The sequence below is a fragment of the Hemitrygon akajei genome, chromosome 5 (assembly GCF_048418815.1).
Source record: "Hemitrygon akajei chromosome 5, sHemAka1.3, whole genome shotgun sequence".
Lineage (NCBI taxonomy): Eukaryota > Metazoa > Chordata > Chondrichthyes > Myliobatiformes > Dasyatidae > Hemitrygon > Hemitrygon akajei.
This window is the reverse complement of record NC_133128.1, coordinates 19,220,983-19,448,304: the sequence shown is the minus strand read 5'-3', so window position 1 is coordinate 19,448,304 and position 227,322 is coordinate 19,220,983. Positions and strand designations below refer to the sequence as shown.

Here is a 227,322-nt window from a genome sequence, read left to right as displayed (position 1 = left end):
TTGCAACAAATGGTAACAGCAGCACTATTACACATATTTAACAACCGTACAATAAATATATAGTGGAACTACAGGTACCTAATGTCATGCCTACGTTTAAGAGGGAGGACTTATCAGTATAATGATCAGAGTAGGGAAAATGTGGGCTCTTCATGAAGTGAGAAAGATATAATGATTTCAAAAGGGAAAGATTTTCATGACCAAATGCCATTGAATTCTTTGAAGAGGTGACAGACAGTCTGGCAAGGGCACTGCAGTACATGTAATGTATCTGATTTCCAAAAGGCCATCAGTAAGGCTCCACATAATGGATTAATATAACCAGAGCACCAGGGGACAAGTGGTAACTGATACCCAGATGGCCTTGAGAAAGAAAACAGATTAGGGTTAAAGGGTAGTAGGTGGAATGTTGTGATCACAATTTAAATCAATAATTAAAATTGTGAAATTAAAACCTAATGTGTAAGCTGGCACAAACTATAAGATGAGGTAGGTTGGGGAATAGTTGCTGCTGAGGAGGATCCAACTAGTTATAGAAGGTCACTTACAACTTTACAAAATGGGTGGATATTTTTAGATGAGTATTAGATAAATGTAAGGTATTATGTTCTGCTAATATACACAACACCCTGAAAATAAAAAATATATAAGTGGGTTAGGCAACAAAGTGTATCTAAATGGATGCACAAATCATAAATGTGGATATTCAGCTTTATAAACCCCCCCCAGAAGCAAAACAATCAGGGTTTGTTTCTGGAGTGATGGATTGAAAAGTAGAAGATCGATGCTAATCTTGTACGAAACCTTGGAGAGGTGTCTTTAACCCTGGTCACTATTCTGTAAAAATGATGGGGAGACACTGGAGAGAATGCAGACAAATTTACAAGTTTGACTCCAGAACTGCAAGCCATACATACCAGGGAAATAATACCAGTCTGAAATATGGCTTATTGGAGGCATTGTTGGGTTATAGGCATAAGTTTAAAGTAAATCCATTATCAAAGTACGTATATGTCACCATATACAACCTTGAGATTCACTTTGTGGGCATACTCAATAAATCTATATAATAACCATATATATACTGGTAATCCATATAATAACCATATATATAATCCATATAATAATTATGGTATAATAACCATAATGGAATTAGCTTGGGTGTTAAACCAATGTGTAAAAGGCAACAAACTGTACAAAGCAAGAATGAATGAATGAATGAATGAATAAATAAACAAATAAATAAATACAGAGAACATGAGATGGAGAATCCTTGAAAATGAGTCCATAGGTTGTGGAAACATTTCAATGATGGACAAGTGAAGGTGAGTGAAGTTATCCCTTCTGGTTCAAGAGCCTGATGGTTGAAGGGTAATAACTGTTCCTGAACCTGGTGGTGTGAGTCCTAAGGCTCCCCGTGCCTACTTCTTGATGGCTGCAGGGAGAATAAAGCATGTTCTGGACGGTGGGAGTCCCTGATGATGGATGCTGCTTTCCTGTGTCTATGTTTCATGTAGATGTGCTCAGTGGTGGACACATACAGTTGTGGGGGAGATCGGGCGTTCAGATAAAATGGTTATCTAAAAATTGAAAAGAAATCCATAAGCGGAGCTTGCTAGAGTCAGTTTCGATTTGCGGTGAGTAAAGTTATCCACGGTGAGACAGGAGCATGATAGTCGAAAGGGAATAATTGTTCCTGAACCTGCCTCCAGTACTTGCTTCCCGATAGCAGCAGTGAGAAGAAAGCATGGCCTGGTTGTTGGTGGGGGGGGGGGGGTCTTTGATGATGGATGGATGCTGCTTTCTTGTGGCAGTGATCTCATTACTATAAAACTATTTTTAAAGGAATGGGAAGAGAAGAGAAAAGTTCTCCACAGACCAGTTCCCGCTGGTCAGTTGATACTTGAGCCCGAGTTGTACAGCTGCAGGTCAAACATACACGATAATTCATCTGAGTGAATATTGTTATTTCTACTCAGGAAATAGCCTTGAGAGCTTAGTATGACTTCAAACTGTAAAACATGGGATAAGGTGAAATTTCTGGGTAATGTCATGTTCTAAATTGCCTGAGATGATAGATTATAAGATGTTAGTTCATAAGTTTCCCTGCTGGTTGATTGATATTAACCTAGTTGTGGTTGGTGCTGTTTGGTCTCCATTAGGGCTATTAGATTGTGATCACTCAGTATACAGAGCAACTGTAAAGTGATGGCCTTACTGATCTTAGGGGTGCAAGTGAAATAGGTTGCTGATCATTATCTCTGAAGTTTTCACCATGGCTTTTCAATCAGTGTGTTCCTACAAAATTTTCACCTAAGCCCAAGCCTATCGTAGTTTACACAGGGCACAGACAATTCAGCCGGCTTTGCACTGTCATCACAGCTTTTAGATAAAGCAGCCAAACAAACAAAGTTTCCATCACAGAGCTGTGTCCCAGTCTAATGATTTACTCAGAAGTTTAAAACAAACAGAATCAGATCATGTGTCCAAAGATTTTAAGGATCGGTCTGGTGGATGAGGAATGAGAAATAGATCTAAACTTGCCCCCACCCTCACCTCTTGGCTATCTTTGATCATGGGGGCTATCGCAATATAAGATTACACTGCATTACTTTTTTTTAGTGAGTTGGCTACAGGCTGAAATATCTTACTCTGTGAGATAGTGGCGTAATGCAAGAGGATTAAATAGCAAGAAGGGAGGTCATTTATTAAAAAATCTAAGCTGAGACTCTTGTTTTATTTTAATTTTTTTAAAATTTAGAGATACAGCATAGTAGCAGGTTCTTTCAGCCTAACAGGCCTGTGCTGTCCAAGTACACCCATGTGATCAATTAACTCATTTATTCTTTAAATTATGGAAAGAAACTGGAGCACTTCAGGAAATCCACATGGTCACAGCGAGAATGTACAAACACCTTGCACCCAGTGGGGGGAATTGAACCCGGCTTGCTGGTGCTGTAATAGCATTACGCTAACTGCGATGCTACCTTGCCACCCACTTTGCAAAGAGTAACATAAAAATAGAGATGGTAATATTTGTATTAAACTTACAAAGTACTGGGGAAACACACACACAAAGCTGGAGGAACTCAGCAGATCAGGCAGCATCTATGGAAAAGAGTAAACAGTCGACGCTTTGAGCTGAGACCCTTCAGTCCTGAAGAAGGATCTTGGCCCAAAACGTTGATTGTTTACTCTTTTCCACAGATGCTGCCTCACCTGCTGAGTTCCTTCATCATTTTGTATGTGTTGATTTGGATTTCCAGCGTCTGCAGATTTTCTCGTGTTTGTGTTTCAAAGTACTGGCTACATTTAAAACTCAATTCATAAGAAGAGGCTTGAAAGTTATAAGCACGACAATATTCCAAATTAATGACAAAACTGATTAAAAAGGATCAAATTTCCTTGACTCTTCCATGAATCTCAGGTGATTTTTAAAAAATGTATAATATTGTGTGGCTCTACTTCTTCATCATTATTTTAAAGCTTTCCTTAGAGTAGCTGCTAGTAAGTTTCACGATGACATCCCTGGTATCTTGAGCAAGTAAAATGTTTTTTATTTGGCGATTCCTCGGGATCAAGGGTGACTCACTTCTAATGTAGCTCTGTGGGTTTGAGCTGGCCAACAGGACTCTGCCAGAGGTGAGGCAGGAGGTACTTGAGTGCACAGACAAAGAAGTACAGTAGTTTGAGATTAGTGTCGGTGAGCAAAAAGATTGGTATGAATGTGTTTCTGTGTTGTACAATGCTATGACTCATTTGGGAGGAGGTGATCTTCTTCCATCTATTTATGCTGGGCTTCTGTGTACTCCCACTGTATGTTCTGGAGGATCCAGTATCATTGCCGTCCCTAAATGTTTCTCCATTCTCATCATGTAACAGGAATTCCTAAGAGTTTTTTTTTAAGGGGGCTTTGAGATCATTAGTGAATCTCTTCCTTTGACATCTGGTAGTTTCTTCCTATGACAGCTTGGGATATTTGCCCCTTGGAGTCTGAAGTCAAGCATGAGAATGAACTAATCAGTGTAATTAAGGATTACACTATGTTGAGGATGTTGACCTGGGAGAGGAACCTGGCATTTGTTCATCTCCCACCAGTCGATATAGAGCTATATTTTTTCAGAGTTAGTAGCATTGGGTGTACCTTTTCAGTGTTCTCAAGTGCTGCTGTAGGCTGTCCTTGTCTTGAAGGTGTACAGAAGAGCAGGGAAGCCCATGAAGTTTTGCTTGGGTTGACATCTTCACCTATAAGTCACAATTTTCCTCAGATGGTCCAAGGTTATGCTGGTTCACTGATGGCAAGGGTGAATTTCTTCATGAGATATCTGTGCGACATCTGCCTTTGCTAAGACTTGACTTCGAGGACATGAGAAACGTGACCCCACAAAAGTCTTTGATTAGTTCAATCAGCCTCAGGACATATGCATAGATAGGTGTTGTCTGCAGCTCAGTGACTGACATTGGGGCTGAGCTTGATTCCTGATTGGAATTGACATTGGGATTGATTCCTGATTGGAACTGAGCAGTTTTCCATTTATCCTGTAGATTGGTTTCAGTTAAGTAGGGAGCAGGGTGCAACAATAAAGTAAGAAAGACTTAGTAAAGTGTTGGGGCAATAACACATTCTTGTTTGACAATAATGAACATGGAAGTTAGGTCTACTGTGGATCTGAGGATGAGCATTAGTTTAAGGTCTCTCCTCGGTGTGAGGTAACACAGTGAAGTTCTAGATTGAATTATGTATTCAATTCCTTCAAATTAACTCACAACTTTCTGGCAGAGGTGAAGGTTATTCATCGAGCAAAGGCTAATGCTAAACAATGTTGACACTTAACCATGTTTTAGATATAAACAGAAGAGATTCCGCTGATGCTGGAAATTCAGAGCAACCCACACAAAATATTTGAGGAACTCAACAGGTCAAACAGCATCTATGGTGAGGAATAAACAGCCGACGTTTCTGGTTAAGACCCTTCATCAGGACTGGAAAGGAACCCCCCTTCCTTTCCAGTCCTGATGAAGGGTCCCAGTCCAAAATGTCGACTCTCTATTCCTCACCATAGATGCTGCCTGACCTGTTGATCCCCTCCAGCATTTTGTGTTTGCTACCATGTTTTAGCCCCTCTTAATACAGTACTTCTTCCTTTAAAGTGTGTCGAATCATAATCAGGTTTAATATCATTGGCATATGTCATGACATTTGTTGTTTGGCCGCAGCAGTGCATTGCAATACATAATAACAAAAACTATAAATTACAATAAGCAGCATATATAAAAAATGAAAATTTAAGTAAATAAGTAGTGAAAAAAGGGAGAAGAAAAATTACTGGGTAGTGTTCACCAATTCAGTGTCTATTCAGAAATCTGATGGCAGAGGGGAAGAAGCTGTTCCTGAAATGCTGAGTGTGTCTTCAGGCACCTGTACCTCCTCCTTGATGGTAGAAATGAGAAGAGGGCATGTCTTGGGTGATGGGGGTCCTTAAAGATGGATGTCATCTTTTTGAGGCATCGCATTTTGAAGGTGTTCTCAATGCTGGGGAGGCTGGTGTTCATGATGAGCTGGCTGAGTTTACAACTTTCTGCAGCTTTTTTTGATTCTGTGCAGTGACCTCTTCATATCACATTGGTGATGCAACCAGTTAAAATACTCTCAACACTATGACTGTAGAAATTTGTGAATGTCTTTGGTGACATACCAATTCTCCTCAAATTCCTAATGAAATATAGCTGCTGCCGTGCCTTTTTTGTAACTGTATCAATATGTTGGGCCCAAGATAGATCCTCAGAGATTTTGACACCCGGGAACTTGAAACTGCTCACCCTTTCCATTTCTGATTCCTTGATGAGGACTGGTATGGATTCCTTCAGCTTCCCCTTCTTGAAGTCCACAATCAATTCCTTGGTCTTACTGATGTTGAGTACAAGGTTGTTGCTGCAAAACCACCCAACCAACTGATCTATCTTGCTCCTGTATGCACACTCATCACCATCTGAAATTCTGCCAACAATAGTTGTGTCATTGGCAAATAATTAGATGGTGTTTGAGTTGTGCCTAACCACACAATCGTGGCTGTAGAGAAAACAGATGCTAAGCACACAGCCTTGAGCAGCGCCATTGTTGATTGTCAGCATGGAGGAGATTTTATTTCCAATCTGCACAGAGTGAGGAAGTCAAGGATCCATTTGCAGAGGGAGGTACAGAAGCCCAGGTTTTGAAGCTTATTGATTAGAACTGAGGGTATGATTTTGTCAAACGCTGATCTGTAATCAATAAACAGCAGCCTGATGTAGGTATTACTATTGTCCAGGTGATCCATGGCTGATTGGGGAGCCAGTGAGATTACATTCGCTGTTTGTATCTGATTGTATTTGTTTTAAATGTCAAGGAAACATTCTTTGTTGCTGTTGGATTGGGATGAACAGTTGTGCTCTACATGCCTCTAAGTATATCTAAAATCAGTGATTAAAATGCTGTTTATATATGTGTGTGTATGTATATTAGCTTATGCTATGCAATTGGGAATTTTACAGAAAGATTTAGCTATTGCTTGTCAATGATTCAACTCCTAGAACCTAAAATTAAGCCATCTGCATGCCTGGACTTGGGCAATATTAAGATACTTCTTTGTTTATACAAACAGAAGGGTGCAATTGTTCAATGCTATTGAGACACAAACCTGCAGCCAAGTTCCTTTGGCATGTGTCAATAGGCAGACCTCAGTAGCATTTCTTGACCCCTGGAGCCATCTATCATTTTCAGAGAGACATAAATTGAAACACCCTCTGCACCAAAATGAACATTAGTTCGTCACTCTAGTAACTTGAGGAGAGGAAGAAGATTCACAACAAAGGGTAAAAATGATCCCTTTGATACTTTCATATGCTAATGAGAAAGTATTCCAAGGATAAAATTCTTCATTAAAACTGGTAAGAGACGAGAATGATTATTAACGTTGGATCTTGAAGGTAATTACACCTATCTCTGATATAAGAGAACCAGCTGACTCAATCAATTGTTGTGCCAAAAAAAAAATGAAAGGAAAAAGAATTTAAATGGTCCCTAAAAACGAAGTAGTGTATAGTCAGTTAACAACACAGGAACACAATTCTAATCATAAATACCTAAGGAAACAGCTGGCTAGTCAGAGTTCCTACATCATAAAACTAAAGTTGCTTATTTCTTTGATAAGTTATCAAGAAATCCTTTTAGTTAATAGATGTATGGAAGTCAAAATTGTGTCATTGCAATCTGATTGAGACCCCCTCAATGCTGTCATAAAATTTCTATGAAACAACTCCCATCATAACCTAATAATCTGGCCACTCAACTGTTATATTCAAACCAACAATGGCAGTGAAACACTCAAAAACATCACAAGCAGGAACTTAACTCTATCTGTTTCCCTACTATTAATGTTTCTTTCCGAGGAAAATTATTCAGTAATGCAGAAGAAAGAGTTGAAAATATTCTTTATTATTTACTTACATGCATTTGATTTCACTAAAAGTTTTACTTTGTTAGAGGACCATAAGACATAGGAGCAGAATTAAGCTATTGAACCCATTGAATTTGCTCCGCCATTCAATTATGGGTATTTTATTGTCCCTTTCAACTCCATGCTCCTGCCTAATCCCCATTACCTTTTTTACCTTTACTACTCAAGAATCTATCAACCTCCACTTTAAATATACCTAATGACTTGGCCTCCTCAGCCATCTGTGGTAATGAATTTCACAAATTCACCACCCTCTGGCTAAAGAAATTCCTCCTTACCTCTGTTCTAAAGGTATGTCCTTGTATTCTGAGGCTGTGTCCTTTGGTCCTAGTCTACCCCACTAGAGGAAGCATCTTCTCCACGTCCACTCCATCGAGGCCTCTCAATATTCATTAGGCTTCAAAGAGATTCCTGCTTATTCTTCTAAACTCCAGTGAGTACAGGCACAGAACCATCCAACATCTCTCGCACTTAACTCTTTCATTCCCAGGATCATGAATAACTTCTGTACCTTCTCCAATGGAACATCAAACACAGAACAGTACAACACTGTAAAGCCCCTTTGGCTCACAATGTTATACTGACCTATTAACCTACTCCAAGACCAATCTAATCCTTCATTCCCACATAGCCCTCCATTTTTCTTTCATCCATGTGCCTATCTAAGAATCTCTTAATGTTGCTAATGCATTTGCCTCCACCACAACCTCAAGCAACTTGTTGCATGTACCCGCCATGTTCTGTGTAAAAAACCTACATCTGGCATCCCCCTCTATACTTTCCTTCAATTACCTTTACATTATGCCCCTCTGTATTAGCTATTTCCGCTCTGGGTACGTCTCTGGCTATCCACTCCTATCATCTTGTACACCTCTATCAAGTCACCTGTCCCTCTCCTTCACTCTGGAGCCCTAGCTCACTCAACCTATCCTCATAAGATGTGCTCTGTAATCCAGGCAGGATCCTGGTAAATCTCCTCTGCATCCGCTCTGAAGCTTACACATCTTTCTTCCGATGAGGGGACCAGATTGTTGGATTTGTTTGGATTGTTCTCTCTAATCCCAACAAATTCAATCAAATAACATGCAATATTCTATCATTGTAAATCTTTGCAGTCCATTAAGAGCAACATATTGTGTTTTTGTAATGAAATTTGTTGACATGCAGCAGATTCACCAGATTCCTCTCAACCTTCTTAATTTACTCTTTCACTCCATTTTGTCCAATACCAATAATCACTGACCACCACACTTTAGGCTTAGCTATTGACAACTAAAACTGAAATGAGAATATTTCTGAAGGAACTAACTTGGTTCTCACTCTGTTCAAGTGACCTTTGCTCAAAAACGTAGACGTTTGCTTCTCTGGAGGTTGTGTTAAGGGGTGGATTGAGGAGGTGGTGCTTTGGGGCATGGGATCAATGGCTTGTGTGTATGTGAATGGAATTGGCCCAAAGTAAACCTCACCTTGGCTGAACAAGTTGTTATTTGTCACTGTACAAACTCATGCAGAGGAAAAGAAACAAAATACATCTATGAAGCTTTTATTCACCAAGGGAGGCACAAATACTTTACTATATGGATATCTGTGTGAGTTTTATTTTTGCTTCAAATGTTATTACTTGATGTCTGTAACAATGTATAGCAACCAAGGCATATCATTTTCAAGGAATGGTCCCATATCTTGTTGGAATCTAGAGTTTTCACCTGAGGAACAATTACTTAAATCTAGTTTGGACAAAATGGTGAAAGATCTGTCTAATTTCAAAGTAAAGTATAGCAACATCTATAAACTTGTTGGTTGCTACGGCACTTCCACAATTCAAACACTCAGAAAATTGATTGCAGTTCCTTGCTTTATAAGATCTCTACAGGGAGACCAATGAAAACTGAATAGTATCTGAGGATGTAGAAAGCGCAATGCTGATTAATTGAAAGAAGACCTGCTTTGGCCGTGATCCTTGTTATATTTGCCTTAGTAGCATGGCAACACACAACAGAAAGATGGATCCACCTTTTAACCAATTGAACTCAGAATGGATGATGCTTTTCTTAACAAAGTGTTTTCAAAACTGTACGAAAACAAGTTCAGTAATGCTCAACTTCCGAAGAAGTAATTAATAGTCTAGGCTGGGGAATTTGCACTGAGGTACATAGGGGAGAAATCTCTCTCCTGAGTGACCTCTGGCTAAATGTATGTCAGCACATTGTGTGTGTATGTATATATACACAAATATATAAGTGGGTGGTGACTCTATGGAGTTCATTACCACAGACGGCTGTGAAGCCTATTAAATGAGCCATGATGGAATGGTGGAGCAGGCTCAATATGCCAAATTACTTAATTCTGCTAGAGTGTCTCAGCATCATATATTGTTGACGAATTCAGAAAAAAATAAGACAAATATACTATTTAAGATTATTTATATTATATCATTCAAATCTGTTGGGCATTACTGATAGTCAAAGGAAAAACTATTATGATTATTTGTAACAGCTATTAGGCTTTTCCAACAAATAACTACGGTGGCAAACTTCATTGCAAATGGGTTGGAATTTAAAAATAGGGAGGTTGCAATTGTACTGTGTGTTGGGGAGGCCTCACCTGGAGTACTGCATACAGTTTTGGTCCCCTTACCTGAAAAATCTGGTATCATTGGAGACAGAACAAAGGAGATTCATCAGGCTAATTCCTAGGATGAGAGGGTTGTGAACCCAGCCAACTCCATCATGGCCACTAGCCTCCCATCCATTGAGGACGTAGTCAAAATGCAGTGCCTCAAAAAGACAGCATCCATTATTAAGGACCCCCATCATCCAGGACATACCTTATTCTCTTTACTACCATCAAAGAGGAGTTAGGTACAGGAGCCTGAAGACACACACTCTCATGTTTTAGGAATAGCTTCTTTTTCTCTGTTATCAGATTTCTGATTGGTCCATGAGTCCATCAACTCTACTTTGCTATTTTGCTCTCTTTTGCACTACCTATTTATGTTTTTCTAAAAATGTTCTTAATGTAACAGATTTTTTATGTATTACATGGTATTGCTGCCACAAAACAACAAATTTCACACACATCAATGATAATAAACCTGATTCTGATTCTACCAAGAGAGACTAGGTAGTTTGTGTCTGTGTTTCTTGGAGCTTAGAAGAATGAGGGGTGACCTTATTCAAGGAGGTAAAATTTTAAGGGAGCTTACAAGGTAGATGCTTGGACGTTCATAACTAGAAGGTAAGGGCTGATTATTTACATCTGAGGTATGTGGAAATTTCTTCTCCTAATGGATTGTGGATGCTGGACTATTGAAAGCATTTTAGTTGGATGAATATTTGCAGAACCGAGAGGTATGGAGAAATATCACAGAAGAGAAGACGAGGCCAGCATACATCAATGGGGCAGGTGTGAGGCGCCCAATAGCCTACTCCCGATCCTATTTTCTTGTGCTCTTATGTCTTCAAACATCCAAGAGGACCACAACCTTGTCATGGTTGGAGGCTTGCGTGCCTCAATGACCAGCAGAGCTATGTTGGCTGGAGTCAGGGCTTTGCGCTATGGCTCTTGGGAGCGTCATCCATGCCAAACAGGTCAAAGGGTAGAGGTCAGACTAATAGTGGTTCATAGGTCCTCTAGGTTCTGAGGTTCACATCAGGGCTGACACCTCTGATTGGTAAAAATAAAATTGTTACAGAAACAGCAATGAAGAATCCTTCTACATCGGAGTGTGACAGTATTCCTGAGACTCCACCAGGGACTTGCAGGAGTGACAGGAGTGAAAATCGAGAGGAAGCTACTGACACAATGAAGGAAGCCCTAAACACCTCCAGTAATGGAGGACCTTCATTACAGCCCTAAACACCAGTGGTACAAGTGCCTCCAAAGTGAAAAAATATTTACTATTATTTCCCTTTATATCTTAAGGACTGAAGTTCAGAACTAATACCATATAACCTAAATACACATTTAGTCCAATTGCACCGCCAGCCCAAAATGACAGGCTGCTTACTGCAGATGGAGCACAAGATTACAATAAACTCAGCCTCTTCCTCTCTGGCACAATACTGTATCAAGACAGAAGTTCGGAAGCCTTTCGAGTTTCTCTACCTTTACAGTGGCATCAGGAGAGCCTTTACTCCAAATTCAGGGTGCAGTAAAATTAATGTCAAATTGCAGTTAAATGTATTTATTATTGGCATACTGTGTGGAATGGGCTTTTCCTGAGCAATCCGTAATCCCGGCATATTTACGGGACAATTTACAACGACCAGTTAACCTACCAACCAGTGGTCTTTGAACTGTGAGGGGAAACCCACGCGGCCACTTACAAACTCCTTACAGGCAGCGGCGGGAATTGAACCCGGGTCGCTAGTACGCTGCTAACCACGACGTACCGACGTTACTTTGTATCAATGCTCGTTTTAGTGTCAATATTCAAAGATGCAATGGTAGGGCAATGTCTGAGGCCATCCACATGCCTTCGGAACTCTTCTCGATCTTACACCATTTTAAAAATCAAAGATTAGCTTTATTTGTCACGTGCACTTCAGACATGCGGTGAAATTTGCGACCTATCGAGTCAGCGACTTCTATGCTGGGCCACGTTCCGTTGCCAACAAAGCAGGGCCACAACTCACTAACACTAAAATACGTCTTTGTATTTAAAGCACATATTTAAAACTTTAAAAATAGTGCAATCTAACAGAATGTGCCCATTTAGTAATTAGTTGTGTTTAGTTGGAGACTGTGTTAAATTTTGACTCCTTGTGAAAGTTTATTTTTAAACTTCTTACAGTAATAAAATAAACGTAGAAAATATATTCATATATATACATACACAACAGTGCAAATTGTCATTTCCTTGCAATGATAAATGCAAATAATAATTGCAATTGCAGCAGTTGTAGGTAGTGAACTGAGAGTTGAGTCGGTGCAGGATTGTTGTCATGATATCACTTTCGGAAAACATCCTTTCCGCTTTGAAGCCGATCCATCTCCGCCGCTGACTCCGCTCACTGTTTCCAAAACATCTCCGTTGTTTCCGGAGCATCTTCCGATTCCAAGTCAAGGGACAGGAATTCCTCCTGCTCCTCCTCCTCTTCCGTGTCCGAGTCGTCATTATAAAAGTGCATTGTTGCCTGGACGGGAAAACTCGCCAGTACCTTTTCTCCCATGAGGTGCAGGTAATGGTCAGCCTTAGATCTGGGCAGGTATAGCCTGGGAAATCAAACACACCAAACCGATAAACCAAACAGTTTCAGTTGAACTGTTGTCTACTGATAACAATGCGCTCAATTACTTTAATATTCCTATAATTAACTCATGCCATTTTACTGGAGCGATAAACGTGAAGTTCTTTTTTTTTTAATTCGGCGGCTACTAACCACTGAACATGAAAAGTTAAAACAAAGGTTGCAGACAAAATTTAGCCGCAGAGTCGGGAGAGGTTGTTACGCACCTGACAGGGTGTTTAAATCCCAAGGATTGCCCGCTCTCTGAACCACCAGGAACTGAGTCCAACTGTGAAGTAAAAAGAAAGTTGAAAAGGATCCTGAAATTACATGTCGCGCTTTTTCTTGCACATTAGCACAGCCAGTCATTTGAAACGCGAAGCCAAAGAAAAAAATAACACCTTGCCTTCGTCAGGTCTTGTTTTAGCTATGTCTTCCTGGAACCATATATTGTGGTTAAATCACAGCTGAGCTGTTTCAGAACTTGCAGTTTAGGCGAGTCAGGAGACCGTCTGGGTGCTTCTAATTCAAGAGGCTGCCATTTGACTGTAATTATTGGAATTTGGTTGTGCTTTAGCCGTAGTTTCCTTTCGTTCCTGGATTGGAGAAAGTCGCGGTCCTTTTCAACGGCCCCTCCACAGCCCTGTCTCATCTTTTTCTCTGCGTTCCACTCATCACCCCTTCACCTGCACAGCCGCTGGGACTGCTTCCTTGAAATCCCTCAATTTGATCAGTCTGCCTTTAACTTCAAAATTGTTCTCAAAGCCTACCCCAACCCGCGCCTAGGGCACCTGCATTTGTTAATCCTTAAATTGCTCAGTGTCTTTTCTGCAGCTTTGACGGGTGTCAGGAAACGTTTTAGTAAGTTAGTTTAGTAATAGAAATAGTTTCATTGAGCAAGTCTTTGAAATAAAACAAATCAGATTATCTTAACGAAATATACTGTATATCTACACACACGACTTGACTCGAAACAGTAATTCCTGCTGTTACTTCTTTAATTTGCTCCATTGTAAATATTTCTCTCAACTTGCAGTTAATTCTAAACCTGAAAATGGCACTTATGTTTAAACAATAGAATTGTCTCTTCCCAAATGAAAAGTATGATCTCTTTCAAGGCGAGAACGTATTCAGCTCCTATTGTGCAGGGTGAATATTTTTGGTTTAATGGTTGTTTCGATTTGATGAAAAACAAAGGAAAAGCCCCCAGTGTCTCCACAGATAAACCAATGTTATCAGATTTTGATCCACATGTTATTACCCTGTATCAGCAATTTCAATTTAGCTTCACCTTGCAGAGAGTTAAAGTTGATGTATCGCTGATATTTTTATAAGAAAATAAAAATATACTATCCTACAAAATTGTAATCAAAAACCAAAAAAAAAACATGGACTAAAACTACAGGCTGAAAAATTCACTTCCCAGTTGCAATTAGCTTGTTTACTCTTACTTTGATCATGCATGGAAGCACTTTACAACAAAAATAATTGGTTATTCCTTAGGTTTTTCACAGTTTTCCGTCAAACTGTCAAAATTTCGTCAAAATTTTTTTGTGCAAAAGAATTGAAACCTAAATTTTCACCCAAGTTAGCCGTTAGTTTAATTCAAAGTTCAAAGTACATTTATTATCAAATTATCAAACAGGCAGCCACAAAACAAAGAAACCCAATAGAATCCATTTTCCAAGAACACCAAAATGTGCAAAAAAGGAACAAATAGTGCAAACAATAAGTAAGCAAGTAACATTCAGAACTAAAATTCACGAAAGTGAGTTCACAGCCACAAAGCCAGCCAACACTGCAGCATGATGCTGCCACAACAAATAATTGTTTAAAAACGGAAACTTAAAAAAACAATAGAAATGCTCAGGTGAATATGAACAGGACAAGCTGGGTATCTATATCATAATGAAAAACAAAAATACCACATTGGAAAATAAGTATATGAAAAATAAACTGGGGGGCGGGAGGGGGGGGAGTTAGTTGCTCTCATCTGAGAGCAAGACAGTTGTATCTCAATTGGTAGTACTCTAACATGTAACCTAGAACTTGTGGTTTCAGTCTCATTCCTGATATCTTTGCACTAACAATCTAGTGTATTACTGAGGGTATTGTGTCATTGGATAAGAGATGGTCTATTTCCCATTTCATGTGGATATCAAAGATTCAACAGTGCTACTTTCTGGAAGAGTAGTGGCATTGTCCCCAGTGGCATGGCTAATATTTATCTATCTCTCACTAAAATGTCATTAGTGTGGGCCTGTTGTGAGCATATTATCTGCTGCATTTCCTACATTAAAGGAATAACAGGCTTAGATCACTGTAGAATATTTCATAACTTCTAGAGGTCATGAAGTGCTTTTCATAATCTATTTCCAAAAATAAAATCCATCTTGGAACGACGCGTTCTGCTGAGGCAAAAAAGCAAACAACTCAGCAAAATTCTTGGGTTAATTTATTGAAACTGGCTGCAAAAATTCCTATCTATTCCCAGAAAGAATGCTCCAAGACCAATTTCTCTTAACGCCGTTTACCCAGCTATTTTCTTAAATTGAACAAGTAGAAGCTTGTTCGATTCTCGTTTGAGCGTTTACAGAAAATCCTCATCCAGTACACTCGGCGATAGTGCATTGCGGAGATCAAAACCTTTCCGTGAAAGAATCACTTCCCGACATCTAAACTGTATCTATACCTTCATAACTTACACAGAAACTGTTGTCAGGAACAAGATCTTTAGTTATTTTAAGATCTCAGTGATATTCTCTAAACTTTTTTTTTTGCAGAATGCAGATACTAGTCCCGTATACAGTACATGAGCTGAAAACCCAAGACATCTGAACTAGATATCAATTAGCTTTTGTTAAACCTAGTCCCGTGCATGAGTGGGCACAATATTCTCAATACAATTGGACCCAGACCTCACAAAAAAGAGGGCTTATATAGTTTTTATATTAATTATCCTGGAAGTACATCTTTAATCCTATTCGCCTTTGGAACACTGGGAATGGACCATCATTAATCCATGAACTATAACCCCACATTTTTCTGTTGCTCAGCAACCTTGAGTGCATGATCTTGTATGCTGCGAACATGTTTGCAATTACCCTTGCCAAATGCATCCTGGAGCACTTGTTTATATTGAAGGACACCTGCCAGGCACAGGGAGAGTCCCTCACAGTGCCTGGATCCAGATGTTTTAAATGTGCTCCGTACCTCAGTCCTTAACTCTTAAGCATTCATATCTAACTCCGTGAATATACTCGTGGATCATTTCCCAGTGGGCTCATCTGAATCATTAATGAAAGCAGTGAAGAAGCATGCTCGTTATAAAACTGATCCCTGTGGGACTCCGATACTAATTGGCCCTCACCGAACGCTGTTGCTATTAATAACCACATTTCGCACACGAGAAAGCAACTAATTCCTTATCCAATCTATGAAGTCTGCCCAATCCCAAGGGGTACAACTCTAGTGAGCTCCATTTTGGACGGCACTGTTCTATCAGATCAGAGAGTGGCTGCCGTCGTCCGCTAACTTTGGAAAGGCCTCAAAATCTTTCATCAGGTTGTCGAGGAAATTCTCGGTATCCATATTAAAACGGCAAACGCATTGGAAAGTTAGAGAATGCTAGTTATTGACGGTGGAACCATCAACTAGAAGAGCTGGAAGCGTCCATTAATCAAAAGTACGATAAAAATATCAACAAAAACAAACTACAAGGATCCCATAGAGAGCGGTATACATAGAGGGGAAATGAAGTGGGAAAGGTTTATTATATTCAGTATAATTAATCATAAATGTCTCAAAGTTGAGGTAAGTTAATAGGCGTATGAAAGTGAAATGGTATTCGTCTGTGAAGGCCAAGACATTGGGTATAGTTAAAGTGAAGGTTGATGGATTCTTGATTAGTGAGGGCGTCAAAGGTTACAAGGAGAAGGCGGGAGAATGGTGTTGAGAGGGTCAATAAATCAGCGATGATGGAATCGCGGAACGGACTCGACGGACTGAATGGCCTAATTCTAGTCCTATGCCATATGAATATTTGGAGTTATGATGAATCAATCTTCTCTCAGATACTGAGAGACCCCGTGTATTTATTTGCCTGTTTTAATTGTCCTTTCGTGTGGAGTTCACAGTAATTCTGATGTGAGACCGTGGAAAAGACTTGAGGGACACGGTCCCCAAGCGAAGCGATTTAAGTTCAGTTTCACCGTACGAGCAGAGGTGAACAGGTGGGGCCGCGGGAATCACTTCCTTACCGAGCTCCGCTTGCGCTTTTCCGTGTCTCTGCCTGTGACAACCCAAGGTCTCCATAACGCTGGGGAACTGAGCACAAAGGAGATTATGTCATCGTTTTAACAAAATAAATAAACCAGGAGAGAAACAAAGCCCCCTTTGTAATGAGTTTTATACTTAAACGCCAAATAATTTACAACATGAGAACAAAACTCTGAACTCAGAAAATGGAAACTACTTAACGCACTACTGGTGAAAGACTTTAAAGGAGATCTCGGTTCTATCTTGTTTACACTTATTGAATTACACTATTTTAATCTCATTATTAGTAAACAAAATTCGTTGCTGTCACTTCCCGATGCTTCACAATTCTGACGCTGGAATCAGACGAATGGGTTTAATATAAAGTGTTAAACATATTACTGTAAGCGAGAATTTTCTGTAATAACACACGCCATCTGCTTTCTAATGCAATGGAGTGCCTGGTCTTACCTCTGAGCCGGTCCGGAGTTCCCTGTCTCTGCTTGCCTCCCCCTGTAGCAGTGGCAGGTCTGTGTGACTTTGGCCCGGACACAGTAAAATGCAGTTTCCATTATTTCACTGCTGAGCCAGTCAGTCCAGCAACAAGTGACATCCTCTCGCCGATTCTCCAGGTCTTTAAACAGGACAAATACATAAACCCACCCAGGGGCCGGAGGGCGTGACTTTCCGTTTGTCTGATTGCAGCATCTCCGTAGTAGCTCTGAAACATTCGGCGGGGCAGTTCAGCTGAAGCTCTTCGCCAGTATTCCCCTGCAAACTGAACACCACAATCGCAGCTAATTCCACACAGCTCGCCAGAAACACACCCTTATTTTAGGGAATTCTTATTTCAAGGGCGTCCCTTTCGAACTGAGATGAAGGAGAATTTCTATAGTCAGAAGGCGGTGAATCTGGAATTCATTGCCGTAGACCGCTGTGGAGGCCAAGTTATTGGGTACATTTAAGGCGGAGGTTGACAGCTCTTGGCTAGTAAAGGGTGTCAAAGGCTACGGGGAGAAGCCAGGAGAAAAGATTGAGAGGGATAATAAATCAGCGGAATGACGGAGCAGATTCGATTGTCCGAATGTCCTAATTCTGTTCCTTTGTCTTATGGAATTAATTGACATAGTCAGACTCTGATATACGGCGCCCTTCAGAACTCTCCTGAAACATTTTAGCCATGTTCTTTTGTTGCCTTTTTGACAAATGCGCTTGAAGTCTTCATTGGACAATTCTGCTCCCTCACCCCGCAGTTAAATGGGATCAATAATTCTACTTATATTGAATGTACCCCCCACCCCCGCGCCTCTCCACCAGGACAAACAGTTGCTAAAAGCAATGATTCTTGACAAAGCGGAGTATGATTTAAATACATCTTTAAACTGGTAATTTATGATACAAGTTACTCCGACAGATTTCGACTGGAATCGTGAATAATGGTAGAGATTGCGCAGAGAGAGAGAGAGAGAGAGAGAGAGAGTGAGTGAGAGAAAGAGAGAGAGTGAGTGAGTGAGAGGGAGGGAGGAAGGTAGGGAGAGAAAGAAAGAGGGAGAGAGGGAGGGAGAGAGAGAGAGGGAGGGAGAGAGAGAGAGAGAGAGAGAGAGAGAGAGAGAGAGAGAGAGAGAGAGAGAGAGAGAAATACATGTTTGCGGTGCAATAGGTAATTGGTTGTGAAATTATAGCTTGCCTAGCGTTTTGCTCTGTTCAGCGCCATTCTCTACTGGAACGCTGGATTGTGGAATCCTTTCCTGTGGAATTCCTTTTCCAATGCATTCCTGGACCAGGAGTCAGTGTCAGTGAACTCCAGTGCAAACCGGAAATCTGACAGTAAATACACGTAGTTGTGTATTTGACCGAGGGGATCCAGCTGGTTTTGGAGGTGCCCTCCTTCTCCAAACCGGGGGCGCCGTTGCGGTCTCCGCAGACGAACTCGGCGTTCCGTGATGAGACGCACCAGGAGCATCACGCCGAGTTACTGCGAGACGCTCTGACCGCGAACTCTGTCTACCTCCACCATTCAGGGAGCAAACCAATGTCATTGTTCCTGTTAGAGAGCGGGTCCATGGTTTAGGTAATACGGCAGGAGAAGAAGAAAACTGGCGCATCGTGAGCTACTAGCATTCATGTTCTGCTTGGAAAATTCAAGGGCAGATTCATTCAGAAGTAAGAGTATTTTTTAACGGTGCGATGCGTTAATTACTGTTAAATATCCTCCCCGGTTCTCCTTTTTAAGCATGGAGTTTTCTAACTTTGGATTGAAATTGCTACTGGGAAAATTGCAATATTAATATTTTCTGTCCTTTTGATTCTGCTAGTTCCATCCGGGTTATTACATTTTTGGTATTCATATCAGTTTGCTTTATAATTGGTAGTGGATATTTACTACCTTCCTTAATGACGATTAGTTGATGTGATTGAATAAGGAGTTTCTCCGCTTCTCTGCTCACGCTTTTTCACAGATTCAGTGTATATTCCCGGGATGCTGTGTAAAATATTACGCGGCTTGGGCCTGTACTGTCTAGAGTTCAGAAGCAAGAGACGTGGTTCAGTTGAAACGTGGAAGATCATCATGGGGCTTAACAAGGTAGATGTAAAAACAATATTGTTACAATAAAGCCAGGAGTCTCCCTTTGAAATACGGGATTGGAATTCTGAACCATTATGAGAAGAAATGTATTTATACTCTACCCAAAAGAGCTCTACAGGCTCAGAGCCTGAGGATATTCAAGTTAGATTTTTTTTCTGAATATAAAGGAAATTAGGGTATATAGTACTATAAGACCATAAGACATAGGAGCAGAATTATACCATCTGGCCTATCTAGTCTGCTCCGTCATTCCATAGTGGCTGATTTATTAGCTCTCTCAACCCCATTCTCCTTCCTTCTCCCTGTAACTTTGATGTCCTCACTAATCAAGAACGTACCAAGGCCCGCTTTAAATATACTCACTCAATTACTTAGACTCTACAGCTGTCTGTGGCAAGGAATTTCAGAGATTCACCATTCTCTGGCTAAAGAAATTCCTGCTCATCTCTGTTCTAAAGGGATGTCCTTGTATTCTGAGGCTGTGGTCTCTGTTCCTAGACTCGTCCACTATAGGAAATATTCTCTCCATGTCCACTTTGTCTAGGGCTTTCAGTATTCAACAGGTTTCAATGAGATCCCCCATCATTTTTCTAAACTCCAGCAAGTACAGGCCCAGAGCCATCAAACGCTACTCATACATTAACCCTTTCATTCCCGGGATAATTCTTGAGGACCTCGTCTGGACCCTCTACAATGCCAGCACATTCTTCTTTAGATAAGGGCCCCAAAGCTGCTCACAATTCTCCATATGCAGTCTGACCAATGCTTTATAAAGCCTCAGCATTACACCCTTGCTTTTATATTCAAGTCTGCTCAAAATGTAAGCTGGCATTGCATTTGTCTTCCTTACCACCAAGTCAACCTGCAAGTTAGGGAATCCTGCAGTAGGACTCCCTCGTCCCTTTGCGCCTCTGAATTCTAACTTCACTCCACATTTAGCAGAGGAAATAAAACCCAAGTGGGCTTCAAAAGGATGAACAAAACGGATGACAAGAATGTTTAAACAAATATTTAGTTATGAATGTAAAACTGAGGAATTTGTAAAGAGCCTTAAGTACACATGAGATTGTAGACACTGTAATCAGCAAACAAAATGATGGAGGAACTCAACAGGTCAGGCAGCATCTTTGGAGGGAAATGGACCATCAACTTCTCAGATTGAGGTCCTTCAACTAAGTTCCTACAGCATTTTGTTTGTTCCCCTGAAGTAAAATTGTTAGTAATGTAGTCTAATAATAAGATTATTTTAATAATGTTTCTTATTTTGTTTCCTTATTCAGTTATGAAGTGCCAGTAGCATTCTACTGTTAACTTTTTAACGTGTGTTGTAAATGTATCTTATGCTTGACCTCAGTCTTCTGGGATTTATTTTATTATTAGTTAATTTATTTGTAGTAATATTACTTTATGTGCTGTGGCTGAGTTATATGTATCATGTTGTGCATATTGGTCCGTAGGAAAGTTTTTTCCTTTGGAGGTATACAGTGCATGTATACAATAAAGTTGAACTTGAACTTTTTGTTAGTTCAGCTGATTAAATATAGACTTGGCAGAGAACTGCATATACACAGAAATTACATCCCAAACCATGTGGGAATTCCAGGATGTTTCCAGATCCCGGACAACCACAGTTGTTGGAAGCATCAACAGCATCAGTGCTGGAGCTCTAGGTTTTGGTGGTTGAACGACAGCTAATATCATCAGGAGGCCGATTGTTTTGTGCAGAGCATATTTCAGAAGATGGTGATCCTATTGGCCAACAGATTGCAATCAGACAGACACAAAGATGAGCATGAAGGCAGTCTAGGAGATTCCTGAGGCACATTTTTCCCCAGGCAGTATTCCATTCTGTGCTGCCTGTAAGGAGTCTGTACATTCTTCCCATGACCGTCTGGATTTCCTCTGCATACTCTGGTTTCATCCCACATTCCAAAGACCTTAGGTCAGTAGATTAATTGGTCACATGGGTCCAACTGGGCTGTCAAGTCAAGTCAAGTCACTTTTTATTGTCATTTCGACCATAACTGCTGGCACAGCGCACAGTAAAAATGAAACAATGTTTTTCAGGTCCATGGTGCTACATGAACAATACAAAAACTACACTAGACTTCAGACTTACCCAGGACTGCATAAGGTACACAGAACAGTGCAGGCATTACAATAAATAATAAACAAGACAATAGGCACAGCAGAGGGCAGTAGATTGGCAGTAAATCTGATGGTTTGGAGGAAATTCTGTTACATAAATAAACCACTGAATGGTGGCGTCCGGGATTCCGTCCGTTTCTGTACTCCCGCCGAGTATTTCGTTGCCACAGATGTAGTCCAATTTAATGTCCATTGGAGAGCAGAATGGGCGGGAGAGCCGGCCGGCTAGGGCTTGCTTTTTTCCTGGCACGGACTCCTGCCCGCTTGCCTTGCTTCCGCTTCCTCGTACACTGCTTACGATGTCCCCACCTCCGGCCACCAGCGTCAGGCAACTCTGAGGACAGAATCATTGGGTTGGAAGGTCCTGATGCCATGCAATATCTAAAAAAACAAAGTTCAAAATAAATTTATTATCAAAGTACATATATGTTACCATATGCAACCCTGAGATTCATTTCCTTGCGGGCATACTCAAAAAATCCGTAATAGAATAATAACCATAACAGGATCAATGAAAGGCCACTACAACTTAAGTGTTCAACCAGTGTGCAAAAGACAACAAACTGTGCAAATACAGAAAGAAACAACAACAACAATAATAATAATAATAATAATAATAATAAATAAATAAATAAATAAATAAACAAACAATAAATATCAAGAATATGAGATGAAGAATCCTTGGAAGTGAGTCCATAAGGGACATTTCAATGCTAGGACAAGTGAAGTTATAAACTTTGGTACAAGTGTTGATGGTTACAAGATAGTAACTGTTCCTGACCCTGGAGATATGAGTCCTGAGGCTCCTGTACCTCCTTCCTGATGGCAGCAGCGAGAAGAGATCATGTCCTGGGTGGTGAGCGTCCCTGATGATGGATGCTGCTTTCCTGCGACAACATTTTGTGCTCAATGGTGGGGAGGGCTTTACCTGTGAGGGACTGGGCTGTATCCACTACTTTTTGTAGGATTTTCCATTTATCTCTAAATAAAAATAAGATGCTTCTAATGGAGAGGTTTCCCATGGGGAAAGCAGCTTCATCCTGATCATTCCACCATGTGTTAGAAATGTATTCCAAAATTATGGAATTATATGGATGGAGCCATTAATGAAAATGAGGACCAGTTTAAAAAAAAAGAGACCTCTTCATAATTTAACTCCGTGGATACTTAAAAGGCCATTGAAACGACTTACCTGGTGTGGGACATTCTGATTCATTACCGTGTTATCATTGTAGGGGAAGACGATGAATGATTGTTCTTGTTAATTGGCCTTCACTGAAACCCTGGCCATCTTCTGCATATTGCTAGACATATCTCTGATGTTATTCCACAATTAAGAGATTTTTTTTTTGTTAATTAATATTCTGCTGTTTGCGTAGTCAGGGAGCCATCCTTCAACACTGTAACAGATCAATATATTTTGTCTGTCTCTCATTTTGTGCTCAGAACCTCTTTAACCACCCACCAACATCCTACAAAGCGAAACCTAATAGAAACGTAGAAACACAGAAAACCTACAACGTAATACAGGCCTTTCAGCCCAAAATGCTGTGCTGAACATATACTTACTTTAAAAATTACCTAGGCTTACCCATAGACCTCTATTTTTCTAAGCTCCATGCACCTATCCAGGAGTCTCTTAAAAGCCCCTATTGTATCCGCCTCCACCACTGTTGCTGGCAGCCCATTCCACACACTCACCACTCTCTGCATAAAAAAATCTACACCTGACATCTCCTCTGTACATACTTCCAAGCACCTCAAAACTGTGCCCTCTTGTGTTAGCCATTTCAGCCCTGGGAAAAAGCCTCTGACGATCCACACAATCAATGCCTCTCATTATTTTATACACCTCTGTCAGATCACCTCTCATCTTCTGTCGCTCCAAGGAGAAAAGGCTGAGTTCACTTAACCTATTCTCATAAGGCATGCTGCCCTACCCAGGCAACATCCTTGTAAATCCCCTCTACACCCTTTATAGTTTCCACATCCTTCCTGTAGTAAGGTGACCAGAACTGAGAACAGTACTCCAAGTGGGGCTAGACCAGGGTCCTATATAGCTGTAACATTACCTCTCAGGTTTTAAACTCACGGTCCCATGTTTGATGAAGGCCAATGCACCATATGCTTTCTCAACCACAGAGTCAACCTGCGCAGCAGCCTTGAGTGTCCTATGGACTCGGACCCCAAGATCCCTCTGGCCAGGAATCTTAGCATTAATATTATATTCTGCCATCATATTTGACCTACCAAAATGAAGCACTTCACACTTAGCTGGGTTGAACTCCATCTGCTACTTCTCAGCCCAGTTTTGCTTATTATCGATGTCTCGCTGTAAACTCTGACAGCCCTCCACACTACCCACAACACCCCCAACCCTTGTGTCATCAGCAAATTTACTAACCCATCCCTCCACTTCCTCATCTAGGTCATTTATAAAAATCACTAAGAGAAGGGGTCCCAGAACAGATCCCTGAGGCACACCACTGGTCACTGACCTTCATGCTGAATATGACCCGTCTACAATCACTCATTGGTTTCTGTGGGCAAGCCAGTTCTGGATCCACAAAGCAAGGTCCCCTGGGATGCCATGCCTCGTTACTTTCTCAATAAGCCTTGCATGGGGTACCTTATTAAATGCATTGCTGAAAATACATATACACTACATCTACTGTTCTACTTTCATCAATGTGTTTAGTCACATCCTCAGAAAATTCATTCAGGCTCATAAGGCACGATCTGCCTTTGACAAAGTCATGCTGACTATTCCTAATCATATTATGCCTCTCCAAAAGTTCATAAATCCGGCCTTTCAGGATCTTCTCCATCAACTTACCAACCACTAAAGTAAGACTCACTGGCCTATAATTTCCTGGGCTATCTCTACTCCCTTTCTTGAATAAGGGAACAACATCTGCAACCCTCCAGTCCTCTGGAATCTCTCCCATCCCCGTCGATGATGCAAAGATCATTGCCAGAGGCTTAGCAATCTCCTCCCTAGCTTCCCAAAGTAGCCTGGGGTACATCTCATCTGGACCCGGAGAATTATCCAACTTGATACTTTCCAAAGCCTCCAGCACATCCTCTTTCTTAATGTCTATATGCTCAAGCTTTTCGGTCCACTGTAAGTCATCCCAACAATTGCCAAGATCTTTTTCCATTGTGAATACTGAAGCAAAGTATTCACTAAGTACCTCTGCTATCTCCTCTGGTCCCATAGACACTTTTCCACTGTCACACTTGATTGGTCCTATTCTCTCATGTCTTTTCCTCTTGCTCTTCACATACAGAAAGCCTTGGGGTTTTCTTTAATCCTGCTCGTCAAGGCCTTCTCATGGCCTGTTCTGGCTCTCCTAATTTCATTCTTAAGTTCCTTCCTGCTAGCCTTATCACCTTCTAGATCTCTATCATTATCTAGTTTTTTGAACCTTTCGTAAACTTTTCTTTTCTTCTGGACTAGATTTTCAACAGCCTTTGTACACCACAGTTCCTGTACCCTACCATCCTTTCCCTGTCTCATTGGAACGTACCTATGCAGAACTCCATGCAAATATCCCCCGAACATTTCCCACATTTCTGCTGTACATTTCCCTGAGAACATCTGTTCCCGATTTATGCTTCCAAATTCCTGCCTGATAACTTCATATTTTCCCTTACTCCAATTAAACTCTTCCCTAACCTGTCTGTCCCTATCGTTCTCCAATACTATAGTAAAGGAGATAAATTGTGATCACTATCTCCAAAATGCTCTTCCACTGAGAATCTTCATACTTGACCAGGTTCATTTCCCAATACCAGATCAAGTACAGCCTCTCCTCTTGTAGACTTACCTACATGTTGCATCAAGAAACCTTCCTGAACACACCTAACAAACTTCACCCCATCTAAATCCCTTGCTCTAGGGAGATGCCAATCAATATTTGGGAAATTAAAATCTCCCACCATGACCACCCTGTTATTATTACACCTTTTCCAGAATCTGCTCCTTGATATCATGAATGTCATTAATATTAATATCATGAATGGCAGTGATGTTTCACTCCCAGAGGACCTCAACACCTGTTATACACACTTTGAATCAGGAGAATAGAACTACAGCTATGAGAATCCCTGCAGCATCTGTTGACACTGTGATCTCTGTCTCAGAGATCAGACTGTCTTTCAAGTGGATAAACCCTTGCAAGGCGACAGGCCCTGATGGAGTACCTGGTAGGGCTCTGAAAACCTGTGCCAACCAGTTGGTGGGTGTGTTCAAAGATATTTTCAATCTCTCATTGCTACAGTTGGACATTCCCATCAGCTTCTTAAGGGAAATAATCATACCGGTGCCCAAGAAGAGCAGGGTGAGCTGCCTTAATGACCATCTCCAGTAACACTCACATCTACAGTGATAAAGAGCTGTGATAGTTTTGTGATGGCTAGAATCATCTCCTGTCGCAACAAGGACCTGGACCCACAGCAATTTGTCTATCGCCACAATAGGTCTATGGTGGATGCGATCTCATTGGCTCTTCACGCAGCCTTGGATCACCTGGACAATACAAGTACCTATGTCAGGATGCTTTGTATTGACTATAGCTGAGCGTTTAACACAATCAATCCTACACTTCTAATTGTGTAGCTAGGCACAGCGCAAATGCTATCTGTAAATTTGCTGACGAGACAAATATTGTTGCCAGAGTTTTGGATGATAACAAGAGGGCGTACAGGAGCAAGGTATATTAGCTAGTTGAGTGATGTTGCAGCAATAACTTACCATTCTAAGTCAGTAAGACCAAAGAACATTGTGGACTTCAGAAAAGGTAAGGCGAGGGAACACACCAGTCCTCTCAGAAGGGTCGGAAGTGTAAAGAGTGAGCAGCTCTAAGTTCCTGGGTGTCAATATGTCTGAGGATCTAACCTGGTCCCAACATATCGATGCAGCTACAAAGAAGGCACGATAGTGACTATATTTCATTCGAAGCTTGAGGAGTTTTGGTATGTCACCAAAAACATTTGAAGCTTTCTACAGATGAATCATGGAGAGCATTCTAACTGGCTGCATCACCATCTGGTATGGGGAGCGGGCTACTGCACAGGATGGAAATAAGCTGCAGAGAATTGTAAACTTAGTCAGTTCCATCATGGGCACTAGCCTCCAGAGTATTCAGGACATCTTCAAGGAGTGATGCCTCAAAAAGGCGGCATCTGTCATTAAGGACCCCATCATCCAGGACAAACCCTATTCCCATTGCTACCATCAAGAAGGAGTACGGGAGCCTGAAGAAACAAACTCAATGATTCAGGAACAGCTTCTTCCCCTCTGCTATCTGTCTTCCGAATGAACATTGAATCCATGAACACCAGCTCACAACTTTTTAAAAATTGTTATTTTTACATTGACTTATTTAACTATTTAATATATATATTTAATGTAATTCATATTTTTTCTGTATTATTTTGCATTGCATTGTACTGCAAAGACAAGAAATTTCACACCATATGCTGGTGATACTAAACCTGATTCTGATTTGGAATATTCAATGAGGTAATACCAGTGAGGATCTGCTCCATAATTCTGTCAAGTTACCTGTTTACATTCAAAATGTTAATGTTAAATAGGTATTATAAACTTTAAAATTCAAAGTAAATTTATAATCAAAGTACTTCTATGTCACCACATTCTACCCTGAGATTAATTTTCTTGCAGACGTTCACATTAAAACAAAGAAATACAATAGAATTAATGAAAAACTACACAAAAAGACTGACAGTGTTCAAAAGAAGACAAACTGTGTAAATACACATAGAAAAAAAGTAGTAAATAAATGATACCTAAAATACAAGTTGTAGAGTCCTTGAAAGTGAATCCATCGGTTGTGGAATCATTTCACTCTTGAGGTGAGTGAAGTTACCCATGCTGGTTCAGAGGACTGATGGTTGAAGGGTAATAACTGTCCTTGAACCTGGTGGCATGCCATTGAAACTGTAGCTCATCATTTATTGTTGTTTTTGTGTTTAAAAAGTATCAAATATTACTGCACTATTGAGTGTAGGGAGAGGAGAAACAGATTCTTCAGTAACTTTGCAAATTATGAAGAAAGGCTTTTTATATCTATCAGCTTTCGTCTCCAGTGATTTAGTAACGGTCACAAAACTATGAATCCTGGTAATCAGTTTTAAGATCCCCGATGGTAGGCTCACCCAGAAGATTAAGATGTAGCGGATCAATGGTGACTTGGCAGGTTCGTTCAAAACTATCTTATCCAGAGAGGACAGAGGGTAGTGGTTGATGGTGTGTCCAGTGGTCTGTGGTATTCCACAGGGATCTGTCCTGGGACCTCCACTGCTTGTGATAGATATAAGTGTCTCGGATGATAACATGGATGGATGGGTTAGTAAAAAGATTGCCAGAGGACACACCAAGATATAAATCAGTTACAGTTATGGGTGGAGTCATGGCAGATGGAGTTCAATCTGGGCAAATGTGAAGGGTTTTACTTTGGGATGTTAAATTTAAGGGGAAAGTACACATACAGAAGAATATTAGAGTCTAAGTCCATAACACCATGAAAGTGGCAACAAGAGTTGATAGGGTGGTAAAGAAGGCACATGGCATGCTTGCGTTTATTGGCTGAGGCAGGAGGTGATGTTACAAGTTTAGAGAACTCTGGTTAGGACTTTAATCCCCAGAGCATAGGAGGATGAGGGGAAATTTGATAGAAGTATACAAAATTATGAGGGATATAGATAGGGTAAACGCATAGTAGGCAGTCCTCGATCCCAGGGGATGATAGGTTTATGCCTCTGGTGGACTGTGTCCTCTCCAGGGCGCGAGCCTGGACGGGAAGGTTTGAAGAACCGTGCAGTGGGTTCCCCTCTCCACATCACTGATGTTGTCCAAGGGAAGGGCAAGCGCCAATACAGCTTGGCACCAGTGTCGTTGTAGAGGTTGCCAGAGTGAAGTTGTAAACAACATCAAACTGCCTGAGGGACCCTGGCTGCGGACTTCCTCCTCGGGGTTTACTCCCGAAGCCTTTGCCATGGGCAGGTGTGGCCGCGAGGCAGCGGGATTTAAAATCAGAGATTTCCTTCTCCTAGGTGGACTGCCGTCCAAGGCTGCGAGCCCCACCTGCCTGAAAGGTAAATGCAAGCTGGCTTTTTCTGCTGAGGTTGGGTGAGATGTGAGAACTAGAGGTCATAGGTTAAGAGTGAAAAGAGAAATGTTCAAGGGGAACATAAGGAGGAACTTTGTTCAGAGGGTTGTGAGAGGACGGAGCGAGCTGCCATTTGAAGAGGTGGATGTGGGTTTGATTTCAGCACTTAAGATAAGTTTGGATAAGTACAAGGATGGGAGGGTATGGAGACCTATGATCCATGTGCAGATTGATGAGACCAGGCAGAATAATAGTTTGCCATGGACTAGATGGGCCGAAAGGCCTGTTTCTGTGCTGTAGTGCTCTCCGACTCGATCAATTGAATTGCATTGAATTCTAGTCACCCATTATAGGAAGGATGTGGAGGCTTTGGGGAGGGTGCAGAAGAGGGTTATCAGGATGCTGACTGGATTAGAGGGTATAAGCTACAAGAGGTTGGACAAACAAGGGGTGTTTTCTTAGGAGTGTTGGAGGCTAAGGGGTGACCTGATAGAAGTTTGTAAAATTATCAGAGGCATAAATAGACTGTAATTATCTTTTCATTAGGATCAAAATGTCTAATACAAGAGGGCATGCATTTAAGGCGAAAGGAGGAAAATCTAAAGATAATGTGTAGAGCATGTTTTCTTTCCTTAAACAGAGAGCGACGGTACCTGGAATGTGCTGCCAGAGGTGGTATTGGTGGCAGATGTGATAGAAGCATTAAGAAGCTCTAATTAATAGAATCAGTCTGCCTTCATGTGGTCCATATCCCTCCATTTGCTAAATATTCTAATACAGGTACGCAGAGAATGGAGGGATAAGGACAGGTGCTGGCAGAAGGGATTAATTTAATTATGTGTCATTAGCTTAATTATTTGGCACAACATCTTGGGCCAATGGGCCTGTGCCTGGCCTTGTTATAATCTCCTTCAAAGGTGTAAACTGCACTGTGTATGGAATTCACTGTTCTAAAGTATGGATTGTGTTGAATCCACTAAAAGTGTTACAATTGGACTCACCATCATTGGGTTAGGAAGGGGACCATTGTCCATAAATATTTATGCATTGTCTGAACAAAGATTAATATATAGACTACGAATGATAACATAGCCAGCTGGTAATGGCATCTGCACCGGACTTCGATGTGAGTGGCTTCAGGTTCGAATCCACTGGCTCCTTGCACGCTTTCCATCTGTGCTGTGTTGAGTGTCGTGCAGCAACTCGGCCTCATAAAGAACAGACAAGTGCTAAAGAAATGGCATGGTTGCTGCCCGATGCACCACAGGGTGCAGAGAGGAATAACAACAATGTATGGTAACCCAGGCTGGCTACGAATTACCTGACTGCCAGTGAACTATTATCACAGCATGAGTTAAAATCTTCAAAGGAATGGAGTTAAAAATGTCCTTACCAATAAATGGGAGTCTTGCCAGAACTTAACAAACCTGCGATGCCAGATCCCTTCCATTTCAACATCCAGTTTGTGTATTTGATTTACCTTTCAAACTGCTCAACAATACATAGTATTATGAATGTGACTTTTGTTTTACGTTTAATCTTTGTTTCTTTGGTTATCACCACCTCCACCCCAACCTGGCCTCTCACCAGTGCTGGAATTTCTTCTCCGCAGGTTTCCTGTCAACTCTTTAGAATATTTATCACTCTCAGCCCCCGTGGTTGAGAGTTATTGTGTAATCGGATAGTTCTGGATATATTTACTGAGCAGAGATGACTGGAACTGTCATGAGTAAATAATTTGTGTTTTGACAGGAATATTTTAAATTAGCACTTACCTGGGGATGTTTAGTTGACCTTTTATTTAAGTTCAAAATAATTCTTCTCCCTGCCCCCTTTGTCTTGAATTGTGGAGGATGGGTTTAAAAGTCAAACAGAATAAATCTAGGTTTTTTTCCCACATCTAAATACATTGTGAAGGTGCTTTCAGTACATTTTACCGTCAAACCCAGCTGTTGTCATGCTATAATAAAGATTACATTTATCAGCGTCTGAAGCAAAATGCTCCATTGTTTATGAAAACCTCAATAGATTTTAATGTTTTTTTCTCTCCTGAATACACTATGCCCCTGCAGCAATGAGTCATGATCTGATGTCTCCTTGAGTATTCATTCTTCACATGTAAACTAACAAATAGAAGGCTGTTTGACCACTGGTCTTTGCAAGGATTTAACTGTTTTCAACCTGTCCACTAATACATCTTTCAGACTTGCTTTATGAGTATTGCATAGGAATAGGAGGCTTTGGATCTTCCATTCACCATTTCAGCTTTTAGAAAGGACATAGTATAGGGATAGGCCTTTCAGCCCTTCATGTCTGCACTGACCATGATACCAATTTTAACTAATCCTATCTGATCCATTATCCACATCATTCCCTACCTGTTCATTTGCCTCTCTAATTTCCTCTAAAAGATTGCTATCGTATCTGCTTTTGGCAGTAAGTTCTAGACACCTACTTTCTGTGTAAAAATACCAACGCAACAAAACTCCTTTAAACACAGTGGGCACTCACTAATAAGCTTACCAACAGAATCACTCTATGACAGAGCCATACCATACCATCTGCCATGCACCCGGCCCTGACACTCTGAGTAAACAAGGACACGTGTCAGAAACATGAGAAAGTCCGCAGATTTTGGAAATCCCCGGCAACACAAACAAGATGCTGGAGGAAATCGGCAGGTCAGGCAGCAATGAGTCTATAATTGACATTTTGGGCTGAGACCCTTTGGTGTTTTTGGATTTCAGTTCGGCATTCAACACTACTGTCCCACAGACCTTTTGGTGAACAAACTTCTGCCCCTCAGGCCAAAGACACCACTGTGCAACAGGGTGCTGGACTTCCGAACAACAGACCTCAGATAGTCAGGATGCACATCCGATCCTCCCTCCCTGTCATCCTCAACGTGGGTGCACATCCGATCCTCCCTCCCCAATATCCTCATGTGGGTGCACATCCTATCCTCATGTGGGTGCACATCCGATCCTCTCTCCCCAATATCCTCATGTGGGTGCACATCCGACCCTCCCTCCCCAATATCCTCAATGTGGGTGCACATCCGATCCTCCCTCCCCAATATCCTCATGCGGGTGCACATCCGATCCTCCCCTCCCAATATCTTCAATATTGTTCACATCCGATTCTCCCTCCCCAAAAGCCTCAACATGGGTGCACATCCGATCCTCCCCTCCCAATATCTTCAATATTGTTCACATCCGATTCTCCCTCCCCAAAAGCCTCAACATGGGTGCACATCCAATCCCTGCTCCCCACCATCATAAACAAGGGTGCACCGGGGCTGTGTGCTGAGCCCGTTGCTGTATACTCTGCTCACAGATGACTGCACGGCCAAATATCTGAGTGGTCACTTTGTCAAGTTTGCCTATCACACAACAGTAATGGGGCTTATCACCAACAACGATGAGACAGCCTGCAGAGACGAGGTGGAAGAGCTCGAGTCCTGGTGCCAGCAAATAACTTCTTCCTCAGTGTCAGCAAGGCAAAGGAGATGGTTATTGACCAGGTGAACTGACACCACTCATACCCATCTTTATATCAGTGGCACAGCAGTGGAAACTGCAAGCAGTTTCAAACTCCTGAGAATGCACATCTCACATAACCTATCATGGTCTTAGAGCACATCCTACGCAATCAAGGAAGCTCAGCAATGCCTCCGCTTTCTGAGGAGGCTGAAGAGAACTGGACTTTGCACATCCATACTCCTGTCCTTCGACAGGTGCGCAGTAGAGAGCACCCTAGCATGCTTCATAACTGCATGGAACAGAAACTGCACTGGAAGTGCTCTACAATGGGTAGTCAAAACTTCCCAATGCATCACTGGCACCAATCTACCCACCAACAAGGATGTATATATAGAAAAGGTACTGGAAAAAGGCCAGTAACATCATGAAGGATCCTATCCACCCTGCTCATGGACTGTTTGTCCCATTCCCATCAGGGAGGAAGTTATATAGCATCCACACCAAGACCCCCAGACTCAAAAACAGTTACTTTCCCTAAGCAGGAAGACTGATCCACACCTCCACCCACTGACCCACCTCACCACAACCCCACCCCACCATGACTATTTTATCATTTCCTGTCAGTCTCCTTATGTGCTCTAGTACCTAGTGTCACTTTATGGACATTTATTCATTCTGTCTATATAAGCTATCTTATGTATTTATATTAATTGTGTTTTTATTGTGTTCTTTATCATATTGTGTTTTTTTTTCAGTGCTGCTTTGGATCCAGAGTTACAATTATACACGTTAAACAATCTTGAATCTTGAATCGTATACTTCCCCCTCTCACCCTAAATCTATTCCCTCTAGTATTTGACATTTCCACTCTGGGGAAAAAAAAGTCTGACTACCTACCCTATATGTTGCCTTTCATAATTTTATAAACCTCTATCAACTGTCCCTCAGCCTCCACACATTAGAGAAAACATTGTCCAGCCTCTCCTTATAGCTAATACACAATACTCCAAAAGTGGTCTAACCAACGGAGGTAGTCATGTTGTATGCCTTCTTTACTACCCATCTGGGTGTGTCGCCACTTTCAGGGAGCTATGGACTTGCACCTTAAGATCTCTCTGTATATCAGTTCTGCTAAGGGTCCTGCATTTATACTTTCCTCTTGCACTTGTTCTCACAAAATGCAATATCTTACATTTGTCCAGCTTAAATTTCTAAATGACTTGCTGTATATCCTACTTATATACATTCTTTGACAACCTTCCTGATGATCCACAATTTCCAATTCTGTGGTATTTTCAAACGTAATAATCAGTCTACCTGTATTTTCATCCAAATCATTAATATATATTCTAAGCAACAGAGGTCCGAGTACTTACTCTGAGAACCTTGTGACCTCAGTGAGAAATATCCTCCTCTAGAACCATTCTCTGTTTCCCCAGACCAAGCCAATCTTGGATCCAATTTACCAACTCACTGTGTATTCCAGTGAGTTAATCCTTTGAATCAGACTCTCAAGAGGGACTCTGAGGTCCTTTACTAAAATCCATGTGGACAAGATCCACTGTCTCTCCTTATCCGTCTTCTTGGTCACCTCTTCACAAAACTCAGTCAAGTTGGTGAGATAGGTACTCCCCACGTGAAGAGTCACAGGAGAGACGTAGCTGGCAGATATGAAGTAGTGTTTAATTTGACAGAATGAGACACAGCAGGCATCGAGACCCTTTTGAAGGAAGAGCCAATAGTATATGTCATTTTCTATGCTAAAGATCAAAGGACAATTCTATATCTACAATGCATCCACAATGCTTCCTTTGAATTACATATAATTTTCACACCTCCTTCTTTGCACCCACACTACAGACACCCATAATGAATGTTAAATCAGCATTGTCTGATTTTCCAATTTACTGCAGTTCATGTTCTTAGGCACCCATTGTCTAGAGTGGTATTTAAAATTTAATCTACAGTCCATTTTCAGATCTGAAGATTGGTGGCTGAAGTTACTTGCTGGTTATTTGCTGTATGCCTTAATCCCAAAAACACCCTAACAGTCCCCTCACAAAGTCATGCTGGCTAACCCTATTAAGTCCATGCCTTTTCAAATGCCAGTAAATCATATCCCTAAGAAGCTTCTTCAATAACCTCCCTATCACCAATGTGAGGATTATTGAGCAATTATTTCCCAGTTTGTCTCTGTTGGCAGCTTAATCACACAAACAACATTAGCCATTCTCCAGTTTTCTAGGGCTTCACCTGTGCCCAGAGGAAGATCTCTATCAAGACTCTGACAACATTTGCCCTCTCTTCCTTCACTATCCTTCGACAATCAACCTAAATGTCCTTCAAGACACCCAGCACTTCCTCCTTCTTATACATTGACACATCCTTGGATATTAAGACCATAGGATCGTAAGATATAGGAACTGAATTAGGCGATTTGGCCCATTGAGTCTGCTCTGTCATTTCATAATGGCTGATTCATTTCCCTTTCAGCCCCAATCTCCTGCCTTCTACCTGGATCAAAATTCCTCGGATTCATTACTCTCTGGTGAATGAGAATGGAGTGAATATTAACATACCCTCTCCTTATCCGCACCATCATCCACGTCCTTTTTGGTGAAGACTGATGTGAAGTGATCTTTAAGGAGCTCATATACTTCTTCTGGATCCATGCATAAATCCCCTTTTTTATCCTGGTGGACCTATCACATACAACAAATGCTGTGTAAATTGAAGCTTTTCCTTTTCAGCTGAGACCAGGATTTTCCAGCCCAATCAGATCGATAAGGGCAGCAGCACAGATCAATAGAATAGATCTACAAAAAACACACAGGTTTACTAGACTAGGCGAGGCATAGAATATAGGTAGGACCGGGTAGGTTACACTGGAACTGTGGATAATGTTAAATGGTTCACAGCTTGTGTAGAATTCCGATCACTATACCATGGAAAAGGTGTGTTCACAATGGAGGTGGTGCAGAGAAGGTGTGTCGATGTTGCCAAGGCAGGAAAAAAGCACTAGAGTGAAAGATGTTGTAATCAGAACAGAGCCAGACACACTCCCTTTGTTCTCCCCTTTCTCGCAAGTTAAAATATAACTTTTATTTGGCACTTGCCCATTGAAACATTGAAAAGTCAAAATGTGTCTCTTTACATCAATGACCAAAACAATAACAGGATTGTGCTGGGGCAGCAAGTGATGCTTGCTTCTGGTGTCAATGTAGCAGGCCCACAACTCACTAACCTGAACCTGTGCATCTTTGGAATGTGGGAAGAAAGCAGAGCACCTTCTCGATAACAGGAAGAACGTACAAACTCCTTACAGATAGCGGTAGGAATCAGCAGGTGATCACTGGAACTGTAATTACACTAACTGCTCCACTACAGTGTTGCCCCATGTCTCTTCTGATTCATTCGAGTTCTGATAAGAGATCACAGAACTGAAAAGCACCACTCTGTTTTCCTCTCTGCACAGATGCTGCCTGACGTGCTGAGCATTTCCAGTGTTTTCTGATTTTTAATTTGCATTTCTAGCGTCTGCAATGTTTTGCAACCTTGATTGGGTTGGTCTGGATTTTTAATTATATTTTATATTGGCTTTGAGACACAACATGAAAATTTCAGTTTCTAAAATATCATTTAGTCATTACAATCATAACAACTCCATTTCAACAATAGTGACATGAATTGAATTGAAAATACACATGGACTAAGATGTTAATTGTCCTGTGCTATCATCAGTGGAATCATCAGCTGATCTGCCACCTGTCCTCAGGTGTTTCGGCCCGCTTATGATCAAGACTCCCTCGAGGTGGTGGGCCAGCAGTGCTAAAGCACCACCTCCCACTGATGAGCTTATCAACTTGGCATCTGCCTCTATCAGAGTTGTTGGTCGCTTCCATCCAACAGATAGTCTACTCTTCAGGTATCTATGCAGCTACTGAAGAGTTTACAAAAGATGGATACACTGTCCGACTATCTGCCCCTCTGGACGTACTTAGTCCACACCCATGATGATCCTGCCTCTGCTGCCTCAGCTACAGCTCTGCTGGTTGACTTAAATATCTCCATGCTCCAAGAAGCTTCTCAGGAGCAATGTCAATTAATAAATGACATTAGGCTATAAGTAGAGATATTAGAAGAGTAGACAAAAGAACAGCATCCAGGAGATTGGTGGTGAGTATTATTTCAAAGGTAAAGTGAATGGGAGAAAGAACATTTATAGAAGGTTTCCTGCAACTGAAGATATGACTGGAAATGGGAGATTTGTTAAAGGTGCTGGATGCTAACATCACTAGTCAACATCACTAACTTGTTATTCTATGAGGGTGAATATGTGCTCTTATTCTTGGGCAAAAATGAATGGAAGAGTTTCCTAAATGCAAATTATATTTTCTCTCTCTTTTATCTCAATTGTCTTTCACTTTGTATGACCTTTCCATTAATCCAGTACTTTATGTATTTGTTCCTTGATTGTTATCACCATATTGCAGTTTAGTTCCCTTCACATGGCATCCTTGCTCATTAAGAGAAGTGCCTTACTCGGAAAGAATCAAAATAAACCCAACAGAAGTGCGGGGATTTAAATTATTTCCAATATATATCAAAATCAGTCAACTTTAAAAAAACGAGCATTTGACAGTGAATTACTCAAAACCTATCTTTCCTTTCTCTAACACATTTAAATTATCTGCACTCCTCAGCGTGCTTTTTCAGCCACCTTATGTGCTTGCCTCGTAGCCACCTGGTGGAATGTACGTGTATTGCAGGGAGAGCAGATGGCACGAATCTAACAGGGATCAGGCGTGAATTTTATTTGCCATAAATACATTTATATGTATTAGGGATTTTCTGTGGTGGTTTGTGTGCAAAAAAAAACAACTAACTTTCAACAATTATAAAAAGTGAAGAACAATGTAAAAATAAGATTAGATGTTAAAGTATAGATTTACATTTTTTCCTGAAATTGTTATGCATCTCCATGCCTTTCAGCTCTAAGTTGTTGCGATTGCTCCAGGACACTAACTTGTTTACCTATTAGTGGTACTTGGACTCATCATCTCTGGTAATTAGTGATGTTGTCCACAAACTTTATTTGTTTAGCTGACGGATCACTGGAAATTAAGTTATTGGTGAATAAAGGAAGTAAGACGTTCCCTGTGGAAGGTGGATTTCAGGGGACTTGTAATGACAAAACTTGCATATACCATAGCAGCTGCCAGAAGAGAACTCTATGTGAAATATACCATTAAACAATTTTATTTTAAAATGAAGAACTGCAAAGAAATTCATTTGACTCCACTCTGTTTCTCAGAAAGTAGAAAGCATTGGTGCAATTATTCAGTTTGGTTTGGTTTGGGTAACTGATTACATATTGGAGAATATTAGCTTCCTCCAGCCTTTCCTTGCACTGCATCAATAAAGGTCAATGCAAGTTTTAAGAAAAAATAAAGGGATGACACTAACACCTGGAAGCTGGGGTAATGGAATAGCGGCTTTTAAAGTTTTAATAGTCATTATAAACAGAAAAATATGAGCAGGAGTAGACCATTTGGCTCTTGAAACATGTTATTGTATTCAAATCAATCATATTCCCTGTCTCTATCCATACTCCTTGATGCCTTTTCTGCCTAGAAATCTGTGACTTACTTTGCATAGCCTCCTGAGGTGAAGAATATTACCTCTCACATGGTGGATTGGATAGTGGACTACTTGACAGATAGGCCTCAGAATGTGCGGTTGGGAGACTGTAGGTCTGACACGGTGGTCAGCAGCACAGGGGCGCCGCAGGGAACCGTACTCTCTCCGGTCCTGTTCACCCTGTACACATCAGACTTCCAATATAACTCGGAGTCCTGCCATGTGCAGAAGTTCGCTGATGACACGGCCATAGTGGGGTGTGTCAGGAATGGACAGGAGGAGGAGTATAGGAAACTGATACAGGACTTTGTGATATGGTGCAACTCAAACTACCTGCGTCTCAATATCACCAAGACCAAGGAGATGGTGGTGGACTTTAGGAGATCTAGGCCTCATATGGAGCCAGTGATCATTAATGGAGAATGTGTGGAGCAGGTTAAGACCTACAAGTATCTGGGAGTACAGTTAGACGAGAAGCTAGACTGGACTGCCAACACAGATGCCTTGTGCAGGAAGGCACAGAGTCGACTGTACTTCCTAAGAAGGTTGGCGTCATTCAATGTCTGTAGTGAGATGCTGAAGATGTTCTATAGGTCAGTTGTGGAGAGCGCCCTCTTCTTTGTGGTGGCGTGTTGGGGAGGAAGCATTAAGAAGAGGGACGCCTCACGTCTTAATAAGCTGGTAAGGAAGGCGGGCTCTGTCGTGGGCAAAGTACTGGAGAGTTTAACATCGGTAGCTGAGCGAAGGGCGCTGAGTAGGCTACGGTCAATTATGGATAACTCTGAACATCCTCTACATAGCACCATCCAGAGACAGAGAAGCAGTTTCAGCGACAGGTTACTATCGATGCAATGCTCCTCAGACAGGATGAAGAGGTCAATACTCCCCAATGCCATTAGGCTTTACAATTCTACCGCCAGGACTTAAGAACTTTTTAAAAGCTATTATTAATGCTTTTTGAGATAGTGATTTAGATGCATATCATATTCTTTACTGAGTTAAGTATTGTATGTAATTAGTTTTGCTACAACAAGTGTATGGGACATTGGAAAAAAGTTGAATTTCCCCATGGGGATGAATAAAGTATCTATCTATCTATCTATCTATAAGTTCATAACCCACTGAATGAAGATATTTCCCGTCATCTCAGTTCTAAATACCTTAATCTATATACTGAAACTCTGACCCCTTGTTCCAGCCAAGGGAAACAATACAGTATGAAGGGGCTCAACCTGAAACATTGACTGTCTCCAGTTCCCTTAATACATGACGCCTGATGTTGGATTCCTCCAGTTTTTTATTATTATTATTATACCATAAGAGAGGCTTCTGGTGCAACAGTCACTGAAGGCATGCATTCAGCTTAAGCATGCGGTTAATACGACAAATGCTTTGGGAGGGAAAATAAAGCAGCCACGACAGCACAGCAGACTTGATGGGCTGAATGGCCCAATTCTTCTCCTATGACTTATGGCTATTGTTTCAGGAGATGATGAGTACTGGAGCAAAGTTTCCAAACTACTATCGATCAAAGGCCTTAGTGAAACCATAACTGGAGTATTGTGTATAGCTTCGGTCTCCTGATCTAAGGAAGGATAAATACATTAATGAATTGCCACAGAGAAGTGCGATAAAGGTTGCAAAGACTGATTTTTTGATGTCAAATAATCAAGGAATGTGGGCTCTTTGCAGGCTGAGCCAGCATGTAATTGCCCTTGAGAAGCTAGTGCTGAACTGTCTCCTTGAACTACTGAAGTCATCTTATTATCCTATCAAAATGGATAACTTCAGGTTATATTGCACTTACCTTGTATTTACTTATTCACTTAACCTCAGAGAGATACAAAGCAGACACAGGCTCATGGGCCCATGAGTCTACACCATTTTTTTGAACTTTCGTCATATTTTCATTAATCTCATCCAGATTCCACCATTCATCTACACACTAAGTGCAACCTGCACTTCTTTTTAAATATGTGGAGAAAATTGCAGCACCCATTGGAAGTCTACAAAGTCACAGGGACAATGTGAAAATTCCAGACAGCATTCTGGGTCAGAATTGAACCCAGGTCTTTGGCCACTCACTCACTTTGAAGACTACTTGTATCCTCCTCACAACATATAACCCCACCCAACTCTGTGTTAATGGCAAACTTAGAAATATTACATTTGGTTGCCACATCCAAATCACTAGATGGCACGGTAGTGTGGTGGCTAGCACAAGGCTTTACAGTACCAGCGACACGGGTTCAATTCCCGCCACTGGATTTGTATGTTCTCCCGGTGACTGTGCAGGTTTTCTCTGGGTGCTCCAATTTCCTCCCGCAGTCTAAAGACATTTAACTGGTCATTGCAAGTTGTCCTGGGTTAAATTGGGGGCTGCAGGGCGGCATGGCTCAAAGAGCCAGGAGGGTTGTTCTCTGAGCTATATCTCAATAAATAACTAGTGCGTGGGGATGGGCAATCTGCAAGGCCACATTATAGGGGGTTTAATGGGGGAAGATGCAGAGTCAAACTAGTGAGGGCCTTTGTCTTTAGGGTAAGGCCTATTTTTTCCCCACACACGTTGGTTAATGATGACTGGACTTGGCCTCCTGTTGTGCATAACGCTAGTGTTTGTCAGTGGGTCCTCAGATGTCAAATCAACGCACACAGGGGACGCTTGCATACACACACATTTGAAGGCCAAATGTCAAGAACCATTGATTCCTTCACAGAAACATTTGAGAGAATAAGCCACATATTAAACTTCCTGGGGTTATTCACCATCTTGCCTCTGCTTCTCAGTACCTACTATGACAATAAAAATGAAATCAATTTAATTATCACACATAGATACAGCTGAACAAGACAACGTACCTTTGGGGCCAAGGTGCAAAACATACATAAAAGCACATTCAAAGAAGCATATTCACTCGATTAAAAAATGTCTATATTGTCCAAGACCCAGAGTGACATGTCCTGCAATCGATGGTACAGTCTCCCAGCAGTGTGCAGAAACACACAATCAAGGTCACAACTCCACGGAAAATACGTGTTATTCAGTATTAGAATCAGGTCTATTATCACTGACATATGTCATGAAATTTGTTGTTTCATGGCAGCACTACAGTACACTACATAAAAATTATAAGTTACAATAAGATAAATAATTAGTCCTAAACGAGAGCGAAATAGTGAGGTAGTGTCCATGAGTGCATGGAGTGTTCAGAAGTTTAATGGTGGAGGGAAGTTGTTGATGCCCTCCATTGCTCAGGGTCGACCATAGATGTTGCAACCCAGTTGTTTATGTGGTACGCAGGCCAGGGCACTACAATATGGAGAGTAAGTTGTTGTCCATGTGGCAGACTCCCCCTCTCCGTGCAACTGATGAATCTAAAGGAACGGCAGCGACTGATGCAGTTTGGCACCAGAGGCATCGCAGGAGTTGCCAGTCAGCGTTGAACTCAACATAGGCCTCCAGCTCTGGATTTTTCCTTAGGGTTTACTGCCAAAGCCTTCCCCAGTGGGTATTGCCACAATGCAGTGGAGGTTTGAGATCAGAGTTTTCCTTCTCCTAGATGAGCTACCAACCATGGGTGACAAGCCCCAACTGCCTAAAGTGACCGGTCTTTGCTTTTCACCTGTCAGTAGGAACATCTCCACTGGGCTTAGTACCTAACCCACACATGAAGGCCATAAGCTGGCCTTGGTTGTCAGAGGCTATTAGAGACATGCCGTTGGGAGCACTTACTAGGTAGTGGGAGCTTAGTCCCACTACCATCTCCAGCTATAATGACTTAAGGAATGAGAAGGAGAGGAAGAACCTGTTCTTGAAAACACTGAGGTGCATCTTCAGGCCCGTCCTTACCTTGATTCCTTCACAATAAACTTCCTGAAGTACCTTGCCATTCAGCTGTGACAGCGATGAATTTCACCATTGCATCCAGGTCACTGCTGAGGATGGTCTGATGAATCACCCTGCTGTGCGGCCTGGAGATATAGATAACCTACTAACAGCATCTCAAAGCATCAGAATATCGATGCACTGCAAAATCAAATCAATTATCCTCTGCCACATCATCAACCACAACAGTAAACCACTGATCACACTTTACCAGATCCATTGGATAGATCACATCGCCTATAAGACTTCAGAAATACCTTCTCGGAATGCAAAGCAGATTTAATATCACTGGCATATTGTGAAATTCATTATTCTGCTGCAGCAGTGCATTGCAATACATAATGATAAAAACTATAAATTAGAATAAATAAATATTAAAAAGCCAAATTAAATGAGTAGTGCAAAAAGAGGGAAAGATACTGAGGAAGTGGTCACGGGTTCATTGTCCATTCAGAAATCTGATGGCAGAGGGGCAGAAGCTGTTCCTGAAATGCTGAGTGTGTGTCTTCAGGCTCCTATATTTCCTCTTTGATGGTAGCAAAGGCATATCCTGGGTGATGGGGGAACTTGACAATGGATGATGCCTTTTTAAGGAGTAATTGATACAGGGGAGGCTAGTAGCCGTGATGGAGCTGGCTGAGTTTGCAACTTTCTGCAGCTTTTTCCTCATCCAGTGTCGTATACAAAATTGAGTGTCATTGGCGACATACCAATTCTACTCAAACTCCTAATGAAATATAGCCGCTGTCACACCACCTTTGGAATTGCATCAGTATTTGAGCCCGAGATAGATATTCAGAGATATTGACACACAGGAACTTGAAACTGTTCAGCCTTCGCACTGCTGATCCCTCAATGAGGGCTGGTACGTGTGTTCACTTGAATTGCCCTTCCTGAAGTTCACAATCAATTCTTTGGATTACCGACATTAAGTGCGAGGTTGTTGCTGTGACACCACTCAATTAGCTGATCTACCTCGCTCTTGTACGCCTCCTCGTCACCAGCTGAAATTCAGACAACAATATTTGTCTTGTCAGCAAATTCTAGATGTGCTTGAGCTGTGCCTAGCCACACAGTCATGGAGTTAGAGAGGGTAGAGCAGTGGGTTAAGCACACATCCTTGTGATATACAGGACTAGTGTTAATTGTCAATGAGGAGATGTTACTTCCGTTCTACACAAATTGTGGTCTCTCGGTGACCAAGTCAAGAATCCAGTTGCAGAGGGAGGCACAGAGGCCCAGGTTTTGGATCTTTTTGAATAGAACTAAAGGAATGTTTGTATTAAATGCTGAACCATAATCAGTAAACAGCAGCCTTACAAGAGTACAGTATTATTATTGTCCGGGTGATCCAAGGCCCAGTGGACAGCCAGTGAGATTGCATCCGCTGTAGACCTCTTGGGCAAATTGCAGCTGGTCCAGGGCCTTGCTTAGGCAGGGGTTGATTCTGGCAAGGCCACTGGGTGATAGTCATCAAGGCAGCTGGCCCTGCTCTTCTTGGGCACTGATAGGGGTAGCATAGTTATTAACACAACGCTTTACAGTACCAGTGTCCCGAGTTCAATTCTTGCCGCTGTCTGTAACGATTTGCATATCCCCCACCCCCGTAACCGCATGGGTTTCCTCCAGTTTCTTTCCACAGTCCAAAGGCGTACTAGTTGGTAGGTTCTTTGGTCATTGTCAATTGTTCCGTGATTAGGCTAGGATTAAATCGGTGGGCTGCTGGGAGGCGCGGCTCGAAGGGCCTATTCCGCGCAATAAATAAATGATTGCCGCTCTTTTGAAACAGCTGGAAGCCTCCGACTGCAGACTCCGATATATACTCCCTTGCCACTACTCGACTAATCTATCAAGTCAGGCAGCATGTGGTAAGAGATGTTAATGAAGGGTATTTTACTTGCTACTTTCACTGGTTTCCCTTTCACAGGGGTTGCGTAACTTGCTGAGCGCTTCACAGAACTGGAGCAAGAAGAGCGTTCTTCCCCGCTCTGACAGAGCACTCATGGAGAAGGTGTTCAACGTACAGCTGGGCTGGGTGGAGTGGAGTGGCAAGGTCTACAGAACGGCGTAATTAGTGCAACAGGTTGTCCGCAACTGACAGAGGGAAGGGTGATAACAGCGTTTAACGAGGACAGAGCTGGCTTTGGAGTAACACGCGCAAGCTTTGAAGTGTTGCGATTGGTCAGCTAGTGGAAGAGGCGGAACTAGTTCGGGCACTTCGGTGGTCGGGGATTGGCCAGTCCCCTCGACGGGGGTGGATCTAATTGTGGATTGGTCAGCTCTGGAAGGGGGCGGAGTCAGTATTGAGTGTAGGGTCGTCCGGGAAATGGTCCTTTGATCGCCATGTTGATCACGCTGTGTTACGTTTACCTCTGGCTGCGCTTCCAGAAGTGCTATGCCATGGTCATCTGCCGGGTCGTGCGGCGTTTCCACCGCAGTGCCAGCCTGTCCTTTGTCGTCCTGCCGCCGGATGGCGGCTCCAGGCCTCGCAGCGGCAGCGCCGGAGTCTCAGTGGAGAAGATCTGTCTCCGGCTCGCCGACAGGGCTTTCCTCCTGGCCGAGCCCCAGCAGGTGAACTCCTCCTTAAGAAGTTTGTTGCTGTGATTGCACTTGATGTGGTGACCTGTGTGTCGCATCAGGGCTTCCCTACTGGAGCTGCATATATGGCAGGGAAATTTCACTCGCCGCATTAGCGTTATTTGTTGTAGTGTTTACAGAGATTTTGTCCTTTTGAACTTTGCTATTTTATAGCGAATTTATATCGTTGGCCACTTTTTGGGCGTGGAACTTTCTCCCTCCCGGAATGATTGCATTAAATTTGTGCTCAACAATATAACAATGTATAAACTAACAATTGAGCATTAAATAATGATTCCACCTCTTTCCCCTTCATGCCCAGTCACTCGTGTTATTTTGTAGTGAAATGCACTCTGTAGCCATGGTAACTAGATTACACGTGTGTGCACAGTATGTATTTATCTTTAATTCAAGCTAATTTTTTAAGAGGTTCTCTCAATTAGTATGTGAACCACATCCACATTTTGTGGTGCAGGTATTTGCAATTTAGATGGCTGTTTTGTCTGGGACTTGGTAAACTTCGGTTCATGTATGTCAGATGTCCATTTTTACAAGAAAAACGTTTGGGTTTCTCAGTGGATCTGCCTCTTTAACAGAGAACATTGTGAATTGATGAATGTATTTTATGTTGTTTAAACATATCCATAATAAGGAAGCTGCAGGAATTAGTCTAAGAATAGCTCATATTCACAGAGGCAATAGAGATGAAAGAAAATGTGAGAAATGTACAAGGTTCTGAGGGGGGATTGACAGGATGGGTTTCCTCTGACCCTCCTTGAAGAGTTGGTATATTTGAGTTCAAATCTTATCAGTTTTGTCTGTTTTTGGTACTGGCTTGTTGATCTGTTTTGTAAGTTATCAGCACCAAATGTTTTCATAGAGCCATAAAGCTGTGATGTTTTGTAACTAAAACACACAAACTAATTGATAGGTAAACAAGGGAGATGGGAGATAATATGTTCATTTTTTTACTTAATACACAGACATATAACGTGGTGTGAGATGAATACTATGCATGTACTTTTACACATAACCATAATGAAGTATTTAAACAATATATTTACTGTATTACTCAAATATTACTGGAAGATTAAATACACAACCCTCCACCTTACTTATGTAACACTTACCCAACAGGCTGGTATATGTCTAGGGGAAAAAGAGATCCAGCCACACACCAACCCCACCTCCCATACACGCAGGTGCTGTGAGAATCGTGTTTATACCTCGCGCCCGCCAACAGTATCAAACCCACAACAAATACCGGTATGAAATACACTTTAAAGAGTTTACTAAAATTAAGAGTATTAGGCAATACAATATATATATATATACAAGAAAAAAACAAAAGGCGCCAACTTATCAAAGTTCAGTCAGTTTAGTGCACATCGGTGGAGCTCATCCAGCGAACCATTCGACTCCTCGGTGGTCGTCCTCCCGAAACTCCCACTTCGGACTTCCCGGTGGTCGTCCGAGTGCACGTCCTCCTTCCTCGGCGTCTTCCTCCCGACTCCCCTCACACCCCAAGCCCGCGCAACCCCTCCCCCAAGTTCCCAGCCTCACAAAACACAATAACATTCCCCATTGATTAACAAATGAATACAATTACCATATCAGCCATTCTAAAGCGAAACAACGGCAAGAGAAACTTTTAACAGACAAAGAAGCATTCCTACTCGTAACAAACCAAAGAAGCCCTTTTTAGTAACATACACAGGACATTGTACATTCTGCTCCCACCAGCAAATGTCATGCCCTCATGGCATTACTAGAGTTCCCCAAAGCTTCTTGCAACACCCAAAACCCCTTGTTTTGAAGCTAAATTGTTGGCAATGTAGAGAGTACTACACTGGAAACTTTGAAATGATCTTGTACAGTCTCAGTACAAACTTGTGTTCAGTTGCATTTGGTATTGTATCAGAATATACAGAAAGCCCTCTTCTGTTCAGTTAACTTTGCAACCTTATGTTGTCATATACTTTAATAACGTCCTGATTCTCATCAATCAATTCAATCAAGCAAAATGCTGTCTCCAAATCTCTATCCGTGAGCTGAACAGTTGTGGTGGCGATAAACTCAGGTCCAGAATTAATGCTTAGCAGTCCCAGTGCATCCAACCTCTCTCGTACCTCTCGCAATGTGGACAAGTCACAAATAAACTTGAGCATGACTTTATCTTCTTCATCCTCAACCTGTTCAACATCTTCTGCTCCAGATTCAATTGCCAGTTCCAGAGCACGTTCCAGCTGAATGCCCTGACCATTCACCATCACCACTCCTTTCTTATCAAAACAGTGGCGTGCTCCATCGCTCATTGTTCCCCCATTTTTGCTCAGAATGCTCTTTAGTTGCTGAAGAGTTCGGTTGTTGTTGTCTGTGAGGACTTCAATGAGCAGGGACGATCCCCCTGGACCTCTTGCTTCATACAGCGAATAGAATGAAGCCTTAGGTTTTGCACCTTTAATCGCAGCTTCAATAGATGCTTTAGGCATGTTCTTGGCTCGGCACTGCTCAATGAGGTTTGCCAGCTGAGTGTTAAAGTCAGGATTTGGACCTCCTTCTTTCACAGCAAAGCGAATCATAATTGCAAGCTTGGCGAACATCTGACTCTTGGCAGTGTCTTTTGGCCCTTTGATATGTTTCACCTTTGACCACTTGTTATGCCCTGCATGGGTAGCTGAAGAAGCATGGATCTTAGCATGCGGCACTAAGAGATTGTACTGGCCGCTCGCCTGGTTGCAGAGGGGAATGGGGCCCAGAGACAGAGCTCTGTGCTTTGCCACTAAATCACCTCGATTCCACAGTGACGACAGGAGGTGGCTTCTGTTCCACAAGCAAACACTTCGAAACATGGCAACTCCAGCCATAGTGACGAATCCTATCGATCAGCGGTCATCGGCGCACCGACAGACATCCGCCTCAAACGCCATCTACTTCCGGCTCCAGCCAGGGAGTTAAGTGCGGCTGCCAGCTCGGAGGCGTCCACCCTACCTGGGGGGCGGGGCCTAGTCACGACCCCCTCCTCCCTCCGCTAGTGCCTGCCACCTCTCCGGGGTTTTCCTCCAGCTCTAGCAACTCCACCGATGTCTCCTCAGCCTCATCCTCGGAGAGAGTGTGGAGTCCCCACAGCCTCTCCTCCCCCGGAACACTGACCGTCGCCGGCAGTTCCACCGTCCTGATGTCAGCACTCGTACTAACCAACACCCAGCTAGACTCCACCTCTTTACCACACCGTCCAGCTACCAATTCTACCTGCCCCATACCCTTCACCAAACTTAACCCCCGCACTACCGCGTCTCCCGACACTCGAAAATCCACTCCGCTCACTACGCATGCGTACTGTGCCGGTACACCTTCAAATCGGCACCAGCGAACAATCTTATCTCTGTCCATCTCCGCTTTGCTGCCTGCGCGATTCCACAGCCCCCTGACAATCCAATCCCGGCGAGCACCCCACAAACCCCACAGACACTTACCCAACAGGCTGGTATATGTCTAGGGGAAAAAGAGATCCAACCCCACCTCCCGTACACGCAGGTGCTGTGAGAATCGCGTTTATACCTCGCGCCCGCTAACAGTATCACACCCACAACAAATACCGGTATGAAATACACTTTAAAGAGTTTACTAAAATTAAAAGAGTATTAGGCAATACAATATATATATATATATATATATACAAGAAAAAAACAAAAGGCGCCAACTTATCAAAGTTCAGTCAGTTTAGTGCACATCGGTGGAGCTCATCCAGCGAACCATTCGACTCCTAGGTGGTCGTCCTCCCGAAACTCCCACTTCGGACTCCCCGGTGGTCTCCCGAGCGCACGTCCTCCTTCCTCGGCGTCTTCCTCCCGACTCCCCTCACACCCCAAGCCTGCGCAACCCCTCCCCCAAGTTCCCAGCCTCACAAAACACAATAACATTCCCCATTGATTAACAAATGAATACAATTACCATATCAGCCATTCTAAAGCGAAACAACGGCAAGAGAAACTTTTAACAGACAAAGAAGCATTCCTACTCGTAACAAACCAAAGAAGCCCTTTTTAGTAACATACACAGGACATTGTACACTTAGCTATAAACTCTAACCCAATATAGAATGCATCTCAACTTCTATACACAGTCCATCTTGGGCACTAGCCTACAAAGTATCCCAGGACACCGTTAGGAAGCGGGGCCTCAGAAAGGCAGCGTCCATTATTAAAGACTTCCTGCACCCAGGACATGCCCTTTTCTCACTGTTACCATCAGGTAGGAGATACAGAAACCTGAAAGCACACACTCAGCGATTCAGGAACAGCTTCTTCCCCTCTCCATCCAATTCCTAAATGGACGTTGAAGCTTTGGATGCTACCTCACATTTTTTAAATATACAGTATTTCTGTTTTTGCACATTTTTAAAATAGTCTATTCAATATATGTAATTGATTTACTTGTTTATTTATTATGTTTTATTTTATTATTATATTTTCTCTCTCTCTGCTAGATTATGTATTGCATTGAGCTGCTGCTGCTAAGTTAACAAATTACACGTCACATGCTGGTGATAATAAACCTGATTCTGATTCTATGACATAATCTGGCTTTATTTGAGCACTTCTTACTCCTTTTCAAACCTTGCCCCCTCTGAATGCACTGCCCTTCACTCTTTCTGCACCAATCCCAACCTTGCTATCAAACCTGTGCTGATGGAGTGTGGTGGATTAACCTCTACCTTGTTCAGGCCAGTTGGCAACTCTCAGACACCACCTCTTACCTACCCCTTGAAGAGGATCCTACTCTGGACCATCAGAAAAATCTCTGATACCATTATTGACCTCATCAACTCTGGAGAACTCACATCCACTGCCACCATAGTTCCCTCTCATTGCTTGCTTCTTCCTCCTACCCAAGATCTACAGACCTGACTGTCTGGGTAAGCCCATTGTCTCTGCTTGCTCCTGACCCACTGAACACATGCTCTCATACCTCGACTTCATTCTGTCCCCTTTGGTTCAGACCCTTCCCACCTACATCCATAACACTGCTTGTGCTCTTGAGCTCCCTAGTAACTTTCAATGCCCTGGCCCCGATTGCCTCATTTACCCCATGGATGCTCAGTCCCTATACACTTCTGTCTCCCATCAAGGAAGTCCTAAAGTTGTCCAATTCTTTTTCAATAAAAGAACCAATCATTTCTCCTCCCTTTCACCACCGCCCTCCTCCATCTGGTAGAACTGGTCCTTGCCCTCAACAATTTCTCCTCTGGCTCCTCCCAAATTTCTCCAGACTCAAGGGGTAGCCATGGGCACCTGCATGCGCTCCACCAATGCCTACCTTTTCATTGGCTACGTAGAATAGTCCATGTTCCAAGCCTTCCCTGCTAATGCTCTTCAACTTTTCCTCTGCTAGATTGATGACTGCATTGGTGCTGTTTCAACTTTGCCTCAGCTTCCAACCTGCCCTTAAGTTCACTTGCTCCATTTCCAACATCTCCCTCCTCTTTCTCGATCTCTCTGCCTCCATCTCTGGAGACAAACTTTTATAAACTTACCATGTCTCCCATAAAAATACTATTTCCTTTTCTCAGTTCCTTTGTTTACGCTGCATGTGCTCCCAGAATGTGTCTTACCATTTCAGAACATTAGAAATGTCCTCCTTCGAAGAATGGGGTTTCCCTTCCTCCACCATTTATGCTGCCCTCACCCACATCTCCTCCATTTCACAGACATCTATGCTCACCCCATCTTCTTGCTGCCTTAACAGTGATAGATAGGGATAAGAGGAACCTTACCTGTCACTCTAAATCCAACATGTCATTCTCCGCAACAAATACCATCTCCAAAGAGATCCTACCACTAAACACATCTTCACCTTGCCCCCATTCTCTGCTTTCTGCATGTATCGCTCCCTCTGTGATTCCCTTGTCCATTCACCCTTCTGTGCACTTATCCCTGCAATTGACCACCTGCCTATTCACCTCCTCCCTCACCTCCATTCAGAATCCCAAACTGTCCTTTCAGGTGAGGCAACACTTCACCTGCGAATCTGGGGTCGTCTATTGTATCCAGTGCTCCTGATGTGGCCTCCTCTACGTTGGTGAGACCCGTTGTAAATTGGGGTGCCGTTTCGCTGAGCACCTCTGCTCCATCCACCAAAAGCAGAACTTCCTGCTGGCAAACATTTTAATCCCAATTCTCATTTTGATATGTCAGTCCCTGGCCTTCTGTTGTGCCTTAATGAAGCTATTCTCGGGGTGGGGTGGGGTGGGGAGGGGAAGGAGCAATACCTTGTATTCTGTCAGGTTAGCCTCCAACTTGATGATGTGAATATCTATTTCTCCTTCTGGTAAAAAGAAAAAATTCTCCCCCTTCTCTACTCTGGCCTTTTACCTCTGGCACCATCCAGAGACAGAGAAGCAGTTTCAGCGACAGGTTACTATTGATGCAATGCTCCTCAGACAGGATGAAGAGGTCAATACTCCCTAATGCCATTAGGCTTTACAATTCAACCGCCAGGACTTAAGAACTTTTTAAAAGCTAATCTAATTCTAATCTCAAAAAGCTTTTAATAATGCTTTATTAAAAGCATTAATAACTTTTTAAAAGCTATTATTAATGCTTTTTGAGATAGTGATTTAGATGCATATCATATTTTTTACTGAGTTAAGTATTGTATGTAATTAGTTTTGCTACAACAAGTGTATGGGACATTGGAAAAAAGTTGAATTTCCCCATGGGGATGAATAAGGTATCTATCTATCTATCTATCTGCTACTTACCTGCCTATTACCTCCCCCAGTGCCTGCCCTTATTTCCTTTCTCCTATGGACAACTCTCTTCTATTAGATGGCTTCTTTTCCAGCCCTTTATCTTTCCTACTCACCTGGTTTTGCCCATCACCTATGTCAGGGGTCACCAACCTTTTTTTTGCACCGCGAACCGGTTTAATATTGACAATATTCTTATGGACCGGCCGACGGTGGGGGTGTTAATCATGACTGGAATATAGGTGATAGGTCAACTATAAGTCACTTATAAGTGGCTAATACACTCAATTTCATTTCTAAAAGGGGTTATCTAACGAATTTAATATTAAACACACAGCGCATATTTTCCTCGCATGAACATAGTGATAAGTCAATTATAACTCATAAGACAATAGCATCATAACATTTTACGTAACGTTTGGATATTAGACACACAGTGCATATTTTCCTCGTATGAACATATAAAATCATTGCAACACACCAGTGAGAGGACAGGTAAGGGCCGGAGGTGCCCGTACCGGGGCCGCGGCAGTTGCAGTCCAGAGAGAGTGACCGACCGAGGGGAGTGCGACAGGGTGAGTGCCTTCCCCCTTTGTAGGTAGGTAGGATCTATTGGCTGACAAAGGTTTGGCTCGAGGGATGACTTTCAGTAGATCGCAGCGAGGTAGCTGCTCTGCTACTAACGAAACCCTGAGCCTGAATGAGGTCGTCTGTGAATATTTTAGCACAGGGTTCCCCACGAACTTTCGGTGTGCTAAACAGGTTGAGAGTCGGCGCCCATCTGTCCGTGCTCCAGGCCAGTACCAACGGCAATTCTTGCCGGCCGCGCGAGGCCAACCAGTGATCCCTGGCGCGAGGGTATCACTGCGTTTAGGCGACTGATGACCTTGCATGGGTAATGACTGTGCCTGTGTTCAAGTTCAACAGCGGGCATGGCAGGGAATGAAGAAAGGTGCAGCTGGCTCATATCGTTTCATATTGCCAAATCATATCATTTCCACGTGGCCTGGTAGCACATGCTTGGGGACCACTGACTTAGCTATCCTCCTACCTCTCGCCCAACCTTTTTATTCTGACATCCTTTCCAGCTCTGAAGAATGATTACGGCTTGAAACATTGACTGTATGTTTATTTCTTCCAGCAATTTCCGTGTTTTGCTTTTGATATCCAGGGTCTACAGAATTTCTTGCATTTATATTATATAATACAACTACTATATAGACATCCGTTTTAAATTTTAAGTTGTCCCATTCAGGCCTGAAGATTCAATGATTGTGGAGGCTTTCTTACTCTTGTGGGATCAGCCTGCTTGGCAGGTGAGGCTTGTGGCTGTGAAACTATCTCGGCTTCTGGAGCCTGCTCCCTGGTGGTTGTAGTTGATTCTGGGACTGCAGGAAGTGATCTGACAGCTCTGGAGTTGAGTCTGAACACCTTCCTTTTGGATGTGTTGGCATTCTGAACAGTGCAGGGCAAGGCTTCATTGGATGCTGTGGACCATAATGTGTGAGTACACTGTCTGACATCACCATTTCCTTTGTCTTGTGGAAAGCGACCTCATACTGCTTTGTCCATGGTCATGGTCATTTCTTCCCAATCTGCGGTAATGAGTTCGGTGGGGGGGGGGGGGGGGGTGGAGCACAGTAGCCGGGTTTGGCAGGTGCCTCTTGTAGTAATTGACACATCCTGAAAAAGGACCGCAACTGTGACACGTCCTTTGGGGCACTGCTTGAATTTTCTCAGCACACTTGTGTAATCAGCGTGCGTTGATGCTGTGACTGCAGTGAGTGACGCTTAGTTTAAAGAATTTACCTTTGTTACATCATGCTCTGAGGGCATAATCTTCCAGGCTTTTTAACATTGTTTTGAGATTTTCCTAGTCATCCTTGCTGGTAACAGTAATGTCATCCAGACAACACTGAGTGCCTGAAGAGCCTGGATAGTATCTGGTTCATAAGCTTTCTGCCAGAGTGCAGGTGCAGATGCTGCTCCAAAAATAAGCCTGTTATGGTGATGAAACCTTTGAGTGTTTATGGTGAGAAACACTTTGGACTCTTCTTCCATCTCCATCTGTAGGTAGCCCTCTGCTGAGTCCACATTGCTGAGGTGTTTTCCTTCGGAAAAGTTTGCAAAGATACCCTCTATCCTGGGCAGAGGGAATTTATTTGCTTTCAATACTGGGCTGATGGTGACCTTAACATCACCACAGATCCTGACAGACACATTCTTCTAGGCTTTTGGGACCACTGGCATTGCCCATGGGCTCCTCTCAACCTTGGAAAGAATTCCTTCAGTCTCTATGCGATCTAGCTCACTGACTACTTTATCATGGTTGTTACATAGCTTTGTAAAACTTTGGTGTGGCATTTTCATTTAACACTATTTTACCCTTGATATGTTTGAGTTTTTCTTGAACATTGCTGTGGCATTATTCAATACCCTTCCTTAATTTTCTTGCAGTTGACTCTTTTGCAGGGGATTTGGCATGCAAATGGTGGATGGATCTCCAATCAAGTTGTAGTTGTCTCAGCCCGCAATGTTAGCTCTCCAGTTGTGCTACAGACAAGCCTAATGTAGCTTGTTGTATTTCACTGTTTTGAATGTCATTCTCACAGGAATGATCTTTTCTTCAGTGAGTTCTTAGCTGGGTATCTTCAGGCTTCATTCAAACTCATTTTGTGGAATGAGTGAAACTGCTGAGCTAGTATCCAATTCCATTTTAAATAATTTGCTGTGTACTTCTGGTGTAAGCCATATTGCTTGTCTGTTGGTTTTCACGTTGTAAATCTCAAGGTTACTTCGTCCTGGGTCACTCTCAACATGATGAAGTTTTCCATCAAGAGCATGCAGATTCGTTCTCATTTTGACTTTTTATCTTTATTTTGTCTGTCCAGCATGCTCTTTGTGTGTATCCTACTTTGTTGCATTTTCTGCAATTTGGCCTTTAAATCTACACTGGTCTACTGTATGTGAGTCCCTGCCACAATGGTAACATAATTTGTTCGGCCAGACACATTTTTGTTTAAATGTTGCAATTTTGTTCACATTCACCGTCGTTCCTGACTGCAAATTAATTGTGTCTCTGTCTGCAGTTTCATGGGTACAGCTATTTCAACTGCTCCTTTAAATGCAAGTTGTGCTTCATTGAGGAGCTGTTTTTAAAGGTTTGTTGTAGGATTCCACAAACTAAGTGATCTTTCATTGCTTCATTAAGCCTATTTCTGAACTGGCAATGCTGAGATAATCTCTTCAATTGAAAAATGAATGCTGAAATGGACTCCCTTTTGATTCCTAAAGTGCTCTGCAGTCAACAATGGTTTTGGTTCTAAATGTTTCTGCATTACTTTCATGATATCAGCAAAGCTCATTTCAGCTGATTTAGTTGGAGCAATTACATTTCTAAGTTAATCTTATGCCTTTAAATCCCGTGCACTCAGCACTGTACACTGGTACTTGTTTCTCATCGGCTATTTAATTTGCTTTAAAATATTGCTCAATCTGTTCAGTATACATGTTCCTGTTATCTTTCGTGTAATCAAACACATCAGTCTTTCCAATGCAGTCAGCTATTTCTGCTCTTATTTTTTTAATGATTATTATTACCAGGTACTCATTGTTTATGAACACATGAAAACCTCCATTTTCTGCCCTTAGTTTACTTGATTGTCTTTCATTTTGTGGAGAAAACCTCCTGTACTTTTTAAAAACTCAGACATCTTGTTGCACTTTAGCAGGTAGCTAATCGTCTCAGGTTCATTTTTAAAAGTACCTCATTGCCATTGTATGTTTTGTGACTCCAAAACACAAAACTAATTGAAAAGAAAAGAGAACTGGGGGATAACTCATGTACGCTCATTTTTACTTTAAACTGAGGCGCACACATGTGATGTGGTGGTGTGGTGATGTGTGCCATGCACATACTTTTACATTCAACCTGTATTAAATTAAACAATTGTTTACTTAAACAATATATTTACAATATTACTGAAATATTAAATACTACTTGGCCATAGCATCTTATCCATAGCTCACTTGTCCATGCTTAACCAAGCTGTCTAAGCTAAACATCTGCTTGTGTTTGGCCCATATTCCTCCAAACCTTTCCTATTGATGTACTGTAACTGTTCAAATACCTGTCAAATATGTCATATTGCTATAACATAATGCCATAACTCCTGTACTCAAACATTTGTGTGTGTGTTATCCTGTACTCAGCATTCTGACCGTTGAAGGCAAGTGTGCCAGATGCCTCCTTCACCACATCTGCCTGTGGCACTACTTTCACGGAACAGCGTTCCTGACACCAACAGGTCTTTCTGTTCTACAACACTCCCCAGGGCCCTATCATTTAATGTGTACTTCCTGCCCTGGTTTGAATTACCAAAAGTTATTTGAATTAAACTCCATCTGCCATTCCTCAGCCCAATCGATCAAGATCTTGTGTATTTTTAAGTAACCTTCATTGCTCACTATACGCTGAATTTTAGTGTCACTTGCGGATTTAGTAACCATGCCATCTACCTTCATCTGTCTGTCCATGATATGATTATATTTTGTTTCTCCAACTGTTGTATTAGTATGCTGACTTAAATATACATTGCTTCTTACCCTGTGGTTTTCCTTTGCAAGCTATTTCGTGTAGTTAGTCATGTTCTATCCCAGCTCCACTGGATGTACCTATGATGTTTGATTTGCACCCAATTGATTCTTGAATCCATTTTCTGGACACCGGTAACTACAGTTTTTGTGTGGTATTGTATTATAATTGACTGTATAGCAGCAATGTGAAAAATATTCAACTCTACTGATTTAGTGATCGGTTGCTTGAAATTCTAATAATTCTTTATAAAGTAACCATTTTTTAAAATTTTGCTTTATGGGTGTGGGCGTTGTCAGCTATGCCAGCATTTATTGCTAATCCCTAGTTACCCTTGAGAAGCTGGTGATGAGCTGCCTTCCTGAACCGCTACAGTCCCTGAGGTGTAGGTACACCCACAGTGCTGTTAGGGAGGGAATTCCATGATTTTGATCCAGTGATAGTGGAGGAACGGCAATATGTTTCCATATTAGGATGATGAGTGACTTGGAGGGGGATTTCCAAGTGGTGGTGTTCCCGGGTATCTGCTGATCTTTTCTTTTTAGATGGTAGTGGTCGTGAGTCTGGAAGGTGCTGCCTTAGAAACTTCGGTGTGTTGTTAGATAGATAGATAGATAGATAGATAGATACTTTATTCATCCCCATGGGGAAATTCAACATTTTTTCCAATGTCCCATACACTTGTTGTAGCAAAAACTCATTACATACAATACTTAACTCAGTAATAATATGATATGCATCTAAATCACTAACTCAAAAAGCATTAATAATAGCTTTAAAAAAAAAAAAAGTTCTTAAGTCCTGGCAGTTGAATTGTAAAGCCTAATGGCATTGGGGAGTATTGACCTCTTCATCCTGTCTGAGGAGCATTGCATCGACAGTAACCTGTCGCTGAAACTGCTTCTCTGTCTCTGGATGGTGCTATGTAGAGGATGTTCAGGGTTTTCCATAATTGACCGTAGCCTACTCAGCGCCCTTCGCTCAGCTACCGATGTTAAACTCTCCAGTACTTTGCCCACGACAGAGCCCGCCTTCCTTATCAGCTTATTAAGACGTGAGGCGTCCTTCTTCTTAATGCTTCCTCCCCAACACGCCACCACAAAGAAGAAGGCGCTCTCAACAACTGACCTATAGAACATCTTCAGCATCTCACTGCAGACATTGAATGACGCCAACCTTCTAAGGAAGTACAGTCGACTCTGTAGTGCATCTTGTAGATAGTACCTCCCCATCTGGATACATCCCCAGTTCTACAACTGTTCTTCAATGGTGGAGGGATGTAGAAGGGGTACCAATCAAGTTGGCAGCCTTATACTGGATGGTGTCAGGCTTCTTGATTGTTGATGGAGCTGCACTCGTGCAGGGGAGTGGTGAGTATTCCTGACCTGAGTCTTGTAAATGGTGGACAGGCTTTGGGGTGTCAAAAGGTGCATTACATGCTGCAGGATTCCTAGCCTTTGACCTGCTCTGGTAACCACAGTGTTTATATGGCTAGACCAGTTCAGTGTCCTATCAATGGTAACCCCCAGGATGTTGATAGTAGGGGATTCAGTGATGGTGATGCCACTGAATGTCAAGGGATGATGGTTAGAGCCTCTTTTGTTGGAGATTGTCGATGTCTGACATTTGCGTGGCTCAAATGTTACATGCCACTTGTCAGCCCAAGCCTGGATATTGGCCAGGTCCTGCTGTAATTGTGTATGACCTGCTTCACTATCTGAGGAGTCACGAATGGTGCAGAACATTGTGTAGTCATCTGTGAACATCCCCACTTCTGACCTTATGGAAGGAAGGTCATAGATGAAGCAGCTGAAGATGTTTGGTCCTAGGACATTATCCTGAGGAACTTCTGCAGTGATGTTCTGATGATGAGATGATTGACCTCCAACCACCACAACCATCTTCCTTTGTGTCGGGTATGATTCCAACCAGTGGAAGGTTTTTCCCCTAATTCCCATTGACTCCATTTTAGCAAGGACACCTTGATGCCATACATGATCAAATGCTGCCTTGATGTCAAGTGCTATCATTCTCACTTTACCTCTGGTATTTAGCTCTTTGGTCCATGTTTGGACCAAGGAGGTGATGATGTCTGGAGCTGAGCGGCCTTGACGGAACCCAAACTGGGCATCGATAAGCAGGTTATTGCCGAGCAGGTGCTGCATGATAGCTCTATTGATGACCCCTTCCATTACTTTTCTGATGATTGAGAGTAGTCAGATAGGGCGGTAATTGGCCGGGTTAGACTTGTCCTGTGTGCAGGACATACCTGGGCAATTTTCCACATTGCCGGGTAGATGCTGCTGTTGTAGCTGTACTGGAACAGCTTGGCTAGTGGTGCAGCAAGTTCTGGAGTACAAGTCTTCAGGACTATTGCCTGGATTTGTTAACATTGTTTCCCAATCTACCATAACCAGATTGTAGCTTGTACTTGTTTATTTCCTTCAGATTTAAGACTGCCATTTCAGATCAAACTGAATCACTTTTAATGCAAAATTTATCATATTGTGATCACTTTCTGGTTACATAATGCAAGATCTAAAAGAACCTGTTGGTTCCTGAACATGCTGATCAGAAAGTCAACTTCTGCACTCCATAAATGAATCCCCTCTATATGATGGACCAATCCATTGAATATTGTATAATGCTTGTAGTATCTGCGTCTTTCTTAGTTTGCAGTTTGGTCTATACCATTACTGTTTTGAAGTCTATAAAACTTAGTTTAATTTTTGGCCTTTCATGTTTTTTAACTTCATGTTATCTAAACAGTCACCTCCCCAAGGCAGTAAATCTGATCAACCATTCTCCCCCCACTACCCCCCCCGCCCACCAGACCCCTCTCTCTTACCTCAGTCACTGAACTGAATTGTAAGCACATTAAACCACTTTTTATAATGCTGTTTACATTGTAAGTATGTGCTGGTATTTATGCATATTTTACTTCATATCTGTACTTTATCCTGTATTTTTTGTTATTCTTTATTCTCAAAGTAAATTTATTATCAAAGTAGATGGATTATCCTGAGATTGATTTTCTTATGAGCATTCGAAGAAAACACAGAAACACAATAGAATTGATGAAAAACTACCACACAAACAACCAATGTGCATAAGACAACAAATTATGCAAATACAAAAAAAACAAATAATAATAAACAATATTATTCTTTACAATTATATTCCTTAGAATTATTGAATGTTGTTTTGCACGTTGCACCAACATAGGTTCCTAATGCAAGTAAATGTGAATGACATTGTTCATTAATGCCACCTCAATCAATTCAACTTCCATTATTTGAGCCTGGATCTTTCCACTCATGACTTTTGCATTCTCTCCTTTATTAAAGTTGAGTGTTCTGGAAGGTATAATTAGTAAATTTGGTCACTTATCAAATATTTGTCTTAATGTCTACTATTTTGTACCCATTTATTTTTATTTGTGTTTCTCACTTATCCACCTTGTTACAAATGTGTGTACTTTGATAAAGAGCTTTGAATTTTTCTATACTTTCCTGTTCTTTTCATGACTGGAAGTGTACTGAATTAAAACACAACAGTATTTCTTTCTGACAGGCTCTGGGTACATGCATTGGTGATAGCTGTCATGAATTGACAGAAGATTAACATTCCTAAATATGCTTCTGGAATATTTTGTATTATTTTTAAAATTATTTGTGGTAATATTACTATGTGTTGCATATAGAAACATAGAAAATAGGTGCAGGAGTAGGCCATTCGGCCCTTCGAGCCTGCACCGCCATTCAGTATGATCATGGCTGATCATCCAATTCAGAACAATTCAAATACCTGCTTTCTCTCCATACCCCCTGATCCCTTTAGCCATAAGGGCCATATCTAACTCCCTCTCAAATATAGCCAATGAACTGGCCTCGACTGTTTCCTGTGGCAGAGAATTCCACAGATTCACCACCCTCTGTGTGAAGAAGTTTCTCCTCATCTCGGTCCTGAAGGGCTTCCCCTTTATCCTTAAACTGTGACCCCTCGTTCTGGACTTCCCCAACATCGGGAACAATCTTCCTGCATCTAGCCTGTCCAATCCCTTTAGAATTTTATGAGTTATACGTACTGTGTTGTGCACCTTGGCCCGGAGGGACATTGTTTTATTTGGTGGTATGCGATCGAATGTTAATAAACTTGTATGTGTACTAATTTAACTTACTGATTGTTGTATTTATTGTTCAATATATTGACAAATATAAAACATCAAAATATTCCTTTCATTTTGATAATTTTGCAATATATCAATATATTGCAGGGAGAGGAAAATATAATAATGTTCTGCTACAATTTAGTAAGCTAGAGGACAGGGGATCAAATACAAACCAAAATCTTGTAGATTTGCTGAAGATTGGTGTTACGATTGGAGAAGTGAAACATGAGCCTTGTCAGATTGACACTGAACATTGTGCTGTAGCCCTTTTGGCCAGGCAGAATGTGGTGTGTATTTATACTTGCAGTTAGAGCCGTACTGGTTGGAGTGAATGATTCCGAGAGGAGAAGCCGAGGCAGAGGAATTCCGATGCCTGTCCAGCTAAGCCGGGTACAAGACTGGATCGCTGTAAGCATTAAGCCGATTTGGAGAGGTCAAGAACGGCTTCTTCGACAGTGAAATCTAGGCCAGAAGTGAATTGTTGAGCAGTGTGTTCTAGGTCCAGAACAATTTGCCGTGGCTGGGCCCTCATCCTAATGTGATGTATGATTCACTGTCCCGACAATTTAAGCACTGCCCCAGATAGACTGGGGGCTCCTCTCTCCGTGACGCTGAGGCTGTGAGTCTGCCTCCTTTGTGGTGATTTGTCCAGCTAGTATGTTGAACTGAATAGAGGCTTTGTTTAACATTTTCCGATTGAAATATTATTGATTTCAAGTAATACATCTTAACTGGTCACTATCCAATTTCCCTCTGGACTTGAAAGAAGTAATTGTGTCCGAAGTTGAAAGTGGAGTTTTCAAGCCTGGTTACACATACTTCTGAGTACTTGGTTGGGAATAGATGTGGATGAAGAGATTTGTGCAGGCCAGCTGATAATGACACACTGCTGATCTTTTTTTCTTCTTGTCTTTAGTTCTATCGAGATTGGCAGGACAATGTTGAATATAGAGTCGCCTCTTTCAAGCTCAAAGGGAGATTGGATACTGTGACCAATTGCAGGTGTATATGGCTAACAGGACCATAATGTATTGAAGATCATGAATGATCATTTGGACTAGGAAGGTGCTTAAAGTAATTTTTTTGAGCTTTATTACTAAAATCTGTCTTTATTGTGAATTGGGAAAACATCAGCAACAACACTCTTCAGTGAGGTGTTACTCATAGAGCACTGCAACACAAACAGGCCCTTTGGCCCATTTAATCAGTGCTGAACTATCCTGGTAAGTCCTATAGCTTTCCATAGTGCTCCATACCTCATCCATGTACTTATTCAAATTTCTCGCAATAGGGTGTTCTGTATTTCTGAAAGTAATTAAATAATTCAAATATTTCAAGAAGCTGCATGGAATGGGTGGGCCTTGACAAAGCTACTTGAGCTCTATCTTCCTCTTTGAGCTGGGAATATGGCTCCTGATGAGTTGCGACATCTCCCCTTAAATCACAGTTGAAACGGAGCTGCAGAAGTTCAAAATTCAAAATGCTTTTATTACATTCACAAAACAAAAAAAACCCAATAGACCCGTTATATATATATATATATATATATATATATATATATATATATGTTATTTATATATACACACACACACACAGACACACACATACATATATATATATATATATATACACATATATATATATATGTATACTATATACAACCTTGATGTTTGTATCCTTGCAGGCATTCACAAAACAAAGAAACCCAATAGACCCGGTTTAAAACGGACTGTCAAGCACCCAATTGGGGTGGGGGGGGTGAGGAAACTGGGGGGGGGGTGAGAGAGAGAGAAATAGTGCAGGCAACAAAAGTAAGCAGATAACATTCACAACTGAAGTTCACGAAAATGAGTCCAGAGCCATGAAGCCAGTTATCACTGCAGCCGATCCAGGTCACGGCCTCAGTTCAGTACACAGAAAAGTAAACCTCGCATCACTCGCCTCTGGTCCCAACACCCTGATCTTTTCAGTCTAACCTGGTGCTTAAATGGGCCAAACCTCAGGTTGTTCTTTGCTCCTGGACCCAGTCCTGGGCTCCTCTGCCTTGACTCTGCTCGGCTCTGCTGCATCCAATCACCTCCCTGGTCTGCTCATTGGCTCATTCCCAGTTCTCTGACCTGGGTCTCACTGCCTCAATTTGTCCCATACCCACCAAACCTTTGAGATTTCATTTCACACTGCAAAAATGTCTGGTTGTACAGGGGGTTCAAAAGCTCAAATTTGAAGAGACTTTACAGGCAGTAATCATTTCTGAGGGAAAAAGTGTGATTAATAATACAGTAATTTATAGTTCTGTCTGTTTTCTTGGCTACCAGCAAAAGGAAATCCCACTTGTAATTGGTGATGATCATTGTCATGTTTTATAACTTTAAAACACTTAACTAATTCAAAGGAAGACGCAAGAGTCTGAAATGCGGGCCAACTTTGTGTTTACTTTAAGCAAGGTACCCATGTATCACGTGGTAGCGTAATGACATATGCAATTCATGTATTTTTACATATAATCCATAATTATTTAAATGGAACAAAAATGCTTAGTCAACGTAATATATATGTATGTATATATAGAGCCATAAAACACTACAGCACAGTACAGGCCCTTCAGCCCTCCATGTTGTGCTGACCCATATAATCCTTTTTTAAAAAAAAGTACTAAACCCACATTACCCCATTACCCTCCATTTTTCTTACATCCATGTTCCTGTCCAAGAGGCTCTTAAATACCCCTAATGTTTTAGCCTCTACCACCATCGCTGGCAAGTCATTCCAGGCACTTGCAACCCTCTGTGTTTATAAAAAAAAACCAAACAAACAAACACACAAAACAAACAAACTTACCCCTGATGTCTCCCCTTAATTTTGTACATATGCCCTCCGGTGTTTGCTACTGGTGCCCTGGGAAACAGGTACAGTTGGCCCTCCTTATCCGCGGGGGATTGGTTCTGGGACCCCCTGTGGATACTAAAATTCGCGGATGCTCAAGTCCCTTATTTAACACGGATCAGTGCGGTAGCCTTTAGGACCCAGCGGAACCCTGGACTTTATTTAACATGTCTCCGTGCGGTGGACATTAGGGCCTGGTGGTGCAGCTCTGAATCCGCAGTGTTTCTGTTCACAAAAATAATCATGATCGCGATTGGAAAATAAGGTGGAAGTAATAAAGCGTTTGGAAAGAGGTGAAACGCCATCGGTCATTGGAAAAGCATTAGGCTACAGTTGGTCAACAATCGGAACAATTTTAATGGAGCATGTGGAAGGCCCTGCCCCGATGAAAGCTACAGTTATTACTAAGCAACGCATTGTTTTAATTACTGGAATACATATGTTTCTTAAGCGTTTTATATGTATAGAAAGGTAAAATATGTACTATATACTAAGAAAAACGTTTGACTAACTGACGCTAAATAATACCGGATGTACCTGTTCCGACTTCAAATCCAATTTAAAGACGAACTCAGGAACAGAACACATTCATAACCCGGGGACTGCCTGTACTTTTAAGTCATTTCTGGATTACTTATAATACCTAATACAATGTAAATGCTATGTAAATATTTGTTATACTGTATTGTTTAGGGAATAATGACAAGAAAAAATAGTCTGTACATGCTCAAGCAACGAGTGCTGGAGAGAGGGCTTCTGGGTTTTCCCGAACCGCAGTTGGTTGAATCCATGCATACGGAATCCGTGGATAAGGAGGGCTGACTGTACTGACTATCCACCCTATCTATGCCTCTCATAATCTTGTAGACCTCTATCAAGTCCCCTCTCATTCTTCTACGCTCCAAAAAGAAAAGTCCCAGCTCTGCTAACCTTGCTTCATATGACTTGTTCTCCAAACCAGGCAACATCCTGGTAAATCTCCACTGCACTCTCTCCATATCTCTTCCACATTCCACTTCCACATGTATATAGACAACTATATTAATTCTGTGAATGGAGGCCTAGTGAAGTAGTAATGTTAGAAGTAGTTTTAATAGACTGATATGCAGCAAATTATTTTTCCAATAAATGTTCATTTGTTTTGAGTGCCATGTCTTGCATAGAAAATTAATGTTTTATAAAGATGTAAAAGATATTTGAAAATAAAATCAGTTGTATTGGACTTGGTCTTTAATTGTAATTCTGACTGACCCAAAGCATAATCACATATGGTCCATTTACCATTTTCATTACTGTATAAGGATATACAAAACTTCAAACAGTAATAATGTGTCTGGCTTGTAAGTCAGATTTCAAATTTTGAAAAAAGTTGGATTGGTGTAAATCCCATTGTTTCTTTGAAAAGTTTTTCTGTAATGGCCACACTTAATTTTATTTTCCAGAAACAAAATGGTGCAAAAACACTTAGTAATTCTATCAATATCCTTTTTTAAAAATGAAAGAAACATTTTGACACTTGAGGCAAACCTCTAATGCTGATGAAGGATTATGCCTGAAGCACTGAGTTTGCAAATGCTGACTTTGAAAACGTATTCCATCTCGTGCATTTGTCTCATATTTCCTGTATGCACTATTGTTTATTTTATACTTACAATGCAATATCAATTAACACTTATATTGACCAGTATCCCTGATTTATGGTAATTTATAAAAATGCACAGGAACTTGCTGACTATACTCATTGCTGACATTCACTGGGTATCTGTGGAATCTAATATTGAATTTTTCGTAAGTGCTGTCTCGGCAGTAATTGAGGAAGCCTTAGAAAGGTGCAAGCTCCAACAGGATCAGGGAAGCCATTCTGAACCAAGAAACAGCTAAAAAAAATATATGAATGTCATAAGGTGCTAAGTTGGGTAAGCAGGCCAGGTTTCTGAAAAGATTTAAAGTAGTCAGTAATTCAATGTTTCTGCAACAGGTAAAAAAATAAATAATTAAAAATACTATACAAGCACTTCAGTTGTTAAAATACTGTGTAGTGACTTTTTAAAAATTGGGCTACTCCTGCTGGAGTTAACTTACAATTGGCCGTTTGACTGTACCACCATTAAATGAGATCATGATTGATCAAATCTTTGCTTCAATGCTACTTCTTCATTTGTTCTAATCGCTGTCAACTACAACTTTTGGCAGAACTCCCCAGTCAAAATCTTTTGAAATAAATTCCTCCTAAATGACTTTAATGAGCATTCTTTTATTCTGAAGAATTTATTCCACCCCCTGAAAAGTTCATTTCCCCCCCCCCCCCCACCAAATTCTTGGCAACCAGCAAGAATATCCTGTTGATTTTCCTTGGGAGTCTTGTATGCTTCTGTAAGATCACTACTCAATCTATTAAAGTACAAAGAATGCAAGCTCATTTTATCTTTGTGTGTCAATCACTTCAAGTCCATGCCCCTGAAATCAACCTGGTGCGTGTTCTCCACATTACCTTCAATACAGACGTATACTTTGTGCCTCCCCTTTATGGACTCTGTTTATACTTCTCACTGCCTCAGCAAAGCAGCCAGCATAATCATGGTCTCCTCTCACTCCCTCTCCCAGCAGCCAGAAGATACAAAAGCCTGAAAGTACATATCACCTGGCTCAAGGACAGCTTCTGTTGTTATCAGGCTTTTAACCGATAAGATGAACTCTTGGCCTCTTATCTACCCCTTTATGATCTTGCACTTTACTGTTTACCTGCATTACACTTTCTCTGTAAAGTTTACACTTTATTCTGCCTGGTAACAATATGTAAGACAAACATTTCACTGCATCTTGGTACATTTGACAATAATAACCCAATGCCAATAATTTCTAAATATGGAGATTAAAACTGTTGCAATTCAGTACTCTCTGAAGTGGCATTAAAACGTCTTAACTTTTGTGCTAACTGTCTCCAGTAATAAAAACCAACAGTCCAGGTGTTTCCCTAATTACTCACGGTTCCTGCATGTTTGGGTGGTGGGCTGGATACAACTCTACCAAAGGTATAAGGTGCTCCTTCTCTCTGTTAGCCTGCAGGTCACCCTTGGGCAAGGTGTAGCACCTACTTAGCCTTTGATCAGGGTCACATGAAGTCATGGGAGCAAGTGGTGGATAGTTGTATGAGCATCTGGTGCATATCACAAGACATGGTTATGTGACCACTGATGCCAGGCAGATAATCTCTGAAGAGTATTGATAATGGCTGGGATCACCTATCTTATAAAGGCTGTCTGGAAAAGGCAACGGCAAACCACTTCTGCAGAAAAATGTTTCAAGAACAATCATGGCTATGGAAAGACCATGATCACGTAATGACTGAACAGATCTGTGTGTCAATCCTTTTTTTTTGTTTTATGCACCCGGATCCAAGATCTGACCCCTAACATTTTGTTATTACTTTCCAAAGTGTCTTCATTCCGATCCTTGTGACATTATCAAACTTGGCTACATTCACACCACCCAAGTCATTAATATAATTTGTAAATAGTTCAAGGTCCAGTGTTGAACCCTGTGGAACCCAACTAGATACTGATTGCCTGTTGGAAAATAACCCATTCAGTCTTGCTTTATTACCTTGTATATTTTCTTGTAGTGCCCCTCACCATTTGAAGTATTAAAATTTAGTTAGAAGTACAAACAAATTGCTATTTGGTACTCCTGCACAAATTTCTGTGAACTCTAATACAGGAGCAGATGGAAAATTGGTGCAACTTCAGAGATTGTTGAAGTACAACAGGGGTCACCAACCTTTTTTGCACCGCGGACTGGTTTAATATTGACAGTATTCTCGTGGACTGGCCGACGGTGGGGGTGTTAATCAAGACCGGAATATAGGTGATAAGTCAACTATAAGTAACTTATAAGTGGCTAATACACTCAGTTTCGTTTCTAAAAGGGTTTATCTAATGAATTTAATATTAAACACACAGGCATATTTTCCTCGCATGAATATAGTGATGAGTCAATTATAACTCATAAGTCAATAGCATCGTAACATTTTAAGTAACGTTTGGATATTAAACACAGTGCATATTTTCCTCGTATGAACATATAAAATCATTGCAACACACCAGTGAGAGGACAAGGTAAGGGCAGGACGTCCCCGTACCAGGGCCGCGGTGGTCGCAGTCCGGAGAGAGCGGCCAACAAAGCTTTGGCTCAAGGGATGACTTTCAGTAGATCGCAGCGAGGTAGCTGCTCTGCTAGTTATGAAACCCTGAGCCCGAATTAGGTCGTCTACAAATATTTTAGCACCGGGTTCCCCACGAACATTCGGTGTGCTAAACAGGTTTAGAGTCGGCGCCCATCTGTCTGCGCTCCAGGCCAGTAGCATCGGCACTTCTTGCCGGCCGCACAAGGTGGCCGGTTACCCGAGGCCAACCAGTGATCCCTGGCACGAGGGTATCACTGCGTTTAGTAAACTGATGATCTCGTGTGGGTAATGACTTCGCGTGCACTCAAGTTCAACAGTGGACGTGACAGGAAATGAGGAAAGGTGCAGCTGACTCATATTGTTTCGTATCGCCAAATCAAGCGGCCCGGTGGTTGGGGACCACTGAAGTACAACATAATTTTAATCTCCAAATTTTGCTTGGAGACCCAAGCTTTATGACAATGGCATAGGGGAACATGACAAATTTAGTATTTCTCAGAATCAAGATAATACATTGCTTGTTTTGAACACAACCATAGTTATTTATGTTCGCCTTGCTATTAAAATAGAACACTTGTCAGACTTCATCTCACCAAGATCTTTCAGTTTATTTTGCTGAGATGAAACACGTAGAATCAAGGATAAACTTTATTAACCATATACATTTACATACATTAGGAATTTGTTATGGTGTGTTTTCGAGAGATGCAAGAAAAAGTACCATTCAGCAGTGGGCCTCAAAGGGCCAGAAGGGCATATTCTGCACGGTCTCAGTAAATAAAATTAAAAACATTATAAAAAATTACATATAATATAAATTTCAAGGTTAAAGAGATATGCAGTTAAATGTGTATAAATACATAAATACCAGTGTAAACAGCATTATAAAATACCGTTTGAAGTGTTGCCATGCAATATTGGGAGTAATTGATGGGGGAGGGGAAAATAACTAGAGTGGTTGATCAGGTTAACTGTGTGGAGGAAGAAACTATTAAGATGGCTTGAAGTTTTTCTTTTAATATCCCCATAGAGCTTTCCACAAGAGAGCTTTTGGGAAAAAGGCAGTTTGCGGGGTAGGAATGTCCACAATAATTTTTCCTGACCGCTTCTTTGTCCTGGGCATGAGCATTGATTGATATCTTGATTAACTTCTATAGATGTATGGTGGAGAGTATATGGACTTGGCTGCCTCACAGCCTAGTACGGAAACACAAATTCTGATTGAAAAATCCCACAGGTAGTGGATACAGCCCAACCCATCACGTGTAAAGCCCTCCCACCATTGAGCACATCTACATGGTCAGAATGCTTTCCACGGTACATCTATAGAAGGTGTTTGGGTGTTTTTGTTGACGTACCAAATCTCTTCAAACTCCTAATGAAGTATAGTCATTGCCTTGCCTTCTTTAGAGCTACATCAATATGGTTAGGTCCTCAGAGATCTTGACACCCAGGAACTTGAAACTGCTCATTCTCTCCACTTCTGATCTTTCTACGAGGATTGGTATATGTTCCTTTGTCTTACTCTTCCTAAAGTCCACAATCAGCTCTTTCGTCTTACTGACGTTGTGTGCAAGGTTGTTGCCGTGACACCATTCCATTGGTTGGCATATCTTGCTGCTGTAGGCCCTGTTGTCTCCATCTGAGATTCTACCAACAATGGTTGTACCATCAGCAAATTTATAGATGGTATTTGAGCTATGCCTAGCCACACAGTCATGGGTATAGAGAGAGTAGAGCAGTGGACTAAGCACACACCCCTGAGGTGCACCAGTGTTGATTGTCAGCGAGGAGGAGATATTATCACCAATCCACGCAGATTGTGGTCTTCCGTTTAGGAAGTCAAAGGTCCAAATGCAGAGTGAGGTACAGAGGCCCAGGTTCTGTAACTTAGCAATCAGGATTGTGGGAATGATGGTGTTAAATGCTGAGCTACAGTTGATGAACAGCATCTTGACATAGGTGTTTGTATTGTCCAGGTGGTCTAAAGCTGTGTGAAGAGTCATTGAGATTGCATCTGCCGTTGACCTATTGTGGCGATAGGCAAAATGCAGTGGGTCCAGGTCTTTGCTGAGTCAGGAGTTCAGTCTAGTCATAACCAACCTCTCAAAGCATTTCATCATTGTAGATCAAATCAAGTCAAGTCAACTTTTATTGTCATTTCGACCATAACTGCTGGTACAGTGCATAGTAAAAATGAGACAACGTTTTTCAGGACCATGATTTACATGACACAGTACAAAAAACTAGACTGAACTACGTAATTAAAAAAAACACAGAGAAAGCTATACTAGACTACAGACCTACACTGGCTTGCATAAAGTGCACAAAAACAGTACTGGCATTACAATAAATAATAAACAGGACAGTAGGGCAAGGTGTCAGTCCAGGCTTCGGGTATTGAGGAGTCTGATAGCTTGGGGGAAGAAACTGTTATATAGTCTGGTCATAAGAGCTGGAATGCTTTGGAGCCTTTTCCCAGATGGCAGGAGGGAGAAGAGATTGTATGAGGGGTGCATGGGGTCTTCATAATGCTGTTTCCTTTGCGGATACAGCGTGTAGTGTAAATGTCTGTGATGGCGGGAAGAGAGACCAGATGATCTTCTCAGCTGACCTCACTATCCGCTGCAGGGTCTTGTGATCCGAGATGGTACAATTTCCGAACCAGGCAGTGATGCAGTTGCTCAGGACACTCTCAATACAACCCCTGTAGAATGTGATGGGGTGGGGGGGGGGTGGGAGATGGACTTTCCTCAGCCTTTGCAGAAAGTAGAGATGCTGCTGGGCTTTCTTTGCTATGGAGCTGGTGTTGAGGGACCAGGTGAGATTCTCCGTCAGGTGAACACCAAGAAATTTGGTGCTCTTTACGATGTCTACCGAGGAGCCGTCGATGTTCAGCGGGGAGTGGTTGCTCCCTGCCCTCCTGAAGTCAACAACCATCTCTTTTGTTTTGTTCACATTAAGAGACAGGTTGTTGGCTCTGCACCAGTCCGTTAGCCGCTGCACCTCCTCTCTGTAAGCTGACTTGTTGTTCTTGTTGATGAGACCCACCACGGTTGTATCATCGGCGAACTTGATGATGTGGTTTGAGCTGTGTGTTGCAGCACAGTTGTGGGTCAGCAGAGTGAACAGCAGTGGACTGAGCACATAGCCCTGGGGGGCCCCCGTGCTCAGTGTGATGGTGTTGGAGATGCTGCTTCCGATCCGGACTGACTGAGATCTCCCAGTCAGGAAGTCTAGGATCCAGTTGCAGAGGGAGGTGTTCAGGCCTGGTAGGCTCAGCTTTCCAATCAGTTTCTGAGGGATGATTGTGTTGATCGCTGAACTAAAGATGTGAGTGCTACTGGGCGATAGACATTAAGGCAACTCACATTATTCTTCTTAGGCACTGGTAAATGGAACAGTTATTACCTCTCAACTGTCAGGCTGGTGAATGAGGGGATAACTTTACTTGCCACATCACTGAAATGTCTCCACAACCTATTGACTCACTTTCATAAACACTTCATCTCAAATTTTTGATATTTATTGCTTATTAATTTATTATTTTTTCCCTTCATTTTGTATTTTTGCAGTTTGTTGTCCTTTGCACCCTGGTTGTCTGCCCTGTTGAGTGTGGTCTTTCATTGATTCTATTATGGTTACTAGATTTATTGAGTATGCCTGTAAGAAAATGAATCTCATGAATATGATTACATATATGTACATTAATAATAACTTGTCTTTGAACTCCTCCAGATTACAAGGAAAAAATACTGGGCCTGAGAAATACTTTCTGAGAAATAAATTATCATCTCCTCCTACTCAGTTGTTATGATGTAAGGTTCTTCTGACTAAACTTACAATTTCTCTCAGCATCAAAGGTTTGCAAACCTTGCCATCGGTATCTTTCATCCTCAGAGGAACATACTGGCCCTTAACTCTAAACAGCTAGCCTTTATAGGACTCTCACATGTCAGATTGCTAACAAACAGCAGCAACCATTTCCTTTCTCCAATCCATACCTACTCAAAGTCAAAATAGAGTTTATTGTCATAATTCCAACTACAGTTGCACTGAAAAATTTGCAGCAGTATCACAGGCTCCTAGCATTAGAAAAACGCCTTCACAAGAAAAGCAAAAACGTAAATTATGCACACTTTTTATGAGAAAGCACTATTAGACCAAAAAAACAGAGAGTTGTCAAAGTGTTGCTATACTGGGGTATGATTAGGGATGTGCAGGTTGGTTCAAGGATTAAATGGTTAAAGGGAAGTAGTTGTTCTTGAACTTGGTTGTGTGGGGCTTCATACATCCTGCAGGATGGTAGCTGCAAGAAGATGGCATGGCTTATTTGGTGGAGGTCTTCGATGATAGATGTTGCCCTAATGTAGATACTACCAATAAGAGCGTAAGACATAGAAACAGAATTAGGCTATTTGGTCCATTGGATCTGCTCTGCCATTTCATCATGGCTGATCCATTTTCCTCTCAACCTTATTCTCCTGCGTTTTCCCCATAATCTTTCACACCCTGGCAAATATAAGACCAATGATGGGGAAGGATGTGCCAGTGATGCTTGTAGGCTGAGTTCACTACTCTGAAGCTTATTACATTCCCGCTTCTTTGAATTGTCATACCAGATCATGACACAACAGTCAGGATACTTTCAGCAGTCTGTCTCTTGGTTTGTTAGAGTATTCGTCATTTACAATAGCAGGACATTGCTGGTTATCAAGTACTACCTGGTCTACCCCATCAGCGAGTTGCTTAACGGTGATGGAGCCGGACTTAATGTGTATCATGTTGTCCAGACTTGTTGCATACCATTGTTGTGTTGAGGTGGTGTGCAGTCTGGGGGAAAAAAAGGTGCAAGTGATTGTCTTGGACATTTTTCCTGTGATCACAATATCTTGTTGGATATTGGTAATGTAGAATACTTATTGGTGAGTCTGGCTCATTGGTGAGACCGAATGAGGTGGAGCTGCGTTGTGGGGGCTAGTACCTCAGGCTGCAGGGTCACCTGTTGGTATGGGAGAGAGCAGAGAGCTTTGTGGGCACATTGTGGCCTGTGCTGGGTTGTGGGCTGGCCCACTCCTGTTGGTGCTGCACCCTGGTGTTCGCTCGGTGGAAGAGCAAGCTGGACCAGGGCAACATCCCATGCACCATCACTCTACAGGTCATGCCATTTCAGGGACTTGGGCTATTTTTTTTGTGACTATATGTTTTCATGGTGGGTGCTGTTTGCAGTTGGTAATGTGTTTCACACCTTTGACCCTGGAGGAACTCTGTTTTGTTTGGCTATATTCACGTATGGTTGAATGATAATTAAACTTGAACTTGACATGCTGTGCCTCCTTAATGTTCCAAGAAAGTAAAGATGTTGGCATGCCTTCCTTATGATTGCATCTAAATTCTGGGCCTCGGACAGATCGTCTGCTATCCTAATGCCTAGGAATTTAAGGTTTTCTCCACTGCCAATCCCTCTAATGTAGACTGAAGCAAATTTGCCCTCATTCCCCTTTCATGAGTCAACAATCAGCTAATTAAAGATCAGTTACAATACTATCATACTTAGCCATCTTCCAGTTTAGTTCTTTAATTCAGGGACTGGTCTTAACCTCATTTTATAATTCATGGAATTAATGTTCACTGTTCCCAAAATGCTCCCGTACTGAAACTTTGATCACTTGACAAGGCTCATTCCCTAAAATAAGGTTAGTACCACCCTATCCCCAGTTGGACTACCAAAATACTGTATGAGGAATGTTGCCTCATTAAAGCCATTGGTGCAAAGGAAGTTGCAGTCAATATAGGGGAAGTTAAAAACACTACACAACACAACACTACACAAAAACACTACAAAAACACGCACAAAATGCTAGATAAACTTAGTAGGTCAGGCAGCATCTATGGAAATGAATAAACAGTCTATATTTTGGGCAGAGACCCTACTTCCAGACTGGGAAGGAAGGGGGAAGACAGGGAGGGGAAGGAGGATAGCTAAAAGGGTGATGGGTGAAGCCAGGTGAGTGGGAAAGGTAAAGAACTGAAGAGGTAGGAACCTGATAGAAGAGGAGAAAGGGATGGAGGAGGGGACCCAGGGGTGGATAGGCATGGGAGAAGTGGTGAGAGTGGGATGGCAAAATATTTTTAAAAATTTAATTATTTTTGGCTCAGCATAACAAAACTTCCAATTTCCAGATACATTTACATTTCTTCCCCTCACAGATATCAGGTATCAGAACACTTCCATCAAAATATAAACATCACCACAACATCCTATACAAAAGCCCTTATTAGTATAGCAGACAGGTTTACATCTATATACTGCAGAAAAGGTTGCCATGTCTTATGAAAACTCTTTGTTTTTGAGTGTACCATACATGTCAAAAAGTCCAAAGGAATGAATTCCATGATTAATTTATGCCAACCAAAAAGTGCAGGGGCCTTATCGGATATCCAACAAAGTAAAATGTTCTGCCTCGCACAAAAAGTCAGGATGTTAAAACATTTTTAATATGACTGCTGGGCAGGCCTAAGAGAAAAGACGCTGGGTCCAATTCAAGCTCCATCTTCAGAATCTTTTCCATTTCACCCAAAATATCACTCCAGTATGCCTGAAGTTTGGGACAAGTCCAAAAACAGTGGGTGAAAGTTCCAGTATTTGCTTTACATTTAGAACACATTGGAGAAACCCCTGACTTAAATTTCGAGAGATTATCTGGAGTCAGATGGGCTCTATGCAGAATTTTGAGTTGCAATGCTTTAGTTCTATTACAAACTGAAATCTTCTTTGCATTATCACAGATGTCTTCCCATGTTTCAGCTGTAATTTCTACTCCCAGCCCTTCCCAACTGCTCAGCCTCTCCACAAGAATATTCCCTCAGGATGCTGTAAAAAGTACTAATGGAGGCTTCACCCTTAGAATGAAACACCCTCTTTTCTATGTCAGAACTATAGAAATCAGTTAGCAATGATTTTTTTTCCAGTATATATTTTCTTACCCCATACTTGAAGGGGATATCTGAACCTTCTAGCACCCCATATTCTGCCCTACTGCCAATATGGCATTAAACATAGTCAAAAATGAAAACAGTGCAGAATTTATCAATCCACCAATTTGTTACCGTCATGTATAAACTCAGGCTGGAACAGCACTGCTAATTTAAACAAATAATGAAACTGTATTAATCGAAACAAACATGTTACCCATCCTATAAGATATGTTGCTGTCGAGTAATGAAAAGGTAAAGCGACCATCGAGCATATTATCGTCCATAACCAGGGCTACACAACATACTGTTTATGCTATTTAGCCCAACGTGTCCACAGAAGTTTTAGCTTTGCCATGAGAATCAAATATCTTGGTGGTCCCATTGTAGGTGATTTTCAGCGCCGCTGGGTATAGCATAAAGTACTGGATTCCGGATTCTCTCAGCTGCTTCTTTACCTAGTCGAATTCCTTGTGCTTTGGGATAATGGCTGCTGAAAAATCTTGAAAAAACATAAACCTGGATCCCACATGTATTAAAGCCTGGGCATCAGTCCCACGGCGCCTTGAAGCCTTATCACTCTTTGCTTATCACCGACATTATGGAACCACAGGAGGACGGGTCAAAGGTGTTGGCCTGGGCCCGGTTTTGGCACGGTTTTGACGATGAGCTCTTTCCACTTTAATGCATCCAGCCTTGGTTTCCAAATCAAGGAAAGAGAAATAGATATTCATGCCATCAGGTTGGAGGCTACCCAGATCGAAAATAAAGTGTTCCTCCTCCACCCTGAGAGTGGCCTCATCAAGAGGAGGCCATGGACTGACAAGGCAGAATGGGAATAAATAACACTTGTTTTTCCAAGATGTGTCTGAATTTCTGTTCCTGTAGCTTCCACTGGTTATTGGGAGGACTGTAGTATAAACTTAACGTCATCATTCTTATTTATGACCTCTACTCCTAACCCCCTTGCTTGCTGAGCCCTCCAAGATGTCCTCTCAGTGCAGACGTGACATTTTGGTTGACATCTTAGTGTGGTGTTCTCAAAATATGTCCAAAGACTAATTATCTTAAGCTACTTCATTTATGACTTTTCCTCCACCATAAAGCTAGCAATGGAGATAGATGCTGATGTCTGTACAATTTCATTTGTATCCTCTCAGATAATTAAAAGTTTGGCATAACATTATGGGCTAAAAAGTCTGTACTCTGCTGTACTGTGCTATATTTTATGTACTAATGAACTAGTCTCTGCCTGTGAAGTACAGGAAGCTTTCAGCACCCAAAAGCATTACCTGCTACTTGTCGGGGTATGGTCATCCAAAACAAGGAAGAATCTAACCATTATCTTGTAGGATTTGATTTCTGTCAGTGCAGCATCTTGGAGATGCCAGATAGGCAGACACTTAACTAGTTACACAAATAGTCGCTGTTAGTTAAGGGCTTCTCAACTGGGATTCCACAAGAAGTTGCTAGTGGTTCCGCAAGAGATCATGATTTAAAAGAAAACTTTGTTTTTTGAGCTTGGCTTGATGCTAGTGCTCGCAATGGTGCGCAGTGACCGAGCAGCCTTGTTGGCAACCTCGTTAAAAGTCTTGTCAGCCCAGTGTGGCGGTGTGCAGTAGGACTATGTTTATTTGGTTGAGTCCGTTCTTAGTTTTTGACATGAGTTAGGGGCGGCCATTGATATTTGGTGAGCACTGTGTTGCAGGGAGGCTGATGAGTGTGAGGTGCATTTCTGAGCATTGAATGGACTCGCCAAATTTGGGCTGTGACGTGAGTCTTTCCCTCCTGAATTACCTCCCCCAATTTCCCCTTACATGCCGCTGACTGACTTATGGGAATGAACAAACTCTATTGATATAGTAGAAAATTGGAGAGAAATTTTCATTCTAAAGAAGGAATTTTTATGCACCGCGACATAGCTGCTGGCTTTGCTGTTGTAAATGTTGCAAAAGGTGAGTTGTTTCCGCTGCTGCTTTGGAGTGAGAATGAGGGAGGATATCAGAAAGACTCAAGTCTTATTGAAAACCACCTGGGAGAACAGCAGAACAAAATTGAACTGTATTTTTTCTTCCATTCAACACAAGTGTATGACCGGGTGAGGGAACCTTCTCTGAATCTTCTGCTCACCCTGAGAACATGACTTTGAGAGAAGAGGATGACTTTTGTGAGCTGTAGTCTGATCATGAACTCAAGATGAGATTTACTGACATGTCCCTGGACAAGTTCTGGATTTTTGTGAAGGAAGAGTATCCTGCCATTCATAGGAAAGCAGTGAGCATTTTGCTGCAGTTTTCAACTTATTACATGTGTGAACAAGCTTTTTCTTGTTTAACAAGCATCAAGAGCAAGGATAGAAATAATCTCATTTCAGTTGAAGGTGAAATCCGGGTATCTTTAAGTTTGACCCAAAATTGTTTGCAGCAAAAAAACAAGCACAGGTTTCACATGGTAGACCTATATTTGAGCCTGATCATGTCACTTAGTAAGACTTTTCTCAAAGTCTTGTATAAAATTGTGTCTTAGGCTGTATTTTTATTCATATTACTTTGGCTTATGATTTTCAGTAACTTTACTATTCAACATTGTCAATAAATTTTCATGTTGTAAATAGCATTAATAAAAATCAATTTACAACCTTTATTTAAATTAAACCTACCAAGTCTACCTTTAGAAAAAATAAATCTCATTTTGGCTTAAGCCAGTTAATTAATAGAAATTTATTATGTTTTCCTTATGAGTTTTTAAAATGTATGAAAGGGAAAGAAAGATTAATTTCAAGAAAGGTAAATTAAGCTTAACTAAAGAAAATGTGCAGATGCTGGAAATCTAAGGAATTCAGCAGGCCACGCAGCATCTATGGAAAAAAGTACAACTACTGTCTTGGCCTGAAACGTCGACTGTACTTTTTTCCATAGATGCTGCCTGACCTGGTGAGTTCCTGCTAGGCTTAACTACCTGTTTCCCCCCCCCCAAGAAAGGTTAGCTAAAAGTTAATTCTCCACTCAAAAGAGCTTTTACAATTACTTTTGGATTATAATATCTACAACTTACTGATCATGCTAATGTACTGTGAGCTGTAGATATAATAAATTTTATGCAGGGGTTCCGTGAGACCTGAAGATTATTTCAACGGTTCCTCTAGGGCAAAGAGTTTGAGAAAGGCTGTGTTAGAATGATTAGATAGTGGGAGTACATAATATCTGAGGAGTGTTTGATTGCTCTGGGCTTCTACTCACTGAAGTTTAGAAGAATGAGGGAGGATCTTATTGAAACCTATGGAATATTGGAAAGTCTAGATAGAGTGGACATGGAGAGGATATGTTCAATAGTGGGAGAGTCTCAGACCAGAGGGCACAGCTTCAGAATACAAACCCCATTTCCAGAAAAGTTGGGATATTTTCCAAAATGCAATAAAAACAAAAATCTGTGATATGTTAATTCACGTGAACCCTTATTTAACTGACAAAAGTACAAAGAAAAGATTTTCAATAGTTTTACTGACCAACTTAATTGTATTTTGTAAATATGCACAAATTTAGAATTTGATGGCTGCGACACACTCAACAAAAGTTGGGACAGAGTTAAAACAAAATTGAAAAGTGCACAGAATATTCATGTAACACCGGTTTGGAAGACTCCACATTAAGCAGGCTAATTGGTAGCAGGTGAGGTATCATGACTGGGTATAAAAGTAGCGTCCGTCAAAGGCTCAGTCTTTGCAAGCAAGGATGGGTTGTGGCTCACCCCTTTGTGCCAAAATTCGTGAGAGAATTGTTAGTCAGTTCCAAAGGAACATTTCTCAACGCAAGATTGCAGAGAATTTAGGTCTTTCAACATCTACAGTACATAATATTGTGAAAAGATTCAGAGAATTCAGAGACATCTCAGTGCGTAAAGGGAAAGGTTGGAAACCGCTGTTGAATGCGCGTGATCTTCGAGCCCTCAGGCGGCTCTGCCTAAGAAACCGTCATGCTACTGTGACAATTATAGCCACCTGGGCTCGGGAGTACTTCGGAAAACCAATGTCACTTAACACAGTCCGTCGCTGCATCCAGAAATGCAATTTGAAACTGTATTACGCAAGGAGGAAGCCATACATCAACTCTATGCAGAAACGCTGGCGAGTTCTCTGGGCCCGAGCTCATCTCAGGTGGACCGAAAGACTGTGGAACCGTGTGCTGTGGTCAGATGAGTCCACATTTCAGCTAATTTTCGGAAAAAACGGGCGTCGAGTTCTCTGTGCCAAAGATGAAAACGACCATCCTGATTGTTATCAGCGAAAGGTGCAAAAGCCAGCATCTGTGATGGTATGGGGGTGCATCAGTGTCCACGGCATGAGTGAGTTGCATGTATGTGAAGGTACCATTGACTCTGAGGTGTATATTAGGATTTTAGAGAGACATATGTTGCCATCAAGGCGACGTCTCTTCCTGGGACGTCCATGCTTATTTCAGCAGGACAATGCCAGACCACATTCTGCATGGGCTACAACAGCATGGCTTTGTAGACACAGAGTGTGTGTGCTTGACTGGCTTGCTGCCAGTCCAGATCTATCACCTATTGAAAATGTATGGCGCATCATGAAGAGGAGAGTCAGACAACGGAGACCACGGACTGTTGAGCAGCTGAAGTCTTATATCAAGCAAGAATGGACAAAATTTCCAATTGCAAATCTACTACAATTAGTATCCTCAGTTCCAAAACAATTAAAAAGTGTTATTAAAAGGAAAGGTGATGTAACACAATGGTAAACATGCCTCTGTCCCAACTTTTGTTGAGTGTGTTGCAGCCATCAAATTCTAAATTTGTGTATATTTACAAAATACAATTAAGTTGGTCAGTAAAACTATTGAAAATCTTTTCTTTGTACTTTTGTCAGTTAAATAAGGGTTCACGTGACTTAACATATCACAGATTTTTGTCTTTATTGCATTTTGGAAAATATCCCAACTTCTCTGGAAATGGGGTTTGTAGAAAGATGTCCCTTTAGAATAGAGATGAGGAATTTATTTAGCCAGAGGATGGTGGTTATGTGGAATCAATGGCACAGATGGATGTGGAGGCCAAGCCTTTGGGTATACTTAAAGCAGAGGGTGATAGATTCTTGATTAGTCATGGTGTCAAAGGTTATGGGGAGAAATGGGGTTGAGAGGGATAACTGAATGGCAGCGAAGACTCAATGGGCCAAATGGCTTAATTCTGCACCTATACCTTATGGTCTACTTCAGTAGCCAATTTGCCACCTGACTCCACAAAGTCTTTCCACAAATTACAAAGCACATGTTTTAAGATTGTCCTGGAATGTTCCCACAAAGATGGATGAGTATAGCTCCAGTAACAACGAAGAAGCTTGACACCTTCCGTCTCTTTGTTTGGCAACTAGTCCACCCATCAACAACATCAATTTACTTCGCCACCAGTACGAAATAATGTACTGTAATGTATACAATCTGCAAAATGCAATGCAAGACTCCTGCGATGGCACTTTTCAAGTTAACAAACTGCTGTTTGGAAGAACAAGGGCATTGTATGCGAGGTGATGCTACCACCTGCAGGTTTCCTCTAACTTATATCATTCAAACTTAGTAATATACCACTGGTGCTAAATCCTGGAGTTCCATCTGACAGGCACTTTCACCACTAAGTGGTGATTCAAAGTCATCTTCTCAAGAGCATACTGGGATGGGGAATATATGCTGGTCTTGCTCAAAATTAAACAGAAATAAGCAATATGTGGAAGATGTATATCATAGTGGCACACTTTGTGTTCTATTAAATACCTGGCTGTTTAGGTTTTCGTTGATTTTCTGCTTTACATGGGCGTTTTCAATGTTTTCTGATTTTCATTTATAATCTTCAGTAATTTGTTTTGAGCCAACTATGAATATTGCAATAGAAGTTAAAAGCTTTTAAATTTGTTTATTTTCTTGAACCAACTTTTCAGCTTTATGATGACTTGAGTAAATGGTCTCCAGTCGAGCCCAAGATAGCTAACTCTGAACATGCTCAGTGTGGAAAGCAAGTAACTTTTCTGATAGAAGCTGCACTGGAAAATGTCAGTTTTGGTCCAATCTCTGTTTGCTCTGAAAAGGTAAGCAAATCATTTTCTCAAAAAAAAAGTTATAATAATGATTGGAAAATCTCAATCATGAAGGGAATAAAGGGGGCCTTTTTTGATTGGCTGCTGGAGACTAGTGATGTTCTGGTGGTGGGACCGCTTCTTTTCATGTTGAATGTCAATGATCTGGATGATAGAATTGATGGTTTTGTGGCCAGATTTGCGGATGATAGTTGGAGGGGCACATGGTGTTGAGGAAGCAGGGAGTCTGCGGAAGAATTGGGAGAATAGGCAAGGGAGTGGCAGATGGAATATAGTGTAGGGAAGTGTATGGTCATGTACTTTGGTAGAGATAATAAAAGCTTAGGCTATTTTCTAAGTGGGGAGCAAATGAAAAAATCAGAGCTGCAAGGGCACTTGGGACTCCTTGTGCAGGATTTCCTAAAGGTTAACTTGCAGGCTGTGTCAATGAAAAGAAAGGCAAATGCAATGTAAGCATTTTTTCAAAGAATATAAAAGCAAGGAGGGCTTTATACGTCATTGGTCAGGCTGCATTTGGAGTATTATGAGCAATTTTAGACCCTTTATGTAAGAAAGGATGTGCTAGCATTGGAGATGGTTCTGAGGAGGTTCATGAGAATGATCCGGGGAATGAAAGGGTTAACGTATGGGGAGCATTTGAAGAATCTGGCCCTGTACTTGTTGGAGTTTAGAAGAATAAAAAGGATCTCAGTGAAACCTATCAAATATGGAAAGGCTTAGATAGTGTGGATGTGCAGAGGCTGTTTCCTATAGTGGGGCACAGCCTCAGACTACAAGGACGTCCTTGTACTATAGAGATGAGGAGAAATTTCTTCAGCCAGAGGGTGGTGAGTCTGTGGAATTTATTGCCACAGATGGCTGTGTAGGCTTAGTCACTGGGCATATTTAAAGCAGAGGTTGATTAGTAATAACATCAAAGGTTATTGGGAGAAGGCAGGAGAATGGAATTGAAAAGGATAATAAATTGGCCATGATGAAATAGCAGAGCAGATTTGATAGGCTGAATGACCTAATTGTTTCTTTGTCTTATGGTCTTTTAAAAGTAAGGTTTGAAATTTGCTTCATTAATATGAGCATTTTGAATTTCAGAAGGTGGTGAACTTTGGGAATTCTCTAACCTGGAGTGTTGAGGAGGTTAAATCAATAATATGTATAGTATTATTATTATGTTATTAATTTTATTTTTTAAAGTGACTGTAGATACATTTTTGAACGTTTGGTGAATTGAGCACTGTGGGGGGAATGGCACAGGAGGGGTTCAGGTACATCCATTCCTTATTTAGTACCGATAGCTTACTCTCTCAAGTTGTTCTAACACTAGTAACCAGCTTCCTGCTATTCTTTTTGACTTTCAATATGGGCATAAATATAAGATGCATGCTATTTCTCTTTACTGAAACCCAGTGGTCTCTCACTGATAATGAATAAGACTTGAGGACATTAGTGCAAACGCAAATAGCAGAAAGTGGTCGCATTATGTTTGACTGAATGTGGCAGTTGTTTAAAATTGTCGCAATCTTCTTTCTTGTAGATTTTAAAATATACTGAAGTGTGCACACCATTGGCATGCTTACTTGGAGATTGCTACAAGTTAATTGCTGAAACAAACGTGGATGATTTTAGCAGGCTCGGAGTAGCATTCATGGAGAACAGACTGCAAATGGATGGAAGAATGGTGCCTCAAAAGATTGTTTGTGAGTGTGTTTTGCTCTCACTTGGTAACTTTCAAACATTTAATTGCATTTAATGCATGTATTCGACATGTAATGAGTAAACATGTTACTCTAGGCAGTTTTTTTTCATGAATTAATTGTAAATAACATTGACATGATTTCTGCAAACCAGAGAAATTATTTTCTTCATCTGATTTTTAACTATTAAATTGTAAATTTATTTACCGTAATTTATTTCGGTAATGTGTTGTTACTAAGCTTAGTTCTAGAACAAGGCAGTAACTACCATGACTTTGTAGGACTAAGCTGCCACCTGCTACTTTATCATTTCCTGACAGAGTCATCTTATGGACAGACATTCCTGCAGCTCGCCTCACTTAATGGACATTCAATCAATATATGTATTTATAACTATTGTGTTCTTTATCTTGAGTTTTTTTCTTGTGCTGTGTCGTATCTGGAGTAACAATTGTTTTGTTCTCCTTTGCACTTGTGAACTGGAAGTGACATCAAGCAATCTTGAACAAGAGAAAATCTGCAGATGCTGAAAATCCAACACACATATCGAAACGTACTGAAATGTGTCGTTTGCATTAACAACACACACACACACACACACACCCACCCCCCCGCCCCCCCCGGAGGAACTCAGCAGGCCAGGTAACATCAATGGAAAAGAATAAACAGTCGATGTTTTGGGGAGAGAACTGTCATCAGGTCCTGAAGAAGTATCTCAGTCTGAAATGTCGACTGTTTATTCTTTCTCATTGACGATGTCTGGCTCGCTGAGTTAAACAATCTTGAATCTTATTTCCAATGTTTTTTTTCCAAAATATGAATGCTTATCTCATTATAGGACTGACCTGTAGGAGCCATTAAATCTCTAGTTATATTGAAACAACATTAAATACAAATTGGGGTACTGCCTTATATCCAGCCTTAAACTGGTGCTTTCCTCCTTTCTAAAAAGTGGTAAATGATCACAGGGCTGAATTTGCAATAATTTTGCCCAGTTGAATATTTATGTGTGAACATTAGCAGTCAGTGCTAATTGAGGTACAGTGTGATCAATTCTGGCCTGCTCTCCATCCACAGGAATAGGTACATGCAGTTATATCTTGCTGTCTTATGAATGGGTTGCGAGTATGGGTGAGTATAGGTGATAACTGGCTCGAGTGCTTACAGACACACAAGCAAAGTCCTCTCTGCCGTTGAGCACATTGACATGGAGCACTGCCGCAAGAAAGCAGCATCCATCATCAGGGACCCCACCAGGCCAAACTCTCTCTTTTGCTGCTGCCATCAGGCAGGAGGTACAGAAGCTTTGGGTCCCACACCACTAAGTTCAAGAACACTTATTACCCCACAACCATCAGCCTCCTGAACCAGTGTGGATAACTTCACTCACTACAACTCTGAACAGATTGTTTAACCTAAAGATTCAATTCAAGGACTCTTTGCAACTCATGTTCTCAGTATTAGTTTTCTATTTGCACAATTTGTCTTCTTTTGACCATTGGCTGTTAGTCAGATTTTATGTATGGTTTCTTGTAAATGTTATTGTATTTCTTTATTTTCCTGTGAACGCCTGCAAGAAAATGAATCTCAAGGGGTACATGGTGACATATGCGTGCTTAGATAATAAATTTAATTTGACTTTAGCTTTGATAAGAGTCACAGAACTGTACAGGACAGAGCTAAATTGTTCAGCTCAACTTGCTCATGCTGACTGTGATATCCATTTGCCCTCATCCCCCCGCTCCTTTCCTGCCCTATCCTAATCCCCCCGCTCCTCTCCTGTCCTAATCCTTCTGCTCCTCTCCTCTCCTATCCTAATCCCCCTGCTCCTCTCCTCTCCTATCCTAATCCTCCTGCTCCTCTCCTCTCCTATCCTAATCCCCCCGCTCCTCTCCTCTCCTATCCTAATCCCCCGCTCCTCTCCTCTCCTATCCTAATCCCCCCGCTCCTCTCCTCTCCTATCCTAATCCCCCCGCTCCTCTCCTCTCCTATCCTAATCCCCCGCTCCTCTCCTCTCCTATCCTAATCCCCCGCTCCTCTCCTATCCTAATCCCCCGCTCCTCTCCTCTCCTATCCTAATCCCTGCTCCTCTCCTCTCCTATCCTAATCCCCCCGCTCCTCTCCTCTCCTATCCTAATCCCCCCGCTCCTCTCCTCTCCTATCCTAATCCCCCCGCTCCTCTCCTCTCCTATCGTAATACCCCGCTCCTCTCCTCTCCTATCCTAATCCCCCCGCTCCTCTCCTCTCCTATCCTAATCCCCCCGCTCCTCTCCTCTCCTATCCTAATCCCCCTGCTCCTCTCCTCTCCTATCCTAATCCCCCCGCTCCTCTCCTCTCCTCTCCTAATCCCCCGCTCCTCTCCTCTCCTCTCCTAATCCCCCGCTCCTCTCCTCTCCTATCCTAATCCCCCCGCTCCTCTCCTCTCCTATCCTAATCCCCCGCTCCTCTCCTCTCCTATCCTAATCCCCCCGCTCCTCTCCTCTCCTATCCTAATCCCCCCGCTCCTCTCCTCTCCTATCCTAATCCCCCGCTCCTCTCCTCTCCTATCCTAATCCTCCCGCTCCTTTCCTCTCCTATCCTAATCCCCCCGCTCCTCTCCTCTCCTATCCTAATCCCCCGCTCCTCTCCTCTCCTATCCTAATCCCCCGCTCCTCTCCTCTCCTATCCTAATCCCCCCGCTCCTCTCCTCTCCTATCCTAATCCCCCGCTCCTCTCCTCTCCTATCCTAATCCCCCCGCTCCTCTCCTCTCCTATCCTAATCCCCAGCTCCTCTCCTCTCCTATCCTAATCCCCGCTCCTCTCCTATCCTAATCCCCCCGCTCCTCTCCTCTCCTATCCTAATCCCCCCGCTCCTCTCCTCTCCTATCCTAATCCCCCAGCTCCTCTCCTCTCCTATCCTAATCCCCCCGCTCCTCTCCTCTCCTCTCCTAATCCCCCGCTCCTCTCCTCTCCTAATCCCCCGCTCCTCTCCTCTCCTCTCCTAATCCCCCCGCTCCTCTCCTCTCCTATCCTAATCCCCCGGCTCCTCTCCTCTCCTATCCTAATCCCCCCGCTCCTCTCCTCTCCTATCCTAATCCCCCCGCTCCTCTCCTCTCCTATCCTAATCCCCCCGCTCCTCTCCTCTCCTAATCCTCCCGCTCCTCTCCTCTCCTATCCTAATCCCCCCGCTCCTCTCCTCTCCTCTCCTAATCCCCCGCTCCTCTCCTCTCCTCTCCTAATCCCCCGCTCCTCTCCTCTCCTCTCCTAATCCCCCCGCTCCTCTCCTCTCCTATCCTAATCCCCCGGCTCCTCTCCTCTCCTATCCTAATCCCCCGCTCCTCTCCTCTCCTCTCCTAATCCCCCCGCTCCTCTCCTCTCCTCTCCTAATCCCCCCGCTCCTCTCCTCTCCTATCCTAATCCCCCCGCTCCTCTCCTCTCCTCTCCTAATCCCCCGCTCCTCTCCTCTCCTCTCCTAATCCCCCGCTCCTCTCCTCTCCTCTCCTAATCCCCCCGCTCCTCTCCTCTCCTATCCTAATCCCCCCGCTCCTCTCCTCTCCTATCCTAATCCCCCGCTCCTCTCCTAATCCCCCGCTCCTCTCCTCTCCTCTCCTAATCCCCCGCTCCTCTCCTCTCCTCTCCTAATCCCCCGGCTCCTCTCCTCTCCTATCCTAATCCCCCGCTCCTCTCCTCTCCTCTCCTAATCCCCCCGCTCCTCTCCTCTCCTCTCCTAATCCCCCCGCTCCTCTCCTCTCCTATCCTAATCCCCCCGCTCCTCTCCTCTCCTAATCCCCCGCTCCTCTCCTCTCCTCTCCTAATCCCCCGCTCCTCTCCTCTCCTCTCCTAATCCCCCCGCTCCTCTCCTCTCCTATCCTAATCCCCCGGCTCCTCTCCTCTCCTATCCTAATCCCCCGCTCCTCTCCTCTCCTATCCTAATCCCCCTGCTCCTCTCCTCTCCTAATCCCCCCGCTCCTCTCCTCTCCTCTCCTAATCCCCCCGCTCCTCTCCTCTCCTCTCCTAATCCCCCCACTCCTCTCCTCTCCTATCCTAATCCCCCCGCTCCTCTCCTCTCCTCTCCTAATCCCCCGCTCCTCTCCTCTCCTCTCCTAATCCCCCGCTCCTCTCCTCTCCTATCCTAATCCCCCGGCTCCTCTCCTCTCCTATCCTAATCCCCCGCTCCTCTCCTCTCCTCTCCTAATCCCCCGCTCCTCTCCTCTCCTAATCCCCCGCTCCTCTCCTCTCCTCTCCTAATCCCCCCGCTCCTCTCCTCTCCTATCCTAATCCCCCCGCTCCTCTCCTCTCCTCTCCTAATCCCCCCGCTCCTCTCCTCTCCTCTCCTAATCCCCCCGCTCCTCTCCTCTCCTATCCTAATCCCCCCGCTCCTCTCCTCTCCTCTCCTAATCCCCCGCTCCTCTCCTCTCCTCTCCTAATCCCCCCGCTCCTCTCCTCTCCTATCCCTCCTGCTTATTTCCTATTGAAGTACCTATCCATATGCCTTTAAAGTGTAATTGTATTTGTCACTTCCTCTGACAGCTCTTTCCATACTACCACTCTCCATGTGGAGTATGCTCCTCAGATCTTAAATTGCTCCCCTCTCACCTATTTTGATGCTAAAGATAAATCCTTGAAGAGTGCACATTCATTCCCAACGTGCATGGGGTTGGTACTGAGCTCTATGTATTAAAGGGATATGGTCTCCCTGAAGAGAGGGAGTTCAGTGAAATATGTATCAGTTATATCACTATAAAATTGTGTGCAAGTAGTGAGATGTTAAGTTTAAACATAAACATCATTGTGTGATTGCCAAACTTGTTAACTTACAAACATTAGTAAACTCCACTATATCAAACTGGTTTCTGTAAGACTGATATTTATTACTGAAGAAAACTTATAAAAATATTCACTAAAATCTCATTTTTTGCATACGTTTTTTAGGTTATTGTAAATACCATCACATCACTCAGGATCAGAAAATTAGATGGAGAACCATGCAATGTTATGTCCATTTTGTTTTCCAATCGAAACTTGTATGAACCATTTCAGAGTAATTTGGGAGTACTTGTCACAGGAGCTTGTTTGTAATGTAGAAGAGAAATAAATAAGGAATTTCTTTGTAAAATTATTACATTTCCATATTTGAGCTCATTAAAAACATTTCCATTAATCCATGACATTTGGGATCTTATAGTAGTCATTTCTCTTATTGTGGATTATTTTTAGAATGCAAAATATTTCCATTCCTATAATTCAGATAAATTTATATTTCTTTCAGCTTTACAGCTTAATGAACCAATTCATGTCAAGTTACGGAAATCAAATGCTGTGCTTGAGAAAGTGAGCAAGAGACCAGATGATCCCCAGACCCAAGATATTGCTGTTGAAACGTTTTCTAAAGACACTTCCAGCAGACCAACGAATGAGCCAGCTGTGGGTTCATTTGGTGATTGCTCTAGTGCAGTTTGCTCTGGGAAGCCCCAACAGCAAGATATGGATGAAATGATGGAGATTCTTGATAAAGAGCTCCTTGCATCGCAAGAAGGAATGGAACTTGAAGAATATAGCCATCATCTTCACCTTTCCAGTTGCTCTGAGTGTTTGGAGTTAGAAAATAGCACTATTGAATCTGTCAGATTCACCTCAGCAGAAAATCTACTGGACCTCTCTGATGACTATTGCGGAAGCTCTGATGAAACAGTAATTGAAGAGGACAATTTACTGGAAAACAAAGGGCAAAGTAACAAAAGTGGGAAGCCTCCCAATGTGTTAATATATGTTGGATCTCATTGCAGTCAGAACTTGATGAAGTTTCAGCAAGTAAAGTCTGTCCTGATGGATTGCCTTGACAATGATATGTATGCTATCTATCCTCTTCAAGAAGAACAAATTCTGAAGGAGCCTTGGACTGATAATTCTTTGTTACTAGTTGTGGCCTGTGACAAGCCAGTGTCTGAACAAATTAATAGACAATTCATGAATTACTTGTCCAAAGGTGGGAAGATCTTAGGACTCTGCTCATCCTTCTGTTTGGGTGATATCAAAATATCTCATAAAAATGAATTGAAGGAAAAGATTCATAAGTTTTGCTTCACAAAATCTGATGGCAATAGTGTAATCCTGGGTGCTTTTACCAGTGGCAAAGTCTTTTTAAGAGACACGATCGGTAACACAGAGGATACCACAGATGATGTTGAGCTGTGGGGGAGTTTAGCTGATCTTGAAAATGAGATGGTGATCATACGTTTATCCTATGGAGAAAATGGAGGAGAAGCTGTTCTCTGCCAGGTAAAACTTTAAAAAATTCATTTGTAAGAAATTGATTTTTTATATATAGATTAATATTATTTATATTATTTTATCACTCTTCTGTTTGGAAGTGATGGTCCATCTTATAAAGATGAAATAATTCTTTGTATGAGATTGGCTCTCGAGTTAAGAGTTTGGGGAAAGGCTTATTTTAACAGCTTGGAAAATCTGGTTGGGAGCAGATGCTTGTAAGGTAACTGATAAATGAGAGTCTTTTAAAAAATGAATCAATATGAATTCAAGGTCAGAAAGTTCCAGTCACAGTGAAATGCAAAGATGGCAGGATTAAGGAACTTTGGTTAACAAAGGATATTGAAGGTATGACCAGGAAGGAAAAGGTATAGACAACTGGGATTGAATGAGCCTCTTGGAATATAAAAAGTGTTGATGAGAATTTATGAAGGGATTTAGGAGGGCAGAAAGGGGTAATGCAGTATTCTTGACAAGTAAATTTATAAAGCATCTAAAGCCATTCTATAAATGCGCGAAGCGCAGAAACAAATATCACTGTGATGATTGTACGCTCTAGTATCAATTGTTTGGTGACAATAAAGTATAATGATAATGATAAATCTGCCAGGAACAAAAGGTTAGCCAGCAAAAATGTGGGTCTCCTTGGGGACCAAAGGAATGTAGAGCCAGGTGATGGAGGCTGGGTCTTAAATGAATACTTCTCACTATGTAGAAGGACATAGAAGTTCATGGAAGAATATGAGGATAATGAGGAGCAGATCAATATTGAAGGTTGTAGAGAACCTTGTTGGATGTCACAGTTTCACATAAGGGTTTATAGATCTCCAGGACCGGGTATGATCTATCCCAGTTGCTATGGGAAGAAAGGGAGGACACAGCTGGGGGTGTGATACAGATTTTTGTTCCTTCATTGGTCATAGACGACATGCTGGAAGACTGGAGGATAGTTAATGTTCTTTTATTTAAGAAATGCAGAGATAAGCCACGTAACTTGCAGGCTGGTGATCCTCAATGGTAGGAAAATCACTGGCGAAAATCCTATAGGATAGGATTTACGTACATTTAGAAAGTCAGAGGCTTATCAGGGGTAGTCAATATTATCTCTTCTCACCTACCTATCACTACCCCCCTCCCCTCACCCCACAAGTCTCCACTTCCTTCCCTTTCTCCTGTGATTCACTCTTCTCTCCTATCAGATTCCTTCTTCTCCAGCCCTTTATCTTTCCAACTCAGCTGGCTTCACCTATCACCTTCTAGCTATCCTACCCCACCTTTTTATTCTGGCATCTTCCCACTTCCTTTTCAGTCCTGAAGCATGGTTTCAACTTGAAGCATTGACTGTTCATTTCCATAAATGCTGCCTGACCTGCTGAGTTCCTCCAGCATTTTGTGTGTATTGCTTTGGATTTCCAGTATCTGCAGACTTCTTTGTGTTTATGATAGTCAATTTTGTTCTTTATGGAGGATCTCATCAGTTTGACAGTTTTTGAGGAGGAATCTCGAAGATTGATGTTCCCCCATGGTAGATTCTTCCAGAAGGTTGAACTACAATGGGATCCAAGATGGCAGAGGATAGTTGCTGCAGGGTGTTTTTTTTTGTTTTGAAGTCTGTAACTACTGGTGCACCACAGGGATCTATACTGGACCTTCGTTGCTTGTGATATCTATTAATAACTTTGACGTGAATATAGGAGTAATGATCAGTATGCTACAGATGACTTTTAAATTGCGGATGGTGTTGATGACTGTCTTGAGACTACTAGATGCAGATAAGGTGGAAAGTTGGGTTTTGTATTGGCAGTTGGAATTTAATTCTGACAAGCGAGAGGAGATACAGTTTAGAAAGTAAAGTTGGGTAGGACATGTATAATGCAAGTGGTAGGGCACTGAGGAATGTTGATGATCTGGGGATCTTGGGGTTTAACTCCTTGGTTCCCTGAAAGTGGAAATACAGGTAGATTGGTTGGTGAAGAAGGTGTATTCCATGCTTGCCTTCAAAGGCTTGGGCTAGAGAATATAATAGGTGAGATATTAGGTTGCAACCTTACAAAACGTGAGTTAGGCTGGACTTGGAGTATTGTGTGCAGTTCTGGTCATCACACTATAGGAAGGTGGTGGCGTACTGACCAAAGTGGGAGTAGATGCACTAGCATGTTGCCTGGGTTGGAGAGATTTAATTACAGGGAGAGATTGAATAGGTTGAGTTTGTTTTTCCTGGATCAAAGGAGGCTGTGGTGTGAATTGATAGAAATATATGAAAGTATAAGAGGTATAGATATCGAGCATGGTCAGAATTTTTTCCACGTGGTGTGGGCACATTAAAGAAAAAAGCACTTAAGTTTAAATTGAGAGGAAGAAGTTCCAAAGAGGGTTTGAGAGGAAATTTTTTTTAACACAGTAGTTGTATCTAGAACTTGCTGCCAGAGGAGGTTTTGGAGTTTAAATGCCATCAACTTTTTTAAGAGACATGCAGACATGTAATTAAATAGGAAAGGCATAGACCTCAAAGTTAAAGAGGGTCAAATGAGAACAGTGCATATGGGCAAATAGGTACCTATTTTTGGGCAAATAGGTAGTCATAGTGTGGTAGTCTACAGTTCTATTGGTCAGTGACTTTAGTCTTCAATTTTTTTCCGTCAACTCAAATGAATTTGAGTTGCAAACCATTTTACAGCAATGTAATGCAATTGTTGCCATCAATTGATATAGGAAACATAGGGGCCAACTTGTATGTAGAAAGCTTCCATGGACAAGTCCTGATGCAGGGTTTTGACCTGAAATGTGGATAGTTTGTTTTCTCCCACGGATGCTGCCTAACCTACTGTTTTCCTCCAGCATGTGTGTTGCTCCAGATTCCAGCACCTCCAATCTCCTTTGTCTTTCACGGACATTTTATTGATGTTGATTCTATGATTGCATGGTTGGCTGGCAAATATCAATATCATAGCAGGAATTTCCCTTTAAATAACACTGAAATATTTTCCATCCACTTAAAAACTTCTATAGTGTCTATATCACAAAACACTTAGTTAAACGTCTTCAGAAATGGGAAGTCTTTGACGCTGTCGTACTCTCTACTGGGCCATGACGAACCCAAATTTTGACTTGTCTGGAACTCATTTGCTCTCATCAACTAAAATTATTCTAGCATCTGAAAGTCATCTTATTTCAAAGTCTAACCCAATCAGAAAAAAGAAGCAAAGAACAGAAGGAAAGCTGAAGAGCTATTACTACATGACCTTTGCATTGTTACTTTATAAAACCATAACACTACATAGGCTTATTAGAGATAGTTAGAGTAATTTTATTTACTAGTAAAAATGGTGGCTGAGTGAGATGCTTCTGGTACTGCAGAATGAATCTGCTTCTTTTGACTGGGAACGACGGTGCCATGACCCAACTACAGAACACTGAGAGTCAGGTCTGCAAACTTCGGGCCCGACTGATTCTCCTCGGAACACACACAAAATACTGGTGGAACGCAGCAGGCCAGGCAGCATCAATAGGAAGAAGTGCAGTCAACGTTTCGGGCCGAGACCCTTCATCAGGTCTACTTGAAAGAAGAGATAGTAAGAGATTTGAAAGGGGATGGGGGAGATCCAAAATGATAGGAGAAGACAGGAGGGGGAGGGATGAAGCTAAGAGATTGAAAGTACCTTGGGTTCAGGTTGGCTACTGTTGACAGTATAGCTGCTAGGGCTGGGAGCATAGGGCGATTAGTGATCAGGAAGCTACTGTGAAGAGCATGAATGTGGCAGTTGTGGGGAAAGAAGCCTCACTTGGAAGAGAGCAGACAGCTTGAGAATCCAGGCAGTGAGAATAAGGAAGTGGGATTGCTGTGGAGGACAGGGTAATTGAGAGAAAAATGGGGTGGGGGTGGGGAGAGGACTGAAGGTCAAATGGTTGACTTAAAGGGCTGAAGCTGGGGGGGGGAGGGGAACAGGGGCTGGAGAGCTGAGGGAGGAAGTTTTAGAAAAAGGTGTGGAGGTAGAAATACAATGGTGGGAATGAAGGAGGAAGAGGATCAGACTGGAAAGTGGTGATGGAGGTGGTGTAGCTGAGATCAAGTGTGTGCGCATATGCAGGCGAGCATCCCTCTCTTTGGTCACCTCGATCCACCTCGCCATTGCACTGAGATCACATAATAACAGCTGCCCCATGTGAAAAGGATTCCCACGTAGATACCTTATAGTCCTCAGAACTGGAATGGAAACAAATTCTTGTCTCTGTGATAGTGCCTAGGAAGAATAAAGTACTATAGGAGGATTGTTTGTTCTTGCAGCTGCAGACAGTGTGTAGTTTGAGGAGACCAAAGTGGAGGGAAATTAGAGATGGTGCGGAAAAGTTTTAAATCAAAGGCAAATATCCTCCCTGGGCAAGTCTAGTAAAAATATATAATGCTTGGCAGATCTCCAAGCTTTTATTTCCTGAAAACTTATATATTTCTTTTGTTGTAATACCAATATAGGTTCACCTTGAAATACCCCCCGAGTCAACTGAGATCCATATGGAAGAAGATTTCAGAACACTTAAACAGAGCAATGCACTACGATATGAAGTGCTGACAGAAATCCTGAAGCGTTTACAACTTGGTTGTGGACTTTCTGAAGTGCCATCTTTGACACCAGTGTATCTGTTGACCAAGGCAGAGGTAAAAATATAACTTCAATGCAACAAAAGTTCTTGACTTTCTCTTGGGGTAGAAAGCTACAAAAACTTCACAGATAATTGTGTCAAGACATTTTGGTTTGAACTTTTTGATTATCTTTGTGGAGTAAAAGTTACTTTAGCCATTTTCTGTTTTTAAATTGCAGAATATCTGGTCTTAAAGAAACCTTTGCAGCTAGTTGACCAGGGTTGTGAAAACATATTCTTCCAGAATGCTATCATTGTTAACCAGCACAGATTGGTAGAATGCTGCACTGTATACCATCTAATTCCCTTTCAGACAGTAAATGTGGCATAGAATTTAGCTTTAATCATTTTCTGCAAATCATCTTTTTATTTTAATCTTATTTTTAAAACTTGTAAATATATTGCCTTCTCCACAGTGTCTTATTGATAAATGAAAACAATCTAGCATTAACCCGCTGATAAGGGGGAGCTGTTGTTGTCTGCCGCACTGACCTCGTACTGACCGAGGCACAGCGACAATTCTCTGATACCTCCTCTTATTTACCCTTTGATCATGACCCCACTAAGGAGCACCAGGCCTTTGTCTCCTATACCATCACCAACCTTATCAGCTCTGGGGATCTCCCATCCACTGCCACCAACCTCATAGTTCCCACACCCCACACTTCCCGTTTCTACCTCCTACCCAAGATCCACAAGCCTGCCTGTCCAGGTAGACCTATTGTCTCAGCTTGCTCCTGCCCCACTGAACTCATTTCTGCATACTTTGACACTGTTTTATCCCCCCTTGTTCAATCTCTTCCCACCTATGTTTGTGACACTTCTCACGCTTTGAATTTTTTCAATGGTTTTAAGTTCCCTGGCCCCCACCGCCTTATTTTCACCATGGATGTCCAGTCCCTATATATATCCATCCCCCACCCGGACGGTCTCAAAGCTCTCCGCTTCTTTTTGGATTCCAGACCTAACCAATTCCCCTCTACCACCACTCTCCTCTGTCTAGCGGAATTAGTTCTTACATTCAATAATTTCTCCTTTGGCTCCTCTCACTTCCTCCAAACCAAGGGTGTAGCCATGGGCACCCGCATGGGTCCCAGTTATGCCTGCCTTTTTGTTGGCTTTGTGGAACAGTCCATGTTCCAAGTCTATACGGGTATCCGTCCCCCTCTTTTCCTTTGCTACATCGGCAACTGCATTGGCGCTGCCTCCTGCACGCATGCTGAGCTCGTTGACTTCATTAACTTTGCCCCCAATTTTCACCCTGCCCTCAAATTTACCTGGTCCATTTCCGAAACCTCCCTCCCCTTTCTTGATCTTTCTGTCTCCATCTCCATCTACTGATATCTACATAAGCCTACAGACTCTCACAGCTACCTGGACTATTCCTCTTCCCACCCTGTCTCTTGCAAAAATGCTATCCCCTTCTCACAATTCCTCCGTCTCCGCCGCATCTGCTCTCAGGATGAGGCTTTTCATTCCAGCACGAAGGAGATGTCTTCCTTTTTTAAACAAAGAGGCTTCCCTTCTTCCACCATCAACTCTGCTCTCAAACGCATCTCTCCCATTTCCTGCACATCTGCCCTCACTCCATCCGCCCGCCACCCCACTCGGGATAGGGTTCCCCTTGTCCTCACCTACCACCCCACCAGCCTCCAGGTCCAACGTATAATTCTCCGTAACTTCCGCCACCTCCAATGGGATCCCACTACCAAGCACATCTTTCCCTCCCCCCTTCTGCTTTCCGCAGGGATCGCTCCCTACATGACTCTCTTGTCCACTCATCCTCCCCATCCCTTCCCACCGATCTCCCTCCTGGCACTTATCCTTGTAAACAGAACAAGTGCTACACCTGCCCTTACACTTCCTCCCTCACCACCATTCAGGGACCCAGACAGTCCTTCCAGGTGAGGCGACACTTCACTTGTGAGTCGGCTGGTGTGGTATACTGCGTCCGGTGCTTCCGGTGTGGCCTTTTATATATTGGTGAGACCCGACGCAGACTGGGAGACCATTCCACTGAACACCTACGTTCTGTCCGCCAGAGAAAGCAGGATCTCCCAGTGGCCACACATTTTAATTCCACGTCCCATTGCCATTCTGATATGTCTATCCATAGCCTCCTCTACTGTCAAGATGAAGCCACACTCAGGTTGGAGGAACAACACCTTATATACTGGCTGGGTAGCCTCCAACCTGATGGCATGAACATTGACTTCTCTAACTTCCGTTAATGCCCCTCCCCTTCTTACCCCATCCCTGACATATATAGTTGTTCGTTTTTTTTCTCTCTCTCTGCCCATCACCCTGCCTGTTCTCCATCTCCCTCTGGTGCTCCCCCCTTCCCCCTTTCTCCCGAGGCCTCCCGTCCCATGATCCTTTCCCTTCTCCAGCTCGGTATTACTTTCGCCAATCACCTTTCCAGCTCTTAGCTTCATCCCACCCCCTCCGGTCTTCTCCTATCATTTCGCATTTCCCCCTATCCCCACTACTTTTAAATCTCTTAGTATCTTTCCTTTCAGTTAGTCCTGACATCGGGTCTCGGCCCGAAACGTCGACAGTGCTTCTCCTTATAGATGCTGCCTGGCCTGCTGTGTTCCACCAGCATTGTGTGTGTGTTGTTTGAATTTCCAGCATCTGCAGATTTCCTCGTGTTTACAATCTAGCATTAATTATTTTGATTTTTTTTTCCCCCAACCTACCCTAAATTTTCTCATCTCCTGTGCAAGGAACCAGATTTTTTTTTAAAAAGGACTTCTTTAGATTATGAACTTTAAGAAAATAAATTTTCTAACCTAAGCTATAGTAAAGCTTGATCTTTCAAATGTTGAACTGTGATCAACTTTACACTCAACAAATATTTCTGATTACATTGTTTTCTTAATATATTTAATTTAAAAATCACAGCAATTCACATCAATGAACAGTTTGCAGCTAATTACACTAGATTTACTTAATGCAGGATTAAGGTTAAATAAAATATCACTAAATTATATTTGACATTGAAGTCCTATGTAATGCTAATGAGGAAAAATGTATGGAAGAATACACATTTACTTTTGTACATTCCTGTTACGCATGCTGAGTTCCAGATGACTAAATCACTTGCACCTACCTCTCTGTTACTGTTTTTGCAATGAGACCGTTTACCGTTTGGTATTGAATATTCCACAAGGAGGCACTATATGGCTGAAAATGTCACATCAGTTACCTGAATGTGTGCGACTGTCTTTTATAGTATTCTATGGAATGTACAGAGCCATTAACTCTATGAAATCAGACAACTTTCTTCTGGCAAACCAACTTTATTTCTTTATTTAATATATAGGTTTATTACATTAGCTAACAGTAGTTAGAGGCTAAAAGCTAAACGATAGCCACAGTAATTCCTACTGCAACTGTAGTAGTGTATTGCATTAATTTAGATATTAAGGCTGTCTACTGGTTTGGATTTAAAGTTATATCTATGAGATCTAAGCTGAAAGAATGTCTGAGCAGGAGTCCTTTCCATTTGTTTGATTAAAGTTAGAGCACCATGACTGGGGACAAACAGAGCTGACAGTGTATCCTGTGAGTGGTAGTTTGGGTTCTGTATATGGATAGATATACTGATTTAATTTTGAGTCAACATTACGCATAGGTGATGACAGTAGCGCAACGGTTAACACAACGTTATTACAGCTTGAGGCGTTCTGGACTTAAATTCTGGCGCTGTCTGTAAGGAGCTTGTACACTCTCCCCATTAATGGCGAGGGTGTCCTCCGGGTGCTCCAGTTCCCCCCCCCGCAGTCGAAAGATGTACTGTTCAGTAGGCTAGTTGGACAATGCAAATTGTCCTGGGATTAGGCTAGTGTTAGTCCTGGGATGGGCTGCTGGGTGGTGTGGCTCATTGGGCCAGAAGCACCTTATCCGTGCTGTTTCTCAAAATGAAAATAAATAATAAATTACTTTTGTCTTGTATTGAAATGCTTCTGTTTTGCCCTTGTACCTTGTTCTCTATTTTCTCACCTATTCCTTAATGCCGTGTAAGTGAATTCAATTCCCAATTTGCAACTTGTGTTTGAAGTCGAACAAAATAGATGGACATTTGTAAATGAGGGTAAAAAGATAAATTTAAAAACGTGATAATTGCCCATTTTTCCTTTAAACAATAAGGCAAAATAGATTTTCCTTTCTACCCTGTTAGCAGCAAAAAGGCAGATTTTTGCAGCTAATCTTAATTAGAAATGATCTGTAAAAGTAAAAGGATGCATTAGGAGGGTTTTTGTTAAGATGTTGTAGAAATTTCCCAAATGCAGCATAATTGGGTATTTTCTTTGCTTTGACATTTGCCCTGACTACAGAAGAACTGCACTGTGAAGCAAGTCCTGAAGAATGGCCATTAATTTGAGAGCTCAGCTCTCTAACCTCTCCATGATGCTGCCTAACTTATTGAATACTTGTAGTGTTTTCTATACTTATTTCATATTTCTTGATTTTGTGTTACAGTTGCTACTAGTCTTCTGTAACCAAGACTAGAAATAGATCGAGTAGAAAGCTTTAGAAAGATGGGTCAACCAGAATTAGATTTACTGAGATTCATATCCTTTTTGAAGTTCAAGTTTGTCATCTGACTATACACGTATACAACCAAATGAAACAGTGTTCCCCTAGGTCATGATGTGCCCACAAAACATATCACACACACCACATAAAACAAAATCTTACCACAAATAAGTTAACAAAATATAATTTAAAATGCATGTAGTGGGCAGCAGAGGTACACAGTATGGTAAACAATTTGCTGCCCTGGTGGGTGAGAGCCAGAAGGAAGAAGCTATTAATCGGCACCCTAGTCCTGATGCTCCTGTACCTCATTCCTGGTGGTAGTAGATCAAAGAGATTGTGGGGTGGGTGGTAGGGATCCTCAATAATGCTTTAGGCCCTTTGTGTACAATGCACCCAGTAAATGCCATGAATAGGGGAAGGGAGACCCTGGTGATCCTCTCGGCATCCTCTAGGTTCTTGCAGTCCAGTGCCTTGCAGCTTCTGTAGCACATAATGATGCAGATAGACGGGATACTGTCAATAGTACTCCTGCAGAAAGTTGTTAGAATGGGGGTGGGGAGCATCCCAGCCCCTATCAACTTGACCAACTGGTTAAATGTTGGGATATCACTGAAAAATGATGTGCCATTATTTCTCTATGCATAGCACATCTTTCAGTTCCCTTGTGGAAAACTGCATGGTGATAAAATGATCCCAAATGCTTTTGATCTTGTTAGTTTAAAGGTAATTTTTTCACTAGCACTTGACATAAGTTTATGCCTGTATATTTAATGACCTTGTTTTGGTTAGCTGAAGGAAAACATTAGCAGAAATCCAAAACTGTCGTCCTCAAAGTTGTGATTTGACATGTATTCTGAAAAATCTTCCTGAAAGTGTTGTTTTTTTACCTGCTACCACTGCTGTTTTAGAAGAATTATTTTGGTAAGTAGTTTAAGATGATTTCAGTTAATAAGAATTATCAGTGCTTAAAATAACCAGATACATGGCTTGAGTGGTGGATGAGTTTCATTGCAAGACAATATGGATTTCTTTATTTTATTTAGAGATACAGCACAGTAACAGGCCGGTCTGACCCAATGAGCCCACATCGCTCAATTAGAGAGGAATGGCTGGCAGGCTGGAGGCAGCGAGCAGGAATAAATGGGGCCCTTTCTGGTTGGCTGTCAGTGACTAGTGGGGGTCAGTATTGGGACTGCTACTTTTCACATTGTTTGCCAATGATTTAGATAATAGAATTGATGGCTTTGTGGTGGGTAGGTAGGTGGGTTTGTGGTGAAGAAGGCAAATACAATGTTGGCATTCATTTCAAGGGGAATAAAATATAAAAACAAGGAGATGATGCTGTCCTGACGAAGGGTCTCGGCCCGAAACGTCGACCTGGCCTGCTGCGTTCCACCAGCATTTTGTGTGTGTTGCTTGAATTTCCAGCATTTGCAGATTTCCTCGTGTTTGCGAGATAATCCTGAAGTTTTATAAGACATTAGTCAAACAGCACTTGGAATATTGTCAACAGTTTTGGGCTCCTTTTCTCAGAAAGGATGTGTTGTCATTGAAGAGAATCCAGAGGAGGTTCACAAGGATGATTCCGGAAATGAAGTGGTTAACATGGGGGGGTGGGGTTGGCAGCTTTGGGCCTGTACTCACTGGAATTTAGAAGATTGCGTGGGGATCTCATTGAAACCTACCGAATGTTGAAAGGACTAGATGGGGTGGATGTGGAGAGGATGTTTCCTCTGGTAGGGGTATTGAGAACTGGAAAGCACAACCTCAAAATTGAGGGGCGTCCTTTCAGAACAGAAGTGAGGAGGAATTTTTTTAGCCAAAGAGTGGTTAATCTGTGGAATGCTCTGCTACAGACTGCAGTGACAATAGACAACAGACAGTAGGTGCAGGAGTAGGCCATTCGGCCCTTCTAGCCAGCACTGCCATTCATTGTCATCATGGCTGATCATACACAATCAGTACTCCGTTGATTAATAGTGTATCAAAAGTTACAGGGAGAAGGCAGGAGGAGTGCGGTTGATAGGCACAATAAATCATCCATGATGGAATGTTAGAACAGACTCGATGAGCTGGATGGCCTAATTTGCTCCTATGTCAGATATCATATGATCTATTTTATTAGACACCTAGCTTCTATAGGTGCTTCTGCATAGGGATACATTTACTATTAAAATTTTAGAAGGATCAGTGTAGATTGAGTAGAGCAACTGATTTCTTGGATTAAAGTTAACAGGAATGAAACGAAAAAAAATATTTAAGGCGCTTGCTCTTTCATCTGGACCAATATCTAGTACTGATGTCAGTCCTCTGACCACATTAGCAGAATGATCAAAAGAACAGGAGAATGAAGCCTTTGTGTGTACTGTGTTGTCCTTGTGTTTGATCTAAGCACCTTAGTATTCAAAAGCTGTTGACAACTAATAAGACACTGTTGACTACTAATAAGACATGGTTTTTAACTAGAATTGAAAATCGAAGAATTTCAATTAATCTGCAACATAGGTGAGATAGTGAGGGCTTACTTTGAATTGGGAAAGTACATTCAAAATAAAATCAAAGATCAGCTTTATTTGTCACAAATACATGGAAACATACAGTGAAATGTGTCGCTTTGCGTCAAATCAAATCAGCGAGGATTGTGCTGGGCAGCCCAAGTGTCGTCGTGCTTCTGGTGTCAACGTTGCGTGTCCGCAACTCACTAGCCCGAACGGTTTGTCTTTGGAATGTGGGAGGAAACCGGAGCACCTGGAGGATTTTGGCGCAGTTGCAGGGGGTACGTGCAGACTTGCCAGAAGCGGTGGGAAGCACTGTAAAAGTGTCCTGCTAACCACTACGCTCCTTGGCCGCCCACAGGAGGAAGAATAGAGAATGCATATGTGTGTTATTTCTGCATTTATTCCAATCTAAGATCATTCCTAAAGCCTTTGATTATTTATGAAGTCATCTTAAAGGTCAGTGTTATTTTGTAGGAAATGTGGCAGCAAAGTCACAAAGCAGCAGTAAGATAAAGAGTAGATTATCTGTTTTAATGATCTTGATTGGGGATACAAATTGGACAGGACAAGGAGATAACTGTCTTACTGTTCTTTGAAAAGTACTGTGGGAATACCACTAGGGTAAATATAGCTTTAAGTTAATATCTTATTCTGTCCTGGGGGTGGGGGAGGGGGGGTGTCGTTACGTTGAGCTTTGCAGGCATACTACGTTCTCGCTGGAATGTGTGATGACGCTTCAAAGTTCAAAGTAAGTTTATTATCAAAGTGCATATAGGTTACCATAAACTACCCTGAGATTCATTTTCTTGCAGGCATTCACAATAAATACAAAGAAACAGTAGAATCAATAGAATATACACAGGACAAGAGATGGACACGGAAACATTGTGCAAAAGACAATCAGCTGTGCAAATAAAAAAAGAAAAAAATGTAATAAATATTGAGAACATGAATTGTACAGCATCGGGCTCTTTAACCAGAGGGGATAACTCCGCTCAACTTCACCCACCCCAACACTGATCTCATTCCTCACCTATGGGCTCACTTTAAGAGCCCGATGCTTGAGGGGTAGTAACTGTTCCTGAACCTGATGAAGTGGAACTGGAGGGTCCTGTACCACCACCTTGATGGCAGTAGTGAGAAGAGAGCATGGCCTCGATGGTAGGAATCCATGATGATGGATGCAGCTTTCCTGTGACAGTGCTCCATGTAGATGTGCTCGATGGTGGGGGAGGGGTTTTACCCATGATGGACTGGACTGCACCTACTACCTTTTTGTAGGCTTTTCCATTCAAGGGCATTGGTGTTTCCATACCAGACTGTGATACAACCAGTCAGTATACTCTCACCGGGGGATCTATAGAAGTTTGTCAAAGTTTCAGGTGATATGCTCAATCTTTACAATCTTCTAAGAAAGTAGAGACACTGCCGTGCTTTCTTTGCAGGCTATCCCCAGAGAGAAAGAGAGAGAGAGAGAGAGAGAGAGAGAGAGAGAGAGAGAGAGAGAGAGAGAGAGAGAGAGCGAGGTTAACGCAAATGACACATTTCAGTATGTTTCGATATACATGTGATAAATAATTTTGAATCTGATACAATCAACACTCACTCAGATTGTCAGCCTGGTTTATGTTACGTGTTCTCAAGTATGCCCGGAAACCATGTCATTTTGATAAAAGGCAGAGTGTCAACACTGTCACATTTCACTGCCAGATTGTTAATGATTCCTCTATTTAAAAAAAAAATAAGGCATTTAAACTTTTGAATATATGAAGCTTTTGAAGCATACTGTGGGTTTGTGTTGCAAATATGGGCCAATGATACTGATTAATTTCTGTGTTTAACTGTTTGTCGCTGGTGCAATGTAATTCTTCTTGGTCCTTTTTTAAGTCCAATCTGATATCACCTTCTGTGTAACCTCTGTCACTGCTATTTTGCACTATATGTGATCAACCTTGTAGCTTTTTAAAACAATAATTAGGTTTAATTTCAATACAAAATATTAATGAAATGGTGCAGATGTTGGAAAATATTAAAGCTGGACAATATGAAAACAATCAGCAAATGGAGAAAAAGATAGATTAACATTTCTGCTCTCGCCATTTATCAGAGCTGTTAAATTAAGTTGTTTTCTCTAACTATTCTGCCTGACCAGCTGATTGAATGTAGATGACAACTCTGGCAGGGTTTACAGGCCATTCCTTCCTCCAAAGCAAAACCCAAAACCAAGAATGGTAGTAATGCTTCACTACCAGATGAGCTCAACACCTTTTATGCTCGCTTTGAAAGGGAGAATAAAACAGCTATGAGGATTTCTGCAGCGTCCCGTGACCCTGTGCTCCCTGTGTCGGAGGCAGATATCAGGCCCTCTTTCAAGAAGGTGAATCCTCGCAAGGCGACAGAGCCCGTTGGAGCAGCAAGGCTCTGAAAGCCTTTGCCAAGCAGCTGGCTGGGGTATTCAAAGACATCTGCCCTCTCATTGCTACATTTGGAAGTTTTCTCCTTCCTCAAAAGGGCAACAGTTATACCAGTCAACATACACACACAAAATGCTGGAGGAACTCAGCACCCCAGGCAGCGTCTATATAAAATGTACAGTCGCCGTTTTGGGCTGAGACCCTTCAGTGCCCAAGTAGAGAAGGGTGAGCTGCCTTAACAACTATCGTCCATTACGCTCTTGTCTATGGTGATGAAGTGCTTTGAGAGGTTGGACATGGCTAGAAACAAATCCTGCCTCAGCAAGGACCTAGACCCACTGTAATTACTTATTGCCACAATAGATCTACAGCAGACATGATCTCAGTGGCTCTGCACGTGACCTTGGATCCCCTGGACAGTGCAAATACCTATGTCAGGATGCTGTTTATTGACTGTACCTCAGCATTTAACACCATCACCCCTACAGTCCTGATCGAAAAGCTACAGAACCTAGGCCTCTGTACCTCCCTCTGCAACTGGATACTCGACTTCCTAACTGGAAGACCACAATCTGTGTGGATTGGAAATAGATAGATAGATAGATAGATAGATAGATAGATACTTTATTCATCCCCATGGGGAAATTCAACATTTTTTCCAATGTCCCATACACTTGTTGTAGCAAAAACTCATTACATACAATACTCAACTCAGTAATAATATGATATGCATCTAAATCACTAACTCAAAAAGCATTAATAATAGCTTTAAAAAAAGTTCTTAAGTCCTGGCAGTTGAATTGTAAAGCCTAATGGCATTGGGGAGTATTGACCTCTTCATCCTGTCTGAGGAGCATTGCATCGACAGTAACCTGTCGCTGAAACTGCTTCTCTGTCTCTGGATGGTGCTATGTAGAGGATGTTCAGGGTTTTCCATAATTGACCGTAGCCTACTCAGCGCCCTTTGCTCAGCTACCGATGTTAAACTCTCCAGTACTTTGCCCACGACAGAGCCCGCCTTCCTTATCAGCTTATTAAGACGTGAGGCGTCCTTCTTCTTAATGCTTCCTCCCCAACACGCCACCACAAAGAAGAGGGCGCTCTCAACAACTGACCTATAGAACATCTTCAGCATCTCACTGCAGACATTGAATGACGCCAACCTTCTAAGGAAGTACAGTCGACTCTGTGCCTTCCTGCACAAGGCATCTGTGTTGGCAGTCCAGTCTAGCTTCTCGTCCAACTGTACTCCCAGATACTTGTAGGTCTTAACCTGCTCCACACATTCTCCATTAATGATCACTGGCTCCATATGAGGCCTAGATCTCCTAAAGTCCACCACCATCTCCTTGGTCTTGGTGACATTGAGACGCAGGTAGTTTGAGTTGCACCATATCACAAAGTCCTGTATCAGTTTCCTATACTCCTCCTCCTGTCCATTCCTGACACACCCCACTATGGCCGTGTCATCAGCGAACTTCTGCACATGGCAGGACTCCGAGTTATATTGGAAGTCAGATGTGTACAGGGTGAACAGGACCGGAGAGAGTACGGTTCCCTGTGGCGCTCCTGTGCTGCTGACCACTGTGTCAGACCTACAGTCTCCCAACCGCACATACTGAGGTCTATCTGTCAAGTAGTCCACTATCCAATCCACCATGTGAGAGTCTACTCCCATCTCCGTTAGTTTGTGCCTTAAGATCTTGGGCTGGATGGTGTTAAAGGCACTAGAGAAGTCAAGGAATGTAATCCTCACAGCACCACCTTGCTGACAGTTAACTCTGGCACACCACAGGGATATGAGCTTAATCCACTGTTCTGTCACACCCATGACTGTGTGGCCAGGCACAACTCAAATGCCATCTATAAATTTGCTGAAGATACAGCCATTTCATATGGTGATAAAAGGGTGTACAGGAGCGAGATACGCCAGTCAGAATGCTCTCCTCGGTACAGTTCAATCTCCCGGGTGTCAGTGTCTCTGAGGGCCTGACCTGGATGCAATATATTGACGTAGCTATAAAGAAGGCAAGACAGCAGCTATATTTCATTTGGAGTTTGAGGAGGTTTGGTTTGTCAACAGAAACACTCAAAAACTTCTACAAATGTACTGAGGAGGGCATTCTGACTGGCTGCATCACCGTCTGAAATTGGGTGGGGGGGGGCGGCTACTGCACAAGATTGAAGTAAATTGCAGAAACTTGTAAAATTAGTCAGTTCCATCATGGGCACTAGCTCAGGACATCTTCAAGGAGCTTCTGGCGGTGTCCATCATTTAGGACCCCCACTACCAGGACATGCCCTCTTCTCATTGTTACTGTCAAGAAGGATATACAGAAGCCTGAAGGCACACACTCAGCAATTCAGAAACAGCTTCTTCCCCTCTGCCATGCAATTTCTAAATGGACATTGAACGTTACCTCACTAGTTTTTTTAATTTCTGTTTTTACTTTGCACTACTTATTTTAACTTAACTACAAACGTTTGTATTTAATAGATGTGCATGCAATTACTGTAATTCAGTTTTTTTTCTCTATATCATGTATTGCATTGTACTGCTGCTGTAAAGTTAATGAATTTCGTGACATATGCTGGTGATATTAAATCTGATTGTGAACATAAAACAGTACAGTACAGGAACAAGATATTCTGCCGGCAGTATTTTGCACATTGCCATTGTATCTGCTTAGACAATGCCCTCTTGCAGCGTATCCAGGCACCTACCACTCCCTGTTTATAACAACAACGTGCCCTATCCACCTCCTTTAAATACTGTCTAATTAGGTAATACTGCAGTGAACCAGTTCTGCACCCACTTCAAAGCCTCCACATCTATTCTGTAATGCAGTGCAAACAATGTGGCATAACCAGCATTTTATACAGTTGTAACATGACTTCCTTACTTTTGTACTCATCACCCAACTGATGAAAGCAAGTATGCCATACAGAACAACACACACAAAATGCTGGAGGAACTCAGCAGGTCAGGAAGCATCCATGGAAAGGAATAAACGTTCGATGTTTCAGACTGTGACCCTTCATTTGGAAAGTATGCCATTACCTTCTTATCTGCTTTATTTATTTGTGTTGTCACTTTCAAGGAGTTGTGAACCTGCACCCCAAGATCCCGCTGTACATAAGTGCTGCCATCTACTCTGCACTTGTATCTTACATTTGATCTCCCAAAGTGTATGCATCTCCCAAGAGTTTGGATAAAACTCCATTGGCCATTCCTCTGCTTATATTCTCAAGCAGTTTGTTTCTTGCTGAACCCTTTGACAAGCGTTCTGCAGTATCTCCTGTGTTTACTACCTAATCAATTTGCTTTTAATTCCTGCATCCATTCGTACTGTTTGTTTCTAACCTTTCTTTATATTATTGTATTATTTCAGTGGTAAATTCTTCAGGTGAAAAAAATTTTGCCTGACTCCTTTTCCACTCCTGCCATCCAAATTTATAATTTATGTCTCTTAGTATTTAAACACCCCATTACAGCCAGCAAATTACCTGGAACAATTTTGCCAATTCCTTTCATTTTGTGTATGTACATGCTTGAAAGGTCTGGGCAAAACAAACATTTCAACATTTGGATAAGATATTTGTAATAGTTGCGTTGTGCCTGAATTGAAGCTTTCACTTTGTTCTATAAATGTGTTTAATTACGTTAATAATTACAGTAATTGGTAAAGAGGAAGAAAGCTATTGCAGTTTGTCTTATTTAACATTACACTTAAAAGAAATTATTTGTACAACATTGGGCTCTTTTCAGCCTTGGCCAGTTTAAGAATCACAGCAGTTCTGGAAGGAAAAGCGGTGTTTCAAATCTTTATGCTATGAGTAGCTTAGATGAATATTCTGACAAACTGGATTTTTGTAAAGAAGTAGATGTTTTATAATATATAGATGTACTGGATATGATAACCAAATTGTTAGGTGTACCTCATACTTTAATATGAATCTCTGGAATACAAAAACGTACTGTTCTCGCATGTTAAAAACTTGTATTCATTCCTTTTTAGGTATGTCAGTAGTTTGAAGGTGACATTTAACCTTTGACCTGGCCACTTTGTCACAATAAACATCTTGCTGATGAGCGTAGGCTGCTTGCAAGATTGCTTCCAGATCATTCATTGTAACTGCAGTAGCTGTAAAAATAGTCTGCTTAGTGTTCCTCTTGGTTCGGAAATTCACTCTATCTGTAGCGTGAACTTGGCCTGTCCTGTGGTACACACTGCAGGTTATCCTTATAAATTACAGGCAGGTTAAATTATTGCAACGTGGTTCTCTTATCCCCCCCCTCAAGTCGTGATAGTAAGTGTCAAAGCTATTCAGTATTTTTCTCCTCTGGTCTTACTCTGGCCAATTCTTCCTGCCACTGTCAATAAAAAAGAAACTTCCATATAATTTATATGACACACACAGCTGATTTTGTTTTTACCTCGGTGTGTTTGCCTGAATTGGTTCAGATTCAAATTAGTCGTATGCATCATTGTGCAATGAAATTTCTTTTTGTGTGTGAAACTTGACAGAGTAAACAGCGACACATACAATGATTGTAGTGCAATAGAGTCATAAAAACGTACAGCACAGAAACAGGCCCTTTGGCCTATCTAGTCCATGCTGATCCATTTAAACTGTCTACTCTCATTGATCTGCAGTGGGGTCATAGCCCTCCATACCCCTACCATACATCTACTTATCCAAACTTCTCTTAAACATTGAAATCATAGTTTCTAAATCAGGTTGTGTTCAGTTTCAAACTAGTGCTAATTTGATAAGGCCCAGCATTAGAAAATTGTCATAATATGACATAAATTATCAGCCTTGCTTGAAGCGTGGAGGATGGACGGCCTGGGATATAGAACACTTCCACTCTAATATGTTAGAGCAAGCCTGCACACTCAGAATCAGGTTTAATATCTTTGGCACACTGTATATTGTCAAATTTCCTGTTTTGAGTCTGCAGTACAATGTAATACGTTATATTAATAAACTGCAAATTACTATAAAGAATATATGTTAAAAATAAAAATAGTCAATGCTTCAAAAAGGCTGCAATCATCATTAAGGGCTCCCATTGCCAAGGACATGGCCTCTTCTTATTGCTACCATTAAGGAGGAGGTAGTATAGCAGCCTGAAGACACATTCTCAGTGTTTTAGGAACAGCTTCTTCTCCTCTGCCATCAGATTTCTGAGTGGATGATGAACTGATATGCCCCACCTCCCTACTTTTTAAATTTTTTGCTTTATTTTTGCACTACTCGATGGGAGGCTGGTGCCCATAATGGAGCTGGTTGAGTTTGCAACTTACTGATCTGTGCCGTGGCCGCAATTTGAACGCTCTCCATGGTATATCTGTAGAAATTTGTGAGAGTCTTCGGTGACATCAAGTCTCCTCAAACTCCTAATGAAATATAGCCGATGTTATGCTTCTTTGTAGTTGGGCCCTGGATAGATCTTCAGAGATGTTGATACCCAGGTACTTGAAACTGCTCACCCTTTCCACTTCTGATCCCTTGATGAGGTCATCGACTTCCCCTTCCTGAAGCCCACAATCAGTTCCTTGGACTTTTGAGATGTTTTTAGTCTAATTAGAAAGCTTTGTCATACATCCATCTGTGCCATATCTTGGTGCCGTTTTCTTTTAAAGAATGTGGGCACTTTGGATGGTTGGATGTGTGGTGAACTACATATACCTGTCTGGACACGCCCCCTGCTGACTGCTCCTGTGGCCCCTCCCACTGACTGTGGCTCCTCCCACTGACCCCGGTATAAAGGCGATTGAGGCCTGAGCCCGGCCCTCAGTCTCCAGGATGTAGTATGGTGGTCAACTACTGCTTGTTCTTTCTTCCAGTCAATAAAAGCCGATATCTCGCCTCACGTCTCAGAGAGTTATTGATGGTGCATCAGGATGCAACCATTTTAACTAGTAAACACAACAGTAGTTAATAATCTCTAATTCTGTTGGCAATAAATTTCAGAATGGTAGTCCTGAGTAGAATTCTAACAGTGTTATATATTGGTTTGCTGTTGGTTTCAAATTAGGTTAGATTGCTTTCATATGGATTCAATTGCATGGGTACCAGTTTCCTTTCAGATTAAAATCAGCTGATCTGGGCAGTTCACTAAATCATAATTTTTTTGAAACTTGTAATCTTTGTATTTTCAGGAAATGCAACACACTTTCCTTAGATGGCTGTGGCCTAGACTGGATAAAGAAGGTGTACTTAAATCACCAAAGGTATCTTTGAAAGCTGTGACCAAGTGGCAACCTGGACTGGAGGCTTCCCCCAGCTGCTTGCCTCTCATTACAGAATCTCATACATTTTCGTCAGAATACTTTGATCTCAAAATTTACTGTGAAAATCTTCAAACACAGCTGTTGGGTCAATTGATATTCTTCAGTGAAGTGATCCCAACTACGATGGATGTCTTTGACGGGTAAGGATACCTTTAAAATGAGTCTAGATTAAAGTCTCTCTTTAATAAATGTCAGCATTTATCGTGAAGAAGCACAGGAATCCGTCCTAACAGTTCTTTCTGTTTCATTTCCACCTCTCACACTGTTTATATATCAATAGTATAATTAATGCCTGTTTGCATGAAAAGTAATTTATGCAACTGTGATGGATGACTAGGACCATGTGTTTGCTTTTACTGTAGATATGACCACTTTTACATGGTGATGGAATGTCAATTTCTACTTTTACATGGCGTTCTGAGTCTTTAGTTGCTGTTTTAGAGTTTTCACTCTAGAAATCTTTACTTTTCTATGGAACTTGGAGATCAAGGAGCAATTTTATTCACCATGTATACACAGTGACAACTTTATTAGTTATCTTCTGTACCTAATAGAGAGAACACCGAGTGTGTGTTCATGGCCTCCTGTTGCTCTAGCCCATCCACTTCAAGGTTTGAAGTGTTGTGCGTTCAGAGATGCTCTTTTGCGCACCACAGTTGTAACGTGTGATTATTTGAGTTACTGTCATCTTCCTGACAGCCTGAACCAGTCTGACCTTTCACTAGCAAGGGATTTTCGTCCACAGAACTGCTACTTACTAGATGCTTTCATCACTCCTCACCTGGCTTCACCAATCACTTTCTAGCTTGTCCTCCTCCTCCTCCTCCCCCCCTCCACCTTTTTATTCTCACATCTTCTCCCTTCCTTTCCAGTCCTTATGAACGGCCTTGTCCCAAAATGTCAACTGTTCATTCATTTCCATAGAATACTGCCTGTTGATATTGTGTATTTGGATTTTCAGAAGGCATTTGACAAGGTGCCACACATGAGGCTGCTTAACAAGTTAAGAGCCCATGATATTACAGGAGAGATTCTAGAATGGATAAAGCAGTGGCTGATTGGCAGGAGGCAAAGAGTGGGAATAAAGGCAGCCTTTTCCAGTTGACTGCCGGTGACTAGTAGTGTTCCACAGGGGTTGGTGTTGGGACTGATTCTTTTTAGGTTATATGTCAGTGACTTGGATGATGGCATTGACGGCTTTGTTGCAAAGTTTGCAGACAATATGAAGATAGGTGGAGGGGCAGGTAGTTTTGAAGAAGTAGAGAGGTTACAGAAGGACTTGGATTAGGAGAATGGGCAAAGAAGTAGCAGATGGAATACAGTGCAAGTGTATGGTCATGAACTTTCGTAGGAGAAATAAAAGGGTTGACTATTTTCTAAATGGAGAGAAAATACAAAAATAATGAGGTGCAAAGGGACTTGGGAGTCTTTATGCAGGATTCCCTAAATGTTAATTTGTAGGTTGAATCTGTGGTGCAGCAGGCAAATGCAATGTTAGCATTCATTTCAAGAGGACTAGAATATAAAAACAAAGATGTAATGAGAATTTCCAAAGCATTGGTGAGGCCTCACTTGGAGTATTGTGAGCAGTTTTGAGCTCCTTATCTAAGAAAGGATGTGCTGACTCTGGAGAGGGTTCAAAGGAGGTTCATGAAAATGATGACAGGATTGAATGTCTTGTCGTATGAAGAGCATTTGATGGCACTGGGCCTGTATTCACTAGAGTTCAGAAAAATGAGGGATGACCTCATTGAAACCTATCGAATGGTGAAAGGCCTAGATAGAGTGGATGTGGAGAGAATGTTCTCTCTGGTGAGAGTTCCTTAAGACTAGAGGATACAGCCTCAGAATACAGGGGCATCATTTTAGAATGGAGATGAAGAGGGATTTCTTTAGCCAGAGAGTGGCGAATCTGTGGAATTCTTTGCTACAGGCAGCCAAGTCTTTATGTATACCTAAGGCAGAGGTTGATAAATTCTTGATTGGTCAGTGCATGAAGGGATATGGGGAGAAGCAGAAGATTGGGGCTGAGAGAAAATAGATCAGCCATGACGAAATGGCAGAGCAGCCTAGATGGGCCAAGTGGCTTAATTCTGTTCCAATATCTTAGGATCTAATGGTCTAATCAATCACTGGATAAAGCTGTTGATCTGGATGCAATATATCATACATTTTAAAATTTGCTAGAAGAAGCATAGTAGAGAGAGTAATGTACGTAATTGTTCCTCATGAAGATCTGGGAACAGAGAACTGAGAAATAGATAACTTAAAATCTACTCAGAAAAGATTCACAATAAGTAGGAGGAACCATGGATTAGTCAGCGCACCTTCATAGTAAAAATGTGTGAGTGATGTTCTCCACAACAGGGAGATCATACACCCATGGTTTTTTTTCAGGTGGTATGTGGCCTTATTGCCATCTTAGTCTCAAGAAGAGGAGTAAGGGTGGACTATAGATTGTACTGTGGGAAAGAATTGAGGGCAGAATATGTCAAGGACAAAGTCAGAGTCTGAAAATTTCTCTACTGTTTCTTTTCAATGGGCACTGGCTGATTCACTTTCATTCCTGGCTTTCTAGCTATAGACCTTGCGAACAATTAGATTATCTACATGTGTAATGGTCATCAGTAAGTTGTTGGATATCTGTGCCCTTTTCACTCACCATTTGTTCCACAGATGCTATCTGACCTGCTAAATGTGTCCAGCATTTTTCTTCTTTTATTACTGCTGGTGTGGAACTAGCATTACAGGACGTATGAGGAACAGTTGAACCTACATCTCCTCCACCTTAAAACCAAGACCCTAACCTCAGTTTGAACTGTAGTCTGCAGGTGATGCTCAGAATGCATGTTCTGAAGCTAAGCTCCAAGTAATCATTGAATTGAGAATAATGATCCCTGCAAATAACATTCACCAAATTAGAGCTTTCTATCCTCTGGTTTCCACTGTATGTCAACAATATTGAGATCTTGGGAAAATGCATGTTTTCCATCATCTAGGAGCTGTTTCTCTCAGTGAAAGATGATACTGATGATGACATTCACCTGTGTCTTCAGTGTGCTTGAACAGGTTCAGGCTTTGGCTGGAGAAATGTATTTCCAAGTCAAAGTCTTGAGCCTAGTCTGTGGCAATGATCCATTTCCTCCTTGTGCATCACTGAATTCTAGACTATGTACAGCATGCATTTCAAAGCACAGAATCCTCCAAATTGACCAGCAGGGTAAATGAACCAACTTTGGCATCTTCTTCCACTCTAATGCTTGTAGCACTGGAGTCGTGTTGGTCCTTGTATAACTCTCCATGGCCAGGTAGGATTATTTGACTGCATATTAACTGAACCAGGTTCTATTCTGAGTTCAATCACAGCCAGAAATTACCATTTATGCAGGGGGAATGATTCAGAATGGTTCTGTAAGTTTCCTTGAAGATGGATAACATTAACACCAGCTTGTGCGAACGCCTGGCCTATGACGGCTCAAGATGCAGGAGGAGTATTCTCGATGGCCTTGTGAACCTCAGGACCATTTGTTGGGAATGTACAATTAGTGGCTGGACTGCATACCCACTTTCTCATTGTAATTGACATCTTTTCCACCTGTGGCACAGTATGTTCATGACCTCATCAGCCACCTTGGAACCCCCAGAAATGGAGTTGGAAGTATGTTGATTCCCACGAGCCACTCAAAAAAAAAAAGTAGTTGGGTAGTTGTGCCTCTTATTATATGAAATAACCTCTTATCAAATTAAAGGACCATGTAAAAGAATTTCACTCAGAATTTTCATTTGAAAAGTCTAGCAAAAATTTTAGTTGATCAATCTCATTGACTGTTTTAAGTAGATAACAGAGGGCATCAGTGAGATGATGGAATTATCTGTCCTGGGGATAGAGGACTGTGTGTGTATGTGCATGGGTGTGAGGGAGGAACGGGGCTTGTTTTGCTGTTTTGTTTTTGTTCTGTGTTGCTCTGTAGAACATTATGGGCAGGCTGTATTGGCACTGGAGTGTGTGTCGTGACACTCGTGGGCTGCACCTAGCACACCCTTGGGTATGTTGGTTGTTAACATAAATGACACATGTCGCCGCATGTTTCGATGTACATGTGATAAATAAACTTGAATCTGAGTGGACAAGGGCTGGACAATAGATATTGGATCAACACACACAAAATGCTGGAGGAACTCAGCAGGCCAGGTGGCATCTATGGAAAAGAGTACAGTCAATGTTTCAGGCCGAGACCCTTCGGCAGGATTGGAGAAAAAAAAGCTGAGGAGCAGATTTAAAAGGTGGGTGGAGGGGAGAACGAACCACCAGGTGATAGGTGAAACCTGGAGGGGGAGGGATGAAGTAAAGAGCTGGGAAGTTGACTGGTGAAAGAAACAGAAGGCCATGGAAGAAGGAAAAAGTGGAAGAAGCACCAGAGGGAGGTGATGGATAGGCAAGGAGATAAGATGAGTCAAGGAAAAGGAGATGGGAAATGGGGAAGGGGAGGGGGTGGGGGGCATTACTGGAAGTTTGAGAAATCGATGTTCATGCCATCAGGTTGGAGACTACCCAAATGTTGTTCCTCCAACCTAAGTGTGGCCATGTCACAGCAGTTTGGGAGGGCATGGATAGACATTTTGGAATGGGAAGTGGACTTAAAATGGGTGGCCACTGGGAGATCCTGCTTGTTCTGGCAGATGGAGCGTAGATGTCCGCCCAGCACCTCCCTCTGGTGCTCCTCCCCGCTTTTTCTTTCCTCCATGGCCTTCTGTCTCTTTCACTAATCAACTTCCTAGCTCTTTACTTCGCCTCCAGGTTTTACCTGTCACCTGGTGTCTCTCACTCCCTTCCCCCCACCTTTCAAATCTACTCCTCAGATTTTTTTCTCCAGTCCTGCCGAAGGGTTTTGGTTCCAAATGTTGACTGTACTTTTTACTGTAGATGCTGCCTGGCCTGCTGAGTTCCTCCAGCATTTTGTGTGTGTTGCTCAGATTTCCGGCGTTTGCAGATTTTCTCTTGTTTGTAAATAGATTTAGGATGCTCTGTAACACTTTCGTAAATGAAGTGAGATGATGCAAAGTGAGAATGGATAGTGAACAGGCTTCAAGTCAGAAGGAAGTTGTGGTTGTCCATCGTGTCCAGTGATGACAGGAAACGTGTGCAGGAGAGTTTCTAAAGGACAAAGCTGTTGCACTTCTCTTGACCTCACAAGTCTGGCTTCAGTGGTATGACCAAGTGTCACAAACTGGGATCTTCCTTGGTTACAGTGGATGACCATGACATCATCGATTCCTTGCAATGCCCTGCGCTCTCCACGAAGTGTTGCAGTACCATCTTCCCAGCCGTTGGATTTCACTGTAGATCTTATCCACCCAGTCCTCCAGAATTGACTTCACATGCTCAAATGAACCTATCTCGGCCGATTACGAGGCCACCGACTACCCTGACCTGGTTTCGCCTGCCTGGTAGCGCAGTACCAGGGTGTGGCCGCTGTCGCATGCAAACAGCTACTTGAAGCTGCAGGTCAGAGCTGAGTGTCCGGTGGGGATCAGAGGCGAGTGAGCTGCTGCAGAACGGACATGACAAGCCCCTTCACCAGAGGTGCTACCCCTTCCTGGACGCCCCATACCTCCCATCAGAAGGAAGTAAGAGCAAGAGAAAGTGAGTCTAATTTAAAGATTTAATTTGTTTATGAAACTCCTTGAATTGGGGATATGGAACAGGCAATTTGGGAAGGAAAGTAACATTACAAGAGGCTAGTAATAAACCTGAAAAATGGGGATATATTTGACAAATGATTTTAAACATGTGAATGTTTACACTTGTAAAGGAAATGTTTACATAATTCATGAAACATAAGCTAAATAAAACAGGGAAGAAAGGGAGTTCAAGTTCCATAAATCACTAAAATAGCTATACCAGTTGATAACACTATAAATATTCAAGTCATTCAAATTTATCCAAAACAATATTACACAATTATATGCAGTAAGAAAATGAAATTAAGTTGCAAGGTAACAGTGATTACTGTAGTAGCTGATTATTTGTCAAAGAGATATGAACAATGAGCAACACTTCTTAAACAGTCTAGCTATCATCAATAGAATGGAAAAATAGGCAAGATAACATACACTTGTATTTAAAATTTCACAGAACTAAATTGCACTGTTCCAGTTTCCACGTAAGATATGTAGCATCATGGGAAAGCGTATATCAAAAATTGCGTACACCTGTCAAGGAAGGACGAAGTATCTGACCCTCTATTTTGAAAAGTGAAAGCTGAACTATGACCCAATGGAGGTTGTTAAAATTATTAAGTTTTGATAGACAAAACAAATATTTCTACTTGTGGACAGAGGGAAACAGGTGTGTGGCAATACAAGATAGGCACTAAAGAATAACACTAAATTCAGATAAAAATGAGTGGTGAGTTGATGCAATTTGTTACTGATGTGGAGTGATGAGATGAATTGTCTATATGCACCAAAAGGGAGATTTGATAAGCAAAAGTGAAAGGAGTTGAGCAGCATGTTAGATTTGATGAGGAAAAATGGGAGAATTTCTGTGGAACAAGAATGTGAAATGGAATGATTCTGTGCTCAATATTAGAGAGCTTATGTATTCAGATTTCACAGTGATTGGAAAAATTCCGGTTCCTTTTTATTCCATAGGATTCTGTAATCAATACTATTGTTTTGGGTTGTACTTTACTGCAGCTATTTTTCACTGATCTTGATGTGTGGGTCTTAACATTAAAATTGGAATGGAACTATTTATTGTCTGGTGAGAAGAAGCCGAGCCATCTATCACATTATAAAATCTAGTTTTTGATTTATAATATTATGTAGCAGCCTTAATGAATGTTGCATTCATTTACTAAAGCTGAGTTTGTGTTACAGCTAGTTTGGCTGATATTCACTTTTCCTCTTTGATTAACATACATCACTGTAGCTGTCAAACAGGTTATTTGCTCTGATGTTTTACAAAGTTTCAAAGGTTCATTTATTATCAAAGTATACAACTCTGAAATTCTTCTCCAGATAGCCACAAAACCAAGAAAGAAAAGAATGGCAGCATGATCATCAACCCCCAAATCTCCTTCCCCACACAAAAGACGAAGAATGATCGGGTGAAAAACACAGAATATATTGAAAAAATATAGGATTGGTGTGGGGAAAAGTCCATAATCCAGATTCGTATTGTAAACCCAAAAACCCGAGTAATTGTCTCTGGGCACCGTGATTAGTGCAATGGAATATTCAAGGATTTATACTGAGTAAATAATATGTTCATTATTCAAATAACCATTTAGCTATATTGTCATCAAGGATATAATATTGTTCATATTGAAATTAACTAACTTGTAATCTGTAAGTTAGGTTTCTCAAATTACGCAGTGTATAGTTAGAGGAGGTGAAGCACTTTGATAGTCTAACAAAGATCCTCACTGGATTGTGGCAGACTGTATGTGGTGTGGTTGCAGATTGTTGTCCACTGGTGCATGAATTTAATGTTAGTATGTTAAACATATTGATAAATCTTATATTGTTCAGGTTTCATTGTCATTCAACAATACACATGAATATAGTCAAATGGAACAGTGTTCCTCTGAGGCCAAGGTGCAAAACACAGAATCAACAGTCACAGAGAGCACCTTATAGCACTTATATTTATGATAGCAGAAAACATAGTTACAAAAAAAAATAATGATGTAGTCCAAGTCCCTGAGTGCCATGGCCTATGGATTGATCATGCATGGATGTTGTTTTGAAGCCATGTCTCTGCAAGAACAGCCTGCAGCAGTTTCTCATGTCGTGCAGTGCAGCCACAGACTAAGGCAATGCAGCTTGTCTTGCACCGAATAAACACTGGAGAGCAGCACTGACAGAAGGGGCAAGCTCCTACCCCAAAACGGAATCGGCCAGGTGAGCGCCTGGTCTGCACCACAGCCAAGGCCACACAGCTCCACTGCTATTGGTTTCACCTATGAATCAGTGAGGTGGACTTGCAGTATTCTACACTGACAATGTCCAACAGGGTCTTGCAGTCACCACAAAGTGTCCCGTGATGTCTGTTGGACTGCGCCTTCTTCCCTGAGTGACTGAAGCATAATTGGCAAGTGATGCACGCAATTAGATTCCTTGAGAATTACATGGGTAATATGGATTCTCTAGAACTGACAGGACCTTATATGGCTGATCAAATTTATTTATCAAATGAAAGGTTTCACAGTAGTTTCTGGTTTTCTCTCACAAACTATAAATAGAATAAAAGGGATTAAATTCCCATTAGGGAAAGTAGAATGTAAATAGCTGGGGTGTGACATAAAATAAATATTCTTGGTAATGTAGATATTTTCTTTTGCATAAAAATACGATACAAGTTCAGAGGACTACTTAAACTACTATTCACAACTTCTGGAATAAACTGCCACTTAATGCAGCAAAAACTAATTTGAATTCAGCAGTCTAAAATCCAACGGACAGTCGTATGACCAGTGGATGATATGCTTGATCATGAAGTGGAAATCTAAAGGGGGATGAAATGCAGAGTTAAACTATAGGCTGAGTGTATTGTGTATTTAATTCTAGACTGCTTGAATTCCATCCTGCAAAATTTAGTTATACAAGCTTCCATTAGTGGTTAGACACTGAGACTGATCTTAACAAAAATAAATGGGATGATTTTTCTGCATTCATGTTTAAAATTTTTATTTTATGTTGATTGAAACTACCCAAATTCTAGTTACTTGAGTCTTGGATCCATGAAGATTAATGCACTTTAAAATTCATTCATGAGATGTAGGTGTTGTTGGTGAGACTTGCATTTTTTGGCTCATGAGGACTGAACATGTTCATTAGTCATGATCTGTGGTTACTGGCCAATCACTGTTTATTATGCTTACAGCTGCCTGCAGACTTTTTGTTGGCTTCTGCATAGCAACCTTTGGTTATCAGGAGTCTGATATGGTATGGAGTGTACTAGAGGACATCGCAGACCAATGTGAACTCAATAATTCACATTGGTTCTCAATAACCCATTCGGGAATTAGCAGAAAACTTGAATGAGGATATTAGATCTGTATAAAATCATATATAGTAAACAAAACGACAAGAAAGGTGTGATTGAGAGAGGGAAAAAGGTTGCGGCTTCAGTTTGAAACACTAGTCTTTGAAGTTTTAAAAGTAAGTTTCCAGTACCAGAGACATTTCATGATTATATTGTTATGATTTATTACACTGTATAAGATTGCTTTGCTCTAGGTTGGATATACCTGTATACTTGTGCTATCTGACAGGTAAGTATAGAGGGCCATGTGGGAGGGAAGGGTTCGATTGATTTTGGAGTGGTTTAAAAAGTTAGCACAACATCTTTGGCTGAAGGGCCATTACAGTGCTGTACTGTTCTATGTCCAATGTTCTATAAGTATAATAAATTCACACCCTTCATTTGTTTTAATGCAGAGCTCCTGAGTGTTGTTCTGTGGTAGATAAACCTTATCTAGGAGCAGGATAAAGTAGATAGTGACTTCAAGAGCAGGAGTTGATGTTGAAGGATGCTATCCAATTTACTCCCTGATAACTTTGGGTATTGATGGTCTCAATATTATTCTTACTGAACAACCTGGGCCATTATTATTTCAAAAACAAAATCTGCAGATACTCTAAATCTGAAATAAACACAAAGTGCTGGAAACATTCAGTAGGTAGGCCAGCATCTGTGCAAAGGGAAAAAGAGTTGAAGTTCAGGTCAAGGACAGAGAATGCTGAAGTAATATATTGATATATTATTTCCGCCATTTTGCCATTGCAGCCCATGGTACTGTTTTGTGTATTCCTTATGAGCTACATTACTGTCCCAACCTTTTCTTATTGATGAATCTATAGGATATTATATTATTTAATATACCTTGAAAATCTGAAGACCTCGTTGTCTAATTTCCTAGTTTAAAGCTAACAAAATGAAGATTTAAAATTGTACATTGTGCGTATAATCTATGTAGAAAAGCTGGAGAGGAAAATGGGTAAGTAGAATAATAATACATTTATGGATAAATAATGGCAGAAGAACTAGAGAAAATTTAGACGTATGGTGGATTCAAAGTCAAAGTAAAATTTATTATCAGAGTACATATATGTCACCACATACAACCCTGAGATTCATTTTCTTGTGGGCATACTCAGCAAATCTATAGTATAGTAACTATAACAGGATCACTAAAAGATCAAGTAGTGTGCAGAAGACAACAAATTATGGAAGTGCAAATAAAAATGCGTAGCACAGAATGTTACCGATGATTGCCAGTGCCATGTTGATGATTATGGTTAATTGGGACACAGAGACCTGTACCTTTTGGTTCAGTTAGGTGGTTTCCCCAATTAGCCGAAGTTTCATGGATACACTAGATAAAAAGGTTATAAAGAAGACAAACTACAATTTAGTTGAGTAACAAATTATGTATTTTAACTGAAATACAGAACAAATTAGAACACTATCAATACTATTGCTCATTGTCCATTGTACCCAACAATTACAGGAAATCTGTGGGGGAGAGCTTTTAAAGTGGAAAAGCCATTGGACTGGGGCAATTCCACTCTCTCAACCTCCGAAATCTGTGTCCAGTGGCATGAGTAGATGTCACAACTGTGGTCTTCCATGGTTGGAGTAATGACCATGACTACTGTGTGTTGTCATGCTCTTGCTCTTTCTCTTGACATAGTGCAGAACCGTCTTCCTGGCCGTTGGGTCTCACTGTAGATCTCATCTGCCCAGACTGCCGGAGCTAACTGCATGCCAGAGGTATGTCCGAAACTCAGTGAGGTACAAGACCCACCAGTTACCCTGACCTGGTTTAGACCACCTGACAGAGCGGTGCTTCAGGATGTGGCTGCTGCCACGTGCAAATAGCTAATTGGAGCCGCAGGTGTGAGCTGATTGTCCGAAGGCGACCAAGGGTAACATTCGAGATGATTATTGATACCTTCAAGTTCTTCATAGTCCCTAACTTGTTCGAGTAGTGAAATAGTTGCATTTTCATTTCTGGCCATTTCTGGCATTTTCAAGTCTGAATGCATCAAACCGCAGTGAACAAAACAGTTCTGAATTCTCCTGCTTATTTCTCGCAAACTACCAACGAGAAAAGTCATTGCTTTTTGAACACAAACAAAAGCAACTGACCCTATTTAAAAACTGTTCGCTCTAAGTACATTGTGGTATCTAACGGCCACACGACATGCATGCAACTCATGCTAGTTAGAAAATGTTTGGCACCAGTCTCTTGCTCCATTTAAGTAGCATATAGTCCCAAATAAACAAAGGTAATCCTAGCTATTTTCTGGCTTAGTTTTTGTTCTTTAATAGCTGTCCCAAATAAGAGGTTGTCCTGATGGCTCAATTAACCGGAATCCATTGTATATGGATTTAAATAAAATATAATAAAAGTTCAAATAATAAAAATTTAATCCATTTTTGGGCATAGGGGTTAAGGAAGAAATCTGTTGATAAAGAAGAATAATGACTTAAATAGAGTATAATAATTTTATGAACTTTGCCTGCCTCAGTATTAATTCAGTCAAAGAGATAGTTCAAGGGAATTGGGTTCCTATAATATATACAATTTTTATCTAAACTAACTTGTGCAAAGCTCAGTGGGAAAGGATTCATTATTGTAGCTGGTAACAAAGAATAAATCATAAATGAATGTAGGGGAGTGTTCAGGCAATAGTTAACATAATATAATTCACTTTGACAATGGATAAGGAAACAAGTATGACAAACTATGCTAATACATTGGAGAAAACATATTTTGAAAGGTTAAGAACAGAACTTGAGAACAAGGCAGGAACCGGGTAGTGATAGTAGATGATCAGCCATGATCTCAGAATGGCGGTGCAGGCTCGAAGGGCTGAATGGTCTACTTCTGCACCTATTGTCTATTGTAACATCAATAGACAGCCATATTGGCATGGAATAGAAAGATTTAAGTTCAGGAAGAACGTATTTGGCTGAAAGATAATAAACACAAATTTTGTGTGTTTCCATGGGTGAATAATGATGTAAAGTAGCTGAGGACCACAGGCTTAAGAAGAGACTGAGGAAAAAGGCAAACGTTAACTACATACCGTAATTGAAGGGAAAAATAGCACAAAAAGGGAACATGAAAGGATTAGGAAGTCAAAGTGGAAATAACATTTTCAAGGAACATTAAGTTGTAATACATTCTATTCAGTAGATTCTTTGAACCTGGTGTTACATGCTTTCAGGCTTTTGTATCTTCTGCTTGATGAGAGGAGGAGAAGGGAACATCCAAGATTATGCTGGCCTCTTTATCGAGGAGTGAATAGTGTAGACAGAGATATAGATTGATATATTAAGGAAAGGCAAGACAAGCAAATAAAGGAGAGGGGAATAGAGGGCTGTACCATGATATTTGTAGGAAGGTGGATAGGAGGAAGCTTAGTGAAGAATAAATGCTGACTTGCATTAGTTGGGCCAAATGACTGGTTTCTCTGCTCCATGTTCTATATAAATGGAGAAAAAAAAGACTGAAATCAAATACAGAATTGAAGATGTGAAGGTTTTTCAAAATAATTTACTTAAAACAAGTTACTTACTCCCCCTTCCCCCCCCCATTCAAAACCTTACAGTATCCATTGATAGCAATGGAACTTGGAATCCTGCAACAAAGTGCTGTTAATATTTAGAGATCTGAATATAATTGGGAAGGAAACATTGCCCATTGTTAATTGCTCTTGAAGTGAGTGTTTTGCTAGGCCACCTCAGAGGACATTTAAAAGTTAGCCATGCTTCTGTGTCTGGAGTCACGGATAGGGTAAGGATGACGGGTTTCCTTTCCTAAACTAAAGGTTTTGACGTCAATCTAGTAGTATATGGTCATTATTACGAATGGCTAGTTTTTTTCAGATGTAATTCCAGATTATTAATGGATTTGAGAAGTGATTTCCCCCCCCCCCCCCCCCCCAACGTGATGGCGGGAAATCACTGGAAGTCTTTGCATTGCTTGGATTTCAATGGTGGAGCATTTCATCTTTCATATCCATTAGTTAGTTCTGGACAGTGCATGCCCAGCAGTTTTAATGGCATTGTAGGTTGAACACTGGTGGTTTTGATTGAAACTACCAATAAGACCTGGTCCAACATTTTTTTTTAAGTTTACTGAACTTTTGACTCTTCAGCTAATTTACATTCTATATTGCTTTTATATTACAAACCTGTGGCAGCATTGTTGGTTTATTTTAAGAGAGTGTATTATTTGTTTTGTTGAATAATCTGAAACCAAGGTGCTGAATTGTATACAAAATTTATTTACTGCTCAATTTCAATACAGGCAATTTAAAAGAGAAGTTTTTGAATAGTGATGAAGTATAGTGGTGGATAGGCTTGCTTGAAATTCCAAAATGCCAGGCTGATTTAAGTGTGTGTTTTTAACCCTGCTGTAATAACAACAGTGACAAACCTTTGGCCTGAAGGAGCTGGAGAACGGGAGGGTAGTTAGTGGGGTGGAACTAATTTAATGCCTCAGTGGCCTCACGGCAGTAGAGCAACCAGCGCCTATGGAGATCTTTGTCTACATTTCCACTTATACTGGGAAGATGCCAGTCAGCACTTGGGTTCAAAAACAGGTGGAAGCCATTATATCTGTCATAATGGTTTGAGAAATTGTTTCTGAAATTTTGCTCCATGTTTTAAAAACGAATTGAAAATGATAGCATAGTGCAAGGCTTTTGTAACCGAATAAAAAAAGATTGCTGATTAGTATTTCCTGATTCTTTTTTTTTAAAGAAATTAGCTAGCTTATGTAGGTAATGTTTGCTTCATGTTAAGTTTTATTATTTTTGATGTTGCCTTTCTTAAAACTTGTGTTTAGACTAATTGAATAATACAAACCTGTGATGAAAATTGGAGAGCTGGTGTTTGGGAGTGTTTGTGAAATAACTTTATACGAAGGTTTTGCTTACATTGCCCAGACTGGTTTTAAAGCCTCTCTTGTTGTGCTGGACCAGGGCTCTCATCAGTGATGCCAATGTATGAGTTTCATATATTGGGCTATGGAGATTATTAACACAAGACCAATGCGTAACTGGTATGGTTCTAATTTAGGGGTTATATGTCCTGAAGCTTTCCAGTAGAACTGTTTCACTTTGGGTTGTGCAAGGTTGATTTACTGTTATATGGTCTTGCTTTAACATAAATTTATGAATTAAAAACTCAAGGTCAGTTTGATTCTCTTTTCCTGAAGTGAAATTCCTTCTGTAGTTCTTCAGCTCTGTTGAGAAGTTACTGGAATCTCAACAGAATTTGTTTGCATTACTTTCAGTGCCTTTTTATTAGTTTGATCTTTTTTTTCTATCTGTAGCTTTAGTGCCGATTCACCTCATACTTGGGTGGCTCATTACTGCTTTGATGCAATTCATTCCCATCTCTGTGAGCTAATAATAGAATGTTATAGTGCAGGGCAAGAGCTTCAACTTAATGTTTGTACTGATGATTTTCTCTACTCCCACTTAAGGCACCAACGTGCATTTAAATCATTTGAGCAACACACACAAAATGCTGCAGGAACTCAGCAGGTCAGGCAGCATCTATGGTGGGGAATAAACTGTCGACGTTTTGGGCTGAGATCTGAATTTCTTTGCCATTCTTATTGTGTTCTCCAAGAATGCACCACGCAATAAAATTTTTAATCATATTCCATCATGACAGAATTATGCAAATAGTATGTTTTTATGAAGAATGATTCAAAAAATTAAATACAGCAAGTTGTCTGCCACAGTATTTCATTGGGGGCATATATTAAATACTTTGTTTAATGTCTGCCCCAAATTGGCTGTTAACTGAGTGGCCATTTGAAGGGAGTCATGTACTTCCTCAGGGTGACCTGGGTTCAGTCTGTTCTCCCTGTGATTGTACAGATTTCCTTCCAGCTCTGGTTTCCTTCTGTGTTTCAAAAATGTGCTAGTTGGTAGGTTAATAAACCACTCTTAAGTTATTCAGAGTGGAAGTGGATTGTAGAAGAGTATGGGGGAACTGATGGACAGATGAGAGAAAATGGATTATTGGAAATTAAGTGGAGAGTGAGATGGTTCTGTAAATTGGATCAGATTCAATGGGTCCTTCCATGTCAAAAGGAAAATAAAAAATATTCTTTGCTGAAGAGAATCAGTGAGCTAATGGAGTGTTTGTAACCGTTAGATAGTGCTGTGCTAATGGTTAATAATGTTAGATTTTCATTCCATATTTTATTTAGTTAATTGAATTGAAATATCCATTAGATTGGGATTTGAACTTGGGCAATAAGCTTTTGTGCCCCTCCCCACCGCCCCAACAGTTGCTAGACAGCTTGAACAAATAATCTGCTGAAATCCTCATTAGGACTACCATCTCAGAATAGTTGTCTCTTTTGGATTATCAGTATGGAAGAACAGAAGAACCTTCATTTATGAATAGTCCCTGCCACTTAAAATGTTCATCTCATTGATATCAATGAATTGTTGATTCTGATGGCCAAAATGTGATAAACATTAGCCATTTAGCATTTATTGCAAAGTTGCTGATTGTGTCATCCTTGGTTATTTCTGATCAAAAAGAACTGTGCTTGGTCTTCGATGATTTAACTGCAATGATCATAGCACAGCACTGATCAGATTCATCTAGCTGGAGCCAGAGTTTGTATTATCATGGGACACTTACTGTTCTTATTAAAATTATGTATCAATAACTTGTCAATGTACAAGTAACTTGAGATGATAAAATGCTTGTCCCAAAGCGATTTAAACAATTTCTAAAGGTTATGTACCAGTTTTGCAGTTCTTCATCAAGTCAACATATTAAGTATTCACAATATTTTTAAATGGCACACTATAGCGAACTTTATCAGTGGTAGATGAGCTTGGGTCAGATATGCAGCAAGTGTAATTTAATGTTGGTAAAGGTCCCCAGGACATGTTATGGATTATTGTCAGGCAAAAATAGTAAAGAAAAATTGGGAGGGATGAGTAAAAGTTTGCTCAAGTAGGTGAGGACTGTGTTTGTGGAATCTGGCACCATGTGTATGCATGTTTCCAACAATGGAAACAGGAGCTCTTGGAGATGGAAAGGTGTAAATGGGAGAGGAAGCCAATGCTAGGGATCTTCTGACTGTCTTTAAATAAGTAAATGTTGGAATTAGAGTGTAAAGATTCAAGTGTGCAGGTGCAGGGGAAGCTGGTTGCAAACAAATTGTAACCAGGTAAGAATGGGCCAGTTATTTGTAGGATCAGAAGCACCAAAGATGAATTGTTTGAGGAGACAGTGACCGCAGTTTTGAAAGAGTGAGTTGTTATAGGATGTACAAGAGCTATTCATCGAATCATTTAGAATGATTAGATAGCTGTAGAAATTTGAGAGGAAATTTGAATATCGAGCTGTGGGAAAGGTGGCCAGCGAATATAGGGGGAGGATAAGTTATATTGAAAATGGGCTGGTTTCAAGGACAGATGAAGAAACTACTTTGTAAAGGTGAGGTCAGCTCCTAAAAAGTAGGAATTATTTTCAATGTCAGCTTGCATGGAGAGCAAGAAAATGAGAAATCATTATCATTACACCCATACGATCCTCTTGTTGACTGAGTATTTTGATGAACTCTTATGCCTTTATAATGAGATTATTTGGAAAAGTATCTAAAATCTCAAAGCTTTTTGGCTTCTCAGTCATTGTCATAGTGTTGTACAGTGTCCATGCTGACTACAATGTCTATCTGTGCTATTTACTTGCCTCATTTTGATTCATATCTTCCAAGATTTTTATATTCCAACTTTCATAGTTAATTGCTTATGCATGGCTTGCTAGACAATGAAAATTAATTTTTAATTTGTTCCTTACAACATTTTTTGATGACTTCAACTTTATTTTGCATGTTAATTATAGTACATTCATTCTGAAGTAAACCTACTGGATTAGAAGACAGCAACACACAAAAAGTGCTGGAGGAACTCAGTAGGCCAGGCAGCATCTATGGAAAAGAGTACAGTCAACGTTTTGGGCTGAACCCCTTCAGCAGGACTGTTTGTGATTGGATTAGAAGATAGATTTATTGTGAATAGTTCAAGTGTTAAGTGCCTGGTCCGAGAATTTACCTTTTCCACACACAAGTTATCCCAATTGTTTTAAGTCCTGTCATCTGTAAAGCTTTTCAGTCCTGAAACATGAATGAATGCTCATTTTTCATTAATGGGGAGTTAAACAAATTTTCTGCTAACTTGGCTATGATAAACAGAATTTACAAGGTAGAATTTGTACTCCATATAATCTCTCAGTCTGTTTTCCTGTTTTTAAAAAAAAATTTGTAGTGTTAAAATGATCTATAAACTCAAGAATGGGTGACACAGTTGAAAAACAGCTTGGGGCATCTTTGGGTTTTAACATAGAAAAAAAATTACAGCAATAATAAGACATTAAGCTGCTTATACGTGCTTCCTGAATCAAGAAAGATTCCTGATTACAGTGAAACATTTGGGTTCAGATTGTTTAACATCTAATATCTTTTCCAATATTGATGTTAGTTTCCCTTTCTTAAAAAGAAAAGTTACAATTTTTATTTTTGTCTAAGACATTATACCAGCACCGAATCTGAACAAGGATGTTATTTTGTGTTGTATCCATGATGATCTACTACTAAGTTCTTTGTGAGGTCATGTGATGGAGTGAGTCACCAAGGCCACCAGTCTGGTCAGGAATGCATGAAACATCTCTCTGTGTAATGGATTTAGCCAGCATTCTTGGAGCACCATATATCTGGAAACAAATATTACTCTGAGGTTCAGTTGGGATGGCATTAGTGACTGATTCTGATGCTCTGAGTCAATGTTATGTTTGTGATAACCACTGGGATTTATACAAGACAAAACTTTAGCTTTTCAGCTGGTTTGTTGCAGCATGATTTTCCTGACCGCACAATCTGTGGTGCTCACTTAACTAATTAGATACTACTGTAATAGACATGAAAATAATTTTGATTGAATTTAGAAAATAAATCTTATTCTGGTTTGGATTGCTTACCAAAGAAGTAGAGGTAAAAATCTTGCAATATAGCATTTCTGCTTTACCAGGTAGAAACTAGTATCGTACATTAAATTTAAATAACATTATTGAAATGAAAGCACATTGTAAGTGTAAGTAAGCACTTAAAAGAAGACTTAATGATTGTTTCTTCCTGTTCAGTTAATGGGAAACAGGTTAATTTGAGTGCATACTTGATGTGAGCCCAATGTTGGTAAAACTATAACTTAGTGTGAAAACTATTATTTTACTTTGGAGTGTGTCTGTTTTTTAACAGGGCATATGCCCTTGAACAAATAGTAGTTGGTTACAGTAGTTTAGTATTTTGTACTACAGAAGTTTCTGGGAACTGAGAAATGTTTCAGTCCGTTGGTCTTTATTAGTTGGAGCAACAATGTCAGTTTTCAATCTTGTCTTAATATGAATAGCACTTCATAGCTTTTGTGATGAATGGACAAAAGTATTGAGTAGATTTCTCTGAATAACTAAAGCCCCTTGAAAATAAACCCTGATGCACTGTAAATTGTGTTTGTATTAAACGCATGAGTGACTATTAATATATATGTTTGCCTCTTACATTGTAGCGCTAACTGTAATCGTTAATTATTTACTCTTTCCCCATGATTTTCACAAGCCTATTGTTCACAAAGATATCACAATTCCACTACACTATTTTATAGTGATACGTTGTTGATTTATAGAACTTTAACCCTGTTCCCCCCCACCCCCCACAATCTAATTATAGAAGGGCTCAGTGTTCTAGTTGTGTAAAATGGGTTAAATCTCTAATATTTTATTTCATACTGACAGTATTCCATGTTGATCTTTTTTATTTGTGTTTAGCATAAGTATATACTGTACACAGTGGTCTTTTTATTAGGTACAGGAGGTACCTAATAAAGTGGCCACTGAGTACATTTCTATATATTTGTGGCTTTCTGCTGTTGTAGCCCATCCACTTCAAGTTCCATCGCTTTGTATGTTCATTAATGCTCTTTTGCACACCATTGTTGTAGTGCGTGGTTATTTGAGTTACTGTCGCCTTCCTGTCAGCTTGAACCAGTCTGGCTGTTTCCCTCTGACCTCTCTCGTTAACAGGGTGTTTTCGCCTACAGGACTGTTGCTCATTGGATGTTGCTTTGTTTTTCGCACCATTCTCTGTAAAATTCAGAGACTACTGTGCCTGAAAATTCTAGGAGAGGAGCAGTTTCTGAGATACTCAAACCACCCTGTCTGGCACCAACAATCATACCACTATCAAAGTTACTTCTTCCCCATTCTGATGTTTAGTCTGAACAACAAGTGAACCTCTTGACCATGTCTGAATGCTTTTATGCATTGAATTCCTGTCACAAGAATGGCTTATTAGATGTCTGCATTAGCAAGCAGGCGTATAGGTGTGCCTAATAAAGTGGCCTCTAAGTGTAAGTCTATTGCTGGGGAGGATAAGATCTGAGCTAAGCAGGAAATGTTCAAAATGAATAGCCTACATATGTGGAGAGACAAACCTTGCTAGTAATTCAAGTTCTTATAACCAAATTCAGGGGTAGGGGAAGTGGGCAGAAAAAAAAGTGGGAACCAAGGTTCAGTCTGCCATGGGGCAAGGTAGAAAAGGTCAAATGACAAAGAATAATGATGCGAGGCAAAAGTAAATGGAAATGTATTGAACTAAAGGATGGGTTAAGAAGAGAGGCAAGGGGCAAACAGAACCAACGTGAGTTTTCTGAAATTGTTGAAGTTGATGTTGAGTCCAGATGGTAACAAAAGATCTGAATAAAGAATTAGGTACTGTTTCTGTTCTGATTTTATTAAAATATTGTGTACAGCTAAAGACAGAGAGGTCAAAATATGTAAGTTTTTTATAATTTTCTGTGTAGTATTTAGTCATTGTGCTTGGATGGATTCTCTGTAATCTTCATATTTGTATAATTCATACAGTAGAAATATGTAGATAAACATAAGTACAATCAGCCTATTTATCCAGTGCTAGCTCGAAAGTGCAATTCGATTAATCTCACTCTATTATTACTCGGTTACCAACATACAAATTTAGAGCAGGAGTAGGTCAGCCACTTGAGCTGACCTCCATTTGGTAAGATTATGGCTGATTCTTGTAACCTCCCCTTTGAGTTGGTGTCTGCCTATAAGTTTTCATTCACTTGCACATCAAGAATTTATCTACCTCTGCCTTAAAAATATTCAAAAGCTCTGCTTCTTTTCAAAAGTATGTTCAAAAGACTTGTGATTATTTGAGGGCGAAAGTTATATTTTTATCATTAGAATCAGGTTTATTATCACTGGCATGTGTCATGAAATTTGTTAACTTAGCAGCAGCAGTTCAATGCAATACATAATATAGAAGAAGAAAAACAATAATAATAATCAAAAATAAATAAGTAAATCAATTATTTGAATAGATTAAAAATCATGCAAAAAACGGAAATAATGTATATTAAGAAAAGTGAGGTAGTGTTCACAGGTTCAATGTCCATTTAGGAATCAGATGGCAGAAGGGAAGAAGCTATTCCTGAATCGCTGAGTGTGTGCCTTCTGGCTTCTGTACCTCTTACCTGATGGTAACAGTGAGAAAAGGGCATGTCCTGGGTGCTGGAGGTCCTTAATAATGGAAGCTGCCTTTCTGAGACACCACACCCTAAAGATGTCCTGGGTACTTTGTAGGCTAGTCCCCAAGATGGAGTCAACTATATTTACAACAGTCTGCAGCTTCTTTCAGTCCTGTGCAGTAGCTCCTCTATAACAGACAGTGGTGCAGCCTGTCAGGTACAACTATGGAAGTTTTTGAGTGTATTCGTTGACATGCAAAATCTTTTCAAACTCCTAATGAAGTATGGGCACTGTCTTGCCTTCTTTATAACTACCTTGATATGTTGGGACCAGATTAGGTCCTCAGAGATCTTGACACCCAGGAACTTGAAACTGCTCACTCTCTCCACTTCTGATCCCTCTATGAGGATTGGTATGTGTTCCTTTGTCTTACCCTTCCTGAAGTCCACAATCAGCTCTTTTGTCTTACTGACATTGAGTGCAAGGTTGTTGCTGAGACACCACTCCACTAGTTGGCATATCTCACTCCTGTACGCCCTCTTGTCACCACCTGAGATTCTACCAAGAATGGTTGTATCGCTAGCAAATTTACAGATGGTATTTGAGCTATGCTAACCACACAGTCATGGGTATAGAGAGAGTAGAGAAATGGGCTAAGCACACACCCCTGAGGTGCACCAATGTTGATTGTCAGAGAGGAGGAGATATTATCACCAATCTGCACAGATTGTGGTCTTCTGTTTAGGAAGTTAAGGATCCAATTGCAGAGGGAGGTACAGAGGCCCAGGTTCTATAACTTCTCAGTCAGGATTGTGGGAATGATGGTGTGAAATGCTGAGTTATAGTCGATGAACAGCATCCTGACATAGGTGTTTGTATTGTCCAGGGGGTCTAGGGCCATGTGAAGAGCCATTGAGATTGCATCTGCCATTGCAATTTGCCTATCGCCACAATAGGTCAATGGGTCCAGGTCCTTGCTGAGGCAGGAATTCAGTTTAAACTGTTGTCTGATAGACAGGAGATTCCCCAAATAATGTTTGACTTGCTTTTCAGATGAGAGCGTTCCTGAGACACAAGAGACTACAGATACTAGAATCTGGATCAAGAAACAATGTGCGGCAGCAACTCAGTGGGTCAAACGGTATCTGTGGGGTATGTTGACCCAGAATATCATCAGTTCCTTTCCTCTCACAGGTGCTGCTTGACTCATTTGAGTTCTTCCAGCAGATTGTCTGCTGCTCCTGGACAATTTGCACTTTGTTGGATAATTGATGATATAGTTGTACAGATTAATTTGCCTAAAACTGTAGCTCATGCTGGGGTGTAGTCTTCAGTGCCACAGCTAGGATACTGTCAAGGCCTATACCCTTTGGTATGTCCAAAGTATTCTAGTTTCTCTTGCTATCATGAGGGAAACTGGTGGATCATTCATTTTGTTGTTCTGTCTCTAGTAGTAAATATTTCAATTTTGTTCTGCTGGCTTACCTCCCATTTATTGAAGGTGGGATTCTGTACTACATTTTCAATTAAAGGACCACACACTTTTGATTCAAGCTGTTGATTGTATGATCACCAATGTATCTAGTTATAAAAAGAAAATATTTTGTTTAGATTATTTTTGTTATTGAAGATTACTAGGTTCAATATTTTCATCTTTAAAAATGTGATAAACCCATTTTCATCTCTGTTTGTATATAACCTGCCAAATTGTCCTGAGACAATGTCTTGACCTAAAACATCCACAGTTCTTTGCAGCACAGATGCTGCTTGATTCACTGTGGTTCATCAGTGGATTATTTGATGCCCCAGATTATGGCATCTGTGGTCTCTGGTGTCTCCACTTGCCAAATTGTGGTAGCTTGTAGAAGATTTTGCATTGGCAGTATGTATCTGTAATTGCATAGAAACAAGAACATCAGAAAAAAACTTCAGAAAAGTTCTTCAGATTGTTGGTTTTGCTTGGAATCAAAAGTCTCAAGGGGTATCGGAATCAGAGTGAGGCTTGGGTTTAATTTCACAGGCTTATTTTGTGAAATTTGTTATGCACAACAGTACAGTGCAATACATAATAATAAAAATTGTTGGCACAGATGTCGTAGAACTTGCAAAGTTGTTTGGTATAGTACTCTCCCGGTGCTAGAAGACCAGCTTCCTCACCACTTCTCACTGCTCAGTGACAGTCAGGTATCTTACAGCACACAATGCATCCTAGATTTCTGACACCTCATATCACTCTCTGTTGATGCCAGATCTTCAAGAGTGCCAAACCACAACAGCCCCACTATTATGTCAAACTCTGGGGTGGTGTCATAGAATATGGAACATTACTATGCGGTACAGGTCCTTCAGTCTACAACGTGACAACTATTCAACCTACCTGAAAATCAATCTAACCTTCCCTCCTACATTGCACTCCATTTTTCTATCCTCCATGTGTCTAAGATTCTTTTAAATATCCCTGTTCTGTGTGACAAAGTGACTATTTCCTTAATGCTTGTAAAATCTAAGTTAATGCCAGTGTTAAATTCAGCATCCTAACTTACTTGGTATTGTGGAATGTCAACTGCAGCTGATATTGTCCTTGTATTCTCTGCTTTAAAATTTGTTGAGAATCAAATCACAAAGCAAAATATTGTATTGCTGCCTTTCTCTTTTTCATGTCTCCCAGTGCATTCATCTACATAATCTTGCATTTGCAATGGTATTGTGAGGACATGTACAAGAAACAAAACAAAAATAGAAAGTTGTTGATTAGATATTGTATATAAGCATACATTTTTATAAGAAGGAAATATTCGTTATGTTTGGCTAGCAAAGTAAAAATTCAAGAGATGCCCATGCTATGTTTAGACATGTTTAAGTAATATTCTCCACCTACCAACTTTCCTACAAAATCTAAGCAGAGTTCCAACAGAAATTGCATTGAGATTTTCTACCTTGAACAATTTTGTAGTGCAAAGGAAATAAAAGATTTTCAAAAAGATGAGTAAATGGAAAAGTACAACACTCAGGCAGAAAAGCATTCGATTACACAGATGCTAACTTATTTATATTCTAATATTAAGTTGTCAAACTGACCACTGCAATTGAATGAAGTATTTCATTCTCTGGTACCACTCTCCAACTCTTTCTCCATTACATCGACTGCATTGGTGCTGCTTTCAGCATCTGTGCAGAACTCATCAATTCTCTCAGCTTCTTTACTAATTTCTACCCTGGTCTCCAATTTGCTTGGACTCTATTTGTGCAGATTAGCCAAAAGGTTTGCAGAGCGACTGTGCTTTGCCCACAGTCACTACCCTATGTTTCTGGTTGCAAGCTCTTTTGGCCTTCCTCCTCATTCCCATACTGATCTGTCAGTCATTGGCCTTATTGCCAGGATGAGGCCCAATGTAATCTAGTGGAACAGCACCTCATATCCCTCCGTGTTTGTCTGCAACTCAATGATCATTGAATTTTTCAATTTCGGGTAACCTTCAGCTCCAGTGTTTTTGTCCCCACCTCTCTCTCTCCTTTCTATCCACCTTCAGTCTCCCCATTATTGTTCCTTCCCCCCCCTTCCATAACCCTCCAGACTCCCCATTTTCTTCCCCTTCCTCCTCTTGGTTCCATCCACATATTTTACCCCAATTGGATTCTCCCAACCATTGCCTATCTACCACTGGTTCTATCGACCTACCTCTTCCCTAATTGTTTCCATTGATATGATAAAGAGGCATAGAGCACTACAGCACAGAACAGCCCCTTCAGCCCATCTAGTCTGTGCTGAACTGTCATTCTGCCTAGTCCCACCAAGCTGCTTCTGGCCCTCCAAACCTCTCCCATCCATGTACTTAATCAAATTTCTCTTAAAGGTTGAAATGGAACCCCCAACCATCGCTTCTGCTGGCAGCTCGTTCCACGCCGGCACCACCCTCTGAGAGAGGGAGTCCCCATTCAGGTTCCCCTGCCTTATAAGATTACAGTGCTGGTTCTTGCTTATCACCCTCCAGCAGCTGTCTCCACTTTCAGTCTCTCTCCTCTCCCCACTGAGCTCCGTTTGCCTACCCGTCCTCCACCGATCAGTCACGATGGGGGAGGTTGACCTGAAATTTTGTCAGTTCCTTTCTCTCCTCACTGAGCTCCTCCAGCAGTTGGTTCTTGCTGCAGATTCCAACATCTGCAATCTCTTGTATCACCACTTTTCATCCACTTGCCTCTGTATCCAAATTCCACCCCACCCTCTTCTCTACCGGGTTTCAGAATGCCCAACATCTATCCTTGCTCCTTTATTTCACCAACTGACCCCTGTCCATCCACTGCCCCTTTCCTCTTTACTCTGGCCATTTTCCCTTTCCATGCATTGTCCTGATGCAGGGTTTCGACCTGAAACGCTGACTGTCTTCCTCCACCACAGATGCTGCTTGACCTGCTATGTTCCTCCTGTAGATTGTTTGTCACTCCAGCTTCCAGTATATCTTCAGGCTCAACGACAACTACTAAGTGGTTCGCTGGTACAATAAATTGAGCTCTTCACCTCATAATCTACCTCGTTATGATCTTGCACCTCATTGTCTACCTTCATTGCACTTTCTCTGTAGCTGTTACACTTTATTCTACATTGTTATTGTTTTACCTTGTTCTAGCTCAATGCACTGTGTAATGATTTCATCTCTATGAACAAACATGAATGTGTGTAGCATAGTGATTAGTGCAATGCCATTACAGCTTGGGTCATCGGAATTCTGAGTTCCATTCTGACACCATTTGTAAGGAATTTGTACGTCCTTCCTGTCAACACATGCGCTTTCTCTGGGTGGGTGCTGTGGTTTCTTCCCACATTCCAAAAAATTAATGGCTAGTATGTTAATCGGTCATTGTAAATTGTTCTGTGACTGGGCTGGGGTTAAATAGGTGGGCTGCTGGGCAGTGCGGCTCATTGGGGTGGAAGGGCTTGTTCTGCGCTGTATCTCTGAATAAACAATAACTAAAAGACAAGCTTTCCACTGCATCTTGGTAGAGGTGACAATAATATTGCAATTCCATCTGCAGTTTGTGTTGAAACTTTAGAGCACCTGGACATGCTAAAGAGCCTTTTACAAATGGAAGGCCATAATGTTTAATTTCCAGTGAACGTAGCCAGTGTGAAATAATGTCCAAAGGATTTTGTAGCTTATGAAGCCTGCATGCTGGATACTTGTTACATAATTACTTCAGGGTACGGCATTCATATATTTTACTTCAAGATCTACCGCCCTTTGAAGTAAAATGCATTTAAAATCAGACTCTTTGTAATTCACCAACAAATGTTACAAACATTTTCATATTTAAAATATACACAATCAAAACGTATTGGGTTAGTATGCCCAGTAGGGATACCTATTTCTCAGGACAGTATATTCTGGTTAATTGGGACATGTCGGGACCAATACATTTTAGCCCAATTGAGCAGCTGCCCCAATTAGCTGAAGTTTCATGGAGATATTTAAAAAGGTATAAAATAGACAAACTAGGTAACAACCTGTATATTTAAAAGAAATACAGAACAAATTCGAACATTACCAATGCTATGGCAGTACAGATAGTCCCCGAGTTACGAATATCCGACTTACAGACAACTCGTACTTACGAACCGAGGAAGGAGAACACCGTCCGCCATTTTAAGTTGGATCGCGACGCCGTCCGCCATTTAAAGTTGTTGCTGTTGACACTGTGTTGAGTGTGTAACTTTGTATTTGGCTTAAATTTTTCTTAGTAAGATTCACCCTGACCTCGGCCCCCCCCCCCCCCCTTCCAGTCAGCCGGTGGCGCAGTGAGATCAGCGCTAGGCTGGAGAACGGAGTTTCCCGAGTTCAATCCGGTGACAGACCACTCCCGTGCCGGGTTGATGTCGATCCAGTGACTCCCGTACCGTCTGTGTCGGGTTAATGTCGAGCGTGTAACTTGACCTCATAAAAAACACACTGCCACCTCCAGTTTAAATTCCCACGCGGAATATTGTGGAGGATCAAATACTGTACCCAAACCCAGCCCCCACTTGTCACATTTAACCTGCCTCAGTGTGGTGGACTTTAGGACCCGGGGAATTCAGTGCGGTGGTCCTTAGGATCCAGCGAACCTCGGCAGCCGGCGGAGGTCGGGACCCGCCGCCCGCAGTGTTTCTGTTCCGTTGACGGGAAGTGATCGCGATTGAAAATAAAGTGGAAATAATAAAGCGTTTGGAAAGAGGTGAAACGCCATCGGTCATTGGAAAAGCTTTAGGCTACATTCGGTCAACGCTCGGAACAATTTTAAAGGATAAAGTGAGAATAATGGAGCATGTGAAAGGCCCTGCCCCAATGAAAGCTACAATTATTACCAAGCAACGCAGTGGTTTAATTATTGGAATACGTATGTTTCTTAAGTGTTTTATATGCATAGAAAGGTGAAATATATACTATATACTAAGACAAATGTTTGACTGATGCTAAATAATACAGGATGTACTTGTTCCGACTTAAAGACAGACTCAGGAACGGAACTCGTACGTATCCTGGGGACTGCCTGTACTATAAAACTGTATATTAGTTCCTAATAGTTATCAATGGAGGAATTCATCCAGAGTATGCTGCTGTGTTCCTTCGATTGACTATAAAGGAACAAAATCATGCAGACACCTGGTGCAGATAATGGACTGTCTTCATACAATGCTTTTGACGTTTGCCTCCTTCAAATCTTCGTTTTCAGTGTAACATTCAAGTGGATCCTTGATACCTTTAAATTCTTTGTAGGTCCTAATTTGTTGACCTAGTGAAATCATTTAATTTTCACTCCTTGCCATTTCTGGCATCTCAAAGCCTGAATACCTGAAACCACAGCGACCAAAGTAGTGCTTATTTCTCACTAACTATCAATGACAAAAGTCACTGCCTTTTGAACACAAACGCACGTAACTGATGCTATTTAAATAATGTTCGCTGTAAGTACAGTGCAGTGCCTAATAACCACACAAGTGCACGGATCTGACCCAATTAAGACCATAAGACAAAGGAGCAGAAGCTGGCCATTTGGCCCATCGAGTCTGCTCTGCCATTTTATCATGAGCTGATCCATTCTCCCATTTTGTCCCACTCCCATGCCTTCTCACCATAACCTTTGATGCCCTGGCTACTCAGATACCTATCAATCTCTGCCTTAAATACACCCAATGACTTGACCTCCACTGCCACCCGTGGCAACAAATTCCACAGATTCACCACCCTCTGGCTAAAAAAATTTCTTCGCATCTCTATTCTGAATGGGCAACCTCCAATCCTTAAGTCATCCATTAAGTGGCATGTTGTCCCAAATAATTGAAGGGAATCTTGGTTATTTTCCTGATTAGATTTTGTTCTTTAAGAGTTGTCCCCAATAAGTGGCTGCCCTGATTATCTGATGGACTGATTAGCTGGAATTGACTATATTTCCAAATCAGGTACTGTATTATTTTATCCAGTCTTGGTTCAAAATTATCCTTCTATGGCTGTTGACATGGCTTTGGGAATCAGCTTTCTAAGAAAATACACTCTTAAAATCTAATTAGATTAAGAAAGAAACCCCTCAAATTCTCTATTGAGCAACCTCTCCTGGCAACAAACCTTCCTTGTGAAGTACTAGGTAGAAATTATCTATTTTTCCCATGCTGAATAATATCATTTATCAGAACACTTAGATAAGTTTTAACAGGGTTAGAGTAAAGGGTTGGGATGATTAGATTATCTAGGTTGAATGTCCTGATGTCTAGTTATCCATAGCTACTTTCCTTTTAGTGATTAAAAGTGTAAATATCACATAAATATCTGTCCAAATCTATTTCATCGTTTCTCAATTAACTATGTTGTCAAAAATGTTTAGTATCTCTTTCCAATTGTTGTGTTCTAATATTTGATTTTATGTTCAAAGTCTTTTGAACTTTGAGTTTATAATTGTTCTTAATTAAATATGTCATATTTTTATTTGATGCTTTATATCAGTGGTTCCCAAACTTTCTTGGGTTATCAGCCCCTTTGGCTCCCAGACCACATCTCAAGTGCCTCCTCCCTTTCCAACTGTTACATAAAAACTATAAAGAATTTTGACTTGCGATGCACAGTGAAAGAAAATAAGATGAAAATATGCATGGGCTTGGTGCAGTGATATCTGCTTTCGAGACCAGGCTGAATGTCACTCAGAAGGAATCTCAGATCCACAAGTTCAGTTATTTACAGTCTGTTTCACAGCTTTGAACGAAGTTGGGCGACGGCACTGAAGCCATGCTCCACTAAATATGACGTTGGAAAGGCAATAAAGAACATCTTGACCTCTTTCCACAGTTGAAGATAGTGCTCAGAGATCTCTTTCGGCAACCAAAGGTCTTGTTATGATACTTTGAGCTTCAGCTCAGTCATTTTTTCTTCCTCCATGCTTCCTGTTAGTTCCTCACTACAAGTGTTCAGGAATAGATTTATTACCCAGTCTGGAACTTGGATCAAGCGAAGATCCTGAAATGTCTATCTGACAAGTTTTTATGCAGCTCACCCAGGTGGGCACAGCATACTTGAAGACCATCATCTGGTATTCTTTCTTTCTCGTCCAACTCAGAGATGCTTGGAAATTAGAAAAGGTCGTGCCAGGTAATGTTGCAAGTTAACTTGGGCAGAAATATGGAGACGACTGATTTGACTATGATAAAGCTCACATAATTTTCTTTGCGATCTTTGTAATCGAAGGTTGATTTCATTAAACTTTGTCAATAATTCTGACAAATAAACAATCTGATGCCCAATATTGTTGAGTTGATTACTGAATGAAGCATTCAAGTCTTCAAATATTTTTATCAGTTTTAAAAAGTGCATAGAAATCTTTAATTGCTACATTTGGAAGTTCTACCTGCTTCAAAGTTGCAATAATTATACCAGTCCCAAGAAGAGCAGGGTGAGCTTCCTTAACGACTATTGACCAGTAGCACTCTCATCTACGCTGATGAAGTGCTTTGAGTAGTCGGTTATGGTTAGAATCAACTCCCGCTGAAGTGAAGACCTAGACCCACTGCAATTTGTCTTAACGCCACAATGTGTCTACAGCGGATGCCATCTCCTTGGCTCTTCATACAGCCTTGGATCACCTGGACAATGTTGATACTTATGTCAGGCAGCACAGCGTTTAACAAGATCATTCACACAGTTCTGATCAGAAAGCTCCAAAACCTGGGCCTCTGCAACTAGATTGTTGATTTCCTCACCGGAAGACCATTGTCTGTGTGAATGGAGAATAATATCCCCCTGCTGTGATTGGTGCACCTCAAGAATGTGTGCTTAGTCCACTGCCCTACTCTCTCTACACCCGTGACTATGTGGCTAGATACAGCTCAAATGCCATTTATGAATTTGCAGACAACACAACTATCGCTGGTAGAATTTCTGATGGTGACGAGAAAGAGTACAGGAGTGAGATAGATCAGCAAGAGTGGCGTTGCAGCAACAACTTTCCACTCAACGTCAATAAGACCAAAGAGTTCACTGTGGACTTCAGAGGGGACACCGACCATTCCTCATTGAGAGATCAGAAATGGGAAGGATGAACTATTTCAAGTTCCTGGATCTATCTTGGGCCCAACATATTGATGCAGTTACAAAGAAGACATGACAGCTGGTATGTTTCATTGGGAATTTGAGGAGACTTGGTGTGTTACAATAGACATTTGCAAATTTCTATAGATGTACCACGGACAGTATTCTAACTGGCTGCATCACTGTTTGGTATTGGGGGTGGGCTACTGCACTGGATCAAAGTGTGCTGTAGATAGTGGTAAAGTCAGTCAGCTCTATTAATGGCTCTAGCCTCCCCAGCATCCAAGACATCTTCAAGAGGCGACATCTATCATTAAGGACCCCCATCACCCATGACTTGCCCTCTTGTCATTGCTACCATCAGGAAGGTGGTCGATGATGATGGCATCTGTCTATCTCGAAGGACAATGGAGTAGCAGCACTGGAGTAAAATCTCCAGGGCACAAGTCTGAAGATCCTGGGATGCTGAGTCATCAAGGCCCCCCTCTCTCTGTAGTCCAAAGGAAAGCAAAGCATTGCATTTGGCACCAGCTTGGCTGCAGGTGCTGCTGGAAGGCTGTTTAATGACGTCCAGCCGCCTTAGAGATTCCACTCCGGATTTTCTGTTTGGTTTACTCCCGTAGCCGTCGTCTCTCCTCAGGCTGCCTGCAAGGTAGTGGGGCTATTTACCTTCAGCTGGGGATTTGGGTCACGAGCACTGGGGCATGTCCACATGCCTGTGGGCCTATGTGCTATGTTTGCAGGGGCCAGACCTCCTCCCTGTCCTCTGTAGTTCAGTCTGAGTCCAAAAGGGAGGAGATACAGGAGCCTGATGGCACACAATCAATAATTTAGGAATAGCTTCTTCACTTTGCCAAATCAGATTTCTGAATGGACATTGAACCCATGAACCTACCTCACTTTTTTCCCTCTCTTTTTGCACTACTTATTTAATTTACTGTATTTTATAGTTTTTATTGTTATGTATTGCAATGTACTGCTGCCACTTTATAACAAATTTCACGACATATGCAAGTGATATAAACCTGATTCTGTTTAAAAGCGTCTCAGGCAATTTCCTTTTGAGAGCCACCTGACTTCTGTGTGCAACAGCAAGTGTTCATCATTCTCAATGCTAATCTCCCTAAATAATCAGAATCAGGTTTATTATCACCGGCATGTGACGTGAAATTTGTTAATTTAGCAGCAGCAGTTCAATGCAATATGTGATCTGGCAGAGAAAAATAAAATAAAATAAGAATAATAATAAAAATACAAGTAAATCAATTATGTATATTTAATAGATTACAAAAAATTGTGCAAAAACAGAAATACTATATACTGTATTTTAAAAAAAATGTGAGGTAGTGTCTATAAAGATTCAATGTCTATTTGGAAATCAGATGGCAGAGGGGAAGAAGCTGTTCCTGATTCGCAGAGTGTGTGCCTTCAGGCTTCTGTATTTCTTACCTGATGGTAACAGTGAGAAAAGGACATGCCCTGGGTGCTGGAGGTCCTTAATAATGGACGTTGCCTTTCTGAGACACCGCTCCCTAAAGATGTCCTGGGTACTTTGTAGGCTAGTACCCAAGATGGTGCTGACTAGATTTACAACAGTCTGCAGCTTCTTTCGGTCCTGTGCAGTAGCTCCTCTATACCAGACAGTGATGCAGCCTGTCAGAATGCTCTCCGCAGTACAACTATCGAAGTGTTTGAGTGTATTTGTTGACATGCCAAATCTCTTCAAATTCCTAATGAAGTATGGGCACTGTCTTGCCTTCTTTATAACTGCATCGATATGTTGGGACCAGGTTAGGTTCTCAGAGACCTTGACACCCAGGAACTTGAAGCTGCTCACTCTCTCCACTTCTTCATGCTCTACGAGAATTGGTATGTGTTCCTTCGTCTTACCCTTCCTGAAGTCCACAATCAGCTCTTTCGTCTTACTGACGTTGGGTGGCAAGTGGTTGCTGCGACACCACTCCACCAGTTGGCGTATCTCACTCCTGTACACCCTCTTGTCACCACCTGAGATTCTACCAAGAATGGTTGTATTGCTAGCAAATTTATAGATGGTATTTGAGCTATGCCTAGCCACACCATCATGTGTATATAGAGAGTAGACCGAATAGATTTCATATATTGTGTTGATAACAGTATTTAATGATTTGTGAACTTAGATATTTTTAGTGAAAAGATGTTGTTTGTGAATTACACAGTGAATGGTAAATATGTTAGGTGCAGCTTTTTTAAAAAAAAATTAATATCCCCACGGTGGTGTCCTGTCATTGATGGTGTCCCATCTATTGCATAACCAAAAATGTTGGTGAGCAGAATGTCCTTCTCTTTGAAAAATTGCTCAACAACCCAAAATATTAACTCCTCTTCATATCTGTTTCTGCGCCTCTTGCAAATAGGGAATCTTGAACCATGCTTTCTTCTTTTATGAAATAAACATAACCAAGGAGCAAAGACTCGTTGCCTGGCAAAGTTGACTCGTCTAACTGTGGAGCAAATTCTGATGTCCTAAGTATGTGGCACAATTGTGTGTTCCACGTTCTCAGACATTTCAGCTATTCGTCTTTGAACAGAGTTGTCGTTCAGCAGAATCACTTAATTATTTAGTCTGGTGACTTGTGTAAAACCGTTCTCAGAACCTCCCTTACTACTGTCAGAATCTGTTCTTCTCCAGTTGTACAGAATTTTCCAGATGTAGCAATGAAATGTTGTATGAAGCACGTGAACCATCACAGTTTTGTTGTGAAGTGCTGGCAAACATGCTTTGAAGTATTTTCCATTTCTGAAAGTTTTTGTAAAGTGACTGAAAATAAGCTAAGTTCTTTGCTTTATCAGAGTGTATTGTCTCTAAATGTTAAAGGAGCCAGGATGGTTTCATTGCTTCATTTGTAAAAAAACTTTTTCACACAATAGACACTTTGGCTGCTGGTATAAATCCATATTTCAGATGCTCTAAACTATACTTTTTTATTTAGTCTGCTTCTGCCATTTTCTTTATGGATTAACGACCACGGTCAATAACTTATTGTTTAAGTCTAAATTCCGATGCTGCGATCAATAAAAGGGAAAGTTTTGACGTCATCATAGGTCATGCAAAACTTGACTCTGCTTGTAGGTACATAAAGTGGTCTAGTGATAACTCGATTGGGCTATGGGCTAGAGAAATGTGGTCAAGGGCATTCTAAAGGGCAGATTCAGAACTTTATTCCATTAAATATCATACTCTAATTGAAAGGAATGGTGTCACAGTGTGATTAGAGTATGGGAATTGTACTAGCTAACACTATACAACAGTAGTGAACGGCAATAATGCACAAACAGACAGACAGACATACTTTATTGATCCCGAGGGAAATTGGGTTTTGTTACAGCCGCACCAACCAAGAATAGTGAAGAAATATAGCAATATAAAACCATAAATAATTAAATAATAATAAGTTAATCATGCCAAGTGGAAATAAGTCCAGGACCAGCCTATTGGCTCAGGGTGTCTGACACTCCGAGGGAGGAGTTGTAAAGTTTGATGGCCACAGATAGGAATGACTTCCTATGACGCTCAGTGTTAAAACTCGGTGGAATGAGTCTCTGGCTGAATGTGCTCCTGTGCCTAACCAGTACATTATGGAGTGGATGGGAGTCATTGTCCAAGATAGCATGCAACTTGGACAGCATCCTCTTTTCAGACACCACAGTCAGAGAGTCCAGTTCCACCCCCACAACATCACTGGCCTTACGAATGAGTTTGTTGATTCTGTTAGCGTCTGCTACCCTCAGCCTGCTGCCCCAGCACACAACAGCAAACATGATAGCACTGGCCACCACAGCTTTGTAGAACATCCTCAGCATCGTCCGGCAGATGTTAAAGGACCTCAGTCTCTTCGGGAAATAGAGACGGCTCTGTCTCTTCTTGTAGACAACCTCAGTGTTCTTTGACCAGTCCAGTTTATTGTCCATTCGTATCCCCAGGTATTTGTAATCCGGGTATTTGCACGTGCCAACCCTGAAGATAACACAATTTCTTCAGTTTAGATCTCTCATGAGATGCTAAATACAGAACTATAACATGCTTCGAGCAAAGTCAGTCTTTAAGAGAACAGTGGATTAGCAAGAGATGAGGTGATTATGTCATTATTGTAATCAGTTTTGAGGCTCTGAGGATCAAATACTTATAAATAAGTATAGTATTTTGCAGAAGTCTTAGGCACATGTATATAGATTGGGTGGATAACACTTTTGCATGGTACTGTAGTTATTTTATGTATTGTACTGTATTGCTGCAAAAAAAAATTCATGATGTGTGAGTGATGATAAACCTGATTCTGATCTGAGTCTCCATTGTTGACTGAGAGTGGGAAAGCAGCAGGGAGAAGGGAATCATGGTTGAGAAAAGGGGAAGGGAGTGACAAGCACCAGAGAGACATTCTGTAATGATCACTAAACCAATTGTTTGGAATCAAATGAACTTGCCTGGTGTCTCACCCCCTGCCCGTGGCACTTCTCTGCCACCTGTCCCACACCCCTCTCATGGTGCTCCACCCTCACCATTCCCAGCATCCTTTGCTCCAAATTTACAAACTCGCTCTCTATTCCATGTTGACAAATACAGTACTGTGCAAAGGTCTTTGGCCAACCTAGCTATATATATGTGCACAGTACTGTAATTTATTTCTTAAATTAATCTTGTAATCCCTCATGTGCCCCCTTTACTATTGAGTGCCTCCCCACTGTCCCCTTTATCACTCCTTTAAAAATTCCCCCTCCCCCCAGGGAGATGATATTGCACACTTTGGGAACCGCTGCTTTAGATGGACATCTGTCTTGTATATACGTACATATTCAATTGTGTATTATTTTTTGGTTGTCTGTCTCTTTCCATGTATACAATATTTGTCAGTTGTCTGGGTGCCGTGTTCTTTAATGAAAGGAGGTAAAAAGTTTTCTATTGATACTCCTTGCGTTGGCTCTTCTTTCCCCGTCACATTTTATCATGTAGTGGATTACTGGTTATGGATTAAGATTTTGGGCAAAGATTAGAGTGATGAGAGCTCATGCTTTGTGCCCCGTAACCTCTAGGATACTTACCGATTCTGTGTTCTAAGAAAAATATTGGAATTTCTGGTTTCTGTACTTTTGTGGAAGAAATCTTCCTCTTCATTAAGGAAAACATTGTCAGAAACCAGAAGTTATTTTCTTTGTCATGGAGTTATACAGCATGGAGACAGGATAGTCAGCCCAACAAGTCCACGCCAGATAGATTTACTCATCTGTGTTAGCCTCGTCTTCCAGCACTTGCCCCATGGCCTCTGTGACCAGGTGATTTCAGTGGTAATCCAGAATACAAGTTAGCTGAAACGGTAAGAGCAATTTCTTTTCAACTTTTGAATGTTTGAAATTTAGATTGAATTTTTTAATGCCACTAGAACTTTTGATACATTAGCAGTAAAGTAACAATTTAGAGGCAGCACAATATCCCTACAATTCCTAGATTCCTCTGTAGTTCAAATTATAATCCAGAGTTTGCAATTAATAAGAAGAGACTGTGCTTGCAGAGGAATAGCACTTGTCATTCATTACCTAAGATTTATTGGGGGCTTTTGAGTGGCAGCTGGTGCTTTTCAAGACACTTGTGTTATCACTGTGTGGTTATTGGGGGTCTTTAACATATCATGCCAGGATATGTTTCTCTTCAATCGGATGCAAGAGTTATATTAAGAGTTCTTAATTCCAATAAAAATTTCCACTCAACCATCTGACTCTTGAACCAGAGGGGGTAACTTCATACAACTTCACTCACCCCAATATTGATCTGATTCCACAACCTATGGCCTCACCTTCAGGGAATCTGCAATTTGTGTTCTTGATATTTATTATTATTTCTCTTTTTGTATATGCACAGTTCTTTTTTGTACATTTGTTTTTCATCGATTCTGTTGTGTTTTATTTTGTATTTACAGTGAATGCCTGCATGAAAATGAATCTCAGGGTAGTATACGGTGACATATATAGTCATAGACCATTACAGTACAGAATCAGGCCCTTCAGCCCATCTAGTCCATACCAAACTGTTGTTCTGCCTAGTCCCATTGACCTGTACCTGGGCCATATCCCCCCCCCCCATACCCCTCCTATTGTGTACTTATCCAAACGTCTCTTAAACGTTGCAATCAGACCTGCATCCACCACTTCTGCTGGCAGCTCTCACCACCCTGTGAGTGGAGTTTCTCCTTCATGTTCCCCTTTAAATATTTCACCTTTCACTCTAAACCTAGGACCTCTAGTTGTAATCTCAGCCAACCCCAGTGGGAAAAACCTGCGTGCATCCACCCTATCTATAACCCCTTTTAATTTTGTATACGTACCTCTATTAGAGCTGCAGCATGGCCCCCAGCTCTTGAAATCAATCCCTCGACTAACAAAGGCCAACGCACTATATTCCTTCCTAACCACCCTGTCAACTTACATTGCAACTTTTGAGAGATTAATGGCTGTGGACCTCAAGATCCTTTTGTTCATCCAGACTCCTGATCTCCCAGTCTACCTTGTTGTGGCCCTTACACTATATCATTTACTTGCACTGCGCTTTCTCTGTAACTGTAGCATTTTATTCTGCATTCTGTTATTGCTTTTCTATTAAAAATTAGTCCAAATAGAATAAAAATAGTGAGGTAGTGTTCATGAGTTTATGGATTGTTCAGAAATCTGATTGGTCCATGAACACCACCTCACTATTTTGATAATAAATTTACTTTGAAATCTTATGACGAGTGAGGGCATTTAATGAGAAATAAAGGAGAAGGAAAATTTGGCAAAAGTTATTTTAGTTTTTAAAATTCTAACTTTGAACAATTGCGACTCCCTTCTTCTCAAAGCAAATTTTTTATGTACTGTTGAAAATATAATAAATATTCAGCAGGCAAATGGTATTTGGTGAAAAGATCACTGAGTAATGAAAGGAGTACAATTTCTATTTCCTCAAGGTAGAAATTCTGTGCATAGATCTACATTAATGTAATATCAATTCTTGGTGCGTATCACATCAATTACAAATCATCAGTTTGCTACAAACCATCAATACAGTTTGTAGAACTTTCTGTACTCTTGTGAATTGTTAAATGCAGCCTTTTAAATTCTGATTTATATTTAGTTTTATATAATAATGTAAAATATAATGATAAATCTTGAGCCATAAATTGGGCGTCCAGAACTACAACCATCCATCTGTATTGCGTTGACTGGATTATATAATCAATTCTTAATGTGATTGTACCTTCAACCTTTGGACTTGGAGGTAAAACAGTTGCTAATTGAAGCTGGCAGATACACTATTAAATTCATATATTAATAACATAGAGCAATAACTTAATGAAAGAGGTTTCAGGTCATCTGTTCTGTGCATGGATGGTTGTTTTGCTATGTGCCATAATTAAGCTATGACATCTTTAGCTGGCTTTTGTGTGTTAAGCACCATATGTACAGTACAGATACTGAATAGATGTGGATTTATGATTGTGTTTAGCCACCTGCTGTGTGAGCCCAGACTGTCTGTATAGATGTCTGGTATAATTGTGAATAGGTTTCATTTACCAGACCATAACATCTTCCTAAGGATCATTGATAGTGGAATGCTTAAAGTCTGCAGTTGCAACCTGCGGTGACGTTATGGTCCTAGCTTAAAGTATTAAACAAGATGTACAGTGGGACTTCCTTAAAGAAATTTGCTCATATTTCTAAAATTGCCCTTAAAAATAGTTCAACAGTTCTATTTAATATCAGAGGATGTACAGAGTATGCAACCTGAAATTCTTGCTCTTGCAGGCATCCACGAAGCAGAAGAGTACCTCAAAGAGTGAGTGGCAGTAAAAACATTAGAACCTCAAAGCTCCCATGCACAAGCAGCAGCAAAATAATAGAAATAATGCTACATCTAATTTTACTACAACAACGTTTTAAGAAAATATTTTTGCATATTGTGTTTTTTGTAGCAGATTTCATTGTATAAAACTAACTTTGTAGTTTGCTTACTACTAGAAATATTATATTGCCAATGCATCACTATAGCCATTTGGTGTGCTGTATAAGTGAAACCACTCAATGTAGACATTGTACTCAACATTTCTATGTGCTCGGGTATATTTGTTTTCATTGTTGAGATTTTTGAAATCCTTTAAGTGATGGCACAGTTCATCAATCTGCCACTCAAAATAACAAGAGCAATCTAGTACGGCTGTTCAGCCTTGCACTTTCCTTTATTTTGTTTACTTATTGAGAACTAGAGTAAAGGATTAAAGACAGTAGGTAAAAAGAAATAAAAAGAAAAACAAGGTAAATCAAGAATTTGCAAATCAGGCGAATGTAGAGAAAAAAGAGTAAAAGAATATTGAATAAAGCTGGTAATGCAATTCAGGCTACTTGTTGGAATGATGCTTAAATGACCGATTTAGACAAATGCTGTATTTCTACACTGTGCCTTTTATATATTTCTTTGTGGGAGATGTCTAGCTCACTTTCCATTATTAGGAGAGTTTCTGAAATAACCAAGCTGTATCTTGGATGAACAGCTTTCCTCAAACCCACAAAAATGTTTTGCTTCGTTCCTACCCCCTTAACAGAACAATCATCACTAAGGAGTCAAACCAGATGGAGTAAAGCACTCTGCACTTTATAAAGGCATCAATCCATCGTCATCCTGTTAGTTTTGATTTCTGTTTTGACATTTCCAGTCATTCAATTTATTGTAGTATAAAAAGTTGAACTCAGTTGAAAATTGACAAGGGCCTGAAAAAAATGAGTACAAGGCCCATTGGTAAGGGCCTGAAAAAATGAGTGTAAAATGTATGCTATCTAAAATCTTAAATGGACGAATTTTCAATAGGTCTGTAATTTTTTTTTAAAAAGATTCAAAATTGTTTATTGTCTTCAGTACACAAGAGTAAAGGAGAACAAAATGATTGTTACCTTGGATCTGATGCGGCATTAAAAAACTTAAAGAACACAATAAAGAAACTTTAAAAAAAAACCATGCACAATAAATGTAAAAATAATCCTATAAAATACAGACAGTGGATGGGTTGAAAGTGGGGCATAGCTTACTCTCAGTGGTCTCTGCAGATAACGGTACATGTTAGTATGTAAATGAGAAAACAGAGGAGGCCCAAGAGTGATTCTTGGGCAATGTAACTATGTACAAGTGATTTTAGAGTTATGATTAGATGACGCCTTCCCCAGTGTTGTAGGTCTGTCAATATTCAGTTCTAGCTTACCTTGGATGTAAATTAATTTGCCTATTTAATATTTGTTGCCACCCATCTGTCCTTCCACATACATGACTTCACTCTTCCCCTCCCCTACACCTTACTTTCAAGCATGGTATAACTGATAGCTGACTTGTCGAGATTTAGCATCTTATCCTCTGGGAAACTGTTGGGGCAATCCGTTATCCTGGTAACCCATACAAACAGGTAGAACAATGATTTGTACTGTCAGTGCCACTGATATATGTAACAATTTATTATTATAAATGAGAGGATGCCCTTCGTCAAGATAATATTTCATTCAGGAGATTGTAGTTTTAAATTTTCGTTCATTTGAAGTCTTTTTCCAGTTCCTTGTAGGGGTGCAAAGGGGAGTGTATGTCATAGACCTTCTCCCTCTCTTTCTCTCTTTGCCCATGACTGCCCCGCTTGATGTCTCAGATTAGCTTAACAGCATGGCATTCTGAAAGGATGAAGAAAAGTGGAATTTTTAAAGAAAATATTCTGGAAAATAAACATAAATTTGAATGAAAATTAACCTGAATACCTTGTTGAAAGAACACTGATACTTTGCTTGGGTAAATCTTAATGTATGTAGTAGGCCTGACTCATTTTGCCAGGCTCAATTGAAATTGACGTATAACAACTTGTACTTGGATTGATTGGAACGGGTTCTGGATAAAAACCTTAAATGCAGTAGATCTTGATGTAAATCTCAATTGAACAAATTGACCTTGTGTAGAGTAATTGCAATTGTATGAAATTGTAAGCAGATGTTAAAACTTTGCCTTTTAGCACTTGATCCATTCAAAAGGAGCAGATTAATTTAAAAAAAACCTAAAACTGATAAAACTTTTTTTTAGTATTTACTGAAATACGCAGCATTACTGAAACTGTACACAGAACTTTGCACTAGCTAGATTGTTGTTTCTTAATGAAGTTTTGCCAAAAAAAAGCCCAGAATATGGCAAATGTGGCAAGTATGTATATTTAGACCAATAAATAAGTGGGCCTTTATGTTAACGAGTAATAGGGAGATATATGACAGGTGTAGTTTTTCACTGCCAGACTTAAAAACTTTTATGAAAAAATCCTCTGAAATATGAATATTTCCAAAAGCATTACCACCCATCATGAGCAGGTTTTCTTGCTTGTTTTGGAATCCTTCTTGACATTTATTAGGTTGGTACCTGACCTGCTTTATTTTGCTAGGTTTCTGCAAAAGATGTTGAATTTGCTAGTAATTTGTGTAAGATTATTTTCAAAAATATTTCATTAAACAAAAATCAAGCCTACTTACTCTCCAGCCTATTATTTTAAATAGCTATTTGAGAAAAGTAATTTGCAAAGATATGCTCAGAGAAGTTTAGAAGAATGGTGGGGGGGAGAGGGTGATATTTCATTGAAACCTTTCGAATATTGCAAAGGCCTAGATAGAGAGGATGTTTCCTATAGTAGGGGAGTCTAGGACCAGAGAGCATAGCCTCTGAGTAGAAGGACATCCCTCTGGAACAAAGATGAGGATGAATTTATTTTGCCAGATGGTGGTGAATCTGTGGAATTCATTGCCACAGGCGGCTGTGGAGGCCAAGTCATTGAGTATATTTAAAGTGAGTTTGGTAGGTTAGTGATTAGTCAGAGTATCAAACGAGAATGGCATTGTGAGGGATAATAAATCAGACATGATGGAATGGTGGAGCAGATTCGGTGGAGCAGACTCAGTGGGCTGAATGATCTAATTTTGTTCCTATGTCTATACCTTGAAATCAGCGCTGTCCATCTGACTAGATCCATTTTAAACTTGAGGAATTCAGTATACTGGCCCTTTTCTCAACCATAGCATCAGATTGCCACCTGCGACTATTCTCCTGCCTTCTCCCTGTATCCCTTGATGCCCTGACTAGTTAGAGTACTGTTATATATGGGCAGCTCCAATACAAGCTTTTAAGCATGTCGAAGTGGTGCTTGGAGGTGTACATATCAAGAGGTTTGACATCCGCACCTCCAAGCACCAAAAACGGTACTCTAATTTTAATTTTACTTCTACTTCATACATCAAAGTTTAAAAAAAAGTTTGAAGTAAGTTATTATCTGAGTACATACATGTCACCTGGGATTCTTTTCCTTGCCTTCAAACTTAGCAAATTTGTAGAACAGAAACTGTAAACAGGATTAATGAACAACAAACTGTGCAAATGCAAATATAAATAAATAGCAAGAGCATGAAATAATGAGATAGGGTTCTTAAAGCAAGACCATCAGTTGTGGGGGCACCAGAAATAGAACGAATGTAGTTATCCCCATTTGTTCAAGAGCCTGATGGTTGAGGGGTAGTAACTGTTCCTTAACTGGTGGTGTGAGTTCTGAGGCACTTGTAAATCATTTATATTTTTGGGTGAAAGACTCAAAGTTTCTGTAATTTTTTAACATATTGCATTAGAATTCTGCCTTTTTAAAAAAATAAGAAACCTTGTGTACAGGAACAGTCTAGTTTTATTTTTAGAATTCCTATTTAAAAATGCTATATTTTAAATTTAACTAGGGGAAGGTCTTCTGTGTTGGGATTGTATTAGGCATTGCCTCTGGCACGTGGAAATTTCCTTTGGTCAATTATTTGCACGCTTGCAGGCATTGATTAGAAAAGGTAAAATCTTAATGATATTTTAAGCCAAATATCAGCTGCTTGACAATTGCAATAGGCAAGTTTTGAGGGGGATTCTAGGAATCACTGCTCTTAAAAATATTCAAATACAGGTAGGCTAATAGCAGCCAAAATTTTGGAATAATTCAATTTCTAACAGAATTCTTTCAGACCTTTGATCGGTGACTCATTAGACAATAACACATAATCTTAGTGTGAGGTTAGTGCTGTTGAATGCCACAATATATGCAAGGAAAATGCTCATTGCTAATGGGAAAAAGTTGTTGTTCCTTGCATTGGGTGGCATTTTTGCCGTTCCTATTACATTTGACTTTTTTACAAGCCCAAGTTTCTAGCTTGACGCTCAACCTAGCATGGATGGAGAGTGTGTAAGGGGATTCAGACTGGGACCACTCACCTCAAAGTCTGGTGCTGATGCCACTACACCGCTGGCCGGCTAATGGCAGTGAGTACTGTGTCTTAATGAATGTTGACAGTTAACAGAGTCCAGCTCCAGTTATTACCTTTCTCATGCTAACTGTTCTGAAAATATTCTCCAAGGATATTCAGCATGTGTTTTGTCAGAATGACTAACTTATTATCAGATTTGTACACTTTAATTTTAATGGCAGGATGATTTCTGTTTTCGTTAAAAGAATAAAAGACCGAATAATTGTTTCCCCTTTAAGAAAAAATGCTTCTGGTACCTATTGTGGAGGGAGTCTTGTTAGGAATTTAAATTGTAGATGTTGCCTAATTGAACATTTTTCTAGCCTTCTCTAGTTATATTTAAAATATTGCATTTTGAATTATTTTTAAACTTGGACTGTTTGCTGTACACATAGTTGCTTATTAAAAAAGAAGAATCTAATGCACTTTGTTTAAAGTGTTCAGTGAATTAAATTTAAATTTGCTGCTATATTGATTTGAGCTTTTGGAGTTTGATCTGTCCTAATGAATTTTAAATGCAAATAGTTAATCCATTTAAAAAAGAATTGATGTCTGAACTGTGCTGCATGTACTATATGTAATCCTTGAATTATAATTTTTAAATGATGGCTAGATGAGTATTGATACTTTATTTTTATTCTGAACTTTAATGTAAAGAAGTGCACTGTGAGAACAATAATGCAAAATTGGTAACCGTGGAGCACAGTTTCAAATTGGTTTTGTCATATATTTCTCTTCACTTCCGTCAACATGGCCTGCACAGCCACTTTGTCAGTGCATTTTGACTGGAGTGACACAATCAACCCTAAAGGCATTAAAGCTGAAGCTTGAATATTGAATTGATCAGGTGGCAGTGGAGTATGCTTTACCCTCTCGAGGAAGTCAGTATATATGCCAATAAAAGAATTCGATTGAAACATTGGCTGGATTTTGTGTTTGCCAAGAGTAGTCTTTGGGCTTTAGACAGAATACATTAAAGATTAAATTCTAACAAAATAAATTTCATAGTTTAGACCACAACAGTGGTCTGATCAAATTTTGTAACAGTTAAAAATATTCAACTCTATCTCAAGTAGTGGTAAGAAAATAATGTATATCAGATCCAGGGAATATATAATTTAATGGAAATTTCTGCACATTGATTCCATCAATGGTTCTTTGTGTTTATTGGAATAGATATTTTATACAGAAAAAGCTAGGTAAAATGATCTGGATTCAATATTTTTATAGTCTTATGAAAGGAATGGTACCAGGAGTTTCTTTAGTTCAAAAAAAATTGGAAGAACATTGTGGCATTTCATTTCTGATGCTTATTTTTTTAGAAAGTTATTTTGTATCTTCTTTAAAAAAAACTGGTGTTTTAGGGGTTGATAATGTGATACAAGCCAAGATAAGATTGAATGACAGAGCAGGTTCCAGATTCCACGGACCACATAGCCTTCTCGCACTCGTATTTTCTATGTTTCTTCCATTCTTTATAAACATAATTTTTAAAAATGTTTTTGCTCCTGTTGTTCATGAAGAAACTATTTTATTTAATGCTCTATGTTGACATGTAACATTGAGATTTCATGTTGATGATATCTAGCACATTAAATTTGACCAAACATTTATCTGTAGAAAGCTGCTTTAAATTCAGCTTTGGCAACTGATGTTCTGAAGCCACTTTATTACACTTTGTGAGTCTATTTAAGAATGAGATTGCCAAATATTTAGGTGACTTTTCAGAAAGTGAATGTGAAGCACTCAAAGTTGTAAGTTGTTCAAAATTTACCAAAGTGTATTTGGTACAATTGTCAGCTGAGAATTTTCTCCCAAATGACTGTAGGCTGTGCAAGAATGAAGTGCTATAGGTAGAAGCATCTATACAAATTAGGAAAAAAATGCAAATGAGTTCTTATAAAACAACTTGGGGGAAAAATTAATCCTCCTTTCATGTCACTTTTCTTGCATAATGCCACTTTTCTTGCATAATGCCACAACCTAAGCTTTTTAATATTAATTTCTTTCTTCTGAGGGTTGGATTTCTCAGTGAATACTTCCAGAGACATGAGTTGAACTGCACCTCATCTGCATTGTCGCTTTCTATTTGTGAAATGCTGGTATCTTATCGAAGCCTGCTTCTGTTTTTAGCAAGAGCAGGCAAATATAGACTTTGTAGCAATTTCATTCATTGCGATGTGAATTGCATTCAAGCATTGCCTTCAACCAGTGTTCTCATTTCTGATCACAATCAGCAAAACTTCCAGAGAAGTGTGTTTTTGTTTGACCATTAGATGTAGGAGCAGAATTAGGCCATTTGGCCCATTGAGTCTGCTCTGCTATTTGATCACGGGTGGTTTATCCCTCTCAGGCTGATGCTCCTGCCTTCTCTCCCTCACTATTCGAGTTAGGAATTAGTATTTTGGAACCCGGTTATCAAAAGAAGATTTAGCACTGATTATTCAGCCTTGGAGGTGAGGACTAATCATTTGACAATAAAACTGGGAGCATCTGTACTTACCGGAATCAGGTTTCTTATCACTGACAAATGCCATGAAATTTGCTGTTTTGTGGCAGCAGTACAGTGTAAGACACAAAATGACTATAAATTACAATAAGAAAATGAAATAAATAGTGCAAAAGAGAGATAGTGAGGTAGTGTTCGTTGACCATTCAGAAATCTGGTGGCAGAGGGGAAGAAGCTGTTCCTAAAATATTGAATGTGCGTCTTCAGGCTCCTCTACCTCTTACCTGGTGATAATAATGGGAAGTAGATATTTTGGTTTCAGGATGGGAGGAATTGAAGGAGTTTGGTACTTTTTCATCTGCTGTTCTTTACAGCGATGCTAATTTTAAATTGCTGACTTTGACACTGTCTAGGGCTGCAGAATCATTAATTTCTGATACATGATAAATTAGTAGATCAGTTTAAAAAGCAGATTCCAAAACCCAGAGTGCTGAGGTGTACAATGCACAGCAGAGTTTAAGATGGTAATACATTTGTAGTGTAATCCCTAATCTGTTCAAAGTTCAAAATAAATTTTATTATCAAAATAGGTATCTCATCAAATGCTACCTAAGATTCATTTTCTTGCAGGCATTCACAGTTGAACAAAGTAGTACGATAGAATATATTAAAAAGTGCACACAAAGACCAACGTGTTGTGCAAATACAAAAAGAAACAAGTAATAATAAATAAACAAAACTGAGAACATGAGTTGTAGACTTGCAGAATGCTGACGTTCAAAGCTGTGACAGCATTTTGGCTGTCATTGTTAAAGGTGTTGCTAAATTCTGGTTTTAACCTTGAAGAATGCTGTTAACAATGAGCCTTCTATCTTTCGGCTGTGTAATTTCCCTTCTGTTTCTACTTACTTTATTCAAGATGGAATGAAGGCTCATATTACATCTTTTTGATATTTTATAGTTATCGTTTTAATTTAATGCACCATGGCAAGAATTTAAAAGATCCTCATAGTTTCCAGTGAAAAGGCATAATGACTTCCATTAAAAGGCCTTAATTGTATTAATCAAGAGGCAGGCATATCACAGAGGTAAAATAGTTTTTCTTGAAATCTACATTTGATAATGCACTAATTTTTTTTTCTCTTGGCTCCTTTTAATTTATATTTCTCTGCCCAAAATTTTTGTTGCCCTCATCCATTTAACACGTACAAGCAGGATAGGAGTCGTATGGTTTATATTACCCTTACTTTATTTAAATTTCTTCCAAACAATGTTTTAATTTGGAGAGCCAGAACTGGATGGTTTCACTTTATAAATTTGTAACTCTGTATAATTTAATGTGGCACGTATTGATTAAGGATCGTGGAGTAGATTACATTTGCAACTACAGTCTAAATAAAGTATCTTGTTGACTTTAGAATAAGACTGGAACCTGCAGCTTGCAGAGTTGGTGGGAAATTGGTCTAATATCAGAATAAACCAATGTTCAAATCTGCTTAAAGTGCAGAAAAACATCAGGAATCCATGGTATTCTTAGTCTGATATATGTGTACCCACAGGATTAGTTGAACATTTTAGAATTTAGTTAACAGTTTACAAAGAATTCCAATTTATTTCCCTCCTAAGGAAAGCTGATGAAACCTTTTATAATGCAAAGGGCTGTGTCAATAGAACAGACTAAACATTACTGCATTAGTCCTCAGGACAGAGAGTCCAGAGAATGCAGCCGTCTTTCTCGCTGTTCAAAAATGTCATAGGCTGACAATTCAATCAAGATGATTTTTGTTTAAAAAAAAACTTTGCTTAAGAAAAGTATTTTAATAATAGACTGGCATGTGGTAACCAGGCAGGTTTTGTAATTTTACTTGATGTGTAGAAAATCTGAGGAGACAATCTGCCTCAGAGTTTTGTGAAATTACTGAATATTGCAAGGCAACAAGATATGTGTCCTTGCTAAACGACTGTTGGTGCTGTACAGTACTGCTTAACTAAACTGTCTTTTAGAAAAATAATTAAAGGTAAAGATAAATAAATTGGCTGTGTATTGTGATAGTTTAGAATGTTAAACTATTGAAAATATATTGAGCAGAGCTGATTTAATTTTTGCTAAGTATGTTCTTGTATTTTATATCTCCTCCAGCTGGTTGGATTATGTGATCTATAGTCTGTGCACAGTTCTCTAGATTTAATTTAGTAAATGAGATGTATATTTTGTTTATACAACACTAATTTAAAAAAAATGTGTAAAGTGTTCTGAGGAAAGTTTTTTCAACATCAATATGAAAGCCATTATGATAGGAGAGATTATAATATAGATTATTATGGAGAACACATGGTGTTTCTATTGAAGTTATAAACTTACATTTTATGTACTGCCTTGATGTTCCTTTGCTCAAGTGCTGTAAATTGTCAGCACGTACACGGGAATATTGGTTTGTAAGGACAAAATCTGAAAAGCAAATTTCTGAGAATTTGAATACAAATTTCCTAAAACTTAACAAGTCAACTGTATGATAGTCTATTTACTAAAGTATCTATGCAGAAATGTTATGCTTTTAAGATCATGTTTAGTGTTGGCTGGAAAAGCTAATTCACAATAAAGCATTTACCAGATAATCCATATATTGTTGCGGGCTAACTAGGACTTCATTTTTTTTTCTTAGCGACGTCTTTATTATCCTTGTGGGAAAATGTTTGGATTCAGCTGCAGTTGATAGCATTAGGACAATCTGGCAGCTTTTCAGGTGAATATCAGTCATGTTTCAGTGTACTGCAGCTTTAAGTGCTATTATTTCTTTCAACAGTTTAAAAAGTTGCAACTTTAACATAGAAACGTTCAGGAAGCAAATACGTATGGAAGTTGTATTGGAAATACATTTATTCTGTCATACTTAAGATGTAGCACTCAATACATAATGATTAAAAAAAACAAAAGCTAGGGCTGTTATTTTAATGCTTTTACTTAGTAGGTGCCTGAAATCCATGAAACACCTGCTAATTTGCCAAATGTCCTCAATAGTTGTTATCAGATTCCTGTAAAATACATCTTTGTTTCCACATTATTTTGTACAATGGTAATAGCATTTATGATACAGTTACCAGTGTGAGTAATTCCATGGAACATCTGATAGTTTAAAATGAAAGATTGATTTGTTTGTATTGGGTTTTGAAATGGAAGAAGAAAAATTAAATGAAAAGGGAAATGAAAATTCAGTTCTCTGATAGCCAGGCAATTTTTTACTTGAATAATTCAACTCCACACACAGTAGTGTATTATATGAAAATAATATATCGAAAGCTCATGTATTGTATTAAAAATATAAGACACAAGCCTTTGAGAATAGGAAACCTCAGAAAATATCGGGTCTTAAAATCTGTGCTTTCGTTAATAACATGCATTTTTAACATGTATTTTAAATTTTGGGAAACTTTTAAAAGATATTGCTGTCAAATGAGCATTATTTCCCTACCAAAGTTGTTGAGACATCCAGTGTCTGGCTGACTGTAAGCCCCAGATGTTCTGCAAAAGGTTTGGATGGTGATGTTCTTTTACAATTCATTTGTATTTTACAAATGCACTAATTTTTTTTGCTTATATATTTTTTCTATATATAGGAAGAATGCTTTAAGTGTGAACTCCATTCTTTAGATTCTTTTAATGTTTTCCCAGCAATGCTTAGTTAAATATTGTGCATTAGTGCAGTACTTTATATATGCTGATGTGCATATTGGTGGTTCCCTTGACTTTGATGTTACTATTAAAATCTATATGCTCCACAAGAAGTTGTAAAAGAGGTATTTACATATGAATTCTTGAGTGATATAATTTACAGAACTTTTACTGATTGAATAAAAGATTATATCAACAATGGACAAAATACTTCGACCATATTTTATGAAAAAAAGTTCTTGTGAAATATTCCTTACATAGAAAGCAAAATATATCTCGAAAAAAAGGATAATTTACTACCTTGCTTCAGTCCAATTTTTCTGCTCAGTCCAGAGCTCCTCTTCCTGTGGTTTAAGTGCGCTCATAACTGCCTAAACATTTAAAAGGTTTAAAAGTGCTTTCTGCAGATTAGAAGACTGAATTGACTGTATTTTACTGAGTTTAGTCTGGTTCCAGAAACAATAACTGTCCAATATAAACATATCCTTCAGAAAGAATGCAGTTTTAAAATCCTGTATTTCCATTTATAAGGCTAATTGCATAGCCTAGGTATTTAGAAAATGTTGACTTTCTTTCCTGTTGTTCTCATTTAGCTTTTCAAAAGCATATCTCACAGTATCACAATTGGTTGAAACTTAGTAATAACACGTCAAAAAAGCTGAAGTATGCATGCCATCTTGTAAACACTGTCATCTTTTGCTCCCTTTCCCAATGTAGTCTGATTCATCACAGCTTAGTAGGAATAATTTCCTTTCATCTCCTCCAACTTTATTAAAAAAAAATTGTGAGTGGGTATAGACAATCATTTTATTCCTTTAACTACTGAGTTTATTTATGTTATTCTAACACTGATGCTATTTTTGAGATCATTACGATTATGTTCAAAGATACTGAATATGTTCTAAGATACTGAATAGGCAGTAATTTAAAAGGGAAAATCTTAAATTGATACTGGGACAAAAAGTTAACATTTTAGGGGAATAGCTCTTAAATGCTTGTAATCTTCAGTAAATGTGTTATGTTACAACTTGGGAGAGTGCAATGAAGTAAATTAAAGAACGAATGTACAGTACAATTAACAGTTAAATGTCTAAATAAACTGCACAATTTCTGGCTGTTGCCAGTCTTAAAAATATTTCCACTGTTATTCCAGACAGCAAAGAATTGGACTTTAAAGCCAATGATAAATTGAGTCACAAGTAGAAAAAGGCACATTTAATGATGCGTTTAAAAACCTGCTGTCAGTTCCTTCTGCCTTGCTGTTGTGCCTGGGCAGCAGGCAGGAGCATGACCTCCCAGAGCTCCACCAGGTTAAGCAGTCTGATTGAGCACTGCTGCTAATTAAGAGCTCTTGCTGTTTGGCAGGACCACCAGAGAACCTTCTGCACTTGTTCATGATGACTGCGTGTCCTCTAAAATTAACTCTTGATGCATGCAGGCAGGAGGCCCAGCTGGCCTCTGCCGTTCCTCTTACTGCAGAGATGAAGTTTAATCAGAAGCCCAGTCTCCAGCACCATCGTCGGCAACAACCACACAAAACCAAAGGTGTCTCCTGCACAAGGAGAAAATGAATACACCAGGGCGCATCGCAGCTTCCATGTGAACAAAAGGAGGGCCGCTAACGTTAAGTGGCTGAAGCAAAAAAAAAGCAATTAAGTGGTGAGACTGACAAAGCTGCTTTCAAACTGTTGCTAATTTGTGAGAAATATTGATTTAGAGTTAGGATGATAATCACCACAATGATTGCTGACCTGGCCCTTCTCACCAGTTTTCCTGCATCCATGCAGGAGATCAACTGCAAAGATATTGCCTGCTCGGCAAGCATCTGCTCTTCATTTCTGAGCCCAGAAACCATTTGTTGGTAGGCCATTCGATAGTGCAAGCATTCAGATATTTTCATTTATACAGTGGACACTTTATTAGGTACAGGAGTGGAACCCAGGGTGATATTCTACTGCTGTAGTCCATCCACTTCAAGGTTCAATGCGTCTGTGTTCAGAGATCCTCTTCTGCACAACACTGTTGTAATGCATGGTTATTTGAGTTGCCTTTGCCTTCCTGTCATCTTGAATCAGCCTGGCCAATCTCCTCTGACCTCTCATTAACAAGGTGTTTTCACCCACAGAATTGCTGCTCGCTGGGTGATTTTTGTTTTTGTTTGTACCAATCTCTGTAAACTCTGATATATGAAAATCCCAGGACAAATAAGCAAATGCTTAGTCTTAGAGGCAGGTTTTGTTTTGGGAGAGGTGAACAAACAAGTTTGTGGAGGAAATACCAGAACTTAGAAGGCATTGCAAGCATTAGCTGATTGAATGGAGTAAGAAATGCATTAGAGCAGGTGTCCCCCAACCATTTTTTGTGCCATGGACCAATTCCATGGGTCTGTGGATGCCAGGGGGAGAACATAGCACAATTGGGCCATGAGAACAGGCAAAACTGTTCCACATTCAGTGAGATTCATGACTTTAGCCATAGAGATACAGCAAGGTATCAGGTCTTAGTCCAGTAACAAGGAGTCTGGAATAACTGGGGATAAACCCCAACTGCATCACATAGGTACCCAGTGGCCACTTCCTTAGGTAAAGGAGGTGGTCTTCTGCTGCTGCCACCCATCCACGTCAAGGTTCAACGTGTTGTGTGTTCAGAAATGCTCTTCTGCACACAAATGTTGTAACGTATAGTAATTGAGTTACTGTCACCTTCCTGTCAGCTTGAAGCAGTCTGGCCGTTCTCTTCTGAGCTCTCTTATTAGCGGTAGTGCAGTGGTTAGCGCAAAACTACTACAGCTCATGGTGTCGGAGCTCAGAGTTCAATTCTGTCATCCTGTCTAAGAAAGTTTATTCATTCTTTTGTGCGTGTGTGTGTGCATGTGCATGTTTCCTTCGGGTGTTCCAGCTTCCCCCCACGGTTAGTAGATTAATTGGTCATTGTCAGTTGTCCTGTGAATAGACTAGTGTCCTGTGAATAGGGGGGGTCGCTGGGTGGCACGGCTCATTGGGTTGGAAGGGCTTGTTCTGTGCTGTATCTCTAAATAAAAATGAAATAAACAAGGTGTTTTCACCCACAGAACTGCTACTCGCCGGGTGTTTTTTGCTTTTTGCACCATTTTCTGTAAACTCTAGAGACTGTTGTGTGTGAAAATTCCAGGAGATCAACAGTTTCTGAGATACTCAAACCACCCTGTCTGGCACCAACAATCATTGCATGGTCAAAGTCATTTTGATCCCATTTCTTCCCCATTCTGATGTTTGGTCTGAACAACAGCTGGATCTCTTGAACATGTCTGCATGCTTTTATGCATTGAGTTGCTGCCACATGATTGGCTGATCAGATATTTTCATCAACATGTAGGTGTACCTAATGAAGTGGCCATTGAGTATATGTAGTTACACACATAATCTTCCCACATTCACCCTTCCCCATCCCACCATAATCTATCACCCTCCCTGGGCATTCACTCTTCTCCCACTTCTGTCAGGCAGAAGATACAAAAGCCTGAAAGCATGTACCACCAGACTCAACGGCAGCCCCTACCCAACTGTTTTAATTCTATTAAATAGTTCCCTAACATGATAAAGTGGGCTCTTGACCTCACAATCTACATACCTTATACTGATCTTGCACTTTTTTTTACCTGCCCTGCACTGCACTTTTTCTGTAGCTATTACAGTTTATTCTTTATTGGTATTGTTATCGTTTTACCTTGATCTAGTGGATAATGATAAAATGAAGGACTACGTAGGAGGGAAGGGTTAGATTGACCTTAAAGTTGTGGCTCAAGGGGCTGTACTATGCTGTAAGGTTCTGTGTTCTTCAATGCCCTATGCAATAATCTCTAATCTGTATGAACGTTATGTAAAACAAGTTTTTCCCCAGTATTTTGACTAATTCCAGTTCTGTTTCCTTCTCCCTCAGTATCATCCTTTTGGTTGAATTGTCTCATTTTCCTTCCTCTTCACTCGCTCTTTTTCCTTCTGCCCATTTCACCTTCCATTCCCATTGGATTCCTCCGATTTCCCTCCACCTTCCCTCTTCCCCCTCCCACATCTCCTGGAAGTCAGTAGCTCATTATTAATAAACTGCTGGCTTGCTGAACAACACCGCCGTCTAGTCAAAGCGTTTAATTTTGCCATTGTGCCTGTCAGTTTTGATGCCTGACATCGTTTACTTGTGTTGTGGTTTGTGTGTGATATGAAATATTCCATATTAGTATTTATCAGATGGAATATTTGTTTACCTTACCTGATCTTTTCTTCATGCGCATTGATTTACCTGATGTATGGAGTTGTAAAGTGCATGGTTTACAGTTTGCAAGTTCATGGAGTGTGGGTTTATGTTAAAGTGGAGCTTATTGTATTCTGCACAAGAGCAGCAAAGAGCTTACTTGCGGCAGCATCATAGCATCGTATACGCAGCATTCACTGGAAAAACAAATTATATCCAAGTTTTCCAAGAAATAACACACTAACAAACAAAGAAAGACAAAGTCCATTTTAGTACAAAGTGATCAAAATGGTCCGAGTGTCAAAGTCGAGTTTATTGTTGTATGCAAAAGTGCAATGAAAAACTCACTTATAGCAGCGTCACAGGTACATAGCTTCAAATGCACATTCCCACAAAAAACATGAATTATAACAAGGAAAAACCACAACAAAACACTTAGTTACAACAGCATCACAAGTGCTGATTTGGTTAAGGACTGAATGGTTGAAGGGGACTTGTGTTGTTGGACCTGAGGGCATGAAATGTTTACGAAAAGATCATCAAAACTATCTCAGCCAGATGGTACAACCAAGTCCATAGTGCCTCCCTTGTGGTTGAAGTCCTGTTGCAGAGGCTTCCACTCAAGTACCTATCCTTACTCACTGGTACATTTTAAATGAGGCGCTGTCACCTTTCAGATGAGAGTTCAGATAAAGATTCCACATAGTACTTCACATTTCTTCACCTGCATCTGCTTACCAATTTCACTCGTCGGACTAGTGAGGGTTCCTGCGGTCAGCATGGACCAGTTGGGCCAAAGGGTCGTTTCTGTGCTGTGTTACTTTATGACTCCGAAAACTTTCTCTGTGTCCTGTCCTGTAACTCCCACAATATGGCTACTGGAACTGTACCCAGTATGATCAAACCAAAATTCAATATACATTTAATATAATGATTCCCACATTTTCAATCCTGTCCCTCTTTTTGCATATTTGGGGAATTGAGGGTTATGGGGACAAAGCCGGTAGGTGGAGATGAGTCCGTGGTCAGATCAGCCATGATCTTATTGAATGGTGGGGCAGGCTCGATGGGCCAGATGGCCGACTCCTGCTCCTATTTCTTATGTTCTAGACATAGACTCCAATGCTTGGTCTGCCTTTTTAAAAACAATTTCTTTATTTCACGTGAACTCACAGAATAAACAGCATACATGAAAATAATAAATCTAACACTAAATATAGAGAGTGATGTGCAGAAAACAACAGAATGGCACACACTGTTTTAAAGTTTGGTATATCTATACCTAGTGTTTTTCTACCCTTACTTCCTTCCAAATACAGTGATCTCATGATTCTCGCCACCTTGCATTTTTATCTGTGCTGAAATTTATCTATCAGTTCCTTGCCCTTTCTGTGAGATTATTTTAATATTTCATTGTAGATTGTTGCTGTCCTCCTCAAGGCCGACTGTCCTCCCCAATTTAGTGTCCTATCCCAATTTAGAAAGTGTGTTTAAAAGCAAGCTTCTGGGGGAACTGAGTTAGCAGCTATGGAGGAAAAAGAATGGTCAGTGTTTCAGGTCTTGATCCCAAACATCGAACGTTCCACAGATGCTGTCTCACCCGCAGAGTTCCTCCTGCAGATTGCTTTTTGCTACAAATTCCAGCATCTTTGTGTTTCAATTTTGGGAAGAACAAACTTATTTTTTAAATACATACTAAACTTCAGATTGTTTATGTAAATTGTGTAATTATTGTGATAATTCTTTTTGAAGACAACTATTTCTACCACTATGAATAGCTATGCTTTAGTCCCAATTTTGCTTTTGGTCTCGAACTCAGATAGAATTCCATTCTGTTATATGGCCTGAATTCCACATTCTCTGGCTGTCTTCATTAATCTGTGATAAGTTACACTTATTGAAGGGCTGTGGGGAAAAAATAAATAAATTAAATGTCCTAGATTACCATTAACTGCTCTCCCTGTTACCTGTTCAAAAATTTCATTAAATGATCAAGTAAGATTTTCCATTTTGAAATCCATGCTGATTTATTGTTTATTATACTTCTCATTTCTACATCTTCCATTCCTTTTAAAAGGGACTCCATTATTTTCCCACTATTGATGTTCAGCTGACTGCTCCTTAATTTCTTGAACATGTTTTATCCGCTATCATAAATATTGCCATTCAAAAGCCAACTGCAAGTCTTCTGGTATCAGAATTTTTTCCTAATCAGCTATTAAATATGGGTATAGATTGCTTGGCTTATAGAATGTGTGGATTCAATCCAGTAAGACCAGTACTTTTATTTGCTTTGATATTGAGAAGTTTATTTAATATAGCTCTTTTTTCCATCTTAAACGCATTTACCTCATTATTCACTCGTCATCCGATGTCCATCTGTTCAATCTCCTTGCTAACTTCTGAAGTAAAACAAATGATTTAATATTTCTTCCATTTCCTTTCCTTATTTGTGGAAGTGCCCTGTGTGTTGTGTCATGGTAACTTTTCTATCCCAGTCTTTTTATTGATGTGTTTGAGAGATACTTTACTATTTTGTGTTATGTTTCCTGATAGTTTCAGTTTTAAAGTTTTCCTTTTCCTTAAGCCCCAATACTTTGGTTGTTGTTCCTTTCCGTGCCTTGTGGCGCATTAGGTGGTAAACCTTGCTGTTTCTTCAGCATTCCTTTGTTTTTTAAGAGGTTGAGTTGCTAGCTTGACTCTCAACCCAGCACGATGGAAAGCGTGCAAGGAGCCGGCCGGAATCGAGCCTAGGATCACTTGTCTCAAAGTTGGTGTGGATGCCACTAAGCTATCGGCCAGCTAAATTATTTCGTATTCTTTCTTATTTGTATTCTTCTTCCTCATTTCAGTTGTTTCCTTATGTCTTTGTGCATCCACGGGGTCTCATGTGTATTGAGTTTATTCTTTCCCTTTAGATGTGTGTTGATTTGATTCCTTTTAGATTGTACAGCTGAAGGAGGTTGCAAAAATTGAGTTAAGGTATTATCATTTAAAAGGCGTGGAAAAAATTGTAACTTTTTTTTTGGCTGTGGCATCCATTTTGATTACATTTACTTAGTAGCCTGTGATTGAGTTGATCTTTTCTATAGGACAGTGAGGATTGTCCCATGGAGCTAACGATCTCAAAGAAAGGAGAGAAGCACTTTAGTCACTGTGGAGAATGAGATCTGAAATGAGTCACTTTAAGTGCTATTTTTCCATTTTCCAATCTTGCACTGTTGTGACCCCAAAATCAATCCTGTAAGGATTAACATGTAAAGCAGCATTGAATTAATTTTATACCATGATTATGAGATCAGCTTTAGATGATACAAAACATCTAGCCCCTAAATACACTAATGCTCTTAGCCGTTCAATGAGAAGCTGTCAATAAAAGGGTTTTCTGATTTGAAGTGTGGTGCAATTTATCAGGCTCGCCTAAGCTTGCCACTGTTTAGCATGACTAATGCATTCCTCTAGAAGTTAATCCCACGTCAAAGTACCTCCAACAAGAAGCGCCCACACTGCAATAACTGTGCCACTGAAATGCAATACAATTCTTCACAATGCCACCAAATGACACATAATTAGTTTTTAAGTATCACTCATATTTATTTCATTTTACTGTCATGGCAAGGAAAATGCAAAGTGACCAAACTCACCTCAGATCTAAAAAAATGTGACCAGGTAAGTATTTGGTGTGAGATGATTGTCTTATGAAGATAGGTTGAGCGAACTCAGGCTTTTCACTTTGGAGCGAAGGGGGATGAGAGGTGTACAAGATGATAAAAGGCATAGATTGAGTGGATAGCCAGAGACTTTTCCCAGGGTGGAAATGGTCAATGCAAGGAGGCATAATTTTAAGATGATTGGAGGAAAGTATAGGGGGGATGTCAGAGGTAAGTTTTTTTTTTACACAGAGAGTGGTGAGTGCATGGAACACCCAGCCAGGGGTGGTGGTACCCCTAATATATTTGCCTCTATGAAACTCTTAGATAGGCTCATGTGTGATAGTAAAATGGAGGTCTATGTAGGAGGGAAGAATTAGATTGATCTTAGAATAGGTTAAAAAAGCCACAACATTGTAGGCCGAAGGACCTTTACTGATTTGTAGTGTTCAATGGTATTCTATGCATTTGGAAGCCTCAGTTTTGCCACTTGTTATTTGAGAATCACTCAAATCTACATCCATTCCCTAAATTGTTTCCTTTTTAGGATAAAGCCAGTGTGATTCTCAGTTCCTCTACAGACCACCTATCCATCTAATTAAGCTCCTGTCAAGAAGCAAATGTGTGTTATGTTCTCCAAAGAACCAGAATATTCGTTCTCATTATTAATATTAAGCATTGTCAAACTGTTCTCAAGATTACAACCTCTCTTTACATAGAAGTTGCTATGCCACAGGGACTACGTTATAACTTCGTCCTTTTGCTAATCTTATAAACTATAATTATCCCTAGAAAAGCTGGAGATACCCAGCAGGTCTGGCAGCACTGAGGTGAGAGAAACAGAATTGAAGTTTTGTGTAACCTTTCACAGAAAAGTAAAGGAATAATTTTAAAACAGGACACTGAGAAATCTGGGAGCAGTAAGACATAGAAACAGATTTAGGCCATTTGGCCCATTGAGACTACTCCACCATTCAACCACGGCTGATTTATTATCCCTCTCTGTAACCTTCAATGCTCTATCAAGAATCTGTCATCCTCTGCTTTTAAGTATATCAAACAACATGACTTCCAAAGCCAGGTATGGCAACGAATTACATAGATTCACCACCCCTGGCTAAAGAAAGAAAAGGTTTTGGAACTATTGAAGAGTTGTGATTTAATTAAATGACAAAAGAGGTGATGATTTTAAGGGGGAAATAAGAAAGCAATTGATGAGCCTAAGAGAGGAGTAAACAGGAAGAATAGAAGCATTACTGTTGTCCAATGGAAAGGAGGTTGGCTATGATCGTTCAATACAAAGTAGTTTTTCAGATTAGTGTTTTTCCATTTCTCACATGAGTCATTCTTTTAAATCTCAGTGAGATTTCTAACTCATGCTGAATTCTAGAAGCTTTTGTTGAAGCTGGATTGGATGTCTTAAAGAAATTTCATAAATTATCCTTGCAGTGAGTAAACAAAAGCATATTCAGTTAGTAAACGGGAAAAAAAGACTTGCATTCTGTCAGTCAGGGTTTGATTGAAACCATGTGATGAGAAGCCAGTTGTAGTTTAGCTGCATATATTGACAGTATTACTCCCAACCTGAATGTAGATGAATAGGTAATTCCCTCATTTGTAAGCCCAGTGACTGCACTGTTGTAGGTGACTGGGATTGATTTTCTGTACATAATATGTTTGATGCTATTCCCAATGCACATTTTCTGAACAAGTTGCCCAGCTTTTGTTGGGAGGAATTGTTTCTGTCATGTTCTGTTGCTTCAGTTCCTGAAGTAAACTGTTTCTGAGTAAATTGATCTTGGAATTTCTTTTCATCAACTTCTATAATATCACCCTGTCTCGTTGAAGATTAGCTTAAGCTGAAGCAGAGTAATTTGTACAACATTTATCTGAGTGTCCTTCAGGAAATTGGACTCCAGACTATTTGACAGGATTTTTATTAAGTCCCAGTACCTTTTCTCAGGCGTAAAATTTCCCTTGATGTTGTCTAAGTGGCGCAACTTGCAAAATTCATTTTCAGTGAGATTGTCAATGTTAAATGGCCTGAAAAACGACAGTTCTTTCTTGTTTTATGGGACAACCAGCTTTCACTAATGTTGTTTTGTGTGAAGTCAAGCAATCTATAATGCCAATGAGCAGTTGCATTAAAAGTTCAAAGTAAATCTCGGCCCGAAATGTCAAGTGTACTCTTTTCCATAGATGCTGTTTGGCTTGCCGAGTTCCTCCAGTATTTTGTGTGTGTTGCTTGGATTTCCAGCATCTGCAGATTTTCTCTCATTTGTTATATGTTGCCATATATTACCTTGAGATTCATTTTCCTGCGGATATTTACAGGAGAGAAAATTTATCTCTAGATAGTATATAGTAATGTGTATGTATTTTGATAAATTTACTTTGACCTTTGCAATTGAGGGTTGGACCTATCATTACTCTTAGCTCTTAATGAGATCTGGGACCTTCAGTGACCTCACATACACCCTCACACACGCGTCTTGACTGAGAAAGTGTAAACCACAGTCAGTCTCGGTGTCCTAGCTTCTGGATTATTTTGGGCCTCTGTTGCTCTTTGCCACATCTCACAAAGTTCTCTGGGTTCAAGCACCATTCTCAAAGATAGAACATTCAGTTTACAGGACTAGATAGAGTGGGCAATGCCTCCAAAGTGTAGGCGTTTGTTGACCATATTTAAACATAAGCAAGGACTCCTTGACAACCTATGGAGGCTACACAGTCTCCATACACACTTGCACAAAAATGCTACCTGTGGGCTCTATCCTCTGCCAGCATGCCAATGTCTCCAAAACCCCTTAAGAATCTTCACTCAGCACCTTCCTTGCAGAATTATTCATTCTACAACTGAAGCAGCCAGAGTGATGTTTGCATTATGGTTTTTGCCATTAGGATCTTGTTGCAGAGATCACACCTGTTAGGGTAAGCTGTTGAAGTTGCAAGAGTGTGTTTGACAAATAAGATTTGCTGTTATGAGACTGACAACGCAATGTTACAGAGGGAAATCTCTCACATCTCCTCTGAATGTGGCAATTGAAAATCTTATTCTTTATGCTGCTTTTGCAAACAACGGTAGCTCACAATGCTCTTTGGATCCTGTTAAAAGGTACCAAAAGGTTCAAGAAAAGGGACAAGTCCAAATGCAACAATGATGGAGAGGTCTCTTTGCCACAGAAAGAATCTTCAGGATTTTCCTCGACCAACTTCTGCCAGCTGCTTCTCAGTTTACAATGTGGTTTCTGTATAATGTAGAGATGTCCTTCACTGCATGGCAATTCCAAGACAAATGCAGAGAGTAGCTACAATCTTTTTCAAGATCACTAAAGCATTTTTGACTCTGGCATTATGAAATATAGTGAAGAACCCTCCACAAATTCAGCTGCCTGTATGCCTTCAACTTCTTACATCTGCTTGGTGATGGTTTGGGAGTTACAGTCTTAACCAGCAAGTTCACATCTGGTGGAGACCAAGTTGCATCATTGCCAGATATTTTCTTTCTTTTTGTCACACCTCATTCCCAGCAAGTTGGAGTTGAACTAATCTTTGGGACTAATGGGAAACTGTTCAACCTACAACACTCTCACTCTGGAACCAGCATTAACCCAACTTCACAATCAAGTTTCAGTACGTGGATGATGCTTACATTTGTACTTGTTTGAAGGCCAATCTCCAAGTCATAAGAAGATGCATCTTGCACTGAAATCTGTGGACCAAGAACCATCCTCAATCCTACCCCAACTGGACAACTCTGTCTTCTGACTGAAAATGCTTGACGAGACTTTAGAAAATGTGGAGGAACTCAGCAAGTCAGGTAGCAACTATGGAGAGGAATAAAGGGCTGAAATTTTGGGCCAAGATCCTTCATTCTGATATTTGTGTGTGTTACTCTGGATTTCCAGCATCTGCAAAATCTATTGTGTTTAGAAAATGTGGACTACTTTCCATATCTTGATAGTCACCCTCCTCAATTAAGGCAGACATCAGAGCTGAAGTTCAGTGTGACCTGTAGTGCATCAGTCGGGCTTTGGCTGACTCAAGGTTGAAGTTCAAGATCTCAAACTCAACAGCAGTGATCCTAACTGCCCTAAACACTAATGAGCTTTGGGCTTTGAGAACTAGGAAATGGACAACAGTAAGGAGAGATTCTATAAATAACAGACAATTTAACCCAAAACTCATATCTGAAATATAACAGGTGATGCAATTTCTACTGACGCATCAAAGATGGAATAGTGGTTTGATCTTGGGAGTCCATTGAGAAAGGTTCATAATTGTTAATAACTTTTGAAATTGGTTTGCCAATTATTTTCTATCAATATGGAAACTAAATACGTCCCAAACTTTTTGAACAATATGTTGATTTACTCATTTTAAATATTTTAGTTGATTTATTACTGGCAACTAGTACTGCTATAATCATCCAAATGAAAATTTTCAAAAGTGTTTTCAGCCATTTTGCATTTAATGGGCAAGTAATTTAAATTTATTTGTATTTTCTGATATTTAAAAGGAATTTATCCAATTTAGCTATTTAAAATTGGCTTCAAAAACAGTGTAGCTAAGCAGAAACTCAAGGTGGCAGTTGACTGCAACAAAGGAAGCTTTCTCTGTTTGGTACTGATAAGCATTTTGTAACATGGCTTTTGCATCTGGATGATAAACATCAAGGAAGACTTCACCTGAAGAAGTCTGTAATGTTGAACCATGCACCGCCTCCACCCTGCCACCCCCATTCCCAACATATATAACGGTAACACCTGTAAATGAGTTTATTTTAGTGTTGTTATTCTTACATACATTGTTCATATTAACACAAACTGGAGTGGCACAATAGCGCCATGCTATTCCAGTAATACTGATGCAGGTTTGATTCCTGCCACTGTCTGTGTGCGTGCCTGTAATCACATGGGTTTTCTGTGTTCTGATTTCCTCCCACAGTACAAAGACTTATAGGTTAGTAAGTTAATTGTTCTTGTGGGCTCATTGGGCTAGAAGAGCCTGTTACCATGCTGTATCTCTAAATATAAAATAAATACAAATTGGCATTTCTGTGAGGGGCTACAGCATTATTAACCATGTGTCTTTAAGACAGCACTTTAAATAAAAGGGGACATTTAATTTCAAATACAGATCTTGATTTAATGCCATGGGTTCTTCAAGATATGTCTTTCTTATACCTGCTATAAGAAAAAGCCTGGACAATGTACAATATGGGCATATGCAGTGAGAAGCATATATTGTACATTAGCCTGACTTCTCCATTTATGGGATTTCACTGATTGAAACATTTTCCAGGAGCACCTCTCTTTGGGTAAATCAAAGAATGATAGTGGATGTAAAATATAAGATTTAACTTTGATTATATTTTACCAAGAGATGTTTTATTGATTCATAAAGGAAAAAATATAGTACAATAGTACAACAATAGAAACGTGACCCAAAATAAAGACAGAAGATCCTCAAAACACTCAGCAGGCCAGGCAGCATTTGTGGAGTAAAATCCTTAAGAGGGCAGAATACCCTGAAAATATGTGAAAAACACTCTGCAACTTCAAGTCTGTTCTTTCCAGATCCCAAAACAATTATTGTGTTCATAAAACTTGTACTATGATCCTCCTGAAACGCTAGATCTTGTCTTCTATAGATCCTCTGATGAGGATCAAGTGAGAGGGTTGGTGAATGAGCTGTGAGATTAAGAAATCCAAAGGAAGCGGATGGGTTTAGGGAGGGAGATAGGAGAAGTTGGGGGGGGGGGGGGGGTCGGTCAGGGAGAGATGAGAGGAGGAGACACATTGGCATATGGAGGTATGGAAATGAGTAAGCTCTAATTTGTCATTTTTAACATTACATCCCTCAACCTCTGTCTGTCTCCAACCCCAACAGTCCCTATCTTACTGCCTCTTTCTGTTGAATCCAGATCAGACCTACTTTATATGACTTCTGGCTTTTTAGGGAGAGTCATTTTTCACCTAATTGTGCATCATGTTCAGATGCCACAATTGATTATAATTGAATTTAAAAAGAAAATTAAACAAAATTCCAAAAATTCCAAAATTCTGCAGATGCTGGACTCAGCAGGCCAGGCAACACCAATAGAGAAGAATAAAGAGTCGGCAGATAAACTGTGAAAATGAGTCCTGATGAAGGGTCTCGGTCCAAAATGTTGATTGTTTATTCATTTCCATAGATGCTGTCTGACCTGCTGGGTTCCTCCAGCATTTTGTGTGTGTTGCTTTGGATTTCCAGCATCTGCAGATTTTCTCCTGTTTAAGATAAACAATTACCTGTTTTCCTACTTGAGCAAATGCTTGAAAATATAGAACAAGATCATAAAGTATCATAGCAATGAAAATTTTATTTACGTAATTTGTTTTTATTGTTGATGCAATGTTGGTCATTATATTAAATATTTAATTACTAAGACTTGTTGTACAGATAAAATAAAGGTTAGCATTACTCCTTTATACCTGCGTCATACAAGTGGCAGGCTCTGGAAAATTATAAAGTTTTGTCAAAGGACTACTTTACTTTTCCCAGCAGTGATACATAAATGTGTGTTTCACCAGAATGTGGATTTTTATATTGCACAAGAGAAAGGAGACAGCTCAGGTGAAAGTGGAAGTGATCCTTGGTTCACCAGCCGTTTAGTTAGAACATAGAGCAGTATAACACAGGAGCAGGCCATTCGGCCCACAGCGTTGTGTTGAACCAGCTAAAGAGCAAATCAAAAACTCTCAAACATTTATTGTTCCTGTCTACACTACATCCATATCCCTCCATTCTCCTACATCCATGTGCCTATCCAAATGTCTTCTAAGATACTCTTAATGTGTTTGCCTCCACCTCCATACCGGGCAGTGCATTCCAGGCATACACTAGTCTCTGAGTAAAAAAACTTACCCCTCACATCCCCCTGAAGCTACCCATTCATTCTCACCTTCAGTGCATGCCCTCTGGTATTAGACATTTCACACATGGGAAACAAATACTCCCTGTCTACTCTACCGAGGCCACTCATAATTTTATTATAAACTATAAGATCTCCGCTCAGCATCCGGTGCTTCCGAGGAAACAACCCAAGTTTATCCAGCCTCTCATGATAGCACATGGCCTCTAAACCAGGCAGCGTCCTGGAATACATTCTCAGTTACAAACCTATACCCACTGATATGTGGAGCTCAGAAAAACAGAGGGCTATTGGGTAACCCCAGGTAATTTCTAAGGTAAGGACATGTTTGGCACAGCATGTGGGCGGAAGGGCCTGTATTGTGCTTGTAGGTTTTCAAAGTTTCTATGATATCACTGGAGAATACCTGTCACTGTCTTTTCTGAACCTTCGGTGCTTGATTTATGAAATAGGCTACCGATAGGATTTGTGTCAACTTAAGTGAAGGAATATCAATGATTATCAAATTACTGAGTAAAGCCAGTTACAAATGAGCTACAATGCAGAGTACTGTGATATTTTATGCTCTGTGAGAATATTGATATTTCATGCATGAGTGATACAAGCCTGATTTGGTATTCACAGTATAATGCCACATTTGTTTGCTCTTCAGATGAAGTGCATAGGAAGGAAGCCACTTTTAGTCTAATGAAAATTCAACGAAGAATAAAAGGAAGTGAGGAAACTCAGGGTAAATAATAGGTGTTGAACACTGTCAATTTCCCTTTGGAAATAAAGTGATCTGGCTTAGGTTACTCAAATATGATTCAGCTCTGCATCAATCCTCTGAGCAGGAAATTTAAACTTCAGCTTCTTGTCAGCCCTGCGGGTTAATATTCAATGTCACATTTGCTGGAGAAACTCAGCAGGTCAGAGAGCATCCATCGAAATGAACAAACAGTCAATGTTTTGGACTGAGAGCTATCTTCAAGACTGGAAAGGATGGGGGAGGATGCCAGAATAAGAAGGTGTGTGATGGGGAGGGGAAGGAGAATAGCTGGAAGGTGATGGGTGAAGCCTGGTGAGTGGGGAAGGTAAAGGACTGGAGGTGAAAGAAGCTGAAAGGAAAGGAGAGTGAACCATGGGAGAAAGGAAGAGGGGTCCCAGCAGGACGTGATCGGCAGGTGGGAAGCGGTAAGAGGCCAGAATAAGGAATAGAAGAAGAGGGGAGGGTGAGGGAAATTTTTTTAAACTGAAGAATAAATTGATAGTCGCGCCATCAGGTTGGAGGCTACTCAACGGAATTTAAGGTGTTGCTTCTCCACCCCGAGGGTGGCTTTGTTGTGGCCCAAGAGGAGGTTATGAACTGACATGTCTCAACGGGAATGGGAATTGGAATTAAAATGTTGGGCCGCCAGGATGTTCTGCTTTTGGCGGATGGAGCGGAGTTGCTTGACGAAAAGATGTCCCCCAATTTACGACAGGTCTCACCAACATAGAGGAGGCTACATGGGAGCACCGGATACAATAGACAATTTCAGCAGAAGTGTGCCTCGCCTGGAAGGATTCTTTAGGGCCCTGAATGGGGGTGGGGGAGGAGGTGAATGGGCTGGTGTAACACTTAGGCTGCTTGCAGGGTTAAGTGCCTGGAGGGAGATTAGTGGGGAGGGACAGATGGACAAGAAAATCATAGAGGGAATAATCCCTGTGGAAAGCAGAGAGTTGGGTGGGGGGGGGGAGTGTGGTAAAAATGTATTTGGCAGTAGGATCCTTTTGGAGATGACAAAAGTTGTGGAGAATGATGTGCTGGGGCCAGAGGCTCATGAGGTGGTAGGTAAGGACACGAGGAACTCTATCCCTGTTAAGGTGGTGGGAAAATGGGGTGAGTGTGGATGTCTAGGAATTTAGAGGAGGTGCAGATGAGGTTAAATGTTACGGAGTTAATCCATATAATTGTGACTCAGAAAGGAAAGGAGGACAAGAGGCATGCTGTGGTGATAGGTAATCTGTTACTTAGGGGAACAGACTGGAGGTTGTGTGGGCAAGAACGAGATTCCAGGATTGTATGTTGCCACCTGGTTGCCAGGATCCGGGACATCTCAGATCGAGTCCTCGGCATGTGGGAGAGTGAACAGCCAGAGGTCGTGGTCCATGTAGAGACCAATGACATAGGTAGGATGAGTGATGAGTTTCTGCAAAGTGAGTTCAGGGAGTTGGGTGCTACGTTAAAAGGCAGGACCTCCAGGGTTGTGATCTCAGGATTACTACCCATGCCACATGTTAGTGAGGCCAGAACTAGGCCAATTATACAATCTAATAAGAGGCTAAGGCTTTGGTGTCGGAAGGAGGGCATAAGAGTTTTGGATCATTGGGCTGTCATCCAGGGAAGGTGGGACCTGTGTAGAATGAACATTTCGCACCTGAACTGGAGAGGGACTAATATTCTAGCAGGAAGCTTTGTTAATGCTTCATGGTGGGGTTTAATCTAGAGTTGCAGGGGAATGGAAACTAGAGTGCCTGAACAGATGTTGGAGAGGTTGTGGAGGCAGATGTTGATAAGACCTCAGACAAAGTTAGGAATGAAAAGGTTGACCATGGTGTGACGTGTCCTGAGCTGTGTATACTTCAATGCAAGAAGTATTGTAGGAAAGGCAGATAATGATGATGAGGTAGCTGGTTTACAATCAATTGCTGATAGGGCAAAATTGCAGTCAACAGGATGAGTTGCAACATAAAAGGCGGAGAAAATCGAAAAAGATGAATATGGGAGTGAAGGTGTTGTATCTGAATGCATGTAGTATATGGAATCAGGTGGATGAACTTGCAGCACTGTTGCAGATTGGTAAGTATGGTGTTGTAGGCATCACGGAATCACGGCTGAAAAGTTATAGCTGGGAGCTTAATGTCCAAGGATACAGACTGTATTAAAAGGATAGTCAGGAAGGCAGAGGGGATGGTGTGCTTTTTTGGTAAAAATGAAATTAAATCACTAGAAAAGGTGACATAGGGTTGGAAGGTGTTGAATCATTGTAGATAGAGATAAGGAGCTGCAAGGGTAAAAAGACCCTGATGGGAGTCGTATACAGACCCCCAAACAATAGTAAGGATGTGGCCTACAAATTACAACGGGGGATAGAAAATGCATGCCTAAGGGACAATGTTGCAGTAGTCATGGGGGACTTCAGTAGGCAGGTAGATTGGGAAAATCAGGTTGGCGCTAGATTCCAGCAGGGGGAATTTCTAGAGTGCCTACAAGATGGCTTTTTAGGGCAGTTCATGGTTGAGCCCACTAGAGGATTAGTTATTCTGGATTGGATGTTGTGTAATGAACCAGAATTGATTAGAGAGCTTAAGGTAAAAGAACCCTTGGGAGCAAGTTATCATAATATGATCAAATTCACTCTGAAATTTGAGAAGGAGAAGATGTATCAGTATTACGGTGGAGTAAAGGAAATTGCAGAGGCATGAGAAAGAAGTTGGCCTGACTTGATTGGAAAAGAAAACACTGACAGGGATGACAGAAGAGCACCAATGACTGGAATCTCTGGAAACAATTCTGAAGGCTCAGGATATATACATCCCAAAGAGGAAGAAGTATTCTAAAGGAAAGATGACGCAACTGTGGCTAACAAGAGACGTCAAAGCCAAAGCCCACACACTCAAAATGCTGGAGGAACTCAGCAGGCAAGGCAGCATCTATGGAAAAGAGTATAGTCAATGTTTTTGGCTGAGACCTTTCATCAGGACTGGGGAAAAAAGATGAGGAGTCAGAGTAAGAAAGTTGGGGGAGGGAAGGAAGAACCACAAGGTGATGGGTGAAAAGGTGAAACTGGGAGGGGGAAAGGGTGAAATAAAGGAAGTTGATTGATGAAAGAGGTACAGGGCTGGAGAAGGGGAAATCTGTTGGGAGAGGATAAGCTGAGAGAGGGAAATGGGAATGGGGAAAGGTGAAAGGGTGGGGTGCATTACCAGAAGTTTGAGAAATCAATGTTCGTACCATCAGGTTGGAGACTACCCAAATGGAATATAAGATGTTGCACCTCCAACCTGAGTGTGGCCTCATCATGACGGTAGAGGAGGCTATTGATAGACAGATCGGAATGGGAAGTGGAATTAAAATGGGTGGCCACTGGGTGATTCCACTTTTTCTGGTGGTTGGAGCGTAGATGCTCGGCAAAGTGGTCTCCCAATCTATGTCGGGTCTCATTGATTACACAGGAGGCCACATTGGGAGCACCAGATACAGTAGATGACCCCAACAGACTCACTGGTGAAGTGTCACCCATTTTCTTACTCTGAATGATCCATGCTCTAGTTCATCACCATTACCCATAATACTCCTAGCATTAAAATATACACACACTTCAAACTATCTGCCCCACCATACCTATTACTTTCCGTCTGCCTTTTTTTTCACTAGCCCCGACATCTAACTTCCTCTAAATGTCCGTTTTCTGACCCGATTCTGTTTCCCAAGCCCCTACCGAACTAGTTTAAACACTCTCAAGAAGCACTAGTGAAATTCCCAGCCAGGATTTTGGTTCCCTTCTATTTTAGGTGCAACCTGTCCCTCTTGTACAGGTCACTCCTAGCCCCGAAAAGGTTCCAGTGATCCACGAACCTGAAACCCTGCCCCCTGCACCCCTCATTCATCTGTACTGTCATCTTGTTCCTGCCCCGACTGGCATGGGGCATCCAGAGTAATCCAGAGAATACTATCTTGGAGGTCCTGCTGTTCAGCGACATTCCTAACTCCCAATACTCACTGCACAGGATCTCTTCCCCTTTTCTACTTGAACTAATTCATTGCATGAATTTCTTTTATTGTATTTAAAAAACAGCATGTTGAAAATCAGCCCATTCTTTCACTGTTCCTGGATTTAAGACTGAAATTCTGTCTGAAGCTGAATTAATTCAGTATTTTTCAGTAGTTACATTATTGTATTTATGTTTAGCAGTGCACCAACTTTTGATAGGCATGTGATAGAAAAACTGAGGGAAAAGGAAGGGTTAGATTGACCTTAGAGAAGGTTAAAAGGTTGATACAACATCATGGACTGAAGGACTTGCACTGTGCTGTAATGTTTTATGCTAAGCATATCAGGCCAAGCCACAGTGCTTGATGAAGAGTGTTGAACGTTGATTGGAAAGACTAATAATGATATTGTAATTGAAATTTATTAAGTTGTAATATGTCATTAAGCAAGAAGAGATGTTTTTGGCCTAAAATGACTTAATAAATGTTTTGAAATTGAAGTAATATGTGTTCCCATGGTCCTATTAAAAGTCAGGAAGAAGTAATTGTGATCTTGTTAATTGTTGACTTTATCACAATCCCAGAAGATTTTCACTTCAGGTTTAAATTGCTAGACATTTTAACAACTACAATGAGTTTCCAATTATCCATCCCCTGTTTCAGCTGACCACATTTTCCTCTTAATTCACAGGTTGATGCTTCAGTTGCCAGAGGAAATAGGGTTAATTGCCATTGCAGTTCGACAAACACAAGGCAAAGGTCAGTTGTTTTTCATTCCTTTTTCTTCCCAGCCTTCGGAAATAACATTTTTTTTCGAGTTACAGTGCAGCTGAAACATTTGCAGTTTAATCGCGGTTGTTCACCTTAAAGCAGAGATGGTTGAGAGATGAATCAACAAAGTGTTTTGATAGAATAGTTGAGGACAGAGTGTTGCCAGTGGCAGAAAGGATGGGAATTCACAGGACACATCATCTCAGGACATTATAAAGCCATTTGATTGTTGAATTTTTTTTCTAGCTTAGTGAGTTGTTACTATCTGGAATGTACAACAATGAATGGTGAAATCAAAGTCAGTACTGATTTTCAAACGAGGATTATATTTTACCTCTGTGGAATAGTTTAAGTTCAAAACAAAAAGAATAGCAGTTTAGTTAAAAGAGTTCATGATGGAGCAGTGAATTGAATAGTATATTTCTGTACTGTTTGATAGATTAAAATATGATATGATTTTGGAATTGTAGGATTTGGTCTGGGCATGACACCTGCTCAGACACAAGTGCAAATACCCAGAAAGTGGGAAATTAAACTGGACATTACAGAATGGTATATATTAACCTCCTGCCACTATTTCTTGATTAAACTCGTGCCTTTTTTTAAAAAGCAATCTGTCATAAAGAAAAGGTTTATTTTCTAAATGTTGTGACTTTATCTTATTTCCCTCATGATCTCACTACTCTTCAACTTTGTGGCTTCCTTAGACCAACGGTCATCTTTTACTTGGTTTTCTTTGGGGGTTTTAAAGATTGCAAATCGCTAAGTACCGTAGAGTCAGTGCAGTGCTTTTAAAGGATAGTCACAATTATAATCTGGGAGTTTATGGAACTCAATTTAGTTAAACGGAAGCCCAGGAAAAGCAGTAAGAAGGTCCTGATAGTTTTATAATGAAGTTGAAGGAGAATGTTGATAAGGTGAAATCCTTTCCACGAAAGAATGCCCAGAAATATTTTACCTAAACTTAAAAAATTGGAGCTCCAGTTTAGCATCACTTTGGAAAAATGGCTCCTCTGCTATTGTTATATGACATTAGAGATTAACTCAAGAACAGTGGGGGTGGGGGGGGGGGTGGGGGTTCAACCTACAAAAAATCTGGTGCACAGGAGAGAGAATGTAGCTGAAAGAGTTAAGATTGACATACAACATGTTTATGTCCAGGAATATGATAAAAAAAATATCATTGCATCATCTTGGGATGAATTCATATCGGGATCAAAGTGATTAAAAGATCAGAGGAAATGCTTATAATATAATGCTTGTTTTTCATAATGTTTTCAGTATATCTATTTTAATTTTGATTTGGGTTTTAATTTCAGGTCGTGGACAAAATATATGGATTAGTCCTATTGGCAGTGCTATGTTCACAATGCATGTTAGGATTGACATGCACTCTCAACTTGGACAGAACATTTCATTCCTACAGCATCTTGTCGCTCTGGCTGCAGTGGAGTCTGTGCTTTCCATTCCAGGCTATGAGGTCTGTCAAACCTCTGCTTTTTCATAATGTAAAAATACTAACCTTGCAGCAGTCTCCCTCACTTTGCATATGTGAATTGAGTATTCAAATCAAGTAGATTTAAGGACAAGGAAGTAAGTTGACAAGGATGAGAGTTAGAAGATTAATATATTGTGAATAGAAAAGTTAAGGGACACAGCAAAATAGGGATGGGAAAGAGAATGGAAATTCAATAAAATGAGGAAAGACAAATTGGAGAAGAGAGCTGAAGTAAGCTCAGAATTGGAGTAAAGGTGAGCGGAGGAGGGAAAGAGATAGAATGATGAGGTAGGTGAGGACTGTGGAGGTTGGACAGATCCTTCAACAGCAGAGATGATAACTGAGAAAATTAGAATTGGGAATGATGTGTCCACTGGGAATGATGTGTCCACTACGAGTGCCTGTTTCTGACGCTACAAAGAAATAGGATGGACAAGAGTAGATGCAGGATGGAGAGAAGTGGAAGAATACTATATGAGAGATAGGGGAGGATATTAGAATGAATAGCTCTGAGAGGATCGTGGCTGATTCAATCTTCAAATTAGTTCTATTTTCCTACTCGAGACGTACGTGGAGTCGGATCTACTTCCACTTGTCATGCCTACAGAACATCCTGAAAATCAATTGGAAAGACCGAATTCCTGACATGTAAGTGCTGTCTGCAGCTGACATGCCCACCATCCACACAGTGCCGATGACACATCAAGTTAGATGGGTGGGCCACGTCGTCAGGATGCCAGACAATTGCACCCCCACGCAATTGTTCTTTGGGGAACTCTCATGGTGGTCAGCAAAAATGATCCAAGGTCCTTGAGATCGATCACAATTCTTGGGGACACGCGGCCTTGAATCGCTCATCCTGGCTGAGCCTCATCAATAAAGGTGCCCCCAAAACTGAAAAGAATCGCAACGCTGAAGCACAAAGGCAATGACAACAGTGGAAAGAGCGAGCAGCGGGCACCTCAACCACAGAGCCTTCACACAGTTGCCCCACGTGTGGGAGGTACTTCGCAGTCCGGACTGGACTCATCAGTCACCTCCAGACACACAACTAACAAACACACCCACCCAAGGATGTCAGTGGACATCATTGCTCGCGCTGGTCCACTACCCGAAATCAGTGAAAAATGTTTGATTACCAAGTTTGATAGCAAAGGAAGAAAAATTTTATCAAGAACTAGAATGGTTAATAATTGTAAGATGCTTTTGTCAGCAGGCTGAGATCAAATTATTGTAATGAGCTTCTGTTAGGATATTTCATTACCTAGTTCTGAAATTAACGTTTTATTTCTTCTGCATTGTGCTATATTAATGGAAAATCTAATATGTAATACATGTTTCTTTAGGACATTGATTTGAAGGTTAAGTGGCCAAATGACATCTACTACGGTAATCTCATGAAACTGGGTGGTGTCCTGGTCAATTCTACCTTGATGGGAACAACTTTTCACATACTTATTGGTATGTACAAAGTGTGTGTGTGTATTGTGTGAGTGAGTGTGTGTGTGTGTAAAAATCTAAAAAAAGAACATTCACTTGAATGCCATATCTGATTTGTCAATGATATATTTTAATTAATGAACATAAACCACTTTGGTATTTCAGAAGTAGAGTATTTTTCAATAAATTTCCATATTAGATATTTATTTGTGTATCAGACAAACCTAAACAGGATGCTACAGGTTGAGCAAATAGTTGTGGCTCGTATTAAAGATTCAAAGGTTCATTTTATTATCAAAATATACAACTCTGAAATCCTTCAATTCTCCGGGTAGTGATGAAACCAAGAAAGAAAAGAAAAGCAGCAGGATCATCAACAACTAGATCTCACCTCCCTGCAAAAAATACGAACAAAAACGCAACAGGCACATTCCCCAAATCTGTCCTTGCACACAGAAACAGAGCAAAACAGATGAGGTACTTAGATCCCCAAATTCCCTCCTCTGGGACAGAAGTGAACAAAACAGATTAGCAAATGTTTTCCTCCATATAACTCGACCATATTGGTTTGCTTTATGAGAATCCACTTTTATATTCCATGATCATGTGTGTTTTTGTTTCAAAATGTTATTGAATGGCATTGGGATCAGACAAATAAGAACAAAACCTTTTGTTCCTTTTGGATCTGCTAAAGACTGGATACTGTGGAATATAGAACAACTGCAGGAGAACATGTACTGTATAAAAAGAGTGTTCATTTAAGGAAGGTTAATAGTCAGTCTTTACCTTTTACTATTGAGAGGATCTTCTCCAAGGATCGTCACCTTGTCCTGGTGGAGAGGAGTATGAGTTCCTGAGATCCCTGGGAATGATGCCATCCGGAGTTTAGCCAACTGGCACTTACCTCCTGGTAGGGTCACCAAAAGTAGTAAGGTGAGCGGGAAGGTTCCAGATAAAAAGCGATCCAGCCAATACCTCAATCATGGAGCTGGTGGGAGATGATGGCACATCACAAGGCAGAGAGGCAGGGGAGGTCTTCAGTAGTGAAGGGTCCCCAGTCATCTTGCACTCCATGCCACCGGACCCTGACTCTGATCTGTCAAGGACTGTGCGGTGACTGCTTGTGCATCAGCCTCCCCATGTTAAACAAAGTCATGCACCGGTGTTCTTCATTAAAAGAATCCACTCTAATATCCCAGAGTAAATCTCATGGCGATCAGCAAGTGATGAATGAGAGAGGATTGTGAGGTCTGGAAGCCCTTATATTGTGGATCCCCAATCAGCCTCTACAGCCACGTGAAGACCCACCAGTAGATATTCCCTTACGGCAAGGGTTCCCAACCTTTTTTATGCCGTGGGCCAATACAATTAAGCAATGGGTTCGTGGGCCCCAAGTTGGGAATTTCCGACTTAGAAGAACATCATTCTTATCTTGAGTGATTACACTACCATTCAGAGAAAAAATATCACCTCGTCAGTATCCAAAAAATCCATGAGCATATCTCATCATATCTACTTCATTTCATCAATAAATGTAACAGTAATAATGAAACATTTTGCTCTAGAATAGCATCTTTGAATATAAACCTAACAACTTAAATAAATACAAATTTGACTGTTTAAGCATGACCTTGAGAAAAACTGTTGCCAAATTGTGATTTTTCTCTTCAAATCAGCACTCCTTTTATACATGTTCTCCTGCAGTTGTTTTGTATTCCATAGTGTCCAGCGGATACGGTATGCAGAAATATAAATGGATTTTATATTCTCAAGGTTTATGCGAGTATAAAGAAAGCCTAAGCAAAATAAGTGTTTTCAATGAAAATTTTATTGAATTTGTACAAATACTCTTATTTATACAGAATTGTCAAAGCTGAGATTGCTTAGTTTGAGCTAAATTTTATAGATGTCATCAATTTGAATTTTAAATAATGGTCTTAACTATTGGTTGAAATGTTAAAATAAGGCAGAATCTTAATCTGCATTGTGTTCGACTGCAGATTGCTGCAACATTCATGGACTCGAAGTCTTGGACTATATTTCTTGTGTTGACTGTATTTTACTGATATCTTATATGTGCTGTGTCCGACCATTGGCCCCTTGGCCCTTGAGTAACGCTGTTTTGTTTGGCAGTATTCATGGGTATTCATGTATGGTTGAATGACAGAACTTGAACTTATCCACTTAAGTATCAAGTATGATTGTGATTTTACATTCTGAAACAAATTTTAATCTTTGCTTTCTTTTCAAAAGGCTGTGGATTCAACGTAACTAACAGTAACCCAACTATTTGCATCAATGATATCATTCAACAGCATAACAAAATGCATGGGACACATTTACAGCCGTTTCGAGTAGACCAACTGTTGGCAAGGACAGTCACTATCTTTGAAGATCTGATGAGCACTTTCCAAACCAAAGGGGCAAGTGGAGTTTTGCCACTTTATTATAAGAGATGGGTGCACAGGTTAGTAAAGATAAACAATTGTGGAAGATGCATGTTTATGCATTCTGCACAACAGATTCAATTATATTGAATCTTGCTTTCAAAATAAGGTAAGTAATTAAAAATATTAGGATTACCTCTCTTCCTAGAACTTTCTTTATGCAGAGTCCTGGTTCAGCATGTGAAGGGAGATCATAGTTATTAATATAACGATTATGCTTTTATATCATGTTATATTGTTATTTATAGATAGCTGTTTGGACTTTGTCTGACAAAAAACTTTTGTTGCAATTGAAATGAACTCCTCTCAGATGTAATTACAAGTTCAGGACAATTTCAAGAACATTGACCTAGAAATGTTACTTATGTTATTTTTTAAATGTTATCAATGAAATTGAAGTTCCCTGGCATGAAACACAATAATCATTTCAAGATAGCTTTACATCATTCTGGAATTTTCCCTCAGCACCACCTTGAAAGTTCACCCTCGTGCTCTTGATATCATTTTCTATTCAGCTGCATACAGGTTAACATCATTAGCCATGTTGCATTCTTCTTTCTAGCCTTTAAAGAGCAGTAGTCCAAAGCTGTCTTCACAGATTAGTTTCATCGGCCTGGGGATTCAATGTATATATGGAGTGGCTGCGCTATTAGGTACACCTTGTTAATGCAAATATATATTCAGCCAATCATGAGGCAGCAACTCAATGCATGAAAACATGCAAACATGGTCAAGAGGTTCAGGTGTTGTTCAGACCAAACATCAGAATGGGGAAAAATGTAATCTAAGTGACTTTGACTGCGGAATGATTGTTGGTGCCAGACAGGGTGGTTTGAGTACGGCAGAACTGCTGGGATATTCATACAAAACACTCTCTAGAATGTACAGAAAATGGTTCAAAAATCAAGAAAATATCCAGTGAGTAGCAGTTCTGTGGGCAAAAACCCCTTATTAATAAGAGAGATCGGAGGAGAATGTTCAGACTGGTTCAAGTTTACAAGTAGGTGACAGTAACTCAAATAACCATGTGTGACAACAGTGTGTGCAGAAGAGCATATCCAGATGCACAGCACACCGAACCTTGAAGTGGATGGGCTACAGCAGGGTTCCACCTTTAGACCTACTAAAATGGCCACTGAGTGTATATTAATATAGAACTTGTTAGCAAATGCCTTTTTACTTTCATGGCAAAATATCAACAATCTAATTTTCACATGAGCAAGTGCATTTGGAATTGCTTGACAGTGTTGCATTTGGGTCGGTATCCTGATCATTGCACATCTAAAATAGTGACAATATTCCTATACCATCATTGAGGTGTTCCCACAACCAGTGATCTCACTTTAAGGACTCTTTATCTTGTTATTTCATGCTCTTGTTATTTATTACTATTTATTTATAGTTGCATTTCGACAGCTTGTTTTCTTCTGTGCGCCTGCGCTTTCATTGATCCTTTTTACAGTTACTGTTCTATAGATTTGCTTTGTATGCCCGCAGCAGAAAGAATCTCAGGGTTGTTATTGGTGACATGTATGTACTCTGATAATAAATTTTATTTAACTTTGAATTTTTAGTCTTGAGCTAGTTCCACTTCACGTCGGTGGTGATGGGTTTTAATGCTTTACTATCTTATGTTGCTTATTAAAATAATGTCTGAAATATGTACTTCCCAAACACTTCCACTAACATAGCACTGATAGTGAGAATCAAAAAACTGGGAATCTGAGATAAAAACGAAGTGTTAGAAATATTCAACAAGTGGGGCAGCAGTCTTTCTGTGGAGAGAGAACAGAGTTATGGTTCAAGTCTTCAGACCCTTTGATAGATTTAACACCTTCTGACCTTGCCGCAGTGCTGAGGTCTGGAGGTGCTTCGACTGAGCTCTCTGCACCATTTTTTGTGAGAGACCTACGCACAGACTCCTGTCTTGCCCAGAGCTTTCACTTACACCTGCAGCAGAAGGCAGGCACTAATGAGGGCATTCTATTTGAAGCATAACTGCTTCTTCCTATGCATGTGGTGGATTTTGCATGCAGTCCAGAAGCACTTACGGTTAATTTCACTGAAAGTTGGTCACGTAGTCCGCATGGACTTCCTTGATTATAATGTTGATTTGCTGTGAGATATCAATTCTTGAATGTCCTGCACAGAGCTATAAGGATATCACTGGCAGGATGGTCAATCACTTTGCCAAACTGAACATAAAAATCACAACTTTTAATTAACAGCTTAGACATTTCAAAAGTTTAAAATAAAGGTTGAGTCTATCTGGAAGCTGAAACATCTTGGATCTTTTTAATGAAAGATAGTTAATTTAAAATTCATTACATTTTGAAATATCAGAATTATAATATGCAGATGTAAAATTATTTGTCTTCATATGGAAGAGCTTACAAGAAATAATCCGTTGTATGATTAAAAGTTCACACCTCATAAATGAAGGCACAAAGTTTTAAGGTATTTTACAGAAAGTATTTTGTAAGTATTCCTGAGGCGGTTGTCTGATACTGACTATGTCACAGTTGATGAAGCGCTGTAGAGAAGCAGGGAATTACTGCTTGAATTACTTGCCTCAGCATAGGGAAGAAATGGAAGCTTTAAAGAGGGCACAGAGGAAATTTACCAGGATGCTGCTTGGATTAGAGAGTGTGTCTAATGGAGGAAATGTTTTCTCCCAGGCGTTAAGGATGAGGTTGCTTGGTAGAAGTGTATAAGATGATAAGAGATATTGATAGATTGGATAGCCAAGCCCTTTTTGGCTAATGCGAGATGGCATAAACTTAAGGTGACTCGAGGGAATATATGGGGGTGGGGGCAGGAATATCAGAGATAGGTTTTTTTTTACATAGAGAGTGGTGGGATCATGGAACACGCTGTCATGGGTGGTGATGGGGGCAGATACAGTAGAATCTTTTAAGAGCTTTAGTTCATTTTCATATGGATATAAGAAAATTATCGAGGGCTATGTAGGAGGGCAGGGTTAGATTGATATTGGAGAAGGTTAAAAGGTTGGCACAGCATCTCAGGCCAAAGGGCCTGTACAGCGCTATACTGTTCTATGAAATATTCTACGTCTAACTATACAGAGATGTATTCTAAAAGTTGCTGTTATTTTCAAGGTGATATGATGGAGCATGCTGATTCTTCCTCTACACAATCATCAATTTGAACTGTTACTCTGCCGAAGATTAGAAATTTCTCCCTGGTCAGTGAGTGCCTGTGGCCATGTAGAGTCTCTCTGTTTCACTCCATCCTCTTTTTCTTTCCTCTTGCCTCCAGAATGGCAGGACTGGTTTCAGTTTTTGTTGTATATGATAACATCCTCAGCATATCTGAAAGATTTTTATTATTTATTTATTTTATTGAAGTACAGTGTGGAATAGGCCCTTCCCACCCTTCAAACCGTGCCACCCAGCAAGCCCTAGTTTAACTCTAGCGTAATCACAGGACAGTTTACAATGACCAGTTAACCTGTATGTCTTTGGACTGTGGAAGGAAACTGGAGCACCCGGAGGAAACCCACATGGTCACGGGGAGAATGTCCAAACTCCTTACAGGTAGCATGATTTGTGAGATTTGCTCTACGTACACATATAGAACAAAGAACGAAAATCATTTTGGCACAGTAGAAGCCCTTCACTCACAGTGTTGTGCTGACCTTTTAAGTTATTCTAAGATGAATCTACCCTTTTCCTCCAACATTTCCCTCCTTTTTTTTAATCATCCATGTGCATATCTAACAGTGCCCCTTATATAGCTGCCTCTGCCAACTGCCAGGACATTCTACACACCCACCACTGTGTGTGTGTGTGTGTGTGTGTGTGTGTGTGTGTGTGTGTGTGTGTGTGTGTGTGTGTGTGTGTGTGTGTGTGTGTGTGTGTGTGTGTGTGTGTGTGTGTGTGTGTGTGTGTGTGTGTGTGTGTGTGTGTGTGTGTGTGTGTGTGTGTGTGTGTGTGTGTGTGTGTGTGTGTGGTGCGGTGAGAAGCAGACTTGCATCTGAAATTCCCCCTATATTTCCTCTAATCACTTTAAAATTATGCTCCTCATATTAGCCATTTCTGTCATGGGGGAAAATGGATTAATAAGCCAAGCCTACTAACACTTATTTCTGAATCTTTCACACATTCAGGCAGTTGGAGCAGGAGACACTGCAAGGGGCCTAGTGTTTCTTTGCAGCTTTCTACACCTGAAGCTAACTGCTGTGATGAAACACCGTTAGTTTTCTCAGTTGATCTCATCACACTTTCCTTGCATTTGAACTGCCTTACCTTCAGTTCTCTGCATCAGTGGAACGTGCTGCAGGCATCAGCGACCAGAGCTGCATATTTGAAACAGAATCGCACAATGTCAACTCCCCTGCCTTTGCACACAGATGCTTCCAGTGTTGTTTCAAATTCCTATCCTCCTAAAAAAAAGGTGACCGGTTCTATGTTCGAATAAGCTGTTTGCAAAGGCCATGTTGAAAAGCTGCCTGAACAAAGTATGGTTTGGCAGTGCGTTCTAATAGAGACCAAGGATAGCGAGTGCTGGAGAAACAACATTGGGCTGCACTCGCATAGAGGGTAAACACTTGGATTAAAAGGGAAAGATTCAGATGTTGGAACTGAAAATAAAATGTAGTTTGTTTTGTACTGAATTTCAGTCTAGTGGTTGAGACCAAGTAGAAAGACAGGCCAAGGAGAAATTGTGAGGTGGCAATATGTCTTACCATTTAAAAAAAAATAAGTTGCAGTTTTGTTTCACCTACTTTTCCCTTTCTTAAGAGAAAATTAATGGATTTTGCATCTGATTTTTAAAAATTATAATCCATAAATTTTGGGGAGACTTACTAGCCTATAATGTCACTAAAAGCTTCCAAAATACCTTTGTATAGTTTTGGATAACTGCTCAGAAAATCTGCACGCCCAAGCCTCTCAGTTTGCTGGTTGGGCTTTTCTTCAGCTGGAGAATTTAATAATCAATGTTGTCCTCAAAGCAATGTGTGGAACACAATGGGACTTCTGTGAATGTAACGCATAGTGACTGCACTGTTTGGAATTTTTTTGTGAAGATTGAGAAATGATACAAGGATATTTGAACATTTTCATTTATTTGTAGCTGGCGTGGCGCAGCGTGGATTCAACAGACATAAGTATAGTGGTTTAGCTGACTGGCTGAAAAATTTACATCCAAATGAATTCTTCTGACTGCTTGAGTCCTGAGCTGCCCGAGTAAATGAACGTATAAGCGTCAAATGATTTATTCTTTTTTCTTTGCTGTGGTCTCTGAACGTTCTTATTTTAAAAGCAAATTAATCCAGTCATTGAAATTGTAGTTGGTGTATGTGAACCAACAATAGGTAGTTCGACTGACCTGAATTAAGTTGGAGATGACGCCAGGCCAGTTTGGAATCCAGTTTATCTTTTATTTTCACTTCCTACACTTTTTCTTTTGATTTTCTTCAATGAAACAACCTTTGGTTATTCCCTTCCTCATTGCAAAACAGATGGCCTGTATGATTTTGGATTTCTTGGCCTGCACCAGAAGTGCTCAAATATTTTAGGCTTGAACTTCTATTTTTAGGTCGGAACTGAAGACCACATTAAATGTGCAATGGATGTTGTTGGACATTATGAATAAAGCAAAATGGCAATGCTTGTTACGTTCACAGAACTGAACTGTGCACTTGAGGTCAAAAGCATGAAAGTAGGTGCTAATTTGAGGGTTGAGGTTTAGTTATCTTTAAAAATAAGGGGGAAGAGCCAGAAGGGATGTACACACCAGATATTCTAATGTAAATAAAGAAAATGCTACAATCTTTTACAGGTGATGTGATAACAGGATACGTACGGCTTCAAAGTCCTCGCTTCTCTCTTGATCATCCAATCCCCCTCCACCACCACCCTTTGACTGTCAGTACTGGTCCTCACCCTGAACAATTTTTCCTTTGGCTCCTCCCACTTTCTCTAAACCCACAGGGTAACTGTGGGCACTCGTGTGGACTCAAGCTATACCTGCCTTTTTTGTTGGCTATGTGAATCAAACTATGTTTGAAGCCTTCCCTGGTTATAGTCCCCGATTCTTCTTCTGCTACATTAACGACAGCATTGGCCTTGCTTTATGATGAGCTTGTCAATTTTGATCAACTTTGCCTCTAATTTCCACCCTGTCCTTAAATTCATTAGGTCCATCTCTGACACTTCCCACTCCTTTCTTGATCTCTTTGGAGACTAACCATCAACCAACATCTTTTTTAAAACTACTAATTCCAATGGTTATCTCGACTATACCTGTTCCTACCCTATCTCCTAAAAGTGCTATCCCCTTTTCTTAGTTTCTCCATCTCCTCCGCATCTGTTCCCAGGATACAGCTTTCCATTCCAGGACATCAGATATATTGTCCTCCTCATTTAAAGAACAGGGTTTTTCTTCCTCTACAACTGACGCTGCCTTCACCCACATCTCCTCCATTGCCTGTACATCCACGCTCACACCATCTTCCCACTGTCATAATAGTGATTGAGCCCCTCTTGTCTTTGCCTACCACCCCATCAGCCTCTGCACTGAACACATCGTTCTCTGTAACTCCTGCCATCTCCAAAGGGATCCTACCACTAAACCTAACTAAGCTTTTCTTTACTTCCAACCCCCAATCCCTCCAACCAGCTTTCTACAGGGATGCCTCTCTCTGCGATTCTCTTGTCCCATTCGTCCCTCCCCTCTAAACTCCCTCCAGGCACTCATCCCTGAAGTATTAAGTGCTACTCCTGTCCATACACATCCTCCCTCACCTCTTTTCAGGGCCCCAAACAGTCTTCTGACATATTTTCTATTGATGCTGCCTGACCTGCAGAGTTCCTCCAGTGCTTGTGTGTCTTACTTAGAAATTTCAATGGGCTTAGACAAAGTCAATATGGAATTTTGGAAGAGTAATATTTAACAAATTAATCTACAGAGTTTTTGAGCATACTACTGGTAGAATAGATAAAGGAGAACTTTTGAATGCTTGAATTTTCAGAACCCATTTGGCCAAGTTGAACGTAATAAGTTAATGAGTGAAATTAAAATACATGGGACAAAAATAATACAAGCATTGACTGAAAATTGGCTGACAAACAGGTAATAGAGTAGGAATACGTATGATAAACACAAGAAAGTCTGCAGATGCTGGACATCCAAAACAACACATATAAAATGCTGGAACTCAGCAAGCCAGGCATTGCCTATGGAAATGAATAGACAGTTGACGCTTCAGGCTGAGACTGTCCTGAAGAAGGGTCTTGGCCCGAAATATCTTTTTTTTTAATTTCCATAGATGCTGCCTGACTAGCTGAGTTCCTCCATTATTTTGTATGTGTTGCTTAGGAATACATATGACTCCGTCAGGTTAGCAAGTGGTGACTTGAGGAATGGTGAGGATCATTATTCATGAACAGTTTGCATGAAGGAATCAAATGTAACTTTTCGAACAGCACCAGTGCAGCAAAAGTTGTGAGAAGGCTGCAGAGAGAATTCAAAAATTTTTAGACCAGTTGGGTAGGCAAACACTTGTTAGGTGCCGTAAAACATGGACTGATGTGTAGTTATGCATGTTGATAGGGAAAACAGAAGTACAATATTGTACAAATAGGGATCTGTTGATGTACAGATTGTCCTGGCTATCCTTGTACGTGAGTTAGTAAAAGTAAATATACAACTGCAACAACAAAACACACAAAATGCTGGTGGAACACAGCAGGCCAGGTAGCATCCATAGGAAGAGGCACTGTCGACGTTTCGGGCCAAGACCCTTCGTCAGGACTAACCGAAAGGAAAGATAGTAAAAGATTTGAAAGTAGTGGGGGGGGGGGGGTGGGGGGGGGGTTGAGAAATGCGAAATGATAGGAGAAGATCGGAGGGGGCGGGATGAAGCTAAGAGCTGGAAAGGTGATTGGCGAAAGTGATGCAGAGCTGGAGAAGGGAAAGGATCATGGGACGGGAGGCCTCGGGAGAAAGAAAGAAATAGGTAAAACTCTGTATTAATCTACCATGATGCTGGATTGCAATGTTCTAGACACTTTTTCAATTAAGACTCCAACACAGTATTAAATCACTCCCAGAGTAACACACACAAAATGGTTGGGGAGCTCAGCAGGTCAGGCAGCATCTATGGAGAGGAATAAACAGTCGATGTTTCGGACCAAGCCGCTTCATCAGGACTGGAAAGGAAGGATGTAGAAGCCAGGATAGGCTGGGAGGAGGTGGAGGAGTACCAGCTGCAGTGGTAGGTGAAGGTGGGTGGGTGAGTAGGCGGGGATGAAGTAGGAAGATTGGATGTGATTGGTGGAAAAGGCAAAGGGCTGTAAAAGAAGGAATTTGGTAGGACGGGACAGTGGACCATGGAAGAAAGGGAAGGAGGAAGGGCACTGGAGGAGGGTGACTGGCAGGTGAAGAGAAGAAAGGGGTAAGAAAGGAGTTAGAATGTGAAATGGGGAAGGGGGAGGAGAGAAATGACTGGAAATCACTTTTTTTAAGATGTTACTCAGGAGCATAATACATTTTTCAGTAAGCAGGTGAGTTTAAAAGGAACACAAAACGAACTGCTGGTGAAACTCAGCAGGTCAAGCAGCATCTGTGGAGGCAAAGGAATGAAACCCTCTGATGCTCCTGACACAAGATCTTGATCCGAAGCACTGGCCATCCCTTCACCTCCACAGATGCTGCTTAACCTGTTGAATTCTTCAAGCTTTTTTGTGCTCAGATTCCAGCATCTGCAGTCTCTTAAGTCTCAAGTTTAAAGGGAATGCAGGAACTGTGGGTCATTGACTTTAAAGAGAGGTTGGGAACTGGGGTCTCTGGTGTGTTAGAGAGCATGGGAACTGGTGCCACCTGGCAGACCATCAAAACATTGACAGTCCATGGAATTCAACGGGACAGTAGCAAATTGAATCCAAAATTGGATCAGCTGTAAGAAGCAAATTGTTATAGTTGAGGGTTTTGTGCCTTAGTAGGCTGCACAGTGGGTTTCCACAGGGCTCAGTGCTACGTCCCTTGCTTTTCATATGATTTATTAATGATATGGACTTCAGTGTAGGGTACATGATAGACAAATTGTGGTTGATCGAAGAGGAAAGCTTTAGACTGCCGGAAGGTATCGATCTTGATGACTGGGCAGAAGGATGGCAAATAGAATCTAATTTTCAGAAGAATCAGTTAATTAATTGGGGACAGAGAGGACAGAAGAGTCATGAAGCAAGGAAATAGTAAATAGGGCATTATTGAAAGATGCAAGGAGTAGAGGGATCTTTGTGTATGCCATGTAACTTCCTGTGAATTGTAAATGGTGACGCATTTAGTATATACAAGTTAATTAACAATTATTTATCCTATTTCTTTGAAAGACAAATGACATCCTCATGAATCTTGATTTTCATGGGCATGCCACCACCCTCCACAGCTGCACACCATCCTGAATTGTAATCACCATCACTAGGTCTCATTCCTTTGGGCGTGCAGCACGTATCCGGACCATGTCGATCATTGACGCTAAAGACACATTTCTCTGTATATTTTGATGTACATGTGACAAAATAAAGCTAATTTTAAAAAAGTCTTTAATACTGTTTTGAAGATTCCTTCATTGGAAGGTCCGAAACAGTTTAGCAGCAACTTCTCAAGGGCATTTCGATTACTTACCTTTATACTACTTCCAGTTTTTGAAGATAAATGAACAGATAAATATTTTGGGGTGTTTAATACCCTTAAGATGATAGTTATAGGGACCATTATAGTGATTATAGCTGCCTTATAGCCACTAAAGAAGGTATTATATCAATGGTGTTTAGTGTTCAAAGCATTACTTAGAGAAATGATTTATTTTTAATGATTTTGAGCAGAGAATTTAATCTACCCTCTCAGATTAGACCCAGGCTGTTAGAATTGAGTGACCAAAGTTTTCTGTGTCACTTACCTAAGAAGATGGATATATTAAAAAAAAACAACTTTCATGGAGCGGTACGCATCCATTTTGTCTCCCACCATAAGCACAACCTTTGGCACTGTATTCCCTCTCAGTCTGTAGTCCCAGACTGCACCTCACAAGGTGCCCATCCTTCTGGGCTCTAGACTGAGCCAGAGATAAATACAAGAGATTCTGTGATGCTGGAAATCTTGAGCAACACACACAACATGCTTGAAGAGCCCAGCAAGTCAGGCAGCACCAATGGAGGGGAATAACCAGTTGATGCTTCAGGACAGGAAAGGGGGAAGAAGCCAGAACAAGTAGGTGGGGGGGAGAGAAAGGAGTACAAGCTGGCAGGTGATAGGTAAAATCAGGTTGAGGGGAAGCTGAGTGGGTGGGATGGAGGAATAAAGTAAAAAGCTGGAGATAATAGGTAGATGAGGTAAGAGGCTGAAGAGGAAGGAATCTAATATGAGAGGACAGTGGACCATGGAATAAAAAGGGGAAGGAGGAGGGATACCCGAAGGAGGTGATGGGCAGGTGAGAAGAACTGAGATGGCTACCAAAATAAGAAATACAAAATGAGAAGGGAGAGGAAGAAATTACTCAAAGTTATAGAAATTGACATCATGCCATCAGTTTGGAGGCTATCCTGACAGACTATGAGGTGTTGCTCGTCCAATCTGAGGGTGGCCTCATCATGGCAGTAGAAGGGGGTATGAACCAACTTGTTGAAATGGAAAGTCAAATTGAAATGTGTTGGCACCAGGAAATCCTGTCTTTTGTGGTGGACAGAGTGCAGGTACTCAATGAAGCAGTCCCCCAATTTATGTCAGGTGTCACCAATGTGAAGCCGCTCTGCCATCTAGGGTGCAAGGGAAAATCTTGGCAGAATCTGGAAGGGAGTCTGCCTGCCAACGTGTAGCTCCGATATGAAGCTCCCAGCAGCAAGTGATCCAGTCCAACAGAAGATGGAAGGTTACAGAGTTGGTCCTTCAGCAATTGCCAAGCAGGTTCCACTCATTCTACTGTTACGTATTCAGGCCACAATAAATATATATGAGTTAGGCAAGGGTTTTTATAACAAGTAACACGTTTATTAATCACTGAAAACAAACGCCCCAAAAGTAAACAAACTCAAACGTAACCGGAAAACAGCTGCTGTGCGGCAGCTTAAACAGCTCTTAAAGCGATGCAGCAAAAACAGTTCTTACAGCGATGTTGGAAAAAAACAGTTCTTTAAAGCGGTATGCTGAAAGTTCAAAAGCTCACAGTCCATTTTAAAAAAGGAGAGACTTTTTAAGGCGATTTAAATTCTCTTCCATGTTGTTGTCCTTCGATCCCCGGTGTCGAACTCTTCCCATGTTGAATTTTTATGAAACGTAATGGTTTAATGGCACTAACCTCTTCTTCCACACTCTGTCATCAATCTCCCGCTATCCCAGTGGAGATTAACACGAGAACAGTCAACGAAATCCTTCTGAATGAGGATCAAATAAGGTCGAAACCAATCCACCGTCGAAAATCGATTCTCCTCGATTTTTATCTTCCAAATTCTTATCTTCACTCTCCACCAGCAAAGAAACTGCTGGCAATGACCTTTTAAACTTTAGGCATTAGATAAAACTTCATTTTTCAACTAAACTGCGTCATAACATTAAATCACGCAGTGACATGAAGTCAGCTTGGCAAATCCAGCCACGAACTGCCCCACCTGACAGGGTGGGTCTTCCTTTTATAACCTGTAAAAAATACCTGTCACATGACCTCTACTGGCGGGAAAATGACATCACTCCACCATCACAAGACCATTACCTCAAGTCCAGTATAACTTCAACCCCAGTCACGTGACAAGGGTACCACTGTCACGTGTCACGGGTACGTAACACTACCATCTACTGATAGAGTCCTGTAACTATCATTTTGTGAGTCAGAACATTCAGTGCATGGATTTCAAGAAAGAGGGTGTGTTGGAGAGGCAGGGATTTAGAAAGGGGATTATAGACTACAGAACCTACCTAGCAATGAACGTCCACCCTGCCAATGATTAGGAAAAGTACTGAGTAAAGAATAAGGTGCAAGAGTCAGGAATGAAGAATGTGAGGCTGAAGAAGATTTGAGAGATGCAGAGTTTGAAGCCGTTGTTGTAAAATTGGTTATTGTTAAAGGCAGAGTTAAAGGTTAAAAGTTAATGATGGTCACAGGGTGAACGGGATGCAGCAATTGCAGACAGTCTGGTTAAATCTGAAATTGGTCTATGATGAAAGATGCCAATAGCTGCTAGAGCAGAAGACAATGGTATCAAGTTACCCACACTTTTCCCTGGGGCATTTGGTCTTGTCCGAGGCTAGCTGCTAGATACTTTATGAGATAGCAAAAATAACACACAAAAATTGAAGATAAATTCTTTACTCAGTGTGTGAGTGCTTAGGATGTAGTGCCAAGGGTGGTGATAGATGTTAGATACACTCAGGGCATTCAAAAAAACTCTTAGACACGTGGATGATAGATATATGTAGGACTATGTACTGTATAGGAGAGAAGGGTTAGAATGATTTTAGAGAAGATTGAAAAGTCAGCAATTCATGGGCCAAAGGGCCTGTACAGTGTTCTGTGTTCTACGATAGATATTAGCCTTGTCACATGTCCTTCAAAACATACAACAAGATGCATTATTTGCATCAAATCAAATCAGCGAGGACTGTGCTGGGCTGCCTGCAAGTGTAGCCACACTTCCAGGGCCAAAGTGCTCTCAATTACTACCTCTAACCATGTGTCTTTGGAGCAACACGCACAAAATGCTGGGCAGCATCCACGGAAAAGAGTGCAGTTGGTGTTTCCGGCTGAGACCCTTCAGCAGGACTTCGTGTGCGTTGCTCAGATTTCCAGCATCTACAGGTTTTCTCTTGTATGTCTTTGGTATGTGGGAGGAAACCCATGTGGTCACAGGGAGAACGTACAAACTCCATACAGGCATTGGTGGGAATTGAACCCCAATTGAGAATCACTGGCACTGTAAAGCAAGGTGCTACTTGCTATGCTACTGGACCGTGCAGCTGGGTGCTATCACAGTAAAGGTTTAAACTTGTCAATAGTTTTTGTTTTCAAGGACAGCATGTAGATGAGTATTTAGTTGTGACTAGGGTTAACTGAGTGTGTGCAAAGCTGAAGAACTGTATTTTCCTGGAGATATTTTAGATTGGTAAGAATTAAAACCGAAGTCTTTGTCCTGTGAAGGTTGGTTTGAAATTGTACAGGTTGCATATTGTTGGATGAAATTACACAACTGTACAAACTCCAATATTCTGTTACTTGTATTACGCTTCTTTACATTGTACAGTATGTATAACCTAAACTTAGTATCAGAATTTGGTCTGTGAGAATCTTGATTTCACTTCCAGTCAGGACAGCAGCAATCTCTAGATATAAGTGAAATAGTTTGTACAACATGCAAACAGTTTCTTATTAACACTAAGTCCTTACATTAATCACACTCTTAATACTCAATACTCAAAGCTACTCATTGTTTAGGTATACAGGGAAAAAAATCTGTCTCACTACTCCTCATTTTCCACTAGAACTTAAAGACTGGGAAATCTGTTTACCTGACAGACTGTTTTATCCTCTGATATTGTAAACATGATCACCTTTTATGGTTTTTCTAATTGCTTTTTGTTTCTTTTAAAGTGGCACACAAGTACGGTTATGGAGCGAGGAGGGTCCTGCAGCTTGGGTTGTTGGACTGGATAATTCTGGCTTCCTTCAGGTTCTAAAGGAAGGTGATAACAACATTGTTACAGTACAGCCTGATGGGAACTCGTTTGACATGCTTCGCAATCTTATCGTCACTAAGCAGCAATAAAGCTGACCAGGTTTGGTGGAACATTTGTTCTTTTGGAATTTTAATTTTATTTAGCGATACAGCGAGGAGTAGGCCCTTCCAGGCCTTCAAACCCTACCACCTGGCAACGCTAAATTTAACCCTAACCTAATCTAGGGACGCTTCTCAAAGACCCGTTAACCTACTAATGTGTATGTCTTTAGACTGTGGAAGGAAAGCAGAGACTGCAGAAAGCACACGCATTTCATAGGAAGGGTGTTCAGACTCCTTACGGTGGACACCGGTTTTGATCTCCGAGCTCCATCGCCCTGAGTTGTAATAGCGTCACGCTAACTGCTATGTCCCGTAGTGCCTGATGGAATAACAGAAAAGCTCATAAATGTCTTTTAATTCTGTTATGGTATGAGTCAGCAATGTCATCATTTAAGACTGTTAGGTGAATAAGGGGTCAGCTTTCTGCCAGAGGGGTATAAGGTTGCTGGGGTTCGAGTAATTTGAGTCATAGAGTTATAGAAAAGTACACCCTAGACACAGGCCCTTCGGCCCACGTAGTCTGTGCCAAATCATTTAAACAGCCTACTCCCGTCAACCTCACCCCTCCATATTCCCTACTATCCATGTACCTATTGAAACTTCTCTTAAACGTTGAAGTTGAGTTTGCATGCACCACTTAAATGCCAAGCGCCTGATCCTTCTTGTCCACCCTCCCGTGTGGGATCTTGTCAAGTGCCTTGCTGAAGTCCATGTAGACAACATCCACTGCCTTTGTGGATATCGTCAGGGGAAGAAAAAAGTTTGTAAGGTTACTTGTGAAAGGTATCCCAAATATAGGAAGTATTTTTTTTGGTAGCCTAAATATGAAAGTATAAAGTTGCACTTGATACACTTGCAATAGGTAAATGGCTACAATTTCATAGGCACTCTCCTGTGCCTGAGGAAATATGAATTAAATCTAGTGAAGGGTTCCAGTCATTACTGGCGACTGACTTTAAATAAGGAAAGGTTAATGTGAGGGTATTAAAAAATACTCTGTGTTTTGTCAGACACCCTGACTAAGATCAGGCTGCATAAGCTCAGACAGCCTGCTTTTCCAGCAGCACCATTGACGAGCTGGCAGAAATAGCTCTTAACTCAGCATAGGATTATCTATTATTACTTGATGTGAAGACAAATAGGAAATGCTCTTCCTATTTTCCTTTCCTCCTCAGGACATACCTGAAGACAGTGTCTGATGTCTGAACGGGCAAATATTGTTCTGCGCCCAACCAACAAACTACAACAGGATACTGATCACCCCTTGGACATCTGGCCAGTTTTATGAGAATGAGGCCTGAGCAAGAATTTCCCACCAACCTCTTCAGACACGCTGCCCACTTCACATCTGTGGTCTGACACTTGACAGCTTCTCATAAAATTTTCCTCACTACAGGTAGATGAATACCTTGGTTATATAAATAATTCTGTGCCTTTGTACAGCTGATTACTGCCCACATGTTCAGATTTTGTTTTAATAGGAAAACAGGCTAAGAAATTGATTTAATTTGTTTTTATTCTGATTGTTCCTTATTTACCATTTATAACTTACAACTGTACAAAATGTATTCAAATAGGAACTTATGTTTATAAACTTCTTTATTTGAGTTTTTATTTAGAATTTTCTTTCAACATGGAAGCACTCCTGCAAGTTTGTACCGAATAATTATTTTTGAATTTTTTTAATGCAAAATAATGTAGAAAACAAAAACTGATATTTGTTCTGTAGAAAATATTCCAATTTGAAATTTGTCATTACAAGGTTTGTATGTTTACAACTTCTTATGTTGTAAACAGATCTTGATTATAACTTGGTTGTTAGAAAAGTTACTTCTGAAGAAGTTAACAATGATTTTTGATGTTTACAGAAAAATAAATGGATTTTCTACAAATTACATCTCAGAATTTTCCTTCTCATAACCTATTGGAGTTGTAATTTTTGATATGCTCTTTTAATAACCCGTTTCGTTCTTTTCTAAAAATTGTCCCAAAGTTTTGAGTACTGTTGTATGACGGGAGTAGCAAATTTCACATTCATCCTCTACAGCTAGCTGTGATCATCAGTGCAAAAAAGCATTCTCAAAACTCTCACATGTGGAAAATGTGTGAGCCTTTCGATGACTAAAGATACAATCGTGAGGACAAGTTTACATTTCCCTCTTTTTTTTCAATTTTTATACCATGTTCTTCTTGATGGTTATTTTAAGGTGGAATTGGCCAATAAATATTTTCAGCTGTTGATTTCAGCATTTATTTTGCAATTGCTGGCAGTATTTTGACTGCTGATATTTAGTTTGTTAATTTTTTTTGGAACTAAATAATTAAAAAAATCTTGCTGCTATTCTCTGTCTTTCAGTTGCAATCATTGGCGGTTTTATATGTAATACGAAGCAATCGGATGCATATTTTTTCAGGTTTGATATTTCTTTCGCAATTACTGAAGGTTTACTTTGCATATCCCAGTGGCATTGTTTGGATGCAAAGTTACATCCTTTTTGTAAGAATGGTCAGCCTTATAACACACAGAAGGTTATATTCTGTCTTTGAAGGAATAGATTCTAATAACTAAATGAACACTTTCAGTTATGTCATAGTTTAAGAAATAGTGGGATTAAAAAGTGTTCATCGCTTTCAGGCTCCACTTTAAAAGCAAGTAGCGCTGAAAAGGCTAATGGATCATCAGTAATGTTATACCCAAGGCTGTACTAATAGTTTAGCAAATTAGAAAAATCAGCTATTTTTCCTCTTCCGCAATTTTATTTTGACTGTTTTTAAACAAAAAACAAATGCCGATACAATTGTAATATAAGAATTTTCAATGTAAAATACATTATTATTTCATTTCCTGTTAACAGATGGAAGCTAATGAAGTGTGGACAAGTCAGTGCACAGGTGGAACTTGTGGGAATAACTTAGTTTCCTCTTTGTATGGGTTCCTTTTTTTGTGTGCGTGACCTCTCATTGTCTTGACAGCAGGCAGTTTTACATTGAAACACATCATTTGTCACTGACCTTGTATTTGCTTCATTACCGACTATCCAACCAAATCCTTCCACACCAAACATAGGAACCCCACTGTTATGTTATTTAACAGACCTGAAGGAGATGTTGGGGGTGGAGGGAATGTGCTTTTTATAGGATAGTCAAGTCACTAGAAATTCATTTCTTTACACATGAGATCTGAAATACGGTGCACTTTGAAAACTTTGGAGCTCAATTAAATCATACTGAACAAATACATTTATATCCAACTTCTGCTGAAGATCATAAACTGAAGCAGATGTAGATTCACAGGAGATTCTGCGGATGCTGGAAATCTTGAGCAACACACACAAAATATTAGAGGAACTCAGCAGGTCAGGCAGCATCTATTGAGGGAAATAAGCAGTCAATGTTTAATAAACAGGTGAGACTAGATGATGGGGAAGGTAGTTGGGTGGGGGAGGAGGCATGACGTGAGAGGATGGGAGGTGATTTTTGGAAGAGGTAATGGGTTGAAGAAAGAGGAATCTGATAGGAAAGGGCAACAGATTAAAAATGAGGTGGGGAACCGCAGGAAGCTGATGAGCAGGTCATGAGAACAAGGGAGAAGAAAAGGAGTTAGAGGGCCACCTCACCTATCACCTCCCACCTTGTACTCCTCCATCTTCCCCCAACTTCTTATTCTGATTTCTGCCCTCTTCCTTCCAGTCCTGGTGAAGGGTCAAATGAAACGATTGCTTATTTAGAGTCATAAAAGAGTACAGCACAGAAACAGGCCATTCATCCCATCTAGTCCATTGAAATATTTAAACTGCCTGCTCCCATCGACCTGCACTGGGACCATAGCCCTCCATACCCCGACCATCCATGAACCTATCCAAACCTCTGTTAAACACTGAAATTGAGCTCGCATTCTTTATCCAGCATTTTTGTGTTTGTTGTTGAAGCAATATAGGTCATTTGGCCCTTTGTTCTTATTCCATCATTCATTTAGTTCATAGCTGGTCTTTTACCTCAGTTCTACTTCCTTGTACTATCCCCACATCTTATTACATTTAAAAAAAAATCTGTCAACCGCTTCTCAGAGACTATGAACTTCAAGTGAGCAAAGGAGTTTATTGCAATCTGATGTATATGGCAATACACTAATCTGAATATGATGATTATATTAAGCAAATGAGGGTGAAGAAATTCCTTAAATGACCTGAACAGTTGACCTTTTATTTTAACTCTGTGACATCTTAGCTAGAGGAAACTCTTTCTTCCATTAAACTCCATAAGGAATGTGCATGACTCAGTGAAATTAAAAGACCATAAGACAGATTAGACCATTCCGCCCATTGGATCTGTTCTGCCATTCCATTGTGGCTGATTTATTATCTGTCTCAACCTCATTCTGCTTCAGGAACCTATCTATCTCTGCTTTAAATATGCCCAATTGTTTGACCTTCACAGCTGCTTGTGGCAATGAATTCCACAGATTCATCATTATCTGTCTATCACCTCTTATTCTTCTAAACTCAGGAGGGTTGTATTCTAAGTCATAAGGAAATAGGATTAAGGAGAGGTTACCTAGCCCTTCATCAAGATTGCACTGACATTCGATATGATCATGGATGATCTTGTCAGCTTAATTTGGCCTCATTCAACAGGAATCAATCTGGTGAACCTTTGCTGCACAACTATTGCAAATATTCCCTTCCTTGCGTAGGAAGACCAGACCGGTACACAATATTGTTGGAGTGGCCATTGTGTGAGTGGACCAGTGTTGGAGTGGGGAGGCTTCGGTGAGATAAGTACCTGGCAAGTTTCTTCTTCATTTTTCCTCTGTCTGTACATAGTGCAGTGAGGATGGTTCCAGGAGCTGTGCTGTGTTCTTTGTGTGAGATGTGGTAATTCTGAGCGACCTCCAGCCTCCTGGATAACAATATCTGCACCAGGTGCACCGAGCTGCAGCTCCTCAGAGAATGTGTTAAGGAACTGGAGCTGCAGCTCGATGACTTTCGGCTATACAGGAAATTGAGGACGTGATTGATAGTGCTAAGTTGAAGGAGGCAGTTTCTGGGTGACTGTCGATAGAGGGAAAGGGAATCGGCAGCCAGTGCACAGTTCCCCTCAATAATGAGTATACCACTTTCAATACTGTGGGGGGGGGGGGGTGGATGACCTTCTAAGGGGAGCTGCAGCGACCAGGTCTCTGGCACTCTTTGGCTCATAAGGGAAGGGGGAGAAGAGGTTTGCGGTAGTGATAGGGGATTCCATAGTTAGAGGAGTGGATGCAAGATATCTGATAGAGACACCCAGATGGTATGTTGCCTCCCAGGAGTCAGAGTCAGGAAGGTCTTGGATTGGGTCTAAAACATTCTAAAGGGAGAGGGTGAGCAGCCAGAAGTCTTGGTACAAATTGGCACCAATGGCATAGGTAGGAAAAGGGATGAGGTCTTGAAAAGTGAATTTAGAGAGTTGGGTAGAAAGCTGAAAAGCAGGACCCACTGGATTTGCTGCCTGTGTCACGCACCAGTGAGGGTAAGAATAGGATGATATGGTGCATGAATGCATGGCAAAGGAGCTGGTGCGGGCAGCAAGGCTTCAGATTTGTGGATCATTGGGATACTCTCTGGGGAAGGTATGGTTATACCTGAACCTGAGAGGAACCAATAAACTAGCGGGCAGGTTTGCTAGAACTTTTGGGGAGGGTTTAATATGATTTGGCAGGGGGGTGGGAAACTGAGTGATAAGGCTTGAGGTATACAAGCAGAGGAATGTATAGTGAGACCGTCAGAATGGACAGTCAGATGATAGGGCAAATTTGAAATTGGTAGAATTAGTTGCAATGTTACAGGGGCAAAATCGAAAAAGGTGATGAAAACAGGACTGAAGGTGTTTTATTTGAATGCACACAGTTTAAGAAATAAGGTAAGTGATCTCGCAGTGCAGTTAGAGATGGGCAGGTGTGACATTGTGGGCATCACTCAGTCACAGATGAAAGAAGATCATAGTTGGGAGCTTAACATCCAAGGATACAGATTGTATCAAAAGGACAAGCAGGTAGGCAGAGGGGATGGTGTGGCTCTGTGGGTAAAAAATGAAATCACCTCCTTTGAAAGAGGTAGCATTGAATCCAGGTGTATAATTGTTGTAGGTAGAATTAAGGAACTACAAGGGTAAATAGACCCTGATAGGAGTTGTGTACAGGCCTCCGAACAGTATCCAGATGTGGACTACAAATTACAAGGGGAGATAGAAAATGCATGTCCAAAAGGTAATGTTACGCTAGTCATAGGGGATTTCAACAATGCAGCTAGATTGGGAAAATCAGGTTGGTGCTGATTTTGGATCCCAAGAGAGAGAACTTGTAGAATGCCTATGAGATGGCTTTTTAGAACAGCTTATGATTGAACCCACTAGGGGAAAGGCTAGTCTGGATTGGGTGTTGTGCAATTAACCAGATTTGATTAGGGAGCTTAAGGTAAAGGAACCCTTAGGAGACAGTGATCATAATATGATAGAATTCGCCCTGCAGTTTGAGAGGGAGAAGCTAAAGGTAATTCCAGAGGCATGAGACAGGAGCTGGCCAAAGTTCATTGGAAGGGGGCACCAGTGGGGATGACAACAGAGCAGCAATGGCTGGAGTTTCTTGGAACAGTTCGGAAGGCACAGGATAGTTACATCCCAAAGAAGTAGTATTCTAAAGCCAGGATAACACAACAGTGGCTGACAAGGGAAGTCAAGAGATGGCATGCAATAGAGCAAAAATTAGTGGGAAGTTAGAGGATTGGGAAGTTTAAAAAAAAAAGCAAGAGAAGGCAACTAAAAAAAGGAGCGAAAAGATGAAATGTGAAGTTAAGTAATATCCAAGAAGATACCAAAAGTTTTTCAGATTTTCAAGGAGTAAAGGAGAGGTGAAAGTAGATATTGGATTCTTAGAAAATGACGCTAGAGAGGTAGTAATGGAGACACAAAAATGGCTGATGAAGTAAATAAGTATTTTGCATCTGTCTTAACTGTGCAAGGCACCAGCAGTATGCTGGATGTTCAAGAGTGTCAAGGTGCAGAAGTGAGTGCAGTTGCTATTACTATGGAGAAGGTGCTTGGGAAGCTGAAAGGTCTGAAGGTAGATAAGTCATCTAGACCAGATGGACTACATGCAAAGATTCTGAAAGAGATGGCTGAACGGATTGTGGAGGCATTAGGAATGATCTTTCAGCCATTGTTCTGGAGGACTAGAAAATTGCAATTGACCCTCTACTCTTCAAGATGGGAGGGAGGCAGAAGAAAGGAAACTTTAGGCCAGTTTGCTTGACTTCAGTAGTTGGGAAGATGTTAGAGTCAATTGTTAAGGATGAGGTTTTGTGATACTTGGAGGCATATGATAAAATAGGTCAAAATCAGCATGATTTCCTAAAAGGACTATCTTGCCTGACAAATCTGTTGAAATTTCTTGAGGAAATAACAAGCAGGATAGACAATGGAGAATCGGTGGATGTTGTGTACTTGGATTTTCAAAAGGCCCTTGAAAAGGTGCCACACATGAGGTTGCTTATCAAGATAAGGGCCCATGATGTTACCGGAAAGATACTAGCATGGGTGGAGCATTGGCTGGTTGGTAGGAGGCAAAGAGTGGGAACAAATGGGGCCTTTTCTGGTTGTCTGCTGGTGACTAGTGGTGTTCTGCAGAGCCTGATATTGGGACCGCTTGTTTTCATGTTATATGTCAATGATTTGGATGATGGAATTGATGGCTTTGAGGCTAAGTTTGCAGATGATAAGAAGGAAGGTGGATGGGCAGGTAGTGCTAAGACAGCAGGGAGGCTGCAGAAGGACTAAGACAGATGAGAGGAATGGGCAAAGATGTGACAGAAAGAATACAGTGTCGGGAGTGTGCAATCATGCACTTTGGTAGAAGGGATCAAAACATAGACTATTTTCTAAATGGGGAGGGAATTCATAAAGCAGGGGTGCAAAGGGTCTTGGGAGTCCTTATGCAGGATTCCCTAAATGTTAACTTGCAGGTTGAGTCAGTGGTGAGGAAGACCAGTGTGATTTTAGCATTCATTTTGAGAGGAATAGAATATAAAAGCAAGGATGTTATGCTGAGGCTTCACAAGGCAGTGGCTGGGTCTCACATGGAATATTGTGAGCAGTTTTGAACCCCTTTTCTAAGAAAGGATGTGCTGACATTTGAGAGGGTCAAAGGAGTTTCATGAAAATGATTCCAGGATTGAATAGCTTATCATATGAGGAGCATTTGATGACTCTGGCCTGTACTTGTTGGAATTTGGATGGGATCTCATTGAAACCTATCGAATATTGAAAGCCTAGATAGAGTGCATGTTCCCTATAGTGGGGGTAGTCTAGGGCCAGAGAGCACAAGCTCAGAATAGAGGTATGTCTATTTAGAATGGAGATGAGGAATTTCTTTAGTCAGAGGGTGGTGAATCTGTGGAATTCATTGCCACAGGCAGCTGTTAAGATCATTGAGTGTATTTAAAGCAGAGGTTAATAGATTTTTGGTAAGTCAAGGTGTGAAAGGAGAAAGCAGGGGAAGGGGTTTGAGAGGAAAATGTATCAGCCATGATCAAATGGTGGAGCAGATATGATGGGCCAAATGACTTAATTTTGCTTCAATGTCTTTTGGTCTTTTTAAAACCTTATTTAGTTAAAGCAAAGCATCAGAACTTCCCTTGCCATCAAGATTGTTTAAGATTCAAGATGTTCAATGTCATTTCCAGTATGTGTGTAAAGGAGAACAAAATAATTGTTACACTGGATCTAGTGCAGCACAAAAACAAACACAATAGTAAAAAAACAATAAAAATAAATACATAAGAGCTTTATATACAGATTGATTGCATGTCCATAAAGTGATGCTGGACACAGGAGTGTCTGTACATAAAGTGACTGACAGGAAATGATAAAGTAGTGGCGGAGGGGTGAGTCAGTGGGTGGAGGTGTTGATCAGCCTTACTGCTTGGGGAAAGAACTGTTTTTTCAGTCTGGTGGTCCTGATGGGAGTGGGTCAGTTTGTTTGCCTTCCTAATGACTTGCTACCCCTTCATGCTAAATTTAGATAATTCTATGTAAAATGCAAGTCACTTGGAATCACACACCTTTCAACGCTCACCGTTAAAAAAAATACTCTGTGCCCGTTATATTTAATCCAAAATGGGTCACCTCACATTACATTCCATCTGTTATATTCCTCATCCATTTATTTAATATTCCCTGAAGCTTCATTGCATCTTCCCCAAGTCCACCCCAGTATATCACTCAGTTTTGTAATACAGTATGAACAAACAGGGGAAATATTACATTTGTTCCTCTCACCCAGGTTTGACCTCTGGCGTTCCAATGGTCACAGGCTCTCAACTTGAAAATGATCTGTTTATTTCTACTCTCTGAACCAATCCTTGAACAGTACTGATAAATTACTTCCAATACTGTACACTCTCATTTCGTAATCTACTGTGCTTGAATAATTTGCTGTTCAAAATATTTACAGAAAACATTTGTAATCATGAAGTGCTAATTCTTCAAAAATTGAAAATGACCAGAACTACATCCTGTTGTCAATATGTATATATTAGTGTCTCTTTACAAAGCATAAGCATAATGCAGAAGGGTTTGAAAACTGGCTACCAATTTGATAATTCATCATCACTATCAAATGTGCAGCAGGCTATCAAGAAGGCAAATGGAATGTTGGCCTTCATTGCTAGAGAGATTGAATTTAAGAGCAGGGAGGTTATGTTGCAACTGTACAGGGTACTGGTGAGGCCGCACCAGGAGTACTGCAAGCAGCTCTGGTCTTACTTGAGGAAGGATATACTGTCTTTGGAGGTGGTGCGGAGGAGGTTTGTCAGGCTGATTCCAGAGATGAGGGGGCTAAGACTATGAGGAGAGATTGAGTCGCCTGGGACTGTACTCGCTGGAATTCAGAAGGATAAGAGATTTTACCAAAACATATAAAATTATTTATTCAAGGTTGGATAGATTTTTGCATAGTAGGAGAATTAAGGGTTATGTGGAAAATGCAGGTAGGTGGAGATGAATCCCAGGCCAGATCAGCCATGATCTTACTGAATGGTGGAGCAGGCTCGATGGGCCAGATGGCCGACTCCTGCTTCTATTTCTTATGTTCTTATCAGATTGTCTGCCTGGGATCCGTGGTCTTATAACCAGGACGTGATATGCAGCAGCTGCTCATACAACAATCCTTCACCTGCTACCATGACTTCACGTGACCCTGATCAAGGGGTTAAACAGGTGCTACAAGGTGACCTACAGGCTAACGGAGGGAAGGAGCACCTTCCACCTCCTTTGGTAAAGACGTCCGTCCACTCTGCCACCCAGATATCTATCCACAACTCATAGAATTTATTAATAATCCCAACCTGAAGAAAAATGATAATGTTACTAATTTTCATCAGATGGATTTGTCTATTTTGATTTTGATTACCAAATGTCATGTGCAAAAAAAAATTCTAAACTAACGACACTGCCCAGAGGTGAATGCAAACCAATTATTGTCATTTACAGGCAAATCCATTATTTTTTCATTTCTAGGAACTGGATGGAACCGTATTGGATCGATACAAAAAATATTGAAACATAGATTTTACTCATTACTTTAAATCAGTGGTGATGGATAATGGAATGTTGGAATATTTTCTCTATAGCCATTGTAATTATTTATTCTTTTAAAAATTCTGATAATCAAAGATCACATGTAAAAGTGAGTTTTCATTTTTGAAGAGAAAAGGCATTCTTCCATAATCACCTATATTAAATTTAGAAGTTTACATCTAATGATGACTAACACTGGACAACAAATATTTTGCTTCCTAAAAACTTCTGGGTGTGCATTATGGATTTTGGACTGCTGGTCAAGAAAATCACCGTGACATTTCCCTGTCACGTGCCATATTTTTGAAATCACCTATATTTGTCATTTCAATTCATAATTCAAGTCAGAATAACTGATGCCAAGATTTGTTGGTCCACAAATCAAACAGGTCATCAATGACAGGCAATTCGAAGAACTTTCAGTGGGACCAGAGAAAATCACATGCAAGGCATTCAAAGATGTTGAAAATGTTCTTGGCAACTACAAAGCACCAAACTCTGTGCAGCTGGTTGACAAGATGCTTGAAGCATACAAAACCATGAAGTGCAACGTGTCACTAAAGATTCATTTTCTGCATTCCCGTTTAGACTTCTTCCCTGCAAATCTTGGTGCTGTCAGTGACAAGCTTGGTGAGAGGTTTCACCAAGACATTGTGTTCAGGACAACTGGATTCCATCAATACTCTCTGATTATTGTTGGACTCTTAAGTGAGGAGCCTCAGACAATGAGTACAAATGAAAATCATCAACAAAACATTTTTAGCTTAGTCGAATTATTGCAAAGTGTCAGCAACATTATGTAATTAAATGCATTATATTCAATAAGAGTTCATTTTGTTTCTCCAAATTCCGATGTGATGCAAGTAGTCTGAAATGATCACCTTCTAGCTTGTACCCCTTTACCCCTTTACCTCTCATTCTGACTTCTACCTCCTTCCCTTCCAATCCTGATGAGGAGTCTCAGCCCAGAATGTCGGCTCTTTATTCCTCTCGATAGATGCTGCCCGATCTGCTGAATTCCTCCAGCATTGCGTGTGTGTGTGTGTGTGTGTGTGTTGCTCTTGTATTGAAAATAATACTGTAGTATTTTATAGTATTTTCATTTAAGGTAATTTTTGAAATTCTTTCTTGAAAAGCTGTGCTGAAATATGACTCTGGCAGAAATATTTATGACAGGAAGAGTATTATTCAAAAATCTTTTACTAAAAGTGGCATTTACAAATGTACAAATCCGTAGGTTTAATAATAGAAGTTTTCTTTGGAGCACTGCTTACTTTTCACATTTCAAGTTTTCATAATCTTTTGTACATTAAGTAAAAGGCACTCTTCAGTTTCTTTGTTTGTGTTTATTGGTTAGCTTTCAACACATTACAATAGATCTATAATCTCATTTGAGCAAAAAATTCCAGAAAATTGCTATGACATTGCCCAGACCTATTTCCCCAATTTATCCTGGAGCTTATTTCCTCTTGGAATTCCCTGTTAATATGAATTTACTTGTTGTGATGCCAAATCTGTGTTTATCCACAGGCATCATTTTACAACACAAGCTTAGGCGGAACATAATTTCCTGTTCACGTCTATGATTTGAGTCAGAGAAAATTAAGTGAAAATACATATACATATATGAGAGTACTAACCTGTCTTTTCCAAATTTAAGTGTTCCTTTGGAACAAGATATCCCAAACCATAGGAATCATCACCATCGTCACTAGTTGATTTACGACCAGCTAAAAATTATGTAAGTTTGGTAGCGTCATAGGGATCTGCCCCTACAAAACTCTCCTTTGCTTTTGTTTCCTTACTTACACCTGCAGATGTGCAAGCTGTGGTTAACTGGCCCAGTGAAGAGTCCCCCTTCACTCTATCTGCTTGAATGTGGGTGGGAAGATCGAGATGGTCTCCACCAAGGTTGTAGCTCAGACAGTTGTCTTTTATGTTCTTAGGTATGGTATTAGGGGCAGAGAGGGGGGTTAGGGGTCAGGTTAGGGATGAGAGGGAGTTAGAGGTCAGACCAGAGTCTAGGTCTCTTTCAGCGGTCAGTAACATGAACGTGCAGCAAAGGACATCTGTGGACAGATGCTGGGTAGGCAGGTGCTTGTGGACACAGACCAGTGAGGGCCAGGTCTGATGGACTCCTGGTCAGCCTGGTCTCAGGATCGAAGGTCCCTGCGGGGAGGATGCCCAAGGGTTAGTATCCCCATAGGTCGTTGAGACGGTGAGTCTGGAGTTCGAGATCCTGTCATCAGTGTGTCTATATGATGAGGCCCAGTGGTCGAATCTCGTGAGTATGCGAGTGCATTGGGAAAGTCAGAGGCCCAATGTCTGTGAGTCCGCTGGAGGCTGGAGACTTGGAAGCAGCCTACCCTGGGTTGGAGGAGTCAGTGAGTGTGTGTGTGTAAAGCAAGTTTGTTTTGCTGTTGTTTTGTCCTGTTGCTGTTGCTTGTGTTGTTCTGCTGAATGATGTGTCCATACCATGTTGCCACAGAAATGTGCAGCGACACTTGCAGGCTGGCCCTAGCACATCCTTGGGCTGTGTTGGTTGTTAACACAAATGACACATTTCACTGTAGGTTTTGATGTCCGTGTGATATTTAAATCTAAACCTATTATGAAGTTACGCACAGCAAATAATTCAACAAGTCCTTGTGCAGACTGCCTGCTTCCTCGACACTACCTGAACCCCCACCTATCTTTGTATCATCTGCAATTCGGCCACAAAGCCATCAAATCGCTCATCCAAATCCTTGACATATAACGTAAAAAGAAGCGGTCCCAACACTGATCCCTGTGGAACACCACCAGCTACCAGCAACCAATCAGAAAAGGCTCCCTTTGTTCCTACTCTTTGCCTCCTGCAATCAGCCACTGCTTTCTTTATATATTTATTAAGTGGAAGTGGACCACACATGCACTTATTGGCTACTTTATTAGGTACACCTGTACACCTCAGTAAACATGCCCTCTTCTGCTCTTATAATGGAAGAAGATCATTCAGTGTTGGAGTCTGTCCTGAAAAACTCTTGTAGTAATGTCCTGGCACCAGGAAGACTGACGTCCAGCAACCACAATCATTGTTCTCTGATTGAGAGACAACTCCAACGATTACTGTATTCTCCATTTGTTGTTCACTGACGTCAGTTTCACTGGGGTTACTCTGTACCACGGACATTCAAATTCTGCCTGGATAACAAAAAATATTTAATCTAACCACACAAGGTGATCGGGTTGTTAGGTTGGGCCTTCATTCGTCAGGGGATTGAGTTCAAGATCCACAAGGTAATGTGGCAGCTAGGTAAGACTCGGATTAATAAAACCCTCAGTTCTGGTCACCTCATGAGATGGTACATATTGGTACCAATGACATAGGAAAGAAAAGCAAAGAGGTCCTGAAAAGAGATTTTAGAGGTAGAAAGCTGAGAAGCAGGACCTCCCGGGTAGTAATTTCCAGATCACTGCCAGTGCCACGCTCCAGTGAGGGTAGAAACAGGATGGTCTGGCAGATAAATGTGTGGCTGAGAAGCTGGTGCGGGGGGCAGGGCTTCAGGTTCTTGGATCATTGGGATCTCTTCTGGGGGAGGTATGACCTGTTCAAAAGTGACGGGTTGCACCTGAACCCGAAGGGTTCTTGCATGTAGGTTTGTTACAGTTGTTGGGGAGGGTACGGGAGATTGAGGACAGAGTGTGGAAGAAGAGGTTAGTGCCATTTGGCAGGGGGCTGGAAACCGGAGTAAAGGGACTCAGGATTGGATGGATGGTAAAAAAGCAAAGATAGCATGCAGTCAGATTGTCAGAAAGGGCAGGCAGGTGATGGGACATAGTCACAACCAACAGGGTGAGTATCAGTACATTAGGGATGCAAAATCAAAAAGGGTAACAAATACAATACTCAAGGTGTATCTCAATGTGTGGAGTATAAGAAATAAGGTGGATGATTTTGTTGCATTATTACAGATTTCCAGGTATGATGTTGTGGCCATTACTGAATCGTGGCTGAAAGATGGTTCTAGTTGGGAGCTGAATGTCCAAGGTTACATATTATACCGGAGAGATAGGAAGGTAGGCAGACGGGGTGGTGATAAGACTGCCAAACAGATGCTGACCCGGATCTGGGCCGTACCTTCTAAATATCTGGACCTGACTTGCACTACCTCACTCGCTTTTCTATTTTCTAATTATGATTTATAATTTAAATTTTTATTATATTTACTTCGATTTGTACTTCAGGGAGCGCGAAGTGCAGAAACAAATATCACTGTGATGATGGTACGCTCGAGTATCAATTGTTTGGTGACAATAAAGTTAAATATGAGTGTGGCTCTGCTGGTAAGGAATGGCATCAAATCAGTAGAAAGATGTGACATAGGATTGGAAGATGTTGAATCCTTGTGGATTGAGTTAAGAAATTGTAAGGGTAAAAAAGGATTGGGTGTCATGTGATGAACTGGAGGCGATTAGGGAGCTTAAGGTAAAAGAACCCTTAGGAACCAGTTATCACAATATGATTGAGTTCAACTTGAAATTTGAGTGTGTGAAGGAAGAGAAGTGAGTGCAGTTACTGTTACAAGGGAAAAGATGCTCGAAAAGCTGAAAGACCTAAGGGTACATAAGTCACCTGGACCAGAGAAACTGCACCCTAGGGTTCTGAAAGAAGTAGCATTAGAGATTGTGGCGGCATTAGCAACCATCTTTCAAAAATTGTTGGACTCTGGCATAGTTTTGTAGCTTTCTCTGTGTTGTTTATTTTTTTACGTAGTTCAGTCTAGTTTTTGTACTGTATCATGTAACACCATGGTCCTGAAAAACATTGTCTCATTTTTACTATGTACTGTACAAGCAGTTATGGTCGAAATGACAATAAAAGTGACTTGACTTGACTTGATAGTGCCAGAGGAGTGGAAAATTGCAAATGTCTCTTATAGACCAGTTAGCCTGACCTCAGTGGTTGGGAAAATGCTACCGTCAATTGTTAAGGATGAGGTGATAGAGTACCTGGTGACACAGGACAAGATAGGACAAAGTCAGCATAGTTTCCTTAAGGGAAAATCCTACCTGACAAACCTGTTGAAATTCTTTGAGGAGAGTACAAGTGGGATAGACAAAGGGGATGCAGTGGATGTTGTATATAGGACTTCCAGAAGGCCTTTGATAAGGTGCCACACATGAGGCTGCTTACTAAGTTAAGAGCCCGTGGTATTACAGGGAAGTTACTAACGTGGTTAGAGCATTGGCTGATTGGAAGGAGGCAGCGAGTGGGAATAAAAGGATCCTTGTCTGGTTGGCTGCTAGCAACTAGTGGTGTTTTGCAGGGGTCAGTGTTGGGACCACTTCTTTTTATGCTGTATATAAATGATTTAGATGATGAAATAGATGGCTTTGTTGCCAAGTTTTCAGATGATATGAAGATTGGTGGAGGGGCAAGTTGTGCTGAGGAAACAGGTAGGATGCAGAAGGACTTGGACAAATTAGGAGAATGGGCAAGATAGTGGCAAATGAAATATAATGTTAGAAAATGCAGGGTCATGCACTTTGGTAGTAGAAATAAATGTATGGACTATTTTCTAAATGGGGAGAAAACCTGAGATGCAAAGGGACTTGGGAGTCCTTGTGCAAACACCCTAAAGGTTAACTTGCAGGTTGAGTTGTTGGTGAGGAAGGCAAATGCAATGTTAGCATTCATTTCAAGAGGTCTAGAATAGAAGAACAGGGATGGGATGGGATGCTTGGGCTTTATAAGGCATTGGTGAGCCCTCACCTTGAGTATTGTGGAGGAGGTTCACAAGAGTGATTCTAGGAATGAAAGGGTTATCATACGAGGAACATTTAATGGCTCTGGGTCTGTACTATTTGAAATTTAGCAGGATTGGGGGGATCTCATTGAAACTTTTCAGATGTTGAAAGGCCTAGACAGAGTAGATGTGGAAAGGATGTTTCCCATGGTGGGAGAGTTTAGGACAAGAGGGTACAGCCTCAGCATAGAGGGGTGTCCATTCAAAACAGAGATGCAGAGAAATTTCTTTTGCCAGAGGGTGGTGAATTTGTGAAATTTGTTGCCACATGCAACTGTGGATGACAGGTTGCTAGGTGTATTTAAGGCAGAGATTGATAGGTTCTTGACTGGACGTGGCATCAAAGGTTATGGGAAGAAGGCTGAGATCTGGGGTTGAGAAGGAGAGAAAATAAAGGATCAGCCTTGATTGAGTGGCGGAACAGACTCAATGGGCCAAATGGCCTAATTCTACTCCTATGCCTTATGGCCTTATGGTCTTACCAGGATGCTGCCTGGATTAGAGAGCATGTCTTAGGAGGATAGGTTATGTGAGCTTGGGCTTTTCTCTCTGGAGTGAAGGAAGATGAGAGATGACTTGATAGAGGGTACAAGATGATTAGAGGCATAAATCAAGTGGACAACCAAAGACTTTTTCCTCAGGGTGGGAATGGCAACTATGAGGGGTTATACTTTTAAAGTGATTGCAAGAGAGTATAGAAGGGATGGTAGTAAGAATTTTGCACAGAGTGGTGAGTGTGTGGAAAGCCCTGCCAGGGGTGCTGGTAGAGGCAGATACATTAGGGGCATTTAAGAAACTTAAATAGGCACATGGATGATAGAAAAATGCAGAGTTATGTAGGAAGAAAGGATTAGATTAGGTTAAAAGTTTGGCACAGCATTGTGGGTCAAAGGGCCTGTACTAAGCTGTGTTCTATGTTCACCTCTTCAGGTTCATTTTAATTGCTGAGACCTCTCATTCCTGACCCATCACAAACAAGAGAAAATCTGTGGATGCTGAAAATCCAAGAAACACACACTAGGACTGCTGTTGGGTCTTGGCCCAAAATGTTGACTACTCTTTTCCACAGATGCTCCCTAGCCTGTTGAGTTCCTCCAGCATTTTGTGAATGTTCCAGTCCCATGTTTTGCACAACCTTTGGCAATCTAAAACAAAGCTTTTAATCCTGTACAACTGGCTCGAGGGGCAGTCATGCTTGCATCAGGTTTAACCTGGAGAAGCCTGTGAGCTGAGAAATCTGCAACAAATTGTGCTGCTCCTGTGGTCACTATCAAAGTCCACTGGAGCTATACAGTCGGCAGGGCAGAAGATATTGCTGCAAACTTAGATCTACACTGGGACCTCTATGGAGGTGCACAGATTAGCACAAGATCTGCCCTAAGAAGAATGAGACAAACCACAGAGTGTTGACTTTGGAATGAAGTCAGCGCTGTTGAGCTGTAAAGCCCCCCCCCCCCCACATCTACCTGGAGATCAGCCAAGTTGGGAGGGCTGTCCTACAGACTAGTCAAACAACATTCTGAGCTACAAACATGAGGAAATCTGCAGATGCTGGAAGTCTAAAGCAACACATATAAAATGCTGGAGGAAATCAGCCAGCCTCGCAGCATCAATGGAAAAGAGTAAACAGCCAACATTTCGGGCCAAGACCCTTCATCGGGATAAAAAGATGAGAAGTCAGAGCTAACAGAATAAGAAAGTGGGGAGAGGGAGGAAGAGTACAAGGGGGTAGGTGATAGGTGAAACCAGGAGAGGGGGGAGAGGTGAAGTAAAGAGTTGCGAAGTTGATTGGTGAAAGAGATAAAGGGTTGGAGGAGGTGGAATCTGATAGGAGAGGGTAAAAGGCCATGGAAGAAAGAGAAAGAGGAGAAGAACCAGAGGGAGGTGATGGGCAGGTAAGGTGATGAGGTGAGAGAGGGAATCAGGAATGGGGAATGGTGAAGGGGGTAGAGGCGGACAATTACCGGAACTTCGAGAAATCAATGTTCATGCCATCAGGTTGAGGTTACCCAGATGGAATAAATAGTATTGCTCCTCCATCCTGAGTGTGGCCTCATTGTGGCAGTAGAGGAGACCAGGGACTGACATGTTGGAACTAATCATGAAGTAATGGTGAACAGAATCACCTTTCAGGCCATGATCCAGACACATTTATCATCTTCATCATCTAACAGGTCAGCTGATCCACCAGAGCGGGTAATGCAGTAGTAGGTAAACGTAAGTAGATCTAGGATTCCTGAGCATTGACTTTAGACCAAAGGAGCTTCATTGCATCAGGTCAAGCAGCACTTTAGAGCAGCACAGGCTCTAAAGATTGCTTCCTTGCTTGGTACAAGCACCACTTCAACAACAACTTCTGTGTGAAGTGATTCGTTTTGGAAGGTCGAATTTGAAGGCGGTGTTATGGCAGGACCCTTGGTAGCGTTTGGAGCCTCGGGGTCCGCCTTCATAGAATGCTCAAAGTTGCCGCGTATGTTGATAGAGTTGTTAGGGCAGCATTAGGTGTGTTGTCCTTCATTAACTGGGGGATTGAGTTCAAGAGCTGAGAGGTAATATTGCAGCTCTATAAAACTGTGGTTAGACCACACTTGGAATATTGTACTCTGTTCTGGTCACTTCATTATAAGAAGATTGTGGAGCTTCAGAGAGGGGGCAGAGGAAATCTACCAGGATGCTACCTGGATTGAGCGTGCCTTATGAGCATAGGCTGAGTGAGTTCGGACTTTTCTGTTTGGAGAGAAGGAGGATGAGAGGTGACCTGATAGACATGTACTAAATGATATAAGAAGTGTTGATAGAGTGGGTAGGTGGAGAATTTTTTTTCTCGTGGTGGAAATGGCTAATATGAGGGGGCATAATTTTAAGGCAATTAGAGAAAAGTGTAGTAGGGATGATAGGGATAAGTTTTTTTTACAGAGAGTGTTGGGGACGTGGAACACCCTGCTGGGGTGGTGGTAGAGGTGGATATGTTAGGTGCATTTAAGAAACTCTTAGGCACATAGATGGTAGAAAATTCAAGGTTATGTCGAAGGGAAAGGTTAGATTGTCCTAGGATAAAATGTTGGCACAATATCATGGGCCAATGAGCCTGTAGTGTGCTGTAAGATTCTATATTCTTTGTTCTGTTTATAGAATTCCCTTAATGCAGCAAATTATCCCAATGAATTGCATGGTGATTGTCAAATATTGTGGAGTTACATAGCTTTGTGAGTTGTAGAACTGGAGGAAACTGTGGTGGTAGGAAGGCTGAAAGCCCAGAGGGGAATTTGAAAATGGTACTGAGAGTTTGAAAAGGAAGTGGTTGCTTAAGTCGGAACCAGTTGGGTCAATCAACATTGTGTTGAGTGAATGAGGCTTGATTCAACTTGGAACATGGCAGCAGTGTATTAGATAACCTCAAGATAACAGAGTTGAATGGGGGTGGCCAGCAAAGAATGCAAATGAACTAACAAGCCTCGAAGTAAAAGATGCACTTAATACTTAATTAAGTCTTTCACTCCTGCTGGGGCATAAGCCGCCGACAGTAGCTCACCAGAGTCCTCTATCCTGGGCCAGTCTTTCAAGTTGTCCCCAGGTGTAGCTCACCTTCTTGGTGTACCCTTCCTATCCCAGGGATGAGATCTCAGGAGCCTCTGTTGGCGTTTCTGTAGCACTGGGTTTTTATGGTGTGGGGCTGTTAGCCCCAAGCCCAACCCTCCCTATTTCGCTGCCAGGCTTGAGACTGTCCGTGGTGGAGTTATGTACATAATTGAGTTTGAATAATGCTGGGAAAGAAGCTAGAAATTTTACGGAGCTTGAATTTGGTGAAGGCACAAATATATGATCTGAAGTTCACCACCACCACAAGGTTAAATATGACACAAAGGTTGTGAATAGCCTGGCTCAATTTCAGGCAATTATCAGGCAGAGGGATCGAGATGGGGAACAAGGAATGATGGTAGTTTTTGTTGATTTGTTTAAAGCTTTCGATTCTGTCAGTCACAAGCTTATTATTAAAGCTTTGGGCTGGATCGGGGTTGATGCCCCTTTTGTGGGTCTTTATACAAACTCTGATACCTGTATTGGAAATAGACAATAGACAGTAGGTGCAGGAGTAGGCCATTTGGCCCTTTGAGCCAGCACTGCCATTCAATGTGATCATGGCTGATCATCCACAATCAGTACCCCATTCCTGCCTTCTCCCCATATCCCTTGACTCCACTATCTTTAAGAGCTCTATCTAACTCTTTCTTGAAAGCATCCAGAGAAATGGCCTCCACTGCCTTATGAGGCAGAGCATTTCATACATCCACAACTCCCTGGGTGAAAAAGTTTTTCCTGAACTCCGTTCTAAATGGCCTACCCCTTATTCTTAAACTGTGGCCTCTGGTTCTGGACTCCCCCAACATCAGGAACATGTTTCCTGCCTCTAGCGCGACCAATCCCTTAATAATCTTATATGTTTCAATCAGATCCCCTCTCATCCTTCTAAATTCCAGTCTATACAAGCCTAGTCGCTCCAATCTTTCAACATATGATAGTCCCGCCATTCCGGCAATCAACCTCTTGAACGTACACTGCACTCCCTCAATAGCAAGAATGTCCTTCCTCAAATTTAGAGACCAAAACTGAAATGACAAAGCCAGGATTGAACTGATCCCAATATTGAGGGGAATAAAGCAAGGATACATACTTTTCTTCCCCCCTCTCCCATATAATTTAACATTGTGATGGACATTTTGTTATGATCATTGGACAGGTAGAGTTCCAGATTACATCTTTGATCAGAAAACACTTTCTGTATTGCCCTGACTTTTGCAGATGACATGGTCCTTTGTGAATGATTCGGAAAAGGTCATGTCTAAAACCACAAGGTCCTGCAGTGTTGTTTGTGAGAATGTGGCAAGAAATGAAGATCTTTTACTCTTCTGATTGTTTAGGTAAAGGAAATTTCTGCTCATCAGAACTGAATATGGAAGGGTGTAGTGAGGTCAATTTGGGTGTTGTCAGTGTACTTGTGGGGGTGTTAGTGTGATGTTACTGAGGCCAGCAGTAAATACAATCTGTAAAGTATTTCCACTCCCGAGAGACTTGACAAAGAGAAAGCAAGGATATCTACATGAGGAAAGCTGGAGAAAAATTACTGGAATTAATTAGAGTGGATGACAATGGTCTTGGTACAACATCACTGTCGTGTTTTCTCAGAACTAGCAACATCAATGTTTTAGAAACTATCGAGCATCCAACTTTGTTTTCACTCCAGGCATCTGCCTGCTGATAAGTTTGGCAGGGTAGTGTAGCGGTTAGCACAATCCCTTTACAGAGCCTGCAACACATATTGGGGCTCGTTCCCTGCAGCTGTCTGTAAGAAATTTGTACGTTCTCTCCTTGATTGAGTGGATTTCCTCTGGGTTCCCTCAGTCCAAAGATACATGGTTAGGGATAGTAAGTTGTGGGCATGTTACGTTAGCACTGGAAATGTGGTGACACTTACTGCTTCTCAGCACAATTCTCAGATTCTGTGGCTTGTTGATACAAAATGGCATTTTTGTGGGTATGTTTTGATGTTTCAATGTGGCAAAATAAAGCTAATTTCTCTTCTTGTGTATCTCCTGTATAAGCAATTGGATTTCCTTGGATAGTCAGCAGTCTGCTTCAATATAAAAACAGCTTGTTTCATGATAACCATTCCACAGATTTTAACTTCTTTAGATGCTTCTTTGACTTTTGTATTGAAAATGCTAATTGTTCACTGTTCACAAGGTATTTGTTATTTAGATTATTGAATAGCAGTGCTTTCCCACAAGCTGAGAGTGCTCCTTTCATACCAGCCACCACATGCTATCATGTCCACTACAAGCCATTCCTCACCCTGGTGGTTTGACATGATTACTATTTTCTTGCTTCTTGGGGCAGTTGGCAGTGTTGCTGCCACATTGGTGAAACCAGCATTCATTAGAAAATCTATTTAAAGTTGCCACTTTTAAGTGGACCCCATAACAATTAATTGTGTCATTTTATGCTGAGCATTGCTATCTGCAACTCAAAGAACAGGCAATTTCAACTGATGAAATCGACTCTTTATTCCTTTCTATTCATGCTAGATACCTGACCTGCAGAGTTCCTCCAGCATTTTGTGTATGTTGCCAATTTCAATTGTACCCAAAAGGAGAGTGCTCTGCTGGTCCAATTCATTCTTCTACATCAGAGTGCCTCACTGAGGGTGTGGTTTTAAAAAGTTATTGAAGTGTTTACTTTTATTGCAATTTGCCAGATATCCTCAGATGGTTAGTAACTTAACAGAGAGTTCATTTAGAAACGTGTACTGGGATTTCAGACTGATGTGTGGCTGTTGTCTGAGTTCCTTTTCTCTGGAGAGGTTAGCAGCCAACAATATTACTTACTCAACAGTGTAAAGTCTCTGTTCACCCAACAGTCAGAGAACAGCTGGGCATCTGAATGGAGCAGGCAATAGTGGAACCTGATAAGTGCTAAGCAGCAACCTCACAACATTACACTAACAAGGTCTCTTTGGCATTGATCGAGTAATGTGCAAATTCAATGCAGCTTTCTGTTTATAGCAAAATATTTGAAAGTATCTTAAAATCATGCAGTCAGGATCTTTCTGTTAAACAGCATTTAAAAAAGTTCAAAGTTTAAAATAAGTTTATTTTCAAAGTACGTATATGTCACCACATACCACCCTGAGATTAATTATTTTGAAGCATTCACACCAGAACAAAGAAATGCAATAGAATCAATTAAAAAAAAATTATACAGAAAGACTGACAAGCAACCAATGTGTGAAATAAGGTTGCAAATGCAAAATAAATAAATAAATAACACCGAGAACGAGTTATTGTGTCCAAAGGTTGCTCTCTTTGGTCATTGTTGAGGTGAGTGACAATAGACAGTAGGTGCAGGAGTAGGCCATTCAGCCCTTCTAGCCAGCACCGCCATTCACTATGATCATGGCTGATCATACACAATCAGTACCCCGTTCCTGCCCTCTCCCCATTTCCCTTGACCCCGCTATCTATAAGATAAGTGGAGTTAGCTGTGCTGGTCCTGGGGCTTCATGGCCGTAGGGTAATAACTATTTCTGAACCTGGTGGTGTGGGACCTCAGGCACTTGTCCCTCCTTTCCGATGACAGCAGTGAGAAGAGAGCATAGCCTAGATAGTGGGAGTCTTTGATCGTGGATGCTGCTTTCTTGTGGCAGTGCTCCTTGTAGATGTGCTCATTGGAGGGGAAGGCTTTTCCTGTGATGGAAAGGGCTGTATCCACCACTTTCAAAGGTTTGACATAGTATGTTATGATTAGAAGACAACAGTAATAACCTTTTATCGTCAGCAAAAGCAACACAGTCAATCTACAGTTGCACTTCGTAAATAATAACGTTGATCATTTATCAGCTTGTGAATGATTGGAGAATGAGAAATGAAGGAAAGGCTTTGGGTTGGGATGTGGAAGCCACGGTGATCACCTGTTGAAAGATGCAAGAATATTGGAGTCCCTCCGCTGACTTTCTTCAAGTGGAAGTGATAGTTCGTAGCGTGATGAGCAGAGGAAACATGGGAGATCAGGGAAAAGGTATATTTTGTGAATGGGGCTTAAATAACTAACTGGAGGAAGACAATGCTCCATTCAGTTCAGCAAACTTATTCTCCCCAGTTAGCTGGTCTGGGATGAAGTGCAGATCAAACTTATTCACTTGCTTTTTTTAAAATTGAAGAATTCCAGTCAGAAAACCAGGCTTGTATACTTGTCCTTAATGTTACTGCTAGTATTAGCTCTTAACCTCCATCATTGTGGATCAGAGGCTAATTCAGCAAGTGTCCTGTTTCAAGAGCAGGATGCTCAAATTTTCCTTCATTGTGTAGAACTTTAAAAAAATTGAAAATGAGCTTATTTGCCATATGTATATTAAAACATACAGTGAAATGCATCATTTGCATCTGAGGATATGCTGGGGACAGCTGGCATGTGTTGCCATTCCCAAAACTCAGCAACCATAAACTTAACCATACCACTTTGGAATATGGGAGGAAACCAGAGCAGCCAGAGGAAACCCATGCGGTCATGGGGAGAGTGTACAATCTCCTTACAGACAGTGCTGGGAAACTGAACCCAAGCACTGGTACTGTAAAACATTATGCTAACTGATATGCTACCGTGCAGGCAGAAGGGCCTAGTTTAGGCATTAGATTACAAATTTAATTAGCTTGACACAACATTGTGGGACAAGGGCCCTGTTTCTGTGCTGTACTGTTCTGTGTTCAGTGCACTCATTTAATTCATCATCATCATTATGTGCTCTGTTGTATAATGTGGGTGATCATGTTCAATGACCATGATTGTTCTTAGCAAATTTTCCACAGAAGTGATTTACTGTTGTCTTCTATTGAAAAGTGTCTTTGCAAGATGGGTGACCCCAGCCATTATCAATACTCTTCAGAGATGGTCTGCTTGGCATCAGTGGTCGCATAACCAGGACTTGTGATATGCACCATCTGCACCCATGGCTTTACATGACCCTAACTAAGCAGGTGCTACATCTTGCCCAAGGGTCACCTGCAAGTTAGAGGAGGGAAAGAGCTCTTTACACCTCCTTTGGTAGAGACGTATCACCACCCACCACCTATTTCATTACTTGATTTAATTTAACTAATTTACTTAATTTAAATTCCTTGCCTACCATAGTGGGATTTGAATTTATCTCCAGAGTGTATTCACTAATCCAGCATATAAGTTTATCCAGGCAATTTTTTTCAGAAAATTTGAAATCTGTTTTAACCTACTTCAAGATCAATCTGACCCTTCCCTCCCACGTAACTCTCCATTTTTCTTTCATTCATGTACCTACCTAAGTACCTTAAATGTTCTCAATTTTTTCCTAGTCTGCAATTTGGGTAACTTTCAGTAACATATACAGATTTCCTCACTACAAGATTGAAACAGTCATGTTACTTGCACACTAGATCTGCATGGCATTATGACCTTTACACACTTTTGGAAATAAAGATCCCAGACCTTTGCCCCAATCGTGTCCCTCTACCTTAAGTAATTGTAAACTGCTCTGCCTTCATCCTTTTTCTAGGCTTATGAATAATTTCTTGCCCTCCGCTCTGCTTTCACTCAAAAACAACTATACATTCTTGGTTAGACCCCATATGGAATATTGGGAACAGTTTTGGTCTCTTGCTTCAGGAAGGATATATTATCTTTGGAATGGGTACAGTGCAGATTCACTAGCATGATGCCAGAACTAAATGGGTTAAATATGATCTCCTTGCACAGGGGGATTGCACTTAAGTGTTTTATTCTAAGTAGTACAGGAATTTAAACCTAAGGTTCCCTAGTTAAAAACTGATCATTCAAACCTTGGACCACACATAGCCAAAAATCTATCATGTGCTATATTTAAAGGTCTCTCCTCTCCAGAACTACAACCTCATTAATTCATTTTATAGCAAGAAAGCACATGATCCTCAGAGAAAGAGAAAACAAAATATTTATTTATCCTCATCTACTTACTGACAACAGTTGCTATGTTTGTTAATCTGTGTTCTAGTATCTTGCTGTGAGCTCAGTTCACCCAATGTATGAAACAGTTTTTACCAGTTGTTTTTTTTAAAAAGAAAATTGAATTTAATCCATCCAATCTGCTCTTTCTGAAATACTCCTGGATGATCGCCAAATAATACTATTACCTTGGGAGATTTTTAACAATGCTTTTTTTTAGTTGTAAAAGCAGATTGCATGTTAACTGTACTAAGACTTTTTCTGTTAATGGACTTGAAAGGAAATCAATATATTTGGTATAGACCACAAACTAAATTTGAATCATATTCTGGTCTAAGAGTCTATTGAAGTAATCAGACTTAGTATTCAGTCAGGGCTATGTTGTCAAAGGTGCCAGTGGATTTAAGGAAATGTCAAAATTCCTTATGATAAGTTATTGTCCAAAATTAAAACACATAACAGTGGGGTAATGTATTGGCATGGATTAAAAATTGTTTGGCAGTCAAAGACAAGGCACGCAACAGTGGGATAATGGATTGGGGTGGATTGAAAATTGATTGGCAGTCAAGAATGAGAGAGAAGAAATTAGCAGATCCTTCTGAGTGTGGCAGATGCTAACTGGTGGAGATCAGCTTTCAAAATATTTCCAAATTTCCTGATGATAATAAATTGGGTGGGATTGTGAGGAGAATACAAAGAGAATACAATGCGATGAGTACTGAGTGACTGGGCAAAATATGGTAGAATGATTCTGCAAATGAAAGTGTTAATGTATGAAAAGCATTTGATGGCTCTGGAGTTTAGAAGAATGGTTGAGGGGAGATCTCAATGAATACTGTATCGAATTAGGCCATTCAGTCCATCGAGTCTGCTCCACCATTTCATCATGGCAGATTTATTATCCCTCTCAATCCAATTCTACTGCCTTCTCCCCATAACCTTTGATGCCCTTGCTAATCAAGAACCCGTCAACCTCTACTCTACAGCCATATATGACAATGAATTCTATGGATTCACCACCCTCTGGCTAATGGAATTCCTTCTCGTTTCTGTCCTAAAGGGACATCCTTCTATTCTGATGCTGTGCCCTTTGGTCCTAGAAAACATCCTCTCCATGTCAACTCTATCTAGGCCTTTCAATATTCGATAGGTCCGCTGTTTTATGCAACCCTTCCTTACAGCTTAAAGTACACTAGTTTTCCTCGTTTTTATGGTTCTGATTATGATTCTTTAACCTGAAGATGCTAGTCTGTCTCTTTTTCTACTGATGCTGTTGACCTGCAAAGTATTTCCAAGCAGGAGAATGGGATAATAAATCAGCCATAATCGAATGGTACAGCAGACTCAATGAGCCAAGTGGCCTAATTCTGCTCCTGTGTCTTATGGTCTTATGGTTTTATTCCCTCTAGGACTTCCATCATAACAATAATAACAACCTCCACCTTTTATATAAGAAAAATATACCGAGAATCTTGACTGGTGCATTTTTGAATCCCAATTCTCAGTGAAACATACAATGGGATTTTAGGCTTTATGACCAGCAGCTTGGGTAAAGAAGTACATTTCAAGGTACATCCTGGTGGAAGAGGTGGCGAGATATTGAGATATTGGAGGAAATTCCAAAGCTCAGATCTCAACCCTTTATCAGGGTGGTTGACTCCATTTAAGGATCAGAATAATAAGCAATAGACATTTCAAAGAGCTACTAGACTGGAGGAAATTACAGAATGAAGCAGAGATGACAGATTATTAGACTGGAAGAGATTACAGAATGAGGCAGAGGTGAAGTCATGGATGGATTTTAGCACTGAGATTTTGATTAACATGCTCAAGCAAGCATGTAGGTGATGGATGAGTGATATTAGGTTATGTTAGGGTGTGAACTGCACAGCCTGGGCTGACCTCAGCTAGAACAGAGGCTAGTCAAAACAGTATTGAAATAGTCATGGGTATCTAGCTCCTGAAGTTTTCATTCAGCAGCTGACGGAGAGGTGGAGCTGGCCAGCATTCTGGAGGTGGAATTTAATAATAGCGCATTACACGGCCTAAAGCTCAGTAATGCTGCAAACAGTTTGATTCAGTCTCAGTGAATTGCCATGGAAAGTGATGAGTTGATGCCTAATGAATAGAAATGGTGGCTTCGGTCTTTCTGATATTTAGTTGGAGAAAATCACTGTTCATTCAACATCTTTCACCTATCTACAGGAAAGAGCTAAATAAGGTTGAAAGAGTACAGAGAAAATTTACAAGGATGTTGTAGGGTCTGGAGGACCTGAGTTATATGGAAATACTGAATAGGTTAGAACTTTATCCCTTGGAACATAGAAGACTGAGAGGAGATCGATAGAGGTATGCAAAATTAATAGTGGTTTTGATGGGGTAAGTGCAAGCAGGCTTTTCCACTGAGATTGGGTAGAACTACAACTACAGGTCATGTGTTAAGGGTGAAAGGTGAACAGTTTAAAGAAAACATGAGGGGAAATCTCTTCAGTCAGAGGGCCACAAGAGTGTGGAATGAGCTGCCAGTACAAATGGCACCTGTGAGCTCAATTTCATTGTTTAAGAAAAGTTTGGATAGGTACATGGATGGTAGGGTAAGGAGGGCTATGGTCCTGATGCAGATTGATAGAAGCAGTTTAAATAGTTAAGCACAGACTAGATGGGCCAAAGGGCCTGTTTCTGTGCTGTACTTTTCTATGATTCTATGACTTTATTAGGTGTTGGACAAGCCAACACCTAATAACGCTGATAACTTGGAGGGGTCATGAGAGGTGGAGGTGAGGTAAAGCTCTCTGCCATTAGCAAGCATGTAGAAACTGAGGGCAGATGGTTACATGCTGATGAGCAATGACTCGGCAGTGGGGACATAGACTGATGTTCGTGGTGTTGAGTTCCAGTTCCAGTTACTCAGGTGCTTGTACTACCTAAACACAGAACACAGAGTATTACAGCACTGTACAGGTCTTTCATCCCATGATGTCGTGTTGACCTTTTAATCCACTCTAAGATCAATTTAACCCTTCCTTCCTACATAGCCCTCCATTTTCTTCTATTATCCATGTGCCTAACTGTTTCTTAAATGCTCCTATTTTATCTGTTTCTACCACCACACCTGGCATGCACCCACCTCTCTCTGTGTAAAAAACAGCCTCTGTCACCCACCACCCCCTCCCCATTATAGTTTTCTCCAATCACCTTAAAATTAAGCCCCCTCGTTTTAGCCATTTCTGCCCAGGGTATAGATTCTATCTATGCCTCTTATCATCTTGCACACCTCTATCAAGCCACCTCTCATTCTCCTTCACTCCAAACAGAAACGCCCTAGCTTGCTCAATCTTTCCTCATAAGAGATGCTCTCTAGTCCAGGCAATATCCTGCTAAATCTCTTCTGCACCTTCTCGAAAGCTTCCACATCCTTCCTGTAATGAGGTGATCAGAACTAAACACATTTCTGGTTCATTTTTAATTCTCTTGATATGCCTTAACCCAAGCTTTCTTTCTTTTTTGTTCTCTGCACTTGATTTGAGATTGACAATTCAAAATAATTCTTCCTTATTTATCCTTCACTGTTCTTTAACAGTTCTTCGGTCGGATTAATTAAAGAGACACACAGTTGCTTTCTTTCTTTCTTTGTGAATCATGACCACCCTGAAGAGGGTAAACTTTTCTGTGAGTGATTGGGCTGCAGGGTCACCACTCAAAGAAAAAGTGAACAGTTGAACGTGCTGGAGAAGGCAAAATCCAGTCCAAATCCAGATGGACACATCGTGGCCACTTTATTAGGTACACCAGCTCATTAATGCAGCTATCTAATCAGCCAATCATGTGACAGCACCTGGCTGCATAAAAGCATGCAGACATGGTCAAGAGGTTCATTGTTAATCAGACCAAACATCAGAATAGGGAAGAAATGTGAACTAAATTACTTTAACCGTGCAATGATTGTTGATACCAGACGGGGTGGATTGAGCATCTTAGAAACTGCTGATCTCCTGGGATTTTCATGCACAACAGCCTCTCTAGAGTTTACAGAGAATGGTGTGAAAAACTAAATCATCCAGTGGAAAAGCTTTCTTAATAAGGGAGGTCAGAGAATGGCCAGATTGACAGGAAGGCGACAGTAATTCAAGTAACTTTATTAGGTCCAGGAGGTATCTAATAAATTGCCCACTGAGTGTATAATGAGTGGAAATTAATAACCTAGTTCTGAAGAATTAACACCTTTATATAACTCTGTTGCTTTTTCCTTCTCACAATAAAGAACATATATGCCTGTATTAAGCCAGGTGTAATGAACGGTCTCGATCTGAAACATCAGATGTCTATTTCCCTTTACAGATGCTGCCTGACCTGCTGAGTTCCTTCAGCATTTTGTGTATATTGCTCGAGATTTCCAGCACCTGCAGTCTTTCTTTTGTCTCCTTTAATACTTGTACATTGTTTTAAAAATGTCATGAAATCATTAGCTGAATTCCTGAGTTCAACAGCTTGTCTTCGTTGACATTAGTTCAGCTGAGTGTTGAGAACTGCATTTAATTAAGTGTCAGCTGTGACTCTGTGGGCATTATTCTCGCCTCTGCGTCAAAGGAAATGGGTTCAAGTATCTCTCCAGAGCCTTCACAAGAATCTAAGCTAACACACCAGGACAGTACTGAGAGTGTACTACATCATCAGAGTCGCTGCTAAACTGAAATTCCACCTGATCTCTTAAGTGCACTTAGGAGATTCAAAGGCAATATTTTGAAGATTGGGAAAGCTATGTTCATTGGCCTGGTAAATATTTATACCTTTATCCCTTGATCAAAATAGGCTATTTAATCAATTTGAGATAGCTTTTTGTGGAATCATGTTTGCACCAATTTAATAGTGATGACACATTACAATAAACACACACAGGAT

General features: G+C 40.8%; 2 protein-coding genes, 1 long non-coding RNA gene and 1 pseudogene across 3 annotated transcripts; 1 reads left to right on the top strand and 3 right to left on the bottom strand.

Moving 5' to 3' along the window:
• Positions 1-12,258: 12,258 nt before the first annotated feature.
• Positions 12,259-18,208, bottom strand: ripply3 (ripply transcriptional repressor 3). Its single transcript, XM_073044922.1, has 4 exons — positions 17,456-18,208; positions 16,987-17,053; positions 12,955-13,016; positions 12,259-12,713 (listed from the first exon to the last, which is right to left on the bottom strand). The coding sequence occupies exons 1-4, from the start codon at positions 17,554-17,556 to the stop codon at positions 12,509-12,511; spliced, it is 435 nt and encodes a 144-aa protein (XP_072901023.1). The 5' UTR covers positions 17,557-18,208; the 3' UTR covers positions 12,259-12,508.
• A 25,936-nt stretch (positions 18,209-44,144) lies between these two features.
• hlcs (holocarboxylase synthetase (biotin-(proprionyl-CoA-carboxylase (ATP-hydrolysing)) ligase)) lies at positions 44,145-198,414 on the top strand. The gene is made up of 12 exons (XM_073044921.1): positions 44,145-44,434; positions 79,945-80,091; positions 81,632-81,794; positions 87,040-88,049; positions 92,512-92,694; positions 108,306-108,577; positions 177,265-177,332; positions 178,664-178,824; positions 180,189-180,303; positions 182,536-182,749; positions 196,336-196,520; positions 197,698-198,414. Exons 1-11 carry the CDS (start codon positions 44,207-44,209, stop codon positions 196,508-196,510), a joined length of 2,736 nt encoding a protein of 911 aa, XP_072901022.1. The 5' UTR covers positions 44,145-44,206; the 3' UTR covers positions 196,511-196,520; positions 197,698-198,414.
• LOC140727519 (translational activator of cytochrome c oxidase 1 pseudogene) lies at positions 45,715-47,868 on the bottom strand (annotated as a pseudogene).
• LOC140727520 (uncharacterized) lies at positions 142,280-157,438 on the bottom strand. Its single transcript, XR_012098874.1, has 3 exons — positions 157,346-157,438; positions 143,667-143,930; positions 142,280-142,584 (listed from the first exon to the last, which is right to left on the bottom strand). It is a non-coding gene; the product is annotated as an uncharacterized lncRNA (long non-coding RNA).
• Positions 198,415-227,322: the final 28,908 nt, after the last annotated feature.

Excerpts from the sequence above, each read along its gene's own strand:
- ripply3 (XM_073044922.1), bottom strand. The coding sequence starts at position 17,556 with ATGGAAACTGCATTTTACTGTGTCCGGGCCAAAGTCACACAGACCTGC. Across the intron at positions 17,054-17,455 it reads AACTCCGGACCGGCTCAGAG|TTCCCCAGCGTTATGGAGAC; the intron begins GTAAGACCAGGC and ends CTTTGTGCTCAG. Across the intron at positions 12,714-12,954 it reads GGATTTAAACACCCTGTCAG|GCTATACCTGCCCAGATCTA; the intron begins GTGCGTAACAAC and ends TTGATTTCCCAG.
- hlcs (XM_073044921.1), top strand. The coding sequence starts at position 44,207 with ATGTTGATCACGCTGTGTTACGTTTACCTCTGGCTGCGCTTCCAGAAG. Across the intron at positions 92,695-108,305 it reads ATCTGTTGACCAAGGCAGAG|GAAATGCAACACACTTTCCT; the intron begins GTAAAAATATAA and ends TTGTATTTTCAG. Across the intron at positions 177,333-178,663 it reads TCGACAAACACAAGGCAAAG|GTCGTGGACAAAATATATGG; the intron begins GTCAGTTGTTTT and ends TTTTAATTTCAG.